The 248,142-nt window shown below is 38.3% G+C and overlaps 6 protein-coding genes and 1 non-coding gene across 14 annotated transcripts; 2 read left to right on the top strand and 5 right to left on the bottom strand.

Annotated features, from left to right (window-relative positions):
* Positions 1 to 980: 980 nt before the first annotated feature.
* On the bottom strand, positions 981 to 20,344 carry RTN4IP1 (reticulon 4 interacting protein 1). The gene is made up of 9 exons (XM_026726662.2): positions 19,564 to 20,344; positions 18,033 to 18,184; positions 16,074 to 16,142; positions 14,376 to 14,500; positions 13,257 to 13,305; positions 10,429 to 10,565; positions 9,842 to 10,025; positions 9,612 to 9,704; positions 981 to 1,107 (listed from the first exon to the last, which is right to left on the bottom strand). Exons 1-9 carry the CDS (start codon positions 19,850 to 19,852, stop codon positions 988 to 990), a joined length of 1,218 nt encoding a protein of 405 aa, XP_026582447.1. The 5' UTR covers positions 19,853 to 20,344; the 3' UTR covers positions 981 to 987.
* Positions 20,345 to 20,353: 9 nt separating this feature from the next.
* Positions 20,354 to 40,520, top strand: QRSL1 (glutaminyl-tRNA amidotransferase subunit QRSL1). Its single transcript, XM_026726661.2, has 11 exons — positions 20,354 to 20,567; positions 24,514 to 24,673; positions 25,777 to 25,875; positions 27,607 to 27,703; positions 27,805 to 27,981; positions 28,935 to 29,110; positions 29,212 to 29,324; positions 33,576 to 33,768; positions 37,444 to 37,561; positions 38,733 to 38,938; positions 40,165 to 40,520. Exons 1-11 carry the CDS (start codon positions 20,532 to 20,534, stop codon positions 40,371 to 40,373), a joined length of 1,584 nt encoding a protein of 527 aa, XP_026582446.2. The 5' UTR covers positions 20,354 to 20,531; the 3' UTR covers positions 40,374 to 40,520.
* A 45,516-nt stretch (positions 40,521 to 86,036) lies between these two features.
* CD24 (CD24 molecule) lies at positions 86,037 to 92,012 on the bottom strand. Its single transcript, XM_026726531.2, has 2 exons — positions 91,892 to 92,012; positions 86,037 to 87,495 (listed from the first exon to the last, which is right to left on the bottom strand). Exons 1-2 carry the CDS (start codon positions 91,958 to 91,960, stop codon positions 87,340 to 87,342), a joined length of 225 nt encoding a protein of 74 aa, XP_026582316.1. The 5' UTR covers positions 91,961 to 92,012; the 3' UTR covers positions 86,037 to 87,339.
* A 21,160-nt stretch (positions 92,013 to 113,172) lies between these two features.
* MTRES1 (mitochondrial transcription rescue factor 1) lies at positions 113,173 to 120,207 on the top strand. 5 transcript variants are annotated; one of them, XM_087913529.1, is made up of 5 exons: positions 113,175 to 113,509; positions 115,108 to 115,212; positions 116,088 to 116,532; positions 117,790 to 117,862; positions 119,829 to 120,207. In XM_087913529.1, exons 3-5 carry the CDS (start codon positions 116,096 to 116,098, stop codon positions 120,003 to 120,005), a joined length of 687 nt encoding a protein of 228 aa, XP_087769655.1. In that variant the 5' UTR covers positions 113,175 to 113,509; positions 115,108 to 115,212; positions 116,088 to 116,095; the 3' UTR covers positions 120,006 to 120,207. The 5 variants fall into 5 exon arrangements, with proteins under 5 accessions (XP_026582440.1, XP_087769655.1, XP_026582442.1 ...); XM_087913541.1 differs by having other exon boundaries at positions 113,177 to 113,265; XM_026726656.2 differs by having other exon boundaries at positions 113,182 to 113,509; positions 115,108 to 115,196.
* Positions 120,208 to 124,370: 4,163 nt separating this feature from the next.
* On the bottom strand, positions 124,371 to 144,251 carry BEND3 (BEN domain containing 3). The gene is made up of 4 exons (XM_026726654.2): positions 143,930 to 144,251; positions 138,209 to 138,262; positions 135,419 to 135,630; positions 124,371 to 126,723 (listed from the first exon to the last, which is right to left on the bottom strand). Exons 1-4 carry the CDS (start codon positions 144,201 to 144,203, stop codon positions 124,510 to 124,512), a joined length of 2,754 nt encoding a protein of 917 aa, XP_026582439.2. The 5' UTR covers positions 144,204 to 144,251; the 3' UTR covers positions 124,371 to 124,509.
* A 15,184-nt stretch (positions 144,252 to 159,435) lies between these two features.
* On the bottom strand, positions 159,436 to 247,387 carry PDSS2 (decaprenyl diphosphate synthase subunit 2). 4 transcript variants are annotated; one of them, XR_015739638.1, is made up of 9 exons: positions 246,645 to 247,385; positions 224,626 to 224,760; positions 205,285 to 205,483; positions 185,159 to 185,233; positions 175,040 to 175,213; positions 172,868 to 172,999; positions 171,315 to 171,350; positions 171,008 to 171,144; positions 159,436 to 160,311 (listed from the first exon to the last, which is right to left on the bottom strand). XR_015739638.1 is itself a non-coding variant. In XM_026726652.2 (8 exons), the coding sequence occupies exons 1-8, from the start codon at positions 246,935 to 246,937 to the stop codon at positions 160,153 to 160,155; spliced, it is 1,203 nt and encodes a 400-aa protein (XP_026582437.1). In that variant the 5' UTR covers positions 246,938 to 247,380; the 3' UTR covers positions 159,436 to 160,152. The 4 variants fall into 4 exon arrangements, 3 of the variants coding, with proteins under 3 accessions (XP_026582437.1, XP_087769634.1, XP_087769630.1); XM_026726652.2 differs by lacking the exon at positions 171,008 to 171,144 and having other exon boundaries at positions 246,645 to 247,380; XM_087913508.1 differs by lacking the exons at positions 171,008 to 171,144; positions 185,159 to 185,233 and having other exon boundaries at positions 246,645 to 247,387.
* Positions 234,434 to 234,540, bottom strand: LOC113433016 (U6 spliceosomal RNA). The gene has a single exon (XR_003373599.1). It is a non-coding gene; the product is annotated as a U6 spliceosomal RNA (small nuclear RNA).
* Positions 247,388 to 248,142: the final 755 nt, after the last annotated feature.

Raw genomic sequence — 248,142 nt, 5'->3', positions numbered from 1 at the left:
TCCACTAATATTTGTAGAACCAGGAGACTAATATATTGTATTTTTCAGACTATAAGATGCACTCCCCCCCCCCACAGAAAAAGTGGGTGGAAATGCCTTTGTCTTATAGAGCAAATGTTGCCGAAACCCCATCCACCTGCCAGCCTCCACCCTTCAGCCTCTGCCTCCCAGCAATTTGCCTCCTTGCAGCAAACATCCTGATCAGCTTCCTGGAATACCACCCATCAGCACTGTTGCCATCCATCGCCACATCCGTGCATCCCATTTTTGGCCTCCCCATGTCCCATTTTTGGTGCCGGCTGGAACGGGCCGAAAATGGGACACGTGGAGGCTGAAAATGGGGTATGCGGAGGCAGTGATAGGTGGCAGCAGCAATGGGCGGCGCCAGCAGCGATTAGCAGTGGCAATCCTCACAGCCTGGAACAGCTGATTGGGGGTATTCCGGGAGGCAGATCCAACCGCCAATGCTCATGCTAAATCAGGCTGTGCTGAAGCCAACCAGGCTGTTTGCTGCAAGGAAGCCAATTGCTCAGAGGCAAAGGCAGATTTTTTTCCTTGTTTTCCTCCCCAAAAGCTAGGTGTATCTTTATAGTCCAGGGTGTCTTATAGTCTGAAAAATACGGTACCTAAATTATATCTGTATCTAAAGCTACCACATTTTCAACCACATACAACTGATCCAATGCAGCCATTGTATGAATACTAACTTCTATGTTCCCTACAACTTCATACTAACGAATGATAAGAATCCATTTTTTAATTTTTTCCACCCACTTCCCCCTATTATTAAATAACAGTAAGGAACTACACAAAAACATTCTAGGAGTTTCAGTTGGAAAATGTTGAAAGGCTAATATGAAAGAAATATACTTCCAAAGATTATATTCCTGGTTTGATGTTGGAATTCTTCAAGTGGCTAACAATATTTGTAGCAGAGGAATTTCTAAAGAAAGTAATAATTCTTACAAAAAAACAGAAACCAAGATTTCAGTATTTTTTATTAATTACATTGATCACTGTTTTGCCACGTGCATGCCCTCTTTCCATCTTCTGAAAGGCCATGGGAACATCCGAAAATTCAAACACTTGGTCAATAACTGGATGTATCTACATGGAAGAAAAATACTGTTATTTAAAACTGCCACCAATTTCAGTATATCTGTAACTGATCCGTAACGCTTGCCTGCTCACAGAGGTGTAACTGAAGCTTTCAAAAGCCTTTCAACAGAACTATAGCAATGAAACAAATTCTCAGATGATTGATTGCTTATCTATTGTTGCATATGAAACTATTTATGAAAGCAATGCTCTAGATCAGGCTTGTCCAACCTGCGGCCCAAGGGCCGCATGCGGCCCAGGTCACCTTGTAATGCGGCCCAGTGCCCACCCCAACCTTCGTGCCAGAGCCAGCGAGGAGGAGGAGAAGCAGGCGCGAGGCAGGGCGAGGCGAGTGCCAGGCCAAGCAGCAACAGAAAAAGCAGGCGCCGTCAGAGTGCCACCTCCTGCTGTTGCCACCACCGCCATCGCCTCTGCTTCTGCCCCTGCCGCTTCTGCCCCCGCTGCCACTTCTGCCCCTGCCATCGCTGCCGCCACTGCCCCTGCTGCTGCTTCTGCCCCCGCTGCTGCTGCTGCTTCTGCCTTCCAGTCCTGCCTCATCCAGCCAGGTCATTTGCAGGAGGAGAGGTAGGCGCGAGGCGGGCGAGCTTTCTCCCCCCGCCCGTAAAATTTGCCCGGAAAATAAACCATGATAAAAAAACCATGATAAAAAAACTGTGATAAAAAATAAATAATTTTTAATAAATAATTAATAATAAAAACATCTCACTAACTTCATTTCCAAATAAATTTAATATGTTAACTATGTTTTCTATGGTTTTTTTGGATGATCAGGTATTGTTACTGTTATTTTATTTTATGTGCGGCCCAAACCAAATTTTCATCTTCTAATGTGGCCCAGAGAAGGTGAAAGGTTGGACACCCCTGCTCTTGATGATGCGAAAAAGTATAAGCAACAAAAACTAAATATACTTTCAATATGGTCCATCCCACCAGTTTTAAGGAAGCTCTTTACTGGAAATATGTTCTCCAAACAATGCACATTTTGTGGAATAAATGCTGAGCAACTATTCACCCCCCACATACGTACAAACACATTAGAATTAATTATCGTCATATTTTTGCAAGTATGATTTTTTTTTTACCCTAGATAAAACTAATAAAAATTGATGACAGAGGGGGCAAATACAAGATGCCATCTCTTGCTAGGATAAGGTTCTTCATAGAAATCACCTCATTGTTCAATGTCTACTTACTAGGGGACAGCTACTTCAACAGTGATTTCATTCAGAATAATGAAATATTTTTTCATCTCTTGCTTACAATAGAACAAGACATTAAAATACCCAAAATTTCTACCCAAAAAGAGTTAAATAAATTAAAGAGCTAAAAGATTGACGAGGCCACCAAAACTATGGTTTCTAATTTCTAAGCTCTTATCTTATTTTTACAAACAAAAATAAAAAGAACTAGTGAAATTCTTAAATGTTCAAGTTTTTGAATTCTATAAAATAACTCAGGATTTCACCCTGCATCGTTTTCTTTTGGAAGTTACACTATCATACTAATGTGTAATATTACATATAATGTGATTTTTAAAAATATGTAATTCTTAGGATTGCTCTCTAGAGGGCACAATTTTACTACTCAATGATGCCCACACCACCATTTTTTTCAAAGAAGCAAGTTGCTTTCAGCTTAAACAGATTTTTGTTCAAGGCTATAGCAAACTACTTCCCTGTGTGATATTATTGCAGACCATTATCTAAATGGGTTGCTAGCCTTCAACACTGACAGGAAGTGTCATGAGGGCTGGGACTGATGAGCACAGCACTTTGGTACATTAAGCCCTTTATCTGGCTGGTTGATCCAGACTCATTGTTTCAATAAACCTGAAAAGGGCTGATCGTGTAACCCAGTATAATATGTCATTCACTGTTTACTCCAAACAGCCTGACTAAGACAAATATTTCTTTCCGTACACGCCACCATGCAAGTCAGCAGGTGGTGATGTGACAGTAAAAGGAGATTAGCAAGACAATGAAAACACTATCTTTGTGTTACATTTACACACCATTCAAAAGAGACCCCCCCCCAAAAAAACCTAAGAAGGAAACAAAAAGATCAGAACATACCCTCTTCAACAACCAACACCCAGATAAGCAGAGGTTCACATCAGATAAATAATTAAACAGAAAACAATAGCCTAATCAAGGGACTACTCAGGAGACATACAAGCAAATAAACAATCAAGCAGAAAATAGCCTAATCAAGAAACTACCAAGGAGAAAACCACGCTGCCACCAACACTGGCCAAGGAAAACTATTTTATATAATTAGAGAGCAAATACTTGATTCAATAGCATGATCATGTTACCTAATCAGATCATGAAATGTTTGCAAACAAATGACCAAACTCAGGAGGTCTCTGCAGCAGAAAAGAGTTGTATACATTGTACAAAGAACTATTGCTGAATTCTGACCACATTTGTCCATTATTAGTTCATTGTTCATTAGTGTCATCATTCTATATATTAATAGCAAACTGAATTCTTGTGTTGGTCGTGCTCTAATAGTCTAGGCAAAACAGCCATGTCCTTATGTAATAAGATTATCAGGAGTCTCTAAGAAATCCTTCAGTTTTGTTCACCCACAAATATGGAGAAAATAAATCAAGATTTTAAAAGAACAGGAGGGCAATCAAAATAGACTCTTTCTTGAAACAGAAACCTTGTTTGGTTGGACTACTGAACAAGAGTAATGTATCCCGTAAATGTATTTGTGGCAGGGTACAACTGTACTTTTATACTCCGGGTTCTACTGACACATATCGATAAACTAAAGGAAAATGTCCTTCCACAGTCAAAATATTGTACCTTCCACTGATACTGTGAGGCTCAAGGAAAGCAGGAAGTTAGCCGAATTTCTATCAGAGAAAATGCTGTTGAGAGAGTTTTGTCGTGCTTCCTTTGGAGATTTAGAGCACATCTTCCCACGAGTTCCAGCACTGTTCTCCAGACTCAAGATCTCCCTCCTGTCCTCTCCAGGTACCATCTTTCCCAATTAATGGACACTGGCCATCTTGGATTTTTGTTTCCCTTGCCTTGTCTTGCCATAGAACGAGGACCTGTGAAACTCCTGATAACTCTTCTTTCTGATGTTGGAGAGAACACTGACAAACTCAAGGAAACAGGTTTTATGGCAACACAAAAACCAATGATTTCTTCACAGCTAAGACTGTTTTCAAACAGTCAAAATGATGCCTGCCTACATGGACATCACCAGATGAAGTGCATAAAAATCAAACTGGCCCTATTATTGCATCAAAGACATGGTGAGGTGCTGATGACAGAACAGATCACAAACGGCTAAAAGTAAAAATTCTACTCCAAGCTAAAGAAGAAGAAAAAAGCCAACCAGTTTCCACAATACAACTTTGAGCATTACCCACCATTTTCAGGGAGGATCAGGAATTACTTAGAAGTGCTGATCTCATTGGAAGGGAATCTTGAGAAACTGTGGATTGGACTTAAAGAAGCCTTTCAGAATGAATGCAAGAACAGGATACAAAGATGAAGAAGTAGAAAACAAACTGGATATCAGAATAAGCCATGGAAACTGCCTAAAGAGAAGGCATCTAATTTTCCTACTTCAAGCACATTATGCAAAGATATGGCTTTCTGGAGAAGGGTCTAATGCTGGCCAAAGATGAAAAGAAGAGAATTACCAGCAGCAAGATGAATGAACTCAGTTATATATTAGTGGCCCTGGGTTTGTAGCATTGGAATGCCTGAAATACTAGGTTAGGTACAGATTGCTATGAAGAAAATCTATTTATGTGGTCTTAGTGGCACATAATAAATAAAAAAATGCACTGTGCGTTTGGATGGGAAAGTCAGTTGCCCAGACAATATGTATAAAAGCATCCTTTAATGACTTATGATAGTAACGAAACTCAAATTACTGAGGAAATTACTGAATTCAAAAGCCACCTCCTTTTACCTGGTGTTGCTATCCTTGGTTGCCCTGCAAATCAACATTTGGTTAAGTTCTGCCTCAGAAGGAATCATAAAACTATTCTTTAAAATATAACAGTGTATAAATAACCCCATTCTAGTGGGAACTCTGGTTTCATCCTGGATCTTTGGCTTTCTTGTTCCCTTCTCCCTCTTGAGGGAGCCAGTGTCACACTGCAGCTTCCCTAATGGAAAAAAAACTGGAGGATAGACTTTTAAGGTTGTCCCTCAGAGCAATGGCTGGTCTTTTGATCAAATAACAGAGAAAACACATAGAACACAGCAAAGACGGCCACATAAAATTAAACTACACTTTCTCATCCAAAACATTGAGAACATGATCCACCGAATACTTAGGCACAAACTTCAATCGATTTCAAAACCTTTATGTTTTTATAACAATAGTCTATCCATTTATTTGTCACCTTTTTTTCATAACACATATTTATGTTAAGATATATGCTCCTTTTCAGCCCTAACTATTCAACTTACTTTTGCTGCCTTTTAAACATTCAAGGATCTCACCACATTGGTGCGAAAATTCTGCAATCAGATGCTGCCACAAAAAAGCCTTTTTACATGTTTCCTCCAAACAATTCCCAAGGACAATCAGTATGCATGAATGCTGCATCTCAAGGAAAAATTCTCAGGCTTCCCTATTTAATTTAGAGTTTCTCGAGTTCAACTTCATCAACATACCAAAACAGAAATAAGAATACATATTGTGTAACTAAATTTTGAAAGTTGACCATTGATTTATAGTATGGCTTTATTATACAATACCATATTAGTTGATTAATTATCTTAGGTGCTGCTTTTATTCATTTTTGGGGGTGTTTTTACTGTTTTATTATGGTTAATCTGTTTTAAATGTTTATAATTTTAGAATTGCAAGTTACCCAGACTTACATTTGGTTGAGCTGGGTGACTATAGAAATTGACTGAATGAACAACAATGAAATATTTATTTATTTAGCTTAGGGCAAAAATGTTAAAAAGCACATCACAATTACATTCTCAACAAGCAAATATGATACTGTTTACTCTATAATGATTAGATGGCCTAGACATTGGTATTTGAGAATAGGTCTTTTTTAACATTTATATTTTATTGTGTTTTGCTAATCTAGGTGAAATCTTAACATATATTGCTAGACCATGTATGATATGCCATACACTAAATAAATAAATATTTACTCTATAAGTATTATATAAATATATATAAATAAGTATATGTTTTCTGAGGTTTTTGTGGGTATTTGTATGTGGATCTTTGGTTATTCGGGTTTTCTCCCGCGTAAAATCGGAAGTATCTAGGCGATGTTTCGATGAAGTCTCATTCATCATCTTCAGGCTTGTGTCTTCGGCTTTGTGCTTCTCAGAGTAATGTGAGCTTGCAGCTGCTTCTTCCTTTTAACTGCTAGTGGGGGTGTGACTTGATTGGTTGGGGGGTTGGCTGTGTTCTGATTGGCTTGGGGTGTGTTCTGTTCAGGTGGGGGCTTGGTTGTGCTCAGGTTAGTCTTAGTTGTCAGGGGATTTGAGCTGGTGAGCTGTGATCCTGTTGTTTGGCTTCGTGGTCGTGCCACATCTTCATGGTGGGCATCAGTTCACTTCATGTATGGGTCGGAGGGGTTTGGAGCGGGTAGTGATGCAGCTGCGGTACAGCTTCTGGTCCGTGGTCGTGTCTCATCTTCATTGTGGGTGTGAGTCTGCTTTCTATGTGGAAGTGTGGTGGTAGCATCTTGTGTGGCCCTCGTGGGTGTGGGTCTGGTGTCATTCTTCATGTTAGGTACTCGTTTGTTAATGAGGGCAGGTTTCCAAATGGCTGGTCGGCGGGAGGTATCATCTCGTTTATTCATGCTGTGTGGGTGTTTTTCTATCTCTATGGCTTCTCTGATTATTCTGTTGTTGAAGTGTTGAGTTTAGCGATAGTTCTGGTATTTTTAAAGTCAATCTCATGTCCTGTGGCTTTGAGGTGTTGGACCAGGGAAGAGGTTGGTTCTTCTTTTTTGATCGAGTTCTTATGTTCTTCAATGTGTGCACTTATTCTTCTGTTAGTTTGTCCAATGTATGTGGTGGGGCAGGCGGTGCAAGGGATTTCATATACTCCTTGGTTTTCTAACTCGATTTTGTCTTTAGGGTTTCTTAGGATGGTGGATATTTTTCTGTTTGTGCAGAATGCTGTCTTAATGTTGTGTTTTGGAGGATCTTGCTGATTTTGTCTGTAGTGCCTTTTATATATGGGAGGAGGGCTTTGCCGTTCTCTTGTTCTCTGTCTTGGATTTTGGTTGGGGTTTCTTTTTGGATAGGTGGGTAATCTTCTTTCTTTGGAATCCATTGGCTATTAGTACGTTAGTGAGAGTGTGTAGTTTGGTTTTTAGGTGTTGTTCGTTGGCTAAGCATTTTGTTCTGGAGATGAGTGTCTTCTTTTCATCCAAAAAAGAAACCCCAACCAAAATCCAAGATCCAAAGATCCAAATAAGTATATATATAAATAAACAAATAAAAGATCATTCTGCAGATAACAAAGTATGACATTTATACAACATTAAACGCTGTCCTTTGTGAAAACAGCAAACAAAGGATGAAGCAAACACTTCTATTCTTTGTTATTCTTATGACAAAAGCAAATTAGCCATCCACAAACATTCCAACCACACTTTTAATAGTAAAGAACATTCACCTGCTCTGGTCTTACGCAAATGGATGGCTTAAAGCCACACTATTCTCTCGTTCATATACAAGGGCAATGACAAGATCTTCCCAACCACAAAAAAGAAATGTGACATGGCCATTTGGCCAAATTCTATCTGTAATATTTCCTCATTCTCTCCCAGACATATACAGTTTGCTGGTTTTGCTTGAAAAGTCCTACTTAGGTCCAGTGAAGTATGTCATTCTGTAAATAATAAGAATCTATTGGGGTTCTTTTTTCAGTTTGTTACAGAAAAAGTTGTTAGATCTGCAAGTTTATACATGACACGAAACAACCTTGAAGATGCATTATACAATTCACAGCAATAGCAAATGAATCGCTTATTGAGAATTTACCTGTACAATGATCACACTACGACACCTTTACTAAACATTCAGCCTAACTTGCATTTGGGAAATAAGAGTAGACACTAATTTTATAAGGTCATTCTTAGGACCTCAGCTAGATAATATATGCAAAGTATTGTGAAATATAGTATGTGCACTATAGTTCTATTCTTATCACACAAGCTGATTAATAGGAATTATCAAAACTAAAGAGTTAGCAGTGGGGGACGTAAAGGGCATAGAGAATAGCATTGAAATACAAGAGTGTTATGACTTTGAAATCACTTTGAACATACAATACAAATTTGTTAAGCATGCAAACAGCTGCAGTGTACACCGAGCTCCCAGCAAAGCATTGGCAGTTTGCCGAACAAAAGCAGAATCTGAGTTTATATAGGTCCACTAGTTTCAAAGACAAAAAAAAAGGGAAAAGGAAAAGGCAGACACAGTGTAAATTACAGCATGGCATTGGAATGTGCTAGATAAACCCATCTGAGTGACTTTTTCGTTATCAACTGTTACTAGGTCAATATGCTAATATCTTTAAAGTATGGGTTTACTGAGTCAGTTGTTTCCATCTGGTTTCCCCCCCTCCCATCACCACTCAGTCAATGAAGCTTGTTGTAAATGTTTTCTTAACAGAGCACTTTAAGAAGTTCTTGTGTAAGGGGGGGGAGGAGGAATCTTATAGCATTGGCAATTAAAGCAGCTCACATGTTATGGGGAGGTATCTTATACCACTACAAGAGAAAAAGCTACTACCAAGGCAACAGTCAGATATTTGGGCTTGAATCCAAGTCAAGAAAATAACTTGAGAACATATCTAAGATTTTCTTTAGATAGGCAGATACATATGATAGAAAGAGGGTAGGCAGGTAGGTAGACAGATGGAGGGGGAGGGGAAGGGAGGGAGGGAGATAAAATACCTGTTACAATAAAAAACTGTCCTGACTTTTATGTGTTGGTTTCTTTACCTGATCTACTGCCAGACCCAAAAACCAAGATGATTGTTTTTCTTCCAATAAATAGGGTTACTTTTGTCATAGTTTCATTTAATTCAGTACTTTTTTTCTGAAGTATTCAATAATAAAGGAGAAGAGAAGAATATCTCCCCACCCCGCAAAAAATAACCCCTAACCTTGGATAAAATTAAAAACCAAAGCCTACATAAATGAAGGCCTGATTTTCCCAATGTATTTTATTTTATCCAGTTTGCATGCATTAATGCTCTTGAACTCTTCCTGACATCGGGGTGAAGGGGTCAAGCCCAAGAGAACTAAAAAGCTAGAGAACCACATTCTGCAAATGACATCTTTTCTGGTTAGCTGTGATAGTACAATATGGAAAATAAAACAACCCTCCCACCACTAGGAACATTCAGCAGAAAGTGGCACCTGGTGGCAAGTTGCTTTCCTGCTAAAGTTAGCAGAAAGGCTTGAACCAAAATATCATGGGTTCATCCAATAGCAAAGAATGAAATAGCCAGGTTAGACATACCTTCCCTGCATTAACGAGAGTTGCAATCTCATCCAGATGAGGACCATTTGATGCAAAAAATGACCATCGGTAATGGATCCCATTATAAAGATGCTGCAAAAGAAAGAGAGAAATCTAAGCACCAAAAAGTAAGCAAAACTGCATAACCTTCCACAAACATTTTAGTGAGCTTGTCACTTACATAAGCAAAAGGGGGGGAAAAAAACCCTTCTTTTTTTCCCCTAACCGACCTTCAAAACTTTTGCACCAATAGTGATGCCAGTCCGTAGCATGCCATCAGCTACGCCAAGTCTGTCCATGTTGACTAAAAAGGGTGTGACCAAAGACACATATCTGGCCCCTGACCACTTTCTGAGAAGATTAGGAGCCCAGTTTTCAGTAGATCCACCAACGTTATCTAGGATGAAATCAAACCTAAAAAGAAAAACGCGTGTACCAATTAATGTTCAAAAAGTGAGCAACTCAACATGACATGTACTTTCACAAACCATCCTAGGAATAAATGTAATTCCTATAAGATATTTAAAAGAGGTCAGGAAATAACTGTTTTTGAGCAAGGATGGGAAACGATGGAGATTTTATGAACTGTGGACTTCAAACCTCAGTATTCTTGAGCCACCATGGCTGGCTTAGGAATTCTGGGAGTTGAAATCCACAGGTTGTTCTCTTGTGTCTTAGAGATAGGGGCCATTTGAAAATAAATTTCTAGCTTGTGAAAAATAGCCATGTTGATTTGCAAGGTACCAAAAAATACATAGCCACCTCGCCACTTGGAAACCTTCTGCCAAACACACAATTTAATTAGTTTAGTACATACATGGGTAATTTTTTGAGCTGCTCTTCCATATTTCCTGATTTATAATCAATTATGTCATCTGCTCCAAGACGTTTCACCAATTCGCTGGCATCCTGAGAACAAACTGCAGTGACGTGACCACTCCAAGCTTTCATCAACTAAGAGAGAAGACAAAAAAGGAAATCTACAACCACGTGCACAATCATTATTCCAGCTATGAATGCTACACAATTTCCCTGATTCTAACTCAGGTTTACACCGAAGGTTATTTTGTTTTGGAAATGCTGTGGGGATATTTGGCAGTGTCACATTTTCCACAGTTTTTCGTCCTTAACATTTTACCCACCACACATCAGAATGGCAGATTAGGGAAGACTTAACTTGTTAGTTGTCGGTTCTGGATTTTTTTTTTTCCCAGTTTACAATCTCATTTTTGATATGGAGTGGGCCAAACAGACGAGCCTTACAATGCAACAGCACTGCTATGTCTTGAACTCTTTTTTCCCCTTGCTCCAATAGATGCTTTTGAGTACCTTCCAAAAGTTTAATTGTCAGCTATTCATGTTTTATACCTTACAGTACAGGTAATCTTTGACTATGACCGTAATTGAGCCCAAAATTACAGTAGTAAGTCAGGGCGGTCCTTAAGTGGGTCATAAGTGACCATTTTCACAGCAGTCATAAAGTAAACACTGAAGTCATTAAGGGAATGCTAATTGTTAAACTAATTCACTTCTGCAATGAGCTTTTATTGGTCAGAAATTAAAAAGTAAATGCCGGTTTCCAGCAAAAAAAGTCATAAATTGTGGTCATGTGACCACAGGGGGATGCAAATGGCCATCTATGCAGGGCAATTGCTGAGTACCCAAAATAATGTGATTTGTGGAGAGGAGGGACAGTCCTCAGAACTTTGAATCCTGGTCAAAAATAGCTCCAAGAAGTCAGTCAAACAGTTACTAAACAATGGTCATAAGTTGAGAACTACCTACAAATGATGCTAAAAAACCTTTATTGTGCATTGCTGTTAATTATGTTTCCTTTTACACTAATAATTATCTCTTTCTACAGCATTTCCCCACAATGATTCAATAGCAGGGATTCCTGGAACACTAAACCTGAATTAACACATCTCCAAGTTCACATAATGCACTGTCAAAGTTTTTCTTTGAACCTCTATAAACTATAATGCAATTGGTAATACTTGATTACAGAGCATAAACAAGTACCAACAATTGTGTACCAACAAGGAACCTGCAAATATATAGTAACAATAAACCTTGGTTCACAGCTAAACTTAAGCAGCTACATTGTTCCAAAGAGGAAGCCTACAGAAAAGGTGACAGAATGCTACACAACCAGGCCAGAAACATATTAACAAGAGAGATCAGAGTAGCAAAAAGAAGCTACTCTGAAAAGTTAAGGAATCAGTTCTCAACAAATGAACCAGCAAACATGTGGAAAACTCTTAAAAACATTACTGGCTTCAGCAAACCTCCTTCCCAGGCAGAAGGAAATCAACAACTAGCAGATGATCTGAATGTGTTTTACTGCAGGTTTGAAAAGAAATTACAGCCACCTATCTCCACAACCCACATCTCAAACACGCCAACAACAGCCAAGCCTCCTACAACTGGCCCCAATCCATTGGGCTCACAACGCCTGGTGATCACAGAAAAAGAAGCAAGATCTATGACACAGACAAAAGCCAGGAAAAGCACCAGGGCCAGACAAGATAACTCCTTCTTGCTTAAAAGTCTGTGCTGACCAATTGGTCCCCATCTTCACCCGAATCTTCAATAGATCACTAAAGATGTACTATGTTCCTTCTTGCTTCAAACGTTCTATCATCATCCCAGTGCCAAAGAAGCCCTCGATCAAGGAACTGAATGACTGCAGACCAGTTGCTCTAACATCTGTAGTTATGAAAATCTTTGAAAGGCTTGTGCTGTCCCACCTGAAAACCATCATGGATCCGCTGTTAGGTCCCATGCAGTTTGCATACCGAGCAAATAGATCGACAGATGATGCTGTTAACATGGCTCTGCATTACATCCTACACCAGTCTATCATCTGCACCTCTGTAACTGTCTGGATTGGTTCTGCAACCCAACAGGACAGACACAGACTTCAGAGGATAATTAGGACTGCAAAAAAAAAATTATTACCCACCTGCCTTCAATTGAGGACCTGTATACTGCATGAGTCAAAAAGAGGGCTGTGAAAATATTTACAGACCCCTCACATCCCAGACATAAACTGTTTCAACTCCTTCCCTCAAAACGACGCTATAGAGCACTGCACACCAGAACAACTAGACACAAGAACAATTTTTCCCCAAAAGCCATCACTCTGCTAAACAAATATTTCCCTCAACATTGTTCAACTATTTACAAACTATTTACAAAGTGTAAAGGAGTCTTCCCATCACTCCTTATCACCCATCCCCTCCCACTTGTGATTGTAGGACTGTAACTTTGTTGCTTGTATCCGTATGATTTATATTGACTGTGTCCTAGTATGATTTGATTGTTGATTGTACCCTATGACTATCATTAAGTGTTGTACGTTATGATTCTTGATTCTTAACGAATGTACCTTTTCTTTTTGTATACTGAGAGTATTTACACCAAGACAAATTCCTTGTGTGTCCAATCACACTTGGCCAATAAAGTATTCTATTCTATTCTAAGTGACAATATTCTTTATTGTAGTCACTATTCTAAATATGAAGATAAAGTAATGAATTATATTTATACAATTCCAAAAGACTCTATTCTAGGATTCTTTCAAGAAACGAAACAAAACAGAAGCAAAACGTCTGCCAAGATGATTCGATTTAACATACTTACCTGTATAGCAAAGGTACCCACTCCACCTGATGCACCTATGATCAATATTCTATGAAGTAAAAACAATTACAAATAATGAAAGTATTAACTTCTGTGTAGTTTTATATCTAGTGATCAAAAGGAGTAAACTGATAAAAGTGCCTACTGTGCAAGCTGTATTTAAGGAATTCAATTTATGTAGTGCAGCGTTAAGAAACTATAAATGAAGAGAAACCTACATTTCAAGTAACCTTACATTTCAAATATTGCAAGTTTAAAGCACAGGACAGCAATATTTTAATGTACTGTATAATAAGATATCAACATAAGTTAGAAATAAGATAGAAAGACATTACAGAGTATGGTGAGCACAGCACAAAACATTGTAGGCTGTTCCCTGATACCACTAGATGACATCACTAGGTTTCCCTGCCTTAGAAGAGTGAGGAAAATTCTCAAGGATGACTCACATCCCGGTCAGCACTTCTTCACTCTCCTACCACCGGGTAGGAGATATAGAAGCATAGCCAGCCGCACCAACAGGCTGAAGAACAGTTTTACCCGTGAGCTGTCAGACTTCTGAATGAAAAATAACTTCATGTCAACACAGTATGATAGACTTGCGGGGCTGGTGCGTTGTGCAACAAGGTCACATAGTGTAATAAGATTGGGAGTGGGTTAGGGACTTCTGTCCTCACTATGAGTTGTGTTGGGGGGGGTGGATGCACGAAGGGAGGCTCAGCCAATCTCATTGTATACATGTTGTACTCTGACAATAAAGGTAATAGCATAGTAAAATATTATGAGAATAAAATATGAAAATTGGTTACACTTGGTTAATATTGGCATGAAGGATAAAATCAAGCAATGTTGAGAAAATTATACAGATGAAGAATGATTTTTTTGAACTTATCTGTGACATATTCCTTTGCCTGATATAAAATATTTAAATTAGTTATGTTCAAAGAAGTATTATTTTACAAAAGCTGAAAGGCATGAAATCTATTACTCTTTAAGAGATGCTAAAATTGAATCAGGAAGGTAATATTCATACTCACAGACATCCAAAGGAAAGTTAGGGACTTACTTTGGAATGAGAAAGCCCATGACTAACTTCTTGCAGATCATCTGGCTTTTTACCTTTTGTCGAGACAACTATCTGCATCAAGTCCCCCAGCATTGGACACGGCAAACCATGTGGTTAGACCAACATAAGGCAAGGATGCAGCTTCAGTGTGAGTGAGACACTTCGGTTTCCTTGATATCTGCATAAAAATAAACTCATGGAGACATTGTCCTGGGTTCTCTCAATCAAAACATTTTCCTTCAGTGCAGATCTACCCACCCCAAAAAATAGCAAGTGTCCATACACTTGTCAAATTCATACACGTATCTCTATCAGGTATCTATTCAGTTTGAAGCAGTTGGAAAATGTTGTATTTGGAAAGATACCTCGGATTAATCAATTTCACAAAATGAACAGCCACCCTTTAGATCAGGGGTATCCAACTCGCAGCATGTTTCGCAACGTTTTCCCCATTCACGGAGCTGGGGTGGGTGTGGCCTGTGCATGACTCATCCTGCAGGCGGCCAGTTTGACACCTCTGCTTTAGATAGCACAGGTACTCCTTGACTTACAATCTCAATGGAACTCAAAGTATCTGTTGGTAAGTGAGACATTTGTTAAGTGAATTTTGTCCCACTTTTCAACCTTTCTTGACACAGTTGTTCAGTGAATTATTGCAATTTTAATTTTGTTTTTTGCTTTCCCAAATTTTGTTCTATTGTACTTTACTAATTTATTTGATTCTTTTTGTTAGTTTTTATTGGTTTTATTTTTATTTTTTTGTTTTAAATATGATTTTACATTGTGTAGGCAGCCTTGAGTCACCATGGGCGAATAGGCAGCAATGTAAAATAAATAAATAAATAAAATTTTAAGTTAATAACACAGTTGTTAAGTGAGTCCAGCTTTCCCATTGACTTTGCTTGTCAGAAGGTCACCAAAGGTGATCGTATGTCCCCCGGGACATAAATACATGCCAGTTGCCAAGCATCTGAATTTTGATCACGTGACCATGGGGATGCTGCAACATTTGTAAGTGTGAACAACAGCCATAAGTCACTTTTTTCAGTGCCAGTGTAATTTTGAACAGTCACTAAAGGAACTGTTGTGACTAACTGTACTATAGCTCACCTATGACTTGGCAGTGAGTGACAGGTCTTTTCCATAACCTACTCTGATGAACGGCACTGCTAGAAAAACTTCTGATTCTATCATAAAGGCAGGCAAGAGAATGCAAATTCTCCTTCTGTCTTCTGCAGAGTTTGGTTTTGCCAGATGGACAAATAAAGCACTGTGCTTTTACAGCAGCCAGTTGGATGCCTCCTTTCCACTCTCTTTTCCAAGGCCAAATGGAAAAAGAGGGAAATGCTTATAATACTATGTAGATCGGAGTGGAGATTCTATGTTGTTTTAATATTTTAACTTCAGAGGGTTTTTAGCCACCATTTGAAGGGCAAATATAGAAATAACATATTTCTAGGTGCAGTGGTTAGACTGAAGTATTGCAGGCAAACTCTGCCCACAGTCTGGAGTTCAATCCTGAAGGGGCTCGAGGTTGACTCAGACTTCTATCCTTCCGAGGTCAGTAAAATGAGGACCCAGATTGTTGGGGACAATATGCTGACTCTGTTAACCACTTAGAGAGGGCTGTAAAGCACTTTAAGGGGGTATATAAATTGAAGTGTGTTGCCATTTTAAAAAATTACAACTTTAAAAAAAATGCATTTGTGCATATGTTGACATCATTTCAAAATAAAATTTTGTTGACTTACCTCATTTCCACTTGCTAGAACAAACTCTGACAAGGTACCTTGTTTCCAGGGTGGAATTGCTGCCCATACCTGAAAAATAAACAATCTGAAATATTTTGTTTGTACAAAATAACAAATTTTTTAACCTGCAGAAGGTGCTATATCTAAAGCAAGCAGATAGTTAAAATTCATATTCCTGATGGTAGTGTATTACACACAGAATGTCCAACTCATTCCATTGTGGAAAACCTTTAAGCAAGTTTGTTATTCCCATAAAATAACAATAAAAGAGAAAAATACTCCCACTTACAATCTTAAATGAAACATCTCTGTTGAAGTCATTGGTTTCTATGCTAATGATTTATAAATCCATTCAAAATACTAATGATTTTTCTTGGTTTGGTTTTATTAGCCAGGGCTGAGGAATTTTCTTGTGTGAAAAAATTCTGAAAGTGCTAATATATGCCAGGTGATTTTAAATAAGCAGCATGGTGCAGCAGCTAAAAAGGTAAAGTGCAAACTTCAAATGCATTAACACAATGATAGAATCCAGACTCCTCTACAGGAGGTACTAGTCTCACTATAGTTTAGTTTAGTTTAGTTTAGTTTAGTTTAGTTTAGTTTAGTTTAGTTTAGTTTAGTTTAGTTCAGTTCAGTTTAGTGTCATTGCACCTCATACAACAAAATCAAACACCATCTTCAGAGCACATCATGACCATGACCGTGAAAATAAACACAAACACACATCCTTCACCCTCTACACATTTAACCGGAAACCCACAACACCACACCAACACTGCACTATATAGCAGAATTCAAAAGAGCTACTGCCCTGGGATAGAAGCTGTTTTTCAGTCTGTTTGTCCTTGTTTTTTATTATTCTGTACCATCTGCCAGATGGTAATAGTTCAAAAAAAGGGTTCCCAGGATGAGATGGATCTTTGAGAATGTTTTGAACTTTCTTAAGGCAGGGGAGCTATAAAGCTCTTCCAAAGAGGGGAGAGGGCAACCAATGATCTTCTGGGCAATGACATTAACCCTCTGGAGTGCTTTCCTATCTGCCACTGTACTCTGCACTTCTTGAATCATACATGGAAAGCTATGTCCAGTCCTGGGCTTCATGCTTTAACAAGGATTTTTAACAGGTTTTAATAACAGAACAAAGTTATCCGGACAAAAAAGGGGCCTGGAAATCAAACCTTAAAAGGAACAATTAAAAGAACTTAGCATTCTTAGTTTTCTAAAGAGACACAAGGAAAATATTACAGGTAGTCCTCAACCTATGACCACAACTGAGTCCTGATTTCTATTGCTAAGCAGGACAGTTGTTAAATGAATTTTGCCCCATTTTGCAACCTTTCTTGACATAGTTGTTAAGTGAATCACCACAGTTGTTAACTTAGCAACACAGTTGTTAAGTGAATCTGGCTTCCCTGTTGATTTTGCTTGTTAGAAGGTTGTGAAAGGTGATCTCATGACCCCAGGACCCTGCAACCATCATAAATACATGCCAGTTGCCAAGCATTTGAATTCTGATCATGTGACCATGGGGATGCTGCAACGGTCGTGGAAAAACATATGGCACTTTTTCAGTTTTTTTAAAAACTTTGAAGAGTCACTAAACAAATTGTGGTTAAATCAAGAAGTACATGTATAACAGTCTATGGCTATGTCTATTACATACAGGTGTGATCAGATCTGATTTTTGTTGAAACCATATGCAAAACAAGGAACAATGGACTGAAATTAAAGAGATTCTGGTTGAGTATTAAGAGGAACATCTTAATGAGGTGTTAATGAGAGGAGTGAAGAAGTGAAACAATCTGCCTATTAGAGTGGTTGACTGCCCTCACTGGAGGTTTTCAAATGGGAGCTAAATAATCTGCCACGGTGGTTTGAAAATTCCTGCATAAAACAGGAAGATGGATTAGGTTCTTTTCCACTCTATGATTCTATGATTCTATTTCAATCTTCCATTACCTCATCTCCAGGTTTGAAGTAGGAAACACTCGGTCCACATTCCATAACAACCCCAGAAACATCTCGACCTAGAATTAGAGGAAATTCGTTGCCTTTTTCTGATATGTGCAACGGATCTCGTTTCACTCTTAGAGCAGAAGCTCCATAGCCATCTATTAAAAGAAATGGAAAAACAGGAGTCAATTTGTTGTGCCTTTATTTAGATTTATATACTTCTTTTCTTCACTATTTGCTTGCTATTCCTTACTTTATTCATTCCAAACTGAGGATTCCCATTTTACCGACTGAAAACTGAGACTGAGATGGGCATCAGCTTAGAGTCTCAGCCACAGTATAAATAGATATAATCCGGTATCCAATTTGGCTATTTTAAACAAGAAAACGTGTATTTATTTGTTTCTTTAAAACTGCAACCCCATCAGTATGTCCCAAAGAATTGCCAGAGCATCCCAGAGCAACATAAAAGTCAGATTTGTCTGAATTCAGTTTAGTATATACTGAAGTTTTAAACTGTGTACATATAAACAGGAGTCTGGTTAATATAAGATAACAATAAAGCTATTATGTTCGCTGGTGCTTCATACTGCACATTTTCCACTTTTAAATTTACTCTTAAATATCATGAGCCAATGTGAAAAACGAAGGGGAATCTTCCCAGCAAGGCTCAGCATTTCCTAATAGGATGATCTGACTGAAAGAGAAAATGAGGTCACACTTCCTTGTAAGTGGTAAAATGAAACAGGACAAAAAGGAATGAGTAAAGTCAAAGAGCAGATGTCAGTGGAGATAATTCCATGCTCATTTAGACTGGATTAAGACAAAATTAAGTTAATGAAAATGTTTAAGCAGACCCAGTTAAGGTTACAGTGCAAGAATCTAAGCCTATTCTATTAAATGTCACTTGCATTCCATGAAAATTAATAAGTTTCCAACAATATTCATTCTGTAAATAATATTATGCCACTGGTTTCAACAGATTTAAGAGACTTAACTCTAAAGAAGTTCAAGGCACAATCTATTTATGAAAATCTCTAAGACGCTATTGTATCTTGGCTGCAAAAACTTAGCAGCCAGTAGAAGGCTGCTAAGAAATATGGACATTTTGATTTGCTGCCACCCAGTACTTGTTTCAATTTTTTTACAATTCCAATCTGGTAGTTCTTGCTTAAGATGACAAGAGAATTCTGTGTTTATCAGCTTTTCTATAACTTTTTTTCTACTAGACAAATTCATATGACATTAATAATAAAATAGAAACATCCAGCATAAAACTGGTTATTAGAGCAGTTACATGCGTACTGCAATGTTCCACATGCCTACCTTAGAGATTGTTTTTTTTAAAAAGATAATTAACACCATACTCCATCAGTACTGAAATAAAAGTACAGAAATCATCCATAAGATTTATTTTTGTGAGTTCAGAGTACTTTTACAATTAGTACACTGATGTTCATATCTATATATCTATCTATCATCTATCTATCCATCCATCATCTATATCTATAATATGCAATGCATAACCTCTACTTACTTCGCATGTTAACATCTATGGGATTTAAACTTGCAGCGTGAACTTTAATAATAACTTCATTAGGGAGACGAATTGCAGGAAATGTCATATTATTTGTGAATCGAAGTACATCATTTTTCCCATAGCGGTCAATCACCCAGGAAGGCATTGTTGAGCATCTTTGACAGGAAACGTGGAACTTTCTACTCAGCGGCCGTAGACTCAAACTCTGCTTCAATGCATACAAGCTAAGACAGCCCAACAATTTAGAACATACTTTGCTTCTAAGTGAGTGTCCCCTTAGCAACATGATTGCAAAAGACAACAGAAATGTTAAGCCTCTCTTGATCTGCTTTGAAAAATGCCTCTAATAAATTAGAAAAACGTTAATCCTTATCTTAAAATTACCATTTTGTTCCTTTACAATTTTTGAAAAATATGCCTCCTCCCCTATTGTTTCTCTTTTCTCACAAGACAAGGAAAAAAAAACGTGGAGGAGAAAAGACAGAAATAGCTTTCATTGATCCTCCAAGCTGATGAGCAAAAGAATGCTAAAGTTCACAGGAAGTAAAACTATTTTTTCTCTCTTTCCAATTCCAGAATGCACCAAGTCCTCAAGGCAATTGAAACTAATCTCTTCCGCCGCCAAATATTATACTATTTCTCTCCACCCTTCCACAATGTTCTTCCTATTACTGTTCAACTCGTGCAAAGATATACCCGTCTTAATCTCAAATCTCCTGCAGATCAGCGCCCCGGTCACCCAAATCCCATGCACTCAAACGGGCACCGATTGACAGGCTCCGGAGCCCGGACCAATACAAACCAAGCATGCTTTGATGCTGTGAGCGCTACACCAATCAGCGATCTCAATGTTAGAAATGCTTACCAAGATGGATGCCCCCATAGGTGCCTTCCTGCAGTATCAATAACAGAAGTTCGTACAGCGAAGGAAGATTTGCTGGTCCCTCGGAATCTTCCATCCCGGGATGCCGGGAAAGATGCTGCGCTCCTCACTCCGAGAGGTGCGTCGGTTGTTGTTGTTTGGCTGTTCCGGAAGTTATTTCTGTCTCTAGAACTGGGTTCTGCTGCATTTGGGGGAGACGCTTGATGTTCCAAGTATACTTGGCATACAAAAGGGTAGAAATCCAAATTCAGGACTTTCAGGATTGCATGGAGGGTACTGCGTTTCTATGATTATTTTTTTAGGTTGCTCTTGTAGTAAGGGTAAGATAACGGATGTGGGTGATAGAAGAAATCCAGATGACCAGTAGATGACAGCAAAGGGATATGGAAAGTTCAGATAGTAGTTCGTCCGGACTTTTGCAGGGCAAGCTACAATCTTGGTAGTGTAAAAAGAAACCATAAATGCCAGTAGTACACAGAGAGAGAGAGAAACTCAAATAGCTACTTACGCTCAGCATGATACAAATACTTCAGTTTCTCACTAAATCCATACAAAATAAACTATTTATATTTACATAATATAACCCATACAGTTTATATAAAAGTAGCCCCCAGTCTTCCGGTTTGAACTTCTTTGGCGACAGACTGAAACTGCGTCTCTGTGTGGTTTCGATCCATGCTCGCCGCTGGAGCACCCTGAGCCGGCTGGTTTCGGGGCTAAGCCACCCCGTAGAGGTGGTGAAGAGGGGGGAGACTGCCAGCAGGGTTGAGGAGAGCTGCATCTCTCCTTCCCAACTGGCCATTACTCCCTTTCCCGAAGGCAGTTGTAGCAGTGGTCAGAAATGACCACTACAAAGAAGAACTCAAGCAGAAAAGAATGTGCAGGAGGAAGATAAAGAGGAGAAAGTTTTGGTTGACCGGGTCAAACAGCAAAAGCAACAAATAAGGTACCCTGGAATTGAAATTATTAAAAAAAACCCAATAACATTGTTCCCTAAGAAGAAGGAGAGAGAAAAGGAAAAAGATTTGGGGTTTTTTTCCCCTCCTTTTCCTATACTGACAGCTAAGAGACTTAAGCAAGAAATTGGAAAAAAAATCCACTTTGACATTAATAGGCATTTAATGCTGAAAATAAAAAGTAAAAGGGATAATAAAGATTTCTGGATAATTAAAAGCTTTTGAAAACAGGAAAGGAGAGAAAAAGAATAAAAGGACAGGATCTGGAAGGGAGGAGACTGCCTGGAATTAAAAAGAACTTACAGCAAAATCTCAACAAGACTTCCAAAAGATACATCTTAACTGAAACATCGCAACAAAATAGTAAAACCCCAGGAAGAGAAAGTGGAAAAACAAATAAGAAGAAATAGCTTGGGACTCTTTGGATTATTTGGTGATCTCTGGATTCTTGGTTATTGTATTTAAATTACTAAAATCAATCGGGTGGTTGTTTAAAACTGTTTAAAATGGCTCCACTTTTAGAAGAACTGAAAATGGAACTTAAAACGTACAAAGAAGATGCACAAGAAGGGAGAGGTTCTTTTGGCTTCGTATTTCAGTTCTTAGAAATGGAGATTTGGAACTATGAGAAACAACAAGAAATTCCTGCAGAACAAGAAGATTGCAACAAAGAAGAAGCCATCTTTAATGAACAAGTAATCTTAGGTGGGGGGAAAAAAGGAAAGAGGGGAAAGAAAATGGAAAGTTTAAGATTGGGAAAACAATCCCCCCCCCCCAAAATAGAGTGAAAAATAAGTATAAAATCAGAAAGCAACAGAAGAGAGAAATGCAGAAGAGAGAATTAGAAGTAGAGAGACAAGGGGGTAAAAAGGGGAGGGAGAAGATAAGAGGGAAGAAAGAAAGGAAAAGAAGTTATAAAGGACAGAAACAAAATATAGAAAAACAGGGCCTATTTAGAGATAATGGGTGAAAATCTAATGGAAAAAGGGATTCTGCAAAGGTACATAAGATAGTATTGTTATATTAGAAACAGAAATAATTTTAGAAAATATGAAATAATGTATGATTAAAATGTTTGATAAATAACTATCGTAACTCAGTGGAATGCTTGTCAATAAATAAATGTAACAAAATGAATATTTAATGATTTACAAAAAAAGGGAAAAATTAATTATGGAGATTATATGTGTCTTTAAGGAAGTATGATATTTAATTGAAAAGAAATGTTAAAGTTGTTAAGATTTTAATGATTATTAATGATAGAACTGAATTGGAATGGAATGAGGGTTTATAATTACATATATTTATAATCCTTTTTTAAAAAAGAATATAGTGTGTATTGTAAGAATGTACCAAGCAGAATTGGAAGTTATGTATTATGTATTATATTGAAGTCCATAACCTTAAGGTATATACTGAAGTTCAAATAAGAGTTTAATGGATATAATTAAAAGATATAAAGGTGTCATACTCCAATTAGTAACTACAGGAGAAAATTTGTTTAATGAGAAAAGATAATATGAAATTGAAACAGAACAGACAAAAGTATAAATATAATGATTTGAATTGAGATGAGATAATCAAAATAAAATTGAGAAAATTAAAAGAGGGGAAAAACTATATAGAAAATGTAGAATAGTATAAGATGTGGACTAGAACACAAAAATGAGCGTGATGTTTTACTTGTATTTTGTATGTGTGAAAACCCAAATAAAACTTTATTAAAAAAAAAAGTAGCCCCCAGTGAACACAATGAGGTCCTTCACGAACAGGATTATGCTATCTGTAGGTTATTTGTTTAGCATATGGCATATTATACACAGACTAACAGTATAAATTAATGTTTCATTTGTAGGTATATTATTATGCCTTTTTCAATGTGATAATATAATATTCATGTTTGCAAACAGACAACTACATATGTACAAAACTGGGGGGTTGCAAGGGATTACATACTGTATTTGGTTACCTGATACTGCCACGTCGTGATGATATGAGAAGATTTATTAGTAGTTGTACTTAAAAATGGAGCATAGTCTAAGATAGCAGTGGGGACTTGATTCACCAAAAGCAGGAGAAATTAAAAACTCTAATATAGAACAATCCAGGTGGTGTTTGAATACCTTTCTTGTAAGGAAAGCCTTCTTTTGCAGAATATATCAAAAATTCATTCATTTCTACATAAATAAGCATAGGGATTCCATGATTATGTTAATATTCTGGAATGCATTTATTTGTGGATCTCTTATTCCTATTGCCTCTGCAAATACACACACACATACACACACACACACACACACACACACACACACACAGAACTTGTGATTTAAGGTTGAAACTGTAACAGTATGTGAGAATGAAGGACTAAGAGATGCTGCCTAAAAATTATTAAACAAGAGGAGGAGATCTTAGTTGCATAAATAGAGAAAGAAATTTAGAAAAGACCTGCCTTAATGGATCAGGCAATTAATAATCTTCTGCAGGACATCTGTGCTTTCAAATTTGCAGTTTTTGTTAATGTAAATAATATAATAATGAAGTAGAATTAGCTCATCTGGTTGTGTTTACCTGGAGGGAACTGATAGAAATTAATTCATCAGAAAATACCTTGTGTCTTTAGAACTCCCCAAAGAGTACTTAAAAAGGGTTGAATTTCATTTTTTGGCTAGCATTAAGAAATTTGAGAGTTCTTCATATGATCTCCTCTTGTCTTATCATTTGTGTTGGTTTCAGTTATAGGACATGTTAATGCAATCTTAGAAAGAAATGTTGCTAAACTTTATTTCTAAAATATATTTTTTTAAGAGTTTCGGTCCTACTGACCTTGAGGCTCAGTGAAAAAGAATAATCTTACATAAATAGACATTTATCCTGCTGGTACTATGGAATTGATTCACAATACAGATTTGTTACCTAAAATAAATTAATTCTCTATGAATACTAAATGGCTATTATTATATTATATTATATTATCTCTTTTTTCCTTTAATTTTTCATTTCTTTCTCTTTGTATTATTTAGTGTATTTTAATCATCGTAAGTTAGATAAAAGTACTGTATAACTACTACAGTACTTGTATTTTTTTCCTTTTTTTCATTGTCATTTCAGATTTCTGCAGCATTAAAGAAAGGCCATGTCAGTTCAACTGAACTTTGTCAGAAATGTCTCTCGTTAATAAAAACTACCAAATTTCTTAATGCTTACATAACAGTAACAGAAGACACAGCATTAAAACAAGCTCAGGCATCAGATGAGAGATACAGACAAGGTAGGATACTACTACTAAACAGTTGCTCTCTCCTAAAATTGTAAGCCTCTGAGCCTACTATTGTTTCCTCAAGAGAAATAATTAATTAATTATCATAAGAAATATATCACTAAGTTATTTTATTTATACAACAGAAAAATATTCTTCTTTGTTTAAAGTAACTGTCTATGGAGGTTCTGTTTAAAGTAACATTATTTTCCTCTGGGTTTCTCAGAGCTTGTAAATGGCCCACAAATATTTGCTGGTTTAGATGTTGTCATGATCCACAGGAAGAACTTAATATATGAGAGCAGGTAGTTTTTATATCAGATGTTTTTTCATAGATATTCCTTTATCTGAGAGGGATAATTTATTATTGAACCTACGTGTCAATATGAAATTCCAGTAATATACACTTCCCTTTACCTAGAGTTGAAGACTTAGTTCTCACAACAAGCCATAACATGTTTTGTTTCTGTTTAGCATGACATACAGACCCAAGAATATGGCTTATTGTGTTGTATGAATCAAGCCATTATGGCTTAGTTGTGCATATTGTGCATACAGGTAATCCCTGACTTACAACCGATCACTTAGTGACTATTCAAAGTTGCAGTGGATCTCTCCAAGGCTACTTACAACCCAGTTTCAAAGTTCCAATGGCAGCACATGCACATGCATGCACACACGTACACACACACACACCATACCATCATGTGATCGTATGTTACACTTGGCAACCGGCCCCCATTTACAGCTATTTACAGCATCCTGTAAGCATATGATAAAATTTATTACTTTTTTGCTGTAAACCAGCATTAACTTACAGTTTCAAACACCCATAGGGTGCAGTGGGTTTGCTTAACAACCAATGTGTTCTTCTAACAACCACTGCGAAAGATTTGTAAAGCCAGACGTAATCATTGGATGATCTGCTTAATGATTGCGATGCTTTCAACCATATTTCTGGACTTAGTTACAGTTGTAACTTGAGATCTGCCTGTATTGTATTGTAGAGTTCATATTGTATTTTTAAAATCTTTATTTACTATTACTAGCAATATACTCTGAAATAACTCTGACAAAACACTGGTTTAATTATCCTTGTATTCTTCATAATGAAGGTCAGCCATTGGGTGATTTAGATGGTATTCCTGTTGCTGTGAAAGACAACTTCAGCACTGCTGGCATTGAAACAACATGTGCATCCAAGATGTTAAAAGGTAAACTTGATTTAAAAAAAACACAAGTCCACACTTTAGAGCTCCGATTCTTAGTGTCTTAATTGTCTCACATTAATCTAAGAGCTTTAATTGTGAAGCCTTTGATCATTTTGATAGCAATGCCAAAGTTTTGTCATAGGTTTATCAATTGCAAAATAATATTTTCCTATAAAACGTTGAATAAAAAAGTAATGGAGAAAGGTAGGGAGAAAATCCAATACAATTCATAAGAAAAATACAGTTGTTATTTGGCCACAGAATTCAGGTCTTGTGGTTTTTAAGACATTTCAGACTAATTTTTTAGTCTTCAACTGATCTGTGTGGTCAGTAAGTGAGCAGGAAATGGAGTTCTGTCATTAACAGCAGGAAACCAAGCAATGAGTTCCCAGTACCATCTAATTCAAGGATGAAATTGCTGGTTTCCTGATGCTATGGGCAAGGCAACAACAGGATTAAAAACAATTTTTTATGTAGAATCATGGGACCATAGATAGCTGCCTACCATTGAAGCAGATCAAGGGTTCATGTAACCAAGTTTTAAGCATGTTCAGTAGCAGAATTTCTCTCTGCTTCAGAGACAAATTTTTCTATCCCTGTCTCAGATAACAGATTGAAATTGAAGTCTTGCAAATCACATGCTGTAAGACTGAGCCATGTTTCTTATTTGTGGAGTCTGCTTGGAATGATTGAATTCTGCGTTATTGATTTAATAAATTTGTTGCCCATCTCACTGCAAGGTGACACTTTTTATATTATACTTTTTTTGTTCCAGACAAATTTTTGATGTACATAGTTACATTGTTGTAACTACATAACTTGTAAGTTTCAATTGAAATCCACTGTTATTTTTCTGCCTATGGAATAGCTCCGCCAGCAGAACTGGATTCCTTTCTGAAGCCTCATCCCATTTGTATTTTGCAGGAAGAGGAAAGAAAAGCTGCATTGTAAAAAGCAGAAATTTGCTCCTGTGATGTGGATGCAGTCCAAAGTGCGGCATTGATTTTATAGTTTGAACTTCCCTCGCGACAGGATATCATAATAGTATATCATATATCATGGTAGCGCAGTGGTTTGAATCAGTGGTGGTATTCAAATTTTTTTACTACTGGTTCTATGTGCGCGGCAGGAGAATGTTACCGCAAAATCCCATTCCCTCCACACCCAACTAACCTACTTTCCAGCTCCATTCTCCTGTGCAGGGCAACAAAAGAAGACCCAGCCAATCACCTGGGACTCGGGAGGCAGAGAATAGATGGGGGTGGAGCCAGTCAGAGATGATATTTGCTGGTTCTCAGAACTACTCAAAATTTCTGCTACCAGTTCTCCAGAACTGGTCAGAACCTGCTGAATACCACTTCTGGTTAGAATGCAGTACTGCGGGGTAACTCTGACTCACATTCCCAGGAGTTGGATTCTGTCGATCCTGACAGTGCTCAAGGCTGATTCAGCCTTCCATCCTTCCGAAGTTAGTAAAATGAAGACCCAGAGTGTTGGGTGGGGGGGGCAGCGATATGCTGACTCTGTAAACTGCTTAGAGATGTCTGTAAAAGCACTGTGAAGCAGTATATAAGCCTAAGTGCTATTCCTATTATGCACTGCCTTTTTTGACTGAAGACTCAAAAATCAATCAGATGTATCGGATGAATAAAATATATTCGCAATGGTAAAACACTCTCAATTGTCACAAGATAGAATCCTTAGCCAATCCAATATTTACCTTTTTTTTTTCAGGTTATATCCCACCATACAATGCGACAGTAGTTCAAAAATTGCTGGATCAAGGAGCTGTACTGCTTGGAAAAACAAATCTAGACGAATTTGCCATGGGGTAAGTTGAATTAAATTCTTGAAAGGCAAAAAAAATAATAATAATAGCCCGCTTAATAATTCACAATTCTTAAAATTTCCTTTTCAACTTGCTCATCCTAGGTCTGGAAGTACAGATGGGGCATTTGGGCCAGTGCGGAACCCCTGGAGTTATTCAAGGCAGTACAGAGAAAAATGTGCACCAACCTCCCTTGCTCAACACGACGATACCAGCTGGCTGATAACTGGAGGGAGCTCTGGCGGCAGTGCTGCTGCGGTGTCCTCTTTCACATGCTTTGCGTAAGAGGATCTCACAACCTTGACTTTCGAACATGATAATACAAGTAGACCTCGGCTTAGAACAGCGTGACAACAGAGTGACCGTTCAAAGTTACAACGGCACTGAAAAAAGCAACTTACGACTAGTTTCCAGACTTACGACCATTATAGCATCCCTATGATCATGTGATCAAATTTCAGATGCTTGGTAATTGACTGATACCGGTATTTATGATGCTTGCAGTATCCCAGGGTCACTTGATCCCCTTTTGAGACCTTCTGACAAGCAAAATCAGTGGGGAAGCCAGATTTAGTGAGCAACAATTTGACTAATTTAACAGCTGCAGTGATTCTCTTACTTTTAAGTGCACTTACCGTAACTGCGGCAAGAAAGGTCGTAAAATGGGCCAAACTCACTTAACAGCTGTTTCGCTTAACAACAGAAATATTGGGCTCAATGGGGATCATAAGTCGAGGACTACTTGCAGCAGGGCTAAGTACCATTTCAAGTTCTTTCCAAATTATAATGGAATTAAAGATACAGTGGAATACAAACATGCCTCTTCTAAGAGCTGAAAGGTGAATGGTCCAGTGCAAAATTGCAGGTTGGTCACACACATTTTAACTGTAGCTTGTCTGTTTCTGCTCAGCAGATGACAATATCAGGTCAATCTTGTCAGATCAGACATACTTAATTTGTGGATAGAAGGCCATCAGTAAATTTCAGAGCATCAGGATAGGGTGAAAATAAAAAATAAAATACCAGAAGGTAATGGTAAAGCACCTGTGTTTGTATTATTGTTGAGAAAACTCAATGAAATCCTCAAGAGTTAACTGGAAGGAAATATAATTACATGTGTATTCATTCATTCAAAAATGGCTTTCAGAAAACAGATATAAAAGGAGAGTCTAATGGGATACAGTTTTTTATTTGTTTCTGATTTCCATGAGTTTCTTTTTAAATTCAATTACAGGGCTCTGGGATCTGATACAGGAGGTTCCACAAGAAATCCAGCCTCCCTCTGTGGAGTTGTCGGCCTAAAGCCCAGCTATGGCCTCATTTCCCGCTATGGTCTCATCCCACTTGTGAACTCAATGGATGTCCCAGGCATTTTAACCAGATGTGTTGATGATGCAGCTGCTATGTTAGGTACAACAATTATATGTTTCCTTAGGCGTTTGTCCCAAGTTAAGTCTAGTTTAGCAGTTCTCTTTTTCCTGTTATGTCATGTGCTATTCCATTTCTTTCAGGTGTTCTTGGTGGGCACGACCCAAAAGATTCAACCACAGTGCAAGATCCCTTTTGTCCATTTCAGCTATCAAACTTGATAGATATGAAGAATCTTTGCATTGGGGTTCCTAAGGTAAATTGGCTGTATGATTAGTGAGCATTAAGTTACATTAAATGTATTACTAAATTGCATTAAATTAAGAAATTAGTGAGCATTAAGTTAGTGACCTCTAAAGATTAATTTAAATTAAATTAAACATGTGAGCATATCCTTCGATCTTTGTTTCATGTTTTCAACCTACAAAGGTGCTAAGGCCAGTATGGGAGACAGAAACCCTGGGCCTGTCCAAATCTTGCAGCTTCTGCCAGTCTTAAAATGATGAAAAGTCAGAGATAGTGGGAATTTAATAGGTGTTTCTTTACACAGGTTCCTTATTCCTAGTTTAACTAGTACAACACTAATTGTATTATTTGGCATTAAGTTTTGTGTTGATTGTACTGATTCAGCATCATTTACTCAAAATAAAGTGAAATGTAAGCTTTTTCTACCTTTTTATGGCAGATGTGACTCCAGATATTACTAAACTAATCTCGCAGGATCCAATCTGGGTTGGTTACCGGGACCAGAGTTTGAGAAAGAAATTCCCTGAAGATGGGCTCTAGCACGAGTCTGAAAGCTCAAAAGACTAAAATCTCTGGTCCCACTGACCGACCCGGATTGGATCCTGCAAGTGTCAGGATTCCTGTGATTGCCCTAATTAAATCATGAGCTTCGAGGCAAGCTTCAAAAGAAACCAAAAGATTTATTAGGAGCAACATGTCCGGCATTAACCTGTATGAAGCCAACTCTGGCATACATAATTTACAGTCACCTGTGACCCTATTTCCCCCCTCCCCCCTGGGTGTGTCATAAATCAGATTCTCCAATGAAGCTGTTCACCGGGCCAGGTGGCATTAATCACGTTCTCCAATTAAGGATTTTTGTGGGCAGAAGATCCGATAGCTTAGCTACAAACCGTGTAAGATAAGTGTTGGAATGTCTTTTGGTTTTAAACTGCCTCACTGCTCCTTCAGATTTCCTTCCCCCCCCACCTCCCTTGTTTATAGCAACTCTAAAACAGGCATAGGAATGCTTTACGAGTTGACAGCAAGATTAGTTTAGTAAAATTGGGAGACATATTTTCCACTGACCCAGATTGGATTCTGCAACATTATCCTGGGACCCATATTTGTTTTCATTTGTAAACTAATCTTCCCAGCAGCATCAGGCACTACTGGCAACTGTGATTGATGCTACAAGTTATAGTTCACAATACATGAAACGTACTATAACCATCTCATATTTCAAGAATAAAAACATGTATTGCATGTTTTAGAGAGGATTATGAAAGATTTGGTTGTATTGTGATAACTCCAAATGTCTTTCGGTCTTCTAAAGAGAAAGATGCCGGTACCAGAATAAAAATATAAAGGGAATGTGTGGCATTTTTCTTTTAAAACTTTTTTGTTCTGTATAAAAATTTAAATTTCAAAACCAAAATCTTGTGTTCAAAACTCATTTTTGTAGATAATGAAGTTCACATTCTGAACGTAAGACCAAAGCCTGTGATTTATAATTTTTCCTTCTCTACTTAAATAAATTGAGAATCTTTTTTTTTTTAAATGTAAATACAAATTTCTCCAAGGGCACTCTCCAGACATCGAGAATTTCACTACCATGATTCCTAGCCACATGGCCATAGAAGAATAGAATAGATAGAATTCTATATTGGCCAAGTGTGGTTGGACACACAAGGAATTTGTCTTGGTGCAAATACACTCAGTATACATAAAAGAAAAGATATATTAGTCAAGAATCATTCTTGAGATTTATGAGAACTGGAATCCATATACCTGGAGAGTGTCCAGATTGATGGAGGCTATTAAAAAGAATTCACTGTACTATTACAGAAAAAAAAGCATGCGAACATGCCATTGGAGCATGTTAAAAACAACCTTTATTTAATGAACATGGCTGAAATGGCAGCTTATTCTGTGTAGCATCCATTTGCTATTGGCATTTCTGCACATTAATGTTCTTCAGAATTATTTGTTACAAAAAAAATAAATAAGAGGATGGTGCTAGATTTAATAATTATGTAACAGAAGAACAATATTAAAACTTCATAAATTTCTATCGTTTCTATATCATAGCATATCTTTGTCTCTTTAACAAATGTATACAAATGTGATTCTGGACTACATATAATGCATAAAAACAACTAACACATAAAATATTAAGTAAAAGCAGAAAAAAATAATTCAGGATAACGGGAGAGACGACTATCATTGTACATGACACTCATCTCAAGGGGAATAGCATTCTGTACTCTTCAAGGACAGCCCCATGAAGAGCTCATTGTAGTAATGCCTCCTAGCGATGAGCAGGGCATGAGTAACTGTGAGTAAAGCCACCGTTTAGAAGATGTATGCTCTTTAAAGCTTCTTAAGCCTATTTTAGGATTTATAAAATGTCTTAGAACAAGTCCTTAGCATTGTTATTCATTTCATACTTAATGACTGCTATTACTTAATATTAGTTAATATCATTCTTGTTCCCTGAGCAAAAGCCCTTGTTATCCCAGGATTTTCCAAAATGTAAGTTGACTCTGAGATGGGCTGCAGTTTAATATCAAATTCACAGCCATCTTGGCTGCCCTGTATAGAGACTATCCCTAATACAGGTAATCCTCAACTTACAACAGTTCATTTAGTGACCATTCAAAATTACCACGGCACTGAAAAGGATGACTTATGACTGTTTTTCACACTTACGACTTTTGTAGTAGCCCCATGATCATGAGAACAAAATGGTTGGGCAACTGGTTCATACTTCTGACTGTTGCTGTGTGCCCCATGGTCATGTGAATCCCTTTTGTGACCTTCTGACAAGCAAAGTATCATGCTACTAATTTATCCACTGCAGTGATTCACTTAACAACAGTGGTAAGAAAGTTGGTAAAATAGGGCAAAACTCACTTAGCAAATGTTTCACTTAACAAGACAAATTTTGGGTCCAATTGTGGTCGTAAGGACTACCTGTACAGAATTAGAAATAAGGTATAATCCAGAGAGAAATTTCACTCTCAAACACAGGACCTTTCATTGTCATCCCACAATTCACTTGAATTCACTTGAGTATTTTTGACATTTTCAGATCAGATGAACCCTATGAAATGTGGCTGGTTGTTTATAACAGAGGTCGCCAACCAGTGGTCCACAGCCCACTGGTGGGCCATGAGAAAATTTTGGTGGACCGCAGAGAAATCTCAACACCAGAGCAGCCCCCCCAAAGCAATTAATCCAGGCTGCGCAGAAACAGAAGGCTGCACCACCCACATGGCCCATGGGAACCGTCCCCGCCCACTCACTCCTTACCCAGCAAACTTGCCTGCTAAATTGCTATTTTTCCTTTTTTTTTTTTTTCCAACCAACAGCTGTTCTGCTGTGCCGGGAGATTTAGATTAGCTAGAAAGCAGGAAATGGTTGGATTTCTTACTTTCTAGCTCATCTTTAGATCTTCGGCTCTGCTTTTAAGCACAGCCAAACTTCCCTTAGGACTGAAGGTTCTATTGTTCAGTGCAGACTCATGGCAAGCAAATTTTATGTGACAGACTGAGCTAGCCAATGGCAGATAGATAGATAGATCACTGAATGAATCTGTGATTCTGTGAGCAACTCAATCTGTCTGTCTGCTTTGCCTGATCTGGGGTAAAAGTTGCTCTTTTTAAATAAAAAAATTAAATATTTATATACATGGTGTGTTGTGAGTTAATTTTGTGAGTTTGCTTGCTAGTAAATTTTATGTGACAGACTGAGCTAGCCAATGGCAGATAGATCTCTGAATGAATCTGATTCTGTGAGCAACTCAATCTGCCTGCTTTGCCTGATTTTGGGTAAAAGTTGCTCTTTTTTAATAAAAAATTCAATAGTTAAATACATGGTGTGTTGTGAGTTAATTTTATGAGTTTGCTTGCAAGCAAATGTTATGTGACAGACTGAGCTAGCCGATGGCAGATAAGATAGATCTCTGAATGAATCTGTGATTGAGCAATTCAATCTGCCTGCCTGCTTTGCCTGATTTTGGGTAAAAGTTGCTCTTTTTTATAAAAAAAATCACTATTTATATAAATATTTATAATATTTACATACAAGCCATGCCCAGCCAGTCACCTGACCACCAAGGCACACCTACAAATTAGGCCACGCCCACAGAACCAGTTAGTGGCCCCTGGGATTTAAAATTATGAGTTTGGTGGTCCCTGAGGTCCAAAAGGTTGGCAACCCCTGGCTTATAACATCTTGCTTTCTCCTCCTTCCCTCCCTCCCTCCCTCCCTTTTCCAGGAATACCATGCTGCAGGGTTATCTGATGAGACTCTAGCCGTGTGGTCCAAGGCAGCTGACCTCTTTAAGAGGGCTGGAGCTAAAGTGATGGAAGTGAGCCTGCCCCATACTTCCTATTCCATTGTCTGTTACCATGTGTTATGTGCAGCAGAGGTAGCTTCTAATATGGCTCGATTTGATGGTCTGGAGTATGGTAAGCCTTCTCACTGCTGAATATTAAGTCGTCTCTTAAATATTCACATTTAGTATATTTGCAACCAAACTCTATGCAGTAAAAATCTTAATAACAAAAGATAATATATTATTAAGAATGTCGGTTCTTTAATTGACAATTTATTTGGCAATTCATAAGGGCCCTTTAAAATAAGACTTCTAAGTAGCCTTCATTCTTATAATAACTTGTTCACCTGCCTAAACCTAAGGAAGCTTGCCAGCTACAGCAATGTGACAAGAGTTGCATTCACACAATGTGTAAAGCCTATACTGTTATTTGTAAAAAAAAAAAAAAAAAGCCAGCTACACACAACCAGGTAAAGCAAAGTCAAATCAGTTATATCATGGCTTAGGTTGGGTATGTGAGAGAGAGCCAGTTTTGTCTTGTAATTAAAGGACTATGTGCAGAAATCCAAGTTCCAGACTTCCTTTGGCCTACCAGTTGAGTGACCTTGGACCAGCCACTCTCCCTTTAACCCTACAAAGAAGGCAAGGGCAAACTATGCCATGCAGGAGTGAGTATTAGTCAAGAGTCAATAAATAAAAATATATTGTTGGTTGATGATACAGGAAATAAAACATTTTAATAGGAGGAATCTGATATCTGGCATATCTCTCTAATCGTATACTAAAGTTTAAGATAACAACAGGAATAATGGATTTAATGTTTTATGAATATGAGTAATGTTCTGAGACATTCCAGGAAGTTATACTGCAATCTTTTTGTTTTGAGTGACCCTGGTACAAAAATAATTCTAATTCTGATTGTGGATTTGTTGATAATTTGGTACCTAGCAGTGAAAAACATAATTGGAAATAATGGCCTCAGAAATTAGAGAAAACCAGTACCAGGCTACAATAGGATTAGAGAAGAAAAGTTCTACATTAACCTTTCTTAGAGTATCTCACTTAGATATAGATGTAGAAAATATTTAGACCTGGATGGATAATCTAGTTAGGCCCTGCTAACTGTAGAAAACTGCAACAATGGAAGATTTTGAAGAAGTCTTCAAAAAAAAAAACAAGAAAATCCAGTTACCTCCTGAAAAAAGCACTTTTGGAATAGAAGATTTTGCATTCAAAGTCAAAGCCAAATATTTTAAAATTCATCAACCTGCATGAAAAAAAATTGAGCTTTTTATGTACACCTGTCTATGAATCATATCTCATAGAATGAGGATAATTAAATACATGAGGATCCACTAATATGTTCCAGAATAACAAACAACTTATAAAGAGTTGCCAACTCTGAACCAGTAATGAAATAATTGTTTAATTATAGGTGACCAAATCTGTGCCATAGCTTTTTTATAATAAGAAAAGTCTCGTTGAATTGAGTTGGGGCTTGATGAATGGTGGAAATAACTTTATTATGTTTTGGAAATATTTTGGAAATATTGTCTCAGGTTTGTCCTTTGAGGAATGATTTGATTACAACAAAAATACAGTCTTAAACTCAACTGTGTCCTGTACTCAAATCTAACTGAAAAATAAATACAGTGTTACTGAAACTATGCAATTCTGAATCATTCCTGCTTGATAACATTTTCCCTTGTGCTTATTAAGTTCTCTGAGCATCGATATTGTCCATTCAGCATCTTGACCATTAATTTTTTGTGCCCAGCATTTGATTGAAGAGAAGAACGACAAAGCTAGGACATATTCCTTGAATTCAGAATATTTATTTCAATGTATAAAACACTGCATTGCACAACTGATGTTACAGGGCCATTGTTTGCTTAATGCCTTATGCTAGGCTAATTTTGGAAATACTTCATTCTAAATTTATTTATGAGCCACAGTGGCACAGTGGTTAGAATGCAATACTGCAGGTTACTTCTACTGACTGCTGGCTGCCAATAGTTCAACAGTTCCATTCTCACCAACTCAAGGTTGACTCAGCCTTCCATCCTTCCGAAGTGGGTAAAATGAGGACCCAAATTGGTTGGAGCAATATGCTGACTCTGTAAACCACTTAGAGATGGCTGTAAAGCACTATGAAGCAGTATATAAGTCTAAGTGCTATTGCTATTTAAAACATTATAACCAACTCTGGGTGGCTTGCAATCACAAGTCAAAACAACATACAAAACCATATTGAACTATAAAACTAAACATATTATACCATTAAAAACAACAAAAACCCGATGCCAAGTCAACTTCTAATGTGCAATTATCCAATCTTATCCCAGTGCTTGGGGGGAAAGCCAGGTCTTATGGAAGGCTGGGAGGATAGAGGCTATGAACCTCGGGGCAGAGTGCTCCATTGGGCAGAGGCTGCCACAGAAAAGGCATACTTCCTAGCTTCTCCATTAGATGGCAGTATTGAAGGGAAGGAACTAGGACCTTGCGCGCTTAATGTTTACCAAATCCACAGTGATTGTAATATGATAAAATATGGAGCCCCAGTATATGTAGAGCTCTTTTCTACTCTGTATAGAATTGTTTTGAGAAGTTTTCATAATTTGCACTATTGAATAGGGATATAGAAAATTTAATTGGATTATTACATCTGGATTAAACGAAGGTACAATGAAGCCTATTTCTTGATCATTTATTTCGTGTATCTTTTTATCTTTGTGGAAAAAATAAAGTAGGAACCAAAGTTCCAGGCAAGCCTTGTTTTCAAATCTTGGTTTAATGTTGGCATGTAAATCTTGCCTTGTTTCAATATACTGTATTAACCCTAGTATTCTAGGTAAGGTATCAATGGGAACTGCACTTAATTTTAGCTCTCGCTCTCTCTCATTTTCCTTCTTCAGCAAGAATCAGGAAAAAGAGACATAAAAAGGTCACATTTAATCATCTTTGGGGAGGATTTCCATCTCTTTGTACCATCCTTTTTGTGCAACAAATATTTGGTGAAAAAGATTCAGCTCAGTCCTTCTAACTGCTAGATCAGGTGTCAACTGTTAAAACCCATGTAAAATGTTTAGCTTTTGGGCTCAGGGTAGGCTGCTGGAGGTTTGCATGGGTTCGGGAGAGCCCCTAGCTAAGATTCTGTGCAGTTTGGAGAACCCCCAAATCCCATTCCTGGCTGGCCCCACCCACCACCCCTCCCCTCCCAGGAGTCCCCACACGGCCTGTTTTGGATGCAGGTAAGTGTAGGACGTGCTCAGAGGCTCAGGGAGGGCAAAAAATGGGCCTCGTGGAAGTTCGGGAAGGTAGGTAATGGGCCTGTTTCCGGCTTCCAGAGAGCCTCCGGAGCCTGGGGAGTCCCTTTTCGCCCTCCCGGAGGCTCGAGGAAAACCTCTGGAACCTGGGTAGGGAAAACAACACACACACACACACTGTGGTGCAAGAGGCCAACTCGATTACACCCACCGTGGCCACACCCACCCAGCAACTGGGCAGAGAACCTATTGCTAAAATTTTAATGGAATGTAACGGGTTTACCAACAATAAGTCAGTTTGATAGCTTTTTATGCTGAATGGGATTGTGTAGTTCACGGGTGTCAAACTTACCATATCTCACTGATATGTCATGTGACATATTGTGACATTTTTTTCCCTTTGCGGAGTTGAGGTAGGCATGGCCTGTGTGTGACGCATCCGGCCCACAGGCCGCCAGTTTGACACTCCTGGTGTAATTTAATCAGCTTTGAATGTTTTGGGGATATATTTGTCAACTGCTGATTGCTTCTTCTCCTTTTAGGGCATCGCAGCAGTGCTGAGCAGTCCACAGAAGCTTTGATGGCAGCCACACGCCGAGAAGGTTTTAATGATGTTGTAAGGGGAAGAATTCTATCGGGCAACTACTTCTTGCTAAAACAGTACGTTTCACACATTTGAAAGCTCAATGTTACAAAACCGAGGTTTTACTTGTTGTTCAATTCAAACCACAAGTACCACAAGGTACAAGATATTTTCATCTTGTCAAAATTTTGATTACGTAACCATAGCAATGCTGCAATGGTCATAAATGTGAAAAACAATGATACATCACTTTTGTCACTGCCACTGTAATTTTGAATGGTCACTAAACAAAAGATTGTAAATCAAGGACTACCTGTATCATAAAACTATGCATAATCCAGTAGGTCAAGAATTTATTTTATTTGTTAGGGGAACTCCCAATATGTGCAAAGACTTGCTTACTATCCTCCCTTTGCAGCCCCATTAAGATGACTGAATAAAAGGAAACTTCCAGTGGTGTTAACGTTTATATTCAAAAAGTTATTTTATATCTTTAAATCAGGGGCACGTATAGCTCCTAATCCCCAAAGTTCACCCATTCTTTTAATAAAGAACTTGAAGCACCCCAGTTGTTAATAAACTGAAACTCTGAGAGAGATGGGTGGTTAAAGATAGGGCGTATAAAAATAAACTTTCAGCGTCATTAGTAAGCAGAGGCAATAGTGATCATTGCTGGAGCTGAAGGCTCAGTGGCATGGATGGGTGATGCTAGGTGTTTAGAGATGGCCTGATAATAAGTTCAAGAGTCAAATATCTGGGGGTATCCCAATAATTAGAATAATTAGTTTGGGAAACTGCAATATGAAAGTATCTAGGGTCCACTAGTATGGAGTGGGTTCAAGGAGAAAAAGACTGTTAGATATCTGGAAAGGTACAGAATACGTGGTAGCATCGCTGAAAGACATGTGTTAAAGTTCAGAACTATATATCAAGTAGTAGTAAAATGCTACTTACCTCTGCAATTGACGCACTGTTGAATTGTGAGTGCTTGTTACAGCATTTTATGTCTATCTTTAGCAATAAACTTCACTATCAAACTTTTCAGACTGTGTTAAAACAGATACTGTCCTATTGACAGGTTGAGGCCAGTATCACGAAGTGTTGGCCCATGGTTTTGTTTTTGTAATAGTTTTAGAAATATCGGTGCCCTGCTTCAAAGTATAGCCGTCCACCGATTGCCTAGCCAGCTGGAAAACTAGAATAATGGTTCACTGTACATTTTGGGTTTCTTCCTCCCTTCCCTTTTAGAAATTATGAGAATTATTTCATCAAAGCTCAGAAAGTAAGAAGACTCATAGCCACTGATTTTGCAAAACTCTTCCATTCTGGTGTGGATATACTACTCACCCCAACTACCTTGAATCAGGCTATCTTGTACCAAGAATTCATCAAGGAAGACAATAGGACTCGCAGCACACAGGATGATCTCTTCACTCAGGCTGCCAACATGGCCGGTAAAAAAAGTGGAAGTTTTTATTGTAGGCACTCTTTGTTTTGTGAATTAAAACCAGGCAGCAATTGTTTCAATCAATAGGTAAAAGCTTCCAACCTTCAGGAAAATCTGGTCCCTTACAAAACATATTCACTGTAGAGTTTCCCATCATAACACTAAGTGACAATACAATATTTATTTTTATTTATTTACTTAAAATGTCTGTGTAGTCACCCATTTTCTAGCCAGTTCTGGGCATTTCCCAATGAAAAGTTAAAACAACAAAAAAAACCATATTAACACTGAAAAAACTAAACACATTAAAACGTTAAATACGACAAAAACCAGGCACCAAGTCAGACTTCCAATGGACAGTCAGATGAGATTAACCTTAGCTTACTTTATACTGCAATCTTCTACTTGTAGCTATTCAAAATATTGCTAATTTGAGTAAATCCCTATAGTAAGTCAACTGAAAATTTGCAAAATTACATTTGATTTTTTTCAGATAATCTTGATCAGAAAAAAAAAAACCCAAAACAAGAAGGAGGAAATATGTAGTGATGTTTATGTCATGAGGAGTTTTTAGGGTATATGTAATTGTAACAAGAACTCCTGAATTTTGGTTACAGCAGTACTCTGCCAAAGCTTGATCAATTGTGTCTTTGAGTATGTTTGTATGCAATTTTCTAAATTAACAAGTATGAGCAAATAAATATGTGGTTGCTGAATTTACCCATTTAGGAAAGGGATAATTTGTTGGGATGAAACCCACATGAAAAAACCCAAAACATTTTCAAGTGATTTTTCATATTAGTTTATCAAAGCAGCAGTTAGTGCATAATGAGTGAGAAATTTAATTCAGTATATTTGGAACTTTAATCTGAAGCTATCATGATGAATAGTTAGGAAGAATATTTGAACCTCAGAATGATGAAACCTTGCTCTTGTCCTAATAAAGGACAATTTGCATCAACCATCCATATTTCTTCCAAGACACTAGAGATATACAATATTAGTTTAGATATTATGTAATAATAAATAGTTATCAATGCTTATAAATGAAATGTTTTAAGAAGAAATGAAGGTTGGGTTTTTTAATCTTAATTAAATACAGCTTGAAAAGCTACAAAACTAAATTAAATATTTGCCTTTAAGAGAGAGAGATACTTTTGCTTTAGTCTTTCTGTTGTACTGTGTGTTCCTTATCAGACAATGCAAAGAAAGAAATGTTTGTTTGTCTTTCAGGGTTGCCAGCTGTAAGTGTTCCTTCAGCCCTCTCAGAAAAGGGCTTGCCGATTGGATTGCAATTTATTGGCCGTGCTTTTCATGAGCTACAGCTCCTCACCGTAGCCAGATGGTTTGAAACACAGGTGCAATTCCCTGCCTTAGACCTAGAAGGAATTATGGATCCTCTTGATACTATGTCTCACCAGAAGTCAGCATTTTTTTCATGAGCAATGATGGGACACTTTATTATTTATACAATAAAAAAAGATTTAGAAGAGTACAAATCTCTGTGTATCAAAGCTTTCAATGTACTATTTTTTTATAAACGAAACACTTCTCATTGAAGATTTAATAAAGACTTACTAAAATGCAGAGTTAGATTATCCAGATTATTTATTGAGCAATCACACTGATTTCAAGTTTAGAACTGATAGTTTCTAAAGCACTGTTAAGTAAAAGGCTAGTTGATTTTTACAAAGCAGTAGTTAAATTTCACAGATGATTGCTAATGTGAGTGAAAAGGGTTGACATTCTGTTTATTATTCCAAAGTGCTAGGCATATGGGCATCATATATGGATAATGGATACTTTATTCAAAAGCTAATTGTGCAAGCAAGATTTAAAAGAAGAATATGAGTATGAATATCAGGTCAGTCTCAGTATTCCGAGACTTTTTATCTTTTTGACTGATTTTCAAGTAAACTGGCTGTCTTGCGGATTTTTTGATGAAGGGAAGAAACTTGCCTCTATGCTCTTCAGTTCATTTAGTTATAAGGATGTTCCACTTCATTTTGTAGCCTGAATACTAGCAAACTACATAAATATAAAGACAGCAATTTAGTCAAATTGGTTGCAGGTTTAAAGTAACTTTTTTGGTATTTCTTAATTTTAAATGAAGACTACACACACACACACACACACACACACACACATATCAAATTAATTGCTTCCTAGATCAATTTTGCCCTTCCAATAAGTATTGTTTTGTAATCTGATTTGTCTTTTAAAATCATATTTGTCAGCCTTGGCCTAATATCATAATTATCTTGCAAAATATATTTCTTCTTCGAAGAAGAAACTAATCTAGATGTTTAATTCTGTACATGGTCAGGACAACTAATTAGAATATACTGAAGCTGTTTTACTTCCTTTTTGAAAATGAAATGTTTTTACCACTAATCCCAAGGCAGAAAGGACAAATAACATTTATATAAAACACAAATAAGGAAAGGTTTATATTTTCAGAATTTGAATAGAGACCCCTCGACCATTGCACTGTCCCCCTATTCCCAGGGTGCCATTCCTTGGGTTGTGGGGAGGGGTCTTAAGTATCAGTCCTCAATTAATCTCCAACTCAGTTGCTGTTTCAGCAAAAAAAATTTGAAAGGATAGCAAATGCAGTTTTGCAAGGAGTTGTGGGCTTGGTGATCCCCACTGGTGGTGTTTCAACCCAGGAGGAAGATAATTTCAAACCTTTCTAACTGACATCTATTCCCAAGGGATATTCAGCAAAAAAATAATAATTACTATAGCAGCCATCGGACCAGTTGAACTTCCTGACCTTTTTCTTAGCCCTTCCATAGGCTTCTGCCTTTAGATGAGCCTTAGGAAAATCAAAAGGAAGGTGATGAAACCCAGGAGATAACTTGCATCGGAAGAACAGGGTTAATAAATTCACTTTTTGAAACAATGGAAGTCAAATATCTAAAGATTCAAAAGAGTTTATTGGGAAAAGAGAACTACAGGGAAAGCAAGGGAATGAAGCAATCACAAACTAATTAATTAAGGAGTTAACTAATTATCTCCTTGAATGAAGCACATATTCATTGCCAAGAGGAGGGTGGGAAAGAGAAAGTTGAGACTTTGGTTGGTTGCTGGTAGGAAGGTCCTTCCTTATCTCTCGCCCCCCTCTTTAAGCTCTTCTTCCCAGCCTAGTTGAATAAGGGGATTTTTAAAAAGTCAGACTCTTTAGAGAGACTGATTGTGACTTTGTCCAGTCAAGGACAGTAGTTCTTTTCTGATGCATTGTGACTAGCATACAAATCAAGAATGGCCCAGGGATTAAACGCACCTTCCTAATGAACCTGGTTGGAATGATGAAAGTATGGGAGAATGAGAGTCCATTCTCTCTTATAAAAATTATATGGGAGATGCTTTTCTGGGAAAGAAAAACAAATCCATATTTTCAGGCCTGTTAGCATAGGATCAATTTATCAGCTTGTTGGACTAGGCAGAACCTGAGGATTATCAACCAAATATTGATAGGGTAAAATAGCAAGAAGATGACAAAGGCCCATCCATGGACTTCCAAACAGGAGGATCCCAAATGATCACTCTCAAATCATCCTTTCTTCGGTGAAACCTAAAATCTTATTGGGGGGGGGGGAGAAGCCAATTTAAGTGATTTTTTTGGGGGGGGGGATTCTGACTTCTCTTGTTTTTCTTATAGCACTCTATTCACAACCAAATATTTTTTGTAATTAAAATTTGGCTTTGATAGTTTTATTTAGCTCATTTCAATCTTTCCCCTTGTTCTGGATGCAGGACTGCATAATTAGTTAAAGAACAAGAAGGTGAAATAACAGATCTCTCCATCTGGGCAGGATAGAGGAGTCAAGATGAACAGCCAGACTGGTGCCATTACCTTTTACTGAGAATCCTTGAGAAAAAAAGAGAGTTTAAATAGTTTATAGTACACTATTTCTATTGAATTTTCCCAAGCATGCTCGAGTTACAAGTCTTATGAGACTAGCTGATGGCTTTATTTTTTTAAAGCGTATTATCCTGCTCTTTATCTTAAAAAAATTTTTTCCAGAATAACTTATATCAAAGCAGTAATAATAAAGCAATTATTTCACATGAGGCAAAGACTGGGGTTGAGGGGTCCAGGAGGGAACAGAAGAATAAATTGACAAAACGAAGGCACTATCAATTAGCTACCATATATTAATTAGAAGAACCTACATAATAAAATGAGGCCTGGAAATGGAGCTCATCACTCAAGAGACAGCAGTGGGATCCTGCTTCTCAACCACCTCCTGCTGCAGATAGACAGATAATCAGTAAACCCATCTAGCTCTGTTTTGTTCTACAGGCTTCACCCAAGTTCAAAATAAACTTTTTTCACCTGTAAAATTACACTTTGTAGGCCGGTTTTGCTGTATTCCATCTTGGAAAAAGGGATTTAAAATATTGATATAGAAAATAGCCCATAAATTTGGCTACAGGCTGCATATCTTCTGTAGTGTATAGAATTTCCAGATAGGCCGAACAGATAGACCGAAATCATTCAGCAGAGAAAGTGAATGGTTTCTAAAATACCAAACACATCACCCACTTGGACAGATCTGTTTTCAAAGTTACATCCTTTAGGTGCTTCCTTTTAGCTGGATTCACAAATTTAAGCCTAGTTTGTTTTACCACATAAAGGTAGAATACATGTAACAACACATCAAGCCCAAATAAAACTGTGCCTTTCAGAAAGCTATTAGTTTGAAATGTACAAAGGAAGAATACATTACTGCAGTTATTTTAAAAAAATGTGTGGTCAGCTGGCTGAGTTTGCAGTTTCCACTTTTTTAACATTGCACAGGGAGGTAGCAATCGCTTTGTGGAAAGGACCTTTTGTTATTTAATTAGGAGAGTCCCTGACATTCTGGAAGGAATGTTTAACCGAATAAACTGGTACTTCCTGCCACAATACTTCTTATCATCAGCAAATCCTAAAAACTTTTTTTAAAAAACAAATAGTGACATCTGAATGTTGCAGTTGGGATTTAATGGCAGGAAGGCATCTTCATTTTTTTTAAGGGGGTACTCAAGAAAGATTGTATCAGCCATTATCAAGATATTTAGATTTTAAAATTGATTTGTAGGGATTGGTGGATGACCCAAAGTTGCTTTTTCAAGAGGCAACTGCACTTTCTGTTTTTTTCTTTGAAGATGTTTCACTTCTCATCTAAGAAGGTTCTTCAGCTCTGACTGAAAAATCCAGTCAGAGCTGAAGAAGCTTCTTAGAGAAACGAAACATCTTCAAAGAAAAAACAAAAAGTCCAGTTGCCTCTTGAAAAAACACCTTTGGGACAACCATGACCTGAATGATTGAGAATCTCAATAGACATTTAGGGATTCGTGGAATTTCTTCCAGCTCTGTGAATAGAGATCCCGAAAAAATAGGGTTAGGAATCTGGGCAGTCCTCATCTCAAAAGACAAGCCTTTCAAGTGTTGGAAGAATTATCCGTCTGGGTTCAGTTTCAAGTGGGGAAAAAGACACTGGAAACACGGAGGCTGTTTGGAAAGATGGTTTAATGGTGGACAGGACCACATGGCTTGGAGCTCCAAAGTGAAAAGGATGATCACATGCTCCAAGGTGAAAAGAGAAGGGAGGGCCGAGATGCTGAGAGACTCTTATATGCACTCTGTTGGGCCCCACCTTTGTGTTTCCTGTTCCTGTGCAAGAAATGTATCTGATTGGCTGTTAGACTCTCAGGGGTGGGGGTCTTAACTAATTTTGTAGGCTTTGTCTGGACCACATGGCTTCACCTGAGTGTTGGCTGATACACTCTTCCCAGGCCATATGGTGAGATGGGTAGAGGTCTTTATTATGTAGAATACTCTGGCCTAGGCCTTAATGGCCCATTAGCAAAGGTGGTGGGGCTGAGTTTTTGCCTCTCTGAAGTGAATTTCTGCTTCTGAGTTTCTACTCTTTTTAGGGGAATTCTGCCTTTTTAATATTTCCTAGGATATTTCATTTTTCTAGGAGAGGGATGGGTGCTAACTTCCTAACAAGCAACCTTCCCATTTTTAATCTATCTGATTCTCAACAACACCCCTCCCAAAATTGTATTTTTGGATGTCCTGCATAAGGGGAGTATAAGTGTAATCTATTTGCATTTGACCAATACAGGATTTCAATGAAAGGAAACAGAATAATACTGGATATCCCCTCCTCCCATTTTATCTCTTTCTCTCAAACAAGGAGTGTTCTTAATTGCCTCTCTGGCCCCAGGCTTAATTCATTCAAGGCCATGAATGCGGAAGCCTCTTTTGAAATGGCTTCTGCTGGTGCTCTAAATGTATTTCTGTTTGGGAATCAAGATTTAAGAGTTAGTAACCATAGCAATCAACAAGCTTATCTCACTGAGGTGTATAGCCATTCCTTTCTTTTTTACCACCCTGGCAAGCTATTAAACCATCACCTGTGGGTTCTTCCATGCAAGCTCATTATGCAAATGCCACATTTCCATGCTGGCCCACATTTACACAATAAAGGTGCTAATGAATTATCATGACCTTGCAGCCATTTCAGGACATAAAATGTTAAGGAAGAGAGAATGGGTGGAATTAGATCTTGGAGCATTTTTTTTTCTCTTAACAGAACACATCCTCTTTATTAGTAGTAGTATTGCTATTTTTAAATAAAAGAATGGTTTAAATGTTGTCATAATGGTTCTATCTTTCATCCGAGGGGGGGTATAGGTACTCATTTTATAAAGTCTCCCTGCTACACAGTTGTCAGAAGCCAAGAAAGAAACAAGAATGAAAAAAGCATTGACTATTCTGTATTATTAGAATCTTTGGCATAGATAAAGCTTCTCATATTGAATATGTATGTTTGTTATCATGTAGAAAAGTACTCAAAGTGCCATAGGCAAAGTTAGCTATTCCTCTATTTATGTCCTCCCTGTAAATTGGATGTTCATGTTTCAAAAGCCCAGTGGATCAGGTCAGCACTGGAGTAGAACAGGCTATTGTAGACAATATATGGTAACTTTAGCAAGACTACTTATCAGCACAAAGTTGGAAAATTACAGAAGTACTCATCACAATGGAGGAGTAGGTTATGAAGATGGCAGAACTTGCACAGATGGCAAAATTAATTTGTTTGATTAGAGGAAAAACAACTACTTTCATGAAAAATTGGAAACATTTTATGGACTTTTTGCTGAAATTGAATAAAAGTCAACTGGTGATTTGGGGGTGGTTGATTAAAAAGGTTGAATATGGAAAGAAGGGTAGCATATAGTTCTAAGGGGAGAGATAAGATAAAACTTATTTTTAACTTCTAAAGAAGATTGGAAGATGCTTCATTAACTTTTTTTATCTGTTTCAAACACTTTTTCTTTTCTCTATTTTTATTTTATATATTTTATATATTTATCATTCATGTAAAAACTTTCAATAAAATTATAATTTTTTTTTTAAATAATAAATGTCCAGGTCCTTGCTCTTCAGTCCAGTCTAGATAAACCTGCCCTAATCTTTAGTCATTCAAGTATGTTGGATTATACTATTATCACCAGGCATGAAGGCTCAATGTCATCATTTATTTAGAGATCTTACAATAAATAGTAGATGAAGGTGTCAAAAGCTGGCATACAAATAGTAGTGTGAAGACGTTGCCAAAGATATTCTCTAATATTCCATGTTGATTTGCTGGATAGAAATAGAACAATAGAACTCCTGCTCAACCAGGAGACCTTATACAATTTCAGACAGGTAGTTGTCCAATCTCTTCTTAAAAGGACCGTCCATAACTTCTGAATGTAAGCTGTTCCACTGATTAATTGTTTTAACTGTCAGGAAATTTCTCCTTCGTTCTAGGTTGCTTCTCTCCTTGATTAGTTTCCACCCATTGCTTCTTGTTCTCCCTCCACGTGCTTTGGAGAGTAAGTTGACCCCCTCTTCTTTGTCAGCAGCTCCTTAGTTATTTGAATACTGCTATCATGTCACCCCTAGTCCTTCTTTTCATTAAACTAGACATACCCACTTCCGGCAACTCTTCTTCATATGTTTTAGCTTAATCATCTTTGTTGCTCTTCTAGGCACTCTTTCTAGCATCTCAGCATCTTTTTTGTATCATGGCAACCAAAATTGGATGCAATATTCCAAATATGGTCTTATCAAAGCATTATAAAGTGGTATTAATGTCTCATTTCCTGTGTTAATATAGCCTAGGACTGTGTTGACTTCTTTGGTGGTTCCAGCACACTGCTGGCTCCTATTTAAGTGATCATCCTCTAGGACTCCAGGATTCCTCTCACAGTCATTACCATTGAGCCAGGTTTAGGGTTAGGGCCGCTAGGCTTACCGTAATCACCTGTTCTATACCTGCCCAAAAGAAGGTATCATACAAATATCACAAAGAGGATTTCACACAGATGTCACACTCATCATGTGTCACACTCAGTACCCAATGTGTCCAAAATATGTTTATGAATGTGGTATGAGTGCTGTCAGAAAGCAACTGGTACAGGATGATTATCATGTATTGATCAAAGTCATAAAAGAAACAGCTAGAACACATAGTCCTTAGTAAATCTGTTTGATTAAAGCAATAATATTTAACCATAAACAAAGCCTGAGACGTCAGATTACAAAGGTCATCTTTTAACCTTGACTTGAAAAAGAACTGAATGGTTCACACCATGGCCCTAAGAACCTATGACTTATTGACTGAGACCAAATGTCCTAATTATCCAGGACCTGTCTCTCCTGATGGCCAATCTAGCATGGCCTGATTAAGCGATGTAAGGAACTTACTTTTTTTCCCCAAATACAAGCTTTCACATTTATCCCCATTAAATCTCATTCTGTTTGATTAGGGAGATTAAGTACAATGCTAAACTGATTCGGAGATTGGAACAATGATGCATTGGAATGCTTTCTGTCCAGGATTGCAAAGTTTATCTTTTTTTTTTCAAAAGCATTCTCCTCTGCTGCCTCTTTCTCCACCCCTTTTGAGTTACTTTTGATAAAATTGGAGCCAAACGGTGCCAACAAAACAATCTGCTTTGATCCAGGTTGCCTTTTGGCTCAATGGCCCCTGGCTTTATGCAAAGGAAATCACAATCCCCTAGGGTACAAAACAGGTTCTTCAAGATGAAGGGTCCAGGTTAATTTTTCAGAATGGTAAGGAGAACCTCTTTTCATCATAAAATAAAAAAGAATGCTTCAGAATTATAATAATAGGATGCTGCAGTTAATTTAATCAGAGCCTCCGCTGCTCTGTGATATGACCAAATAAATTATCTCTGTACATACGAATTGTTCTTTCTTCCTTCCTTCTATTTTCCTCTCCTAGAAAAATGAAATATCCTAGGAAATATTAAAAAGGCAGAATATTTCCCCTAAAAAGAGTAGAAACTCAGAAGCAGAAACTCACTTCAAAGGCAAAAACTCAGCCCCACCACCTTTGCTAATGAGCCATTAATGCCTAGGCCAGAGTATTCTACATAATAAAGGCCTCTACCCATCTCACCACCGGCCTGAGAAGAGTGTATCAGCCAACACTCAGGTGAAGCCATGTGGTCCAGACAAAGCCTACAAAATTAGTTAAGAACCCTGCCACTGAGAGTCTGACAGCCAATCAGATACATTTCTTGCATAGGAACAGGAAACATGAAGGTGGGGCCCAACAGAGGGTATATAAGAGTCTCTCAGCATCTTGGCCCTCCCTTCTCTTTTCACCTTGAAGCATGTGATCATCCTTTTCACTTTGGAGCTCCAAGCCATGTGGTCCTATCCACCATTAAACCATCTTTCCAAACAGCCTCCATGTTTCCAGTGTCTTTTCCCCCACTTGGGACTGAACCCAGACGGATAATTCTTCCAACACTTACTTACTTACTTTTACTTCTTTTCTCTCTTTCTCTCTCGCTCTTCTCCTCTCTGAAGAAATAAAAAAGAAATTTAAGAAATGGATCTGAAGCTCATTGTCAAATATCCCAAGAACAAAGACACAATTTTGTTGTATTGATGGTCAGCCAAATCATCCATTCTGTTCACATCCAGTGATTTAGTTTTATTTTTTTCAAATAGACAATTCAAACAACAAACAAAAAGTATTTCCTACTTCTTTTCTCTCTTTCTCTCTCACTCTTCTCCTCTCTGAAGAAATAAAAAAGAAATTTAAGAAATGGATCTGAAGCTCATTGTCAAATATCCCAAGAACAAAGACACAATTTTGTTGTATTGATGGTCAGCCAAATCATCCATTCTGTTCACATCCAGTGACTTAGTTTTATTTTTTTAAAAAAATATATTATTTATTAGCTTTAAAAGACCTAAAAATCCAGTTTCCATAAAAAGTTATTTTTTTAATTTATTTGATTATTTGTATCACACCTTTATTATTTTTACAAATAACTCAAGGTGGAGAACATACCCAAAAACACTTCTCTTATTTTCCCCACAACAACAACAACCCTCTGAGGTGATCTGGGATGAGATAGAGTGACTGGCTCAAACTATAAAAATAGCTTTCCCCTTCCTCCTGGAGCCGAAGAATGCTACAATTCTATTCTCCCTCCCCAAACATTTCTGGTTTCAAATATTCAAATATTTTGGGGTGGGGGGCATTTTAATGTTTCTGCATGTAATTGCCTTTTTTCTTCAATCTTGCAGCACACAGTTTGGATGCATCACACATCCCCAGTTTAGTGAAGGAGAAAAAAGTACCAATACATCATGTGACGCTGCCATGATGAGATGAATTTGACATCCCTGCTGTGGAGCCTTCAGTGAGGACAGGGCAAACTCTGGTATGCAGAAGCAATGTTTACTGGAATCATGGGGATTCCAGTAAACATTGCCCAAAAATTTAAAAAAAATCGAGGAGAAAATGACAAACCCCAAATGCATCCTACCAAACTAGAGTTTGGAGGGAAAGCCAAGTTTTCAAGGCATATTAAAGGACAATAGAGTTGAGCTGTTTGGATTTCCAGGCCATTCCTATTCCAGAGGGCAGGGAAGGCCCTTCAGATGTGTTGCTTATCAAATGAGATGTGAAGTGTTGTAGAGCGGCGGAATAACTTGAGGCAAACTTGGAGTAAACTTCAGCTTTTACTTTATTGAAAAAATAAAGGGTTGCCGCGGCTGCCACGCTAACAAGGCAGCCAGCTGGCGGACAACAGCTGATGCCATTTGACAACTCCCTTTTATAGCTGGCTGTCAAACGGCATCAGCCAATAGGAATGGTCTGTGTTCCTGCTGGAAACACGGACCGGAGTGAAGACTTCAGCTTAGTCTATTCCGAATGCCACATGAAGAATGTCACTCTATCAGACCTTACAAAATAAGCAGAGACATTGGGAGAAAGTCCATACTGGTTTGGTTCCCAGCTTAGAAAATATACACAAAATATCTACTGTATGGAAAAATGCAGAGTAATGTATACATTATAGATGATTACGAACAAAACACATATAATGATACAGTAGTAAGATAAACATGTACAAGAAAAAGTATATAGTAAGTCATATAACCTGGGAAATGGCTATGAATATACATGCCTAGTTTGATCTTATATTTCACAATCTTTGGAAATGACAAAATGGAACAATACCACATTTGATGAATGAAGAATACACTTTTAAAATCCAAATATACAAGTCATTGTTTCTCTAGGCCAGCTTTATCTCTTTCCCTCTCTCTTTTTGAATTAAAATATAGTGACCAACCAATTAAATGTCAATTATATTCATATTGCATTAGCAGAACAGCAATCAATTACCTTTCACATCTCTAATAGCCTTGTTTGTTGTTATTAATCATTATATCGAGGTGGGGTTGTTATTACAGTTACCGCAGAGAGTAAAAATAAGTAAATACCCTGTTTCTCCAACAATACGGCCTCCCCCAATAGGAAGTCCCAGCATGTTTTATAGCCATGAAATGAAATTAAGCCCCTCCCCCAAATTAAGGCCTATATTAAAACATGAGAAATGGGGGGAATGGTGGGGGAGCTTGCCGTTAGGAAGTACTTTTGTTGCACACCCGGATATGGTGCTGCCTGCATTGACCCCGATACGGAGTGCCCCACCAACGCCGAGGTCAACATCTAAGCCGTCACCGCCCGCCCGAAGATTCAAGAGGGGGAAATTAAGTCACCCCCAAAAAGACGGCCTAGGCATTTTTTCGGGGCTCAAAAAAAAATAAGACCCGGCCTTATTATATGAGAAACACGGTAGTTCTTTGTCCTTCCACAGCAGAGATATTTTTCAACTCATATGTAAAAGGTTGTGGTTCGACCCTTGACTTTTGAGACCTGGTTGTTTATAGAACACAATTCAGCTAATGGGGCTGAATGTGGCCCTACTACTTCTAAATATGCTGTGTTCTTATTTTTGTTAATAAAACCATAGTGCATGGACTTTAATTCAACACTCAGTTATATAATAAAGTGTTATCTTATAGCTGATAGTTCAAAAATATGCTCTATATAGGACAATAAAGCAGCCATTCAAAAAATCAGGGAACAAAAGTTCAATTTCTTCTATGGAGTAACAGAAAGCGAAAGAAGCTGAAGAAATATTGTGTTCGAAATATTACAGCAATAAAATTGACCCAGGTTTATTTGTTTGTTTTTTGCAACGAAAAAGAAAATGAATTTAATATTATGGTTGTCTTACAAATGGACTGACTTCAGACAAAAGTATTTTGCTTGTCTTTAACAGCAAGTCACAGTAATGGAAGGATTTCAATATATTTAAGTGAGCATGTAGAACAGGGGTGTCGAACTCGCATCATCATGGCAGCGTATCGGACTTTTTTCCCCCTTTGCTAAACCAGCATGGGTGTGGCCAGCATGTGATGCATCTGCCCTGCGTGCCCGCAAGTTTCATGTGCTATTGTAGAAGGTCATACCTAGTATGAGTAAACTAGGCCAGTCAATCTCTCTCAACCCAACTCACCTTACAAGGTTGTTGTTATGAGGAAAATTGGAGAGGAAGGAGTATTAGGTATGTTCACACCTTGAGTTGTTTATAAAAATCATAACGGCATGTTAAAAAATATTTTTAAAAAGTATGTGTGAACAAATTATGTTTCAACATTTACAAAATTTTAGAGTAAACATTCTGAAAGTTTGCCTGACTATAGTCATGCCAAAATGATGAAACAAGCGTTATGATACTGCTCCCCTTAACTTCTACAGAAAAACCATTATCGGCATCAGCCAGTTTGGTCTAATGGTTAAGGCCCCAGGCTAGAAATCAGAAGACCTTGAATACTAGCCCCCCACCTTAGCCATGAATTCAGAAAACTCTTTCTGATTATGGCTTGTTTATGTTTCAGCCAAGGTTGTGAGATGTCTTAGGTGACCCACATGAGGAATAAGAAAAAGAAATATGCATATTTATATCTCCATAAATATAAATAGTTAAAATAACCTTAGCCTCCAAACTCTTATTTATGGGAACATGCCTCAGTAACCACAGTAAACCATGGTTTCTTAAACTAAGCATAGTTGAAAAGCTCTGTATAATATTACTTTCAAAAATTATTTTGGGGTGACTTCATGGACATATCCATGTCATTTCCTTGGCAATGTATGGAAATGATTTAAGTCAACTTCGAGCATGTATTTTCAGCTTCCTCACCTAGTCAATACTTTGGTATTTTCTAGGGGTTCCCAACAAAACATTAACCTTGTCCAGCCTTGTTTAGCTTTTTGAGAGGTCCAAAGTCCTCTAGAGATGCTGCCAGCTATCAGACCATGCTCAACCATCAGTCATGGTTTATAGGAAACAGTGGCTTACATAACAATACCACTTTGACTATTGTGCTTTAAAGCCCACTGTGTCCTTTACAGTGTTTTACAAAGTCAGCATTGTCCCCAACTATCTGGGTCCTCATTTTACCGACCTCAGAAGAATGGAAACCTGAGTCAATCTTGAGCTGGTGAGGAGAATTAGGCTGCAATACTGCATTCTAACCACTGCACCACCACTGCTCAACAAATTAAACAAATTATATATTAAGCTAAAGTCAAATAGTTTGAATTATGAAGATTTAACATGCTTTATGAATCCAGATCAAGAGTAACCACCACTACTTACTGAAGTTAGTGGATCTTGTTAAAATGGCAATGCTTCTAGTAATATCAGAAATCCTATTTTTCCTTGTAAAATCAATACTGAAAATTGCCATAGTAGATAATATATGTAGTTTGGGATTGAGTTGTTGAGTTCCACCTGTTTTCTGAGATTGCTTATCTTCCTGCAGACATTTCATTAGCAAACTAGGTGACATCAGTGCCCGTGTGAGTAAATTTTGCTCTCTGTTTAAATATAATAGCGTGTCCTATCAGCTTTAATTGGGATAATGTTTCTTCCTTGATTGTCTTTGAATGGATGATTGTTTCTCCTTTTATTGTTCTTGTTTATCTGGTGCTAGTTCCTGCTAATCTCATGTTGGTTAAGAGGAACATGATGAAAAAGGCTGTGTTTAGGTCTGTTTGCTTCTTTTCTTGACTTTGGTGGTTCCCTTTTTGAAAGAATTGTAGATGGAGCTTATTTATTTTTAAAATTAACTTTATTAGGTTCCACAAACAGATAAAATACAAATAACAAAAAAGGAAAAATTGTGTGAAGTGGCGGGGAGGTCAAAAGGGGAGAAAGTTAAAAAGTGATAAATAAAAAAAGATTGATTTCCAATCTTCTTCAGTGCATATAGATACAAATAGATATAGTAGAATAACCTCACAATCTGAATTTAAACAAAAGCACGAATCCATCATATAAAACCACAGATTAAACAATAAAATATAATTAGACTTATGTAACAAAGTAACCTCTTACTCTAGGTAAACTTAGACATTTAAAATATACAATATATATGTTTAATAACACAAATGAAATACATTTATTTCTAAAATCATAATAAATCTAATAGTGAAATCCTAAAATCAAAACTTCATTTTTATCTTCTTCAAGCAAGATGTCCAAAAACAGTTTCCAAGTAATAACAAAGCTAGATTTTGTCTTTCATCAAAGTGATCAGTTTTGCCAATTCCATTAATTTTACAGTCCTCTTTTCAATTATGGGAATTTGTACATCTTTCCACCTCTGTACATTTAAAAGTCTTGCTACCGTTATCATATATAAACACAATCTCCTATTTTCTTTCAATATATTTATCCATGATTCCTAAAAGAAAAGCTTCTAGTTTCAATTTTACATTCATTTTTAAGTTTTTCCTGAACCAAACATCTGATCCCAATACTTCTTGGCAGTCCAACATGTCCGTCAAACATGATGTGAAAGGCGACTTCATACTGATTACATTTCCAACATTTGTTTGATATCCCCTTATATATCTTTGACAATTTTTTCAGGCATTAAATAGCAATGATATATCATTCTATTAAAAAAATCTTTCAAATTATAGTTCAGTGAAAATTTCACTCCATTAATCCATATATTTTCCCACTGCTCAAACATAATGTTATAAGGTTCAATGGGGGGAAATTGGATACAATTCCCCCTCCTTCATTTAATCTTATACCATTTGACATATTAATCCTATTCATTTTCAACAGTAATTTATATACTTTGGCAATGAGATACTCATCATTAGCACATAAATCCCTTTCAAAGTCTGTTTTTTCATCTGCTAAAATAAAATTATTTTCATCCAGTTTAATGCTTTCTGCTGATTGTATATAAGGAAACCATTGATAAATATAACTTTCTTTTTCTAGGTTCTTTTCAATAAACATAAATAGATCAGGATAAATCAACCAAGTTTGTGTAACTATCATTTCTCTTCTTGAAAAAAAAAGATGTATTTAGGAGATAATTGTGCTTTATATTTTTTCCAAACTCTCAGCAGTAGATGGAGCTGATTTCCATGTGTCTGTTACATGTAACGCTAAGCTCCTATGAATTCATCTGCCTTTTTTGATCTGGTTTGGTCTAAGATGCCTACAGATTTTTCAACTGAAATGAATGGTTTAAATCTGTCTCACATTTAAATCTGACTCACTCCAATCTGCAGAGTTATTGTAAATAAAAATAAAAATGAGGGAAGATGTTGAATTGATGCTGCCATAAACCCCCCAAGGAAGTCAGGACGTACGTGAAGTGAAGTGAGTAAAGTAAAAGGTTGTTGGAAGACATATGCATTTGGGTTCAGTTCCAATGGGAAGAAAGACACTGGAAACATGGAGATTGCTTGGAAGGATGGTTTAATGGTGAACAGCACCAAACCCATGTGGGTTTGAAGTCCTGGGTAGCTGACCACATGGAAGAAAGAGAGGCGGGGGGGGGGGAGAGAGAGAGAGAGAGAGAGAGATCCTCTCTTCGGCTTTGAATTTGAGCTTCCTGTTCCTGTGGTGAGGGATGTATCCTATTGGTTGCAGTCAGACTCCCATGGGCTATGCAGTCATAGCTGAGGTTGTCTGTGCCCCAGGCTTCGTTGAATCTTGCTGGGTGAGGTAATTTGCTATTGTGGCTGAATGGTTTTGCCCTAAAGAATAATCCCATCATCCTGGACCTGGGGTCTTTTGTCTTGTAGATAAACTGGCACCAAAATATCTGCTGGGGGCAGGGAGCTGGGGTCTTTTGTTTCTTTTGTTTAATTTTTTTTATTTCTGTTTTAGGGAAAATATTCTGCCTTTTTAATATTGCCTAGAATATTTCATTCTTCTAGGAGAGGAGTGGGTGCTAACTTTCTACAAGGTAATCTGCCACCAAAAGAACAATTCTGTGAAAAAGGCCACCTTGGCTGGAATGCAGAATTCATTTAAAAAGAATTATTTGCTGTTTTCAGTACTCCATTATTGTAGATAGTATTCTCCCTGCAATAGTCACAAGTGAGAACAATCAACCAATGGAACAGCTTGCCCTCGGAAGTTGTGGGAGCGCCATCAGTTGAGACTTTCAAGAAGAGATTGGACTGCCATCTGTCAGAAATGGTGTAGGATCTCCCGCTTGGGCGGGGGTGGTGGTGGACAAGATGACCTACAAGGACCCTTCCAACTCTGATTACCTGGAATCTGTAAAATGTTTTCTCTTAAGCCACAGTTATATTTCTCCTTTTACAGTATTCAGGAGCTCAAGGCTTGCAAAAACAACTTTCTGTCCTCCAATGTTACAACAGGTCTGTAACTGAGACAAAGTCAACAGGAAATTTCCACCACTGAGAGCAGAGTAGAATCTATTTTAACAACCACTAACACCATACTGGAAACTGTAGGGCAGCAGGGATTTCCTCTGAACTTTCTCTAATCAGATAGCTAAAATGTAGACCAATTAATTTTATATGTATAAGTGGATGGATTCTTCTTGCAGGCAACCGTGACCTTCTCATGTCCAGAACAAACTTACAAATATTCTTTTAAAAGACATTAAGCTAATGTTCTTGTGCACGATTAATTATTCACATGCTGGTCAATAATTAAAATGGCCCAAATGTGTATAAAACATAACAGCTTTAAATCTGGAAAGATATGCTGTTGGCATATCAGCAACTTGACATAATTAATACAAGAAACCAGAGTAATTTAACTGAACTCTCTCTCCCCTCCCTCTCCCTCTCCCTCCCTCTCTCTGTGTGTATAGAGTGGAATACCTTGAAATTCAGCCTTGTATACAGCACTAAAAAGTGAGTTCTGAAAAACAGATGCAATCCAGCTCCCACTGAACTCAAAGGTCAAATCACTTCTTGATGTCAGCAGCATGAAATCATATATCCAAATGATCCAGTCTAACTTATTTTGATCAAGCCAATTATTGCCCTACTAGTCAGTGGGACTCAGTAATGATATTATAAAACAATAAATATCCTGTGATCTGTTTTTTTCCATTTCATAACATCTGAAAAACTGGTATTTGAAAACACAATGATACTGTATTACATTTGACATTTCACAGTATGTGCATTTGCTCACTGGGTATCAAAACAATAGTATGAGGTACAATACATTCATTCATCACTAAAGAAATATCCCCTGGGATAAGCTGTGAAACTACTGCAAGTCTGTAACCTTGAATACACCTGAAGAAGCCAACTACCTACTAGCTGGAGAAAGTATGTGGAGTGATTTATTTTGTACTAGAAATTGCTTCTGCACTTTTTCCTCAATGTGTTCATTCAGTTTGGAAGAAAATCAATGTGTTTGGCAAAAAAAAAGTACTGGTAGATAGCCTTTGTGTGAGATACATAGCCTTTGCACTCCAGATTTTGCTCAATATTATTTTCAAAAGCCATGGTAGCTCAATGGTTAGAATGCAATGTTGCAGGCTAATTCTGCTGCCTGTAGTTCGATTCTCACTGGTTCAAGGTTGACTCTGCTTTCCATCCTTCTGAGGTGGGTAAAATGAGGACCCAGATTGTTGGAGACAATAGGCTGACTCTGTAAAACACCTAGAGAGAGCTGTAAAGCAGTATATAAGTCCAAGTGCTATTGCTATTGCTTTAATGGAATAAAGATCAAGTATATCTTGAGCTTAGCTAAAATCACAGGACAGGACATATCCATGAGGTTGTCCTAGCAGCAGAACGGAAGCCCTTGAACTGAGCCTTCTTCATCTAGGAGTTTTTATCAACTTCCCAGTCTAGCTTTTACCTCTGAGATTTCCTGGTTGTTCTTTTCTAAGAATTCTGCTAATCTCTCCCAGATCAGTCAAAATTGGCTATATGCTGGCTACCGGCTGGGTTTAAATTTTAAAATGTAGGTGAGAAAACGAGAAGGAAAAATCCTAACAAAGGTTACTCAGAGGTAAGCCTGACTGGGTTCAATGATATTTATCCTATGCTAAACCCAAACAAGAAAGTGATGGTCACCAAGAGAGACACTAATACTTTTTTTTTTCTTGGATGGAAGGGGCTATTATGCAAATATAGGGAGGTTGTGTGGAGAGGTCGGGGCTGAAAAAGAGGAGGTTTCTCTTCCTCCCTGCCCCTCAATATAGCTGATAGCAATTTAGCATGATTATTGTCTTAGCAATTGGTTCTCTGGTGAGCTTCAAAGAGCAAAAGAATTAACAGATGAAAATTAACTATATATTGATTGAACACTTTGGTGTGCTGAGGCTACACCACAGAGAAAAATTCCAATTGGAAGTGTGGCTCGGCATAAAGTGAACTTGGGAGAGCCTGGCATGACATTGGGCACTTTGGACCAAGCGCTGAAAAAAAAATCTAGCCCCAGTTGTGAATACATATTTCATCCCAGGCTCAATCCCACTTACCCAACACCTTTAGACTAGTCACTGCCTGAGAATCTTCAAGAGGGCACCAAAACTGGAGTTATGCAGTATATCACACTGGGAGCTCCTATGTCATTTCTTCTAGCACATCAAGCTTTCCATTTTAATCATATGTTTTAGTCTGGGATTAAATATTATTAAATTTACATCTGAGTAGACATCTATTTGAATCATACTGTCAGTCTGTGCTCCATTCGAAATCCAAGAAAGAAATATTCAGACTCCAATGATTAGAGCAAAGTTTTTCCTTTTACTGAAATTCAAAGTGGAAGCTACAGGTAAAATTCTGAATCTGATCACATATACAAAGGGATGGAATTGTTCCCACCCCCCAAAGTCCAAAAGACTCTTCCAATTAAACGTTCTGAATATGATCGTGTGGGCATCTTCAGGTGGTGATGACGCCTCTGTCCGTTGACCTTGACATATTTTGATAAAACTTTGCAGCTGCGCAAAGGAAAGAAAAACTAGGCAAGGAAATAGAAACTTAAGAACAGGAATTTATATTCCCCCCTCTCCTTCTCCTTTACAGCACAGGAATGTAACACCTCCAGCTTTCTTCCCCTCCAATCCCCCCCTCCCCCCGTTACTAATGACAGCCGAAAGATGGAGAGCAGTGAGAAAGAAGCATAGCCATAGAAAAGATGTAGAAGGTATCTTGAAGGCTGACACATACTCTAAAGCAGTGGTAAGGGAACTATGGTCCTTTTATGACTTGTGGATTTTAACTCCCAGAATTCCTGAGCCTTCCCCATTCCAATGCACGTGAAATGCTTAATAAATAAATGATATGGGTCCTAGTGATTATTATGGATGAAAAGCAGTGCTGAGATAAAGACAAAAAGATATATAAGAATGCCTATCTCTTGCTCTCTATCATATTTTATCCTTCTTGTAAGCAAAGAAATACATTAATGCACTAAAAATGTGGCATTTATCGACGAGAAAGCCTTGGAATGAACGTGTTTTGCCCATTAATTTGATCTTGCCCTCTGTCCAAACAGTTGCCAAGCTATAGTTAAAGGTGCTTGATTATGTATTTAATGAAAACATGTTTTTCACATACCTCAAAATGGATCGTTGCTAGAGGAGAAAGCCTCGGAAATGAAAGTAGCTTAATTTTACCAGGATCACTAAGAAAGGAAAATTAAGTCCTGAGTATTAATTGGTTCCAAAATTACATCAAAATAATTCAAAATTATGAGGGCGGATGTGTGATTATGCTCCATAACTTTTCTACAATATGTGATATAGCAATGAGAATGGTGCCACACTAATCATTATAAATTTATCTTTTTATTGACAATCTAACTTTATTAATTTTCATGTAACATTGCCATGCTTTTGGCATGAAAAACTGACAAGCTCTATCATCAGATTAAATGACAAGCTTCCATCTTTATTCGGCATCTAAACTGCACTTCTTGCCTTTCCTCTTGTGGACTGCAGTAGGCTCAGCCCTTGCAGTAATTGGCAAGAGTGGATGGAATCTCTCCCCATGGTCATCACTCACTGCCCCACAGGTCAAAGGGAAATAGTCTAAATGCAAGTGTAAGAAGTGAATTTTCAGTGACAAGTCCTTCTTTTCATTAAACTAGACATACCCACTTCCGGCAACTCTTCTTCATATGTTTTAGCTTAATCATCTTTGTTGCTCTTCTAGGCACTCTTTCTAGCATCTCAGCATCTTTTTTGTATCATGGCAACCAAAATTGGATGCAATATTCCAAATATGGTCTCATCAAAGCATTATAAAGTGGTACTAATGTCTCATTCCCTGTGTTAATATAGCCTAGGACTGTGTTGACTTCTTTGGTGGTTCCAGCACACTGCTGGCTCCTATTTAAGTGATCATCCGCTAGGACTCCAGGATTCCTCTCACAGTCATTACCATTGAGCCAGGTTTAGGGTTAGGGCCGCTAGGCTAACCTTAATCACCTATTCTATACCTGCCCAAAAGAAGGTATCATACAAATATCACAAAGAGGATTTCGCACAGATGTCACACTCAGTATGTGTCACACTCAGTACCCAATGTGTCCAAAATATGTTTATGAATGTGGTATGAGTGCTGTCAGAAAGCAACTGGTACAGGATGATTATCATTTATTGGCCAAAGTCATAAAAGAAACAGCTAGAACACCTAGTCCTTAATAAATCTATTTGATTAAAGCAATAATATTTAATCCTAAACAAAGCCTGAGACGTCAGATTACAAAGGTCATCTTTTAACCTTGACTTGAAAAAGAGCTGAATGGTTCACACCATGGCCCTAAGAACCTATGACTTATTGACTGAGACCAAATGTCCTAATTATCCAGGACCTGTCTCTCCTGATGGCCAATCTAGCATGGCCTGATTAAGCGATGTAAGGAACTTACTTTTTCTCCCCAAATACAAGCTTTCACATTTATCTCCACTAAATCTCATTCTCTTTGATTAGGGAGATTAAATACAATGCTACACTGATTCTGAGATTGGAACAATGATGCATTGCAATGCTTTCTGTCCAGGATTGCAAAGTTTATCCTTTTTTTCAAAAGCATTCTCCTCTGCTGCCTCTTTCTCCAGCCCTTTTGAGTTACTTTTGATACAATCGGAGCCAACTGGTGCCAACAAAACAATCTGCTTTGATCCAGGTTGCCGTTTGGCTCAATGGCTCCTGGTTATATGCAAAGGAAATCAGAATCCCCTAGGGTACAAAACAGGTTCTTCAAGATGAAGGGTCCCGGTTTCTTTTCAGAGTGGAAAGAAGCACCTCTTTTCATCTTAAAATAGAAGAATGCTCCAGAATTATAAAAATAGGATGCTGCAGTTAATTTAAATCAGGCTGGTCTATGATATAATCAGATAAATTATCTCTGTATATGCAAATTACTCTTCCTTCCTTCCTCTCTTTCTCTTTCGCTCTTCTCCCCTCTGAAGAAATAAAAAGAAATTTAAGAAATGGATCTGAAGCTCATTGTCAAATATCCCAAGAATAAAGACACAATTTTGTTGTGTTGATGGTCAGCCAAATCATCCATTCTGTTCACATCCAGTGACTTAGTTTTATTTATTTTTTAAAATATATTATTTATCAGCTTTAAAAGACCTAAAAATCCAGTTTCCATAAAAAGTTTTTTTTTTTTAATTTATTTGATTATTTGTATCACACCTTTATTTACACCTTGAGTTATTTTTACAAATAACTCAAGGTGGAGAACATACCCAAAACACTTCTCTTATTTTCCCCACAACAACAACAACTCTCTGAGGTAATCTGGGATGAGAGAGAGTGACTGGCTCAAACTATAAAAATAGCTTTCCCCTTCCTCCTGGAGCCAAAGAATGCTGCAATTCTATTCGCCCCCCCTAAACATTTCTGGTTTCAAATATTCAAATATTTTGGGGTGGGAGGCATGTTTCTGCATGTAATTGCCTTTTTTCTTCAATCTTGCAGCACACAGTTTGGATGTATCACACGTCCCCAGTTTAGTGACGGAGAAAAAAGTACCAATACGTCATGTGACGCTGCCATGATGACATGAATTTGACATCCCTGCTGTGGAGCCTTCGGTGAGGACAGGGCAAACTCTGGTATGCAGAAGCAATGTTTACTGGAATCATGGGGATTCCATAGTGGTTTCCATAGTGAGTAAAGTAATGGTGAGCTAATTGAGGCTATGAAAAGTGGGTGGGATTGGAATGTTCTTTTTTTATTGTTGGGATTTTTAAAAATTTCACTAAAAGTTCCACATGTTTCTTACTCAGAATTAAAAGGCAGCTGGAAGGAAATCCAAGAAGCACATAAAAAGGTTGGAGGTCTCATATGGACCGGAGGCCAGGATTTGCAATGGGAAGTCTTAACACGCTATATTGAAATATTCTACCAATATGATCTCCCCCAATAGGAATCTTTATCTCCTCCATTAAATGTTCAGTCAGATTCAGGCCTTCCCAGCACTGCATGTCACCTGCGGTTCATACAGCAAATGATCAAGTATGATGATAGGATCTACTATCTTCTGAAATTCTAACAATGCATAATTGCATTTTCTTTAAGAAAACACACAGTCCCACCAAATAAATTAGCATATATGAAAGTCCCATGCCAAAATTAGTATTTGTATTATTTATGTATTTACAATTTCAATTAATAAGTCCACACAACCCATTAGGAATCTGGGCAGTATGCATTGCCCAAAATTTAAAAAAAATCGAGGAGAAAATGACAAACCCCAAATGCATCCTACCAAACTAGAGTTTGGAGGGAAAGCCAAGTTTTCAAGGCATATTAAAGGACAGTAGAGTTGAGCTGTTTGGATTTCCAGGCCATTCCTATTCCAGAGGGCAGGGAAGGCCCTTCAGATGGTGTTGCTTATCAAATGAGATGTGAAGAATGTCACTGTATCAGATCTTACAAAATAAGCCGAGACATTGGGAGAAAGTCCATAGTGGTTTGGTTCCCAGCTTAGAAAATATACACAAAATATCTACTGCATGGAAAAATGCAGAGTAATGTGTACATTATAGATGATTACGAACAAAACACATATAATGATACAGTAGTAAGATAAACATGTACAAGAAAAAGTACATAGTAAGTCATATAAGCTGGGAAGTGGCTATGAATATACATGCCTAGTTTGATCTTATATTTCACAATCTTTGGAAATGACAAAATGGAACAATACCACATTTGATGAATGAAGAATACACTTTTAAAATCCAAATATACAAGTCATTGTTTCTCTAGGCCAGCTTTATCTCTTTCCCTCTCTCTTTTTGAATTAAAATATAGTGACCAACCAATTAAATGTCAATTATATTCATATTGCATTAGCAGAACAGCAATCAATTACCTTTCACATCTCTAATAGCCTTGTTTGTTGTTATTAATCATTAAATCGAGGTGGGGTTGTTATTACAGTTACCGCAGAGATTAAAAACAAGTAAATACCCTGTTTCTCCAACAATACAGCCTCCCCCAATAGGAAGTCCCAGCATGTTTTATAGGCATGAAATGAAATTAAGCCCCTCCCCCAAATTAAGGCCTATATTAAAACATGAGAAATGGGGGGAATGGTGGGGGGGCTTGCCGTTAGGAAATACTTTTGTTGCACACCCGGATATGGTGCTGCCTGTGTTGACCCTGATACAAAGTGCCCCACCAACGCCGAGGTCAATATCCAAGCTGTCACCGCCCGCCCTAAGATGCAAGGGGGGGGGGGAATTGAATCACCCCGAAAAGACGGCCTAGGCATTTTTCGGGCAAAAAAAATAAGACCCGGCCTTATTATATGAGAAACACGGTAGTTCTTTGTCCTTCCACAGCAGAGAAATTTTTCAACTCAAATGTAAAAGGTTGTGGTTCGACCCTTGACTTTTGAGACCTGGTTGTTTATAGAACACAATTCAGCTAATGGGGCTGAATGTGGCCCTACTACTTCTAAATATGCTGTGTTCTTATTTTTGTTAATAAAACCATAGTGCATGGACTTTAATTCAACACTCAGTTAGGTAATAAAGTGTTATCTTATAGCTGATAGTTCAAAAATATGCTCTATATAGGACAATAAAGCAGCCATTCAAAAAATCAGGGAACAAAAGTTCAATTTCTTCTATGGAATAACAGAAAGCGAAAGAAGCTGAAGAAATATTGTGTTCGAAAAATTACAGCAATAAAATTGACCCAGGTTTGTTTGTTTGTTTTTTGCAAGGAAAAAGAAAACGAATTTAATATTATGGTTGTCTTACAAATGGACTGACTTCAGACAAAAGTATTTTGTTTGCCTTTAACAACAAGTCACAGCAATGGAAGGATTTCAATATATTTAAGTGAGCGTGTAGAACAGGGGTGTCAAACTCGCATCATCATGGCAGCGTATATATAAATTTATTAGTTTTTATTAGTTTTTCCTGTAACATTGCCATGCTTTTGGCATGACAAACTGACAAGCTCTATCATCAGATTAAATGACAAGCTTCCATCTTTATTCGGTATCTAAACTGCACTTCTTGCCTTTCCTCTTGTGGACTGCAGTAGGTTCAGCCCTTGCAGTAATTGGCAAGAGTGGATGAAATCTCTCCCCATGGTCATCACTCACTGCCCCACAGGTCAAAGGGAAATAGTCTAAATGCAAGTGTAAGAAGTGAATTTTCAGTGACAAGTCCTTCTTTTCATTAAACTAGACATACCCACTTCCGGCAACTCTTCTTCATATGTTTTAGCTTAATCATCTTTGTTGCTCTTCTAGGCACTCTTTCTAGCATCTCAGCATCTTTTTTGTATCATGGCAACCAAAATTGGATGCAATATTCCAAATATGGTCTCATCAAAGCATTATAAAGTGGTACTAATGTCTCATTCCCTGTGTTAATATAGCCTAGGACTGTGTTGACTTCTTTGGTGGTTCCAGCACACTGCTGGCTCCTATTTAAGTGATCATCCTCTAGGACTCCAGGATTCCTCTCACAGTCATTACCATTGAGCCAGGTTTAGGGTTAGGGCCGCTAGGCTAACCTTAATCACTTATTCTATACCTGCCCAAAAGAAGGTATCATACAAATATCACAAAGAGGATTTCACACAGATGTCACACTCAGTATGTGTCACACTCAGTACCCAATGTGTCCAAAATATGTTTATGAATGTGGTATGAGTGCTGTCAGAAAGCAACTGGTACAGGATGATTATCATTTATTGGCCAAAGTCATAAAAGAAACAGCCAGAACACCTAGTCCTTAATAAATCTATTTGATTAAAGCAATAATATTTAATCCTAAACAAAGCCTGAGACGTCAGATTACAAAGGTCATCTTTTGACCTTGACTTGAAAAAGAACTGAATGGTTCACACCATGGCCCTAAGAACCTATGACTTATTGACTGAGACCAAATGTCCTAATTATCCAGGACCTGTCTCTCCTGATGGCCAATCTAGCATGGCCTGATTAAGCGATGTAAGGAACTTACTTTTTCTCCCCAAATACAAGCTTTCACATTTATCCCCATTAAATCTCAATCTGTTTGATTAGGGAGATTAAATACAATGCTACACTGATTCTGAGATTGGAACAATGATGCATTGCAATGCTTTCTGTCCAGGATTGCAAAGTTTATCCTTTTTTTCAAAAGCATTCTCCTCTGCTGCCTCTTTCTCCAGCCCTTTTGAGTTACTTTTGATACAATCGGAGCCAACTGGTGCCAACAAAACAACCTGCTTTGATCCAGGTTGCCGTTTGGCTCAATGGCTCCTGGTTTTATGCAAAAGAAATCAGAATCCCCTAGGGTACAAAACAGGTTCTTCAAGATGAAGGGTCCTAGTTTCTTTTCAGAGTGGAAAGAAGCACCTCTTTTCATCTTAAAATAGAAGAATGCTCCAGAATTATAAAAATAGGATGCTGCAGTTAATTTAAATCAGGCTGGTCTATGATATAATCAGATAAATTATCTCTGTACATGCAAATTATTCTTCCTTCCTTTCTTTCTCTCTTTCTCTTTCTCTCTTCTCCCCTCTGAAGAAATAAAAAGAAATTTAAGAAATAGATGGGAAGCTCATTGTCAAATATCCCAAGAACAAGGACAGAATTTTGTTTTGTTGATGGTCAGCCAAATCATCCATTCTGTTTACATCCAGTGACTTAGTTTTATTTTTTTCAAATAGACAATTCAAACAACAACCAAAAAGTATTTCCTTCTTCTATGTTCATTCTTTTTTTCAAGAGTCCTCCTGCATCAATGCCATTCTCCAACATTGTTAATTTCTACAGCAGTTGATGTCTTGCATTCATGAAATGTCAAAGAATCAGTGGTAGAGTGGGTAAAATAATAAATAACAAGTTCCTTGGTATACAAACATCATCCCACTTTTAAGGTCAATTGTGTAACATGCATTTTGGGCTAAAAACATCTCAACAGTTGAAGAACGTGTAACTTTAACAATTCCCTTTCCGTGTTATTTTTGTAATTAGAATATAATTAGAATGCATTTCTGTAAAAAGCCATTTCACTGTGCCAAAATCCAGGGGAAAAAAAAAACCATTTGTTTGTTTGTGTTTTTGCATTTATGGTACTATGACAATCATTGTCTTGAGGGTCACTCAAAGAAGGAAATGCAAGCTAATCAAGTTTCACAGAAACTCATTTTAGCAAATTTGATGTTATCTTTGTTTGTTCGAAACAAACTACCTGGAAACTTTCCTGTTCAGTTTAATAGATTTCAGCTTGGTATTCCCAGTATAGCTAGAATAGGAAAGGAAAGGAGGGTAAAATTTGAGTTAAATGCAGTGATATATTTAGAAGATTAGTGAAATTTGGCAAGTACCCTCATGATACTCAGAATAAACATAACCTTTAATGCTTCCAGGGAGAACTCTGAAAAACTAGTTCTACAAGACTCCAATCTATATGCATGAAAATATATTTATAGAAGATACACTCATGCAGCATATGAACCCACTTCTCCAAACTATTGAAGCAGTCCTGTAAACAATTTTATCTTTGTTAAAAAATAAGAACAGCTTATAAAGGGAATAACTATGGGCAAATCCAGCCAGGAACTTGTTTGAATTGATACAAATAATGCAAATTCTCAAGCTGTGCTCACAAAGTCAAGTCAAGGATCTACTACAATTGTTTCCAGCAATTTTGTGACAGTCTAACTACAGAAAGTTGCAGGAATTCCTCCACTTACAACCACAATTGAGTGGTCATTGAGTGAAGCAGTCGTTAAGAGAGATTTCACATGATTGCTTTGCTCAACGACTGCAATCCTGGCTCTCTGAATTGTGGCTGGCTATTAAGTAACTGCACACATTGATAAGGGAAACACTGGGGAGAGAGAGGGACCAGGCCTCTCATCATACTGAGGAGAGCCAAAACTTATCCCTGCCGTACTAGGGAGAATGGTTGTGAGAATGATGGAGATTTGCTGTTGTTTCTGCCAGATATAGTTTAGTTTAGTTTATTGTTATTGCACCTTGTACAACGAAATTAAATATCATCTTCAGTGTACATTATGACTATGAAAATAACACACATCCTTCACATTCTATACACTGAATTGAAAATCCCTGATATTGCATTAATATTGCACTATACAGTAGAATTCAATAGAGTTACTGCCCTGGGATAGAATCTATTTTTCAACCTATTTGTCCTTGTTTTTGTTATCCTGTACCGTCTGTCAGGTGGTTCAGAAAAGGTGCCCAGGATGATATGGATCTTTGAGAATGTTTTGAACTTTCTTAAGGCAGTGAGAACTATAAAGCCCTTCCAAAGAGGGGAGAGGGCAACCAATGATCCTCTGGGCAGTGATGTTAATCCTCTGGAGTGCTGTCCTATCTGCCCCTGTGCCATTGGCAATCCATACACAGGTGCAGTAAGTTAAGATACTCTCTTCGGTGCAGCGGTAGAAGGTCACCAGCAGTTTTTCATATGAGGTCCATTCTGCTAGAGAGAAATTTCTTAGCATGCTGGAGGAAAGGATCCCAAATCTGGATAAACAATTCCATCATTCTGGAAGGTTAAACATGCTAGTGTTTGGTTCATTAGTGTTTTCCACTCTGGTGGGGCAGATATGATGACATTTGTCAATGGATGTCTTTGTTCTGAAAGGCTCAGGATGCTGGTGTTTGATAACATTTTTGCTAGAATTGAGGTCCCTTCCTCCAGTACTTGAGAGGAAAACATCACTTTGCACATTGGAGAAATGGCCCTTAAGGCCTATGTCTCTTCTGCTTGCAACCATCCCTGCTGCCTTCGCTGTTGACTTTCTAGGAAAGTTAGCAGGGAAGACTGCAATTGGCTATCATATGATCGCAGGGCACTTGGTAACCAGTTACAAACGCAAGCAGGTTGACAAATATCCAAAATCATGAACCTGAGGTTGGGGCGAATGCAACGTTTTACAAAGGCTGGTATTGCTTTGTAGAGTAGACTACAAAGCATTGGTGCTGAGGCCATTGTGACTGTGAAAGGTTATTAAATGACTGGTGATAAATCAGGGGTGGATTGTATTTGCTAATCCTGAAGGTAGTAATATTGGTAGCCATATTTGCATTCCATCTCAATGACATCTATAATTGGTATTTTAAAAAAAGATAATCTAATTTAAAAAGCTAAAGAGGAAGTTAATCCTTTGCTTTAAGAGAGAGAGAGAGAGAGAGAGAGACCTACCTTCATGCAAATTAGGATCTCAAATATTTTATCAGATTAGAAGGAGAAAAGAGGAAGAGATTACTCATATTGTAAGGCATCCATTGTGAGGCTGTTGTGACTATGAATGGTCATTAAATAATTTGGCATCGGTCAAGGACTATCCGTATTTGTTTTAATCTAAAGGCTAGTGATGTTTGTAGCCATGACTTCTATTCAATCTTTGTGGTTTGTAATTGGAATATTTAAAAGATAATTGATATGGACAGTTCAGAAATATGAAATATAAATAAATAAACGAATAAATCTAATTTAAAAAAAAATCTGAAGAGGAAGTTGTTCTTTTTCTTTACAAAAAGAGACCTACCTTCATGGAGATTAAGATCTCAAACATTTTATGAGATTAGAAGGGAGAAGAGGAAGAGTTTACTTCTGCAGTTAAGGACCCATTGTGACTGTGAATGGTCATTAAATGACTTGTCATAAGTCAAGGACAACCTGTATTTGTTTTTCCTAAAGGCTAGTGATGTTTTTGCAGCCATGACTTCTATTCAATTTCAATGGAGTCTGTTACTGGCATTTTAAATAAAAGATAATCTAATACAAAATCTAAAAAGGAAATTAATATTATTTTCTTTTTTTAAAAAAAGAGACCTACCTTCATGCAAATTAAAATCTCAAACATTTTATCAAGTTAGGAGGAAGAGTTTATTTCTGCAGGTGCCAAAAACCATAGACAAATTCAAATATTTGATGGAAAAAAGCATTGTCACAAGTTATGCATTTCCAAGAACAGTTTCTGTCCTGATAAATTCAGCTTCTTTTATTGATGACACTATCCCTTATGTAATTCTGTCTCTTGGTACAGAACATAAAAAGAAAAAAATGTAGAAGAACTAGAGGAAATTGCCCAATTGGCAAATCATTAGAGGAGTGAATGACTAAAGGAATGTTGAACCAAATTTAAGCATTTTTTTAAAAAAGAAAATGAGTCATCATACAAATTGGTCTAAGCAAAATGCCAGTAAATGGGAAATGTGCTTCAAAAGATTTGAAGAGACAACCAAAATTCACTTACACAGAGTCAGGCAATGAGAAGATGTTAGTGGATCTTGGTTAATTGTTCTTTCCAATAGCACTTAGACTTATATACTGCTTTATGGTGCTTTACGGCCCTCTCAAAGCGGTTTACAGGGTCAGCATATTGCCCCCAACAATCTGGGTCCTCATTTTACCCACCTCGGAAGGATGGAAGGCTGAGTCAACCTTGAGCTGGCGGGACTTGAACTGCCAAACTGCTGGCAATCGGCAGTCAACAGAGGTAGCCCGCAGTACGGTACTCTAACCACTCTAACCACTGGGCCACTGTGGCTCCTGAATGAACTGTCTGTCAAATTCTCATGATACAGCTGCCTCAGATTCCTTCAGAGAATCTGGGTTTTCATTAGAAGGAATCCCATCTGTCTTTTTTTCTTTGGCTCATTCAGCCAAGATCCTTAGAGATCTGCTTCATTTACTATAATTACTGCCATCACAATTGTGACTTGCAACCTTCCCAGGCAGCTTCCAACAAGCCAAGTCAATCTGGGAATTTGCTTCATGACCACATTACTTGTTCAACAATCACACTGATTCATTTAACTACTGGTAAAAAAAAAATAGTTCTAGCTCGCTTAATAATCATATCATTTAGAGACTGACATTCTTATGATCCAATTGTGAGCATAAGTTGATAACTACCTATATTCCTAGTTTCAGCCAATGATAAATAGCCAATCTTGATTTCTTCCACACTGCTTTTTTCTATCCCTCTTTCACGTTTCTGAGTTTTCCCTTTAGACACTGAGCCTTTTGTAGCTAATAATCATGACTTGCTTTCATTAAATAGTCAAGAGATTTGCTGATCTATGTTTGTGTTCAGTCCACCTCTTGCCAGCCTCAGTTTGTGGTTTAGGGCTTGAATTTGTTATTAAAATGACTCAGTGGCATCAAGAAGCTAATTTTCCTTATTTGCTCAGTTTAATTGACCCTAGAACCACAGAGTCTGGGTAGGTGCTTACACACCTGACCAGTTTTTCATGTCACATCCAAGATTCAATCTAGTAGTTAAGGCACAAGGCAGGAAACCAAGAGACTGTGAAGTCTAGTCCCCCATTAGGTATGAAAGCCATCTGGGTTTCTTTGGGCCAATCACTTTCTCTCAAGCCCAATCCACTTCACAGGACTGTTGCTTTGAGGAAAATATGAGGAGGAGGGGGAGGAGGAGGTAGTATTAGGTTTGTTCACTGCCTTGTGTTACTTATAAAGTAATAAAAGCAGAATAAAAATGTAAAAAAAAGAAGTAAAATCAAATCAAATCTGTAGATTTAATACCTTTTTTCCAGTAACATAAATTACACAGATGTCAGCTACAGCAGAAGCCCCAATGTGCTATGCATTGATTTTGGCATATGCAAGAGCCACCATTGCAGAGTGTAGCCCCGTATAACTTTGAAAACTGCATCAAATTTTAAGTAATCTATGTGCAACATTTATGATATGCTCATGAAATCAGTAAGTCTGATCATATAATTAGGGGCACAAGTGGGATGTCCAAAAATCATGACCGAAGTCGCAAGCATGTGATCAAAGCCAATCACAACATGTAAAAAAAGAGGCAGGTTCTGATTATGGAGTGATGATTGCTATCTTGACTGTTTTGAAATCCCCCATCAAATGTGCATGTAACAGTGATGCTGGGATGTTCTGTTTAAATGTTTCTTCCATATTGAATTAAGTGAATTTGAATGTCCATTGGACATTTTTACCTCAGCTAAAGCAACAGTCATTATTTCCCAATGAGGTCAATTAACAGGCAGGTGTTCCTGGTTTTATATTGCATTCTTTTGATTCCATTGTGGGTCCACATCAACAATACGACACAAAAAAATAAAATAGCTTCTAAAACGTAGGCCCAAGTTTTTATTCATCACACCGCATTTTAAAGTCCTGGGCAAGAAGGGAAAAAGCTTCCTGAAGAAATAGGATCATTTTATTACCCACACAATTTTATGATGGTGGAAACTGAATAAGGGTTGCATAAAAGAGTAGCGTAAAATAAAGCCACCATCCTTTATGAGGAAGCTCAGAGAAAAACTATAAATAAAGGAAACACTGTTGATAAACCTCCAGGAAAACAGAATATTTAATTGACAGCATTTCCTTGTATATTTAAACCCAGGAGGGTCTACAACACAGCTCTGAGTTCCTCCTATGCAATTTAATCTTCCCTCTCACATATAGCCCTCCGACAGGTATTTAAGGTGTGGCTAAAAAGGTTCCCACCATTTCACCTGTGTAAAAAAATGGCATATTCTGCATTCCTCAACTCCCTTGGAGATTTTACAGATAAGTAACAGGCCAGGCCTAACCGTATGCACCTAGCTTAATTATGAACTTCTTAGAGGGGAACTTGTGTCAATTATACTGGGAGATTTGAAAGCTTGTACAGCACAAAAGCTTCAGTTTTTCTTTTACCCCTAGGCAAATGCTCACTTTTTCAGTTTTATTCTTCTATCAGCCCACCTACAGGGTTCTAGAAAAAAGTCTATGCCCTCTTTCCCCCCAATGAATCATTCATATTGTTACTGCTGTGGACATTTACTATTCCTATTGCAACCCATATGAGACACTCGTCTTCCCCTTTCTGAAGAGACTTGATCGTAATCAATGTAAGCCTCCCAAGTGAACCAGAGAAGGCACGTGACAAGATTAGTTAATTCTACTTTATTGCAAGGATACATTAAGAGAATTTTGCAAGCCTGAAAGTGCAAATTTCCCATAATCTTTTTTTACCTATTTATTAGTTACGGAAGATCCTTTCTAAGTTTTTTCCCCTCTGCATGTTACTCATTTGTAGGCTACTACTTCTTTTATCTAAATATTACCTTGGGGACACACCTCTCTCCCCCTCCCCCTCCCCAAACACATGCATACACATTTTCCAAGATTGCTCTCCCATTCCATTACAGTGAGGAAGCAAAACCAGAAGTCCTATCAACGGCTTGCTCAAGTAGACGGTATCTGTGCAAATGGTTAATGCCATTTCCTTTCGGATTGCATCAAGCAGTTCCTGCCACAAATCCATCCTGTCATATTCTGCTAAGGGACCTTACCCACCTACCCCAAATCTGATACTTCCAGAGGGATGGAAGAGGACAGGTTCTGTTTGGGGCCTCACTCATAGGGGAAGGTACAAATTGGTTGGGATGCTGAAGTCAATTAAATATTTACCCCCTTTCTCTGTTGCTCTACCTGCCCTTTGGAACAAGCCTCCCACCACCCAACCCTTCTCCAGCAGATTCAGGTAGCCCTTTGTAGCAGTCTTTCATAGAGTTGTGAATACTTGGGCCAGAAGGATAATTGAGCCTGTTCTGCTGAGAGAGTGAGCATCTTATTATGCTCAGGATTGGTTATGCATGTATGTTATCTTGGTGTATGTGGAAAGAGAAAAAGAGAGAGAGAGAGAGAGAGAACTGGGTGGCCTTGCAAATCGCATGCATACATACAAATCCATTAAAATCACCCCAAAGGAAACAAACCACGAGACTTCCTGTTTAAAATCTGTTGATATGTGTTTTTCCAGACACAAGCCTGGAAAAACACATATAAACAGAATTCACTTTAAATGTGCTTTTTATTTATAGCATTATACACAAGAGATAACTGAAGTCACTGCTTTACATTTTCTAGCCATTATTTAGCAGTGCTGGACATCCTACAGTTCTTTGACATTTATGTCCTAAGAGCTTATCACTTTGTATGGATAGAGTTGCATTACGTTCCCTAATTAGAATTCTTTTCACACTTCCTTCTGTTTTGGGTTTCACATAATTACTTTTTAATGGGTTTCTATTTTCACTCCGATAATTCCTGCTCACAAATCTTCATGAATCTTCAACCTTTTAGAGCTATACTGGATTCGACAGACTCTGAATCTTTTCCTTCTGAAGATCATGTCTTGGAATTTTCTTTTCCATTTTTTTTTTTAGAGGCAAGCAGGCTCACTTCAGAAAGCAGCTCACCAAAGTCCTTGGGGATGGAACAGTGAAGATCTAAGCTATACTTAAGGGAACTTTGGCTCCTTGCATCTTAATTTGTAGCAGTCTCTAAATTAGAGCTTCTTTTTATACACAACTTCTTTCTGTGTCAGGAAGGGGACTCTAGAGCCTTCCAGATGTTGCATCATAAGCTTCATCAACACGGTTTATTCTGAAGTCATAATCACTTCATTTGTTAACATCTGGTTATCCAATTCTCACCTTTGATGTAATTGTAGCACACTTTTGTTTTAGATTGCTTGCTATCCTATTTTTGTTCAGACCTTAACAAAACCTTTCCTGCAATGGTGTACCCACTTTCAATGGTCCATAATAAGAAGATAAATCAAGTGGAGCCAACCAGCCAGACATCTGTTCACAAGCTTGGCTTGGTGAACTAATGTGATAAAGGAGACATGGTGACTCCACTTCTATTCTTCTCATGCTAACCCCCTCAGGAACAGTCTTTTAATTATTTCTTCCCTGCTGAGTTTGAGCTGGCAATTAGACAAGCGCTGGGAAGGAGCAGAGAGATAGCCTGAAGGAGAGAACTGATTGTGAAAGAAATATGAAAATTTCCATCCCATCCCAAAATCTTTCCTGTTGTTTGTTCCTGGCCCTGCATCTCTACATGTTATTTCAGCAAATAGGGACCATGCTGCTGGGTAGACACATCCTAGTTCAGCTACTAATGGCTAGATGACATGCTACATTCCAACAATTATCTCTAACAAAGCCACTGAGGTCCACTCTTCTCAGGGCAGGCAGAGGAAGGGTTGCCTTCAAAGTGGTTCAGAAGAAAATGAGTGTTTATGTTGCTAGTTTATTACACCTCAGAGTTCTTATTTCTACCCTAGGCACTTTTCTTCCTGTGTAGGTATAAGAATGCATCTGCCAGATCAGGAACACTGAGAAAAATAAAGGCTGAGAAAGGAAGAGGCATTCAGTTTACCTTCTTCTCAAGGGCTTGGCAGATAGAGATGCTTCCAGATTTTCATCACACAATTATGTTTTTTCAAACGCAACTTTTAATGAGGAATCCAAATTACATGCTGTTTTATTTGCCACCCATTGCTTTCTTTCATCGGTTTCTTTTCTACAGAAAAATCAGTGGAGGAGGGGATGATAAAACAGCTTCATAATACCTTCAGATTTCTCCTGCTAGGACCTGGCCATCTGCAGCAACTTTAGAAGTCTTAATAATGCAGGACAACCAGTTAGTGGGAGTGAGGGGTTTCAACACACTGTAGCAAGAGAAATACCTTTTTATAGTCACCTGTATGATTACAAGCCAGTTACCGCCTCTATTTTATTTGGGGATATTTCCCCCCACAATTCATAAATTAAATGTTAGTATAGATATGACTCATAGAATGTTCACCAGGAAACAAGAATCAATAGCCAATTTGTTTGGCTAAAGCTTGCAGGTAAAACACCTACATGGTTAGTTATCTGGCAGTAACTTTTTAAATGAGACCCAAAGCTTAGATTAGATAGAGTTCAGTACAAGTACCTTTGCATTCACTCAGTTGCAATTTTGCACAGAGGCCCAGACTGGGGTTATGCAAAAAGGCATGATTGGAAAGGCCTAAATTCTACTCTTAAATTGACTCCTCAAGCCTGAACAAGCTGCCTGCGTGGCTCGGAAAAATCTTTCCACAGCTTAAATGAAGGGACCGATCAAAAAAGAAAAACCCCAAACCCCAGGATTTTACTTTGTTGTGGTTGTTCTGTTACTAGTTCCCCACTTGTCTAAAATGACACTCTTGTGTAGTGTTTGGCCAGCTATTCCCTCTCAGTCCAATCTATATCACTAGACTGTCATTATGTGGCTAGAATTAGGAGAACCATTTAGAAGTCTCAAGAGAAAATATGAGATATACATTGGGTATTAAATAAATACTCTGTAATACAGATGTGAACTTTGGGGGCAGGTGGAGACATTAAAAAAGAGAGGAGCTTTTCCATGTGGTCATAGCCTTATTGTCAACTAAATTGTTGGGAGTTAAAACCTACCCCTCTCCTAGGAAAATGAAATATTTTAGGATATACTAAAAAGGCAGATTATTTCCCCTAAAAAGAGAAGTAAAAACTCAGAAGCAGAAGCTCACCCTTTTGTTAATAGGCGGGCCATTATAGCCTGGGCCAGAGTATTCTACATAACAAAGCCCTCTACCCATCTCACCATATGGCCTTGGAAGATTGCATCAGCCAGCACTCAGGTGAAGCCATGTGGTCCAGACAAAGTCTACAAAGTTAGCTAAGACCCCTGCCCCTGGGAGTCTGACAGCCAATGAGATACATTTCTTACACAGGAACAGGAAACACGAAGGTGGGGCCCAACAGGGGGTATAAAACTAAGGACCTCTCAGCATCTTGGCCCTTCTTTTCCTTCACCCAACATTTTGAAGCATGTGATCATCCTTTTTACTTTGGAGCTCCAAGCCATGTGGTCCTGTCCACCATTACACCATCTTTCCAAACAGCCTCCATGTTTCCAGTGTCTTTTCCCCCACTTGGAACTGAACCCAGAAGGATATTTCTTCCAACATAATGCAGCCCTAAAGTAAAAATACTTTAGCTATTTGGGAGGTTTCAGCTCACAGACATTTGAGACAAGTATCTCCATCTTTTCATTAAATGAAAAGTGCTAGAACTAATAAAGTGAAAAATTTTTGAGGGAGATATGTTGTGACATTATTTAATAAATAGTAATTATAAATTACTATTTATGTTTCTCAACAATAGGAAATATTGTATAAAGAAACATGCAACTTAATTTATAGTCTGACTGTATCAATCAAGTAGCTTTGTAACTTCCTTAACAGAATTTATACTGACACAAGATACTAATTTTTTTAAAAAAGTTACCTACAATAGGAAAGATGATTGTTGGACAAATGCAAAGTTTGGGATTAAGGCATCAAAATAAATTATCCTGATCTAATTTTCTTTTGTATTTACCCACTTCATCAAGATCATTCCTATAAAGAACAAACATTATGTTTCATCAGCCTTTAATTCTTTGACAGTTATGATTTATTTCACATGCTAGAAATTAATATGAGTGGGACTCCACTTGCTCCACATTTATGGCAGTTAGATCTATTCTAGAATTGACAATCTGGATTCAACTAACAGTTATGCACGGTAGATTTTTGTTATGATCTTTGTGTCATTTCTGAAACTGAGTTTGTCTGATCCAGTGGGGAGCTTGTTATGTTACAAGATTTGTGAAATGCAGCTTCAAGTGAATGGCCCAAGAATTGTACCTGGCAGCCTTTGTGACATCATCTGAATGATGTTCCTGGGCTACCGCTAAAGATGCAGCCTACTTCTTTGTTATTTTTTAGATAATTTCTCTTCTTTAGATTCTCTGGACCACAGAGTTTTTGTCCAGCATATATTCCATTCCTCAAATTGGAAACATCTTTCTAAATAGCCATTTGGGATACAGCTTGATATATAGTGATAAATTCTTCTATAGCTATTTTTATAGCTAATATATTTTTCACTTTATGAAAATTACAAGCAACTGTTGCCATTTATAAGCAGTCAGTTAATTGTTATAATTGCTTTCTTTCTCCATATCTGTGACCGATGGAAAATATACTCTCATGCCATGAGATATGGATTTGAAAACTCAATTTAGCAGACAATATTAAACACCTACCATTCTGAGGGTTTCTTAATGTTCAGCTTACGCTTTATTGTCCTATTGGGAAAGGAAAAGAGAAGAAATTTGACTCAAATGTAGCAAGCATACAACCGTAGAATTTTTCAATCCACCAGAGTCATTGGTGGCTTCAGATGAGGAGATAGTCTGAGATGATAAAATAGAAAGAAATTATACGGTAGGAAGGACTTGAGACTTATCTGGTACAGATAATTGGTAGTGTCTAGTGATCAGAATCCTGTTCAGTTGAAGTGCCATATAAATCCAATAAATAAAATAAATAAACAAATCGCATCTTTACAATGGAGGATCCTTGAATGAATTAGATATGGCACTGGAAGAAGTCCCTGTGCTGAGTATCAGTGGGGCTGGAAAAATTTACCACCTTGATGTGGTGCCGAGAGACAAATTATTGCACATATTGTGCAAGAGTGCCCAAGACATGCATTCTTTGTTTCTTTAGAAATATGCATGAAGCAACGCCGTAGGCGATCGCCTGGATAGCTGAACTGAACATCCAGGCATGATTCCACTGCTGTACCCCCATAGACCTTAGTACATAATTATATAGGATGTACGTTCATGTTTACTTCTCTTTGTCAGGCAGTTGCCAGGCTAAGAAAATCTGACTGATAGACAGTTTGTATTTACAAATGGGCTATTATTAAAAATGGCGGATGACACTCTTCTTCCTCAAGCCAACGAACCACTGAAGCCATGCAATGTTTTCATAAATAACTGAAATTAGATTTTTTAATACACAGCTGTTTTCAGTTTTCAAATGAGCCACTTTGGTGTAGTGATTAAGGCATCAGGCTAGAAACCAGAAACTTTAATCCCACCTTAGCTACAAAGCCAGCTGAGTTACTATGGGCCAGTCACTTTCCTATATCTCTAGGAAGGAAGCATTGGCAATTGACTTCTGAAAACCTTACCGAGAAAACTGCAGGGACTAGCCCAGGCATTTTCAAAAATTGCACACAATTGAATGGAAGAAAAAAAATACTTAAAATGATCATAGATAAAGAAGGAAGGGGAATCAGAAACATGGCATATAAAGAAATTAAAATGTCACATTCAGTGGAACAATCCTAATGAAGTGTTCTCCTGTTACCCTTCCCCCACCATTCAAAAAAGCCTGCTATTTCTTCTCCTTGAGGAAAGCTGCCATAGCAACTTCAGGGAGCACTTTGGAGCACACTAGAAGAGAAATGGTTAAACCTTCTCTCTCCAGGTATTGAATAGATTTAGGCACGGTTTTGATAAAATTAAGCCCTCTGGTATTTCACCATTTCTCCCCTGATTATTGTATCCTAATCTGAGGCATCCGTGACACAGTTTCCTTTTCACCTTTGTCTTGACGTCTGTTTGTATGACTTCTCTGTTTAAAGTCAGCTGAGGTCTCTTTCAGAAGTGTTCCCAATATAGGAAGCTAAATGTTGAGAAACTGCAAATAATCTTTGCCTGTAAGCTATACCTGGCTGCTTATATGTGGGTGGGAACCCAGAAGGAGCTTGAAAATCTATTAGTCTATTCTTTCTTTAAACCTTTCTCATTTATTCTACCAAGAGTTTGCAAACTACTACACAGCTCTCTCTCTCTCTCTCTCTCTCTCTCTCTCTCTCTCTCTCTCTCTGTGTGTGTGTGTGTGTGTGTGTGTGTGTGTGGTCTGCTACAAGCATATCCCACCTTATTTATTCACTTCCTTTATCAGAACTCTTTTTATCTCTGTCATCTATCACCTAGTATCTATCTATTCGTCTATCATCATCTATCACTGATCACCTAACATCTATCTATCTCCTCTATATCTATTTATATTTGTCTGTCTGTCTGCCTGTCTATCATCTATCTGCCTGCCTACCTGCCTGCCTGCCTGCCTACCTATCATCTATCTATGTCTATCTATCTATCTGTTTATCTAGCTATTATCTATTCGAAATGATAATAGAGAGATGGACAAATAGATGAGTAGGTGAACAAAGAGAGAGAGGGGGATAGAAACATAGAGTGATATTTTTCAACATCTTCATGTCCATTCAATGACACAAAAACAACTGAGTATAACAAGAGAAAGTGAAGGGCGGGTCAACTGAGAAACAATACTTAACTAAATTATACAGTTTTTATTCCATCAAACACCCATATTACAAAACACCCAATGTTTGCTTATTGTTAACATCACATTAAAAACACTAGATTAATTTTGACTATCAAAATTATGTCATTCCATATTGACCTTTTCCCCCTTTTCCAACTTTTTGAGGGCAGAAGAAGCCACAAGGGTTTTACCATTCTTTCTGCCACTTGAGCTATAAGAGGAAGCTTGACAGAATTCTTATAAAGTTCACTCAGTTAAAAGAAAAACAAACCAAAAAAAGGGCCAGTTTCATTGTTGAAGCTGTTAAAAGAAAAATGAAGTAGTGACATCTCACCCTTCCAGTACTGAAGCCAAAAAAATTAAACAAATTAAAGGCCCCACCTTTCGTGGAAGACAATGCAGTAGCTTAAGATGAAATGGCCATTGAAGGCAGAGACTGGGAATGAGGAGCAGGTTCTCCAGAGCATATATCAGCTCATTGGAACGGAGGTCTCTCTCAAGGTGTAGAACAGCTTCACTGGACAAAATTAGGTAACAGCTTATAAGGAAATGAGAAGTCAAACCACAGTTACCTTCAGAAGTCTTGAGTTCCCAAATAACATGTGTAAAAGGTTAATGTAAGAAGTCAAAATTCTTCCTGGTTGAGGTAACCTTTTATTTCATGTGTTGCTTCCTGCCAAAACAGGCAGAGCAGCTATGAGAACCAAAGATGGCAAAATAATAGTAAGTTCCATGAGGAATAATGAATATTATAACATATAGCAACATCAGATGGTCAATATAGCACATCTACAAAATTTATAAAAATAAATCCAAGGTAATAGAAAAGAAAAGGCTGTGGCAAAACAATGGCACTTCTAGTTTGAGGCTGTAAGTGCTAAAGTCGAAAGGAAACAAAGTTAAAGGGAAATATGCATGTATTCACCTATACTGGAACTTGGTGGAATTTCAGTTAAATGTTGGCAATGTGTAGGCCTTCAGATGTTACTGGAAGCCCCACCCAGCCTGGTCAGGTAGATAATACAATTTCTATGAATAAATATGGAAAACAAGACATTTGTGGCCCCTCCGTCTCATATTCTTTGGGTCTGGCATCTAGGTAGACTATCCAAATGGTTGCCTAAATAGATGAAATGATCTATTTCAATCTAATTTTAGACCAAATTTAGGAATGAAACATAATCAATCATGTTGGGCTTTTTTGTTTTTGTGGGAAGAAATTGTGGCAGTATTTATTTGTTGATTCCCCTAGATTTCTCAGAACTATGGGTACCCCTAAGAAGGGGATTTTTCTAAATTATCACTCAAGCTTGAAGCGGTTTGCTTTTGTGAGAAGAACAGTTCCTGTCAATAGTAGTGGAGACTGCCATTTTGATTCTGACACATTTTCCTGTGGATTTGCAATTCATGTCAAAATCTAAACAAAAGCAAGGGGAGGGACTGGTGAGAAGAAATTTGATGGTTATCAGTATGGCCAGTCCTGTTTCAGCTTATCAATAAATCCAAGCTAGCTTGCAATATTTCCTCACATTTATAGATATCAAATAAAACCCCTTCTTGACTAGCTTCTAAATTAATCTCCATGGTAAGTATCTACTTAAATATAAGAGCACATATCTTTAAATTCAAAATGATATGTTTGCTGTAGCAGGAAGTGTCTCCTGGTCTCCAAACCTGGAATGCTCTGTGACTATTCACATACTGTTAGACTTCAAGTCTCTTTCTTCTTTCTTTCTTCTTTCTTTCCTCCTCCTCCTCCTCCTCCTCCTTCTTCTTCAGAATTCATGCACTTGGCAAACAGCATGTATTTATGACATTTGCAGTATCTCAGGGATATGTGTTCGCCACTTGCGACCTTCCCAGCTAGCTTCTGACAAGCAAGTCAATGAAGGAAACCAGATTCGCTTAATGACTACGTGATTCACTTAAATACAGTGATTTGCTTAACAGTCTTGAGGAAAATGTAAAATTGGGCATGGCTCATGTAACAACCATCTTGCTAATCAATGACAATTCTGATCCCAATAAGTCAAGTACTACCTGCATCATTCTGCTTCTCTTACCGCTAGAGCCAGTGCTGGCAGCTAAACCTGAGGCACCGCAGAGCAATTCTTGAGGCAAAGACTCTGTTTATCATGAGTTTATTGACCTGATAAGGAGAGAACTGAATTCCTGCAGCCAGAGATTCTGATAAGCAGCTGGCTGGCACCAGCTGGAAAGGACATGGAAGGACAAAACATTGCTGACTGAGGAATTTTGGGAATTAAAGTCTCTTTTGTCAGTGTTATCAGTAATGCATCCACAGAAAACAGAACTCCGAGGTAAGTAGATTCCTCAAGGAATCATATTGGCACAATTGGTGAAAACTGATTCAGAAAGTTCCTGCGGTTTCCCCAGATTAAAAAGTAAAAGTTTTCCCTACCCGCAAGTCATCAGTCCCATTTTCCAATAGAAGTGCTGGCCGGTTGCTTGGTAACTCCACTCCTCCTCTCCCCAGCACCTGTTGGAATGTCCTTGGTTCCCCCAGGAAAAGTTTTTGTTTTGACTACAAACCCCCAGCTATCTATCTCCACCCCCCGCCCCGTCCCTTCTTCTTCCTGGTAGCTAACCTGAGGCCTCAGAGATGGCCTCAGCCAGGTTTGCGTCAGGGTTGACATATGCACCTTAATGTTGCCCTCTTTCAGAAACACTATTCTAGACTCCATACAATGTCTGTCAGGTATTTGAGGGCTACTTTAAGTATAGGTTTAGAACTTTTTCTGAAGCACGCCACACACACACATTTAATGATAGTTCCCCTCAAATAGTAAGGATAGCATCCCTCCTTGCCCTTGTTACTGAGGCAAAGTAGGACAAACCCCCAATTTATGCCAGTTATTTTTTTCTGCTGACTCAAGGATAAAAGGATTACACCTTCATGTAATCATGAAAAAGAGCCTTATGGCAGGGGTGGGATTCAACTTTAGGGTAGGGGTTTACTAGCAGTTCTGTGATTGGGTTTTGCATGCGCATGTGCTGCCCGGACAGCTGATAAGCGCTGTGCACGCGGGTGCACAGTGTTTGAAAAACGCCTTTTTTAAACTGTTTTTTCAACCTCAGCTGTGCCACGCAATGCAGCTGGCGGTTGAAAAAGCAGGAAATAAAGGACAGGTAAGAGCCTGGGTGAGCAGGTGGGCCAAATAGCAGCAGACAGAACCAGTTCTGTGTCTGCTGCTCTTCAGAGCTACCAGTTCTATAGAGCCGGGCAGAACCAGTAGCATCCCACCCCTGGCCTTATGTGTGAGGATGCTGGCAATCCAATACTCCTCTTCCAATAGGGAAACAAGGAAAAAGGTCAACATTTTAATCTAACTTCACTGAATTATTTGATTTTTCCCTCCTAGAGGTATTGATTCTTGAGGATACCAAGTTCTCTCTCTCCCTCTCTCTCTTTTTTCCCCCCAGTCATCAGAGCAGTAACATTTTTTCCCAGATTTCTGCAGCCAGAGAGACAGCCAAAGCAGCTACACAGTCCTGGATAAAGACATGGCTGCTTTCATGATTTGGGGAAAGGAAGTGCTCCTGGGTGATTTGAAGCATTCCCTTCAAAGGAGTGGCAAAGTCCTGTTTCCCCAGTATTATATTGTGGCATTTGCTTGATAATTTGGATTACACTATTGTTGTTATTTATAACATATGTAAATTGACACTTAGTTCTTTCTCCTATCCAATTTAATTTAAAAAATTACTTTTGAATATGCCTTTGTGTGGGAAAGCCTTAAGTGCCAAAGAGCTTCAGGTTCAGCAAGTTTGACACAAGGTTTAATCAATGTTCCACATTAATCCATGGTCCAAAGGAGTTGTTAACCCCTGCACTAGATCATGACATTGGGCATGCTCAATTTAAAACGAACTCTGTTTGCAGGTCCTTATCACTATAATGCACTGTCCGGTTTTTAAAATTGTATCTGTTCATATCTAAAGCTGAAGCTTGCCAGCCATGCAAGAAATAAGACCTTGAGAGAACCAGAAAAATAAGGTATTCATTTGTATGGATCTTGAATGTAACAACAGTGTTATTATCAGTCTTTGAAGGACACAAAAGTTTGTTTCTGAAGAAAGAAAACATTTAGAAAATTGGCAGAATTGAATGGAATCAATGTCTCCTAAGCAGCTCTGGGATATTCAGAATATGCAATTAAATTCGTAACCAGGAAATTGGGTGTTTCATTTGACTGATCAGAGGCTGCTCACTGAAGGAGAGATCACGTTACTTTTCAGGACTTCAGCAATCAGTAAGGCTTGCAATGTGAGTACTGTTCCCCCTTACATGAGAATAAGTCCCTTTGAACTACGTAAGGTTCACATTGAGTAAGTGTGCCTGGCATAACACTGCATATCACTGTTTAGCAAAAAACGGTAAGACTTCAGAGAAACCATAGCAGTCAATACTACATAATGTCTTTTAAATGCAGAACTGGCATAAAAATTTCCTGCTTAAGCAAATGATGTCTACAGTATTTCAAAATTGCTTTTTACTATAGAAAAAAAAAGAGTCTGAGGTAGGTAGAATGTAGTTCCTTGTTTGTGACACAATGTAATCATTGTCTGGCCCTGTTTCAGCCACAATGGAAATCTGAGTCCTCAGATGTCTAAAAGGAAGAATAGACTCTAGCAGAAATAAATTTAATATATGCATATATAGATACATACAGAATGTTAGATAGTGAATGTTATCTAGAATGTTAGATATCACAAGCATTCATATTGTTTCTTCAGTATCATTTCTCACAATATCTAAAGAGCAAAGTTAATAAACGAGGTCCATTTGGTCTTTTAACTCTTTTGTCTGGGACAGTGTTTCTTAAAAATGTGATCCTAGGGAATAAGGGTTCCCCAAGATCCTCTCAGGAGATTCCCAAAATCAAAATTATGTGCTAGCCTAGGTTGAAAAATAATTAAAATCCCATCAAACAATTGTGTTGCCGCAGCAAATATATTCATTTTTAATACAGTAAATATAAATGAATATAATTTATACAAACAAAAGCTCTTTTGGAGTCCTCCATAATTGTTTAAAGTGGGAAGAGTTTCTGAGAGAGAGAAAAAAATTAAGGAACATGGATCTGTGACAAACTGGATGCTTTGCTTAAGGTTTCTAACTGTGTTCCCAAGGACTTTAAAGCTCTACAGGCTCAGCAGTAGGAAAACTACAGTATATTGAAAAATTTGAGCAGGGGCACAGCATTAAAGAAGCTCAACTTCTTCAAGAATTTCCAGGATCTATTATCCAGATTAATCTTGCTAGATAATTTTGACTGATCCAATACTGAATTTATGGTTTAGCTGCGTTTAAACCAGGGGTAGGAACATATGCGTGCCACCTCCTTGCTGCCAACCCAGACCACAAATAATAGTATAGTTTCATGCCACACAGCTTGTTGTTTAAGCCCTAAACCGTGTAACAGAGAAAAAAAACCAACTCCCTCCAAACAGCCCAGACTACTTTGTATTACCACCTTTTCTAGAGTCCACCCATCAGGTTTCCCCCACCGCCCAGACTTAAATGGGAAAATATTAACACAAAGCGCCTGTCATTTCCCTTATGACTTGATAAATATACCTTGTTCTCACTGGCATGTTTGCAGTTTCCTCAATGGTTTCATTGTCCTGTGATTAAATTACACTAAGAAACCTTTCCAGCTATCTTTTTCCAAGTCAATGAGCAGGCGATACAGACCTCATTCAGTTTTAATATGGTTAGAAGCCAGAGCAACCACAGAAAGCAGATAAAAAGTTTTCCACTGTATGCCTCTGCAGCTTATTCTAGTCTCTTTCAAAATTCTTCATCTAGTCTTTTTCAAGTACTGTTAAACAATTCATAGTTATCCTGCACAGAGTTGAGCAGAAGCTGAACACGTAATTAGATTTGATTAACAGATACCAATTAATGCTGCTACCCTAAATCAAATTAGGTTTTAGGAAACAAAAAAAGCATTGTAACTAGCATTTTAAGAGGTTCAGATAATTTTAACCAGGCTCCCAAATGCCGATAAGCAACCTTTTCTTAGCCACTTCTGCTTTTTCAAAAGTGATAGCAGTTCCCTAACATGTTTAGACCAGCAGGCAATGCAAACAATCCAATGCATTGCTTTGCAATACAAACTGCACTTCCAGGTTGTTGTTTTTTATTACTATAGTCCCTGTCTTAGCTTATATAGCAATAGCACTTAGACTTATATACCACTTCACCGTGCTTTACAGCCCTCTCTAAGCAGTTTTACAGGGTCAGCATCTTGCGCCCAACAATTTGGGTCCTCATTTTATCCACTTCGGAAGGATGGAAGGCTGAGTCAACCTTGAGCCTGGTGGGATTCTATCTGTCAAATTGCAGTGGGAGTAGCTTACAGTACTGCACTCTAACCACTGTGCCACCGAGGCTCCTCATAATCATAATAAACCCCGATTTCCTTGTAGCTATTTCATCTTATGATTCCATTGAATTTTGTTATTTTCCCAAGAGAAGAAAAATGCAGAAGTGGATATATTTACGATAGGGGGTGTTGCATGGCCCTTCAGGTCAGATTGCAAAAGTGCATTGAAGCACATAGGAAACCTTAAAGCAAAGGCATCTTTTCCTAGGACATGCAGACACCCCCTTGCAGCCACAGGAACCTCCTCCTCCTCCCAAAATAGACCTTCTGGTCCCCAGCCTCAGAGATGCCACCAGATTCAACGCATAGCTATTCAAATATCCTAAACAAAGTACACAATTCCAAGTACACAGTGTGTAAGGTCACAGACAATATTATTAGGAATAGAACTTAGTGTTTCTTTTGAATCTAGTTATTCGATTAGAGAGGGCTCTGCCCTAATTGTTAGCAGAATATTGAAGATCAAAAAAACTAGAATGTACAAGAATTAGATCCATTGTTTTATTCATAGTTTGATTTAAGATTATAGCATAATCACATAATCATTAAGTCAAATAATGTACTCAATACAAAAGGAATGCATACATTTCCCCCATCCCATCCCAAGGTTTATTATGTAAATACTTGACAATGCAATGGATGTATACAGACTCTGGGTAACTGACTAAATCAGAGACAAGTGTGCATTTAAAGCCATGATCACACATAGTAAGTGAACAAGACTGTCTGGTGTGGTTCTGCCTTTAAGACTTTCCATTATTTATTTCTGAAGAGTCAAACATTTGGATAACATTATAGTACCAGTTTTAGTTCAAATTACTTACTGTACAGAACACTTTGCATAGAAATAATTTGTGCAAATATATCAGTTTCAATCTTTAAAAGGTACACACTTTAAGGATTAATATTTCAGGATTTAAACATTGTGTATTTTCACTCAACATTAAATTATTTGCCCAAAGATGTTTCACTGAAAGAATAAAATAAACACTAATTGCACCAAAACTGACATTTAGAAATTACCCCCAGAAACTTTTAGAAGGAGGCTATTATAAGGAAAACTATTCAGGTTTAATTATATAAATTGATTATTTCATAACTTATTTTATATTGGCCATTAGCAAATATTCTTACAATAGATTTTAAATATCTTATTCTGCTGACGTATTCGGTTCACTTACAGCTTTGATAACACTGAAAAAAAATTACAGTAAATGTTTTCCAATTGGTTTTAAGTTATGCAAACTTCAATTTTGAACCTTTATAACAGACTTTTTTAAAAAATTAATGGAATAACTAGAAAATTCCAAAGTGAAATTTTGAATGGAACTGCTTCTGCTGGATATCTTTGTATCTTAAATTGAGAAAAACAAACCACACTTCAGCATGTTTTCATTTTTTACTGGTTTTATAAGCTTAGAGGATGAGTGTCATTTTCAAATCAAGCTCCTTATTTTGCATAGCTTTATCAACTCTTTCCTCTCGAAGGCATGATCCATGGCTTGTTGCATTTCTCTTATATTGTCAAGTTCAAGGTGTTGAATATTAGAGCCCACAGGCTATCTTGTGAATCAAATTATTTTTGAAGGAAGGTTGATTCAATTCATCAGATATTCTTATTAAGCATCTTGGTCAAATTGGTATCAGTGACTGAACTGTACTGGCTGGATACAAGTATTTTATTCTGGGTTGTTTGTTTTTTAATAATTCTCAGAATACAGAGGTCTCACCATCTTAGATGAATTAGGGAACTTGGTAGGGAAGGATGTTGTTTTCCCAGATCAGATGCTTTAACAAAAGTACAGGAGCGAGACTGAGAGTATGAAGAGGCCAGTAGTTGACTGAAGATAATTTCCATGTCCCTTGGTGGTGCTATTTATGTTAAGTGATACAGAAGTCACGGATGAATTATTGTGCGGAGCAACTGTAGTTTTACTAGCTTCCCCCTAAATAGGCAAAAGAAAAAAAAGAGATTGTAAAATCAATCAGCACATGTTGCATTCTGCCTTCCAGGGCTTATAGTGTATTGATTTATGTTATTACATTAGTCTGCATAGATTGTAAAGATAGTTGTGGCTGTTTTTTTTTTTAATTTCACCATGAAATACACATTCGCATATGTTTCACTGCCCTTCCTAAAAAGTACACTTTAAAGAGCATAATTCTATATTCAGAAATAAGCCCCTGGAGCTTACTTATATGTTAACCGTATGTAACATGCAAAACAAACAATATGAAATCTTTTTCTTGAGATATATCAGTCCTGAGGCAAACAGTCAATAAGAAAAGAACTCTATGACAGTTAGAATGAGAATTCACAGCTCACCTTTTTGTATATCCCATATCAATAATGACACTGACAACTTGGAAATAATACTCTAACATCAACATACCAATCACCTACCCCAAACTTCCTCATCTATCAAATCACAATTTATCTGAAATGGATATTTTCTCTTTTAACTATGTCAGATTTTACTGAGACCAGATCAAAGCTAGCAATCAGAAAATAAAAATGCTATTCAGGTAATCTTAGATAGAAGAATTGATAGCTCGTCATTCATACTCCAGTTGAGTTTATAAAGAAGTCTACATTGGATTCAAGCATTACATTACATCATAACATGCTTGTTTGATTTTGGCTTACATGATATGAAAAACCTTATTTCCAGCTTATTTAACATTTCTGATTAAATACTCACATTAATAATGCTGGCTATTATTGATACTTTTAACAAGTGAAAGATTTTTAAGGTGAAAAGACCAGAGGTAAAATTTCACAATAAATCTCTATTTTTTTGTTCTGGTCATTGCATGCCATGACAGGCAAATGAAATAATATGTTTTAGGAATTTAAATTACTTGAAATGGCTTTGAAATTACTTGAAATGATTTCTATGGCACAGGTATTATTTCTTTTGTTTTGGTTACTATGTAGCCAACAAGACTTTTAGAAACCTGAGTACAACATAAAAACTGGCTCAAATAATGACATGAATAGGATAAGCACATACCACACTTTCAGATCTGCTATTAGATTTGAGCACATGCATTGTCTATCTCCAGCCGCTTAGCACTAATTTTTATTTCAAGAATTTGTTAAAAGTTGCATAAAATTAGAAAAGCAGGCATATGCTGACTGAGCTAAAACACCCCCTTAAACCAAGCTGGATTATGGCTCAACTTGCTTTGTGATCCCAACTATTACAATTTACGGCTTAATTTGAAGCCTGAACCTAGTCAACTGTGGGTTAATCACTAAGCCATGGATCACAGGTTTGTGAAATTTGTGAATCAGGCCACAAAAATATCTTTGTAACCTATTTTTTGATATAGAAGTCCTTTGTACTACAGCACCAATTTGATATGGTGGTTAAAATGTACCATGTTTGAAATGAGAATATGAATTCCAATCATCCCCACTAGGTAGATGAGGCCAGGAAATCACCTCTACATGAAGGCTAAAACTACTTTTATTGACATTGGATAAATAAGAGAAATTTGCCAGTTCAACTGTGGTGCCTAGAGACCACTTGAGCCACTTCTGAAGGAAGGATAGACCAACTTATGTCATGTTAATAATGTCAGACTTCAACTACTCTATGAAGAATATCTGATCTGGCAGCTGAGCACGTATTGGAAAGCAGGGCAGGTTTTGAGTATTTACTTCATTTAACAATAATAGATGAAAGGTTGCCATATACTGATTGCAAACCCACCATAATATTCCCCAAGCCACATATGTTATACATCAGGTCAGTTTCACCCCATCCATTTCAAATGGAGATACGTTTATTTTGAGCAAAATTTATACTCAGTAAGCACTGACAGTCCAGTCAAGTTTAAGAGGCAGCATTCATATCTGCTCATAGATTATCCACATTAAAATTCTAATTTCAGAAATCCTATACACAAGGATGTTTTTCCTTAATAAAGGGAATTCCAACTTGAGAAATGCACTTGCATGATTGCCACCTGACTCTTTATTGTATATTCTGGTTGTTTAGAAGAAGTTCTTATGTTGCATTTCACACTTACAGAGCAACAACACCATGTACAGTTAACATATGTTAGCTGTGAAGTTCAAGTCAGAAAGCTGGGAGGATATACGGCACATAGGAAGCATATTCAAAGAAATCATTTTGTTACAAACTACCAAAGAAATTCTCTACTGTTAAGCTTGATGCTGCTTTTTCTATTAGACCGTTACAATAACAAATTTACTTCCACAAAAAGCTGCAGATTATCTAACAAGAACTAAAAGGTAAACCTTACAGATTTTTTAATCAAACTTTTCAAGCCACTCCAATCTGTTCTCAAAATGTTTCCCCAAAATCCCTTTCATTTCTGTTAAATATTCGCTCCAATTTTATTTTTTGCTATTCCTTTAGCAAACACTTTCTCCTGCCTTCAACTATGTCTGCTAAGCTGATATAAAGTAACAAGACTGAAATGCAAGTCCTCAGTTCTTTGAAACTAGCTGCATAAAATATTAATCTGCTACAGCTTCTATTGTAGTACTGTGGTATTGAAGGACTAATTTGTGCTTTTTTAAAAATGCCAAGTCAGGCAGGGCTTCCCAAATTTCTTCAAAGATTTACATAATCACGAAAGGCATGATAAAGCATATATATGTCTAGAAAGTTATTACTTGAAAGTTTATTTAATAAAGAGAGCAGATTCTTAAGTTATCTGCTATACTAAAATTCACAAGAATTTCTATAGCAGTATCCAGTGGTTAAGGAAAAAACGGGGCTGTGAATTCAAAAAGAAGACTAGGATTTGGAATGTACATATACCAGTACTTCACCTGCCTGGATCACCCACAAGCCAAAGTGAATTTCTAAAAAGTGTTAGGGAGGGCGGCCACAGAAAGCACAGCTGACTCTCCCATAGATGCTACCCGCATACATCCAAATTACGTTTTGCCTTCCAATCTGGATCTCCACACAACTCAAGTACAGTACACACAATTATACACCAAGAATAGAACGTAAAACCCACAGAGAAGTCTGAAAGAGAATAGTGAAGTCTCTCAGCAATTTGTTCTTCAACACAGCAAGAAAATCTAACAGGACAAAATCTAACATGGGGGGAAGAGAAACAAACATTCCAACTCTCAGCTACTTCAACCACTATGTATTACTAAGTTCAGCAACACTAGATGGTCTGCAGTCCTACTCTAGCAATAGCACTTAGACTTATATACCGCTTCACAATGCTTTACAGCCCTCTCTAAGCAGTTTACAGTCAGCATATTGCAGCCAACAATCTGGGTCCTCATTTTACCGACCTCCCAAGCAGCAGCCTTTTAAGAAAAGGCAGATGGAAGACTTGTCGGGCAACTGCATTTTACTACTTTCAAGTTTCCACAAAACAGCTTTCCTATCAGGTTGATTTTAGATGGTTGATAATGCAGTTACTTTTTTTTAAGCCACTCTAAGCAGCTTTTGCAAAACTGTTAAAAACTGCTAGAGCATGTAGCTTTTCAGATACGTTATTCCAATTCAATTGCAGCCTAACCAACAATTTTATTTTATCCAAAACTCTACAAGAAGTCTATTTTTATTCCCTCAATGGCTAGCATATGGGTACTTGCCTTCTCCAGCTAGTAGTGGCTAGGATGAAGACATTCAGGCGTTAATTCCTAATGTAACCTTAGTCAAAATTTAATGGGATGTATATTTCTGAGCAGACGTATATAGAACTGCAAAAGGAAGCTAAAGGGGAACGGGTGATCAACTTTTCTCCTTAAAAAACAATGTAAAAGAATTTACTTTCTTTAAAAAGATCAGAAGTGGGGAAGGAGGACGACGCTCAATCTTCCCTAGGAAATTGGGAAAAGGAGGCAACAGAAGGCTGGAACTGAGTCTGCAAATCTGCAAAACTTAAGTTAGAGAACTGAATTCCAGGATTCATCCACATATCACATTAAACCATGCTTAAATTCAATTTACTGAATGAACCACAGACGCCTAGGTTTACCCAACTGGCTATGCCCGAACCAACCAAGCCACATTTAAAGGTTCAGCGCGATCTGGAAACTTAAAAAAAAAAAAAAAACCTCTGTCGGGAAAACTTCCCCCTCCCCCGCGCGCGCCTCCCCCATCCCACCTCAAAATTGCAACTTATTAATGCAAAATTCGCGCGCGGCTGGAAAGCAAAACCCGGGAAAGCCCCTGAGGAGGATGGTGGCAACGCTAATAAGAATAAACGTCCTCTGCTCCTCCGCCCCCGCGACACCTATTCCGGAGCGCGGGGTGTCCCGCTGCTGAGGCTTGGGGGTGAAGCGAACCCGCGGCTGGGCAGGCCTCGTGGTCGCTCGCTCGCTCGCTCGCTCACCTGAGAGGGTGAAAGCAGCGCCAGGACAAAAAGCCCGAAGACGAGCCGCCAAGCCAGCGTCCTGCCCATGTCTGCTCGTGCCGGGAACGCCGCTCGTCCCACCCCGTAAGTGCTTCTCCTCAGGTGCAGCGGCGGAGGCCGGTTTTTATGGGCGCACCAAGCGGCGGGGGGGGGGGCGGATCCAGGGCCTCGTCGCCCCCGCCTCCTTTATTTCGTTCTGTTTGTGGGACGACCCTCCGCCGCTTCTCCTCCTCTGACTCCCTCTCAGGAGCGCCTTTCCGTACTGGAAATAAAACACCAGCGTAGCGAAACAGGGAAGGCGGGGAGGACGAGGGAAGGAAAGCTGGAGATGCCCCTGGGCTCTTTTAGTTTCAGTACAAAAGCTTTCTTTTTTATATATTTTTTATTTTATTTTAATTATAAGTATACAACAGGGTGCATCCGTTCTGGCATTACAATTGTTATACATGTGTAAATTTTACTTCACCATTTACAATCCTCTTGTTTGATACATTGTTTACTAATTATTCTAATCATCATTGCTATTTATGCAGATTCCACCTTGTTTTTTAATTCTAAGGTTAGTCTGTCCAGGCAGCCTTGGTGTCTAAACTTTGATGAATTCAGATTCATCTAAACGATGAATTCATCTAAACGATGAGTTCAGATTCATCTAAACTTTGATGAATTCAGATTCCAATCAACTTTCCTGTTTTAGAAGATTACTTTCCCTCCCCTCCCCTTGAGTCCCTAGTATACAAAAACAGAAGCAAACAAAAAAGTATGATGGTATTTCTTTTGGGGACATCTAAATCACATTGAAAAAAAAAAGGCAACTGGTCCTTTTCCATGGAAGCCTTACTCTGAGCAAGTCCTGGGATCTTCTCTTTGTGCAAATGCAGTTCTGAAAAGTCAAGGGTGACTGGTCATGTGCTGAACACTACTCCTTAAAAGCGGCCATAGAATAGGTTTTTGCATATTTTGAATTAGCAGCAGTGTAACTACTAGTTGGCCTAACTACTAGTTAGAACCAAATGACAGGAAACTGTGGTAGAGTGTGTCTTTGCTCTGGCTCATCAGGGGAGGATGCCTCTTTCTCCTTAATTCATAAATTAATTCATTGTCAGGGATAGCTTGCTGGGTGGGACTATAGTAACAGGTGCCAAGGTTGTGGTTTTCCTTTTACAATACATGTCTTTTCCAAAACAAACTTGATCTTCATTTATCAGAAAGTGCAAAAAGAATAAGAGGCTGTGCTGGACTGGATCTAATACTCACTAACACACCTGATTGAAGAAGTGACTGTTGCCAGGAATATGGAGGGAACTGGTTGTGTTACTCTTGAATCTCTAGTAAGCAAAGGAGGAGAAAGAAGAATTAGAGTAGCATACTTGGTGTGAAAAGACCAAAGGTTGGTGAACTCCAAGGACAGGAAGGTGGGTTATGGCAGCTTCAATTCCTTAAGGAAAAAAAAAAGTCTAGGATGAGTTGGAAATGGAACAAAATTGGATGGGATGAGGCTGCAAACAATTCCTACAAGGAAAAAAAAATAAAAGAAATCTTGATTGATTGAAAATTTATTAACAATCTTACAGTGATTATATATATTAATAATATATAGTTATTATGTACCATCATGTTGATGCCAACTTAGCCACCACGCAGATTTTCTCCTTACAGACTCCGGTAATCTAAAATGCTGATCACGAGCAAGAAAAATAAACACCGGAGAGTGGAAAGGGGGAATGGAAGAGAAGGGGGCCTAACCAAAGAACACAAGGTAGTGTTCAGAAAGAGTAGGAACTATACCAGAAAGAGAATGAGTTGAGGCTTTCAAGAAATACAAAAAATAACAAAGAAAGCAAGATTTGAGGGGGGTGTAAAATGGAAAGAAAAGAGAGTATGGGAGTTGTGAGGAGAAAGTAGCCAAGTGGTGATGGATATTGGTTGGAATGCAGAAGTTTGTAAGTTATATTTTGCATTTGTTTTCTCTCAGAAGGAAATGTCAAAGCCATGCCACTAGAACAGAAATGAACCAGAGCTTAGGATACACACAGAGAGGGTAAGACAATACAGCTAATTCCAGAACCAAATAAATTACATCCCAAAGTGCCAGTTTGGTCTAATGGGTAAGGCACCAGGTAAAGAAAGAGAGAGACTGTGAGTTCAAATCCCACCCTACCCATGAAAGTCAGTTGGGTGACTTTGGGCCAGACTCTCTCTCTCTCAGCCCTGTTATTGTAAGGAAAATCAATTAATTAATCAATCAATCTTGGTAATGTTTGAGAACCCTTAGAAGACTGGTGACATCTCAGAAAACTGGAAGAGAAATTAGTGTTATTATTGTTGTCTCACAAGGCTGTTAAAGCCATAAGAAACAACAGCTCTACAGCTCCAGGAGTGAAGAATGCAAACATGATTTTAAATATTATTTCCCTTTCTTGAAATGATAAAGCAAGAGAAAGGGAACAAGGGGGGATATTATATACCACATTTTGGCATGATTTAAATGCTTTAAATGCAATAGGTATTTTGTAAACATCCAACACTAAGCCACAATGTGATTAAATTAGTTTTGACTTGGTGTGATGAGTGAACCCAGCCAATATGATTACAAAAGCAAAGTGTTTGTTTAATATATGGCTGCCTATTTTATAAACAGGATGCAGTGGATCAGTGTCGATAAGAAAGGTTGGCAGTTCAGCGGTTCGAATCCCTAGCACCGCGTAACAGAGTGAGCTCCAGTTACTTGTCCCAGCTTCTGCCAACCTAGCAATTCAAAAGCATGTAAAAATACAAGTAGAAAAATAGGGATCTCTTTGGTGGGAAGGTAACAGCGTTCCATGCACCTTCGGCATTTAGTCATGCCGACCACATGACCACAGAGACGTCTTCGGACAGTGCTGGCTCTTCGGCTTTGTAACGGAGATGAGCACCTCCCCCTAGAGCTGGAAACTACTAGCACCTATGTGCAAGGGGAACCTTTACCTATTTTATAAACAATAACCCTAGGCAATTCACAACAAACAAACAAACAAAAACAAGCCCCAAACCAGCAATGAAACAATTGGGTCATCCATGAAGCAACTGTCTCTGCACGCTTTCAGTTTATTTCAGGTGTATCCAATCTTCTGGTTTGCCTGGGCCACCTTGAGTGAAGAGGAGCTGTCTTGGGAAACATATAAAATATATAATATGGATAAATATAAAAATCACATCATGAAGTTTATGATCTTGTGGGGCTGCTTTTCTAGCTGTCCAGGGCTGTGGGTTGGACATGCCTGGTTTAGTTCAATGTTTGTGGAACATGCTCAGAACCTGTGTAGGATTAACACGAATAAGTACATGCTGGCCATCATTTTACATCCTGTTTATCCAAGGATTAAGTGTCATGCTCTGTCAGGAAAGTCATTATTTCTGGATTTTGCAACATTATAAATCACAGAAGGTGGTTTTTATAATTCCCTACAACAAACAAGGGAAAAACCAACCAACTCATACAGTTTGTGATATTAGCTACTGTTTCAACAATATTTATAACCGCAATCCTAAACATTTTTATTCTGGAATGAGCATTCCACTCAATAGGCTTTACTCCTACGTAATTTGGTATACCTAGGATCTTCTGAACTACTGTCATTCACTAAGTAATGCAATTATGTTGTAAGATATGCAATCATATCATAAAAGTGAATCCGTTGATTAAAATGCCAGCTTATTGCTTGACTTGGGGGCAACATTTAACCATGCTTGACTGATCTCCAAAAAATAAGCAGAATGGGGACTGGTTAGCATTTGAAGACACCAGCACAGATAAATGTCAGATTTGTAGACTTGATTGAGAAATAAAAGGGGAAAAAATCTGTGAGAAAAGCAGTGGCAAATCATTTTTACACTTCACTGTCAATAAAATTATCTGAACAAACCCATGAATTTGCTGGGAGCTGATTTTTACTCAGGAGACACTGGTTGCTCTCCTGTTAATATGTCATTTTCAATTCCTCTATTGGATTACTGTATTGGATAAACCCAATGGCTCCTACTATGAATTCACTGTTAAGGGCTGCTCCTTGTTGGACCACAGCAAAGAGAAAAATAACTCCACAAAACCTCCCCTCTACCTTTTTAAAGTCTAACAATGCAATTCTATATATACATATTCTTCTGTAAGACACAGAATGCAATGAGGTTTAATATTAAGTTGGTTTTAGGTAAATATCTACCTGGCCCCTTGACTTCTAAAGACCTCTTCATTCTTATCCACTTCTAGAACAGACTTCTAGAGCTGTAAAAGACAGGCAAAACCCATCTTGAAAAATCAGAGATGAGGAAGCTGGAATTTTAACACTGACCTCGTATTCCTTCCCATCTAATTCCAGTCTTGTGAAAGATAACAATGAGTACTGTAGGACTTCTGGTTTGAGCTTCTTCAGCGACAGGCAGAAATCCGTGATTGTGCGCAGTTTTGGTCTGGGCTCGCTGCTGGAGCACCCCAAGCTGGCTGGTTTCAGGGCTAAGCCACCCTGTAGAGGTGGTGAAGAGGGGAGAGACTGCTAGCAGGGTTGAGGAGAGCCGCATCTCTCCTCCTCAGCTGGCCATTACTCCCTTTCCCAAAGGCGGTTGCAGCGGTGGTCAGAAATGGCCACCTCAAAGAAGAACTCGACCAGAAAAGAATGTGCAGGAGGAAGATAAGAAGTGAAAGTTCTGGCTGACTGGGTTAAATTGCAAAAGCAACAATTAAGGTACCCTGGAATTTAAACTTTAAAAAATAACATCGTTCCCAAAGAAGATTCTGAAGCAGCGAAGGAAAGTGAAAAGGGAAAGGTTTGTTTTTTTTTTCTTCTCTCCCTTTCCCTATACTGACAAATAAGAGATTCAATAAGAAATCGGGGGGAAAATCCGCTTTGACATCAACAGGCAATTAAGCTGAAAATAAAATAAAATGTCAAAGGGATAATAAAGATTTCTGGACACTAAAATTTTTTTATAAGCAGGAAAGGAGAGAAAAAGAATAAAAGGGTAGGATCTGGAAAAAACGGAAGAGACTGCCTGGAATTAAAAGGAATCTACAGTAAAACTTCAACAAACTTCTAAAAGATACATTTTAACTGAAATGTAATTCAGTTACATTTTAACTTGGCAACTAAATAGTAGAACCCCAGGAAGTGAAAGTTAAAAAAATTGCAAGAAGAAACAGCTTGTGTGTATTTGGATTACTTGGTGATCTTTGGATTCTTGGTTATTGCACTTGACTGACTAAAATCAATCGGCTGGTTGTTTAAAAATTTATACAATGGCACTACTTCTGGATGAATTGAAAACGGAACTTAAAAAGTACAAAGAAGATGCACAAGAAGGGAAGGGTTCTTTTGGCTTCATTTTTCAATTCTTAGAAATGGAGATTTGGAACTATGAGAAACAACAAGAAACGTCTGCAAAACAAGAAGACTGGGACAAAGAAGAAGCCATCTTTAATGAACAAGTAATTCTATGTGGGGAAGAAAAAGGAAAGGGGGGAAAGAGAATGGAGAATTTAAGATTTAAAAAAACAACCAAAGAAAAGAAAAATAGTTCAAAAAATAAGTATAATATTGGAAAGCAACAGAAGAGGGGAGTACAGAAGAGAGAAATAGAGGTAGAGAGACAAGGGGGTAAAAAGGGGAGAGAGAAGAAGAGAGGGAAGAAGGAAAGGAAAAGAAGTTATAAAGGACAGAAACAAGATATAGAGAAACAGGGCCTATTTAGAGATAATGGGTGAAAATTTAACTGAAAAAGGGATTTTGTAAAGGTACATAAGATTGTATTGTTATATTAGTAACAGAAATAATTTTAGAAAATTGGAAACTATGATTAAAATGAGGGATAAAATAGTTACTGTAATCTAGTGAAATGTTTGTTAATAAAATAAATGAAATAAAATAAATGAGAGAATTGAATTAGGAAGGGACAGGAACATTTTAATTAGTTAATGTTTTATAAAATATAAGTGAAGAGGAGGGGGGAATTAATTATGGAAAGCTTATAACTGTTCCCATAGAAGTATGATATTTAATTGAAAAGTAATGTTAAAGAAGTTAAGATTTTAATGAATATTAACATTAATGATAGAATTGAATTGGAATGGAATGTGTTGTTTTAACTATATATATTTATAATCTTTTTTTAAAGAATATGGTGTGTATTTTAAGAATGTACCAAGCAGAATCCGAATGGAAGTTATGTATTATATTGAATGTTATAACTTTAAGGTATATATTGAAGCTTAAATAAGAGTTAAATGGATAAAATTAAAAGATATAAAGGTATCATACTCCAATCAGCAACTACAGGAGAAATTTTGTTTAATGAGAAAAGATAATATGAAATTGAAACAGGACAGAACAAAAAGTATAAATATGATAATATGATGATTTGAATTGAGATGAGATAATTAAAATAAAATTGAGAAAATTAAAAGAGGGGAGAAGCTGTGTAGAAAATGTAAAACAGTAATAAGATATGGAATAGAACATAAAAATGAGCATGAAATTGAATTTGTGTCTGTACGAAGAAATGTAACCTGGGATTACGCTACTTTCAAAAAAGATGTTTTATTTGTATTTCTTTGTGAAAACTCAAATAAAATTTATTTTAAAAAAAATGAGTACTGTAGGTGAATGACACAAAGGTCTTGATTATGTTGATGTTTTCAGCCATGAATCATTACCCTGTAAACTAATTCTGGAGGTAGAATCTGGTAAACCTTTCCTCAGGTTCAGCCTGACCCTAGAGAAACTCGATGGATCATAATGTACCACTACTTATGTAGATAAGAATTTGCCAACCCATTTTCTTTTTCCGTTTGTGGGGAATCAAGCTGAGAGTGCTCATTCGTCAAATTTATATTATCTCATGATTGTCACTCACTTCTTCATGTAGACTTTTCCATCAGAGAAAAGACTACCACATAGAACGTCTTGCTGAAAAACAATTATTTTCATTTAGAATTCAAAATAGGCAAGTAACACGGACAAAGCTTTTCTTTAAAAAATATTTTATTAATGATAATAACATTGCCTAAAAGGACTGCAATGCTGTCTATGGAGAAGTTATGTTGCATCAAACAAGCAGTATCAGGAATATGACAAAGACTTTCCTCAATCCGCTCAATCAAATTAATTTTCTTTTCTTTACAATTTTTGTTATTCAGCCAGCCTTGAAAACATCCTTTCCCCATCTGGTGCCTTCCAAATTTTCTGGGCAACAAATCTTGGAACTGGAATTGCAGATCTGGAGAGAATGGATTTTCCACACTATGGAATAAGGCATGAGAGTGGATGCTATTGTCCTCATGTTTTGGGCACTGATGTCCAATGTCTTAAACTGAAGGAGGAATCATAGAGCTGGAAATGATCATAGACATTTCTTCTACTCCCCTGCCCAGTGCAGAATCTATTACCTCTGATAGATGACTCTCCGGCCTCCTGTGAAAGAGAATTTGCCACCTCATGAGGCAGCCAATTCCACCAACCAACTGCTTGTTCAATCAGGAAGTTCTTTCTAATGTCTAGTCTGCCCCTATTTCCTTGTAATTTTAGCCCATTGTTTTTAGTTCTTTCTTTTTTAGTTATTCTGAGGCAATATAGAATAAATCCACACCCTGTTCTAAAGGGCAACCCCTCAGATTTTTGAAGATTGCTGCCATAGTGTTCTTTCTGTAAACTAAACACATCGAGATTCTTCAACTGTTCTTCAGAGAACTTGGCCTTTCATTACCTGTTCCAACATGTCAGTGTTTTTGTTTTTTTAATTTTCCTGAAGTGTAGTAAACAGAACTGACACAGTACTCCAGATGAAGCTGATTAGGACAAAATAGAACAATTACTTCCAGTTATCTGGATTTCATACTCCTCTTAACACATTAACATTCCCCCAAGCAGGGTTTTTACCACCCACGTTATATAGGTAATCCTCAGCTTATGACCACAATTGAGACTGGAACTTCTGTCACTAAGTAATGCAGTCATTAAGTTAGTCATGCTCAAATCTGTGATCTTTGTTACCCTGGCCATTAAATGAATCCAGTTCCCTGCATTGACTTTACTTGTCATAAATCCCTTGGGAAAATCATAAATGGCAATCATGTGATCTCAGGATGCTGAAACCATCACAGAGTAAAAATACACCAGTTGCCAATTGTCTGAATTTTGATCATGTGACTGCAGGGACACAGTGATTGTTGTAAGTAGAAGGACGGGTCGTATGTAACTTTAATAAGGACACTCTAATCTATTTCAAATGTACTACTGCCAAGTCAGTTCCTCCTATTGCATGCATTTTCCCACCCAATACAAAACCTGAGCTTTCTCCTTGTTAATTTCCATCCAGTCCTGTCAAAGCTGTGCAGATCTTTCATAATCTTAATCTTCTCTCACCCCACTAAGCCCCTTGCCCAGCTCTGTGTTACCCAAATGCAGCATAGTTTGACATAACTCAAATCATGCACCCTAGTCTCTCTATAGGCATCCCCTCTCCTTAAATCCAGAATCTAAAGCCAGATCCCAATTTGGGCTTGCCCATTGCCAATATGGGCCACTCAATCTGTTTCAAAAATACTGTTCTCTGCCTAAAATTGTCACAATCTCCTTAGTGAAGTTGGAGTACAGTTGCTTCCTTCTAATCTAGCAATACACCCAGATGATGTGGCTACAGCTCTGCCCTGGCATGTCTCCTCCCTCCAAGAATGATCACTGCCCTATATGCTCATCGCAGCTACATTCTCAGCTGATTAGCAGTCCCCCCACCCACCTTTTTTTCTTAGTCTTGATCCAATTGACATAAAAACTGTGGAGTCCATCAAGATGTGTTTTTCTCATCTCTTCTGCCAGCACACCTCCATCCCACCCTTAAATCCCCTTTGGGTTTCTGCCCATGCACTGTCTTTCTCATCCGGTGGCTTCTAGACCACAAAGGTACAGTTTTTCCCCCTAGTTATTTTATGTAATCTTTAAATTGCAATGAAGTAACGTTTCTCCTTTGCTGTTACGAATCTGAACCATCTGTTCTTTCTGGCTGCAGATTTTTAAAATTGTTTAAATATAATTTATTGATACGTATCTTGCATTTATTTTTGCAAAACATACATGCAAATACTTTATTATTTTTAGAAATAACTCAAGCTGGTGACCATATTCAATGCACTATTTCCCTCCTATTTTCCCAATAACAAGAACCCTTGTGAGATGGGTTAGGCCAGGGGTGTCAAACTCATGTCATCATGGTGCCGTCATGTGACATATTGGGACTTATTTCCCCAACGCTAAACTGGGCATGTCCAGTGCGTGATGCATCCATCCCGTGGGCCAGGAGTTTGACAGCCCTGGGTTAAGCTAAGAGAGAGTGACTGGTCCAAAATTACCCAGCTGACTTTCATATCTAAAGTGAGACTTGAATGCATGGTCCCCCCATCTCTCTTTCTAGCCCAGTGCCTTAACCACTAGACCAAACTTTCTGTGGCTATGCAGTGGAATGTAGAAATTAAGAAACAGACACCTTGATATTAGTCTCCTATGTCAACCTTGAATTGCTATTAAAATGTGGGATAGAACTGAGCATGTGATGAACTGTAATTTAGCATCAGCATGTGGCAATCTCAGTATGAAGCTCCTTGGACTTAATAATGGTTCATTTAAATTATTTGAGCATAAGAAGGAGACGTTTGGTGTATTTAAGAGCTGGGCATCTCCTGTTACAAGCTTCTAAAATATCATGATTTGCAACATAAAAGGGGTTTGTGATGTATTGAATACAGCAGTCCCCAGGAGACGCCCTTAAGAACTGTTATTTGGATTGCCCTGAGAATGTGCCTGCTGCTTTTGGAATTTGTGGCTAGATAGATGTCCCAAACCTGTATTTTTTCTCTCTGTGCACAGTCATATATTTGGCAATTGGATTCTGCTGTATTTAGCTCTGAGTATTGACAGCCACTATGATGTACTATTATTTTTCAACTGCTCAAAATAAATCCCCATTCCTTTGTAATATGCATATAATTATTCCCATTTTCTTATATTTTTTCTGCTAGTTAGTTTTCTTCTCCATGTGTTAATTTTCCATGTCCAGAATGTTTTATTATTATCAAACCTGAATCTCTGAATGCAATACTTGGACTTAACCGCAAAACTGGTTTGCCAGCATTTCCCCTCTGAATTAGCCATTTGTCTCCTGAGTTCTTCACATATCTGTCCTCTTTCCTTATTTTGAAATTAATTTCTTTCCTGGCTTTCAACAGGCGAGGAGAGTAGACCTCTATTATTTTAGTTTGGGGCAGGAGGGCATCTGGGGACAAATATATACTTATTGCCTTCAGGGGAATAGCTAGATAGAATGGGCACCTGGCAAAGAAAGGAAGACAGGCCTCTCGTGCCACACTGACTAAAATCAAGAGCATGTACAAAGTGCAGGACTAACAACCTACACATAACCAAACTCAGCAGCCAAGCAGACTAAAACAATAGCCCTTTGTGGCCATTTTAAAACGAAAGACAACCATGAATATGTATGGAATGTCAGATCAGCTGCTTCCAAAATGCTCAGAAAGGACTTTTGTATTTTTATGCTCAGGCATTCCTTCACGTTGCTCCTGATAGATAACGCTGCAATCCCCTGCAGAACGGTACTTTCTTGGAAGCGTCATAGGTTGTATCCACAACTGCAGTAAAGAGGATTCATGCTGCATTTCGGGACTCGAGCTCTTTGTTTGCATCTATTTGAAATTTGCACAGAGGTGGATAACCAAAATAAAAATTTCACATGGATCACCTCAGCACAAGCACAAGCGCATATGTATTCTGTGACTTGTACATGAGAACTACGGAAAATATGACATTCACAACCATACAAAGCACTTGCCTCCAATTGTCTCTCCTTGCACAATTCTTCCTAGGTTCTATCCCAGAAGATACTATAGCAGTGGTGGGATTCAATTTTTTTTACTACTGGTTCTGTGGGCGTGGCTTGGTGGACGTGGCAGGGGAAGGATACCGTAAAATCTCCAGTCAGAGGTGGTATTTGCCGGTTCTCCGAACTACTCAAAATTTCCACTACCGGTTCTCCAGAACTGATCAGAACCTGCTGAATACCACCTCTGTGTAACTAAAATGTTAAACTGTTGTTTGTTTCCTTTAATCTAAGCTGATAAATAAAGTAAAAGTGCAGTGTTTCTTCAATTGGAGTACTCTGTATTTTCTTTCAATCTTAATGTTATATAGCATTGCGCTTGAAACTTTTCTATATAATACCTATAGTTTGTAATTTCTATGCCTTTGTCTTTTTCCCCTTCATTCTTTTCAAAATAAGTAAATGCATTAAAACAACAACACATTATTCTGTATCACTGTGTTCTACGAGCACCCGAGCTTAAAAATAATGCAACACACGCATCCAAATCTCCCCAGTCATAATTTTGCTTTTCAAGTGAGACCAGCAATGAGGACCAGCCATCCAACCACTCATCTTGTTCCCTGGTTTGAATTAAAACAACCTATTTAGTAATAGAGTTAACTGAAAGCTGGAGAAAGCAGAAGCCAACAGAAAGTTCATGGTTTATAGGGAACTCATAAGAGGCCAAAGCTGCATGAGACTCAAGACCAGTTGTTCACCTGGTCCTTCTACAGATTGAGGCAGGTACTGTTTGCTCCACAACAATCTGTGGTTTCTGGTGAAGTGAGGGCTCCTACTTGTGTGCAAAATGGCTCACAAATGGCCTCCTTTTGTTCCTGATAATCCCAATTGCTTTTATTCATTTCTTTAGATCTTTGACATTCTCCTCACCAACTTTTTGAAAAAAACAAAAAAAAACCCAAACCACTACTTTGCCATCTTCTCTTTCTGTAATTTGTGGAGCTATGGTTGTGGCACATGATTGCATGACTTTTTCAGCTTTGCTACCAGGAGTGATCGTTTTAAACTCTACTCAGTTCTGACATCTTTTCCAGTCAAATTCCTCAGAACTCATGTCTCCACCAGTATTCAATAGGCCACGTTTTATGGCTTATGACTTTGTGTCCTATGCAGTATCAGCCAACTGTGGTTCATTCATAAAAGTCACTGCTTAGAGTGAACTTAGATGGACTTTAGTGGACATTCTTATCATTGCCAATAACTGCAACTGGAAAAAAAACCCAAAGAACTAAAATATGTGTAGCATCCATGAGAAGCAGGTATGTCCTTCACCTTAAGGAAAAGCTGATTCATGTTATAGCAAAGCCTGGCTTCATACTCAACTCAGTGTGAGTTGAGCCTAGATGACTTAGCACTGTATCTTATAAGAGCTCTCAAATATCTAGCTTCTAGCTCTGTATGGTGATCTGCTGCCACCTGGTGGCCAAATTGTGTCCTGACATTAAGATGCGGTAAATATGAGCGATCAACGTTTGTTGTCTGACAAGTCATGGTATGGTAAAACATAATGATGGATTTACTTTATCCTTTTCTTAAGTTCTTTTTTGTGAGTCATGAGGCCAAGGGCTCATCAATGAGTTGTAATGAGGAAGGCTTGCTTTTTAATATGTGGAAGACTACTGTTAATAATGAAGGTATCTTCTCGATAAATGGATATCTTAATTTTAAAAAAAAAGAAATACTAGCTCCATCAATGAGAGTAAACTGTTAAATTTTAGTACACTTTGTCATACAGTGTTTAGTTGGTAAAATAATAAAGCTGCAGTTGCAGAAAGCATTTGCTTGATGAATTAATTGGTAAGAGAAAAATTAGTAAAACTCAGGCTGTGTAGAAAATTTTCCTTCTCTTTGCTTAGGCTATAGAAAAATGATAATTTCCTGACATCTATTAATTCTATTATTAATCTGAACTCCTTTGTTGCAATAGATCTGTATAAGCATGCCTAATGAAAACCCTTAATTTAAAACTGCAAAACCAAGAGTGGGTGAGAATGGTAATATTAGTGCATATAGGAGAAAACTTGTAGTTTGTAGGTATCTTTTTTAAAAAAAAAGCTAAATAGAAAGGATCAATGCATAACCAACAAAGAAACAGATAAAGGAAAAGAAATATCTGAAATTGGAATTTGAAGTTGAAATGGAAATGGGAGATAATTTGGAATGGATATATACAGATAGTCCTTGACTTACGAGCACAATTGAGCCCAAAATGTATGTTGCTAAGCGAAACAGTTAAGTGAATCATGCCCCATAGTAGTTTCTTGCCACAGTTGTTGAGTAAATTATTGCAGTTATTAATATGGTTGTTTTAGTAATATGGTTGTTAAGTGAATCTGGCTTCCCCTTTGACTTTGCTTGTCAGAAGGTTACAAAAGATAATCACAAAACCCTGAGACACTGCAGGCATCATAAACGTGAATTAGTTGCCAAGCATCTGAATTTTGATCACATGACCATGGAGATGCTAGAATGGTCTTAAGTGTGAAAAATGGTCATAAACCAACCTTTTCAGTGCCATTGTAACTCTAAACAGTCACTAAATGAACTGTTGTAAGTCAAGGACTACCTGTATATAAACCTTTGGCTGAAATATAGTTAACTGGAATGTAATCTTATGAACGTTATGTCCTTTCCTGTTCAAAAATTAAATATTGCAATCCCCCATGATTGCAAAAACTAAAACCAACGTTCTATTTAAATATAAATACCTGGGTTGTTCGTAATAGTAATTTAGCAATAGTAACAATAGAGTAATAATGAGATTTTCTTTAAAAAGCTGTGATATTGCAAATGTTGTGGGGTTTCAATTCCTCTTACCCGCATATTCAGCCAGACCTGTTAGATTCGGAGGCTGAAATGTCATGGAGAAATAGGCAATAACCATGAAATGTAGGCCTGCTCTAAAGTGTATTTTTGCTGACACTTCAGGGCACTTTGTGCCAGTTCAGATCAGCTTGGAGTTTCTCCAACCTTACAACATCGGCTGTGCCTGGGAGCTGAGTCAATGGATTGCTGGCTCAGCCTTATCGGATGGCCATGGCCAAGCTGGTCTCACTGCTGGAGAGTGCAGCTTTCCTCAGTTTGTGAGTGTTCCGTTCTTCCGATGGCGGGAACTCCTCCCTCACCACATCTCACAGTGTTAAATGGGCGTGGATGAGGAAGGAGCAGGACTCAGGAGTGCGAAGAAACTTCTTTATTTTAAAACCGGAATCAAAAAGCAAACAAACATGGAAGGTCCGGCTTTTATAGCCGGTGCTGTCCAACACTTCAGCCACTGACGGGATTCAAATCTTCCCGCCAGTGGCTGAACCAATGAGTGCATATCTTTGCATATCACATAACATGTGTAAATACAGCGTCGTGCATATTTAACACGCAGCTTGTTTCTTCTTCTCTCTCTCCATCCATTCACACTTCTTGGTGTTTCTTGATCAGCTGGAGGAAATACTGGGACCAGCACAGGAGTGCTGTCTCAGCATCCTGAAGTCAGCAGATTGGCTTCACGTTTGGGAGAGTGGGAACGACACAATGCACTTTTGTTCGCAAGTGTTCTCCGCTTCAATGCTTGGAATATACTTGATCAGATATGCAGAGCTGAGTTCACACATTGCACTGTACAATGGCTTGTTTCTTCCCCAATTGTTTTGAAAAGCTGACATGCCTTTTTGTGGGTAATGTCCATAAACCATGACTTATAAATCACAAGGAGTGGGCTAAACCAGAACTAAACCAAATGTATCTTTGTTGGATCCATCATCTTCATTTATCACGTTGTGCAATGATATATAAGAAAGGAAAGATCACCTGGTGTTCTACTTTCCATTTTATTCTGCCACTATCCTCTTTGGGACTGTTCATGCTGATTGCAGTTAAAATTGAATTGCAGTGGCCTTGGATAGTGGAGCAGTACCTGGAGAAGCAGAATAGAAGAAAAGAACTAGAAAAAAAATAATCAATTATAAAGAGCTGAAAACAGAAACAGTATTAACTGTGGCAAAAGAAAGCAAAGATGATTACCAATAGTGACAGGCTTCCCAAAACAACTGGAATACCATCAGCATTAACAAAATCATCACCAGTCAATTGCAAAAGGCAACTTTATGTGGAACGTAAAGCTTACGTTAACACCTTCAAATATAAACATCTGCCTATCCCAGGTTCTTGGGAAGGACTCGATATGTGGATAAAATGCTAAATAATTTGGTGCTTTCAAGTAACTGTTGACTTTTGGTGACAGCTTGAACAAGTCCCCACAGTTTTCTTGGCAAGATATCAGAAGTGTTTTGCCATTGCTTTCTTCTTAGAGCTGAGCAAGATTGGCTGGCCCAATCACTCATGGTCACTCAGCTGGCTTTCTGCAAAAATGGGAGAAGGACTCATGATCTCACATTTGCCATCTGGTGCTTAATCACTACACTAAATTGAGTCTCCAACTGGAAATTACCTACAGAAATTTTCTGACACCAACCTCCTGTGGTATCAATTGACTTTTCTTTCCTACTAATCATCTATTTGGTCCAAAGCTGCGCTTACTGCATTCTGTATTGTGGTAAATAAATGTTTTCAAATTGGAAACATGAATGCTGCTGTTAAAATGCCTCCTAAAATTAGCATACACACATCCCTTTTTCTCCGGACAACTCTTTGTGCATTCATATGGATATGTTGCCTGCAATCTTGATTTTATTCCTTGAGCGCCCAGATAAAGAAAACCTCACCCTGAAAACTTAGAAAAAAGGCTACAGAAAGAAGTACCACTAATTAGATGAAAGAACATCCTCTTCCAAGTCATAATGCAATTAATCAGAGGGAAATTGGGAATACAAACGTAAGCAAATTCAAACTAATTAGCATTTGCTGATGGAACATGTAGCTATCATGACGGCTAAGGATATTAAACATAACTAGCATTTAATTTGATTGCTGTTTCTTTTTTCATTGCTCTCACCACCTGCTCAGTGTGAGTTGGATAAGCCCCCAGAGTAACAGCCAAAGACAAGGCACCAAATGGGACAGACTTTCTACAATACTTACAAAACACTCACATTTACACAGACCATCTATCTCCCTCTGTTCACATACCCTTAATGCAGTACTTTTAAGACCAATAGGAAAAAGAGCACAGAGAAAAATGAAAACGTGCCAGCTATTCTTGTAAGTATACACTTTCTTGGAAAGGATCTGAGAAAGACATGTTGCTATGCCAAGTTGAAACTGTCACCATACCCAGTCTAAGAGCTTAAGAAGTTAGGACATGAAAAGAAGCTCAACCCACTTGTAACAGAGAACAAACAGATCCCAAGTATGAGGATTAGGAGGAATCCTGGATCAGGATGACTCAGAGAAACCCTGTTGTCCAGTGGTGGGTTTCAAAATTTTTTTACTACCGGTTCTGTCGGTGTGGCTTGGTGGGCGTGACAGGGAAAAGATACTGTAAAAGAAGTATCTCAAATCCCACTCCACTCCTGGGGGAAGGTTACCACCAACCAGCTCTCCGAACTACTCAAAATTTCCGCTACCAGTTCTCCAGAACTGGTCAGAACCTGCTGAATACCACCTCTGCAGTTGTCTATGTAACTTGGTTTTGACATCAGCGCAAATGGCCAAACTGAGCTTCCAACCAGGATACTGGGTGTCAAAAATCCCAGGAGATGCTAGCTAGTGCCCAGCTTTGGAGAAGGCAGGTGTGACTGGCATGACCCAGGATGCAAGGCCAAGTCATAAGAGATCCCCTGAGGCTGTGCTAAGGCCAAGATCTTGCAAGGAATTCCCAGCATTGTAGTTCGAAATATTTGAAGGCCACCAGATTAGAGAAAATCATTCTAGTAGCATGGAAGAAGAAAGAAAATTATTGTCTTTTTGGGAAGTTATTAATTAGCTATTCATAGCTTTTTTTCCTTTGCTTTTTCTTATTTACTGTTTAGTATTTTAATTTTGTTAAACTTGTTTTGTCCACCTACTTTTTACTTTTAACAGGGTGTGTACATGTATGTATATACACACGCACATATATAACCAAGTTATAATAACAGTGGAGATTTCAATATCAAATAATTTAGTTTAAGACCAAAATCTGTATTATGAAACAAAAGCTCTTGATGTTTGTCACATTTCCTTTCATCTCTTCCTTTCTAATGCTATTTTTAAATTTGACTGGGGGGGGGGGAACCCCAAATAATTACAATGGTCATAACACTGATACCCTGAACTGTAATTAATATTGACTGAATATAAACTTTCTTCTTTATTTCTATTACTTCAAGGGAGTATTCTCAATTTTAGCAATTTGAAGATTTGTGGACTTCCAGCTCCCAGAATTCCCCAGCCAGCATGCTGTCAGAAAGATTTGCTTTCTTGCAGCTTAATTTAATTAATCCATGTTCTACATTCTGAGGTGATATAAAAAAGGACTATGATTGGTTCCATGGGTGACAGGCTGCCGTGTTAAAAACTACTACAGGTAGTGTCAGCCTTCAAGATTTTCTCCCTTTGTTTTTTTTTTCACCCTTAACTATTACAGCATAAAGGACAAATATATATTTTAATTACCTCAGTGCCTGTTTGTTTTAGATTTTTAAAGGTTCTTCCCCCCTCCAAATTAAATAACAGAGATCCAAAAATAACCTTCACAGGTGAGTTCAAAGGAAGGGGCCATTATCCCAAAGTCAAGCAAACAAATGATGAAACCAAAATTCATTCTGAAAACTATATCACCATGACAAGTATTTAAAAAATCTACTAAATCTTCAGTGCCAGAGATATGTACTAGACCATAAAAAACATTTATGAGTCACAGTGGTGAAATTACAGCTCCCGTTTTAATTTAATGTGAGCAGTTTTAATAAGTGGAACACTCCGTTAATGCAAACTGATTTTTGTCTTCGCTCTGTATTTTTGTGTTAGATGGTGGTTTGGAAGCTAATATCACACACTTTAACTTGTACAATTAAAACAGCAATGACACAAGCAAACCTCTGACAGTCAACAATAATTATGAACCTCTATGAGAACAAAAAGAGTTTCTGCTTGACCATACAGAGGGGTTTTTTTTTCCTTTTTTCTTTCAGGACTTAACAGGGAGCATGTGCTGAGCAGTACGATTTTATGCCCTTGGCAAACAGGACACAGGCTATAAGGCTGGGGCTGACTCAACATTTCTGCATGAAGCAAGGGACACTGAAAGTTTCCCTCTCCCATTCAATACTTAAAAGATATTAGTGTACAGAGCTAGATTGTCCTTTAGCGTGGGAGGCTTGTTAAATCAGCAGATGGGCCGTCAGCCCTTCAAGGTAGGTCAAGTCAGGAAACAGATACCATAAGAATGACTGCAACTGTATTTTACTCTTAAGAGGGCAAAATAAGAGAATTTTGAAATCCTGACAGTTTCTCTCCCTTCTTCTTAGTTCAAAGACACTAATAGTGGGGCAATCTTGAGTTTCTTTCTCACCTGCTCAAACTGATGTTTGTCTCTTGTTGCATTCCTTCTTCAAGGTTATCTCCATACTCTTCTATACCAGGGGTCGGCAACCTTTTGGACCTCAGGGATCACCAAACTCATAATTTTAAATCCCAGGGACCACTAACCAGTTCTGTGGGTGTGGCCTAATTTGTGGGTGTGGCTTGGTGGTCATGTGACTGACTGGACATGGCTTGTATGTAAATAATATAAATATTTATATAAATATTGAATTTTTTTATATAAAAAGAGCAACTTTTACCCCAAAGCAGGCAAAGCAGGCAGGTAGATTGAGTTGCTCACAGAATCATTCAATGATCTATCTATCTGCCATTGGCTAGCTCAGTCTCTCAAATTTGCTTGTGGTAAGTCTGCACATAGAACCTTCAGTCCTAAGGGAGGTTCGGCTGTGCTTAAAAGCAGAGTCGAAGATCTAAAGACTAGCTAGGAAAGTAAGAAATCCAACCATTTCCTGCTTCCTAGCTAATCTAAATCTCCCGGTACAGCAGAACAGATGATGGTCAGAAAAAGGAAAAATAGCAATTTAGCAGGCAAGTTTGCTGGGTAAGGAGTGAGTGCGCAGGGAGGGTTCCTGTGGGCCATGTGGGTGGCACAGCCTTATGTTTCTGCGCAGCCTGGATTAATTGCTTTGGGGGGGTTGCTCTGGGGGTGACATTTCTCTGTGGCCCACTAAAATTTTCTCACGGCCCACCAGTGGGCCGCAGCCCACCAGTTGGCAACTGCTGTTCTACACTAGCACAGAGATGCAGAGTAGCTCTCTCGCTCTCTCTTCCAGTACTTATCTACTGCATCTTAACACTTGCTAACAAATGGTGAGGAACCATACCTTATGATTTTTGACAAATGTATCTTTTATTTTTATATACACTGAGAGCATATGCACCAAGACAAATTCCTCGTGTGTCTAATCACACTTGGCCAATAAAGAATTCATTCATTCATTCATACAGCAACAACAATAAGCCAAATGAAATCTGCACATCTGACAAATTGAAGAAGAGATATTCAGAAATTCCTAGTGGAAATATAAGGAATTCTGTTTCCTGGGGCTATCCAATTCAGATAATGCAAATGTAACATTTGGAGAGACAAGGCCTAATAGCAAAGGAACATAGAAAACCTCTTTTCTAGACATCATTAAGGTCACCTCCAGGTGGCCTCAACAACTCTCTAAAAGGATGCAAATAACCAGCTATCTGCAAGGAGTATAAATCCTTCCATTCCCCACCATCCAGTTAGAGCTGAAGAAGCTTTTCGGATGAGAAGTGAAACATCTTCAAAGAAAAACCAGAAAGTCCAGTTGCCTCTTGAAAAAGAAAAGCATCTTTGGGTCTTTCCTAGAAGATACAGTATAATGTAGGGGAAGCTGGCACTCAAATGATATCTTTGGTTGTGTTGGAAGAAATACCAACTTGGTTCAGTTTCAAGCCGGAAGAAAGGCTCTGGAGACAAAATGGAGGTTGGAGGCTGATTGGAAAGAGGGTCCATTTAATTGATGAAGCAGAACCACCAGGCATGTGTGATTCTGGGCAGTTGACCACATGGAGTTGAGTGGGGTCTTTTTTATATCTTCTTTGATCTTGGTACTTGAGCTTCCTATTCCTGTGCAAGAACATGTATTCTATTGGCTGTTGTAGGGTTATGTAGGGGTCATAGGTTGTCTGAGCTCCCAAATTTGGTTCCACTTTGGACTGCTGAAATTATGTAATGAAGAGGCTTGTGTTTTAAAAGGGTGTTGGGCAATTCCTATTTTGGCTTAATGGCTTTGTCCTGGTTTTGATCCTGAGTGAGAGCTAATTCTATCACTCTGCCTTTGTTCAGACTTTGCTGCAGGGAGTAACGGATTACCAAATCTGCATTTCAAAAAGCTCTCCCAGCTCAGTAACTGCTTGGGGGCAGGGAGCTGGGGTTCTGAGTTTCTGTCTTCCTTAATATTTTTTTATTTCTCTTTTAGGGGGGATATTTTACCCTGCCTTTAAAAAAGATATTCCTCCAAATATTTCATTCCTGGGTGGGGGTGGGGGTTGGTAGCTTCCCACAGTTGCCTTCATAACAAGAACGGCATCTCCAAATTAAGATGGAGTGGCTGATAATTTTGGGGAAAGATGAGGGATCCCTGCTTTGCCTACGTCACAAGATTACGGTGAGGCCAAAACAGTAATGGGAAAAATATTTATGCTAGATTGTGCTTCTGAAATTATGGATGGGATTAAATTGAAAGAGTCATCTATAATTGTTTCTTCTATGGTGAAAACCATTTTTATCCAGCAGCAGGGCTATACTGAGAGAAATGCTATCCATTTTCTCTTACAGATTTATTAACTGCAGTTGTTGCTTTGAGCGCGTTTGTGTTGGAAATGTCTAAACTTGACTTTAAGCTTTAAGATTTGTGGACTTCAACTCCCAGAATTCCTCCTCCAGTCATGTTAGCGCAGGAATTCTGGGAGTTGAAGTCCACAAGTCTTACACTTGCCAAGTTTAAAAACCCTTGGTCGAACATCACAATTTGAAATCAGCCTCTTTCCAGAGGGAAGTTCCCAAAACGAGAAACGCGCTGTACTCGGGGTGTTCAATATACGCCACTGCAAAATATAAGTGCAACTGCGATATCTTTCCGTGGTCGTCCCGACTTTCAGAAGCTCATCCAACTGTAAAGTGAGACCAACCTCTCCTTAGATTAGATCGACCAGAGCCGCAGGGCTAGACACCCCGCACATCTGACTTGGTTCTTCTGAGCCGCGGGAGGAAACACCTCAGCTGAGGGTTGGAAGACTTCGGCCTACAGCCGCCAGGTCCTCCGAGGCTCTTCTTTCCAGCAGGGGTCGCTGTCGCCTCCGACAAAAAGGTGGCTCCGCCTCCGCCGCTGCTCTTTGATCCCTGCGGAAAAGGGGAGAAGGACGGGCACAGAGCGGGGTCCCGCGGCAGGGTTTGGGTTGGAAGCGCCGGGCGCAGGGAGGTAATGTGGCAGGCTGGGTCATAGAGCGGGCAGACAGGCAGGCGGGCGCTGCTCGGCCCCGGGCGAAGAACCAGCGCTTTCCGGTTGGTTCCGTCTGTCTTTTCGGCGAAAGGAGGCCGGAATCGGACGTGGGTCCGCTAGGCAACCGGGCAGAAGGCGGGGGTTACACACGCGGCGCAGGATCTGATCTGCTGCGGGAAGTTTTACAGTCGGGATTGCAGCGCGGTTTTTAACCGTATTTACGGTAGGATTCCGTTGCATTCGACCTTGACGCCTGTCAATGCCCTCTGCGAAGTTTGCACACACACACCCCGCTACCTTATCCAACACCATGGGGCGTTTTACCTCTGTGGCATTTGTGCTTGGATCCTTTGTAAGATCAGGGGATGAGAAAAACGAGGAGTGCGGCTGTGACGGCTATTACCTCGTCTGCCATTCCAGTTAATACCATGGATGCTTGAGATGGTCTGGTCTCTTGTACTTGGCCCCTTGTTATAGGTGTTCTGTGTTATGCAGGTCATATTGTGTGAGACCGTTAACAAGTAAATTCAGTCGGTATAGTATTGCATTCATTTAAGGTTTATTGCACAAATTGCACACTGCCGTGAGGGTTGAATGACTACTTTTTTACTGCTTGTAGAGAATTCCACGGAAGCGCTGATGTTTACAAGTCGTAAAGTTGCCAAGTTTGGAGACCTCTGGCATAAAGTTACAAAGCTGAAAACTAAATGGACTTGCTTCTACTAAGAGACCTACTTTTGATCTTTGTGACCATCTTGGCTTATTTGCAATAACAAAAAGGGATTGATTAGATAGAGTGTAGAGCTTTACCTTCCTTTGATGAATTGATACCCCTAATTTTAAAGGTGGTCCTTGTCTGTCCATTTCTGAAGATGCACCCTCTGGACCTAGGAGATTACTATTATTACTATTACTACAATCGTAATATTTCTGTTTGGGGCAAAGGGCTGGAGAAGGTAATATTTGTACAGTTCAGATCTTCGTGGAGAACACTAATTTTGTTCCCTTGGGACAGAACGAGTTTTGGTCTTGGAAAATAGAACATGTCACTGTGCTTTTATACATTCTGTGGGTGCCATAGAAGGCTAATTTTCCTCAATGCTATTTAACATATATATGATCATCAAGGTGTTTGGATGTGAAATGTCATCAGATGTTAAAGACATGCAAATTGCTTCTTCATGATCTAAAGAGAAAACAGACAAATTTAGAATGATTATTTAGATCAGGGCTGTCAAACTTGTGGCCTGCACTGGCCATGCCCACACCTGGTTTAGCGAAGGGGGGGAAAGACATGATACGTTACGATGCCATGACAACGTGAGTTTACACCCCTGATCTAGATTCTGTTTGGGATGGATAGGACCCAGTAAATTGAAGTGGAATTCTCTCATGACAGCTCATAGATTTCCAGGTGGGGAAATTAGTGAATCTGCCTTGGAGTGGAATTCGATTCCACTTCTTCAGATTTTTATTGTTTTGGCCAGGGTGTGGACTCAAGAGCTTGAATAGTTTCAGATGTTCCTGGAATAGTAATTAATACTAGAGGACCAAGTGACCTTTCAAGGAACACCTACCCAAATCTCTTGTTGCACTGGCTGTAATCTTTCCTGCATATGGAAACCTAGCTATTGTTCTTACTCTGGTAGCCTCATATTTAGATAAGCGGGGGATCTGGCTATGCACACATTGCATCTTTATTGAAGCAACTGACTGGCTACCAATTAACTACCAAACTAAGTTCATGATCTTGTGTTTGACAAAGAGTGCCCTTGAAAACTAGGAAACAGGATACCTAACAGTCTGCTTTTGCCTCTATAGGGCAGGTTGGTTGCTAAGGTGATCAGAGGAAGTCTTGTTGGGCATCCAGTTCTACAGTTGACGTATTGTTATTTTGCTGTTATTCATAGGTGGGCATTCTTTGAGGTGAAAGCCTTGGGATTTTTTTTTCACCAATGTCTAATCTTTTGCACTGCTTTAGTTTATTAAATTTTACAATTTAAATTATTAATTGATTGTAAACTGCTTTAGATTACTTGCCCAAGAAGAAATAAATAAATATTAAATAAATAATGTATAGGTTTAGCTTTCTTTTTTAAGAAAGTTTGAACTGTCAAAGCAGGATGTCACACTGCAGGTCTATGCTTCATTTCTAAATCTAACCCTCTTGAGAAAATAATGAAGATTTCATTGGGGTCTTCATTCCCAACCCACTTTTCAAAATATGGTTCATTACAGTAGACTCAAAACAATTTTTATTAGTCATAGACCAGCATAACAGTAGATTCATAGATAAAGTAATAGATTTCTCCCACTAGTCTTCAATGTCTTGTTTATAGATAGTGTTTATGTGTGTTAGTATCAGGGCAGAGCCTGAAAGGGATAATTATTTGCTGGTAAGTTAATGTAAACCATTGAATGTATTACTGTGAATACAGTAATACAGAACTTTGGCAGATGATTTTGTGAGCATTGTAGATTTTTATCACATCAGTGGTACCTGTTGGTATTATATTGTCTAACCCTACCTAGGACAGCGAAAGAATACTAGCCAGATATCTTTAACTACTTGGATTGTGGGTAGATGATTTTTATATGTAAGATTATAACTGAGTCCCTGGCATTTTTTTAAAAATCACATCACAAGCTACCCATTTGTATTCAGAAATAAATTGAATTAATTCCGTGCAACATATTATTTAATAGGTTTAATGTTGCTTTAGAATATGTAGGAAGTTGCATCATTTCTCTTGGAAGATTTCTAACTTGCAATGCCCTAACTGTTTAATCCTTTGTTCCAGGGTATGCTATGACAGGGTATAAATTACTTCTTGACTCTTTGAGAAATCTAAATGTCTGCCTTGGACTCCTGGTCAAATCTCCTCACAAACTCAGCTCTCCCTGGAGGACCTTTCTTTGCGCTGCAAGCCAATATCCCAGAACAGCAATTCTCTCCAAACATTTCTGTGTTTCTCCCATTCAGCATCATGTATTTTTAATACCATGGTCAAAAAGTGTCACAGGGATTTCAGTCCGACACAAAAGTAACAAAAGCTCACATAAAAATGTGAAACGAACTGTGGAAGAAGACTTGGAGGAGGAAGACACTGATGAAGAGATAACTGATTCAGAAGATGAGTTTGAAGATGATCCCAGCATAGTGAAGAATTATAAAGACCTTGAAAAAGTAGTACAGTCTTTCCGATTCGATGTAATCTTGAAATCTGGTTTAGACATTGCAAGAAAGTAAGTCTAAAAGTTTAAAACAACTTGTAAGTAAAGGGATTAGAAGATATAGCTAATGATATTTTGTTTAATGTTGCTAAGAGCAAGCTAGTTAATGGGTTCCCTCTTAGGGAGACTATTAATATACTTTTTTGGTTTTGCCAATACTAGTAGGTTGAAATAGTATTCTTCGTCAACCTTTCCCAGTCCGGTGCTGATTGTAATAGCATCTGGAAAGCATTAAGTTGGGGAAGGTAATTTAAAATGACTTTTGTAGCTTGTGATTAAAATCCCTATGAAAACAGACTGGTCAGTTAAATACTGTAAATTCGGCTATAAAGAAATAATGTGAACTATTAATATCAGCTGATGGTCATTAAAACAAACAAAATAACTTCTAATGAGACTATTTTTCCAACTTAACTTGCAGTCTCTTGGCTATTCCTCTAATTAAAGCTTCCAGACACTATGATATGCATGCATGTTTCTTGCTTAGATTTTATCATTTGTTTCAGGATTTGGTGTATTTAATATACATAGTAAAAAACTTTGAATGAACAGCAGAAAAATTAGGCATGTGTTACCAACTATTGTTATTTTATTTGCAGAAGGTAACAAAACAGATTTAAGTAGAAATTGTTCCTGATTTTTGATCACAGACCAACAGTTTCTGAACGGATTTACTACAAATATTCAATTAATCACATAATAAGAAGATTGGCATTTTGACCTGAAAGCTGTTTATTTTAAATGTATATTTAACTTATTTGAATGACACATTTTATAACTGGGTTCTCTAAAAAGCTCAAGGAAATCTGAATGAGCTTAATAGGATTGCTTCACCAAAAATATGCATAGGGTTGCAGCTTTATTAAGGTTTAAGAAATGCAACATTGATTTTCCTTCTGTAAAAGCTTACGGTGTGTGGAAGTCCATACAAAGTGAATCAATTGCACTAGAGCGGGAAATGCTGAAATGAAACATTGTTATCATTTATGTTAATTGACATGATCCAGCGCAGTGTTTTTCAACCTTGGCAACTTTAAGATGTATGGACTTCAATTCCCAGAATTTCCCAGCCAGCGTTGCTGTTTGGGGAATTTTGGGAGTTGAAGTCCTCACTTCTTAAAGTCGCCACAGTTGAAAAGCACTGATGCAGCTAAGCTATCTATATACCTACGGTGCAGTGGTAGAAAAGATTATTCTTAGTATTTATTTTTGTAAAAAAAAATAGAAAGAATATTAAATATAAAAAATAAGGTTCTTTTTGTTTTAAAGCAAAGTGGAAGATGCATTCTACAATGGTGAGCTTAGACTAAATGGAGAAAAATTGTGGAAGAAAAGCAGATCGGTAAGACTTTTTGAAATTCACGGTATAACCTAAATCAGAGGTGTCAAACTCGATTTCGCTGAGGGCCGCATCAGGGCTGTGTTAGACCTCAGGGGGCTGGGGTAGACGTGGCTATGGTGGGTATGGCCTTGGTGGGTGTTTGACACAGGCTAAAGATGTAGGTTTTCCCTTCTTTCTTTTCACAGTTCTTTATTATACCATTTTCCTATCTCTTCTACCAGATATTACTAACAAACATTACTTATTCTTCAAACTCCACTAAAATTTTTATTTCTAAATTTATACCCCATTGTTTAATAGTAAATAGCTTTTCCAGGCAGAAAAGCTATTTATACCATTGTATTTTTATTATTCAACTAATAATAAAAATACAATAGCATAAATACATAATACAAGATCTAACAGCTGAAGTAAATTTTCAGGATTGTAAATAGAAATGATTGTCAGTTAGAGATTGTTGATTGTAAATTAAATGGAGCTACAGTATGTAAAATCTGGCATTAAACGGGGATATTAACATAGGATGTTGCTTGTTTTCTATCCAGATCAGGCACTTACTTGAGGCCTCTTGCAGCACTCTGCCAACTAAAAACAGGCTGCTTGGAGGCTCTGCGTGGCCTCCACGCAGCCCATTTCTGGCCTCCCTGGCCTCTTGCAGCAGTCTGCCGGCTGAAAACGGCCCACGTTTTGATTTGATTTGAATCTTATGGGGAAATGATTAAGTTTACATTACAGTAGAGATGCTGTTCGATTCTTAGAGTAAGAGTTCTGTTATTTTGGACATTAGTAAAGGAATTCTGGCAATGGGGAAAGAGAAATGATTCAGTGCCACATCCTACTAATCTTACACTGCCATCCATTCTTCCCATGATCTGGAACTGTGTTGGGGAAATAGGCTGATTTGACCCATCACCTTTTTACAGGCAAGGTAACAGACACACATCATGTTGCTGTACATCATGTGGACTTTTGCTTGGTTCTATGAATCCAGCTGTTGTGGCTTGAAAACTATGGAACAGAACGCAATGGGAATAGTAAAATAGAATCATGGGGTGGGACTTTGGAGGTCTTCAAGTCCAACCCACCTCTCAAGACAGAAGACCTTAACATATCATGATTGTCTTTTTCTTAAAAAAACCTCCAGCAATGGAGCACGCGCAACTCCGGGAGGCAAGTTGTTTAGTTGATTAATTGTTCTTACTGTCAGGAAATGTCTTTGTTCCAGGTTGGATCTCTCTTCGCAAAGCTTCCAGCGATTGCTTCTTGTCCTGCCCTCAGGTGCTTTGGAGCAGGGCTCTCCAACTTTGGCAACTTTAAGACTTGTGGACCAACTCCCAGAATTCCTCAGCCAAAGAACGTGGCCTGAGGAATTCTGGGAGCTGGAAGTCCACAAGTCTTAAAGTTGCCAAGGTTGGAGACCCCTGCTTTGGAGAATAAGCCAAGCCCCTGCAATACTGGAAGACAGCTATCATGTCATCCCTAAGCCTTTTGTTAGGCTAAACATACCTAGTTTCCTGAACTGTTCATTGTAGAATTTAGTCTCCAAATCCCTTTTTGTTGCTGTGCTCTTTCTAGAGTCAAAGTATCTTTTTTGCATCTTAGTGATCAAAGTTGGATATAGTATTCCAAGTGTGGATTCACAGGTGCAGTATATGGTTTATGGTGTCATGTCATATTACTGCTGTAGTTTCTTTATTGTGGCTCTTAAATTTCATGGACTAGAAATGTCTGATAAAAGGTTTACAATAACTTTTTCCTATACTTGCATACATTCTTAAGGCACCACAACATCCTCGAATCATGGAATTTAAGCCACAGAAAAGCAGACCTATTAAACAGCCATCTTGGCAGCTTTCCCCCAAGCTTCAAAATGGTGGGAATGAAAGCACTCAAATCTGTCAGGCAAGTTATTCAGTCACTCAAGGAAAAAAAAGATTATTTTTTTTCTCCTTCCCCCCTTCTTCAGGTAAAGGTTGGTGATACCCTGGATCTGATTCTTGGAGAAGACAAAGAAACAGAAACAGCCGTAGTTATGCGAGTTGTTTTAAAGAAAGCATCTGAGAAGAATGAGAATGATAAATACAAAGTGATGTTGAGACGCTGGAAGAACTTAAAGGTGCCCAAGCAGGATGTATTGAAGTGAATAAATGAATTGCATGTTGTGATTGATTTGTTGTGAGCAATCACATTTATTGTATAATATATAATTTTTTGTTAAACAAAGTTTTTTAAAAAAAGATTATTTGATGGCATGCCACTTTCCTTACTATAAACATTACTTCTGTTCCATGACTTTCACTTGCTGTATGCTATAAATAAATAAATAAATAAATAAATAAATAAAAGGAAACTCTTGGCTTTTACTTAACTACATGACCTAGAAGCTCAAATGCTAATTTTAAGGGGAAAAATTTCTTTTAGAATATTTTTGTCACTTGCAATATCACTAGCTATTTACAGATAGATTAGTAGTATATTTCCATTTCCAGGAATGAAAACTGATATAAGTAATTTCTGTTTGCTTTCCTCTGTATTCAGAGGTGGCAGTGTGGAATGTAGCTAAATCTGCTGGCCACTGTATTTTCACTTGTATAAAGCGGAGTCCCTTCATGCATAAGATGGTTATAAAAATAGAGGTACTGTTACAGTTCAATCATGTGTATCAGGAAAACAAATGTGCTACTTGATTGGATAACTGAGATTGCCATGTATTTTCTCACTTGAAAACCAGTGAACTCTAAAACAGAAATAGATGGGAGTTACTGTTTATGTCACTGTGCGGTGCAGCTCTGCATATTCAATCTTCCATGGACATGTGATCTTATGGCAACTCAGGTGCTCGTTAGAATAGACATTGAGGCCCTGTAACAAAATCCATGTCTGATTTTAATTTAGCTCACTGGCTGCAAAGTACATTTCTTCTCTTTAGTGAACGTACCTTTAAAAAAAATCACGCTACTTCTTATTCAGCTGATGGAACACTTTGGTTGGATTTCATGCTTATTATGGCCCACCTATTAGGAAGATAACAGAGACTTTGCATACCTAAATTATGAGGGCATATCAACTAGTTAGGGAAATGCTAAGAAACCTAAGAGAAAATGTGTGAATTAAAAACCTGTTACCATATCAAAATTAAATTCTGTTAATTGTAGTTCAGTAAATTTCATGTAAGAAACTGTATAAATGCATTTTGTCTTCAAGGATATGCTGATCATTGGAAGCTAAAATGTTTCCAAAATGATACTGGACACAGAAATAATTTTGTGTTGCAGTTTCATTGGTATCTATTTTAACAATAAGATAACAAAAGCACTTTTTATTTTATTGCAGTAATATGTGAGAGGGAAGGAATTACAGGAAGATTGAAAACAACCCTGACAGGAAAAGAAATCAAAATTAAGTACAGAAGTACACAATAAAGAAATGATGCTTTGTTTGAAATTCAGAAAACAATACATGTCCTGAAGATTCTGCCACAGCCTTTCAGCTCTTTTCATAGTTCAGTAGAACCGAAAACCTGATATGTGATTTTTGTCATGTTCAGATGAGCAACAAAAACTATTTCTAAATTGAGGGATATAAAATTAATGCCTTTATATAAATGTATAAGTTTTACTTCAGATTAACATTTATTGACTTATTATAAATCAGAAAATATCTTCTTCTTTACTCTCTAAGAATGGTACATTCAGCTAACAAATATAGCATGTTAGGAAAGCTATTTGAGAGAAAAAGCTGAAACCACCCCCCCTGGCCTTGAGACCAGGAAAAAGTAGTGTAGTACTGCCACATCAAACTCAGCTGGAATTCTCAGGGTCCAGTTCAGTATAGAAGAAACCTTCATAAGACAGTTGAGAAACAAAGTAAAAGATGCAGAGTTACATCATACTTGTTTTTCTTTAAGCCAGTGTGAATTTTAAAGCCAACGCATAAGACTTAAAGTGGAGAGAAATTTGATAGAAAATTAGGAAAGGAAATGTTCTAATCAATCCATTTCTGTCCTCACAATTCCATTTACTCCTTTATTTTTAATTCAGTAAAAATCCATTATTTTCGGAACAGAAAAAAACATTTTTCTAAAGTGACATGTGATACATATTAAGATCCAAGTAACATGTTATAAAAATGGATAAATAGACGTGTCACACACAGTAATTGTATCAACACCTCACTACCACAACAAACTGGATTGTGCAGCAGTTTCAACTAGAAGGCAAAACGGTGCTTCAGAGTGTGCAGCTACAAGTAGCTCTGCTGGCAAATACTTCAAAAATGATGCCTTTTACTGGAATGGCATACAGCTGTCCTATCCTGTTGCATGATCCTAGGAAAACAAATTGTGGTTTAGGGAATTGCAGGCATGTGCTCTAGCTTGTGTGCTCTAAAGCATTTTTCTGCTTTCAGACTAAAATCCCAAAGGTGCTTTTTCAATAGGCAACTGGACACTCTTGTTTTTTCTTTGAAGATGTTTCGTTTCTCATGCAAGAAGCTTCTTCAGCTCTGACTGGATGGTGGGAAATGGAAGAATTTATATTCCTTGCAGACAGCTAGACATTTGCATCCTTTTAGAGAGTTGTTGATGCCACCTGGAGTCTGAAGAGTCACCTGAATAGTGCAAATGGGTGTGGAGCAAAGGTGTCAAACTGGTGGCCCCATTGGCCAGATGTGTCACAGGCAGGCCACACCCATCCCAGCTCTGTGAATGGGGGAAATGTGGTGAAATGTCACGTGATGGCAACATGACACAGTGAGTTTGACACCTGTGGTATGGCGCCTTGGAACTGCTGAAAGGACTGTAGTGTAGACTGAGCCCTCCCCCTTTTTGACAAAGGGCTCTTAAAGAGGGGTCGGAGGCCTTCAATGTCAAAATTGAACAGCCCTCCCTCAAGAGAGGGGAAGGGATACATCATGTATCTCCAGTCTTCAACACAGTCTTTCAGCAGTTCCAAGACAGCTCCACACCAATTTGCACTACTCAAGTGATCCTGAGGACACAGACAAAACTCCAATAGGGCTATATATGTTTGCATATGTGTTATCTATATAATTTGCCAACTGGAACAAGTGTCATATTAGAAATGATTGAAAGTAAATGACATCATCCTTAGCATTGAGTAAGCATTTTATCATACGAGCGTGTGTGTACACACTGATCATTATATATGCAATTTACACTATTCAGGGGAACAGCAAACCCACAGGCAAGGATCAGTTTCTTTTTCTAAACAAATTTATGAGCATTTCAGGAAAAAAAAAATCAGTGGGTTGTATCTGGAAGTTTTGTAAAAATCCATGAAACAAGTTACTGGAACTTGCTAGTCATGACTAATTTCACTGGAACTGAAATACTGTTACCTTTGTTTGGCTTTAATTCAACCCAGCACATACAAGGAAATGTCAGTTTGGGGAGTATGATTTTATTTTGTTAATTTCATGACTTGCAGTAAAAGAAAAAATAACACAATGTAACACATTGTGACACAATACTCTTCAGGAAAAACAAAAAATGTTTTAACGTTTACTGAACATATTTAGTGGAACTATATAATCAATGTTTTTGATCAACTAAACAATGATTAAAGAAAAGTTTATGATCTTTGTGATAATGAAATTATTTAGGTGTCACTGTATTTGAAGATACTAATCAACATATGATAGAGCTTAGTATATAATTCAAATAAAAATATAGATAGTATATTTAATATTTTCAACAGTTTAAAAGCTGCAGTAATTTAACTGATAAAAATATGGACTTAAGCGTTTTGCACATTCCTCAATTCAAGTATTTTTTTTGAAGTAGTGAGTATAACAGGTAATAGCACCACTTTTACTGATACAGAGTAGGATTCTATATTTCACAATCTCCACGCATACCAGTAGTTCTTTTATCAAGATTATACAGAAAACAATAAAATAATTTATATGAATAAAAAAGAAAATCAATACTACAATCTTAACATAAACACTCATTAAATAATCCCATGATTATAATTTTAATTTTTACACCAAATCAACTAAAAAAAGATTTTTTTAAAAAAAATAATAACTTGATTTTGTAATTTTTCCTTTGCTAATATTCACACTTGATATAAGGAGTATCCATAAGCATAGAAACTGTTGTGATTTTCCATTCTTTTCAAAGAGGTGTAACATTTTAAAATTGGAAATTTCAAATATTTAAAAATTGATTAATTTCCAAATGATAGATTAAAGGTCCCTATTGAAAACTGTCTTAAAGAAATTAATTACTATTTAAAATTAATTAAAAATTAAACATTATCTAATATATTTCCACTGATGAATATTATATTTAGATGACATATTGTTAGATCAGCTTTAATAATTTGTGGTTCTTTGTGATCCAGTTTAGGCGGTAACTGAAAAAAACAGCAAGAAATCTAAGCTACATAAAGGCATACTAAAATGGAGTTATAAAATATCTTTTTCCGCCATATGCATTTGTTTCAGTAGGGCTTTTAAGAGAGACTCTCGCTGGATTATAAATTCTGACTTCTTACCCATTCCTGTATGTGCAAACATATATGAAGAAAAGATGTATTAATCAGTCGTCCTAGTGCTAAACCAGTTGACCGCTCAAGCTACTTCAAAATAACTGAAATCACCATCTTTGGAAACTTAAAATATCACTTTTTTGCTTTCTTGGCTTTTTTCAATATGTCACATTTTTTTCTATTTGGACGTCTGCATCTTTCATCAATGCTTGGTATACATTCATAATGCCAAACTTCATCCATCTTTTCAACGGGATAAACAGCTTCAACATAATGGCGGATGAGTCTCAGTCTGACAGGATCAAGCTGCTTCTTGTTACAAGCCCCTGAATGGTTGTATTGCAGTCTGAGGTTATCTGAAGTAAAAAGCTCTGGGAAAAGTCTTACTAAGAGTCTGGCAGCAAAGTTGCCAACCGAAAGACTTTGTTGTACTATCTCTCTTACCTCTTTATCAGACAGCAAATATAGAGAAGGCACAGAAAAGTCTGGTGGAGGAACAATAAGTTCCTCAAGTGGTATCTTGCAAAAATCTTTGTTGCTTCTTTCGGGAGGCAATGGTGGCCCTTCAAATTCCTCTTTAAATCGTTCTGGGTTTATTGCATAGGTCAGGAATTCTCTCCTCTCAGGACCTGGTACATGGACTTTTCGCTGTAATTGGTATGTGCGTCTCTGTTCGGTATCTCTTCGACGACATCTTTCATCCAGTTTCCCAACAAATTCCAGTGTCCATACTCTATCATTCTTAGCTCTTGGATACAGCATTTGCACGTAGTGTCGAATCAATTTAATTCTAATAGGATCAAGTTGTTTTTTGCCTAGTGAGCCACTGCAATTGTATTGCTTCCTTAAGTTTTCAGGAGTAAACAATTCAGGAAACAAGTGAACTAGCAATCGAGAAGCAAAATTACCTATAGACAAGCTACTTTCATATATGTTCTTAAGCTGCTCCTTACTTAACAGATAATCTGAGACAGGAACATCAAAATCAGGGGAAGGGATATCAAGTTTATCAAAGTCTATGGGCACAAGCCAAATCTTTTTTGATCTTCTACCTGGTCTTTCATATTCAAAATTATCTTCTACTTTTATAACTGACACATCATCAGGCAAACTTGAAGAATCATAGCAATCATCTCTTATCTGTTCATTCTCACTGTCATCCATATACATGCTTTCAAGTTCATCATTTATTCGCTGAACACAATGCTGTAACCAAGCCTTTCTCTCCTGCATAGCAGGAAAGTAAATCTCTGTATATCTGCGAATTACCTGAAGTCGCTGAGGATCAAGTTCTTGTTTTCCACACTCTCCATAACAGCTGTATCTTTCAGCCAATTTTCTATGATCAAAGAGTTCTGGAAACAATCTGTGTAGCAAAAATACACAAAATTCTCCAGGAGAAGATGCTTCATCTAAAAATTCATTTATATCCTGAGCATCAAACACCCATTCTGAGGCAACAGAAGTATTTCTATCAATAGATAGAACATCATCATCATCATCCTTATCATTAATATGATCAGACTCATAAAAACTGGAGGATTGTAGATCTGGTTGACTATTTTCCATATCTCTCTGAGCCCAAAAACTATTGAAAAAGTCATTGACCTGAGGCAAACATTCTGCTTGCCAAACAGCAGGATTTTTCACAGATGGATAACAGACTTCCACATAATTTCGGATGAGCTGCAGATGAAGTGATTCAAGTTTCTTTTTATTAAAATAACCACATGTGGTGCAGGCCTTACTTAATTCATCCTCACTAAAGAGTTCTGGAAAAAGTTGTACAAGTAATCGGCAAGCCAGATCACCACCTGATGTACTTTGATCCATAATCTGTTTGAGTTCTGAGGCAGTCAGTTGATACTCAGGAGGGGGCTTGAATTCTGCAACAGCATCTATTGGGCTGACATGTTTCTTAATTCTACCGACTTCTAATGACAGCAGATCTACTTTGCTATGCAGTTGAGTCATGTTAGAATTTAATGTATTCAGTGTATAAAACATTTTTTGTATTAAAGAATAGATATTTGAATCAGATTCGGCAGTAATATTGCTTGTTTCTCTTTTCCGCTGCTCATTCAAAGTCCTAAGATTGGAGGGACTGCTAGGATTAATCTTTTCAAATAACTCAAAGGTAGTAAACTGTTCTGTTCCTGGCAAAGTCTTCTTCTCTGTAATTTTGTGAGAGATCCCATAAAGAGGTTTCTTGTATGAAGGCATAACTGTGCTATTCAAAGTTTCTTCACAAATCCACGTTAGACTGGAATTTTTGCTCTTGCTTGGCTGTTCAGCATCTTCCTGAGTAGGCAATCCATCTCTGCATTTCAAGTTTGAGGTCTGATCCTTTCAATAAACAAACAGGTCATTAGTTTAAAATACTTTTGAATAAATTCTTAACTTGTCCTTAATGAACAAGTTATACATTGTCTGAATTTAAACAATGCATTGATTTAATCTAATTTGTCATTAGATCAGTTAGTTGAACTTAGTTCTCTAAAAGTCAGTAACATTTCATTAAATCATCAATTATTGTATCTATTGACTAAGTGCAACTAAATGAATCTTAATTTACCTAGCATTAACCAAACATTAGAGTATTATTTTAGCAGGCATTTGTTACTGCTTACGATTTAAATGAGAAGACAATCCTGAATGTAAGTTGATATTCAAAAAATAAACCAAAATTAATTATTTGACAGAATAACAAAAGAAGCATAAAAAGATTGAAATCCCATGTAATATTGTTTCTTTATCTTGTCAACCTAAGATTGCTGGCTTCAGCTAAAACAGATTCCCAAGCAATTTTCCTCCAGTAAATATATCTAGGTGACACTTGCATATCTGTCCATAAATGCATGCTTGTTTACACTCGCTGATCTGAGGTACTATTCCAAAAACTAGAAGGGCCAAAGAAAAAAAATTGATATTAGTAACCATTAATACTTATAGAATTCAATGAAGATATTCAAGATAACCTCTGCCTTTTAGAATCAATCATCTTCAACAGCAAAAATATTGCCACTAATAAGATCATCTGAGCCACAACCCACTTGATCTCTGGAAGAACAGCACTGTCTCCTGGTTAGACTGCATATGGCGGCCAGTCTCCCTGGAGAAGATGCTAAAAGTAACAAAAGATCAAGTTGTAAAGGACTTCATAGCAACCCTGAATTAGTCTCAAACGTGTATTGTTAACCATTGCAACTACTGCAAAGTAGGAATTAATTGCTTGGACTGGCTAGCAAACAGTTGCATTTTGTGGCAGCTAAATTGTCTTCCAAGACAGCTCTGCATGAAGTAAATTGCAATAATCTATTCTAGAGAGGATAAGATTATGAGTTATGTTCTTGAATGCCTGTAGGTCCAAGAAGGTGTTCAACTGAGAAATAATCACAACTGGCCAAAGGCCACATCCTCTATCTACTACTCTAGCAGTAGCTATGAATCCAAGAGAATCTCCACATTGCACACTGCAAATTTGCTTCAGAGGAAATCCAACCCTGTTCAGAACAAAATATATTACTAGAATATTGAAGAAACTGCAACATACAATAGCAACTTCATCCTGCTGGAATTCAATCAGCATCTGAACAAGTTGGAGAACTGAAAACAGAAAATTCTTGAACACATAGAATTGTAAGATTCCACATTTACATTTTTACAATAAAAAATATAGGGCACACATATAAAATTTGTGATTTGCAGCTTGAAGCGCTACATCAAAAAAACAGGGGAGGTATTCACAATAAACTCTTCACGAGCCAGCAGTGTGAACCAGATACTCAAACTGGGAATTTAGTTACTCTCAATTTTGGGATGCATCAAAAGCACTGAATGAAAGATATGGGACGATCTCATTCTCTTCTACTCTGCACTGCATACTTGAAGTACTGTGTACAATTCTGGACACCACATTTCCAGAAGGAAATTAACAATTAAGAATAGGTCTAGAACAGCAGTTGCCAACCGATTTTGGTGGGCTATAGAGAAATCTCATCCCCAGAGCACCCCAAAGCAATTAATCCAGGCTGCGCAGAAACACAAGGCTGTGCCGCCCACATGGCCCGCGAGAACTCTCCCCACCCACTCACTCCTTACCCGGTAAACTTGCCTGTTAAATTGCTATTTTTCCTCTTTCCGACTATCAGCTGTTCTGCTGTGCTGGGAGATTTAGATTAGCTAGGAAGCAGGAAATGGTCGGATTTCTTGCTTTCTAGCTAGTCTTTAGATCTTCAGCTCAGCACAGCCGAACCTCCCTTAGGACTGAAGGTTTGCTTGCAAGCAAGTTCAGTGTAGACTCACGGCAAGCAAATTTGAGAGACTGAGCTAGCCAATGGCAGATAGATAGATCCCTGAATGATTCTGTGAGCAACTCGATCTGCCTGCTTTGCCTGATTTTGGGTAAAAGTTGCTCTTTTTTTATAAAAAATTCAATATTTATATAAATATTTATAATATTTACATACAAGCCATGCCCACAAATCACATGACCACCAAGCCACGCCCACAAATCACATGACCACCAAGCCACACCCACAAATTAGCCTACGCCCACAGAACCGGTTAGTGGTCCCTGGGATCTAAAATTATGAGTTTGGTGACTCCTGGTCTAGAAGATGACAACTATGATACAAAGACATGTCCTACGAAGGCTGGCCAAAGGAATTTGGGATTTTTAGTCTGACAAAAAGACAACTGAGAAGACATATAAAAAGAGGGCCCTTGGTAAGGAACTATATATATTTCCTTGCCCAGAATCTAGAACCAGGAATCTTGGTAGCTGCAGCTACCAAGATTTTATTTAAATGAGAAAAATGTATTTCTCGAAGTGTTTCCTTATATTTAAATGAAACAGTGGAACAATCTGTCTCTGAAGTCTGCAATTTCTTTATCACTTGATATTTTAAGAAGAATCCGGAAAACCAACTTTGGAGAATGGTTTATCTGGTTGTAAACTATAGAGGATTAAAGAATATATTTTCGGTAATTTCCAGCTGCATAATTTTATGATGCTAAGTTTTGCTCCATTCAGATAATAGATATATTCAGTAAAGACTTCCATCCCATAATTTGCATTAGTCTTTACATTGCAATTTCATGTTCAAAACAGACATTCTTACTCATCAATGTTGAGGGGGGGAGCCTTTACCTGGCCCTAAGTTATCTTCTCTTAAATTTGTTTAAATACTACAGGTTGCAAAAAACAGGATATGATGGCTTAGTGCAGGTGCTCCAAGTTAATAATCACAGTCCATATGCTTTTCCCTGCCAGCCTGTGCCTTATGATTTTCTCCTTTCCTCTCAATCCTTCCCCATTTCTTATTAATGATAAATCCCTTGCAGGGTAATGGTATGAGTTTTGTGCTCTCTATGCTTATCATGGTCCAAAGTATGAAAAACACTGTCAGATTAGGGCCAAAGTGACACATGTCTAAGGCTACCTACGAGCTTGTTGGGTAATTCTAGGCCTAACCTTCTCCACAGCATTAGAGTTCCAGGGAAAAGTGCTCTGTTAAATTTAAGTGGTCCTGCTAGATTTGACCTTAAATATTTTTATAACTTTTATATTTTTAACACCAATGTTTAATGTTATTTTAATGTTCAAAATTCTAATATTATCTAAATTGTAATTTTTACTATTGGAAGTCACCCTGAGCATTGTGAGATAATAGAGAAAAGTATACATCTAAATAAATTATGGTTGTATAAAACGTATCACATCATAACACATATGCACAGAAGCAAAGCATTTCTTCTCTGAAGCATTAAAAAGGGCATTGGTACTTACCTGACACGCCCATTCTCTTTGAGCTGCGAAGGGCATCCAGTAGTGGGATGTGCTTCAGTCTCTGCATGTCTAGGCTGGGCTTAATTTGTGGAATGCTCCTCCTCCTCCACGGGACTCCTCCCCAGCGTTCCCCAGTTTTGGCGAAGACGAGAGAAATAACCGCCCTCGTCCTCAATGCCCTAACAATTCATTGGCCGAAACAGGACCCCACCAGATGGAATAAAGGGTGGGGCTGGATGCTCTTCAGAGCTCAAAGAGAACGGGCATGTCAGGTAAGTACCAATGCCCTTTCTCCCATGAGCTGTTCAGAGCATCCAGTAGTGGGACATACCAAAGCTTGGCCTGTCCTATGGGAGGGACTCCGTCTGGCCTGGAATCTCCTCCTGGTCCCTGTGGACCCGTTGCAGAACTCTTCTGCCAAAGGAGGCCTCAGCGGATGCAAACATATTTATTTTATAATGCCTAATGAATGGTGATGGAGAGGCCCAGTTTGCGGCCCGACAAATTTCAGTTATTGGTGCCTGTGTGGCCCACGCTGCTGATGTTGCAGTGCTCCTTGTTGAATGAGCTGTTATGCCCTTGGGCACCTGCAGGGATTGAGTCTGACATGTTTTCGCTATCGCGGCCCGTAGCCAATGGCCTATTGTAGAAGGTGAGACCTTGCATCCCTGAGTGTTGGGCTGAAAAGACACAAATAAGGCTTCCGTTTTTCTGAAAGCCGCTGTGTGGTTGATATATATTTGCAATGCTTGCCTCACATCAAGCCTATGCCATTGTAGTTCCAACCCTTGGGATGGTCTGGGAAGAAAATTAGGAAGTATCAGCGCTTGTGCCCTACGAAAAACCGAGTTAATTTTGGGTATAAATGTAGGATCAGGACGAAGGACCACCCAGTCAGAATGGAAAACACAAAGATCTTGTCTGATGGACAAAGCTGCAATCTCCGAAATACAATGAACAGAAGTGATCGCTATAAGGAAAACTACTTTATACGTCAGAAATTGGAGACTTGACGATTTCAAGGGTTCGGAAGGGCCCTCAGTGAGTGCGACGAGGACCTTGTTAAGGTCCCAGGTGGGATAATGGTGTACCGCTGGAGGGCGTAAATTTGTGGCTCCTCGAAGGAAACTCCGTATGCGTGGATGATGGGAAAGAGATAGTAGACCTTCGCAAGTGAGAACTGACACCAAGGCCGCCACCTGTCTTTTCAACGTATTAGGTGATAATCCCTTGTCAAGTCCCTCATGCAAGAACTCTAGGATTTGAGCCACAGATGGAGAGATGGGATCAATTCGAGACTCGGTACACCATTTGCAGAAACTGGACCATATGGCATTGTAAATGTGAGTTGTTGAAGGGCGTCTGGCGACTTGGATAGTGGTGATAACTCTGTTGGAAAACTTTTTGCTCTTCAGACAACTCCACTCAACCTCTTAGATGGTCAGGTGCAACCACTGAGGGTCTGGATGTTGAAGGGGTCCCTGGGTTAGTGAGACCCTGGCTGGCGGAATTCTCCATGGTGTTGATACGGATAGACTGTGGAGGTCTGCAAACCACAGCTGTCTGGGCCAGTAAGGAGCTACTAGAAGTAGTTCCGCCCTCTCGTCTAGCAGTTTCTGGATGACCTTGGGAACCAGTGGAAGTGGCGGGAATGCATACAGAAGTCCCAGGGGCCAACGACAGTGGAGCGAATTGAAGTTCTCCGCTCCTTGCGAGGGGTACCTGGAAAAAAATCTTGGGAGCTGAGCGTTGAGGGGGGAAACGAACAGGTCCACCACCGGCTGTCCAAATGTCCTGACCGCCTCTTGAAACAGGGTTGGATGGAGGCTCCACTCCAATTGATCGATCGTGGCCCTGCTCAGCCAGTCTGCCTGTGTATTCGACAGATCCAAAATGTGCTCTGCTCTGATGGAAAGTAGGTTGCTCTCCGCCCAACGACACAAGCACTCTGCTTCTCGCATGAGATGTTTCGATTGTGTGCCCCCCTGTTTGTTTATGTGAGCTTTGGCTGTTACGTTGTCGGTCAATATTACTATGTGCTGATTGCGTACCTGTGGAAGGAAGCTGCAGAGAGCCAGGTGCTCGAAGCTCCAGCCAGTTTATGCTGCACGACTGTTCTATGGCAGACCAGTTGCCTTGGGTTGTGAGCGATTGAACGGAGTTATCTTGGACGCCGAAAGGACCTGTTTCCTGCTCCCCGAAAGGATCTCTTGGATTGACCACCCCTTCTGCTCCTATCCCCAAAGTCGGACCTGTCTGGCAGCTGCCCTGGTCTGAATGATGGGGGTCTCTGGTATCTGGGTGAAAAGGATCCCTGGTAAAAGGGCCGAAAGGATCCCCTCCAAAAGGACTGAGGGTTTCTAGAATTTGACTTCTGAAAAAGGGAAGGAAAAATTTTCTTTTTGTTTCGGATTTCAATTAGTAGCGGATCAAGGGAATGGCCAAACAGTCTGTCTCCCAGAATTGGGGATGAAGCCAGCTTGCATTTGGGCTGAAAGTCCGCTTGACAATGTTTTAACTATAGTAAATGTCGCGCTATGACATGTGAAGTAATGGCCCTGGCTGAAAACTTGACTGCATGATAAGTTGCGTCAGCTGAGAATTCAGCAGCTGCTATAAGTTTAGCAATATCTTGGTACGCTCTAAAGTTGGAATTAGGGACATGTTCCCGTAAGAGGCGGAGCCATCTGAGAGAAGAACACTATAGGTTCATCTACCTCCGGAGTATTCAATAATTTTGAGAAATCAGGGGCCAAATTGAAATATTTCCTGTCATATCCAGTGGGGGCTGGGTACACCGCTGCAGAGGCCCACGGTTTCTGTACCAGGTCCGAAAACATGGGAGGAACTGGGATCACCTCTGCTTCGACTACTGGTTGGTTGAAAATTAGATCTCTGGTCCCTCTTCCGAAGAAGTTGGAGTGGTAGAAGGGGTCAACTTGTTTAGGCGTGCAATATTTTTTGCCTTAAACAAGAGAGATCTGAAAAGTTGTGGGCAGAATAAACCTGTAAAAACAGGTTGGTCAGGAACAAGGCCCTCATCCTCAAACATTCCCCTTTATAAGAGGTCTGCTTCTGACAGGGGCTCCCTGTCATGTATTGATCGATTCAATCTCTTCCATTTGATCAATTTTATCCACTTCTTCCTCCTCCTCCTCCTCCTCCTCAGTGTCGGAATGGCAGGGGTAGAAAGATCGGTTGTGGGGAGGGTGCGTGGAGCAGCGCCGAAGCCTCCCGCCGCTTTGGGGCACGAACTGGCGCTTCCCTGTAATGCGAGCGATCTCTGTAATGCGAGCCAACATCGAGAGATCGCAATGCGATTAGAAGGCTAAAGGATTCTAAAGACAAGCTGATTAACTTTCAGACCTGCTAGCAAGGAAAGAATTTTTCCTATTTCGGCCAAGGAAGAATCACAAACACTGCCTATCTCTCACGAGGCTGAGCCAAAACTGGGGAACGCTGGGGAGGAGTCCCGTGGAGGAGGAGGCGCGTTCCACAAATTAAGCCCAGCCTAGACATGAAGAGACTGAAGCACCTCCCACTACTGGATGCTCTGAACAGCTCATGGGAGAACAGCTCAATCCTCTGAAAGGCTTCTCACAGCTGATTCAAGCTTTTCCCCAGTACCTATGGAAGTGTTGCTTGAATATGCCTATTACTGTCATCATCATCATCTTTTTATTCTGAAGAAAAGGGATTTATATAATGCTCCCATCTACAATTTTCCATACAACAACTATCATGTAAGGTGACTGAGCTGAAAGTGAGGACCTGACTCAAAGTCACCCAGTTGGCTTTCACATCTAAGAGAAGACTAGAATTCACAGTCTCCTGGTTTCCAGTCCAGTACCTTAACTACTACACCAAACAATCTACCTTACATGCACAATCAATTGTTGTAAAAGCCATCAAAGCAGCGACATCAAGCCTTCTGGAAAGAACAACTGTTTAACTGTTCAAGGAGAAATGTTTTGTTCATGCTAACACGCTTCCCAAAGTGCTTCTTTCAAACAAGCTGCATGTCCCTCTGATATCAGGCTCATTTGCTTGGATCCTAATTAATATCACCAGCAGGAAAAAGTGTGACTTATTTTTACTCTGCTCTTTCAGAGTTCCTTTGTTTCACCCAAATCTAGCAAGGCTAGATTTCCCGCTGGAACAGTGAGTATAAATGTAAGAATTTGGAAAATTATTTCCTTTATTTCCTAATCATTGGCATCCCCCATTCAATATAATGATTTCCACAAACAGAAGTCCTTCAGTGAACCTTCAAATCTAAGCAATCATGTATAACAACTGAATTATTATGATGTCCAAATTGGTATCTATTTGTAAATAATTATCTTCTGGTAAAGGAAATATACAAAATGTCAAAGAAGCTGCTAATGGCCATAATGAAGACATCAAAATAATGCAAAACGCTTATATAAATTTGTATCTGATACAGATTATTTCTTGAATTTCTCTATCATTAGGTCATAATTCATACTAATATTTTGCATTGTTTGTGTGTCTTCAGTAATTCAGTACACAACAGATTTCTATATTTTGCAAACACATTTTGTCTCACAACATCAATATCAAATTGTAAAATGGAAAACATAAAAACATATGTGAATATTCACACTTTAAAATCAAATTATGTTTGTTTATTTTACTAGCCTAATACTTATTCAAATACTGCAAAGGCAAATATGCACTGAACATTCTATCTTAAAAACACAAGGAAATAAGTATTGTTGTCCCATTAAAAAATAGCTTAAATATTCCCATTTATTTTTACTAACCTAAGATTGTATATACATCAAGGCTCAACATATAACAGCAATGATTAATCTTTGAGGAACAGTTACACAAAACAATGTCAGATACTTACTGAAACTTTGTATATTGATAAACCTGTTTATTCTAATTTCAGCCATAATTATAATACTAATGACAAAATATGAAGAAACGAGACATATTAAATAAATTACTGGTTTGAATATATAAAATCTACTTTAATGTAATGCACCTCATGTATTAAATCAATGTTATCTAATAATAGTTTAAAATCTGTTTTGAATCTTGTCTTTTTAACTTTTGAATATACTATTTATACAAACTTCCATAATGCAAGACTTGAACTTCATAGCAAAAATTATTTCAGTCTGAACAAATACATTTCACTGTTGATATAAAAGTATATCAAAAGGTATATTTATCAATAATCCCAGAAGGATAAAATAATAAATTTTAGAAAGAAGTTACCTCTTGTGTAATGCCTCTTTTTTTCACACTTGGCAAGATTTCTTTGTGGTTCCCCGAACCATCCAAACCAAATGAGGTTCGTTTTCGCTTATTGATGTCTTGTAGGCAAGTTATTAAACCATCCAGTGAATTTTTTTCAGGTCTTGAAATCACAGAGCAGTCTAGCACTTCATCTTCTTTATCAGTTTCTCCTTTTGTATTATTTTTAATATCTAATTTAAGAAAAATAGTAACAGATAGGAAATTTATAAGCTACTGATTCCAGGCACATGTTCTGATATGATATACAGTGGATATAAACTATACAATGGATGGTATTGGGGTAAGATCAGCTTACTTAGATTTAGGCTTTTCTGCACTTTGTAATATATTGCCTAAGCTAAAGAGAATAGCACAAGGATATTGTATACACTCATATATACACTGGATATAAAAGTCTATACACCCCTGTTAAAATGCCAGATTTTTGAGATGTAAAATAATCAGACCAAGATAAATTACTTCAGAATGTTTTCCAGCTTTAATGTGATATATAATCTGTACAACTCAACTGAAAAACAAACTGAAATCTTTTTTTTTGGGGGGGGGGAGAAAGAACAATAAAATGTACAATATGGTTGCATAAATGTGTGCATCCTCTTATAAGTAGGGATGTGGTTGTGTTCAGAATCTACCAGTCACATTCAAATAGATGGTAAATAGTACACAGGTGCCATCAATTCAAGTTATTTTGATCAAGCCCAAAAAAAGTTCAACTGGATTTTTCAGTAGGATTTTTCTGACATTTATTCAGTTGCCTCTTACAAAAAAGGCCTGGGCTACAAAGAGCTTACAAAGCATCAAATGGATCTCGTTGGAAGATAACAGTCAAGAGAAGGGTATAAAACAATTTCCAAGTTTATGGTTTGATGAGACCAAGGTTGAACCTTTTAGCCATAATTCCCAAAAGCGTATTTGGGGCAAAAAGAACACTGTGTATCACCAACAGTGAAACATGAAACAGCACTCTGCTTTGGGGTCTGCTTTTATTCATCTGGAACTGGGGCTTTAGTGAAGGTCGAGGAAATTATGAACAGTTCAATAATCAGTCAATTTTCACATAAAATCTTTAGGCCTCTGCTAAAATGCTGATGATGAAGAGGAATTTCACCTTTCAACACAACAATGACACAAAGCATGCCTTCAAATCAACAAACAAATGGCTTTACCAACAAATCAAAGTTTTGGAACAATGAAGCCAAAATTCGGACCTGAACTCAGTTAAAAATCTGTGGGGTGATTTGTAGGAGGGCTATGTACAGGAAATGCCTTCAAAATCTGGCAGACTTGGAGTGCTTTTATAAGGAAGAGTGGGCAAAGATTTCAAAGGCAAGATGTGCCATGCTGATAAGTTACTGCACCAAAAGACTGAATGCTGTCATAAAATCAAAAGGTGCTTCAAGGTATTAGTTGAAAGGGGTGCCTACCTGTGCAACCACATGGTTGGCCTCAACTTATCTGAAAAACATCTAGGAGGTGCATTCCTTCTTTTCAAATCCTACCCTTTCTTCTAGGCCCTGACTGCCCCCACCCCAGCTTCAGGTAGCTCCCATCCAAAGGGATAAACTAAAGATAAAAGGATGAAATCTCTGCAAGGTTTTAAATCAGATTCAGTTACTGGCCATATGTTATGCTAATAATGGAAATGACAGGGGGCACTGGTGGAAAGAAAAAAAAGGTAACCTTTCAACTTCAAAAGTTGAAACCTTCCTCTAAAAACTACTCCCACACCAGCTACAATCAGGCTTTAAGTCATTCTCCTATGACAATGAATATGCAAATAGTAATATATGAATTCAATGTCCTGCTTATGAATGTATGCTAGAGCAGGGGTCCCCAACCACCGGTCCAGGGACCGGTACCGGTCCGTGGAACAATTTCTACCGGGCCGCCGGTTTGCTGGGCGCCACCATCTTGTTTTGATGAAAAAGTGCTTCCGGTGAGCTTTTCCAGGTAGAAAGCAGCGTTTGGGTGCTGAAAGAATCCTCGCGCTTTAGTTTCATCGAGGGGGGGGCGGCTTCGAACAAACCTAAGGCGCGAGGATTCTTTCAGCACGCATGGCAAGGTGAGCTGAGCGACCGTCCCGAAGCCGTCGCGAAGCCCGTCAACACAGGTACAAAGGAGGAGTTGAAGGTGGCGGGGAGAAGCGGGGGTCGGCTGGCTGGCCGGTCGCTCGGCTCGCCTTGCCATGCGTGCTGATGCTGGTACCGGGCCACGGATGATTTTGTGATGCCGGTACTGGGCCGCGGCACAAAAAAGGTTGGGGACCACTGTGCTAGAGGTTATGTGTCTATAGTAAGATGGTGTTCCCATCTGAAATATGGTTCTACCTGTTTGGGGCCATAATCCTCCTCAAATGCTTGTCTGAACTCACTTTGACCTTCAAACTGAAAACATTTTTTACATTTGCTATCAGGCATATTTCATATTGCTAATATAGGAAAGAAGAATGATCAAGATATTACCAAGGAACCAGTGAACCTTCCAATTATAATTTTGCTAATACTTTCTCAGAATAAAAGTATTTGGTTATCATCTATTTTTATTTAGAACTGAACATGTATAAAATCTCAATTTTCTCACAATGTATGTAAGATGTTAGGAGAAAAAAAAACATTAACTGGAGAGTGAAAAAATAACATTTATACATTAAATTGCCCAATTCATTATTACAATACTTAAATCAAAATAAATATTGGCTTTGGTTACATAAATATAATTTGATAAGAAAATATATTTAAAGAACAGTACCGTCAGTATTATCTTCATCATCAAATAATTCAGCTGAATTCATATTCTGTTCCTCTACATCAATAGAAAAAGAAAAAAATAGAAGACAAAATAAAAGCACAATGTAAATCCATGACCCAAATGTAGCATTTCTGGTGCATAAGTAAGATGTACATCAAGTTGTAGGCCATACTTAAGTTTTAAGCAACAATGAATACACTGTAATTCTATGCAAGGGCAATGTTTGCTTATACTGTTTGGTAGGCTAGGAGAATAAAATATGTTGCCTGGGTCATGAATTAATATTATTAATAATGTAAAGAAGTACAATAATGTCAGACTGCATCAAAGTTGTACAAAATACGTTGGTTCTTTCAGAGACTAGCAACACAGATATTCCTAAGCACAATACAGTATATTAATGATATGTCATGTCAGACTTGGATCCAAATGAGCCTTCTTGTGAATGAGACTTCCATTAAAGTCATTTCAGTTAAATTGATTTTCCACAATAGAAGTTAGTGGGGATGGAGGGAAGATTTTTTTTATTCATTCAATTTCTCATTTTATTACAGGATTATCAAGCTTTTTAGAGTAGCTTTTAAGTAAAGACGAAAGAGATTTGGAACAATTATTTCCATAAAAAGAATTCTGCATTCAAGAAATTAACGTTGGATTGGAAATCTTAGAGATACATTTGATCTATTAAATTATTTTGGAACAATAAGTTCATTGTTAGAAAAAGGATTATCTTATATTCATTCTAATAACTTAGGCTGCCATCCTATGGGTTCTAACTGTTGACATAAATTCTTTCCAATATCCGAACAAACAAAAGAAGTATGCAATAGAAATAGTCATTGGCTGTACATCTTCCAATCTTCTGCAACTGCTTTAAATGCATTCTTTTTCATTTATTACAACATAAAATAATATCCCTTTATGTGTGTTTTAAATAAACATGGAGAGAAACAATTGCAAATATCCCCTGCTTTTTTCCTAGTAAGGAAAATCTTATGCCCGATACCAAATCATCAATGGGAAGTTTTTACCTACTCAATGACTATGAGGTTATTGTGTATGAAGGTATACACATTTGTCATTGCTTTGACACTAAATAAGCATTTTCTATTTTATTCCAATAGAGTAGAAGTTGGTTGAAATGCCACCAGGATTTGACATTACTGTTAATGGAAACAGGCTAATATGTTCTTTAGCCTCTGGGACATAATATAGATCAGTAGTTTGTTTATCTAAATGCACACCCGTTTGGTTATTAAAGCAGTATTTCAGAACTCTCAACTGTTTTCTTCTATAAAATAATTTTAAAAAGTTAGATTAATTCATTCCTTGTTTTCTCAAGCTTTATTTAGGCGACGAGACTTCCATTCATGAGAAATAAAAGTGTACAGTATGCACAAAAAATCTATGCTTTTCTTCCTGATCTATATATATATACTGCTTCAGTCCATTTTATTCTTCAATTTCACCTATTCAGTTGAATGGTCTTGAAGGGAGATTTTAGGTACATTGGTGATAGCACCAATATACCAAAACAGCAAAAGGGTAATTCAAAATTAGATTTTAGAATGAATTAAGGAACCAGATAAACTTGAAATAAGATTTGGAATAACGAACCCTTCTTGTGGAAAAAATATTTTCTTTTGAATTAAAAAACACAATAGTAATCCTCACTTAAATGGTCACAGTATGACTGTTTGAAGTTATAAATGATCATGCTGCCCACCTGAGATTAAATTACGTGTCAGCCAGCCAACTTTATGACCAGTCACAGTATTCCAAACATGTGATTGTGATTCATGATAGATTTTTGCAGGGTTCAGGCAAAAACAACAAATGTTGTATTTGCTTAATAACTGCAGTATTCACTTAACAACCATAGTATTTGCTTAATGACAGCTGCAAAAAAATGATTGAAAAGTACTTCAGGTCATTTGAGTGTCTTGATTTATGACTGTAATTACTTATGATAGTAATTCCTCTTCAATTATGGTCATAAGTCAAGGACTACCAATAATAAAGTATGACTTTAAAAATTGAACACTAGAGGGAACTAGAAGGAACTAAAGATTACAATTGAAGAAGAAGAACACTGAAATTCAACTTACAGTTACAGAGTGAAGCAAAATATCTTAAGACTGGACATACTGAAGGATATTTTTAAACAATTGACGCAAAAGCTAATTTTAATAGTGTCTGCATCTATAGATAGACCATGTCTAAAAGATATTATCGAAAAGGAACAAGTTCTACTTGACAAAATAAAGACTAAGTTTAAAGTGGATTTTAATATAATCAGAGTGACATGGAAAAAGATATTACATTAGTTACACAAAAGAAACATGCTGATGTCTTAATAAACAAAAAAAATTACACAATGAACAAAGACACTGGTTTGTATAATTTTCCTCTACTGGATTTACAAGAGACTTGTTAAGTTTTAAAGAATTTTGTGAGAAGGGACAAAAAAAAATGAAAAGAAGTCAAATTTGAATGGACTAAAGATTATGATTACTAGAAGAAATATAAAGCTGATTTATTTGATCAAGGCTAATATTGGTAGTCCTTGATTTACAATAGAGCCCAAAATTTCTGTTGCTAAGTGCCAGTTATATGAATTTGGCCTCACATTGTGACCTTTGTTGCCACCATTGTTAAATGAATAACTGAAATTGTTAAGTTAGTAACACAGTCGTAAAGTGAATTTGGCTTCCCCACTGACTTTGCTTATCAGAAGACTGCAAGAAGTAATCACATGACCCTGAGGCACTGCAATCATTGAGCTACTTATCTAGTTAGCATATTTAACTGGCTAATAATCATCCGAATTTTGATCATGTGAACATGGGGATGTTGGAGCAGTCATGTGAAAAACTTCATTCACTTTTTCAGTGCCTTCGTAACTTCGGTCAATTAAAAAATGATTGTAAGCTCCTTCTATAAATATGTTGTTATTCTTAGGAACTTCCATGGACTTTTGTTGGCATCAACATTGAAATAATGATTTTATGGATTTATTTATAAAGATATTAAATATGGGAATAAGAAATCATTTGCTATATTTTAAGAGGTGATAAGTTCCTAAAATTATTTATATTTGTGATGAAGATGGGAAGTCATTTCTTTAGTGTATATATTTCTTTTCTTTTTCTTTGCTATATTCTATTTTTTTCCCTTTTCTGGTTCTCAATTTTTCCTTTTCCTTTCTTTTCTGCACTTTTTCTTTTTATTCTTTTAGTTTTTTTAGTTAGTTTCAGGTTTTTTGCTAATGTAATTATATTTCTTAATAAAATTATTACTAAAAAGGAAATGAAAATGGTGCCAACTATGGGGGGTTTACAAAGAATTTTAAAGGGCATTAATAATAAACAATTTCTTTTCGAGAATAATGTCTTTTGACGTATGCCTTTCTATTATAATGCAATGCTTTAGATTATGGACTTGTGCATGTGTGATAGGAAAAGGATCCATCCAAGGTTTTATATTATCCAATAAACTATTATAAATAGCTACAAAACTCTTTCATAAACTTATACAACAAACAATTATGACTGCAATCCTATTCATGCTTACATTGATATAAATGCTGTGAAGGTATTAACATCTGTAATTTGTAAAGAAGCCTATCATTAGCCAGTTTCCATTATCCAAAATCTCTTCTATATCTTTATAGTGTCACTGCTTCTATTATATAATATACTACTATATACAACAGTATACTTTATACTGTCACTGCTGTTACTATATAATATACTAATATACTACTATAAACTTACAGAATAATAAAGATAAGTATAAGCAATAAAGTATAAGAGGATTGTGGGGGGGGAAGCTAACTGTCTGAGGTATTACTTGCCCTGTCACTCCAGTTACCCTACCACTGGCAGTTACTTGAATAGGGGAGGCTTATGAACATTAGGAATTCCCAGGTAGCTTGAGTCTCTTAGGTATATACCCACAAAATTAAAAACACCATTTTCTCCAGTAGTGATAATGATAGCTACTATATGCCTATCAGATCACCATACAAAATGGAAGTTGCAAGAAGCAGCCACATTAACTTCCTTAGTAGGAATGACAGCTATCTCTGAGCACCAAAAGCAAGCAAGCAGTTTTTTGCCACATGAAATTTTCATGGCTTCCCAAGGAATTAAAATATGTCTTACTCCTTGGAAAAGCTAATGCGGATCCCTATTGGGGAGCCTCAAGCAACAACTCTTATGACATCCTCTTTTTTTCACCTTCTCATCTAATCTCAGCCAGAGCTAAAAAGCTTGCATCTGTTGAGCCGATAGTAAAACAAATTCAGGACAGCAAGATCGATCAGGGGCGATGAACTAAAGAGGCAAGTTGTTTGCCTAGGTGTCCTATGAAGTGTGGCATCTGAATGCTCAAGTGTGGCCCAGGATATTCAACCCTCATCGCTCTGTTCTGCCCTCTCAAGACAATGCACACATGCTTCAGCAACTGGGAGCAGTGGAGCATCGACTGTGCTTGTTCATTCACTCCTGTTGTCTGGAGTCAGCAGCATCTCAAATGGACTCCACCGCTTCCAAACCTCCCTGCCAAGTCCCTATTTCTGCCAGCACCATCTTGCAGTCTCTTTTCAGCAGGTTCTCCCTTACGGCAGGTTCTCTCTATGGATGGAACAGGCCCATTTGTCATAAAAGTTGGCCTCGAAGTCATGCCTCTAAGCTTGCTCCTCTGAGCTCCCTAGCTACCTGGCTATGCTCTCTAGGCTACTTCTTAAGTCCCTCTGGCCAATTCGACCACGGGGACTTAAAAAAGCCCATGGCTTATCCCGAAAGAACCATCTAGGTTAGGAAAATTGGCCCAGTCAGGTAAAGTAACCTAAAGAGTCTGCAGAGATTCTCAGTCATCCAGGTCATGGATGACCCAAACCTTTGGTTTAAAGTAACCTAAGGAGCGAAGACATTCAGCACCCCTCCCTTCACACGATTGCTAGGCAGCGCTTCGGGTCACGTGGCTATTCTTTCCCCTCCACCCCCACCCCAAATGGCCGACGCGAGGGATGCATGCCCTCTCCCTCGCAAACTTGACTGGCAAGGAGAGAAACTTTTATGAAGAACTTAATCGGCAACAGTGCCGCGGTCGGCAGGCGCAGCGACCGTGCCAACACCCCCTCCCTCCCCCGGCCCCGCCAGTAGTCGCAAAAGAGGATCCCGTTGCCATCCGGGGAGCAGTTTCTAGGCAACGAGAACGGAGGAGGTGGGACTTGAAGTGAAGCAAGCAAGCGAGAAGGCGGACTGGGGCCACGGCCGGGCTCGCTGGCTACGCGCTGAAGCGCCTTTTCCAGGCGGCCCTTCCTCAGCAGCGCGTCTCTCCTTTCCCGTTGCTGCAGCAGCTGCCGCCGCCGCCACAAGGCTTTCCTTTCCTCACCCTCACAATCCCGCGGAAGCCCCCTCTGTGGGGAAGCTGGAAGCCCGGCGGGAGGAGGGGAAATAGCCTTTCCTTCCTTCCTCTCGCCCTCCCTCCCGCTGACCGACGGGGGTGGGGGTGGCGGCGCCCGAGCTGCTCGGCCGCGATACCACAGCCATGGCTCCCCACAGCCGCTCTGCGCCAGCCGGGGAGACCGCCCGACGCGCCCGCTCTCCCGGAGGCGCGGAGCTAGTCATCTCGGCAGCGCACCGCGAGGAGATAACGCGCGGGGGCCGCCTCGGGGCCCGAGCTGAGAAAGTTGGGGAGAGGGAAGGGGCTTACCTGGCTCCGTCTTTAGGCACTGGAAAAAAGGAGGGTGGGGACACTTGGCCTCTTGGTCTCGAGTGGGTTTGCGGGGTTTTTTTTTTTTTGAAAAATAAGTATATATATATATATATATATGTAAAAAAAAGAACGGCCGTGTCTGGCTCCCCCGGCTTTCCCTCCCCCTTGGCGCTTTGTGTGAGTGTGCGTGTGTGAGTGTGCGCGCGTGTATCTGTGTGCTAGAGGGTCCGCGCGCTCCGCTCTCGCGTGACGTGACGGGACCGTGTGTCATTTCCGCACAAGGACACTGGGTCCCGAGGAACTGCTGCGGCCACCCGGGACACAGAATGTGGAGGGGAGGGGAGGAGGAGGAGGAGGAGAAGTGGGGGCGGCGGGCGGGCTGACAAAGTGCAGGCATTGCTGCGCGCGCGCGCGCGCGCTCGCTCGAGAAAAAAAAAGAATCCAGTGCCCTCTTCGGTTCCACGCGCATGCACGGAACACCCCCCCCCTTCCCCACAGTCCTCTTCCTCCCGCGTGCACTTCTGAGCCCCGCCCACGTCCCCGTGGTTATGGGTTGGTGGTGGATAAAGCCGTTAGGGGACACTCCGCCACTCTCGTGCTCTTTCTCTCCGTTTCCGCCCCAACGTTTTCCCCGACCCCTTTCTTCCCACGGTGGACGCCACCAAATTCTCGGGTTGCCGTTTCCCTTCGGGACCGGTTGAGGCAGGGAATGGGGGTTTCCCCGGGTGGAAAAAGAAAAGGCTGTGGCCGCCCGTAAGTGCTACTTCTTTGGGCAGGCTGAACCTCTTCTTTCTTACAGGGCACACAGGTCGAGGGAATCCGCCATGAGCTCACCGTAACCCTAGAGCTTCCTTAGAAAAGCTTTCCCCGATCGCTTTTGTACCCCAATCCGTGTGGGGCGAAAGGCAAGAGGTTTGGGTTTTTGTTTTTGGACCCGGCTGCTGTTGCCTTTCGCGTTTTCGATGCAGCGATTTGTGAGTGGAAAAGTGGAAGAATTCGCCCTCGACTTACGGCGCATCTTGAGAAAGCAGAAACCATAAATAGGGTGTCTTGCATTGAGGCAGCTTCCTGACATTTCCCACATAATATGCTGGGAAATATTCTAATGACGAAGGTTAAAAAGTATTTCTATGGACCTCCCCACTTTTGTAATAACTATATGCTCTCACAGTTGTGTGGTAAGATTTCTTCAGTACTATGGTTTTCTTCAGGCATTAGTTTTCTTTTTTTAGCCCACCTTGTATCATTTTTATAAATAACTCAAGGAAGCAAACATACCTAACACTCCTTCCTCTTCCTATATTCCCCACAATAGCCCTGTGAGGTGGCTTGAGCTGAGAGTGACTGGTTCAAAGTCACCCAGCTGGCTTTCATGGCTAAATGGGGACTAGAGCTCACAGTTTTGGGTTTCTAGCCTGGTGACTTAACCACTAGAGTAACAAAATTGGCTTTTGTCTACATTATTATTTTAATAATTTTATAATTAAATAATAAAATACAATATTTATTAGAGTTATATATCTTCAAATCCTTATAGATTAAATTTGTAGCACTGAAGTATGCCATGATGTAGGAAAAAAAGTTACAATGCAGGATAGTCAATAAAAGTTCAGATATATACAATAAATCACTAGTAGTGTAGATAGCAAACTGCAGTGCTAAATTAATGAAGTGTTCCTTTACATATCCAAATGCTGTTATTTCCTACCTGTAGCTTAATATGTGGTAATCTTGTGTGTGCCATCATTTGCTTTCCCCCAATAACCTTCACAATAGACCTTTACAAACTTAGTAATATATAAATACATATGACTGTGTTACTGTTATAACATGCCTGCTAATTGTAAAATAGGTTTATGGAGAATGAATCCTCCATTCAAATTGGATCTTAAAATACCAGTTTTTCATGGGGTATTTGATTTCACTTCTTAGGCCCCATTAAGAATTGAAAACCAAATAACTGTGTACACCTAGCTGTCATAACCCACTGAGTGCAGGGGGCCTTAACTAATAAATATTTGTATACTTGCCCTGAATGGCATATAATTAAACAATTTTATACAATACTAATATCCTTGCCACATTGCTTTCTATAAAAGTTTTGACTGCAACCTGCTGAGGGACTCCAAATTATGGAGCTCTTATTCTCTGAGTTGATTCTTTGCTTGCAGACATTTCATTACCCAACTAGGTGTTAACCCACAATTGAATATACATTCCTTTTATGTTGGTTATATTCTTCTTAAGCATCAAATACAATACTTATTTCATTTAAATTGCCAAGAAAAGAGGGCATTGCATTTGGATGTTCTTTATATTCTAGTTTTTATAATTATGCTGATTACATTTCTCTGCATTATTCAAAGTGAATCAAATGTGAAGTATCCTTTTAAAAATATTCTATAGTCCCATTATTTTTTAGAAACAGACACTTAACATTTATTATTTTTTGTTTACATTGCCGTATCAATATTATTTACATAAAGATTTGTCTAGATGCTGTTTATTTAATCTATTACTGTTATATGTATTCAATGCATACAAAATATAGAAATACGTATAATCTATTATAACTATTAGGCAGTAAAAGTGTAAAATTTGAATGCTTCAAATATAGAATGCGCTAGATTCTGATTACAGATAGTTGTAAATTTATGATTAGTTACTTAATGACCATTCAGAGGTATGATGGACCTTCCAAAAAGATATTTTTGATCCAGATTTGAGGTTTATGTGGCTGCTTCTCCTTTATGCAGTCATGTGACCAGATTTTGGGGGCTTGGCAACTAGCCCTCATTTATGGCTGTTTGCAGCACCTGCAATTGTGACCATGTTTTACATTTTTGCCAGAAACCAGTATTTATTTCCTGTTTCTGGCAAAAAGGTCCCCATAGCAAACAATGGGTTCAGTAATGACCATCACATTTGCTTTATGATTGCTACAAAAAAGGAAAATTGAGTGTGATCATGTGATCTGCTTAATGACCACTCTGACTTATAACTGAAATTGTCAGCTCAATTATAATTGACTACCTATGTTGGATGAAAGTTTCTCCTATTGGCGATAATAGCCTTGTTCTGGGACAATATTGTATGTACTAATGTCTTATTTACCTTTATAGTATTTCTATTAATTTCACAAATTCAAAGAATAATTTCCTAAGGAATTACTACTTGAAATATGAAATATTTCTGTTCTTCCTCTTATATATTCTTGTACTAGTGCAGAGGAAATCATAGCAGAGGAAGATCATATTCCTTGCTGCTAGAAGCCAGGTTTTGCTACAGAATCTGTTCCTATATTTGCATATCTTAAAAAACTACCAAGCTTGAATAACATGGGCCATATAACTCCAGCCAGCTCTGAAAAATTAGTGGCTCCAGCCAGCACTGAAGAAAATTAGTGGCTTTTATAATCAAATTATGACAAAAAATATATAAGGTCTTTGTGACAAAGAAATTTCAATACTAGGGTTGCATGCCATAATGAACAGAAAATAAAATAATACATGTTTATGGTAATTAACAAAGTTTTTTTTGTTTAAAATACAGCCAATGTATTCTTTTAGCTATTAATTTTGATAGCTGCTTCTAACCATGTTTATCAAAAGAAAGTAGATGGTGGCAGGGCCAGTCAGAGGTGGTATTTGCTGGTTCTCTGAACTACTCAAAATTTATTCTACCAGTTCTCCAGAACTGGTCAGAACCTGCTGAATACCACCTCTGCTGTTTTCTCTTTTGGTTTTTCTCCCAATAGATCTTCCTAATTTTAAAGCCTTTTTTACTGTTAGTGTTTAACCAGTACATTTGAGTGTCACTTTGTGCTCTGTAGTTTAATCTGAAAATGTTTTAGATTATGATATCTAGCAAAACCTGGACACACAAAATAGAAAAAAAGCAAAATTCTGTAAGCTCACTATGTTTCTGAAATAAACAACAAAAAAATCAATTTGCACTACATCTAATTTCTACAATGTAGTATTGGCCTCAGGCATCACTGCTATTAGGGGACTTAGGCCCAGAAGGGACCCTGCAGGATCTTAGTTATCCATCCAGAATGTTATTTAGTTTTTTTTCTCTAACATTGAAAAGAAATATGCAAGCCTACTTCAGGTATACTACCTAGTATATGTATGTTTGTTTTCCCATATATTTTCATATCTATAAAGTAAATTATTCAGATATTTGTAACCAAAGCATTTATTCAGAAGTGCTTTCTGCTTTTCATTTTCAATGTCCTTACTCTTAGATGCTAACAGAAAAAACCTTGTAAAACATTTTGTGATTGAAAGAGAATTTTTTAAAGAATCATGGTTAAATAAAACTTAGTACTAAATAATCACATTCTAAAATTTTCATAGTAAAAATCTGTAGCATTTCTGCCCTGTAATTAATTTATTTGTAAGTGTCTGGGCAACTTCGCTTTTCTAACAAATTGTGCAGAGAAAGAGAATAAAGTTGCACATTTTTAGGTTACAGCCAGCCATTTTGAATACTTCATGTTTCTGGTTTATTAATTGTGTTATGTCAAATTTATTTCATGACATTAATTTATAACCTTATTTATTCATTGACTGCCTTATTTTTATTTGCTTTCTAATTTGAAGAGATTGGTGAATTCCATTTGGAGGGGCTGAACTATTGTATATTTCTAGAGGAAGACTATTTCCATTTTTGTTACTTTTTCTGTGGAATTTAAATCTCTTTTATAGTCTACAAGTTAACAATTCTAAATTTGCTCATCTATGTTCTAATGTATGGAATTTTAATCTATGGAAAATTGCTGTTCTATGCGACATATCCCACAGGATATGTAATCCTACATATCCTACAGGATTGCAGGATTGCAAGTTATTATTGAATGGAGTTATAAAGTGCAAAGAAACCTGAAAATATACTCTCAAGGGTGCTTTTTCAGGAGGCAACTGGACTTTCTTGTTTTTTCTTTTGAAAACGTTGCACTTCTCATCCAAGAAGCTTCTTCAGCTCTGACAGGATAGTGGGGGAATGGAATGGAACAGAACAGAACAGAACACACTTTATTGGCCAAGTGTGATTGGACATACAAGGAATTTGTCTTGGTGTAAATACTCTCAGTATACATAAAGAAAAGGTACATTCGTTAAGAATCAAGATTCATAACGTACAACACTTAATGATAGTCATAGGGTACAATCAACAATCAAATCATACTAGGAAACAGTCAAGTTGGAGGGGGTGGGTGATAAAGAGTGGTGAGAAGATTAACAGTAATAGTAGTGTATACTTTGTAAATAGATGAACAGTGCTGAGGGAATTATTTGTTTAACAGAGCGATGGCTTTTGGGGAAAAACGGTTCTTGTGTCTATAGAGCACTAGTGCAGTGCTCTATAGCGTCGTTTTGAGGGAAGGAGTTGAAACAGTTTATGTCCGGGATGTGAGGGGTCTAAATATTTTCACAGCCCTCTTTTTGACTCATGCAGTATACAGGTCCTCGATTGAAGACAGGTGGGTAGTAATAGTTTTTTCTGCAGTCCTAATTATCCTCTGAAGTCTGTGTCTGTCCTGTTGGGTTGCAGAACCAATCCAGACAGTTATAGAGGTACAGATGATAGACTCAATAATTCCTCTGTAGAACTGTATCAGCAGCTCCTTGGGCAGTTTGATCTTCCTGAGTTGGTACAGAAAGAACATTCTTTGTTGTGCTTTTTTGATGATGTTTTTGATGTTAGGTGTCCATTTTAGGTCATGTGATATAATAGAACCTAGAAATTTGAAGATCTCTACTGTTGATACTGTGTTGTCTAGTATTGTAAGAGGTGGTAGTATGGGAGGGTTTCTTCTAAAGTCTACCACCATTTCTATAGTTTTGATTGTGTTCAGTTCCAGATTGTTCCGATGACACCACGAGGCAAGTTGAATAACCTTCTGTCTGTATGCAGGTTCATCGTTGTCTCGAATGAGACCAATCACTGTTGTGTCATCAGCAAACTTCAGTATTTTAACAGATGGATCGTTTGAGATGCAGTCATTGATATATAGGGAGAAGAGAAGTGGAGATAGCACACAGCCTTGGGGGGGGGGGGCTTTCCTGATTGTACAGGTATCGGATGTGATTCCTCCTAGCTTCACCTGCTGCTTCCTGTCTGTTGGGAAGCTTATGATCCACTTACAAGTGTGTTCAGGTACTGCTAGTTGGTTTAATTTACTTAGAAGAGTGTCTGGAATGATGTATTAAATGCTGAACTGAAGTCTACAAAGAGGACCCTTGCATAGGTATTTGGAGATTCAAGGTGGTGTAGGATGTAACGCAGAGCCATCATCTGTTGACTATTTGCTCGGTATGCAAACTGCATGGGACCTAATAGCGGATCCGTGATGGTTTTCAGGTGGGACAGCACAAGCCTTTCAAAGATTTTCATAACTACAGATGTTAGAGCAACTGGTCTGTAGTCATTCAGTTCTTTGATGGAGGGCTTCTTTGGCACAGATGATGGTAGAACGTTTGAAGCAGGAAGGAACATAGCACATCTCTAGTGATCTATTGAAGATTCGGGTGAAGATGGGAGCCAATAGGTCAGCACAGACTTTTAAGCAAGAAGGAGTTAACTTGTCTGGCCCTGGTGTTTTTCCTGGCTTCTGTCTGTGTCATAGATCTTGCACTTCTTTTTCTGTGATCACCAGAGGTTGTGAGCCCAATGGATTGAGGCCAGTTGTAGGAGGCTTGGCTGTTGTTGGCGTGTTTGAGATGTGGGTTGTGGAGATAGGTGGCTGTAGTTTCTTTTCAAACCTGCAATAAAACACATTCAGGTCATCTGCTAGTTGTTGATTTCCTTCTGCCTGGGAAGGAGGTTTGCTGAAGCCAGTAATGTTTTTAAGAGTTTTCCACATGTTTGCTGGTTCATTTGTTGAGAACTGATTCCTTAACTTTTCAGAGTAGCTTCTTTTTGCTGCTCTGATCTCTCTTGTTAATATGTTTCTGGCCTGGTTGTATAGCATTCTGTCACCTTTTCTGTAGGCTTCCTCTTTGGAACAACGTAGCTGCTTAAGTTTAGCTGTGAACCAAGGTTTATTGTTACTATATATTTGCAGGTTCCTTGTTGGTACAGGTAAGTCTTTGCAGAAGCTAACATGATGTTACAGTATCTGTGAGCTCATCTAGGTCTGCAGAGGCATCTTCAAAAACATTCCAATCAGTGCATTCAAGGAAGGATTTATATTACTTTCTGGTCATTTGGATCCTTTTTAGAGGGTTATTGAAGCACTTGGAAATTTATCTATGTCCTCAGGGTCACCTGAGTAGTGGTCCTGGTTCCTGTAGTCTGCATTTTTTCTTTGGAAATCCATTCCTGCTCCCACATCTTTCAAAGGGTGTTCATCCGAAATTGTATAGCTAAAAGTCTGTTGAGATTCTCAGTCATCCAGGTCAAAAAAGCAAAGGTGTTTTTTTCAGGAGGCAACTGGACTTTATTATTTTGTTCTTTTGAAAAAAAAAAAAGCATTAGGTGACCCTAATAAAGTGGTTTTAATAAAATGACCCTAATACAGTGGTGGTATGCTACCAGCTCAGACCAGTTCGGCCAAACTGATAGTAAAAAAAAAGGCCAGCGGTCAGCTGAGAGGAGGAAAGAAATCATGGGACAATCAGCTGAGAGGAAAAAGAGAAAAGTACAGGATCAGTCCTCTCACTCGCCCTTGCACTTTATCCTCTCAGCTGATTGGTGCTGCAGGTCTCAGCTGGTGTGGGAAAAGCTACTGCACCGGCGTTAGGCAAAGCATGCCCACCAAACCGGTGGTAAAACAATTTGAATCCCACTACTGCCCTAATAGCAGGTGACCCTGAGGACACAAATAAACCTCCAAGTGCTTTAACAACCCTGTAAAAGGATGCAGATTACCAGCTGTCTGCAAGGAATATAAATCCTTCCATTCCCCACTATCCTATCAGAGCTGAAGAAGCTTCTTGGATGAGAAGTGAAATGTCTTCAAAAGAAAAAAACAAGAAAGTCCAGTTGCCTCCTGGAAAAAGCACCTTTGGGTCAACCATGACCTGGATTACTGAGAATCTCTAAGCTTTTTGCAGTTATACTATAAATCTGTTGTTAGCTCCTAATTTAGTATGGATACAAGCAGTGGTGGTATGCTACTGGTTCAGACTGGTTTGGCGGAACAGGTAGTAAAAAAAAAAAAGCCTCCGAAGATCAGCTGAGAGGAGGGAAAAAAAGTCTGGGACAATCAGCTGAGAGAAGAAAGATGAGAAAAATGCAGGATCGGCCCTCCCACCTGCCCCTGTGCTTCTTTATCCTCTCAGTTGATTGGCACTGCAGGCCTCAGCTGGTGTGGGGAAAGATGCACACACACATTAGGTAAAGCAAGCCCACTAAGCCACGCCCACCGAACCGGTGGTAAAACAATTTGAATCTCACCACTGGACATAAGTAATAATGCTTACTGAAAGAACATTAAAAATGGACAATATACAGTACCTTCTGTGATCTTGACATATTTGTTCTAGCCTGACTTCTGTTTTATGTCTCTGCTCTAGTGCTTGGCTTTGGATATTTATAATGTTCTTGGGCAATGAAAAGCTTTGGATTTGAAGGTAATATATTTTAGAGTGAGTGAGGCGACACCTACCTGCAATTCCTTAAATCAAGGAAGGCAGTTGCACACTTGTAGGAAAGATACATATTTTTTTTTTACCTTCAAATCTTGTTTATAGTTGTGCCAATGAGTTCCACACAGGGAATCCTAATATGATATTCCATGATTTCTCTAGAATCACTATTTTAATTGAAAATTTGAAGCTATTTGCAAAATAAAAAAGGTAAACTTCTTTAAGTAAACCAGCTAAAACTAACAATGTGTAGCTCTGTGTTTATAACAAACATTTAAATATGAAATTAAACCTGTGGTTCATTTTTAATGCTATCATTGTCAAAATTGTGGTTTTATGCTTTGCTATATGCTCTACACATTGTATCTACCATTAATTTGACCAAGTGATCTTTTGAAAACTCAAATCATACATATCCTCAAAGTGGCTTTGGACTTGTCAATTGCAAAGATAAAATCATTACAACTTTCGAACTATATGAACTTCTGAGATGTCCTCTGCTCTTTACTCTTGTTCTTGCCCTCTTAACACTGTAGATTAATTATATGAGTTACCTCCACTTCCCCAAATCTTTCTCCAATATTCTGTCTTCTTCCAAATACCCGATTTCCTTGTCTGGTTTTTCATCTTGACTACTTACATTGCTGCTAAGCATGTTCTGTGCTCTGTTTTTTAATCTTTGAAAGACGCCTTACATGTTTTTGTACTTTACCAAACACAAAGTGTTAGCATAATGGCAAGTTTGGTTACATAAATATCCATATTGAAACATCAAAGTTCACTATTACTATAAATAACTTACTTCATTTATTTGTGCTTTATGTGAAATCCAGACTCCAGAAATTATACATAATTGTGATACATTCATTGCTGTTCATCTATTACTGCAAAGTGATGTGCTGCAGAACCATTTAGGATTGGCAAGTTAATGTAACAGTTAAAACTGTATTCTGAGATAAATTTATTAATATGAATACAGCCAATATATTTACGTCTGATTTGTTATTGACTATACTACAATATTAACTACAGTAAAATGTGAAGAAGAAGGGCATTTTCAGAAAAAAGCACATTTTGGTAACATTCTTTGTGGCATACACTTTGTAATGCATGTTTGTTATGATGGAAGTAAGTTACAGTAGTAATTGTGTAAAATTATTGCCACTGATTTGCATATGAAATGCATATCTTTTTACAATTGCATGTTGTTATTTAGATTAGGTTATAAATACTAGAACAAAGAGTCTATGTGGAAATGAATAGAAAATAGGCTCAGCTAAGAACCTACCAGAAACAAAATGAAATAGGACAGGTTTTCCTGAAATCTCAATCATTTATTTTATAAAAAGGGAAGAAAGAAGGTCCCATATATGTATTTTCCTTTTTCATTGGGACAACTTTTGTAGACTGTTTTGTATTATAAACAGAATTAATTTATTTCCTGATCTTCAAATAGTGAGAGGACATAGCCCAATCATCCAAATGCAGGTTAAATTTAAGAATAGTTATATCACATTGAGCCAAAGCCCAGCATTTTATTTCACACACTGGCTAACCAAGTCTTTCAAGGCACTCAAAATACCAAGAGAGAAAGAGACACTCATTCCCTATCATTGTTCTGTTGCAGCTTTTAAATGCATTGATTCTGTGGACAGATACATTAAGTTCACATTGGAAGATGTTAAGGAAAAGAGTCTGGCTTTCCTGGACTATGCAGTGCTCATTAAGGAGGACAGAAATGTAACCGTCTACAGAAGTTTACAAAAACACACACATAGACCAGTACACGATTTACATTTTTGTTGTCACCACCCACTGGAGCACAAAATGGGAGAAATCAAAACCGTACACCACTGGGCTAAAAGTTTGCCTACCAGTAAAGAGGAGCAAGAAAAATAACTAAAACAAATCAAGGAAACCCTCAGAACTTGTAACTATCCCAACTGGGCCTTTTTATTAAATCCAGCAAAAGACCCAGCAGGAGCTCCGTAACAAAGAAGAGAACAACAAATAAAGCGACATCATTCCATACTTTGCAGGAATATCTGAAAAGTTCGGGAGGATTATTTTAAACCAACATAATATACACGCATACTATAAACCCAAGAATACACCAAGACAGAAGGTTGTCTACCTCGAGGATAAAATATCCAGACACAAATTGAGCAATGTGATATATGCAGTGAGTTGTGCACATCTGTACATTGGAGAAAAAAAATCAGATACATGGCACAACATAGGACAGTGACGGCAAACCTTTTTGTTGTGTGCTGAAAGTATTTCCCAGAAGTAACAAAATGGGCCCGTTTTTGGCCTCTGAAGGTTGCAGAGACTTTCCTCAAGCCTCAGGGAGTCCGCAAACGGACTGAAAATCAGCTGGGGGAGGGCACACACATGCGCAGTGCCGTTAAATTTGGCTGGGGCTTATATGCCCGCACAAATGGCTCTATGTGCCACCCGTGGCACACATGCCGTAGGTTTGCCCTCATGGACATAGGAGAACAAATCGATTGAGACAACCAATCAATCGAGGAGGAATACAACACCATTTATGTCCTATCTACAATGCAGTCCTTTCAGCAATTTTCCAAAATTCCAAATCCATTTGCACTCTGATTCAGGTGACCCCGAGGGTGCAGATTAACCCCCTAAATGGACTCAATAGCTCAGAAAGTGCTAACAACCAGATGACTGCAAAGAACTATCATCCTTCCCCATCCTGTTAGAACTAATTCATCCTCCCCACCATCCGGTCAAAACTGATGAACCGTGGATGAGAAGTGAAATGTCTTCTTGCTCAAGGAAAAAACGTCCAGTTGCCTTTTGAAAAAGCAACTCTTGAGACTTGCAGCTTTTGCTTGAAATTGAAATTGCTTGAAATCTGGAAATAACATTGAGTCCCAAGTCTAATAACCAATTATAGAGTATCCTCTGAATTTATCGAACCCTCTTTTAAACCATTAAAATTAGCAGCACTAATTATCATATCTTCTACAGGTTTATTATATGCTGTAATTATACATATATTTTCCCATCAATTTCATTGGTTGATTTAAGGGGAGATAAAATTCTGTCTATCCCTGTCAGTTTTTCAAAACTATCTCTTATAATGCAATAAGCAAAATATTTTAAATGGGTGATATTCGCAAAATGATGTACTTTATCAAGCAGAACAGTACAATTATACATTATATTGTCTATATTATCTAATTGTACAGTATACAATTAGATAATATAGACAAGTATAAAATGTTTAAAAAAACATTCAATTTTGTATTATGGAAAAATTATTCAAGCACAAACATTAAAATGCAATGACATAATTTATTCAGAAATTTTGTGGCTGTGAGTGAATCTGTTACACACGGGGGAGCCAAAGTATTCTTTTGACTAATGCAGGGAATGACTAAATCATCAAATCAAATCGTTATCAGGTGAAAGACCCACATAAAAAGGGTGGGGTACAAACAATTAAGAGGCATAAAAGATACGTCAGAATAAAATATACTTTTATTTAATAACAAATATTAACAAGCTGAATTTTTTAAAAAAGCAATCAAAGAGGAGGCTATGGGAAGCATGTCAAGTTAGATCTATCACAATACATATATAGCATAATATACATGCATGCACAAATATATATTTTCAGCTTTTAAAATGCATTTTTTATTCTGATGTATTTTTTGTGCTTTTTAATTCTTTGTACCCCACTTTTCTGGATCTTTGACCATAATACAGCATGTCAGTAATCTTAAGCATATGAAAAACAATTACAAAAGCAACGTATTTTATTTGAATGTGTAGTCATTCCCACTTCTGTAAAAAATTTTTCTTTTTGATTTAAATCATGTTAATTTACTGATCAAGGCCACCGAGTTGTGTACTGCATTCTCTATAGAATAGAGGATGAATTGTTACAGGCAGTTGCTTGAAGATTTCATTTCTTAATAATCCTTCAATAAACAAACAAAAAAAAGATATTGATGTCCTGTAGGGCATAGGATAGGTTGACCTAATACAGAAGAATTTATGAGTCTCTTGTTAATAATTATACTATGTATGAAGGTTTCACCTCCAGGTCTTTCAAAATAAGATACCAATCCTAATGGATGACCCAAGCAACCCAAGACACCTCCATTATGAAGTGTTTTAATAGAAACATTGAATAAAAATTCTGTATGTACCATAAAAATAGTGTGCCTTTCTTAGGGAAAAAAAATCTGCCATTGTAAGCAAATGTAAGAAAAAAAGGCAGTAGGATTTAGAAATGTGGTTAGCAAAGAATATGCTGTATTTCCCAGCAGTACACTGCAGATTGTTTTTGTTAAGATTTCAGCTATCTCAAAAAGATCTACAGGATCAGATTCTGCATTCTGCTTGTACTAATTACAGTGTTACAGAGCAGACTGAAAAACTTAATTCAGGAAGTGAAGTGATTTCTAACACAATCCCAACAGAACTGAGCCATTTGATCACCATTTCCTAAAATAGTATTTGTTGAAAGAAACCTTCATAGATTCAGGAGAGGTTATGATTTGCTCTCAGAGATTAGGATTCCAATGCCTGAAATATAAAATAAAAACAGATATAAAAATCCTATGAATAAGTAGAAATATTATGATACGGATCAGCAAACTTTGAATGGAAGATTATGTTATCTCTTGCAGATGTATCGTACCATTTATTATTTAACTTATTTACATAATTGATTTGCTTGCCCTATTTAATCTTCAGTTATATATTGAACCAGGTATTGGTTTACATATCAGTGCAAAAAAAAAAACTTGATTAGAAGTGAGCTTGTGTAGAAATTGATAACTTGTGATTTTGCAGCGTAAGGCATTACAGAAAAACTATTCAAATACATCTTCAACTTCCTATAGTTCAATTGGCAGATGTTTTTCACTGAACTCTCCAATAAACTTGATTTTGGCCACCAATGCATTATTTTTTCAGTCTGTTCCAAGATATCTGACGTATCTCTAAAATGAAATTATTTCCACGAGAAAATGATTATTTTCTTTAAAGCAGTCTTACTGCTACTAGGTGCCAGATTGGCAGTTTCCCTTGATTTAACGTGTGTTCTATGCCTAAAAGTATGGTATGAACTCCTGCACAAGTATCAAGGGGAGCTTTTCTCTTTGGTTTTATTGCATTATTATAAAACATAATTAATACATTATATTGAGTACAGTATACAATTGACTAGAGATTATTAACACTAATGCTTAGAAAAACAACTTTTAAAGAAGAATAAAAGTTTATATCAAAATTAATCTTGATTTCTAAAATGTCAATGTTGAGGAACAACTCTTGAGCAATATCAATGTCATCACAACCACGACAAGCCACATATCTCCCCTATGAAGTAGGAAGACATACAACGCACCCACCTAATTTAGCTGAAATGGAATGGAACGGAATAGAATTCTTCATTGACCAAGTGTGATTAGACACACAAGGAATTTGTTTCCAGTGCATATTTTATCTATCTGTCTTTCTGTCTAATTTGTTAGTCACCTAATTTGCCACATGGTAACTCTGGTGTATTTAAATTTGGTATATTTAAATTATTCTTAAAATTCAGAATCCAATAAATTACAATTCAGTTTTTTTAAAAAAATTGTAAATACCACACAATGATACCAAATGCTCCTATTTTCAGATTCCTGAAAGTGTAGAAAAATTAAGATTGCAAGAGAAGATTTCTGTTCACATGACATAACTTTCTCCTAAGGTCCCTTGTGTATCTTACCAGATATAAACATGGAAGTATCTATAATCAAAAAATCCCCCATAGATCAAGACCAATTCTTAGGCTAAGAAGATAATATTCTTAAATAAAAATGGAAGTTGTTAAAAATTCTGACAATTTTGCAGCCGTGCAGTTTCCCATCTACTTTCATCAAAATCTGAATATCTTAATAATTTAGCTGTATTATTTCTGTGTTTCCCTTTTTGTGGGTATTTTTACATATTTATTACAAAGACTTCTATAAGATTAAATTGGTGGCATATGTAGTCTAATGTTGATAATGTAAATTTCAAATTATTATGTTACATGTGCTAATTTTTAAAAGTAACCCTTAATGATAAACAATATTTGAAACCAAAGAATTGCTATCTATCTCTCCATCCATCCATCCTTCAAAACTGAATGCTGCTTAGGACTGAAATAGTTTGATTTATTCATATAATTACACAATATTAAAAGTGTTATAATATTTTTGGAAATAAGTAATAAAAGTCTAGTCAAAGTTTGAAAATGCATTAATTCCTCGTGTGTATTTCATGAGTGAAACTAAATATTCAACTTTAAAAAAATAATGTTTCTGTTGGTGAAATATTTGCCGTTATGCAGAAGGTGTATGACACATCACTGGAGAGACACAGAGAAAAAAAATTAACTAAAATAACTCCACTTAGTGTTTGAAAGAGCAATGTAATGAAATCTGTTTGCTGTGCTAGCTGTCTCCAGATTGGGCTGTAATTACACCACACAAGGAAGAAAGGTAGCTGAGTCTCAATCTGGATCATTTATGTAAACTCAGCCTTCTTGTCAACGATGTTCTCAGATTGCAAGCATGCAAACCACAAAAATCATCTCCTATGAACAAAATAGAGACAGTGTCTGATTGCAGGCTTCTGATATACCATGTATTCTCTCTGTAATTGGACTTTAACATTTGACACAGTAAGGTTAAAACACTTCTTACACATCCATTCAGGGAATGAAATCCTGTATGGAGGGAAGAGAGGAAGAACTATCACTTAATCCTTTATGATAGGGAATTGAAGTAGACATTGATTTAACATTTGTCAAAAATGGAAACGGAGAAAATATTCTTGGTAAATGTAAGAAAACACAGTATTTGTTTTTGTACCATACAGAAAAAGCAAACGCGGTTTAAAGCTCCATTTTTTAATCAGAATTATACAAACAGAACAGAATTTCACAAACAATTCAACATTACAGTAAACATTTTCCATACCTACACCACTCTTTTAGCAACCTGTTTAAACGTGAATAGTTACAAGGTTATTTCTGCGCACAGAAAGTGCTACAGAAACATTTCATGTAGTTCGATAAAAAAATCCGTTCCTTTCTGCCAATTCATCAAGCTGCTTTTTGTGTTGATAAATTGCTACATTAATTCTACTTTTAAGCACCCCGCTTAAAAACGTTCTTAAAAACCAGTGCTCCCAACACCTGCAGCTTCATGGCCCCCTCTGTCTTCTTTTCTGCAGGAAAACCACAGGCCACCATGCTGGCGCCATCCCTGACTATGTCCAATCAATAAGGACTTATTTCCTGTCCATTTGCTGAGGTCACAGAAGCTTGTGTCATTAATTATTTCTACCAGTGCAGCCTCAAGTGTGCTTCTGGCATGACAACTGAAAACTGTTTGACCTTTTTTTCCTAATTTTGTTTGCAGCAGTTCCGAAGGAGACGTGTTCATCTGGGAATGTAGTGAATGGAACAGAAACACTTTTTTTTAAAAAAAAAAAGCCACAAATGCATTTGGATCCTTAGCAATGGCAGAGCTGACTTTTGCAATCACCTGTTCTGTTCGTCCTGTTTCCACAAATGAACAGCAGTTCCTCCCCCCATCCAATTCTACATTATGAAAATCTTGTCACAGCGTAAACAATGTTTTCTAAGGCAGATCTGGCCTCAGAGGGAGGGAAACATTCTAGAGCTTCCAGTGCGCTGTTTCCATGGCAACGACATAGGTCAATAGCTGAAGTCACACCTTTGCTAGCCTTGATTGCATCCTGCAACTGAGAAAACACATGCAGAGTATTACCAGCTTGGACAGAAATAACTCTATGCAGAATGTTTAAGAAAACATCATGGATTTTGTAGTTTCATGAACTGGGTTTCAAAGGCATGTTTAACTATATTACTTAAATTATATTGGTATCTTCTAATCAATGAAATAGTTTAATTGATTTAAATTAGTCCATCATTTACAGATAAGTACAGATATTAAGCCATTTTATTACAACATAACTACCATAAAAAGCTTTCAAATATTCATCTCTGTGGTGTGTAATTAACTAGAAAGGATAAAACAAAGTACTCTGTATTTAATGAATACATGAATATACATTTTGAATTAAATTTCACTACCAGCAAGTACATTACTATACTATAATTTTCATGCTGCACGTTCCAATACAATGAGTATTGTATTATTAACATATTTTTTAATTTAAAGTGGATACAGATTTCAGAATATAGTTTCCAAGATGGTAATAATGATCTTTTTTTTGGACTACATTTTTTTTCTGTACCAAGACCCCAATAAGATTAATCGAGAACCAGAAATAATGTACGTACGCTTCAGTTCTTGGGAATATTCCACCAATTTTTTTTTTAAAGGTAATCATGCAAGTCTTTGGGCTGATCTTGCACTCTGCAGAATTTTTTGAAACTTTGATCGGTAAAAGTATTTCATTATGAACAATTAAACAATCCTGCAGGATAGAACAACCTTGGGCACTTAAAGATTAAATATATATAATGACACAAGGTTTCAGAATCCTAAATTGTAGTCTATGAAAAATTTTGCCATAGTAAGTAACTTCAGTTACTTATAATGTTACTTAGTTATTACCAAAACACAGGAAAAGTTTAATACACCCATTTCTCTGAAAAAAAAAATCTAAAAACTAAAGAAATGATATTAAAAAGTCACAACAATAAATGAGTAACAGGTTTTTCTTCTTGGATTTAAGGATACATCCAGATGTTTCAGACTATAACTGTCACTTTAGTCAAGATTCAAAATGAGACTTTAGTTTGAAACATAAGATGGTACCAGCTTGTTTACCATAAGTTAATACTCTTGGATCATAAATTCAACTAGAAAATATGAAGCATATGTTTAATAATGTAGCTGGATTAAACAGTATTTGAAGTGTTGGAATTTGCAACACTTATATGAGCTTCTGTTTCTGCAAAAGAGGAGAGGGAACCTTCATCTTGAATGGAAAAAAAATTGCTTTGCTGCTAACATTTCAATTTCATGAGAAACAAGCCTTTTCTATCATCTGATTTATATAGATAGATAGATAGATAGATAGATAGACAGATATAGATATAGATATAGATAGATATAGATATAGATATACATAGATATACATAGATATACATAGATATACATATATATATAGATAGATATATAGGTATGTTCGGGTCTTTTCCCATGTAAGATTAAGAGTATCTTGGCGACGTTTCGGCCAGGTCCTACTCCCCATCCTCAGGCTGGTGCTTTAGCTGAAAGCACCAGCCTGAGGATGGCAAGTGGGACCTCGCCAAAACGTCGCCAAGATACTCTTAATCTTACATGGGAAAAGACCCGAACATACCTAGAACTACATACCTGTACCCGTTAAAATCTATGAAAATATATATATATATATATATATATATATATATATATATATATATATATATATATATATATATATATATATACACACACACACACACACATATAATTTTATTAAAGAAATGTTAAAGAATAAAAACAATATGGATTTTGAAAGAGAAAAGTAAGGAAAGTAATAAGTAAAAAAAGGTGAAAAGAAATACAGCAGAAGGAAAGGAAAGGAAAGGAAAGGAAAGGAAAGGAAAGGAAAGGAAAGGAAAGGAAAGGAAAGGAAAGGAAAGGAAAGGAAAGAGGGGGAAGTTCCGGTCTTCTTAGCCGCAGTTGTAAGTACATTTATGTTTTATCTTCTCTCCATAAAGTTACAAAATAGTCTCCTTCTTTCCATTGTTTACCCTTTCTAATTATTAAACCCATAAATCACAAGTTCATTTTTTTCTTCCTTCAGCAAAAAGTCCAATAGCTAATAAATGAATAAATAACATTGTAATAAATGTTAATTATTGCCTTTCTCTAATCAAGTCAATTTTGCCATCTTTGCTAATTCTGTTATCGTTACCAGCCATTCCTCCATTGTGGGTATTTCAGAACATTTCCATTTTTGTGCATATAATAATCTCACAGAAGTCATCATACGCAAGAACAATCTTTCACAACTCTTTCCCTATTGACTTTCCATTAGTACCAACAACAGTTCTGGTTTCAACTGAATATTAATCTTCAAAATTTCTTTCTTATTTGTTGAAGCTTTTGCACGGGTATTCCTTCTAAGTTTGTTTATACATGGTTCTCATGAAGGGACAATATGTATAAGCTACAAGGAAAAAGCCTTATCCCCTTTTTGTAAAACTATGTCAACTTGACATCCATTTCAAAACTTACAATACCAAAAAAAAAAAAAAAAGATTTATCATCCTCCTACATGGGCATTTAACTATTGGACATACATATAGCCTTATTTCTTTTAAAGTGAGTAAATCCAGCCATATTCTTGTACAATAAACATATTCAAGAACAGTTATCACCACAAATATGTTTTGTACTTTCAGCTATGAGCAGGCACTTGTACTTTAAAAGAAGCAGCTCATCTTCTGTTGAAATATGAGGGCATTTATCTCAAATGGAGTTAACAGGATTGAAATATCACTTTTAGGGAGATGGTCATGTTCAGATAGAAAGGTTAGGGCCAGCCACAGATCCTGTAATTTAATGTATCTTTCAGGTTTCTAAGAAGAAACCTGAGATGTTCCATAATGGTTTTCTCCAAGTGTCCTTGAATTGAGATACAATGTACTTTTATCTATTTATTTATATCATGACTAATTTTTAAATAAACCAAAACTGCTGACCTAAGTCAATACAGTACAATCAAAATTATGTCTATAATCAACTAAAAGCAGCAGTATACAGAAGTAAAACAATTACTGTATTGCTTTTGTAACAGCAAATGTCTAAAGTCACGTTCCTCAGAATTTTTACCTACACAGGAATTACTTATATACTTTTTAAGCCTTAGCAGAAGTGAGTTTTTGCAGAAAAAGAAATGTAGCACACATTGATTTGAACTTGAGATCTGGCTACTTCATCAAAACATAATTCTATTTTCTCTGATGTTCTGATTCTCCAGCTTAAGGAGTCTCTCTCCCAGCCTGTATGACCAAAAAGGATTTTGCAGAGTCCTTCAAGTTCTAACTTATACTAAAAAAAAGTGGTGGTGTTTCATATACCCCTATTAAATCTATACCCTATGATTTAGATAATTTAAGGCAATAATTAGTTTTTCCCCAATACCATTTTAATTCTAGATTTTTAGCCTAGCAAAGAAGTGGCATTTTTCACTCTGGCAATGTATATTTCTAGAAGTAAATAGAAGCATTTAAGCTTCTTTACTAGAATGATTGTCAGTGTCACTGACTGTCTTAAAAATTGTGTGGGTTTTAAAATTATTATTATTTAAGGTGGAATACTGAAGGGGAATTCCACTTCAATTCCAGCTAGATTGAACAAAATTATTCAAAAATTTCAACATTGAGAAAAATATGTTGATTCTGATTAGTTTCCTATATAGAAGATACACTGACAGAGCACCACAAAAGTCTGCCCAAACTGCCCAAAGCTGAGGGAAAGGAATAGTTCAAACCCAGCTACCCTTCATTTTGCCAGCTCGTACTGCAAAAGTGCATTCTTTATTTGGAACTTCAACCTTCTCGCTGTCCCCACATCTGAATAAACTCTGCATCTACCATGTTCAGGAAAGCAAATGTATACAGCTACAACAGTCTCTCAAATATAAATAGAATCCAAGCCTATTCATCTTTAGAACAGAACAAAATCACAAAATTGTGCTCCAGAAGCAAGAGTTTCCTGCTTTAATTAGTGACTAACTCTCACTCAGACCAAACCATTCCCTGGTCTTTCTCGCTCTTTTAGCTCTAAGACTTCTTTATTGGGCACTTACCGTGTTTCTCATAAAATAAGGCTGGGCCTTATTTTTTTTTGAGCCCCGAAAAAACGGCTAGGCCGTCTTTTCAGGGGTGACTTAATTCCCCCCTTTCATCCTCATCTAGAGCGCCCCGTGGGGAGCCTCGCCACCAGCTGCTCCTAATGGGTGATCATGCCGAAGCGCAGATAGCTCCCTACTCCCACCAAACACCTTTGCTGCAGACCCAAGACCTTTGGCACCTGCCGCTGTTGCTTTCCCTTCTGCCCATTCCGCTGCCACATTTGGAGCTGCCGCTTCTGTGTTTGGAGCTGCCGCCGTGTTTGGAGTGCCGCCACCATTTGGAGCACCGCCACCACATTTGGAGCTGCTGCTTCCATGTTTGGAGCTGCCGCCGTGTTTGGAGTGCTGCCGCCATTTGGAGCAACGCTGCCACGTTTGGAGCTGCCGCTTCTGTGTTTGGAGCTGCTGCTGTGTTTGGAGTGCCGCCACCATTTGGAGCACCACCGCCACATTTGGAGCTGCCACTTCCACGTTTGGAGCACCGCTGCCACTCCAAACACGGCGGCAGCTCCAAATGGCGGCGGCACTCCAAACACAATGGCAGCTCCAAACACGGAAGCAGCAGCTCCAAATGTGGCAGTGGTGCTCCAAATGGCGCCGCCACTCCAAACACAGAAGCGGCTGCTCCAAATGTGGTGGCGGTGCTCCAATGGTGGTGGCACTCCAAACACGGTGGCAGCTCCAAACATGACGGCAGAATGGGCAGAAGGGAAAGCAACAGCGGCGGGTGCCAAAGGTCTTGGGTCTGCAGCAAAGGCGTTTGGTGGGAGTAGGGAGCTCTCTGCGCTTCGCTATGATCACTCGTTAGGAGCAGCTGGTGGCGAGGAATTGCTGCCCACAGGGCGCTCCTAATGGCAAGTCCCCCCACCCTTCCCCTCTTTTTGCATGTTTTAATATAGGCCTAAATTTGGGGGAGGGGCTTAATTTGATTTTATACCTAGAAAACCTGCTGGGTCTTCCTATTGGTGGAGGCCGTATTGTTGGAGAAACATGGTATTATATGGCATCCTATATCAAATCTCGTAACTTCCTAAAGGGGGGGAAGCAAACCTAAAATTGATTTGTGGTCAAGCAACTAACTAATCTATTAAGAGTTTGCCATGCTTTTCTAATTTTGTTTTTCTCTTGTGGAGAACCTTCTGCCTCACTAAGTGCTGATATTTCGTCTACCAAGCTGTTAGCCTGAAACAAGGCCAATACAATTTGTAGCTAATAGATTTACTTTTCCTTGTTACAGTTGGAAGATTTCCGTATTTCTTACTACAGATCTGATTGGTGTTTGTGGCTTCTCTCCTTAACCTCTCCTCCTTTTTTAAATGGCAGCTGGACAAACATTTATTTAAAGTGCTTCATTTTATATAACTTTTTGGCTGTGCTATAACACAGCTCTTCCTGTCAAAACATAAAATTAGAAAGATACTGCCAAATATTTAACAGTTTGGTTCTTTTATTAAATATAGGGAGTATAACTTTACTACAAAACTATGCCTACTGAGCTGGATCCAGATTTTATCATTAAAAAATAGAAAGTCTCATTTGGGCTACAGAAAACTTTTGAGTCAGTGAAGAAGTTCTCTCACTACGTATAGGATATGCGATTTTGTTATTTTCCTTTTTTCTAGCGTGGTCTGCAGCAACACTTCCTCATGTTTCAAAGGAATTTCCACCTCCAATCAGAACGTTTCAAGGGCTCCAGGGAAATTAGGAAACAATCTACACGTGATTTGTGCTTCCAAGTCTGGATTCTTAATCTTTATTTGGATCACAAGGGGTGAATCTATGAAGTCTAAATGGCAAAGAAGGAAGGTTCATTAAGACTGATTATTTAAAAAAAAAGCCAGATGAAGCAATTGAATAAATTAATTATAGAAATACGTTATCGAAGAAATGGATTAATATGGGGAAAGCACTGCTCCAAATCTTTTTTTAGAATCAAAGTAAAGTTAGAAAATTACTCCCAAACCAATTGTACTTATTTGTGAAACTGAATACCATACAAGTTCTTAATATTACTTTTAATTATGGCCTGACAGTGTAATCATATAAAAGCAAAAAAGTAAAATACCTGCCATTTTATCCAAGGGCCTTTCCCCATGTGCACCCAGACATGGCACAAACAATCCTCAGCAACCTTTTTATTTCTAAGTCCCCATGATGCATGATCCCTTCATCTCATCCCCAAATGTACATAAGGCGGCCTTAGTGTACTTACTTTAAGTAGTGTTTAAACTGGCAACAAGTCCTAGCGGTTTTACATAGCTGTGGATACAATCTGACATGTTTTATGTTGTCTGTTTTATCAGGGATGCTGCTAAAGTGACTGTAGGGCATTCAGATCAGCCTGGCATCAATTAGCCATTTTGGGCTGTTGCTGAGGACACAACCTTTCCCTTCAGCTCTCTGGGCACAGTCTTCCAAAACCACTTCAAAATGAATTCTCCCTCTTTACCTGTTTGGTTCTTAAGTCAATCTCTGCTTGGAGACCTGGACCCAAATACTTATCTGGTAGCTATGATGGTGATGTGGCTGTGTCATATGACAGGAAAGACTTGGCTTTCTCCCTGATGCTTCACAATTGTGACCCCATTTCCCCCGCCCCTTTGTTTGTTGTTGTTTAGGCTGCTTGTAAGATGGGTTTAGTGCTTGTCTCGAAGAAGAGTAATAAACATGTATTTAAAATATTAAAACAAAGCACCTTTTGAATCACTGTATTTTTTTAAAAAAGTAGCCATAATTTTTGCATGGCCGACACAGCTGGAATAGATAATGTGGAAATGAAGGTACTAACACATCACTATTCTGAGTAATAATCAGTAATCTGATTGTTGCTACAGATTAAGAGACTAGCGGTGCTGAAACTTTCTATTTAATCATGCAAATAAAATTTCTCCCATGAATTAAAATGCTTTCAATTCAAGATACTATGTAAGCCCAAGCAATATTTGTTGTATTTATTTACATTTATTTGTATCAGGCCATTTTCAGGAAGCCGTTATCATTTCCTTATATATAGCTATTACCGGTATTGTTTTTTCTTAATTTCTGATCAGAAGACAACACTACATCTGAAAAGACTACATCTGCACAGGCAGTATGCAAGTTTTGAGGACCTACACTTCAGCAGAGCAATTTCAAACACTCTTTCTAATGTTTTTGCATTTAACCTATATTTTTTTATTCCTTTTTGTTCATGGGAGTCCACAGAATAATCCCCTTCCAGAATAGGATATTAACATATCAAAGATAATTGATTTTCATATGGTCACAGTTCTCTAGAATATTTGATTAGTTTTAATATTTAAATATCAATAAATGTCTTCTCATAGTAGTAACTAAAGTGGGCTTTTGAAGTAAGCCAAAATCATATACAAAAAAAAGGATCCTGCAGAATGCAAAGGACACGTTGGTATGAAAGAGCTATGGAACTTTACATTTTAGTAAATGTAAAGTGGACAATTCAAGTCAGAACTTGTTAATTTAAACAATTCTATATTATGGAAGAACTTCAGCATGGGACAAACTAGCTCTCGGGTCTCTCCTTGAACTAGCTCTGATTCAGCAGAAACTACCTGGACATTTGACATGGCAGATCTAATTAAGAATGTTTACTGCACACTAGACTGAAGCCAGTTAAATTAGTTGACTGCCTTCTATAAAATGTAGGTGCAACACTTATTCACAGCTTCCCTATTTAAGCCAGTACCTCTTTTCCTGCCTTTTTCAGCTTAATGGACACCTGGCTTTGAGTTTCTCATGTTTATTGTGAGGTAGCAGTTGGTTATTGACATATTTGGCATTCCTGCCAAGAGAAACTCTAGATCCCAATGTATCTCCCACAATAGCATCATGTGTATCAAACTGAAAATAGAAGCTAGGATTGATTACAGTCTCAAGTAATCTTTACTGTGATTAACTGTGCAGAGTTAACAGTTTCCCTTTCCTTTATTTTTGTTGTGAGAACAATAGCAGGGTATTTTATAAAACAATACAGTGTTATCATTATTAATCGTAACACAGAAGTTCCATCCCAATTTCAACATGTTTACTATCCATATAGATTATGAATCTCATTGATTCCCCATGTGTATTTTAAATTGTAAGTATGCTTTCTTCCCGCCCCATAATAAGAATTGTAAAATTGCGAAATTTTGGTATTTAACACCAGATAAGTTATCTAAAATGTATAAAGGTATGTCAAATGAATGCTGGAAGTATAAAAGTAAAGAGGGGACTTTTTATAATCTATGGTGGACATGTGATAAACCAAAAAAAATTTGAAGTATGATTCATATTTTAATACAATTTTTTTGAAAATGTAGATTTAAAATGAAACCAGAACTTTTTCTTTTGGGTTTAATAGAAAAAGAACTAGAGAAAAAATTTGGAACTTTGTTATTATATATGTTGACAGCATATATATTGTATGCACAAAAATGGAAGGACGCTTTGATTCCTACTATGGACAAATGGTTGCAGAAGTTGATGGAGTTGGCTGAAATGGCAAAATTGACCACTTTGATTAAAGAAAAGAACATAAGTTTTGTTTCCCCATGGAGACTGAACTTCGTGCTTGATGTGGAAAAGAATGACTTTGAGTTTTTCACGATTATACTGATAGATCTTTATAGAAATGGCTTATGAAAAAGTAAAAAGTTGTGATGTGATGTTAATGTATTTTACTGTAACAGAGCGAGTCAGAAGTCAATGTTTCTTTTTCTTTCTTTTTCTTAACTTTCTCACTTCTCCTTCCCTTTCCCCTCCTCAGTGCTTTCCTATTTACTTTGTATTTTGTATTTTATAATTCTTTATAACCCAATAAAAATGTTAATGGTTAAAAAAAACAAATTGTAAAATTGCTTCAACTTCCATCAACAAGTGGGACCCAGAAGAAGGACCTTCTCCGTGGTGGCTTCCTCTCTCTGGAACATCATTCCCCCAGAGATTAGAATGGTCTCCTCTCTAGCACTCTTCCGGAAGGCACTGAAGACCTGGTTCTGCCAGTGGGCCTGGGAACCAAGCGGGATGGAGCCCATCAAATGGCTTGTGGGATCTGCTGTCATCGGTGCGGGGTGGGTGGGAGTTGGGGGTGATTTTTTTATTTATTTTTTTCCAGATTTTTTTCTATTGTACTTTATTAATTTATTTGATTCTTTTTGTTAGTTTTATTGTTTTTTTATTTTAAATATGATTTTACATTCTGTAAGCCACCTCAAATCGCCATGGGCAAATAGGTGGCAATATAAATTAAACAAACTAACAAACAAGGTTTAAACATAATTAAACATTAGTAAGAGATACAAACCTACAGTATTAGACAGAGTTTGAACCTTAAGATACATAAAACTCAAGCAAAGTGACAAAAACAATAGTCCTAACTAAATGTCCTTGTTAAAAGTATTATGTTTCATACGTTCCTATAAATGCTATACTTGGGATGGTACATCTAACTAATATATGAAGCACATTTTGTATATAGGACAGAAAAGATTTACTTAAGGCATTCACATTACAGTTCACTATGGTGGGCTTCTCAAGGACCTATTTATAGTTTTCAGTGTGTACTTACAGAGGATATCGTTTGGATATTGATAAGCACAGGATCAAAATTTCTACAGGTAGCCCTTGACTTATGACCACATCTGAGCCTAAATTTTCCGTTGCTAAGCAAAACAATTTTGAAGTGAGTTTTGCCTCATTTTACAACCTTTCTTCCCAGTTGTTTAGTTAGTAACAAGGTTGTTAAATGAATCTGGCTTTCCCTTTGTCTTTGCTTGTCAGAAGGTTGCAAAAAGTGATCACATGACTTTGGAACACTGCAACCATCATAAATATGAACCAGTTGCCAAGTGCCTCAATTCTGATTATATGGCCACGGGGATGCTGCAACGGTTGTAAGTGTGAAAAAAGGTCATAAGTCACTTTTTCAGTGCTGTTTTAACTTTGAACAATCACAAAAAGAATTGCAAATCAAGGACTACCTGGGTATCATCTGGCTATACTAGCAAATTCAACAAGCCTTAAGGCCATTACAGAATCCATAGTTCTATTGATCCCTTAGTCTTGATAATTAGGGCTCAAACACTTGCCTTCTGTCTGTCTTCCAGGTGTCCTTAAGTGTAGCACTTAGAGGCAAAATTAACAATAAGAAAGAGTCACAAAAATAGCAGCAGGTTGATCTACAACAACCAGATATCCATGCAAATCATTCCTTTTCTCTGGGGAATCTAGAAAGTGAGACTTTCAAATGAGATTCAGCAACATGGTTCCATTACCAAATGTTGTGAAGCAGCAGGTTTTTTTTAATGCTTGTGTCCATTCAGGCAAGTCCAACCTAGTGGAAGCTCTTCCTAGAACCACTCTTTTGTTACAGTTAAATTCTGGGATAGGGGACTGGCAAATATAATTAGCAGAGAATATGTCTGGTAGCGATGCATATAAGTTGAAGTTATGAAGGTTCCCCCAAAGTAAGTTATTAGAATATAATTAGCCTAAGGCTCTCAAATCTAATCCTAATAAGCCTTCTATAAACAAGAACAACAATAATTGAATCAGTAATACACAGGAGCAATAAGAAACCCACTTGGATATAGGAATATTTGCTGGCTGTACACCTGATTGCTGTGCTCCTTTGTAAGTGCATCCAGTTCTGAGTCTATCATGCCTGAAATCAGACTCGGCTGAAAATCCAATCCTGCCCCATTATTTCAGTTTATATACCTGTATCACACACATTGTACTGTAACTGTTATAAGCTGCTTTACGAGGCAATTTGTGATTGAAATCTGAGATGGAAATACTATAAAAGTAATAGCAAGGCTCGTTCATATATTCCTTCAAACATAAAAGTTAACAAGTCTTTAGAATGAAGACCTATTTTAGCTACTCACCTTGCTATAGTCTATTAAATCTTCTTTGCCCTGAGTCTTAAACCATGTAAGAAAAACAAATAAAATTATATTATTACAAGCCTGTAAATCATAAGCTCACAAAACTTGAAGAAAACTCTAACATTTTGTGCTAAATAGGTAAAAGTTTTCTGTCAGTCATGTCCAACTCATCTCGGTTTCTTGGTCGAGGAATCAGCATTGTCTGAAGACAATTTCCATGGTCATGTGTCCAGCACGGCTAGGCTATACGCCAAAGGCATACAGAACACGGTTACCTTCTCACCACAGTGGTTCATGTTAATCTACTCTCATTTATATGCTTTCAAAATATTAGGTGGGCAGGAGCTGGAGCAAGTAATGGGGTGCCCTTGCGCGAAGCTTGGGTCTCAAACTTCTCCAGCTGACAAGCTCAGCTTCTTTAACCACTGAGCCATCGCGTCTCTGTGCTAAATAGAAAACCCATATGTTTTGTCATCAGGTTTAAGAACTCACATTTGGCTTGTCAGATGTCTACTAGTTTATGTTCTACTGACATCTTTAAGAGAGTGGACATGAAACACCCTGTACAAAGGAGCTACCTCTTATAACTACCCCTCAAGTGGAATTATTTCTTTTGCTTCTGAGAAAGACTGTGATGAGTTTATGGATCAATGAAGCATGGCCCTTAGCCATATTCCGCATTACTTTCCTCTATGCAATTACAGTCTCATGAGAAAGAATGGGAGCAAGCAAATTACATCCACCTCTGAATGTAACCCATAGTAGCAAATACAGCTCTGAAGGATCAGCCTTACGGAAAGACAGGGCTTGCAATGTAGAAAATACACACCGTCAAACTTTTTGAAGGGTTCCCTGGGAAGAAAAGACGGAAGGGGTGCTTGCTGATGGGGTGCTTCACTCTATTTCCTATTTAAACTATCCACTGAAGAAAGAGTCATGTATTAGAGGACTTACATCGAGGCTTACATTAAAATGCTTCTATTGAGATAAGCTTTTGGGAAGGAACCACAATCATAAGATAAGCAATAATATCAAAGCCAGTTGGCTAACATGTGCCCAACCAGCTGTGTTTTGAATTATAATCATATATGCATGAGCAGCTCATTCCCTCTGCTTTATGCTAGAAATATTCAACTATTGTAAAACTAAAACTGTAGGGAAGGCAAGCATATTTAAAATTACATTTATTTTTGTATTTTAATAAAATTGAGTCTAACCGGATGAATTTTAAAAATAAATTACCATAAGAATCATAGACTTTATGCACTTAAACACATTCAACAGTAGCACATTTAATTTCTAGTTCTACTAAATAATAAACATGCAGAAATAGCAAAACTGATTCTTTTTATAAATGCTTAGTGTTCTTCAAATGGAAGAAAAAAGAGAATTATAACAACAATACTTTTTCTCAAACCGAATAGTTGGATTCAGACTCTATAGCTGTGGTAAATGTTAACTATGTTTTTTTAAAACAATTTAATATGAAGGGATGATTATGATTTTGTAAGATGTACAAACATAGCCACTATAGATGTAATTGACCTATTTACCTCTTTAATTTGCTTCATCCAGACTTCTCTTCCAACAAACTCTTGATGGAATACTACAGGAGCAGAATTTAAGTTAAATGGCAGGGACTCATTTGAATTTCCATCAATAAACGGCTGAATATCAGCATTTAGCTGAAAGAAGGGGATTAAAATCATGAAGTTAAGAGTAGGAAATCATTGAACAACAACTAATATTACATGAAGATTGCAAAAAACAAGATAAAATGCTTTGTACCAACACACACTATTAAGGGGTTTTCAAGCTGTTCCTATATCTATTCAATTAAAATCTAACAAGAAGCATATTTTGAAGAAGCATGCGAGAAGCTGAACATGCACTATACTATATAAATAGAATAGGACCTCTGTAACTACCAGGGATGGAAGTGGGATGGAAGTTAGATTCTGTTCCTACCAAGACATTGCCTCCATATACATAATTTTACTTCAAATGTTGGTGGTTTGGATTTGTAGGACACAAAGTGAACTTTAAAAAGTAAACCAAATCTGGTGAAATTTGAAGTGAGTTTTTTTTTGATGGGGATACCCTGGGCTGAAAAGATGGTTAACTTCTATTTTATCCTTGAATAGGAGTGAATGTCAATTATTCATTAATCATAGAGAAAGTACTATAGACAACTGGAGATCATCTGAGATTTGAATCAACTCACCAACATTGTCATCTATATATTTGTGGGCTATTTTCACCTATATAACTTTGGTTCTTCCCAGCATGTAGGTGCAGTGGAGCAATTAAGAAAGGGAAATTTTGGTATTATTGTCATTTATTGAAGCTTCCAAATCTGGGCTGCAAAAATCCAGACATTAGACATTTCTATCTCATTGCTGCCATCTAATGATCGTCCAGAATATAGTCGAAATATGGTAGCTCTAAACTCCAAGTTAGGTCCCATTCAAGATATCTGAAGAGGAGACTGTCTATGCCTTACGTGGGTAGATTTGACCAATCTCTCTTCTGACAATGTCAATACACAATCTCTCTTCTGTCAATGTCTGCAGCAATCAACATTGTCTCTCATCAGCCCTGTTTGGCTTCTCTTCCCTAGTCTGCTCAACCTTGAGCATTCAAAGGTGGAGGCAATATCACATACAGCTACTAAGTCAACAAGAATAGAGAACTGGCAGCATAGAAAATTGGCAAGGTGACTGTAGCCAGGGGCCTGTTGTGATGATAATAACCAACGCAGCTGCAAATCCTGCAGCCCCCTTACTTTGGCTCCCAAGACTAAGTTAAAATGTGATGTTAGCCATCTATCCCTCCCCAATGCCTGCTTGGGAAAGGAAGAGAAAGGCCTCCGCTGTCAGAGCAACAGGAGGGCTGAACAGCAAGAGTAGAAGAGAAATGGTTCCATTTAGTCACAGTCATTCCTTTTTCTCTCTCCCTGTTTTATAATTAAACCTTTCAACCTCAGGTTGCTTTGGCCTCTTACTTACCAAATTGGGAGTGGGTGGGTAAGTGCATACTATATTGGAGCAAGTGTCTGTTAAAAAATCACCAAATAAGGGCAGAAATTACTTCATGAAGAACCATTCTTTTGGAAATGGCCAACACCTCCAACACTCATTCAAATGTCAGCTGATCTTTACACAGCTATTGAGATATGATTATTCTAATATTTTAACTGAATCTTTATATTGATGGTTTCATTTGCTTGTTGTTAACATTACAGTTATTACTTGCCATACATACTATGAACAAATGGGATGCGATTTTCTAGATAAATACATTCCAGCGCAGCCAAGTACTTTCTTTTGTCCCCTTCCACAGATGCTCAGGCAGCTATCATAACTCCCCAAATCTCTCTAATTCCATACTGAGCTCCCTATGAACCTTCTGCTCACTCCTCCTATTCACTCACATTAGCTTCCTGGGATTAGTTGGCTACTTTGACAGCTGTCTCACTTTTAAAGGCTGTAAGTATATATCGAATCAACTTAGTACGGGGAAATGAATGCTGTGATATGCTAAATACTTCATATAAGTATTTTTCCATGCAGTTTAGTCACAAATGAACTAAATGTATGTGTGTGTGTGCACGGGCGCACACACATTTTTAAGAAACGTATTATCTACAGAAAGACATGCTTCTTGAAAAAGGATGCTGGCTGCTTGGCCATTCGGGAAACTTTTAAAGAAGAGAGAAATCATACCTTGTGACACATAGACATGTGCTTTCCATACTTAAACGCCATCTTCTGAATCCCCACAGCATGCTTTGCCAGCTCCATTGCAGCCTTGCAGCTTTTTGCCAGCAAAACACAATGAGACTGGAAAACCTTCTCTTTCCAATCTGATATTCTGATGTCGTCTGTGAGAATGTTTTCCTAGAAACCCAAAGAAAGATGTTACCCATTCTAAAAATAATCAACAATGATAGAAAAATGTAATTGTTTAATATGTGCCACTTGAAGCAATTCATTTTGCTGGCTTAAAAGACAGAAATTATAGAAACAAATGGTTTTTTAAAAAAATGTTAAGCCTCTGCGGAATATTCTCAATATCTTTCTCCCCCTGGCATTTATCTCCCTTAGCTTACAAACCAAGCTATAAATTTCTGTGATCTATCTCTATGCTGGGATTGTAAAGTGACTGAACTGTATAGCTAACTACTATACTACTACTAGTTATTACACCACTAATGTAAGTATGATTACAGAGCAAAGCAAAACAAAAACATAAATATTAGCCTGGAAGAAAATATGAATCTATAAAAATTAGGTGGCTACAGGAAAAGCTTTATGATGGACAGAGTTTCTGAACCGTTCCTTGCTTTCTTTCTAGAATCATCCCCTTCCTTTGCTTTAAAGGACTAACAACAAAAGGGGTTTCAGGACATAAGACATAAATGTACATTTAGAAAACCAGTTTGGTCTAGTGGTTAAGGCACCAGGCTAGAGAGCAAGAAACCGTAAGTTCAAGTCCTGCCTTAGCTATGAATTTATAATTATTGTACAATTTTAAAGGTGGGATATCTACAAACAAACAAACGAACAAACGTCAAGCTGCCTTCATATTAAAAGCATTTAAATCTGCCTGGGATAGTCCAACAACTACAGACACTCAAGGTCTTAGGAAAAGCCTTCAAAACCCCAGATATGACTGATTGCACCTGAGATCACCTGTTAAACAAAAATCCCATAATGTACAGACAGAACCTGCATTCACTTTTATGGGCAATGTAATATCCATACGCCGTAGGTTGATATGATATATATTATTCAAAAATGGTTCACCAATATTTTAATTATATCTAGTACTTGTTATTACTGCAGTGACTTTTCTTTTTTTTCTATTATCTACATGAAGGGGTTTAATGGTCTCTATTAAGAGTAAATAGCTGCAAAACAACACAGAATCTATTTGGTCATTGCCTTCGGGATGGACTGGAAGGGAGCTAAAAATCCAGGCAAAAAGTGATTATGCCATCTACACAATTCTGGCTCTATGAGTTACTTCAATTAAGTTGCTCAGAGGAGAGAACTAAATCTGCATGACACTATAATTTTCTAGTAAGGTATTATCTGACATAAAATTGGTAAGAAACGAAACGAAATCCCTGCATTCAGTTGTAATCTTCCTCCTTTGTGGCCATTGCCAAAGAGTGCTGTGTTGCAAGGAGATAATATGAGACTGATGGGAAAAAGTAGTACAATTCCTCAAAGCCAGCTTGCTGAACGTTGTATCGTTTCATTTCGTTGCTTTCAACTTCCATGAAGGAAAAAAGAAGGCAACCACACTTCTACTCTTCTATTTGTGACAGTTCAGTAAGTGGCAATCATGTATAGTTTAGAACATTACCTGGATTTCAAGCACAGTTAAAAATGGACACCAAAATAAAATGTTAATTATCTGCGATTTGATGCAAATGTTATGAGCCTTGAAGATGAAATGTTTTGGAATTGGTGAATGAGGACAACAGAGCAATAGGTATCAAGGTATATGCTCTAAAAGCTCGGCGGTCAATTGCATGTTCACCTAAAATCTGAATTACTATTTACTTACTAAGTTGATATGCTGACCAACTCACTCTGAAAAGTGATTTTATTCATTTTTATTTAAATGAGTATGATTTCATTTAAATGCTGTTAAATCTCATTCTTTATGCAGAAGAATCGTAGGGCATATTCTGAAAGGAGTTAAGTTTGTTGTCTAGTAAGGTGCATGTTCATTTTCAGTTTTTACATTTTACCTAAAATGAATAATCTCAGTCGGTTCGGTATAAATGTCTGGCTATTATCATTTGCAGAACTGTATCAACTGCATCAGGCAGCTTCCTTCAGAACTGGCGATTTTATGTGACATTGAATGGTAAGAACAGAAGTGGAAGATGCAGATGGACTGGCTGCCACAAGGAAGTGTATTGTTTCCAACATTGCATAACTTATATACAATTGATTAACCAATTCCCAACAACACATGTCTATTTGTCTATGCGGACGATACAGCAGTGGACGCACAAGGATCAATTATTGATGAGCTAGCTGGGAATCCTATGGTAGCACTTGTAGCATTAAGACCATATAACACCATCAAGGGAACTCAACCATCTATGTTGCAAACATCAGCTTTGGCCTTGAATGTTTCTGCAGCAGAGCATGCTGCTCCAGTGTGGGGCACATCTGCGCATGCGAAACAAGCTGATATCGCCAGGGACAGGATGCCTCAAACCTACACCAACTGAGAAAATATATCCTCTCAGTGGCATTGCTCCACATAAGATCAAGAGAACGATAGCAGCAGACGCTGAGAGAGCTAAGCAAAAGAATGATTCCTGACATCCTCTGAATGGCCCCAAGCCCGCCAAGTCAGATCTAGGAACAGCTTTATGGCACAAACAAACATTCTTGAGGGTACACAAGAACAAAATCAAATTAAAAGATGGAGGAAGAAGACTATCAGGCAAGGAATAACATTAAAGGAGGATCTGGCTGAAGGATCCGACCTATTCAGGAGACCCTGAATAGGTTGAGAATTGGCATACCTAAGTGTAAAATCAATACGTCCTGTGAAGGCTCTTAGCAGATAATACCACGCTGTGTGAATGTGGAGAGAAACAGAACTCATTGGCTAGTATGTTAGCTACTATCAGAAACATGTACCAAGAGTGATTTATTTTTGGCCAATGACAAAACCAAGAAGGTGGCTTCATTCTGGCAGTTTAAAGTTTAGTCTAGACACGGAAGAAGAAGCAACAGCATCTAAAGACGGCATTCAGTCTGAGTACCTATTAATAATGGATGCAAATCAACTGCTTCGTTTATTTTAATTAACATTCTGCAAGGCTTGCCTGCCCACATGTGAAACAGATAGCTTCCTATAATGTCAAATGTATTTAAAATAACTAGTATACGTGCATAACAATGGGTGGGTGCCATCCTGAAAATAACTTGCAGACCCAGACATTTCTGTATCAGTCCACAGTAACTGCTATTATAACTATATATTTGTCTTGATGCTTAAAAAACAATTACTGAATAAAATGCTACAGTATTATGAAAACGATCACTTTTAAATATGGAAACACACACACTCCAATGTAGGAGGTCCTGAAAGATGTGTGTATATACACACAAAACAGGGAAGCTGCTTTCTCTTAGGATATTTCTAAGGAATAACAACAGTGCATCTGATATTACAATGTTGAAAAAAAATTAAGATGGGTGACAGGAGTCTCTGAGGCGCAGTGGGTAGAGTGCAGTACTGCAAACTACTTCTGCAGCCCAGCTGCCTACAATTTGGCAGTTCAAATCCCACCAGGCTCCAGGTTGTCTCAGCCTTCCATCCTTCCGAGGTGGGTAAAATGAGGATCCAGATTGTTGGAAGCAATAATGCTGATTCTGTAAACTGCTTAGAGTGGGATGGAAAGCACTATAAAGCAGTATATAAGTCTAAGTGCTATTGTTATTGCTATTTCCTGAAGATATAACTATGACATCTCTGTATTTTCATATATCCCATGGAATTTTATCCATTTATATTTTAAACGTCACACTTTGTAAGAATTATTTTTCTCTTGTAAGAATTATGGCAATGCAAGCCCTCACTTTTGATTAAAAAAAAATGTTTTGGAGTGCCCAGAAGCATGAACATAGAACTTGCTTGCAATATTCTAGCTGAAGAAGTCTGGGAGTTGAAGTCCACACATTTTAAATTTGCCAAGTTAGAAAAACACTGACCTAAACCACAATGCCCAGTTTCTGGAGAACATCCTTCTCCCAAGAAACTTCTGCCCATCCAACAAGCTCCCATAAGGAGGACTTGCCTCAGGTTCCTCTTTCAAACTTTGCCATCTCATGGGACCTAGGAAGTGTGCTTTTTCAGTCACTGTCCCTATGCTGTGGAGTAGTCTCCTCACTCTGCTTTCCTTTCTACCTTCATATATGCCAAAGGACCTTTTATAAATGAAGCTGAAACTTTCCCCAGTACTAATAGAAACATCATATAGTATGATAAGTTATGACACATACATAATTCAGAAGTAAAGTGAAAAGTCTTAGTATAATTTATAGTTTCATAAATATATTTAGGATGCAAATACAAAGATAACATTTTGGCCAAAGTTTATATAAATGCAACCACATTTTAAAAAGAAAGTTAAAATATGACAGTTCCTGCATTGCGGTGAAACTGTTTGATATTATTAAACACACAAGACATATATTATGTGCTAAAGTGGACTAAATACTGGGACAAAAAAATAGAATTTGGAAATAGGATATTCTGATTCCATCTTTCATCTTCCTTGTAAATTCTATCTAGTCCTCTCTATGGTTAAGCACTTGCCCCCATTCTCATCCAGACAGGTCTCACATAAGCAGGTCCATTTGTTTCTCAATTAACAAGTTGTGGAGGATTATTACAAAGAAACCTGGCATTAACTAACAGAAGCCTGAAGCAAAGAAACCCAGCAACACCACAGAGAATGTAGGGAAGAGGCAATTAAATATGAAGAGGACGGCATCTCCTTCTCCCAGAACTCCATCCACGACTTCCCATCTTATCTCCCTCTGCCAGGCACTGTGGTAATTTGTCTTCTGTCTCTATAATTCATACAAAATATCCTCAATCTAAGCTACATCCTCAAGCCCTGAAACATCCTTCCAATCAAACTTTCTCCTCACTGTCAAACATCATTCGAGTCTGACTAAAGGGGCTTTTTCTACCAGCACTATTACAGTATACTGTATAGCCCGTTCCCAATTTACTTCGTATTAGTTGCAAAAATATTTTTGGCCGTCTGCAAGAATATGCAATACACATGCCCTCTCCCAGGGGTGGGATTCAAATTTTTTAACAACCAGTTCTGTGGGCATGGCTAAGGTGGTGGGCATGGCTTGATGGTCATGTGACTGGGTGGACATGGCTTGGTGGTCATGTTATTGACTGGGCGTGGCCAACTCAATATCACTCACATCGAAGCACGCATCTCCTCACCTGGCCTCTCAAGACTATGAGGATGCTGCAACAGTGATAAGTGTGAAAAAGGGTCATAAGTCACTTTTTTCAGTGCCATTGTAACTTCGAATGGTTACTCCACACAAGCAAAGTACCAGCAAAGGAGGGGGAAAAAAACTCCAGAGACGTTCCAGAGACAGGAAGTCTAGTCCTGCCAAGAATGTAATAAGAGTTAACGAAGAGGCAGTTTCTATAAGCAACACCATAATGTTTCCTTCCTGCCTTCCTTACAGGATTAGGCCAGTAATGTTTAGAATGTTAACAACTGGTTGTAGCGAATAGGTGCGAACTGGTAGAATCCCACCCCTCTCCCCAGATATTTTTAGGATGTCATTGGGACCCCCTCCAGGCAGATTGGGGACATAAGGAGGTAGAGGGGAAAAGTACAAAAGATCCTGGATGCAGTCCAGAATTCAGGTAGTCCTTGACTTGTGACCACAATTGAGCCCAAATTTCTGTTACTAAGTGGGACAGTTGTGAGTTTCACCCCAATTTTATTAACTTCCTTGCCACAATTGCTAAGTGTATCGTTGCAGTTCTTAAGTTAGTCATACTTTGTTAAATGAATCTGGCTTCCCCATTGATTCTGCTTGTCAAGAGGGTCACAAAAGGCGATCACATGACCCTGGGACACTGCAACTGTCATAAATATGACTCCATTGCCAAGTGTTTGAATTTTGATCATCTGACCATGGGAATGCTGCAATGGTTGTATTACTAACACTTACTAACAATAGGAACTCTCATTGCTAAGTGGCATAGTCATTAAATGAAACATCAAGCGACCATGCTGGCTTACAACATCAGTTCTGGCTGCAGTTGTTCAGCGCATTACTGTGGATCATTAAGTATGAAGTCATGTGAAAAACAACTGGTGACTCCTGCTGGGGTTCCCCATTGACTTTCCTTGTTGAAAGCCAGCTACAAAGGTCGCAAATAGTGTTCACAAGACTGTGGAGATGCTGCAACCATCATAAATGTTCACTGATTGCCAAGTGCCTGAATTGCAACCATATGACTATGTGGATGCAATTTCAAGAAGCTGTTGTAAATCTCCTTTTCAGTGCTGTTGTAACTTTGGTTGCTGAACAAGTAGTCGGTAAGCAAGGACTGCCTGTATCACAACATGTGCCTTCTTTACTCCATCTCAGTTCACTTCATCTAGTCCACTTTAGCATATAATACCATATTTTTCAGAGTATAAGGTGCACTTTTTCCACCCCCAAAAGCGGGTGGAAATGTCTGTGCGTCTTCTACAACAAATGTTGCCGAAGTCCCGCCCACTTGCTGTCCCCCATCCTTCGGCCTCTGCCTCCCAGCAATTTGCCTTCTTACAGCAAACAGCCTGTTTCAGCTTCAGCACAGCCTGATTAGCACAAGCAGCTGATTGTCGGTAGGCTTGGCCTCCCAACGATCAGCTGTTTCAGGCTGCAGGGATTGCCATCGCCTATTGCTGCCACCGTGCACCCCATTTTCAGTCTCTATATCCGATTTTTTGCCTCCGCGCATCTGTTTTCCCCCTGTTCCAATCCCTGCTGCCTTGAATGAGGCAAAAACGGGGCGTGCGGAGGCTGAAAATGGGATACGGAGGCTGAAAATGGGGCACACAGTGGCAGCAATAGGCAATGGTAATCTCTGCAGCCTCGGCAGATTTTTTTTCCTCTCCAAAAGCTAGGTGCATCTTATATTTCGGAGTGTCTTATACTCCAAAAAATACAGTGTCTTGTATTGTGTATTTAATGCAGCCAGTGGAACTCCAGTGAATTCTCCAAGCCATCAGGCTATAGAGAAAAGAATAGAAAATAATTATAAAAATATTTCAAAAAGAAACGCATGAAATATGCAATAAACTAAAGTTTCTAAAAAAAAGGATTCTACATGATTTAAAGTACATCTTAATTTGTGACACTGCTGTTTGTCACACCCTATCACACAGACAATATGGCATTGCAAACTTCAGTTAAATCTAAGTCAGAACAATGCATGGGCTAAAAAAAAAAAACACTGCAATTTGGATCATTCAGTGCTTCAGCTACAAAGTGAGATGATTCAACAATCTTTATTTTCCCATCTGTGTAGGAAAAAAAGCCAATAAAATTGTGAGTCTTCAGCAGCAACACAGTAACCCTGCAAACATCTTGCATGTGATTGATGTCTCACTTAGCAGATGTCTTACTGCTTGTTGGACATGACAGGACATATTTTATTGGTCTATTAATATATGCCTTTGATGTCTGTGATAAAAGGGGTTAGAATAAATGGACCCATAAAATGCATTATATTTTATTCAAATTCCACAGTAAACCATGTTTAAATGAAAAAAAAAAAGAGGGCTCCATCCTTATACCACGAAATATACCTTAAAGGGAAAATTAAATGTGAAAGAAAAATGAAATGAAGATAGATAATAAAAGAGCACAGCTTTCTCTTATTACACTATTATTTTGAGGTAAACTTCAGCTGCAAGCTGACCTTTGTTCTGTTCTGTTTTTTACCACTCAATCTTTTCTCCATTCTTTTTCAGACAATTACAGAAACACATTAAGGAATCTAGCTTTGTCCGAAAGGGCTCTGACAGGTATTACAAAGATAAAAGATACAACTATATAGAACTTCCAAAGAGATGTATACAGGTTGTCCTTGACATACAGCAGAGGTGTCAAACTCGATTTCAGTGAGGACCGCATCAGGGTTGTGTCTGACCTCAGGAGGCTGGGGTGGGCATGGCCAGCTCGATATCACTTGTGTCCACAGTGCCTCTGCCAGCAAAAACGGGCTCCCGAGATCTGTTTTTGGCTGCAAGAGCTCTGCCAGAGAAAACGAAGCTCAGGAGGGTCCGTTTTCACTGGCAGAGGCACTGCGGGCTGGTCCTTTGCTGTTTCCAGGGTGGCCCTGCAGGTCATATCTAAGCACCTCGCAGACTGGATCCGACCCATGGGCCTTGAGTTTGACACCCCTGACCTACAGTCAAACCTAAGTCTGGAATTTTATTTGTACATTGTTGTAGTTGTTAAGTGAGGCACCACATAATAGACTGGATGGCATGATGACTTTGATGAGGGTCATTAAGCAAGTCACAACAGTCATTAAGCTAATCCAGCATTTTCAATGGGTGTTTTTCGCCATTTTTCTGGAAAATGGGGGGGGGGATTCAAACCCCGATCACATGACCACAAATGGTGTTTAATGGTGCCAAGCACCTGAAATGCAATCATGCAAATGTGCCCAGATGTATATCTGGAAGTTGTAACTTCAAGGTTTTGTTGTACATAGCTTTTTAAAAATCCAGCTTGGTTTTGAATAGTCATTAAATAGCACTATATTTAGACTTATATACCGCTTCATAGTGCTTTACAGTCCTCTCTAAGCAGTTTACAGAGTCAGCATATTGCCCCCAACAATCTGGGTCCTCATTTTTCCCATCTCGGAAGGATAGAAGGCTGAGCCAACTTTGAGCCTGGTGGGATTCGAACTGTCGAACTGCTGGTATTCAGCAGTCAGCAGTAGTAGCCTGCAATACTGCATTCTAACCCACTGTGCCACCATGGCTCTTAAGTCATGTGAATGCCATTGGCAACCTTCCCAAGTGCCTTCCAAGGAGACAGTCTTATACAGGTAGTCCTCAACTTACAACCATTTGTTTAGTGACCATTCAAAGTTACAACACCACTGAAAAAGTGACATGACTACTTTTCACACTTATGACCATTGCAAAACCCCCATGTTCATATCATCAAACTTTGGATGCTTGGCAACTGGCATGTATTTATGACAGTTGCCCTGTCCCGGGATGATTATGTGATTACCATTTGCGAACTTCTGACAAACAAAGTCAATGGAGGAAGCCAGATTCACTTAAGAACTGCAGTGATTTGCTTAAGAACCATGTCACAAAGGTTGTAAAATGGGGTGTGACTTGCCTAACAACTTCCTTAGCAATAGAAACAAAATTCTGCTAAATGGTGGTCATAAGTGGAGGACTACCTATATTTACAAATACAAAATATACCAAGAAAAAGAAAAGAGATGTTTTCTATAATTAGAGCATCTGACTGATAGAGCTATGCTCTGAAAAGGTATTATAATGACCCGGAGTGTAACACAAACGTAACAAAATCCAAAATGTAAATAAATGTCCTTTAATGCCTCCAACGTGGCCCCACTGTTCAATAATTCTCAGTTGGAGATAAAACTTATTCAGAAATAGTCTTTAAAAGAAAGCAATACAGTCCAAACTTAATGAGCAGATAGAGGTGAAATAAAAAACTAAAACAAACTACAACAAAGGAATTTCCACAACAGACCAGGATAAGTAATTACCAACTTCAAGGAGATAACAAGGCACAGTCTGTTGGAAGGACGCCAACCAAGATAACTTCAGCCCAAAATAAAACACACTTTGCTTCTGGCAATGCTGTGTTGTCACCGTCTCTCTTATATACTATTCTCCCCAACTGCAACTAATGAGGGGGATCATGGCCGCTTCCTCTCTTCCTCTCTCTTGTAAGCCAAGTTGTTTCCTTCTCCATTCCTCCCTGCGTGTCCTAGGATGAAGAGGAGATGGGCCTGGTTCTTCCTCTGACTGCCCAACCGGCCTCTGCCCTTCTCCAGCCTCCTCCAGAGCCACACCTCCACTCCCTGTTGACTGTTCCTCGTCTCCCTCAGAGTCCGACTCTACCAAGGGCATGACAGGTATGTACTAATAAGTGTAACATGAAGGGAAGTTTTGACTCAGATTAACCCAAGCTTTGTTTTTTAACATAAGAGGAAGAAAGTGATATAAACACAAGTACGCTTGTGAACTATTGATTTACCTTTCCCAAGCTTGAATTTTCGTAATATATTCCTTGTATTAAGTCGCCAATAGCACTTGACATTATCTCTACCACCTGAAAGAAAAAGAACAAGTTTCCAGCAAGATAATTACACAGTTATTAAAGGATGCTAAACTAAGAACACAGGGAGGCTTAAATAAAAAAGCATTTGAATCCTGAAGGCACATTATATATAGGTATATTTTTAAAAAACTATATTTCAAATTAATTTTAAAAAAGTAAAGCACTGGTTTTTTTATTTATTAAAATGAAGAGTTCTCAAATTGTAGGTTGAGACCCCCCCAAGGGGACTATGCGCAATTTAGAGGCCAACTCCCCCCCCCCCCACACAGACACAAAATCAGGCTTTGTGCAGGCATAATGGGAATATTGTCAAAACTCACCCTATGGTTGGTTCCTTATTTTGTCTGAACAAGCCCCAAGTGGGCAGCTGCTATATTACAAGGCTGTGTGATGTATAGATTAAAATTTAATTATTAAAAACAGTTATATTTATTTCTTGCCCAAACCCAACACCAATAAAGCATTAGTTTTATTCATGGGGGAGTTTTACACAAATACATCTTAGTGGGTTGTGGTACTACAAAGTTAGAAAACCACTATATTAAAATATAAATTAAATAAGCTACCAGGCATACAGAGATCATAACAACCTTCTGAGAACTATTAAAAATTCAGCCTGTTACACCTAATATGTTTGTTTTTAAGCCCAAAGCAGTTAATCTTTATAACTCAATTCATATTCTAGACACACGGTATTTGGGTTTAGCAGCCTATCCCTGAAAAGACATTGACTTGTGCACAAAAAACTTTTACCAACATGGAATTGTTATTTAGCAAACTATTATCTTTAAGGTTCTCAGATGTTCCCATTAAAAATTGAATAGAATCCAAAATAAAAAACAAACATAGTTTCAGCTAGATTATGGTCTCACTGGAAATAGTATAAGAAATCGGACCTCTGATTACTAGCCCCCTTTGCTAGAATAGTATTGGAGAATTCAGAGCAATATATTTAATATATACCTACCTTACGGCTATCCTGCCTGCTATAGGTTTATTCTTCCATGATTAATTTCCTAGGTATATGGGTCTATATCAAATTCTCCCTCCCTCTTGCCTAAAATGGTGTCCATTTATTATTGAATTACGAGTATTCAGTTTCAGGTTTTTATCATTCTTGTAACTGAAGCCAGTATGGAAAATAAAGGCCCAAACGTTACTTCTATAAACCTCTTAACATTCTCGATGACAATTATAGCTTCATATATAAGCCTTTCCCCTACCCTATTATGTTTAGATTAAAACCTTAGGTACGAAAGAAAGCCACACTGAGCCTTATATAGTTTACTTCTGAGTAAACATGCACAGCAGTATACTTTTGATTTCTTAAACAAACATGCTTAGCAAGACACCTTTGCGAATGGAACCAATTAATCTTTTTTTTTTTTTTAAATGATGCACGGGAATTAATTTCTAAGTCTCTTTAAGAACAGCCTCCTTTTCAGAGAGAAAATTTGTCTTGCCCTTTCAGTAATCAGATACTTAAGGAAATATTGTAGCAATCTGAGCTGCAGCAGAACTGAAAGGACAATGATCCTACAGTGTTAACCCAGATGTGTTGAGTTATTTAAGTGGGGAACGGAGAAAATGAGGGACTTTTTGGGAAGGTATCAGATAAGCCTTATGCCCAAATCCAGGAGGATTGTGTATCGCCAATGGGTCTATGAAAGCCTGTAACCAAACACTCAGTGTCAGATTGTATTACGGTTTATACAAGCAACATCTCAAGATTCCTCTGATGGCCGAGACACATAATACAGATCAATCACTCACTAAAAAATATTATGGTTTGTGAAACGGTTGGAGCCCAGAGACATGGCAGTAATATGAAGAAGAAGAATTTACAAAGACATTGAGTCCTACCTCTAAATGTCAAAGTGATAGTATGAGCTTTAACAATGCACCTAGCTGTGAATAGCTAGAGCTGCCCCTTCTCTGAAATTCTAGACAGAACTTGACCCAGAGAAAAGATCCTTTATTTTAATCAACACACATGGAAGCAAATTCCATGCTATAGTGATTTTGGAGAGAATAAATTCGTAGAAGAACCTAAGGAAATCTTTTTTTTTTTTTTGTACAATTATAGTATGACTTTCCTATGAATGAGTAATAGAGGCCCTATAAAGTGCCTACCACTTTATTAACTTACTGGCAAGCTAAATTCTAAATTATACAATTATGTCTTGACCCATAAGAGCCCTTTATTTAGATTGGCAAATGCTTTCAGCTTCACATGTTAACACTGTCCTCCCCAAATTTAACTCCCTATAAAGCATTCTCTGAAGTGAAATCAGGTGATTTTGCTTTGTGTTATTTGACAAGAAATTACACATTATTTAAAGGCCTGGTGTTTAAGATGTATAACACAAGAACTACCCAGGCTTTGGTTCGATTTCTGAGGAAATTATCTTCGGAAATGGGTGATAACTCAGTGGTAGAACATATCATTCAGTTGCAAAAGAATACAATCCCAGGCAAAAGAGTACAATCCCAGGCTTCTCCAGTGCCTGAGAAAACCTCCTCTGTAAATTATTAAAGAACTGTTGCTGGTCAACACAGATGATGCTAAATTTTGGTTGGTTTCTAGTTGGTATTCAGTATACAGGGATATCTGAGATTGCAGCAACAATTTCCAAGTTTTTAACTCTCAGGACAAAAATGGTAACGAATACATGCATGTCAGAAAAAAAAATCTTACGCATTTTAGGGTTACAAAAATTTGTCCTTGACTCAAGATAACTTAACCTGTGTTAAGTTGAATCTCACTTTTGGGTGATTCCATAATAACACTGTTATGTGGGAACACATAAAACTGCTTTTTGAAGCTGCACATTTAGATGGTGATAGATAATTCTGGATAAACTGTTTTTAGGGAATCATTTATCCTTTTACAGAGAAATCCTCAGTGAGTCTATTAGATTTTCTGATTCTTCTTCCTTGGTAACTTCCTTTTGGACTTTCAACTGTGTCAGTTGGCATGTTAATCCTTTTTTCTGTCATGAATGCAGGGCAAGCATCTGCAGTAAAGAGCCTCTATGGACTGTTATTATGACAGTTCATTAGATATTCCTAATGTATAATTGAATCAAGAATTAAGATATTTTACAACAACGTTGTAAATGACACTGTAGGGATTAATACTTTATCACTACTTGCTTATGATTTGTTGTTTTAATTATTTTAATATCCTATTATATATTTTTAAAACTTCGAGCATGTATCTCTAGGCTGTCATTTCAAAGGGGAATGATCTCTTTAAGTTTAGTTTATTAAAGCTCATTCACAAAGGAGACATAAATCAGCTGGTGGATATTCAAAGCTGTTCCCTGGTCCACAGAGGGTTAATTTATGGATTGTGTACAAAATGTCTTAAAGTCAGTGATCTATGGTTCAAAATTTCTGAAAATATCCCTTGAAAACAAAACTCTTCCTCATTTACTATTTGTTTTGCCTCTCTCCAAGTTCCCCGGTCATAAGTAAATGGAAGAAAAAGACCTTCACAATGACATCTGTCTGGGACAATACTTTTCAGCCTTCTTGGAAATAGAGAATTTGATATGTGCCCATATCCATATTGGAAATGCAGCTCAAGGCAGTAATGTATCAGATATTCAGTAAGTATGTGAATTATAAGATTAGTATTAAACTGCTGATATAAATACTGCCTTATGTCTAGCGATTTTACAGGAAGTTTCATCTACATAAAGACTTTTTTTTCCTACCATTACTTCCTATCATGGCAATATAAGTTCTACTCTAGGGGCCAATGAACTAAATCAAGACTAATGTTTTCCATTAGCAGATAGAAAGTATGTTATGTAAATAAACTCACTGGGTAAAACCAAATCTGGTTTAATACAGATCAGTTTCATGAGAACACACTTTTCTGTATAGTAGCAGCATTTAAGGAGTTATATCTCCTTAAAAATCTCCCCATCAATGCATGTTTTGTATCATTAAAATCTGCATGGGATGTTGTTCGTGGCACAGAACACAGCACTTGTTGTTACTCAACACAACTTGTACAAAGCTCACTACAGTTATGGTTCTGATCTGCAAGACATACCAAACATCTGTTCTATTTCTTTCTCTCCCATTTCTATTCATTGAAAATAGAAACAAATAGACTCAAATTCTTGCCAGCATGACATGTGTAACTGCACTTTCTTGAGTGACATTTATACACTTGGTTTATTTTTCTGCAGAAGATTTTGTTTGAAATTTTGTAGAGTTTTCAGAACTCTGTTTAACTGGAGCACCTTCCCTATGCAAACCACTTGAATTAGCCTCTGTTTTGTTGACCTGTTCAGTATGTAAGACATCACAATGGATTCAGTGATAAGGTCACCTGAGACCAAGCAAAGTAGGAAGACAGTTGTGTGAATTCACAGATCATCACTTAAAGTGCTTCAGCTATGGGTAAGTACCCAGTTTTTTACTTAAATATGCTCCCTATGATTCAGATACATGGGTGCATAGCAATTTTCTTACCTGTAATAGGTCTGGTTCTCATAAGGCAGGGGTGTCAAACTCACGTCATGGCAGCGTCATGTGACATATCAGGACTTTTCCCCCCTTCGCTAAACCGGGTGTGGGCGTGGCCAGCACGTGACACATCCAGCCTGTGGGCCAGGAGTTTGACAGCCCTGTCATCAGGTAATGAAAGAGAGAGCAGTTCTTCTAAAGGCAGCATCAAATTGGGAGCAAATATACAAGGTACAGGATGAAGATTTACAGCTAAGCCCCTGGGACTACCCAGCATTCCTGGTAGAGGAATATCTCAGAGATAAGCTGCTGATGTTATCCTTGTTCATTTGGAGCCTGGTTATTTGACCAGCTCATGAGATTTTTTTTGGGGGGGGGAATGGGGGGGTAGAGAAAGAGACAGACCATCAAATAGACTTTGGAGGGCAAGGAAGAAAGAGAGAGAGGTGGGGGGAGAGAAAGAAAGAAAGAAAGAAAGAAAGGAAGGAAGGAAGGAAGGAAGGAAGGAAGGAAGGAAGGAAGGAAGGAAGGAAGAAAGAAAGAAAGAAAGAAAGAAAGAAAGAAAGAAAGAAAGAAAGAAAGAAAGAAAGAAAGAAAGAAAGAAAGAAAGAAAGAAAGACAGACCTAAGGAAAAAAATGCTGTATGTCCTGGTAAAAAAAATGTCCTTAATGTGATAAGACATCCAAATAATAATGACATTCAATGATCAGGAAAAACAGTGTCTTGATCTAAGAATTAGGGAGTGCATGAACAGCCAATAATGGCAACTCAAAGATGCCACCTGGAGCCTGGCACTGCTGAGTAGGATGTGCTGGTGGTACAGACAAGCAGTGAAAGGCTTGATGTGAGAGGGTCATAACAACCAAAGAGGCGAAGCACAATTTCTGCAACTTCAAATTTGTATGCTGCTGTACAAAGCTTTTGCACCCTGTCCAGTATATCATCAGTCATATTGTTTAGTAAGTCTGTTCTCATCAAAGAGAAGGTACCTAATTCCAGCCCTGACTTCCAGTATCAGACATAGAACAGAGCCAGACATAGCAAAATAGAACACAAAAGTTTCCATAACTTTGGCAACTGACTCAGTTGCATGATCAATCACATCCGATTCCTACTTAGCAAAACATACTGGCTTTATCTGAAAAATAACATTTCAGCCTACACGGTGTAGTACTAAAAATACTAAACCAGGACAGGGAGATGCAGATACAAAACCATCATTAGCAACTGGTTGACTATAAGGGCCTATTGCTGCTCTCTCCCAGCCAATTTTACCTCACAAGATTACTATAATGAAACATTGAAAAACAGTATGTTAGCTCCGGGAAGAAAGGTGGGATATAGTTCTATTAAATAAAAACAAAATAAATTAAATAATTTATCAAACAACAAAATGTATTGTTTAATTCAAATGAAATCCAATTTGACTGCTTTAACTTTGATTTTCTTAGAGCTATAGTCCATTTGTCATCCACAGCAGGTGGACTATAGATATTTGCCCATCATTTAGATATATAATTGGAGTTTCAGGTAAGATGTTGGATAACCATTTGTCTGAAGTGGTGTAGGGTTTCTTGCCTAAGCAAGGGGTTGGACTAGAAGACCCCCAAAATCCGTTCCAATTCTTCTATTCTATTCTATTCTATTCTATTCTATTCTATTCTATTCTATTCTATTCTATTCTATTCTATTCCTCAGCTTATGTCCACAATTGAGCCCAAAATTTATGTTGTTAAGTGAGAAATTTGTTAAGTGAGTTTTGCCCCATTTTACAACTTTTCTCCCCACATTTGTTAAGTGAATCACTGCAGTTCTTTAATTAGTAACATGGTTGTTAAATAAATCCATTTTTCCCACTGATTTTGCTTGTCAAAATATTGCAAAAGTCGATCGTATGACTCCGGGACACTGCAACCGTCATAAATGTGAGTCAGTTGTCAAGCATCCAAATGTAAATCACGTGAGTATGCAGATGCTGCAATGGTCATAAATGTGAAAAACGGTCATAAGTCACCATTTTCAGTGTTGTTGTAACTTTGAACAGTCACTAAATGAACTGTTGGAAGTCAAGAACTACCGTTACTTGGCTATCTATCTAGAAATGTTAGCATTCAATTACCTGTGGCTGTTCACATAATATGTATTAGTTAGGGATGTGTGTTTTGTTTGTGCGATACCTATTTTTGCTATTCTGAAATTAATTGTACTTAGTTTAGAAGATAAGTTCAATTACTATTTCTTCAATATAGCTATGAAGAGAAATTAAGCAAGACGCACAAGAACAGAATTTTTCGGTGGCATTTTTTGGGGAACAGAACAAGCAAGTAGACACACTAACTTAAAATCAAAGCCACGTCAATGCTAGGTTGTCAGAAGTAATAACTTGAGGTAATTCTAAACTATTTTGGTTTCAAATCTGCAAAATGGACCAGCTGTGGTTATCTTGAAAGCAAACCATAGGATGCAAGCCATATATATATATGAAAGTTATTGGAGATGAGAACCTAGAATAGAATAGAATAGAATAGAATAGAATAGAATAGAATAGAATAGAATAGAATAGAATAGAATAGAATAGAATAGAATAGAATAGAATAGAATAGAATAGAATTCTTTATTGGCCAAGTGTGACTGGACACACAAGGAATTTGTCTTGGTGCAAATGCTTTCAGTGTACATTAAAAAAAAGATACATTCGTCAAGATTCATCACGTACAACACTTAATAATAGTCATAGGGTACAATAAGCAATCAAATCATACTAGGAAACAGTCAATATAAATCATAAGGATACAAGTGACAAAGTTACAGTCATACAGTCACAAGTGGGAGGGAATGGGTGATAAGGAGCGATGACAAGATTAACAGTAGTAATAGTGCAGACTTTGTAATAGTTGGAATTATTTGTTTTGCAGTGATGGCTTTCGGGAATAAACTGTCCTTGGGTCTATTGTTCTGCTGTGCAGTGCTCTATAGCATCATTTTGAGGGAAGGAGTTGAAACAGTTTATGTCCGGGATGTGAAAGGTCTGTAAATATTTTCACTGCCCTCTTTTTGACTCGTGCAGTATACAGGTCCTCGATTGAAGGCAGGTTGATAGTAATTGTGTTTTCTGCAGTCCTAATTATTCTCTGAAGTCTGTGTCTGTCCTTTTGGGTTGCAGAACCAAACCAGACAGTTATAGAAGTGCAGATGACAGACTCAATAATTCCTCTGTAGAACTGTATCAGCAGCTCCTTGGGCAGTTTGAGCTTTCTGAGTTGGCACAGAAAGAACATTCTTTCTTGTGCGTTTTTGATGACGTTTTTGATGTTATGTGTCCATTTTAGGTCTTGTTATATGATAGAACCTAGAAATTAGAAGGTCTCTACTGTTGATAATGTGTTGTCTACTATTGTGAGAGATGGTAATATGACTTCTTGTAAAGTCTACCACAATTTCTATGGTTTTGAGTGTGCTCAGTTATTGGAGATGAGAACCTTTCTAGTTTCATGAACAAGCATTCATACAGTATAGATTTTCTTTTATCATAAAATATAAATATATAACCCATATCACTCATAGTGTTCAGATACAATTAGTAGTTATCATTGAACATATAGCAATTATGAACAATTAGTTAAGGAAGGACCACTCCTCAAACGATTCCAAAATAACTTCCTGTTATCTCAAAGTACAGCTTACAAAGATCACTGACTGAACTCTTAGAATTTCAATATCTATGTACTGAGAGCAGGCAGCCATCAGTTCATTTTAAATAAGATATATTTAGTCAGCTTTCTGCAACCTAACACTCTGAAGGTATGCTAAATTTCAGCTGCCATTATCCCCAAGTCTATATAATACTGGCTGAGAGTTTTGAGTTTTGTATTCACCAGATTGGAGCAGTAATCATTAGTTAACACTGGCTGGATCTTGCCCGAAAAGGATCATAATATGTACCATTCAACTATCAGAAAATTGGACATTTTATTCTATGGAGCCCTTGGTTTATTGTATTATTTAAATTTATATACAAGCTTTATTTTGTCAGCTTTGGTTCACATTGAACATTTACAGTCAAGGAGTGTGCTACATTTCTTTTTTCCTTAAAAGCTGACTACAAAAAAAAGGAAGACAAGTTATATCACAGAGCATGAACTACATTACTGATTTCTGTCATTTCAAACTGAGAGTGATCAAAGATATTTCAATCCTTTCTATTATCTGTTTCTGAGGGAGACTGCTGACTGGCACTCAAGCATTTACTGCAGAAGTAGAAGCAATCACGTTCAAATTTATTACTTTTCTCTTAATAAAAATAGCATTAAAAACTATCATGTAGAAAGTTGAATGCTCTCAAGGGGAGATTTAGCTTCTGTTTATATCCTGAATGGGTGGGAAATATATTCAAGTAAGGAGTTTAGTATTCAGAGCAAGATCGGATGAAGGAATATACACGCTCACAATTGTAATTGACAATGCTAACTCAAGTCAACTCTTGTAGCTCTTTAGAAATAGTTATGTGAATTATTGGGAGAGACATGTTAACATTCTCTCTTAGCAGAAATGTAATTATATATTCATTTTCTAATATTGCTCATATTATCATCGTTTTATCTGAGCCTGAAATACAGGCTTTAAAATAATATAGTAAAGGGTACCTTCTACCTTACTTGAAGCAGTTCCTTTTAGGTCAGGTTCACCAGATGCAGCTATTTTCATTTTTGTGGCTTAATATGAATGAACATTGTAAACAACTGATCCTGGACTGTCTCTTCATAAAAATGCCCTTGTTGCTGGCAGGACAAGGCCAGAGATTTATTTCCCTCTCTTTACTCTCCCACTTACATTTCCTATTCAATATGAAAAAAATGTCCCATCTCTCCAAAAATCTTTAGAATTCAATTTCACCAGTTGAACCCATGTAGTCAGAAGTAGGTATTCCCAAATTCAATCCAAAGGTTCCTATTAGCTAAAAAGCAGTGAACAAGCAACTTCTGAAAGTGATTACAAAAAGAAAGTTGCAAACCCTGTATTCTTAAAGACACTTTGTCTTCCAGAGTCCCTTTGTGAGGAGCAACTGTATGGAGCACTTGTGGATGATCTCAAGTCATCTCTTTGTCCAGAGAGGAATTATGAAGGCAATTTACTCACTGGCTCTTCATTCTGCTATGGTCACTGGCTACACTTTTAATGCAGTTTAATTTGGTTTAGTTTCAGCTTTAGCTTTCAGTTCACCATTATTTCCCAGAAGTCCTTTTGTGTGTGTGTTCTCTATGAATTAGTATCATATTACAGAAACTCAGGTTTTTTTCCCCAAAGCTGTCTTTTTCATAAATTCCCAGGACTTGTCACAAAATGGACAAAATGATTTAGAACAGGAATCAAGTTAGCATATCTTGTACGAACCAGACCCCCGGCGCATTTAACTCAATATTGTCTACATCTGTTCCCAACAACTATCCAGATTTCAGACTGGAGTTTTTTCCTAGTCATTCTTAGAATGACCAATGTGCAGGATAATATTGTTGAGTCTTGCCTTTCTCTTCATTGTGGAAATTTTGATCTGTATTCTGTGAAATGTCACAGCAGATCCAGTGTGGAATATCTTCTACAACAAAGAGAAATGGCTAGAACAGCAAATGATTTCCTGTATCTCTTTGTTGGCATCTTGTGGTCCAGATTTGTATAGTGTGGATCTCTAAAATATTCTCACATTCATATTGGCTAGGGTTCTCATCACAAAGCAATCTGGGCATTAGGATTGCCAAAATAGATTATTTAGTATACTGGGTTTTTCCCTCCTTTCCCTGTCTTTTCTCTTTCAGCTGGCACTCTACAGCAGCAGTCACCAACCAGTGGGCCATGGAAAATTTTTGGTGGGCCGCAGAAGAAATGGCCCCCAGAAGCAATTAATCTGGGCTGCGCAGTTCTTGCACCTCCCAGCTCTCCGAGGAACCCCGAAGTCAGGCCCCTGAGATGCACGCGCCAACCAGCTCCTACACCTGGCTGTGGCGGCAACAAGTCCCCTCCCCCAGCACCCGCTGTCAGCTCTTCCCCATTAGTTCTCTAGGTTTGAATTGCTCCCAGCTCTCTCTCCTTCCTCCCCTCCGTCCACGTGCAGGCAGGAAAGGAAAGGGAGATGGAGCCATGCACAGCTCTCCCCTTTTCCAGCCCCTGCTGCCTCTCTCAACATCGAAGCCTCGGAAACGCAGGCAAAGCCGCCACAGCAGTAGCGTCCTGAGTTGCCTTAGCATGCTCGGTTAGTTAAGAATCGCCCTACCCAGAGAAGGAAGTAGTGCTGGAGGAAGAGACCGTAGTGGAGAAGCAAGCAACTTAAGGCACTACCACTGTGGCGGGTTTGCCTGCGTTTCCGAGGCTTCAATGTTGGGAGAGGCAGCAAGGGCTTGAAAAGGGGACAGCTGTGCACGGCTCCATCTCCCTTTCCTTTCCTGCCTGCACGTGGACGGAGGGGAGGAAGGAGAGAGAGCCGGGAGCAATTCAAAGCTAGAAAACTAATGGGGAGAGCTGACAGCGGGTGCTGGGGGGGGGGACTGTTACCACCACCGTGTGTGGGAGTGTGCATCTCAGGGACCTGAGCCGGGAGGCACGGGAACTGCAAGTGGGAGTGTTTGATGATTTCGAAGAACTCCTGGAACATGGTAGATTGGCGTTTTGTAGGTCTCAGTGAAAGAGTGAGCTTTGTTTAGTCTCCTTTCCTCCCCTGGTAATGTGAGAGATGCTTTCTCTCTCCCCGCCCCCAAATAATCACTGGCTGTGGCTGGGTTTGGCAGCGAAGTGCTAAAGCGAGTGAAGTGCCCCCAGGGACACCTTTCCTTGCCTGTCTCCAGGTGACGCTGGAAGAGCCTCCCCCCAGCTTTTCCTTGGCTGCAGATCTGAGCCTCTCAATTCTCCACCCGGGATCTGAAAGGAGCTCCCACTTTCTCCCCCTCCCCTCCCCCAATTAATCACCAAGAGTGGCAGTCCTTTTGCAGACAAATGCCTGCTGAGAAGCCCCTGGAGTGGCAGCCAAGGGGCGCTGCCCCCCAAGGAGAGCAAAGCCCCCTTTCTGCCTCTGCTTCTCCCAGCGGCAGTTGCCCCAAGGCCCCTCAGCTCAGATACACACACACACACACACACACACACACACATACACGCACCCCACGCGCTCTTCTGTCTCTTTGGAAGATGCCAGGTGGGGGGAGGCTTCCAGCCCAGAACGTTTTATTTTGTTATCATTAAGCATTTACATTTTTGTTATAATTAAATAAAAGAGTGTGTGTGTGTGTGTGTGTGTGTTTGTACATACATATCTATCTATCTATCTATCTTCTTAAGTTTTCGCGGGTACTTACATGTATGGCATTCAGCTTTGTTCGGGTATTTTCCCACGTCATTGTAGTTGTGCTTTTAAAGTTGTAGCAACATTTCGGCAGAATCTCATCTGCCATCATCAGGCTTCTATATAGTGTTCATCTGTGAGTCAGATTTTTACAGTGGTTTCAGATTTAAATTTGGGGCAGCCTATTGCTGTGCCAGAATGGTTTTTTCTTCATCCTGATTGGTTGGGAGTCTTGGTCTGTGTTTATTGGTCTTGGAGTTTGCTGTGTTCTGCTTGATTGGTGTTTCTAATATCTTCTGTGTGTTTTGTGGCTCTTTTTGTATCTTGATTGGCTGGCAACATTGTGTTATTTTATTGGAGGCCTTTAGTGCAGCTTGGCTCCGGGTAAATGGATGGCTATCATTAGTTAGGAAGCTAGGTTTCATCACAGACTAATAGAAGAATAAGTACCCGCTTGGATGAACACAAAAATGCAGCCAAAAAGCTGGAACACACTTCCTCACTAGTCCAACACATGAAAGCCACAGGTCATAGCATAGACTTCAATGGCACCAAAACTCCAGCCACTATAGAAAACCCCAGCCACAGAATCATCAGAGAAGCCATAGAGATTGAAAAAAGACCAGAAAGCATGAATAGAAGATTCCACCAGATTGTCAACCATTTGGAAGCCTGCACTCACAAACAAACAAATCTCCACACCACTAGCCAGACAAGCACCTGGGCACAAACAGATCCCCCCTGATACCTCCAACTCAAACACACCCCAACCAGGCACCCAGATGAAACCTAGCTTCCTAACTAATGATAGCCGTCCATTTACCTGGAGCCAAGCTGCACTGAAGTCCTCCAATAAAATAACACAATGTTCCCAGCCAATCAAGATACAAAAAGAGCCACAAAACAGACAGAAGATATTAGAAACACCAATCAAGAAGAACACAGCAAACTCCAAGACCAATAAACACAGACCAAGACTCCCAACCAATCAGGATGAAGAAAAAACCATTCTGGCACAGCAATAGGCTGCCCCAAATTTAAATCTGAAACCACTGTAAAAGTCTGACTCACAGATGAACACTATACAGAAGCCTGATGATGGCAGATGAGATTCTGCCGAAACGTTGCTACAACTTTAAAAGCACAACTACAATGACGTGGGAAAATACCTGAACAAAGCTGAATGCCATACATGTAAGTACCCGCGAAAACTTAAGAAAACACACACACACACACACGTGTGTGTGTGTGTGTGTGTGTAAATATAAATAAATAATTTATATTTAACATAAAAATATTATATTAAATATATTAGCTTTTTAAAAAAAATTGTATTAGTGGTCCTTGGGATTTAAAAGTATGAGTTTGGTGGTCCCTGAGATCCAAAAGGCTGGCGACCCCTGCTCTACAGCAGGGGTGTCAAATTCACATCCTCACATGACATGTTGTGACTTTTTTCCTCTTTGCTAAACTGGACATGGGCGTGGCCAGCACGTGATGCATCTGGCCGGCGAGCTGCAAGTTTGACTCCCCTGCTCTCGAGTAACCCTTGTTAAATAATACTGTATGTGAATGTACTCATTTATAAATTAGGGTGTCAATTTGTTATAGCACTACAAATGTACAGAAACCAATGCTACAACTTTTAGAGGCTTTTGTTCTTTGTGAGTTTAATGAGGAGGAGAAAAAAAAGAAAATGAATTAGAAATCCCTCTGAGCAATGAGAGATGTTGAAACATACTAGTTTGGATCCAACAAGGTCCCAGCAATAGCAGCAGTCATCTGCTGATATAGCGGTAGTTCAATTCTCCCCCACTGATGATACATCTGTAGCTGATTCACACAGAATCTAACACTATTCCATATGGTACCAAGGTCTATCATGAACACTTTTTCAAAGGATGCAGAGACAGTAACAAGAAGGTGTTGAAAAAGCTTTTTTTTTTTTTTTTGCAAACAAAATACCATTAAACTGCCAAATGAATCTCAGTCTCTTGCTCTCTCTCCCCCTCCCTCCCCCTCCCTCCCCCCGCTCGTACTACTAACTAATGAAAAATTACTTCTGGCATAAGCTTCAACTGCATCAACAGACTCCTTTTCAAGCGTTAATTCTATTTTCGGCATACATACCCCAGGTAGTTTCCCAGATCATGATTTCATTGTTCACAGTACATCCCAAATACTTTTTCCCCCCGGATCAAGGATTTGGTTATACTAAAATTAAAAATGATAATGATTTAAAGATCTAAATAATGGAATGTATTTCAGATAAAATGTATTATTGACCCAAGATATGCCAGTATACTGTGGTAATTATATCTGTATATTGATTGTATTAAGTCTTCAGCATACTTTCATCCCTAAGACACGTAACAACTAATTTCATCAGTGAATTTGTAAAACATAAGATTATTCATTTCAAAATAGAAATAAACATCAAGTAAAATTTGGCCTGAATTTATTATGAAGCTTATAATATTGCAGTGGAAATTAACATGTGTTTTCAATATGATGCATAACAAACATAGAAATATATTACTAATGCCATGGTGAAAACTGCAGTGCAGTTTAGCTAAATGGAGTGCTTAAAATCTAATGTTTACTTGATGGGATTAATTTTGGAAGAAACCACAATTCAGTCTTAGAGATAATTATTAATCAAAACTAGCTTGAATTAAAATACAATAAACCGCTAATATAGATGTAGCCATTCTTTCAGTAAATCTAAGATAAGGCAACATTTGGATATCAGAATGATTATAAACATAATATAAACCCCCCAGAAGATGAGATCTATTCTTCTTTGTTGAGATCTTCAATAACACAAGAAGCTTTTATTTTTTAAAAAAATTGACACAATATGTTCTACTGAGCCTCCAAAGCTCACAAAATATTTATCTCCATGCAGGCAGAAGAATCTGAGAAATAGTCAATATTAATGAAATTTCACCCCAAAATGGCCTGCAATAGCGATGAATAGCTACGCTTTGTCCATAGAAAGGGGCATTGAAATTCTAGTTTTTATTTGAAAAATCTATTAAAAGCCTCTGTAAATTCCGCCTCTGTTTGGATTTTAAATCACAAATCTTATTTCTCTATTGAGCCTGTGCAGCAGTAGACCAGAGACTGGAAGACTGTAATTTCACTCCCTAAGCACAAAGCCAGCTGGGTGGACCTTGGGCCAGTCTTTCTCCCTCTCTCAGCCCTAGGAAGAAGGCAAGAGCAAACATCTTTTGAATATCTTGCCAAGAAAATTGCATAAACTTCTCCAAGCAGGAGTCAAGACTAACTCAAAAGTATCCCTCTCCAGATCATAGGACATTCCCAACAAAAATTACAATGCTGGTTTATGATTTTGTTCCTTTTCTACAATAACGGATAAAAAAAGACCCTACAGATTTAAAATACCGTCATGAAAAATATACCCAATTAATTGGATTATGTTATTCATTTGTACATAAATGAGAATAATTGGTTTAATTAAAACTAATATTTGTTTCTTTTCTTTTGCTTTCACTCACTGATACCATATTTAGTTTTAAAATTAATGGCAAAATACAGCAAGGCACTAAGGATGCAATTATTGCTTTTTTATTTCTGAACATTTAACTTCACAATCAAATTTACTTATTATTAAACCAAATTGGCCATATATTACAGATTCTTAAATTGACATGGCCATTTATGATACATCAGTATTTTCTACCAGCTTCACTCATAATGGAATTTTTGGCTAGATCTGCCACATGTACATTACATTCAAGCATTATGGCAAGCCAAAACCCCCTCCTACCAATTAGCATTGCCAGAAAACCACAGATGGCCATATGTACGATTTGCTAGCTTATCATACAAACCAGAGTGCTCCATTTGGAACAAGCCAGAGAAAAAAGCTACGCAAGAGATCAGAACAATGTCTTTCAAACACAACCATGTCTATATCCAAAGTATCTTCACAAACAGAATACCCTTTCTGTGGATACAGCTGATACTGTTGTCTCTATAATCAGAAACTTCTCAACGCTGCCAGTTTGATTTACAAATGAAATGGTTTATTGGATTCTATGCAGAAGGAAGCGCTGTTTGCATAAATCAATGGTATTTATGTAAACAAACAGTTTATTTTGTAAGCAACATATTTATTTCTTTAGAAATATGTAAAGTTAGCATATGGAAATTCATCCACTCTATAAGTAGTACATCTGTGTAATTGGTTATTTTTAAACAACTAATGCCCAACAAAACAATACTGCCTCATATTGATCAGTTGAAGCTATTCCATATATATGAAATGCCATGTTCCATAAAACATTTTTACTTTATCATCCAATTTTTAAAATTCTGATGTATACCATTCAGGATTAATCCAAGAAGCACCATTTTTATATTGATGGGGTGCAGGCCACTAAGTAGTGTTCAACTCATTTTGAATGCAAGTCACCTGAGTGGAACGAACCCCAGCTGATTTTGAAACAGTTCTGTCAAGTTTATAACAACTATTCAAATCACTTTGCAAATGATTCATGTTTTGAATGCAATGTGATTTCAAAACTTTTTATATATAGTAAACTATTAGAAGAAAATATCCTTCTGAGTTCAGTTCCAAGTGGGGGAAAAAGACACTGGAAACATGGAAGCTGTTTGGAAAGATGGTTTAATGGTGGACAGGATCACATGCTTTGGAGCTCCTGAATGAAAAAGGGAAGAGATGCTGAGAGTCCCTGGGTTTTATGCCCTCTGTTGGGATTTGAATTCGAGTTTGTATTCTGATTGGTTGTCAGACTCCCATGGGGCCATGTAGGGGCAACTCTATAGGTTGACCTGAGTCCCAGGCTTGGTTGAGCCTTGCTGGATGATGATATAATGAAAGGACTTTGGGATTCCTATTATGGATCTACCTGAAGGAGGTAGATCTTTGTTATGTAGAATAGACTGGCCCAGGCCTTAATGGCCCATTAGCAAAGGTAGGGGGGCTCAGTTACTGTCTCTCTGAGTTTCTACTTTTCTTTTAGGGGAAATATTCTGGCTTTTTAATATATACTCAAATATTTCATTTCTCTAGGAGAGAGGTGGGTTTTAACTTCCAACAAAACTGTACATTTTCTCATGAGGTAATGAATTTGACATCCCTGTTTACATTTTTAAATTGCACATTAATTTAGCTGTGCACAATGAAGACAAGAAAATAGAATTCCGAAACTGAAAATAGTAATTTTCGTTAGACCAATTTTTTTTTGAAATTGTCACTTTCTAAACATGTTCTTCATATGTTACTATGAAAAGGGTATGCGCATGGCAAGAATTGAGAAAAGTCATAATAAGATTTAAAATTGAAGATGCAATCTATTTTGCTTGCAACAACTGCATTGCAATTTATAACTGACATTTCAATAGATTCACTCACCAGTGATATATTTATATAGTATTATCGCAAAAAGGTACATTATGACAAGATTAGCAACGTTCTTAAAGTGATGATTATTTAAGAATCATAGTGTTACCTAAGGCAATTACCATGCACACTTTTAACATCTACTGGGAAAGATCTGAAGGGAAAATAATTGACTTCTCTAATTTTACCCTTGATAATTATAAAATAGCTCTGCATTTCATTGTAAGCCAACATTTTCACATGTAATTGTCAGCCTTGATAGAAACAAGATAAATGCTTTGCAGAAAACCTCTGACAATTAGCTATAAGATCATGATACAATTAATTTTGGACTTATAGTGCAGAGTAACACTTGGAATCTTAGATACATATAATATACTATTTGCATCAATAATCAATAAACAAATCTGTGCTTATTTGCTCTCTGTAAATTGTCATGGCTGGCCTGAATTCACATGATGTCGTGACTGTAATGAATTCACAAATAATTTAAATTTATTTGTTAAACCTTGTTAACAAATTGCAAAATATAGGGATCACATATGGTATAGTAAGATTTTAAAGTTCAGAAAACTGCATGAAGAACTTTCATGAATTTATCCTGCAAGTTTTCTCCAAGTACCCTAAAAAATCAGCCTTGTATCTTTAAGATACAAGTATTTTATTAACAAGTATTTTATTTACAGTCAGACATGGATTAACAGCCATTTTAAAGGTAAATTCCAACGTGAGCAATTCATAATAATGAACAAAAAATGATAAGATGTGTTTTTTGCCTCCTAATGCAGATTCTATTTTTCTATATTTGTCTAGACAAGTAATCCTCTACTTACCACCACAATTGAGCCCAAAATTTATGTTGCTAAGCAAGAAATTTATTAAATGAGTTTTGCCCTATTTTATGATTTTTCTTGCCACATTTCTTAAGTGAATCACTGGAATTGTTAAATTAGTAACACGGTTGTTAAGCAAATCTGGCTTCCCCATTGGCTTTGCTTGTCAGAAGGTTGCAAAAGGGGATCAGGTGATCCCAGGACTCTGTAGCAGTGGTAAATGTGGGTCAATTGCCAAGCATACAAATGTGAATCATGTAACCATGAGGATGACGCAACAGTCATAAGTGTGAAAAATGGTCATAAGTCACTTTTTTCAGTAATGTTGTAACATCAAATAGTCACCAAGTGAACTGCTGTAAATTGAGGATTACTGTAATATGTAATATGCCTATAAAATTTTCTTAACCGGGGACAGCATGGTATCAGTTTTTATCTCTAACAGGTCCCTCAATTAAGATTAATGTTCTGCAATGATTATAAATAATGGAAAGGCAAGCAGAATGCAAAGATATTAGAGGAGCATTAAAAGGTAACAAGTGTAACTTGCAGATTTATGACTATCTGAAATGTTATATAAATAAACACTTAAAAATTTGCGTCTAGTTTCATAATTTCCTAATCCTTGGGATAGTATAATTTGAATTCTGTCATATATGTACATATACATATACATATACATATACATATACACAGACAAACCCAATACACAAGCCAGATGATGGCAGATGAGATTCTGCCGAAATGTTGCTACAACTTTAAAAGCACAACTATAATGTGGGAAAATACCTGAACAAAGCTGAATACCATACATATACATACATTCATTCATACATACAACATACATTATATTTTATTACTGTATTAATCTATTTTCTGAAGTAGCATAGAGTTTAAAATAGCTTGAGAGTTGGTAGCAACTGAAGTATAATAAACCTAAGTAATTAAGAAAGTAAATAAATAAAATTAAGTTAATATAACTAGCTGCATGTATACCTTACATGGCAGAAAAATACCAGAGGAAAAACTTTTGGTCTTTAAAAACATAATTGTACAATACATGCAAACAATAAAAAGGTATCTTTTACAATATCAAATCAAGCATTTTACAGTTTATATTTCATCAAATTTTTAAGACAGGAGAGAATGAGCTGATACAAATACTGAGTGGATTCTACTTAGGTTATATACCGTAGAAGTTTCTTAAGCTTTCATTTGTCTAAAGTAGGAACAAAATGATAATATGTTTTGGCATAACTTTCAGAACAAGAAGCTTAATTAGTTGAGAAGTCACATAATTCTGTAGGTCACTGTGTTTTAAATCTGAATTGTGACAAGCTAAAAATAATTACATCTATTTGCCTAGAAAAAATATTTGATACAGAATAACATAAAGCATTTCTACTTTATTGAAATCTATGGCTATTCTTCTAATTTTAAAAACAGATTTGGTAAAAGAGACAATTCACAAAATACATGTTTGACAGACATGCAAAGAATATGTTTATAGACTATAACTTAGCTATATTGAATGAAATAGGTAGCATGGCCTGTGATTCCTGTGATCATTCTTGTTATAAGAAATCCTATTCTACTAATGAATATTTGCTGCCAGCCTATCAGTGTTCACTTGTTCCACATGTTTACACTTTTTCATGTTTTGAAAAGATGCTCAATGAATCAAAACTGCTATAATTCATTTACCTTTAATTCACTCTTTCTGCAAGGACAGATCTTTCTGCTAACCTCACTAGTGATTCTTTGGGAATCCGTATGAGAAAGAATTTCATAGTACACATTTTATATATTTAGTTCATCTGACACTTCATATCTAGTAAAATTTCAGATGGGGAGAGGGGGATGTATGAACAATGTAAAGTGACACTGAATGCCTCAAAGCACTACGATTTCTACAAAATAAGCTCACAAAAATCAGCAATTGAGCAATTTTTCAAAATAAAACAGATATAAAACTGCTCTCATTTAAAATAACAGAAATCACATTACCTTAGTATTTTGCAGCCGAGCAAGACTTGTGCAGGCATTCGCTAGAAGAAAATCACCACTCAGGACAGCCATTTTATTTCCAAATTGCATATCTTTCAATGCTCCATCTGAGGATGTCAGTTCACTAATGTTTACTATTCCACGATGCACAAGGAAAGCTGTGTGGATCAACTCTGTGATCTCTGCAAGAGTTCGTTGGCTTTAAAGTAAAGATCAGACATAATACAATTAGTTGCAGAACCATTGCATAAGTCACATATATTATTTTTTAAAAAAAAACAACAATTTTGAACACAACTGGGTATTTTATCAGTGCAAATATAACATTCACTCTGTTTGGACCTATTAGGCCAATGATTAATTTTGATTACAATTTCTATCTGAAGCAGAATATTTATTTCTTGGAAAACTTGAAAGAGTTTAAAATGTAAATCCTTCCTCCGTTCTTGAAATGTGGGTTGACAATTTTAATGCATCAATAATTATTTAACAAAAAAAAAAGTGAAGGATATAAATTGACCAAAATAGTCTTAGGGGCGTATCATCATTTTGTATCCTATTTCAGCAGCAGTAGTATTGATTCAATAGCTAGGCTAGCATTGCCATATATCACATTATGGAGGCATACATGGTAGCATGGGACACAAACATTCTAATCATTGTCAAACTTTACTGTCTTCCAGAAGGAAATAGAAATATAAGCCATTTATATTCTAGAACAGAAAACTGCGTTCTGCTCTAATCCAAGGTTTAAGGAAGGGTTAATATATTCTACTGTTGATGTGAATGAGAGGGAAAAGACAGAGACTAATAAGGCTCCTGCTGTCACTGTCAGGGCAGTCCTCCCAGGAAAATGTCCATATCAATTCAACTTATCAGATGGACAGCTGATCAACATTAAACAGATTTGCTCTGGGCAGATTGAGCTGAATACCTGCCATGAATCACAATGAGAGCCCTCTGGTCTCAGCAACTGAGATCTGCCATTTCTGACTTCGGAAGATCCAAGGGCATATGGAGATCTCTAGTGATGAGGACATAAAGCTGCAGCTTCCTCAACAGATAGCTTGTTTTTCCCAAAGGTACATATTAATATCCTGAGGAGAACAGGCTCTTTTTTTTAATCTGAAACATCACCCTTCATTATCCAACCCAAATTACTACTGTTCTTTTTTCCCCCCTATTAAGCTTTTAATGAAGACATTTTTTTCACTGTTCAGCTCATCATACAAAACTTCAACAATACATAAACGTCGTATTTTCTAACTCTCCCTTTCTATTTTACCCTTCCTTTCCGTTACTCTCCAGATAGCATCTATAACATTTAGCTAGCCACATTAGAATTCAGGTTCCTTTATTTTTAATTGAAATAGCATAGAATTCTGGTACAGTGAGAAATTATTAAATAGCCCTAGGCAATTTCCAAGGATTTGAACATCTCCTAGAGAACATGAGATTTTTTTTCCCGGCACTTCAATTCAGATTAATGTTTAAAGGAAAACATTTCCTTATAAATTCTGGAGAATTTAATGCATCCACCTCCAAATTAATTATAAAACAATGACTTTTAAAATCACCAATATAAAGTACGGTACAAAACATGTAGACTGAGAGGGAATTTTATTTATTTAATCAAGGAAGGCTAAGAGTACATTATTTATAGAGCTTTTAAATGCAGGCCAATTCTATGGAACATGTGTAGAAAAATAACTGTAAGCAACTCCTCTTTCTCAGTCACACTGCCCAGTAATTGGAGAGCTGAAGGCAAAAACACCCAATACAAGACACAATTATTTCACATGTGTTATGACATCATTGCCCAAAGGATGTAAATTAGATATTATTTGCATTGTGTCATAAGAGACATGATGGCTCTTTTCCCTTTATCCCATCCACAAATACCCATGGTTGAAGGCAATATGTTCTAGCCTACCTTGAACGCTAGAAATCCAAAGACACACATTCTCTCAGAGAGGGAGGGAGGGGGAGGGGGAGAGAGAGAAAATGCTCATTGGAAAGGCAAAGGGGAAGTCCAAGAAAAGCTGTAGGATGTTATGTGGAATTGACTCTTTTCTTCTACCTTCTATTTATTTATTATTTATTAAACAAATTTATACAGCTGCCCAACTTACACATAGGTAACTCTGGGCAGAGTTTCTACAATTCTACAATATCTTCCAAGTTTACAACTCTGGACATTGGTTGTAAAAGAGAAGAAAAAATAGGTTATAAAAAAACCAGGAATAAAATGTTTAATCCAAGACAAGCTTTGCTGAGTTCATTAAGGCATTCATAATTAATACACAAACATAATATTGCAATCTTATCAAATTATTTCTTCACAAATAAATAATGAAGATAACCACAAAGAAGATATTGTAGATTGAAGTTAACTCATGGCACTAAAAAGTAACATTAATAAATATTGCTTAAATCAAGAGTGGTCAAGAATGGCCATCTGACTGACAAAGTGGCGACTATCACCCTTTCTTTCAGTATCAGTATTCAGTCCTGAAACATATTTAAAGGAAGAAAAGTGAGAGAGAGCAGTGGTTCCTTTCTTCATCACTAAACAGTCAAGATACTGTTCATACATTTTTAGAACAAAGCTACTAATTCAGTTACTCTTATAACAGCCTTTTGCCTCTTGCACCGATTTCATTTCAAAATTAATAACTGTCAAATATTTTCACTCTATTCCAATGTAGAATAAACAGTTCCGTACTGATACCCATCAAATCATTCCTAAACATTATTTCCACAGGCAACAGCATTTGCCTGGTATCCTGCTATACAATAAATGTGATTTAATATTTGTAAACAGAGAGCCCAAAAAATTGTATGTTGAAGAAACATGGCAAGAAAATTTAAACACAAATGAAGTCATAGCTAATTCTCAAATTTAAAACTATTGGCCATGACAAAAAAAAGTAAAATCAAGTGTGACTCATTTAACAACCACTTTTTGCTTAGCAATGGAAATTCTGGTCTCAGCTGGGATTGTAAGTGGAGGACTACCTATATATAAAATCAAATAATGTAGTTCTTAGTGGAAGTAATATATCATGATAAAAAGGAGAGCAATAACTCTTTTAGGCAAAATGTTTACAATTCCTCTGTTTATTAAAAAGTTTTCAAGCTAAAGCCTGATGTTACTGGAAATTCCATGAAAATAATTCATACTTATTAACATTTATGTCCACTTAATCATTGTTATGACCTTGCTGAGTTTGTGTGCGTGGAGAGTGGAAGCCATTTATGGACCTGGCCGAACATAAGGCATCGCGACCCTAGGTGAGGTGAGACCGGTGGAGGAGCCTGGAAGAGCCAGCAACCCAAGTGCTGCTAGCTAGTTCGCCTCACCCCCTCCTTCAGTGCACTAAGGATAGGCACACATGCACTGAACAAAATGATTAGCAATCTAGGCTGTCAGCACTACATTGTGTCTAGCATGTGTAGATTTCACTGACATGTATGCCACCCGCTAAACAAATAAAAAATTGTAATGACCAGAAGCATATATAGTAATCCAAGTGGAGTTTCACTACCGATTGCAAACATGGACGTTTTCTGTCCTTTGCTTTCTATGACATGCTTAGTGGAGGTTCCTTGCCATCCATATTCAGATGCAATTAGTTATTTAATGAACTTTTCAAAAGGCAAACAGCTGAACTGGGGCATTTGTATCAAAGCCGGGGTTTTTATTATTAATACTGTAAAGGAAACTGCTGGATATTTTACTATATTTAAGGTATGCCTGCTATTAGATAATTTAATTTAACAAAGAAAGTTAGTAATAGAAAAGCTGGACTAAGTTAACCAGAAACTCTTCAACCTTTTTGCAAACAAAATTCTACTGAGTGGATTTCCATTTTGTGTAAAAGATTATTGATTCCTTCTTTCTGCTGGCAAACTTCCACACCTGGTTCAGAAAATACTACAAAGGATGGTCAGAGTTGCTATCTTAATCATGTCTGCTGCACTGGCAGATAGCCACACTTATATATCCTTATGAAAAATAACATATGAAAATAAAATAAATGTATGAAAAAACCAGAGATTGTGGGCCTGGGATAATGATAGACATGAGACTGTCTGACGGAGAAAACAAGGTTCTAGTACTTAATGCAGCCACTTGCAAACAGATGGCTACAAGGAAAGCTGGGAAAACCCTAATCCAGTCAAGGTAATGCAGCAGATGGTTGGCAGAGATTCCTCTAAATACTATCAGCATTACCTGTTTGGGCTAGATTTATTTCCAGCACATACTCCCAAAATACAACCCTCATTTTCAGAACTAACAGATCAGACCATCTGTTCTTGAAGAAAGATGGTGAGGAATTGCGCGGGTGGATCCCCATAGGTGGTTCTTAGTCGTGTAGGTGTCTTTTATCTGCATATATGGATACTGATGGAATCTGATGTAGATCTTCATTCTACTTCTCATGATGAGTAGCAAGACTGACCATCTGTAAATCTCTTGTAACATTTTCCAAGTCCTTTACACAAGTCTTAACCAGGCAAGTCGCATTTATTAAAAACAGCATGTCAAATAGTTCACAATTATAGACTACATCAATACATATTATGCCAGATGGTAATGAGCCGTCTACAAGGACCTATCCATCCAAAATAATCATACAGATTTCTACAGCATTGTTCAAGAGGTTATGGTTTATTACACAGTACTCATTAGACATACACTGCCACCATTAGCAATTTTCTTCATTTGTATCTCATTTAAGATTCTACTTTCACAAGCAAATTCAAATTAGTACACAAGGTTAAAACCATTATGATCAGGAATAAAATTATCCTGTCTTTTTATGATATGGCAACAGTGGATCAAAGCTCTCTAGTCTATCAAATTTTAAAGAACTAGTCAACTGAGTTTTAAGTACAACAATAGAAATATACTGACCACATATTGTGTCAGATAACTTAAAAATCAGTTAATAGTCAGATTGTTCTAAATAAACATATTTTAAACTAGCAAAAACTCAAACAAGTCATGTTTATTTTTTGTTAAGTGTTATTGTTTGAATACATTCACAGAAAACTAAACAGAAAAAATTAGTGCAGATAAGACAGTATCCTATCTTTATTGGTAGAAGGAGATAATTGAATAGTATATAACTGTTCTATGAAAGAATTGTAGCTTTAGGGACTGTTGAATTTGGCACTCCTGCTTTTATATAGGTGTTTCACTTTTATAGATATCAATAGTGGTAAGATTATCTTTTACTAGTAAACAAAGAATCCAGACAGAGTACAAGTAAGGAAATAACAAACACGATAAGGAAACTCTGGTACCAATAAAAATGAATTAATGTTTATGGCACGTGCTTTCAGAGACTGTCCTTAATCTTTCAAATAATATAATACTTAGTTTTGTTGAAATTGTCCACTACTCTGGGGGTGGGAAATTTCAGTTGAATGAAATTGAAACTTTCATTCAAGGCATCATACATTTAGGTATTGTATGGCTATTAATATTTTCTCTTTTTTATCTATTTGGAAATTTCTTTTATTCATGTGTAATTCATAAAAATTGCTAAGTATCAAAACAAGTCAGTGTGACATATGTGTTGTAATGTGAGACCTGTTTTTCTTGGATCAGCTTTGACAATGAAATACTTGAAAGGAAATAAAATGCTCATATTTAAGGAATCAAGACCTTCCTTTGTATCCAAAAAAGCTTTCAATAGAATATTGTCTTTAAAGAACAACTTATATTATTGGGTTCATGTATTTCCACAGCTGGAGTCTTAAAAGGCTTTCAGTTTTTATTTATTTTATTATGAATGCTTTTATGCTGCTTCAATGATCTAATTCTAAATGGCCTACAGCACAACATACCATAGAATATGACAGAATAATTCAAAAATATCAACGTTATCAAATAATAATACTATTGAGGAGAGCTACGATATCTAAACTGCAATATCCTTTATGATTGCCTAAATAGTAGAAAAGAAATAACAGGGAAATAAACTCTTTGCTTCCATCTGGTGATTGTTTAGATTTTTGCAGTCCAGATATGGTAGGCCTAATGTTGAAAACAGTAGTAAAACATTCCGGGGAAAATAATGCCTGAGCACCATTTACCAGAAATATGAACAGCTGATGCAACAGTTTGTCATTCTGCAAACTGGTGAAAAAGATGAATCTGGAAATCTGTAACTTAGTGCCAGAAGACACCTAGCTTTTAATAGTGTTTTTTTTTTTAAAGCAAAGGTTAAAAAGTATGCTAGCATGCCCCAAAGCAAAGAATGTTCCTCATCTTTAATTTCAAAAATATCCTTGGATTCTATTGAGGCCCATTGGGGTAGTTAGAAAGTAAAACCTGCACTTCGTTGCAGATAGGGCAACCTGCATTGTTGACAGTGAGTTCTAGGCAAGGCCTTTTTAGAACATGGTATCAAGAAATTGTGCAGTTCTGCATTGTGCATTGTCAAAGTTTTACACCAACTGTGGCAACCATTTCTGAATGGACAACCCCTCCCCCACACACTTTCCATGGCAGCTATTTTCTTTGACTTACCTGGGATAAGCTATCAGCATGTCAAATGTACCCATTGATCCCCAAAGTCAGGGACTCCTGTGATAATCAGGGGCCAACTTTTCCAAACAGCAAGTTCAACAAATTTAACAAAGCTGACACAAACAAAATTCATAACAAAGGTTGTGCTTTATGGTGCTTAAAACAAAGCAAATGCCATCACAGGCACCAGATCTTGTCTTTGGTGAACTCCTTAGCTGTGATAGTCCCAATGTGATCATTCTTTGCACCGCTGCTCCTCATTATGAAAACAAAAAAATTAAACAACTAGCAACTACGTCTGTAAATACTATATTTGGAAATCAGGTTGTAACTGTGCAGAATTTATTATTTTGTGTGTGTGATAATTGTTTATATCATTTATTTGGAGGGAGAGCATTCTGCTTTAGGCTCAAACTTAAGCAATTCAGTAAAGTTTATATGCAATGACTGCATTAGATCAACTGAATGAAAGTAAACAGATTCCCATTAATATGCACTGCCAATTATGTACAGGCACTACCAAGCCTGTGAACAGATGCTCATCTGTCCAAGTGTTTCCCCGAAATATTTCCACACAGCTTTTTAAAATACATAACTACATCAATGTAACTGAAAAGTAATAATACCAATGGATTCAGTCCTAACAATGCATGAGCAGAAATACATTTCTGGATTTAAAGTGGCAGTTGTTTCAAAATATTTGTTTCATTCTTCAAATCAAGCAAAATGAAGTAGCTAAGCATCCCATGAGTCAAACCCATAATAAAAACAGTGCAATAAAAATTTCTCTTATTCACATAAGGGAAGAATGTATTATTGGAACATGCTAGTACAAGTTCAGCCAATCTTACTGCTTGGTTTCCAAATTATGAAACAAATGGTCAGAGGGAGAAAATACTGAATCACAAATGATCATGGTTTAGTTATTAACACATTTCTTTCTTAAATATGCATGTACATGTAAATCCTGTGCTGCAGGGTAAACTTTAAAAAAACCCACCACGTTTCCTGAGTAAATTGTGCAATTACACTGGTCACTTTCTAACAAGTGTCAAACAACCTCTTTTATTTCAATTGTTTATAGAGACCTTTCATTCCATTGCTAAGAGATAAATGTATCAGTACAAATGTTTAAAATGTTAATTGACTCCATTGTTCAAACTACAAAAAGAAAGAAAAACCCCACTTAGCTCAGGTGATTATTTTTCAAGAGTTTAAGCCTATCCACAATATTAATTTTCTCTTAAAGCTGTAAATTTTAATTTCTCGGACAGACTTGATGGATCCTTGCCAGTTCTGAGCACCAACAGCAGTGTTTTATCAGAGAAAAACACTTTGGTGGTTACACCTTCAAGAACAAGCATTTGTTAAAAGGCAAATCCTGGAAGTATGCCGTAAATTATGGACGACAAAAATATGAAGATTTTCACATTTTCTTCACAATATTTGGCGTTTGTGTCTTCTAGCCCTTTCACTTATAAGTAGGGGATTTTACTTTACCAGAAGAGTGTTCTGTGGCTTTTGGGAAAATATAGTCCTGAAGCAGGTGTAAATTATAAATGCTCTGATAATGAATAGTTAAGGAGTAGCCTTTGAACTCCTTCCCCAATCAACTGGGCACCACTCTAAGCTGCAGAAGGAAAGAATAAGAACCTTTCCTGAGCAATGTAACTGCTGCTGCCTTCAGGACAAGGTCATATTCATCAGATGCATCTTGGAATATTTGAAGCAACTATCTTCCATCAAGATTCATTTAGGTCTAGTGATTAAGGATCAGGCTATAAACCATGTGACCATGAATTCCAGTCCCATTTTGGATAAAGCCAGAAAGGTTGCCTTGGGTTAGGCACATTCTTTCTGTCCTACGAAGGGAAAACAACTTTGGAAAAACCCTGCCAAGAAAACTGCAGGGGCTTATCCTGCCAGAGAGGGTAGCCCTTCCCCATTCATGTCTGTTGTACAATTGGAGGGTTTTCTTGAACTCAGAGCTCCAACTCAAAGAGCGGGTGACAGAGGTACCCAGTAGGACCTTTGCCACGATCTATTTGGGGTGCCCTTCAAACAGTCAGTCATGCCTTGGTCACCCCATTTGAGGACCACTGCAGTGCACTCTACAGAAGCTGCAGCAAATCCAGAATGTAGTGGCATAGTCTAGCCCAGTGCTACTGAATTGCAAGTGGCATTGCTTGCCAGTTAGGTTCCAACTACAATTCAAAAGGATGGTTCTTGGCTACAAAGCTTTCATGGCATAAGGCCTGGTTATCTATGGGACTGTTATCTCTGATAGTTTCTGACCACCAAGAACAATCAGATACAGTGCGCATGATATGGGTCCCTACAATCAAAGAATGTAACCTGACAGAACCTAGGCCTTTTCTGTCATGGTATCTGCCCTTTGGAACAGCATCCCTGGAGACACCTACTGGTAGTTCTTGGTTAAACATGGAAAATGGAACCAGAATTTCCATCACTAAACAAGATGGTTACAAAGCGTATCTCACGACCTCACCATTTAGTGATGGCAATTCTGATGCTCCCCATTGCCACTGTTAAGAGAGGATTGTGGCTCAATAAAGCGAGTCCCAAGCAAGCCAGAACGTAAGGCACAGTGCGAGTGCAGTAGCAGCAAAGATGGTTGCTGCCAGGTACAGGAGGGTGTGAGGGGCTTACCAAAATGGCTTGCAATCTTCCTTACCAACTTCCCAATTGATTTTACTTATGGGAAGCTGTCAGGAAAGGTTGCAAATGGCAACACATGATTGCTGTATGCTGCAAGTATTGTTAAGTGTTGAGTCAGTTGTCAAGCACCCAAATCATGATCTCATGATCATGAAGGTGCTCTGAAGACTACAACTTTGCAAGTCTTCTTTTTCAGCATCATTGTAATTTCAAAGGGTCACTGAAAGACTGGTCGAGAAGTGGACTACCTCTATACCTTTAAAATTCTTTTTAAAAATCTAGCTTCATACGCAGGCTTTTGGGATTTTCGGATGTTATATGTTAGTTATCTGTTTTCTTTCAAGAGGTGCTTTTATTTCTTTTGTTTAATTGATTTCTATTGCTTTTGATGTTGTATTTGACCCAGAATCTTCTGGAATTGGGCAACTGTCATAAATAAAATAAAAACATACTTACCTAATATACCTGATCCAGCGCCCCTATGAGTCTTCACTTACATATGAAGTATTACCTAGGATGGTTAGTAACACACAGTTTGAGAACTTTTTCAATCTATGTGCAATTCTGCAATATTGTGATCTGCAGTGTAACCTGATCTTTATCTAAAAACTGGCATTTCCATGAGTCCTGATCAAAATCACAACTGTATGTGCCAAAGGGAGTCAATCCTTATCAGCTTTACAATTCTGGAAAGAATAGCCCCTTATCTATGGCAGCAAGAAAAAAATTGTTCTAAAGCTATTCTCATCTTATCTTAATAATTTTCTAGTAGGTACAATGTACAAATAACATTTTCACTTAGGTCTTTCCAATTACCAAATCTATTCTGTGAGGAACTGCTAAACATTTTTGCCGTTAGTAATTAATTGTGTCTCAAGATACTTGTCACTGACAAGATATATCTTGGTTAAAAGGCAATGTTACTGAGGAGATAGATTAGGCCAACAAAACTCCACAAAACAATGTGTGAGCGAGTCCTAATATTGAGCAGCAGAGGTTAGAATCCATTATTATAGCCTGTCATTAACAAATCTAAAAGTCAAAGACCAATTAACAACCCCATAAATATGATATATTACTGTAATATTTGCAGCTGGGTCTTACTATTCAGTTTTCTCTATAATCTCGTTCTTCAGAATTGCAGCAATTTCTTTATAGTTGCTTCAGTTCTACTGAAAATCATTTGTACTTTCACAAACTACACAGAGCCCTCAATTTCAAAACCCCAGAACTATTAAATGAGCCAAAAATATGAATTTCTAACGTATGAAATGAATGTTAACTAACAGCTATTATGGCACCACACTCAGGCTTGAAATACATAACCAAAATTTATATAAAATTCTATTAAAAGCTGATGATAGAAACAGTGTTCTTCATCCAAGTTGAATCCTAGCTACAGAGCATTTTAGCAAACATTTCTGGGGAGTTTCAAGTTTAATTTCAGAGGAAATTGAGTAATAATAGCTCATGACAGAAAGCAAAGTTAAAATAGAAGAGTATATGCAGCAAGATATTTAAGTTTAAAAAACTATCTCTACATTTTTCAAGTTTTGTATTCTCAGTTGCAAGTTACTTCTCTTTTATCTCTTTCATACAACCCTGATACTTAGTCAAGCCTACAAATGGGCGTTGGTAAATTTACCTGTGAACGCCCTTTCTATCTATGCTGCGACAGAGCCCAGGATGGGTTAGACTCCTTCTTATGATGTCATTAAGCGGAGTCTGTTCTTGTATATAAAAGCCAGCCCCTGGGAGTCTCCCCAGCTTTGGGGAAGATACATGACAGATTGAAAGAAGTGTCTCTGAAAGCAAAAATCTATTACGTTAACATTTCTTACCATCTCCAGACAAACCAAGGGAGGGGCTGGGCTCTCTTGCAGCATAGACAGAAAGGGCGTTCACAGGTAAATTTACCAATGCCCATTCTCTTCCATGCTGCAGCGAGAGCCCAGGATGGGACATACCAAAGCTTGCATGTCCACGGGTGGGTCCTCGTCCAGCTGATCATTCCGACTGTGGAACCACTCGCTTAAGTACCCATCTGCTGAAGGCCGCAGTCGCAGAGGCAAAGGAATCCAGATGGTAATGTCTGATGAAAGGAGACGGGGATGTCCATGTGGCCACTCTGCAAATCTCTTCCAAGGATGCCTGGGAGGCCCAGGCGGCTGAAGTGGCCGCACTTCTGGTAGAGTGCGCCGTCAAGACTGCGAGGCAGCGGAAGATCCACTGCTTTGTAGGCTTGTGCAATGCACATCCTGACCCATCTGCTAATGGTAGGGGAAGAGCTTTGTTTCCCGAATGAGAAGGGGAAAAGGAAACGAACATGACTTCCGTCTTTCTAAAATAGGAAGTGTGTTTGATGTAAATTTTAAGAGCTCTCCTGACATCTAGAGTGTGCCACTTGTGCTCTAAGTCGTGATGCAGAAGGGGACAGAAATCAGGCAACACAATGTGCAATCAGAAAGGGACAGAAATCAGGCAACACCTGTGGAACCAGTTGTTAACCTTTGGAATAAAGGAGAACAACCCTATTATCATAAAAAGTGCATAAATCCTGTTTAATTGAGAGAGCAGCCAGTTCTGACCCCCTTCTGGCCGAAGTGTCTGAAACGAGAAAAACTACCTTCAGTGTTAAGAATTGCAGAGACACTGTTCTAAGGGGTTCAAAGGGGGGGGGGTTGTAAGGGCGTTAAGTACCACGTGAAGGTCCCATGAAGGATACCTGTGCACCACAGGGGGGTGGAGGTTAGAAGGCCCTTTTAAAAATCTCCTTACCAAAGGGTGGTGAGACAAGGAAGGAAACGAACCCCAGGAGAGAACTGAAGAGAGAGCCGCTACTTGGCGGCATAGGGTATTGGGGGGTAGACCCTTTTCTAAGCCATCCTGAAAGAATCTAAGAACCTCTGCCAGCTGGACTGAGGAAGGTATAAGACCCTCCTTTAGGCACCATTGACAGAATACCCTCCAGATGGCATCATAGATATGCCTCGTAGATGGCTTACGAGATGCCTGGATGGTGAGGATAACCTTCTCTGGGAGATTAGCCTCTCTTAGCCGTTGCCGCTCAAGCGCCATACAGTCAGCTTGAGCCACTGGGGATCCGGGTGTTCCCTGATGCAGGGAGATCAGATGGGCTGAGATCCACCAGGGAGAGGCTACAAACAGGTTCACCAGGTCCGCAAACCAGGGCTTCGGTGGCTAATAGGGTGCCAGGAGAATTAGCTCCACTTGTTCCTCGAACATCTTCCGTATGACCGCCAGAATGATGGGAAGAGGAGGAAAGGGGTAGAGGAGACCCCTGGGCCACCTGCATCGAAGAGCATTGGTCTCCTCCACTCCCTGGCAAGGAAACCTGATGAAAAATCTGTTGACTTGGGTGTTTTTGGGAATGGAAAAGAGATCTACCTCCGGAGATCCAAACCTGAGGGAAAGATCCCTGAATAGGGATGAGTGAATGCATGGTCGACTGAACTCCTGCTCAGTCAGTTGGCTTGGGAGTTGTCGACCCCGGAGATGTGATCCGCCGAGATTGACAACAAGTGTCTCTCCGCCCACAGCCCCAAACCTTCTGCCTCTCTCATGAGTGCTTTCGATCTCGTCCCCCCTTTGCCTGTTGACGTGTGCCTTTGCAGCCATACTGTCTGTCAACACGAGAACATGGGAACTGGCCACCGAGGCCCTGAAGTGTCTGAGTGCCAGAGCTATAGCTCTGAGCACTAACCAGTTTATGGGACGGGTTCTGTCTGACCAGGACCAAACCCCCTGAGCTATCTGGCCATCCATATGGGTGCCCCAAACCAGCAGGCTGGCTTCTGTGGTGATTACTAGCCTGTCTGGTTCCTTGACCGAGAGCCCCTTCCAGGGGGACGGGGAGAGCCACCAATTGAGAGACCTCCAGGCCTGTGGAGAGAGCAGGACCCTGATCTACGTGTGGCTGGTTCCTGCTCTTTGAAAGGGGAGCAGGAACCATTGGAGTGATTGGGAGTGAAGCCATGTCCACAGGACGATGCCAATACAGGAGATCATCTTCCCCAATAGTTTGGACAGCAGCGACAAGGGACAGCCTGTTGATGTTGAATCTGATGGATGATCTCGGTAAGGCTTCTCCCACAATCTGGGGAAAGGGAACCTGGCACAGAGTTGTGTCGATGACTGCACCCAAGTGAAGCAATTTGATCGTGGGAGAGAGGTGGCTTTTCCTGGTGTTGATGGAAAAGCCGTGGCTCTGGAGGCAGGAAAGAGTAATTTGTAGATTTCGATGGGTGGAGTGAATGGAGGAAGATAGTATCAACATGTTGTCCAAGTAGCATTGGGTCCTCACTGGAATAGACTGTAGTGAAGCCACCAATGCTGCTAGAATCTTTGTGAAGACTCTTGGAGCCAAGGAGAGGCTGAAGGGAAGGGATCGATACTGATAGTGGGTATTCTGGTAACAGAAACGGAGAAACTGGTAATGATGAGGCCAGATGGGAATGTTGAGGTAAGTCTCCGTGAGATCAATGGAAGAGAGGAGGTCGCCTTCCCAATGTTCTTTAGAATGTAATGCAGTGTCGCATTTTAAAGTGCCTGTATTTGACAAACTGATTCATAAATTTTAGGTTGAGGATGGCTCACACACACACCCCCTGAGGCTTTGGGGACAACCAAAAGCCGAGAGTAAAATCCATGTCCCCGTTGGAAAGTAGGGACTGGTTGAATGGCCCTTATGTCAACTAAGTGTTGAATGGCCAAATTCATAAGGGCCCTTTTTGAACTGTCCCGCAAAACGGGACATATCAAAAAAAATTCTGGGCGTGACAGTAGAAATTCCAATTGCAGTCCTGACCTAACCGTGTTGAGCACCCAGGCGTCCATCGTTGACTCCTCCCATTTGGAGGCGAAGAAGGCTAAACTACCTCCAATGGGTGGGAAGAACGAGAGATTACTTAGAGCAACAGAAGGAACGACCCCCTCCCCCACAGAAGGGCTGTTTACCCGCAGAACGTTGTTGTCTGCCAGGTGCTTCTGGGCGTTGTTCCTGGCGTTGGCAATACGCCCTCTGTGGCCAGTTAAAGCGGGCGGTAGTCTCTGCCCAAAAAGCAGGTGGGTGATATGGAGCTGGGCGATAGTCAGTTTTTTTTCCCTGAGGAGGAAAGAATCTTCCTTTTATCTCTGGTTTCAGTGAGATATGGGTCTAGTGCCTCACCGAAAAGCTTGTCACCTGTGCAGAGGACAGAAGCTAGCTTACACTTTCGGCGTGACTCCGCCTGCCAATTCTGGAGCCACAAAAGTCTTCTCACCGCCACCGAAGATGCCATGGCCCTGGATGCAAATTTGGTGGAATTGAGGGTGGCATCCACAGTAAATTCCACTGCTGCTATGATTTTGTTGAGGTCCTGATGTTACCTGAGGTCAGAAGCTGGAAGTTGGTCTTGCAGTTGGTGCAGCCATTGCAGAGATGCCCTTGTAAAAAACGACGCAGTGGTTGAAGCCCACAGCCCACCCAGCTGCTTGGCGGTTGCATTTGAGAGGCTGTTTGGAGCGTTTATCTTCGGCTTTAACTATGTCTTCTGGCTCGGTGGGAGTGCCAGAAGAGGAGAATGAGGCCACGACAGAAGCATCTACAGAGGGCACTGCAAGGGTGTTGGCTAGGGAGGGGCCCACATTGTAGAATCATCTATTGATGATGGACGAGGACCTACCGAAGGGGAAGCACACTGCTCCTTGACCAGGTAGAGAAACTGAAGAGGGGAAGGCAAAACCTCTGTGTGCACTACAGGCTTGGAGAAGAGAGAATCTGCTTGCCCAGAGGGCTCCCCTTGTGGCTCAGGAGCTACTTCCTCAGGTGACAGTTTGGCAGTGACCAAGGTTTGAACAGGGCTGGTTTGAAGACCAATGTGGAAGAGAGCTGATCTGGATGAGAGTCTTCCTCCTCGGAAAGATTGGGGTCCTAGATTTCCCCCTCTTTGCACTCTGAGCGAGGGTAGCGACTGTGTTCAGATGGGGATGCGCGCTCATCCCCCTCATAATCCTCCCATTCTGCATGGGATGAATGGGCCCTGAGGTCCTGGGGCATGTGGAAACCTCTTTGAGGAGGCAAGGAACCTATAGACTGGGAAGGGAGAAGAGCCTGAACCCTTTCTAGAGGCCGAAGAAGCTGTTGGAATCCTTCAGCCAATCCCCTGTCTAATGGCCAAGGAGACAATGTCTTGAATCTCCCTGGGCCTGTCGGCAATGGTAGGGTTGGAAGGCCGAAGGCCAGCCGCCATGGGTGTAAAGGGGGCTTCTGGCCAATTTATGGAGGAGCCCTGAACTCTGGAGGGAAGAGAAGGGGCATAGGCCCCATAGGCCTGCTTGAAATGGGGCCCTGACCTGCTTAAATTCTGAGGATCTAGTTGTTCCTGAAATCTCTCAGGGGACCATGCTGGAGGGGGTCCAAAAGATCCAAAAATGACTTCCCTTCCCCTGGGGGGGAAGGTAGCTGGGATGCTTCCCTGCTTGCCTGCACAGCACGCTGGCAACATGGAGTCCTCAACGTTGCAGGAGAATGGAGCCCCGCTCTCCTGAAGTTGCAGCTACCTGGATCCCTGGGAGCTGTTTGAAGTTGAGATAGCTTCTTTTGGAATCCACTGAACTGAACCACTAACACTTTCAGAGACCCAGCTTGTGACTGAAAAGAAGCTGAATCAAAGCTGGGGATTCTCCTGGGGGCTGGCTTTTTATATACAAGAACAGATTCAGCTTAATGACGTCATAAGAAGGAGTCTAACCCATCCTGGGCTCTTGCTGCAGTAAGGAGGAGAATTTACTAAACACCGAATCAAGTATTTTTTTGGTAAATTTGCCAAATAGTGCATACAGGTAGTTCTTGACTTACAACCAGTGATGGTACTCTACCGGTTCGGCCCGGTTCTGGCGAGCCGGTAGTAGTGATAAGTAGTGGAGACTGAACTGGTTCTCTCCGCTGCTCTGCTGTTGGGCCCACCCTCCTGCCCAGGCTCCCATACTGACCTTTACCCGCTGAATTTGAAGCGTAGCTGTTTTGCGTGGCACAGAAGAGTGCTGCGTGGCAGCTGCTGAAGTGACCGGGATCGTGCAGACTTGCAGGAGGCGAGTTAGAATGCCTCTGTGCCTGCGTAAACACCTCTGCGCCTGCGTAAAGTGCATGTTTGGCGCACGCGTGCACGCAAAGTGCGTGCACACACGCAAAGCACACCCACCAAGCCACACCCACCAAACCGGTGGCAAAAATATTAGAATCCCACCACTGCTTACAACCATAGTTTGACTGTTTGAAGTTACAATGGCACTGAAAAAAGTGACAGTGCCTCTTTTTCATACTTACAACTGCTGCGGCATCCCCACGGTCACAAGATCAAAATTAAGATACCTGGCAATTGTCTTGTATTTATGACGGTTGCAGTCTCCCAGGGTCACGTGATCATACCTTGCAACCTTCTGACACGCAAAGTCGTTGGGGAAGCCACATTCATTTGAAAACTGTGTTACTAACTTAAAAACTGCAGGGAGTCACTTAACAACTGTGGCAAGAAAGGTTGTAAATGGAACAAAATTCAATTAGCAACAGAAATTTTGAAGTCAGATGTGGTCATAAGTCAAGGACTACCTGTATCAACTCGGAACTGAAACTCCCTTGGCTTTACTTTTAAAGTTACCTAACCGCAGAATTTTAACCACTTATTTCTATCCCTCCACCAAAATGTTGAATCTCAGTTGACTAATTTAGTGATCCTAATATTGTAGCATCTAATAATGAGAAGACTGATTGTAATACCTACTGATAAAAATACAGAAATTACAACACTTGAATCAATTAGCCTTTTGCAGAGTGCAAACGGTTCTACCTGGATTCAATCTTACTGTTTTTTGAAGTTCTCAACTTCCCGAATCTCTAACTTTCTGTTCACTAGCACCTCTCACATGCGTCTCCTTCGCTTGACGACTGAATCAAAATTGGGCATGCTCAGATGAAGGAGGTATGGCCAAACATCTGATTGATTCCATCTCCGAGTGAAGAAGAGGAGTCCACACCCAAGCATTGGATTCTTGGTCTAGCCCAGCGGAGAAACTATTAATTCAGAAGTTCGTAGTTACATGTTAATTTACTACTTTGGCCCAGTTTCATAAAATTATTAAATTGAACCACATAAAAAGTTATTTGGCCATTGCAGAATTTTGTATGTATTATTTATACATTAAATGCTCCATAAGAAATATGCACTGATCTGGGGCTGAGAAGATTTAATAAAATCATAACAGATACTTATTTCTGAAATCAATTTTGGACTGAAAGAGCCTTTACTCGATAGAGTTAGAAATTTGGTTCAGGTACCAGTAGTCCTTGACTTACAACCACAATTGAGGCCAAAATTTATGTTGTTAAGTGAGAATTTATTGAGTTTTGCCTCATTTTTACGATCTTTCTGGCCTAAGTTGTTAAGTGAATCAAGCTTCCCAATTGACTTTGCTTGTCAGAATGTTGGAAAAAGTGATCACATGACCTCAGGAAGTTGCAACAGTCATAAGTATGAACCAGCTGCCAAGTGCCTGAATTTTGATCACATGACCAAAGGTTGTAACTATGAAAATGGTCATAAGTCACTCATAATAAGGAATACTACTCACTATTCCTTCCATACTGAGGTATATGAGATTCAAGCATGAAATATAAAGTCAAATCATTTAGGCCAGGACTGTCAAACTCCCCGCCCATAGCCAGATACGTCACCTGCTGGCCACGCCCGGTTTAGCGAAGGGGGGGAAGTCCTGATATGCCACATGATGCTGCCGTAACACCGTGAGTTTGACACCCCTGATTTAGGCTTATGAAGATCTTTTTGGATAGCAATAGTCTAAAATTTCCACTTACTTTTAAACTAGAAATATCATGAACATTTAAGAAAAAAATAAAGCTACTTCCTTTTTACAACTTTATTTTTGTTCTAAAAGAAAAGAGATAAGCAATACATTTTGAACAGAAAAATTAAGTTGAGTAAAAGAGTCTCTGTCCATTCTCCATGCTCTTTTTTATTTAGACAGCATCGTCCCATATTGCTGCTTTCATTAACCAAAATCAAGGAGAGTAATGTGTGAATCATGACCCCTAGCTTACTAATCACTGAAACAACCACATGAGATTTCACACTCATTACCTTGGCAAATAGCAATAAAGGGTATTAGAGACAGTTCATGGGTTTTGAAAAAGTAGTCAACTTCAAACATCCAACAACTGACCAATAATTCACCCAACCTTTCTCCTGGAATGTTCATGAATTGAGTGTTTAGAACAAAAGTAACATGATAAAATAAATAGCAATTTTTAGACAAGCAAACACTTACACAATATTCTTCAAATTATGGGGAAGTTCAATCCTTTTCCTGACATACTTCTCCCCTCTTTTATGAGAGAAATAAGAAAAATGAAAAGCAAACTCTATTGTTGCTTGAATTTAACTTCCATTTCAAAAGAATGATGGGCATTTTTAACAGCTAAGCTCTTTTTTGCTTTCCAGCATTTATAATAAAACAATTTTCAGGCTAATCAAAATGTTAAAAAGTAGTTTAAACATGAAATATAACAGGCTTGCCTAGTTTCAGGGCATATAAGCAAGGCACTTAGTTTCCATGTATCATCACTGACTTTTAATGAAAGTATTCATAGCTAGCTACATATAGTCACACATCCATGTTAAGTTATTGCCTGATTGCATAGGTAATGAAGATACGGCAACAGTACTGCAGTGGTTAGTCAAGGAAATTATTAGTCCAATCTATTTCACAAGGTTATTGGGATGAAACAAGATAGGGTTAATAAAATAGGGTTAATAAATATTTTTTTAAATATTTCCTTCAATCCCAGGAATGGTTCTGTGAAGATATTTCTCATTGCAACTACAATATGTTTTTTTAAGAACGGGCTATAAAGTACAAACAATAGATAATTTAGATAAACACTGAAAATAATTTTTCCATGCTGTAGAAATTTTTAAAATAGAACACTGCTGATTCTTATTCACTACTCTATCAATTTATCGATCCATCCATCCATTTAAAGTAAATATATATTGACATAAAATGACAATTTATATGTACCTTTGGATTATCCAAATACTTGCCTGGAATATATCCCACTGACAATATCATTCTGAATAGAGTCTTCTGTTGACAAGTTGGGGCCAGCAGCCTTAGACACAAGTAAAACCACGAGACCTCTCATCTGCAAATTGTTCCTGGTGTCAGATATAAAGCCCCTAGAAAAGAGGAAAGAAGAATCAAGTAAGTCCAAATAGTCTATAGAATTCTCCTAAATTTATTTTTTGTCAAATGTGTTAGCTTCACAATATTAAGCACTCATTATTCATACAATATTTCCAAATGGGGGCCTCAACGAGTTACACAGGTAGTCATTGACTTACATCCATTCATTTAGTGACTATTCAAAGAACTGAAAAAAGTGACTTATGACCATTTTTCACACTTACAACTGTTGCAATATCCCCATGGTTATATGATCAAAATTCGGGCGCTTGACAACTGGCATGTATTTATGACAGTTGCACTGTCCCGATCATCATTTGTAACCTTCCCAGCTGGCTCCTGACCAGCAAAAGTAATGGAGGAAGTTAAATTCACGAAACAGTCACAAGATTCACTTAACAACTGCAATGATTCACTTAACAACAGTGACAAAAATGTAAAATGGCAACACTCACTTAGCAACTGTCTTGCTTAGCAATGGAAATTTTGGGCTCCATTGCCATTGTAAGTTGAGGACTAGAATTAGAATTCTTTTATTGGCCAAGTGTGATTGGACACACAAAGAATTTGCCTTGGTGCAAATGCTCTCAGTATACATAAAAGAAAAGATACATTCATCAAGAATCAAGAATCATAAGTTACAACATTTAGTAATAGTCACAGGGTACAATAAGCAATCAAATCATACTAGGAAATAGTCAATATAAATCATAAGGATACAAGCGACAAAGTTGCAGACTACCTGTAAATCCAATTTGAATAATCATTTAAATACTGAGCAGATTATTTTGAACATGCTAAATAACGATCATTTCTGATCATGTAAAGATATTTTAAACCATGATTCAGGCCACTTTCTCAATGTTTCCCAGTCTGAGACCTCTAGATTGCCAAAATTATTAGTTACACAATTTCCAATTACTTTGTCTATTTGGCCATTCTAGCTGAACATTCTAGAATTCAGAGCTTTAAAACTTGGCCAACAATGTGTCAATAGAAATCTCCCTTTATTCCAAGCTGAACTTTAATTTTTAAAGATTCTAAATAACTAAATTGAAAATTGGTGTGCCAAAGCTAAGTACCAGCCTCAAGCTGAATTGTTACTTCCAAGAATGTTGCTTGTGACCTCTATATACGCCAGAGGCCTTCGTAAGAAAGTCAGAATGACACAAAATTAGATCTCGGGGCTTTATAGGAAGTATATGTAAGTATATATTCAAAGAGTATTAAAAATTTGGGCTTGAATACTTAAGAAGCAATGCAAAACCAACTTCTTTCTGAGAGCTACAGAAAATATTAATAGAATAGAATAGAATTCTTTATTGGCCAAGTGTGGTTGGACACACAAGGAATTTGTCTTGGTGCAAATGCTCTCAAGTATAGATACATTCATCAAGAATCATAAGGTACAACACTTAATGATAGTCATAGGGTACAATAAGCAATCAAATCATACTAGGAAACAGTCAATATAAATCGTAAGGATACAAGCACAAAGTTACAGTCCTACAATCACAAGTGGGAGGAGATGGGTGATAAGGAGTGATGAGAAGATTAACAGTAATAGGAATGCAGACTTTGTAATGGTTGAACAGTGTTGAGGGAATTATTTGTTTAGCAGAGTGATGATTTGGGGGGGGGGGACTGTTATTTATCTAGTTCAGGGGTGTCCAACCTTTCACCTTCCCTGGGCCACATTAGAAGATGAAAATTTGGTTTGGGCCACACATAAAATAAAATAACAGTAACGATACCTGATCATCCAAAAAAATCCATAGAAAACATAGTTAACATATTAAATTTATTTGGAAATGAAGTTAGTGAGATGTTTTTATTATTTATTATTTATTAAAAAATATTTTTTTTATCACGGTTTTTTTATCACAGTTTATTTTCCGGCCAAATTTTGCGGGGGAGAAAGCTCGCCCGCCTCGTGCCTACCTCTCCACCTGCAAATGGCCCGGCTGGATGAGGCAGGACTGGAAGGAAGAAGCAGCAGTGGCAGCAGGGGCGGTGGCGGGGGCAGAAGCAGCAGCGGTGGTGGGGGAAGAAGCGGCGGCAGCGGCAGCGGGGGCAGAAGTGGCGGCGGGGGCAGTGGGGGCAGAAGCAGCAGCAGTGGCGGGGGAAGAAGCGGCGGCGGCAGGGGCAGAAGCGGCGGCGGGGGCAGAAGCAGCAGCAGTGGCGGGGGAAGAAGCAGCGGCGGCGGGGGCAGAAGCGACGGCGGGGGCAGCGGTGGCAGAAGCAGCGGCGGGGATAGAAGCAGCAGCGGTGGCGGGGGAAGAAGCGGCAGCAGAAGCGGCAGCAGCCACGGGGGCAGAAGTGGCAGCGATGGCGGGGGCAGAAGTGGCAGCGGGGGCAGAAACGGCGGCGGTGGCGGCGGCGGCAACAGCAGGAGGTGGCGATCTGACGGTGCCCACCTTTTCTATTGCTGCTTGGCCTGGCGCTCACCTCGCCCCGCCTTGCGCCTGCCTCTCCTCCTCCTCCTCGCTGGCTCTGGCACGAAGGTTGGGGTGGGCACTGGGCCGCATTACGAGGCGACCTGGGCCGCATGCGGCCTCTGGGCCGCGGGTTGGACAAGCCTGGTCTAGTTGTTCTGGCATGCAGTGCTCTATACAGCATTGTTTTGAGTTGAAACAGTTTATGTCCGGGATGTGAGGGGTCTGTAAATATTTTCACAGCCCTCTTTTTGACTCATGCAGTATATACGTCCTCGATTGAAGGCAGGTGGGTAGTAATTGTTTTTTCTTCGGTCCTAATTATCCTCTGAAGTCTGTGTCTGTCCTGTTGGGTTGCAGAACCAAACCAGACAGTTATAGAGGTGCAGATGACAGACTCAATAATATGTTCATTATGATGCCTGAATATATAAAAGTGAAATACCACCCACGCATTATCACAAAATCTCCAGGACTGTAAAGCCTGCAAACTTGAAATTTGGCACGTATGTTCCTCTTGAATTCTAGAAAGGATTTTTCAAAATGACCATCAGAGCATTAGTATTTTATATATTATTAATAGGCTTCAATGCTAAGGTGTTCTACTCCCCCTCCTCACCTGAAAACAAATCTGTTCCAAATGCAAAACACAAGCAGAGGAGATGAGTTTCAGTTTTAGTTTTACTTTCAAGCAGCTTTAGTGCAGAACAGTTGACTTAAGCCATGCCCAAGCTCCTTGCCATCTCCTTGCTCACACAGCAAATACTGTTTCAGTTTCCAAGCAGCCCTCAACTCTCTTACACACTGACAGTACGATAGCCAGATGAATATTGATCGATGTTGGTAGGCAGAGGCAGAATTCTGTCCCCCTTATTTTCCTCCCCCAAAACTAAGCTCAATCACATACTTTCATAGTGAAGCACAGGTACTTCACTATAATACTTTCGTGAAGTACTATATAATACTATAATAAATTAGCATAACCTAGATAACTAGTTGATCCCAAAAAAGCTAACTAGGATCAGTCATGGAGACCAACAGGAAGTCTCAGGGCTTTGCTAGATTGAAAAACCAAACAAAAATTCAAAAAGGCAATGACAAATTATTTTAATTGTTGCCAAGAACACAGCATTAATTTTGGAAATCTTTTATTTTATGAAATAACAATGTTAAACTAGCCAGATGCAGCAGACTTAATTGTCTTTAAACCAAAAAAATAAAACTGAATAAAATGTAGTTCTGGAAAAATCAATATGAATTTCTTACATTTGATTCTGTTTATTAGAACTTCTTGACATATATCTCTGACTCATTGTATTTAGTATTTCTCACTGTTATAAAACTACTAAAGCAACAGTTTGTGTATCAGAGGCATTATATTCAAGAGGAAGGTTCATTTAATGTAGTATATACAGAAGGATGTGAAAATGCAAATAAAATTAATATACTACTGCATCAGAGATTGTATGGTTAAGTAGTTAACCCTGAAGGTATTTTGCAAATTGTACATCTGATTTAAATTAAATCAGTATTCAAAGGAGGTGCTCAAAATACTAAAGTTAGAAGAAAAGTTCTGTCAACACATCCATCTTCATTGAGACTGAATGAAAATGTAAATGAAGTCAATTACCATATGACAGAAAATACATAAAAATAGAATATAGAGACAGTGAAGCACCAATCACTGTATACTTCATTCTTGTGAGAAAATAGCTAATTCATAGCAAATCCATGTAGAGAAATAGTGGACACTATTAAGCAAGAGCATAGGCACAAATTCATATAATGTCCTTGCATATGATCTAAATCATCTAGTGTTCCCTAAGATTATTTATGTTTCCTTTCCAAATTGTGAGCTAAGAATTAAAAAAAAAAATTTCTAGCCATCCAAAGCTATAAACAGACTTATATTAAAGACATGGAGTTGGTCTTCACTAAAATTAATTGCAAGGGATTTGAAACAAATAAACCCTACAGTTAATCCTCCTTTAGTAATCAGAAGCTCCGGCAATCACTTGAAATGGCTTCAGGGGTCATATTCACATTCTACCTGAATCCATGTCCCTAGAGATATTCAACCCATGTCACAGGTAGATAAAAGTCTTCCAGATGGTGCAATTATTCTTGATGGGTATGTAGCAGAAGACAGGTTCCTCTGGGGGGGGGAAAGCGGCTGGAAGTAGCACAACTGGGCGTGTGCGCACACACACACATACAACTGAACATTAGAGTCAGATTCCTTCCTAAAACCTTGGGCAAAATATCACCACAAGTATAAATATAAATTCACAAGATTACAATATAGCTTATTCTAGTTTGTCCAGCTGATTATTATTAAACGCTACGCCTTCAAGCTAAAATTGAATTAGACCTATACAACTCTCCACTGCAAATCCAGGTTTTCGAGTGATTGAAACAATAGGAGGGAAAATACAATTATTCTCCATGCTATTCTTGTGACAAAAATAAGTTTTAAAATTAACAAATTGCTCTGTAAAAGCAGAACTCTTAATGTTCTTGACTTGCTATGAAGAGGGGAAGCCTAGCTTAGAAACAAGCATACCATGCTGATACAAAGACTCGCACCACCCACACAAACAGTAACACTGGATAATAATTTTTATGCTAAAAGAATTACACCTCCTACTACTGTCCATCTGTTTAAGAGAATAAATCAACCAAACATAAGCATTCTTATGAAAGCTCTGCATACAGTACTTAAATTTCCAATGTTTAGCTATTTCTCTTCTCAGTAGAGATAAGACATAAACCTATAATTCCAGTGGTTTCTATTCATTGAAACATTTTTGGCAAAAAGAGGGACAAACTTTGGAGGATAATTTATACAAAGGCCATTCAGCAATTACATTTTAGCAATCATATCTATGGATCATCAGACAAATCAGCGTACAGTGTAAAGACTAAACACATACTTTTAAATTTTCCTAGAAGAATTCAAGGAAGAAATTAAAACATGATTAACAATTCGCATCCACACTTTAAAATACAATATAATTTTAATGGCAGCATTTACAGAATACATTAAATGTGTTGCATGTGACAAGGAAAATAAAGTGAATAATTGCAAATTACCTATAACATATGTCTAAAAATATAGAGGGTATAAATGAATTTCTATATCTTTGTAGAATGTTCATTAAAGATTAAGAAATTTTAAGGCACACCAATGCTGGTAGAATAATACTCAATAAGTACATGAAAGAATGAATATTGAGAAAATGTAGAAAATGCTCCAATACAGGAAGTTTATTTTATTTGTTTGTTTGTTTGTTTATTTATTTTGTCAATTACTTACAAGATAATAGGTATAAGTATAAACATGAGTAAGAATACAGGAAATAGGTACAAATAAATGGGGACAATAGGACAGGGACAGGAGGCACGATGGTGCACTTATGCACACCCCTTAAGTTTTTAAGAGATTGGACAACCATTTGTCTGAACATGGTGGCTCAGTGATTAGAATGCAGCACTGCAGGCTACCTCTGCTGACTGCTGGCTGCCACCACTTTGGCAGTTCAAGTCTCACTGGCTCAAGTTTGACTCATCCTTCTATCCTTCCGAGGTCAGTAAAATGAGGACCCAGATTGTTGGGGGCAATATGCTGACTCTGTAAACCTTTTAGAGAGGGTTGTAAAGCACTGTGAAGTGGTATATAAGTCTAAGTGCTATAACCGGAACTGTTAGGAACTCCTTATCCAAAACATGTTTTCACAATGACTCTATATTACCTGTGTAAGGAAGCCGTATAAACCTAGTAAATGATGCCGCTTCTTGAATATGTTTCCTATAGTTACCTTCTGAACCTGGATTTCTGGACAGCTCTTATATGAGAGCTGTGAAAAGTATTTTAAAGAGTGCTCTACAATTTCTATTTGCATATACTGTGTAAAAACCATCTTTTTTGCACTGTTAAAGCAGTTGTGTCTTTCAGAAATTTTAAGGGGTGGCTTAGAAGGGGCGTTGGTACTTACCTGACACGCCCTTTCTCTGTGAGCTGTGAAGAGCATCCATTGTTTGGGATGATGCTTCTGTCGCTCGTTTGATAGGCTGGGCTTTAATTGAGAGGGCACTCCTCCTCCTCCACGGGACTCCTCCCTAGCGTCCCCAGTTTTGGCGAAGTCGAAGTGATGAAATATTTCTTCTCCGTCACCCTTTCTAATACTTGGCTGGAATAGCATCCCACCAGACAAATAAGGGTGGGGGTGGATGCTCTTCACAGCTCACAGAGAAAGGGCGTGTCAGGTAAGTACCAACGCCCCTTCTCCAGATGAGCTGTTCAGAGCATCCATTGTTTGGGACATACCAAAGCTTGGTGCGTCCTACGGGAGGGCTTCCGTCTGGTTCGGATTCCCCTTTTCTTGGTCCCTATGGACCCTTTGTAACACTTTCCTGTCAAAGGCAGCCTCTGTAGAGGCGAAGACATCATTCCAATAGTTTCTAAATAAAAGGCGATGGTGAGGCCCATGTTGTCGCCTTGTAAATTTTTGCTATTGGCACTTGTGGCCCATGTTGTCAACATTGCAGCACTCCAGGTCGAATGAGCAGTGATGCCCCCGGGTACAGGAAGAGATTTGTGTCTCATAGGACTTGGGAATTGTGCTCTCAGCCACTTACTGGTCATTGCGGAAGGGGTCTTGCACCCAATGGTGGGTGGTTGAAAAGAAACGAAGAGAACCTTTGTTTCCTAACACACATCGTGCAGTTGAAATATATGCAGAAAGCTCACTTTACATCTAGATTGTGGCATTGTCGTGCCAGATTTTATGTCGATTTCAGACAAATGTATGGGAATATCAGTTCCTATGGTCTGTGGAAACCCAAAATTATCTATGGCTGAAAGATGGATCTGGACTAAGGACCACTTTGTCTTGTGAAAAATACAGAGCTTCTGTCTAACTGACAAGACTACTAGATCCAAGATGTAACTGGGCCAATGTAATGGCAACCAAGAGAACCACCTTGTATGTTAGGAATGGAGACGCATGGTCTACATGGGCTCAAAGGGAGTTTTCTTGAGTGCGGTAAGGACCTTGTTGAGGTCCCACGTGTGATACCAATGCACTACAGGAGGCTGTACGATTGTAGCCCCGTGCAAGAAAATGGCATATGCATGGGTGATGAGAGATGGACTGCAAGTCTCTCCTAGTGATGACCGATGCTAAGGCCTCCCCTTTGCCTGTTTATATGAACAAGATAATAATGAAATGTCATATAAATAACACTGCCGTCTAACAGGTGTTCCCCTGAGATGAACAGCCAGAGCCATCAGAACCTTTGTAAGAACCTTGGGCAGATGACAACCCAAGGACAATGCAATGTATTCAAAACGTTGAGTAGTATAACAACAACTAAGAGTTCTGCTATGTGAGGATCTAATTGGAATGTGGGGATGGGCCTCCATTAAGTCAATGGAGGGTAGAAAATTGCCCCTTCTGATGCTCAGAAGTACGGAGTTCAGTATACTCATCTTAAGCCTCCTATGAACTATGGATCAATTAAGTCATTTTAAAGCTAAAATTGCTCCTGCTGATCTGGTGCCACAGGTTGGTTGCCTGGATCTCCAATAAATGAACAATAGCTGTCTCCATCATGCTCCCTTTAACAGGATCCCCAGAGAGAAGGCAAGTAATGCAAACGTTCCGGGGAGAGGATGGAAATTCTATAGCCAGGCCTAATCTTCTGATACCTCTAACCCAGGAAACAGAGGTAGAGGTATCCCATTGAGCCTTCCACCAATATGGGCACAGTTGTGAGGCCTATGTTGTGCCTCAGAGATCTCTATTTCATGTTCCTCAAGAGATTCTTTTGCTCTGCCCTCCCCTTCAGTATCTATCTCCAGATCGGAAACTATCTGACTGTTGGTGATTCATGCATCCAGACAGTCCCTGGAGTCTGGAGAGAAAAAGTCCCTGGTAGAGGGAATGAAGGAACCCTCCAAAAAGCTGGGAAAGGCTATTTTGGGGTCTATGAAAAGAGAGGAGCTTATTTTCTGCTTCTAGTCTCTATCAGAAATAGGTCAGGGGCACCACCAACCAAATTATCTCCCTATATTGGGGAGGAAGCAAGCTTCCATTAGTTGTGTGATATCTGCTTGCCAATGTCTGAGCCATAGCAGTAGGCAAGGAGAAACCTGAGATGCCCTGGCATGAGAAGATAATTTAATAGAGTTTTGCGGTGTCCTTGTGTGCCCTGATATTGGAATTTCAGATAATCTCCCTCAGCGGAGCAACCTGAGAGACGATCTAATAAAAAAGGGGGGATGCGGCCGACTCCGCTCTTATGGCCCTCACATCAGATCGACATGCCCTACATGGGGACAACTCGACCCTGTATATCCTTTGACTTGAGAGCCTCTTCTGCTTCCGTTGGAATTGCAGAGGAGGATGATAATTGCCATTAATGTTTTATCTACTATCGTGGTGATGAGAAATTTAGCAGAATGAGAAAACCAAATTAAAAATTTGCTATCATATCCTGTAAGAGGGGTATACGCCACTGAAGAGACCCCTTGTTTCTGGACGAGGTCCAAGAACCTCTGTGGGACAGTTATGACTTCCTCTTATATTATTGGTTGGGAGAAGATTAAATCGTCTGACCCCCCCCTTACAGTAACAATTGTTGGGCTGAGGAATGGAATATCAAGGCAGGCAGAAGGGTTTTTTGTTTTTGTTTTGAAACAACAGAGACTTGAAAAAAGTCTGAGGGCGAAACAGACCTGAAGATCGGTGGTCTGGCTTAATGCCTTCAATGTTTGACATGCCCCCCCTTTTTAGGGGATCCGCCTCTGACAGATTTTGGTCACTGTTGTGAGTAGACCCTTCCTCAACCTGTTCCATCTGGTCTCTAGTTCTCCCTCATTCTGTGCATCATGTGAATGTGTAACTGGATTATATAACATTCCCCTGAAGGAGGTACCTGCTGGTAATGAAGATCTATTCTGCATAGTAACTAAATCGAGTGAGAATCGAGGTCAGATTGTGGAGGCTGCCTAGCCATTAACTTCTACTGTGCCCTGGCCGCGATGCCTCTTCAAGTTGCCATGTCCCTCCAGGCCTTCAATTTGTCAGGGATATCCTCTGGGAGGAGGAATTCTGGTGTGGTTCCACAACTGTCTGTCAGGCAAGTAGCGCTGCTGAAGGCCTGGGTTGAACTGGTCCCTCTGAGGCTCTCCTGGATGGTGTTGAGAGATCCAGGGATGGAGGCAAGGTGAAATATGGAACACTTCACAAATTTGCGTGTTATCCTTGCGCAGGGGCCATGCTAATCTTCTCTGTATCATTCCAATTTTAGTGTATGTGCTGCTGAAGCGAGCACTCTGGAACTGGGACCAGCCTGGCTGGGGAAGAGGACTGAGACTTCTGTTCAACCTCCCTCATGCATTTTTTAAAATTTAAGATATGCTCATCTAACGCATTTTGGTGTCTCTTGGCATCCTTTGTTGCCTTAGAGGTCTCTCTTTTTACCTACTTTGAGTTGGTTTATTGTCTTCTGGGGGTATTTTTGGTTGCCCTTGAAGATTCTGACCTAAAGCCCACAAGGTGAGATACCTATATCTATATATCTATATGTGTATGAGATATTAATGGACTGTTGACTGTTTCAGAGGACTTATATAAACAGAGGCAGGGAATCCTCTTGATATTTGCTCTCCCCCCCTTTTTTGGTAAATTCAATTTGTTATTATGTTATTATTCATAATAATATTGATATCATTAATATTGTTATTATTGATAATATTTTTGTTATATCTGTGCACAGCCACTAACAAATTGTTGTGCTGTTACTAAACTCATAATTAGATGACTGAATATGGAATCAAATTGTGAGGCCAAATAGAGAACACCTTTCAGGACCTGTATTGCAATTGGGTGATCCTGCAGTCACTGGCTCTCAACAGCTTCCTGCCCAGGCGGACACAGGCCTTGGTGTTCACTGTTACTGTGCTGCTAGAATTCTGTGAGGGCTGCCAACTGAAAAAGGAAGCCCAATAGTCAACCTCAGAAAGAGGTCCGTAATCGGCATAAATGTCCCCTGGACCCTCATGGAGATCCTTGTGAAGGGAAGTGGCCTCTCAACAGATAATGCCATGGAATTCTTATAAACAAAATGATGCTGGCGTTGTTTTAGTCGTCAAGATGTAGCATCAACCATCACCTCTTAATGTGAGCCGATACGAATCTAACTAGAATTTGAGAATTTGAGCAGGAGAACTCTGAGTCCTCTGGCTCCACCCGATCAATAGCCCTTGCTTCTTCTATATACCTTGCAGGAGTATATCTGAAACTACAGAATCTCCTGTGGAGTGATACCTGAGGGTAAGGATGCTCTGTCCTGCTTAGTGACCGGAGTTATAGGGAATTCCAGTCAGAAGGAGTGCTCTGTTGTTCAGAGCAGTATGCTGCACCCCGGCAGAGATACATTGGCATATTGCTAATTCCATCCACACTCACATCTTTTGGGGGATCTAAGTCATTATCTTGACAGAATCTGGCCGCTGTTGGAGCAATGTGGCCACAGAGTCACTTCGAGTCACTTGTACTGATCTAGATGGGCTACCTGATCTTGTGCAGCTGTGCTGCATCTGTATTACACAGACAGATTCAGGGGTAGTTGCAGAGGGGAATTGGAGCCGAAGTAGGCCTGGAGGAGATGAGGTTTGAGAATTTTCTTCATCCTTAGAATGCTTCAATTTGTTTTGAGAATTTGACATGGCTCTTGAGCTACTGCTGCTTGCCATTGTGACCGCTTATTAAATTTTACTGTTAATGAGGCTGAAATGTTGGGCGGTTGGCATGCCCAGGGGCCTGAACCAGCAATGGCCAGGGAACCCTAAAACAATGCTCCCCAGTTTTGTATAATCTTATGTAAGAATACTGAATTCTTATTCTTGTTCCTATTATTATCATTATTATTATTTTGTTATTAATATTATTATTTCTGAATTAGCCAAATTAGGAACACCTCATAGGCCTAGAAAGGAGGAATTGTTGAAATAAGATGTAGGCCTGCGACAGCTTCCTGCACAGGCGGACACGGGCCTTGGTGCTCGCTGTGGTGCTGCTGTTTAATTCTGTGAGGGCATAAGCCAACAGTTTCCTCCTTAATGAATAAGGGTCAAAAACAGAATAATTATATCTATCTATCTATCTATCTATCTATCTATCTATCTATCTATCTATCTATCTATTTATCTATCTATCTACATACACACACATATGTATTAGGGGATTTCCCTTGGGTTCCAGGAAGGAGACCCCTGCTTGGGGAAAGAAAAGCCTCTCACAGTTCCAGAAATAAAATGCAGATCACTACCGCATGGTTAGTGAGTCTGCAATGGCACCAGCCATTATCTCTTTAGGTGCGTAATGAGTTAAATCGGCTCAGCAGCACTTCCACGCCTTGTGGGGAGTGCAGAGTGCCTTGTGGGGAGTGCCTTGTGGGGAGTGCAGAGTTACTGCACTCGATACTGCAGAGTTTCCCCTTGAATAAAAAGGTGCGGTGGGGCAGATGGGCGCTGATGCCCCCACCCCAGACGGTGTTCCCAGGGGAGAGGAAAAAGCCTCAGACCCTTTTAAAATGGAGCCTCTCCTGTCGGGCGTGGGCGGCGGCAATCGTAGAGGCTCGGCTTGAAAAGATTGTAATGTGAGTTGTTAGCTATGCGGCTGAGGCGTTATCACCTCCGATCATCCTGGGGGTGAGAGATCATTATCTGAAGCTACGGTGAGCTCCCTTGGCTCGAGTTATATACCGTAGGGAGCTGCTTGACTCATTGAAACTAAAAGCCTTAAAGGAGTTGTTTAGAGTTTAAAGGCAAACCTTTTTGTTGTCTCCTTTTGAAGCTTTGCTATTCCGGCCAAGGGAAAGGAAATTAAGCTGCCTATATCCACGAAGGCTGAGCAAAAACTGGGGACGCTAGGGAGGAGTCCCGTGGAGGAGGAGGAGCGTCCTCTCAATTAAAGCCCAGCCTATCAAACGAGCGACAGAAGCATCATCCCAAACAATGGATACTATGAACAGCTCATCTGGAGAAAATCTTGGCCAATCTTAATGGTACTAGATGCCAACGGTAAAACATTTTGTAAAGGTTTTCCCTATACAAGGCTGCCATTGTTAACTTATAATTTCTCTTCCAAAGTCTTTCCCAATCCTCTAATTGAATGTTATATCTGAAATTTTTCATCCATGCTATCATTGTCTGTTTTACTACCATATACTGTATAAACCAGGGATCCCCAACCTTGGCTACTTTAAGACTTCAACTCCCCAAAATCTCCAGCCAACATAGCTTAAAGTGGCCAAGGTTGGAGACCCCTGGTATAAACCATCTTTTTTGCACTGTTAAAGCAGTTGTGTCTTTCAGAAATTTTAAGGGGTGGCTTAGAAAATTGCTTAGTTAATACATCTGTCACTTAAGATATCTCACTAAGAAATACTGAGTCCTGAGACTTTACTATGGCTGAGTTACATCTTGTAGTTTCCTAAATTTAAACATTTTCAACCATTTTTATCTCTTATTTGGCCCTACCAATCCAGATTATAATATGAAGCAACCAGGAGCACCAGATACATGATGTTTACTGAAGAAGCTCAAAGAAAAGAAAAAAGTAAACAGGTTTTTAAAAAAAGCACCTATGCAGAAATTCCAATTTGTTAAACCTATATTATATGTTTAGTTTGTTGCCCAATCCCATCATCCATATATTATTACAAAAGCAGATGACAGTTTTAGTAAGTAAAGTGCTATTGTTTTCACAATATCAAGCAATCTATTAACTGTGAACAAGGATTACATTTTTCACACAATGTAGATATTGAACCCTTTACAGTTAATAATTTGTGGAAAAGTAACTTGAAAATTCTGATATATTTCCCAGAGATGTGTTCATCCCTGAGAGAACTCAAGATTTCAAAAGGTGAGACATTTCAGCAACTTGTGGTTTTGGAAATGTTTGTTTCCACAGCAACCAGCATCATTTTCTTTATATAGCATTATAAACAGATGGCAAAAAAGAATGCCTGTGTTTCTTTGCCAGCATGTCAATATAAACTTTAGTACATAGTACTGTATGTTTGAATTATTTAACAATCCAGGTATATTACCCACAGAACTTATTATTGCAGTCAAATGTTAGTAAATTTTCATTCTCTCACTGTACATTTTGTTTCTTAGCTATCTTTTGTTAAATTCCTTCTGACACCTACAATTTTCATAACACATTGTTTTAAGACAAAAGAATGAATCTTTGGCAGGAGACCTATAAAAACCTGAATGGAACACTTAATGAAATGAGAACTGATAAATTGGTCCCTTTCAGACTTAATGCCAAATCAGGATTTCAGTTACACGAACAATGCAATGGCCCTCAAAATTGCATTACCACTTTTTTTTCTCTACTCTTCCCTTGCAGGCTGCATTCTCCTAAAGAAAATCATAAAAGAAAACACTTTCATGTGAACATGAAACTAAACCGTGCACAATCACACTCTGCTCATCTACCATCTACAAACTCAAACTATTTGATGTTCTAGATATGATATGAAACCACAATCACAAGTGGGGCTGGGAAGGCTGTCATAATTCAGTGAGTCATGTCATGTGACTGCAGTGACTTCCAATAGCAATCCTGGCATACACACCTCCCACCCCAGTGGCAGTCAGGAATCAGGAATCACAAGTTGTTAAGCAATTCTCACCGCCATCCAAGCATTCTGGGCTTGGTCCCTTCCAGCTAGGAATTTCAATAAGGGAAGGAGTGCTTGCCCCCAAGTCTGTTTTTTGACTGCCGTGCACTCTGCCTTCTGGGGCTGCAAACAGCCCCCCAAATCATGCAGCTTTGGGACTGCTTGCAATGCCCCAGAAAATCTCAACCAATCCAGTCCACCCCAGCCTTCATAAAGCTGAGCTATCACACATGCTTCCTCCATGTTCAGCTGACAGTCACACTTCTGAACTAGCCTATTGAAGCATGCAGATCTTCTAAGCTCCACCTTACTTTCTACCTGGACTTTCCAGATAGGTGCAGTTAAAGCATATTAGACGCCCAGCTTTGATCAACAGCTGGGAAAATAATTAAGGACACACTCAAATCATTTTCATTGGACACATTGAGACACAACAGATTCTTTGTAATACACAGAGACCCAGCAAATTTAAAGTATCAGCACAACTTTACTGGTTATAATGTATATTTCCTCTTTCTTATATGCACACACACACATTCATCCACACGTACCCACATCCTGCTCAATTAGCTACCAGTCCTAGCTAAAGCAGGGGTGGACAACTATAGCCCCTTTATGATCTGTTTTCTACACCTCCCAGTATCACTGAGCCACCATGGTTGCCTCAGGAATTCTGACAGTTGAAATCCACAGGTCAAAAAAGAGCCACAGTTGTACACCCCGAAATAGAGGGATGGAAGCCGCCAAGTTTGGGTTCAAAAATGACTCAAAGAGCGGGCAGGATTCAGGAGCCAATTTACCTTCAAAATCCTTGCTTTTTCATTCAGAGGACCAGCTGCTACTCTTGCTTGATTAACTTACACGCTTGGTAGCTGTTAATGGGACTTTTGGGAGCAGGGTGTTCCATATACTCAAGCCCCACTTTTTTGGCCTGGTTCAGGTGGTATTTTTTCCTTTGTTTCCTTAACAACTTGGCTGCTTCTTAACTACCCTCCCAAAGCAAACTTTTAGACTAGATTCCTGGCTTTTGTCCACCCTGCTTAGATGTTGGCTTCATCTTTCAACATGGCTGCTTCAGCCTAGTCTCCCACTGCTACCTTTCCAAAAGCTTTCTGAAGGAAACACAACTTTATAAAGACATTGCAGTTCTATTGTTTATTTTAGTTCTGGAAATATTGAAAAGAGAAAAGACAATATGAGAGGATCGTGGGAGTAAAGATTTAAAAAGAAATTTATGAATTAAGGGTTTCTTAGGATAATTTGGTGCTAGTTCCCTGAAAGATCCCTGAAAGAGGATTGAAATATTAATGAGAAATTTTAAAAATGGTATATTAGCAAGTTTTAAAATTAATAAACAGAAGATGAAGATGTTAACAAAAATATGAAAATAGAAGATCAAACAGAACTGATAAGTAAAACAGGCCTTAAGATTGAGAAGGTAAAATGTTTGGGTATCATTATGACAAATATGAACCATATGTTATTTCAAAATAATTGGGTTAAGATATGGAATGAAGTTAAAGATATGTTAAGATGGGAATAATTACAATTGTCATTGTTTGAGAAAATTCCTGTGATAAAAATGTCTTCTTGAGTGATGTTTTCATTTCCGACAATAACTGTTTTGATAACTGATACACCATTTAAATAGTAGCAGATGAATATATCTAAAATGTGTGGTTGAGGAAAAAACTGTGAGTTATAAGGTTATAAGGTGCTTCAAGATGCAAAGGAAAGAAAGGACTGGGTTTTTTGCAGCTAGCTTTTTGGTTTCAATGAAAAAGTCAATGCTAAAAACCAAGGCTTTGAAGTTAAAAGGACATGACCTGAGATTTGGGTAGCATGAATATGTAATTAAGGTTAATACGGATTTTAAAAACCATTATGTTAGATTCGCCATATTGAGAATGTAACATAGATACAAACCAAGACTGTGCCCCAGATTCTGACCTGTGGTTCTCAGCACAAAAAGCAAATAATAAGAAAACACAAATGGCTAACTTATCATGAAATATCAGAATTTTGTCAAAGGGCATATAAAATAAAATCATGACACCTGGTCATAGAGGGATGTAATTATCAATGGTTCTCTTATATATAATTATTAGAAAGATGTAAAATAGACAAAAGAATTTATGGTTTTAAACATTCTGAGCGTGAAACAGAATGGTGAACATGTAAGTGCTAAAATGTATACCCTTTTATGGAAAGGCTGTATAATAAAATGAAGCAGACTGAACTAGCCAAGGATATCAGTTCGAAGAGGCACCACAAAGAAAAGCAAATTTTAAGTTCATTATAAATGTTAGGGGAAAATCAAAAATATAAAAACCAGTTATTTTGACAAAAATCTATTATCTGACAACTATCTTAAGCTATTTGCTTGAAACATCATACCCAGCTACCATAAGAAAAGAATTGCAAAACTTCAAAGTGTCAATATATAAAATACTTCATTCACAATTGCCGCACAAACCAAAATATACTTGTGCATTAAAACGAAATCCAACTAAATCATGCTCAGAACATAGACCAATTTTCAGGGCAGTAGCAATAGGACTTAAGACTTATATACTGTTTCACAGTGCTGTACAATCCTCACTAAGCTGTTTACAGTCAGCATATTGCCCCCGACAATCTGGTTCCTCATTTTACCGACCTCAGAAGGAAGAAAAGCTGAATCAACCTTGAGCCTGGTGAGATTCGAACTGCCAAACTGCTGGAAGCCGGCAATCAGCAAAAGTAGCCTGCAATACTGCATTCTAACCATTGCACCAACACAGCAAATAAAATATGAATCAGTTGAGCATCTTCTTGACATGGATTTGAGACAAATATATACTCAAATATTCTCTCTGATGCTATGTACTCCTATATATAAATTGGGATGGTAAAGAAATATGTTGCTATATATTGATATAATAGCTGCCAAATTCTTTGATAAATAACACAGTCCTATAAACAAATGCATCCCAAGTGTTTTGGTAGGCTGAGTTACAAATCTTCTGCTACCCTCATTTGCTGTTTTAGAATACAGAGGCAAAGAGAGGGAATGAAAGAAGACCAACACCGTAAGCACCTATATAGAACTCTGCTGAAATCCCCACAGCAATATGAAACCAGTATATAAGAGCCAGCCACAATGAGACACACTTTTTGCTAAGCAACGAAGGATCAGAAAAGCTACCTGGAAAGATGCAAACATATACTGAGAGTGCTATATTCAGAAAGCATCTCCCAGGCTTCTTATTCTTTTCATCCAGTGATTCGTATATATAATAAGTACAGGTTTATTTTTTTATATTCTGAACCAAAAATTGTTTGTCCATGCGTATCTACCCAATTTTAAATTGGCCAGGCTACATTTGAGTTCCAGAAGAATTCCTATACATTTTTATATCCTCTAACAAGGCTTTAAGTAGTTCATCAAGATTGGCAAGTCCCATCTTGGCATTTTTGTCACACGTCCTGTGACAGTATTTACACATGCCACACTCACCAGATTCTTGGCCATTGAAAATAATGATCACAAAAATAAGATAAAAGGGTTAAAATTCCACAGTAAGGTTAAATAAATCAACACAGCCATCATTCGCCATAGAAAATTTGGAGCTAACCTTTAAAGATAGACAAATCAATAACTCTGCTCTGATTATAACAGCATACAGATATTTAGATGAAACATTTAAAGAACTGAAGGTGATTCATACTAATTACCTTATACCAGGTGTCGCCAACCTTTTGGATCTCAGGGACCACCAAACTCATACTTTTAAATCCTGAGGACCACTAATATGAATTTTTTAAAAAAAGATAATATATTTAATATATGTTTTTAATGTTAAATATAAATTATATTATATACATACATACATACATACATACATACATACACACACACACACACACACATATACGCATATACATACACACATACACGCACAAACTTACTTGCTTAATTATAACAAAAATGTAAATGCTTAATTATAACAAAATAAAACGTTCTGGGCTGGAAGCCTCCCCCCACCTGGCACTTTCCAAAGAGACAGAAGAGCGGGCAGTGTGTGCGTGTTTGTGTGTGTGTGCGTGTGTGTGTGTGTGTGTCTGAGCTGAGGGGCCTCGGGGCAACTGCTGCTGGGAGACACAGAAGCAGAAAGGGGGCTTTGCTCTCCTTGGGGGGCAGAACCCCTTGGCTGCCACTCCAGGGGCTTCTCAGCAGGCATCTGCCTGCAGAGGACTGCCGCTCTTGGTGATTAATTGGGGGAGGGGAGGGGGAGAAAGTGGGAGATCCTTTCAGATCCCGGGTGGAGGATTGAGAGGCTCAGATCTGCAGCCGAGGAAAAGCTGGGGGGTCTCTTCCAGCGTCACCTGGAGACAGGCAAGGAAAGGTGTCCCTGGGGGCACTTCACTCGCTTTAGCACTTTGCTGCCAAACCCAGCCACAGCCAGTGATTATTTGGGGGCGGGGAGAGAGAAGGCATCTCTCACATTCCAGGGGAGGAAAGGAGACTAAACAAAGCTCACTCTTTCACTGAGACCTACAAAACGCCAATCTACCATGTTCCAGGAGTTCTTCGAAATCATCAAACACTCCCACTTGCAGTTCCCGTGCCTCCCGGCTCAGGTCCCTGAGATGCACACTCCCACACACGGCGGTGGCAACAGTCCCCTCCCCCAGCGTCCACTGTCAGCTCTCCCCATTAGTTTTCTAGCTTTGAATTGCTCCCGGCTCTCTCTCCTTCCTCCCCTCCATCCACATGCAGTCAGGAAAGGAAAGGGAGCTGGAGCCTTGCACAGCTCTCCCCTTTTCCAGCCTTTGCTGTCTCTCCCAACATCGAAGCCTCAGAAACACAGGCAAAGCCGCCACAGTGGTAACGCCCTGAGTTGCTTGCTTCTCCACTATGGTCTCCTCCTCCTCCTCCAGCACCACTTCCTTCTCTGGGTAGGGCGATTCTTAACTAACCAAGCATACTAAGGCAACTCAGGGCCCTGACTCCGGGGTCCCTCGGAAAATCGGGAGATGCAAGAACTGCGTGGCCCAGATTAATTGCTTTTGGGGACCATTTCTTCTGCGGCCCACCAAAAATTTTCCACGGCCCACCGGTGGGCTGCAGCCCACCAATTGGCGACCACTGCCTTGTACAACTTACAGTTTAAATTTTAAAGAAAGTGTAAGGCCTCATTAACTGTCTTTTTAAAATAAAAGCTAGTTATTTTAGTAAGAATTTTAAGAATTGTTGTCTATTAAAAGGTAGAGGCATGTAAAACCATACCAGCACATCCTAAATCTCCTGCCAAAAAACATGGGAAAACTGCAAACCAACAAAAAAAAATACTCTGTTCTGCCCTAGGCTTCCCCAAAAAGCAGTAAGCAAACTCGGAGTCCTGGCAAAACCTCTTTTATTAAATGAATGTGAATTTATTGCATTCACATTCAGCCAACAGCCTGACAAACAGTCTTGCAAATTATTGGCTCAGACCTTACCTATCTTGGAAAGCTGCCCGGTAAATATTTCCACACATAGTGGTGACAGGGAAGGGCTGGGCACAAAGTCCTAGGTTACACAGACAAATCTTCACAATGCTGAAACGAACGAACATACAAATTGTTTCCTGCAAAAGCCCCCTTCCCTTTTGCTTCTCTTTTAATCATTATGGGAGGGGCCATTCATCATCCACCTGTGGCCTGACTCCCATGTCGATCCTGAGTTCTTAATTGTTCCTTCCTTTTGGCAGTTCTGCGTATGTGCAGGCTGGGAACCGGTTCCAGAAGCTCCCCTGCCTCATTGCTGTCCGAGCCCAAAGACAGCTGATGACTGCCAGCCTGCCCTGGCCCCATCTCTGCCTCTGACACAGATCCCTTGTCCAGAGATTCCTCAGCCTCCAGGATTGGCCCAGGTTCCTCTCCAACCTCCTCGCTGTCCAACTTTGCTGCCAGCTTTATCAGCTGCCGGCAGGCCACAACATACTCCCTGACTGGGGGAGGAGCAAGTACTTTACAATTAGTGCCCTCCAATAACTGTTTACATTTTCTTACTTGTATCTTTTTTTTTTTTGCTTTACTTGAATAGATCCTGAAAATCTCTGTATGGCTAGCCTTCGATCATTACTGGCTGAGAACACTACACTTCTCCACCTAAGATATTACAAGGGATGGGGGGGAAATAGTGAATTCTGTGGTGCTTACATATTTTAACTGACAAAAGGAAATATATACTAAGGAACAGAAGGACAAATTCATTGGGTCATCAGCTATCTTTTAATCAATTATACTGAATCAAATAAAACTTTTTTTTTCAAAATTGTTATATTAACAAATTACTTAGCATCACCAAAGTTTTAATTTTCAGTGGTATATCTTTAAATCAAATTCCTTAGAATGTACTAAGACACAACATCCAAATTTAATACCAAGACATTCAATTCATTGAAGCAAAATACTCTTGATATTATGTTTCATGGTTCTTCCTGAGAAGTTAATCCAAGTGTATAGAAGTGCCACTGAAGCCTATAAAAAAGTCAAAATATATTTGGCACACTAATACTTTTTTAAAAGCCTCATAAAATGAATTTACCTGTGTCAGCTAGGTAATAAATAGTATTTTTCTCTGTCTTTTGAAATCACTATGCTTAGTTCCTATATTTTTTACTGATTCTTTATATTAAAGGTACGTTTGATAAATTCCTTTATAACGTAATAACACTAACATCATATACCTATTTTTGGAAAATTCAGGTAGTCCTTGAGTTACAACCATTCATTTAGTGACCATTCAAATTACAGCAGCACTGAAAAAAGTGACTTATGACCATTTATCACACGACACTTGCAGCATCCCTATGGCCATGTAATCAAAATTTGGACACTTGGCAACTTGTCCATATTTAAGATGAGTGCAGTATCCCAAGATCATGTGATCACTTTGTGTGACTTTCTGACAAGCAAAGTCAATGGGGAATTTGTTCACTTAACCGCCATGTGACTAACTTAACTCTAACTAAAAAGGCTATAAAATAGAGCAATTTAACGGCTGTCTCACTTAGCAAGAGAAAATTTTAGCTGGGTTGTGGGCCTAAGTTGAGGACTACCTGTAGTTGCTCCAAACTATTTATCTCAGCATAATTAGAAATCCCTTGTAAGTAAAAGAAAGCATGATCTCATCTATTTCATTTCATAAAGGAATAAACAGAAAGGTAGAAAAGATGGGTCAGTGTAAATAACATGCTGCATGCAAACTAACAGTATGATCATAATGCAGTTCCAATGGTTAAAAAAAAAAAGACACATGGAGCCAACTCTCCACATCACAAGTGAACAATTTTCTTGATTTTTTTTTTTCAAAGAGAGGCCACAAAAGTATAAATCTCCAGCAGGAAAATCTTGATGAAACTAATTCCCTATGAACTTCTACACCAGACTGTAATCTTCTCAAGAACTTAGCTTAACTTAATGCTCTTTGCTCTAAAACATGCAGAAGCAACATACCAGTAGCATCTGCTCTAGAGTTAATTCCAAGCAACTCTAATTTGAAAGGACTTCAGACAGCCAGTGTTTACTCAGTCAGCACAGGTAGACCAATACACAGATTCTAAACAAGGAGGTATCCTATATTCGGTCAAATAAATACAAGTCGGGGGAGGGGAATATGAGCATTTGGATGTAATAAAAAACTCCTGGCAAGACTTCAAAGGCTTACTAGAAATGTACCGGCCAACAAAGACCAGTTGAACACTCACCTGGCCGTGTTAAGCAATGGGTGGTTGGTTCCCACCAATTTGCGCATCTGCATGGCGATGTTGCTCAGCTCGTCGCTCAAGAGGCACCGGAGGCTCATGAAAGAGGTCGGGTAGCCCACAATTTTCTCGGCCTCCGAAACCACTTTGCTCCAATAGGAAGCCGAAGAAAGCGAGGGAGAACTGGAGAAGAGGCATCGCCGCTGCCTGGGCTTTCCACATCCTTCAGCCCAGAACGGGACAAGTACCCGGGAGCAACTTTTAACACAAGGTGACAGCAACGCGGGGCGCATCATCACTTCCACGCGGCTCTTGCTGCCACTTGTCCGTCCCCGAAATGTATCTGTACAACAGACAAGCAGGACCCACTACAGGCTTGATCATCGGTATCAAGTCCGACTCCAAGTCTTCCAGCCTCTTACTACCGGTAGTTTTGCTTCTCTCCGCTCGTATTTATGCGCGCCTTACGTTTCTGCCCCGCTCCTTCTTTGAATCTTCTTCGTCCTACCACGGAGGAGAATTAGCACTACTCCCGCTTTATAAACTCCTTAAAGTAGGTGGGTGGGGTGAAAACTCTGTTCTAAGTAGACTTCCCGGTGTCGAAGCGGCACGCGAATCTCATGGAGGCAGCCATCTTAAGTGTCGCAAAATCACAGGGAATCGGGGAAGTTACACTTTTGCACCGTTTCTTTACCTTACGGTATTGCCTGGGAGTACAGTCCTCTCTGGAGGAGGACGAGTAGTTAGTACGGTTCGTAAGTTCCCAATTGCCACCGGTCTGGTCCTCCAGGCTCACCGTAAAGCGGAGCCTAAAGTTCGTGATTCCTGAAATACAATCTCAAATACTCTGGAAGTTATTCCTTGAGTTCTACTAAGAATCGCCGCCTCTTCTGTAGGAACTTCATAGAAGAAACTTCATAAAAGAAGTATGCTGTGAGAAACCATCGTTAGGTATTTTTGAACCCATCCAGTTCTCTGGGATTTTAGGCATTTAATTGATTCGCTGAATAACCCGTTAAATAAAACAGTCCCTGCTCGAGGAACCCGAATTTAAGAACAGTAAAGTTATGTGCGCGTTTATATTAAAGTAAGACTTTTTTCAGTGAAACATGTCTCCATGGAAGTAAATTATGCAAATGGAAGCAAATTATTACTAAATTGTATGACACCTGTCTTCCAATGACAGGGCTCAGTCACCCTTGAACAGTTACATTCAGCAACTACTAGTGAAATCAGTTGCACTTACTCAGAGTAAAGTTAAAGTTACAAATTTCTTCATGAAAAGCACTTTTTCCAGCTCAAGATTATGAATCTTCTTAACTATGGAAATTTATCCATGATGAATTGATACATTGATACATTGATCTGTGATATATTACATGGATAAGTTGTCTACTTATGCATAAAGTGGTATCAGCATAAACGGCCTTCATAAGAAAACATTGTGTTCACTTATGCAAATGAATGGTAAAAGGGTTTTCCCAGAGCTGGCCCTATTAAA

This window comes from Pseudonaja textilis, chromosome 1 (genome assembly GCF_049901715.1).
Source record: "Pseudonaja textilis isolate UNSWEBS1 chromosome 1, rPseTex1.2, whole genome shotgun sequence".
Taxonomy (NCBI): domain Eukaryota; kingdom Metazoa; phylum Chordata; class Lepidosauria; order Squamata; family Elapidae; genus Pseudonaja; species Pseudonaja textilis.
Note: the sequence above shows the minus strand (reverse complement) of the source record. Positions and strands in the feature narration are given on the sequence as shown.

Excerpts from the sequence above, each read along its gene's own strand:
- BEND3 (XM_026726654.2), bottom strand. The coding sequence starts at position 144,203 with ATGACACACGGTCCCGTCACGTCACGCGAGAGCGGAGCGCGCGGACCC. Across the intron at positions 135,631-138,208 it reads TGATGAAGATAATACTGACG|ATATTAAAAATAATACAAAA; the intron begins GTACTGTTCTTT and ends TTCTTAAATTAG. Across the intron at positions 126,724-135,418 it reads AAAGAGGCATTACACAAGAG|GATCAGACCTCAAACTTGAA; the intron begins GTAACTTCTTTC and ends GTTTATTGAAAG.
- RTN4IP1 (XM_026726662.2), bottom strand. The coding sequence starts at position 19,852 with ATGTTGCTAAGGGGACACTCACTTAGAAGCAAAGTATGTTCTAAATTG. Across the intron at positions 13,306-14,375 it reads GATAGTTGTCTCGACAAAAG|AATATTGATCATAGGTGCAT; the intron begins GTAAAAAGCCAG and ends TTTACTTCATAG. Across the intron at positions 9,705-9,841 it reads TTGGTGCAAAAGTTTTGAAG|CATCTTTATAATGGGATCCA; the intron begins GTCGGTTAGGGG and ends TTTCTTTTGCAG.
- QRSL1 (XM_026726661.2), top strand. The coding sequence starts at position 20,532 with ATGCCGGGAAAGATGCTGCGCTCCTCACTCCGAGAG. Across the intron at positions 24,674-25,776 it reads AGATGAGAGATACAGACAAG|GTCAGCCATTGGGTGATTTA; the intron begins GTAGGATACTAC and ends TTCATAATGAAG. Across the intron at positions 27,982-28,934 it reads TCCTCTTTCACATGCTTTGC|GGCTCTGGGATCTGATACAG; the intron begins GTAAGAGGATCT and ends ATTCAATTACAG.
- PDSS2 (XM_026726652.2), bottom strand. The coding sequence starts at position 246,937 with ATGATGCGCCCCGCGTTGCTGTCACCTTGTGTTAAAAGTTGCTCCCGG. Across the intron at positions 205,484-224,625 it reads GTCAGTGGGATATATTCCAG|CCAACGAACTCTTGCAGAGA; the intron begins GCAAGTATTTGG and ends TTTACTTTAAAG. Across the intron at positions 160,312-171,314 it reads ATTTAATAGACTATAGCAAG|TTGCAGGATGCAATCAAGGC; the intron begins GTGAGTAGCTAA and ends GTGTTTTCTCAG.
- CD24 (XM_026726531.2), bottom strand. The coding sequence starts at position 91,960 with ATGGGCAGGACGCTGGCTTGGCGGCTCGTCTTCGGGCTTTTTGTCCTG. Across the intron at positions 87,496-91,891 it reads CGCTGCTTTCACCCTCTCAG|GGGGAAGCTAGTAAAACTAC; the intron begins GTGAGCGAGCGA and ends TTGCCTATTTAG.
- MTRES1 (XM_026726655.2), top strand. The coding sequence starts at position 116,096 with ATGACAGGGTATAAATTACTTCTTGACTCTTTGAGAAATCTAAATGTC. Across the intron at positions 116,533-117,789 it reads GGTTTAGACATTGCAAGAAA|CAAAGTGGAAGATGCATTCT; the intron begins GTAAGTCTAAAA and ends TTTGTTTTAAAG. Across the intron at positions 117,863-119,828 it reads TGTGGAAGAAAAGCAGATCG|GTAAAGGTTGGTGATACCCT; the intron begins GTAAGACTTTTT and ends CCCCTTCTTCAG.